At 53.0% G+C, this 287,175-nt stretch overlaps 1 protein-coding gene across 4 annotated transcripts; it reads right to left on the bottom strand.

Moving 5' to 3' along the window:
• Window positions 1-141,097: 141,097 nt before the first annotated feature.
• Window positions 141,098-286,838, bottom strand: ADGRD1 (adhesion G protein-coupled receptor D1). 4 transcript variants are annotated; one of them, XM_004276633.3, is made up of 25 exons: window positions 285,988-286,804; window positions 285,867-285,903; window positions 278,140-278,223; window positions 273,775-273,897; window positions 258,408-258,587; window positions 255,793-256,047; window positions 253,578-253,642; window positions 252,641-252,796; window positions 248,458-248,517; window positions 245,822-245,939; window positions 244,720-244,830; window positions 242,850-242,925; window positions 232,890-233,031; window positions 192,353-192,426; window positions 188,373-188,496; window positions 172,570-172,673; window positions 171,019-171,130; window positions 168,336-168,489; window positions 163,119-163,185; window positions 160,635-160,701; window positions 150,828-150,919; window positions 147,226-147,352; window positions 145,938-145,979; window positions 144,558-144,650; window positions 141,098-143,221 (listed from the first exon to the last, which is right to left on the bottom strand). In XM_004276633.3, exons 1-25 carry the CDS (start codon window positions 286,051-286,053, stop codon window positions 143,126-143,128), a joined length of 2,625 nt encoding a protein of 874 aa, XP_004276681.2. In that variant the 5' UTR covers window positions 286,054-286,804; the 3' UTR covers window positions 141,098-143,125. The 4 variants fall into 4 exon arrangements, 3 of the variants coding, with proteins under 3 accessions (XP_004276681.2, XP_049554607.1, XP_049554606.1); XR_007471934.1 differs by lacking the exons at window positions 141,098-143,221; window positions 144,558-144,650; window positions 145,938-145,979; window positions 160,635-160,701 and having other exon boundaries at window positions 285,988-286,838; XM_049698650.1 differs by lacking the exons at window positions 255,793-256,047; window positions 258,408-258,587; window positions 273,775-273,897; ... (1 more) ...; window positions 285,867-285,903; window positions 285,988-286,804 and adding an exon at window positions 255,256-255,409.
• Between the last annotated feature and the right edge of the window lie 337 nt (window positions 286,839-287,175).

The raw sequence follows: 287,175 nt of genomic DNA, 5'->3' as shown, positions 1-287,175 counted from the left end.
ACATATTTCAATGACTGGCCTCCAAGGGGAAGTCAGAACTGTCACAGTCTCATTCAACCTGCAAAAAGGGTCCCCATTGCCAAGGGACAAGGTGGAGATTACATGGTCTGTGATCACAAAGACCCAGCAGGAAGATGCCCGCAGCCAGTGTCCTTTCTGCGGAGGGTTAGCACAGCTAATTAATACATCATCTGAAGCCTAATAATTGTCCTGTTGCCTCGAAAAGCAGCAGCTGACGTCAGGGGTGAGGGCAGGTGAGACAGGCCGCGAGGTCCTGGCGGGAGGGCGGTCCCGAGCCTCCGCGCTCGGTGTGGGCAGCGCAGGTCTCCCGCCAGGAGGGGTGGGTGGGGAGCCAGTTATGCAGGTACCTCTGATGAGGAAGGACTCCGACTTGGGGCCCATCAGGCGGCGGCTCTGGCGACTCGGCTGCAGGGACTTGCGTGTGGGCCTTAAGGCACTGTGGTCACGCGAACAGCACTAGGAAGGAAATGGCTCTGTCTCCCCTTGACTGATGGGCCGGGCATGAGGCATAAAAAGACAATTGTGTAACGTTGCTGCTGGAGGTCCTTTCTGTTAGTATCCGTGAGCGGTGAACTTCTGATGGTCAGTTTCAGAAATTAACCCTGTGCCTTGTGGGACCACAGTGAGAAATGAATGTCCCCGCTGTTTCTAAGGCTTGAAGACACCCGTGGGCAATGCTGGGATCTGGTCCATCGGAACGGGGTGGCCGTAAGGAGGACTCTGCTCGCTCTGAGTTGTCTCGGATGCCCAGGGTCTAGAACAGGACCCCTGTCTCCAGGGCACAACCAAGAACACAGGGCTCCCAGCCCCCAGTCCCCCCAGCCTGCAGACTGTGGACTTGCTTCCCAGGAGGAGCGGCCTTCAGACTTCTCCTCCCGCCCCCCAGCTACCTGTTTTAGAGGCTAAGCCCCTGCTTGTAGAATCGAGGCTCCCCTTGGGGGCGCCACCATGAGGATCCCGGGGCCCTGATCGCCTCCCCCCCACTGTGAGGTGGTGTCTTCACAGCAGCAGGGCAAGCCCCGGGGGCTGCAGCCGCTCCCTCCACATTCCACGTGTGCTCCGCTGCTAAGGCAGGGCCGCCGCGCAGAGGAGAGCTTGCCGTGGTCCCAGCGTCCAGCTCCAGAGCTGAGATGATGCCCGGGAGAGGGTACAGGGGCTCCAAATCTCTTCTGAAAGGAACTGACTCATTTGCAACAGAACACGGGGGAGGGGAGGCCCGAGGATGATCTCAAGAACAGGTGGCAGCGAAAGGTGATTCTGTAGAGGTTGGTAGCTGCGTGGAGACAAGCTGTAGGCGGTGCTTCGCTGGGCCGGTTCTCAGCACAGGAGCATCAGGGTGGGCTGGGAAGACGCCCCGAGAGGCCTGCTCCAGGGGGAAGCAGCCTGCACACCGTCCACTGGAGTGCGTCTGCGAAAGGGCAGCACGGGGCCTGGCGCCCAGGTGTGTACCGTGAGGATGTGAGCTCAGGAAGGACGGAGGGAACCTCCTGGCTGGGAAGCAATGAAGATGCCATTGCTTCAGCTTCACTCGTTAGACAATAATTCTGGGTTTCAGTTCCTGTGACCAGCCAAAGTCTTGGTGTCCTGAGCTGTCTAGGTGTTGGGGTCTAAATGAGCTGCTGTTACGGCAGGTCTAGGTGTGTGAGGCCCAGCAGAACGGAGACCCAGAGTCTGTTTGCTCCTCCCATGGTCTGGGACAGGGACGTGCGGTGGCCCAAGGGGTGGATAAGGGCTCTTGTATATCCCAGTCAGGAGGCCTTTGCAGTCCAGGCCCAGGGGTATGTGGGGTGAAGCCCAGCTTGCATTCAGCCCCCTGGCCATGGGCTCTGACCAGGGCTGCACCCACAGAGGGTCCTTTGTGCTAATTCATCAGCCCAGCAGGGGCCGCCTGCTACTTCTGCCCCAGATGGGCCCAGGTGGGTGGAGGTTGCCCTGGCTCTGCTGTCCTGCATCTGTCCCCCTCTGCATCGCTACATGACCCCCATATTGCATTTCTGCACACGACTCTTACATGTCCCTCCGCTGTGCCCACCCAGTGGTCTGCCAACCCTAGAGGACCCCGGAGCCCATGTTCCTGAGCAAGACAGGGGGAACCTGGGGTACTGTCAGGACCCTGGGCCATCCTGTAAGGTGGGATCCCCGCCGGGATGGAATGCTGTCGGGGTCCAGCCACTTCCCTCCCCCGCCCCACTCCGACTCCCTCCTGTCAGCGTCTTGAATTATGATATTTTCCCAAATTAACTTACTTTGCCAGAGGTGCTTCTCTTAAAAGCCAATTTCTCTAATTGCTCATTTGGGGATCTGATCTGATACTCCACCAACAGGGGCCTGCAGCTAAGGTGTTGGCAGAAATGAAAATGTCTACATCTCTAGATCCTATCCACACACACTCAGACACACACACACAAGTGTCTATGCTCCTGCTGCCTGGCCAGTAGTTCTCATTTCTTGTTAGTTTCCTGCTGTCAGAATCCTTTCAGGTTTTCCTCTCCCTGCCTGGGTTCAGTGGAGCCACACCAGTCTGAGGAATAACATTCTCATTACATTCAGGGCCACGTGGTGGATCCACATTGTGCTAATAACACAGGGGCCGCGTGCCACAGGGCAGGCGTGTGACAGCCCCCAGTGGGGCTGGAGGTGGGTGGCTGCCGCAGCCCCCGGGTGATGATGGCTATATGGGATATGGGTACAGCGTTGCTAGATGTCTCAGCATGTCGAGAGCCCCCAGGAAGCCACACTGTCAGCGAGACTCCCTGGTTCACACTGGGCTCTGCACTGGTGTTTCTCTGCCTGATTATGGGGGGAGAGCAGTGAGTGGCAGCTTGAAGCGAGATCTTAGTTCCCTGAATGGGGATCAAACCCTGGTTGTCCTGGTGAGACCTCATCACTAGACCACGAGGGCCAGTGACTAGGGTCTGGGCCCCAGCTCTCGTGTGCTTTGAAAAAGAAGGAACTTGACAAAGAGACGGAAGGTAGAGAGGAAAGTGAGGTGTTCATTAGAGAAGCAGAGTACTTGCGGGTGAGCTCAGAGAGCGTCGCGCCTTTGGGAAGTTTAATCATTTACAAGGGGGCGGTCTTCCGCATCTTTGTTTTCCTCTGCCAGTCGTCTTGCTTTCACCCCACAGCTGATTGGTCTCAGGGCCCTGCCCTATGCGCGTGTGCATCCTTTAGCCAAGATGGATTTCAGCGCGAGGGGCTTTGGGAAGATAGCAAGACTGATTACGGTCTGGCGTCCCCTCCCTTTATGATCCCTAAGGAGCCTTTCTGTGCATGTGAAGTCAAGGTCTCCCTGACCCCAAGGATGAGAAACATGTCACCGCTTAATCTATTACCCAGGCAGGGTTTAGCCCCTCTCTGGCCTGGCCATAACTGTTATCTGAGTGTCTGCTGGAGACAAAGCCCAGCTCTTACCCTGTTGTAATTTCCATCTTGAAGTATAGACAGGAGGCTGGCTGTAAATGTCTAACCTGGAGCCCCTCTATCTCCTGCCTCACACGCGCCACCCTCCACCCCTCTCTGACCTCTGCCCAGAGGCTGCTAGGGCGGCTGCAGTGACAGTAAATGCCTGATAGGGGTCAGACGTGCATGTGCTGCCCACCGATGACCCAAAGCTGTGAGTGTGACTGAGGCTCCTCGGGAGGGACCGGGCAGGGAAGAGGAGGCAGGCCCTGGGCCCTGGGGACAAGGGCATGGCTCTGCCCAGCTCGCCCCCCAGGCCTGAGCCTGCAGGTCCTCCAGGCATACAACCAACACGGCCTCTGCCCAGCGATGTGCTACACCCACGCACACGAAGGGGATAGCTGGCTTTGCTGCTCCTGCAGGCGAAGGAGCCGTGGACACCTGAGTGCCACCTGAATACCACCCGAGCGAGGCCAGTTAGACACGTCTGCGCTGCCCGGAATGTGCAGCCACGTGGAGCCTTCCTGAGGCCTGTCTCTGACCTCACTGGTCCTGGGTGCTGTCTCTGAGGTCCTTGTCACTTCAGGGTGGGCACGGGCCAAGAACAACATCACCAGGAAGGTTCCGCAGAACCTCGGGCCCCTAGACCTGCTGGATCAGAACATGCATTTTGAAAACACCCCGGTGATTCACACAAAAAGTAAAGCCAGAGTTAGCGCCACCCTAGCTGTCGCCAGGAGCCCCGTCCCCTCCTGAGACCTCAGCGCGGCCTTGAGGGTCTCCAGCTCTGAGTCTCTCAGGATGCAGTGGGAACACCTGGCTGGGGGCACAGACTGATGCCACCCGCTGGTCCTCCGGAGCACCCACTGAGAAGGTAGTAACGGGACACGGAACAGGTGTTAACCCAGCAGGCAGGGCAAGGAGAGGTCATAACTGGAAGCTCCCGGGAAATGGTACCTGACCATCAACGCCATGGAACCCACCCTGGGGAGGTGGGAGCGCACTTCCTGCCCTTAGAATCTGGCCAGGCCACGAAGAAAGCCCCACAGGCTCTGGCATCAGGGATTTCCCAAGGAAATGCTCCAACGAGGCCCAAAGGCCACAGACGACAGCACACAGCTTCCCGCGAGCTTTTCCCTCCTGCGGTTGGACATATGAGCCCAACAGACAGAAAAATGTGGAACATGGAAGTGGAGACTAAAAATAAATAAATGGGAGGGAAGCATGGTGTTTATGGAGAGAGAAGACAATTTCAAACCCACAACTAGTAACTAACATCCTCGGGGAGATAAAAGAAGACACTACACCCATTAAATAAGAAAGGGATTTTATTAAAAAGAGCATTAAAAATGTGATTGAAAAGGCAAAAGTCGTAAAAATACTGGGCTACGAAGTAAAGGAAATGTTCCTGGGAAAGAACAGAAAAGACAAGATGGGGGCAGGAGAGGAGGACCAGTGCAGAGTGTCTCCAGCCATCCCTGACCACAAAGCCCAGGCTGAGCCTCTCGCCCGCCCTCGGCGTCACCCACGTGCCCGCCCCTCCTCCGGTGTGTGGTGGGTCTCTCAGGACGTGGGTTAGGCTTGGACCCATTGGTTACCTCGGGGAGCCCCGTTCACTGCTGAGCCAGGACACAGAAGGCGATAACTTTCTATTTTCTGAGTATTTCATTTATCCTCAAGTTGGAAACCATCTTGTTGATTCATTTCCTTTATTATCAGAAATTAAACCCCACGTTCTCCAGCAGTTGACCAAACCTCACCTCCAGACATCCCAGCCCCCGCTACTCTGTGCTCCCACTTCCCGAGGGGCTCCCACGGATCCTCTGTCCTGTCCCGTCTGGGCTGAGTACCCTCTGTGCCCACAGCCCATTTGCCCTCCAGGCTGCCCCTGCCCCACCATTCTGGCCAGGTCCTTCCTCTCTGTCCCTTGACGGACCTTCCACGTAGATCACGGTGTCCCTGGAGCCCCAGGGCCTCAGGACACCCTTTTCCATCTCCCTGGGGACTCCCCTCACCCTGCTGGACCTTTTGCTCCTGGAACACCTCCCTCCCACATCAGAACTGATGACACCCCAGGGCCCACGGGGTCTGCGTCTCAGGGACACACTGAGACTCTGGACCCTCTACAGGTCCACTCCTTTGGGACAAGGAAGCGTGGCTGCCCTTGTTCTGCCTGCCTGGGCCCAGAGTGCTGAATCCATCCTCCAGCAGTCCCAGGTCTGGGAGCCAGGGACGATTTGGTGTGGAAAGCGGACTGTCTTCCGCTGGCCTCTCTGAGTCTCCTGGGAGATGCTGCCCAGTGAAATCCTGTGGCCGGTGCCATGGCCTGAGGCTGCAGGCTGAGCCAGGGGAGGGAACGTGGCTGTTTTGTGATTTCTGTGTGGCAAATAAGTACAGGAAAAGTCCTTAGCATAATTTAGTGGGAGAACTCCAAGTCAGCCACTGGATTTCAGTAAGGTTCCCCTAACTGATAGGAAATGTCTTCCAGCTCTTATTCTCAAAGCTGTCCTCAGAGGGGGGATCCACTGGGCTTCAAATCCAGCAACAGAGGGGGGAGAGAGAGAGAGAGAGAGAGAGAGAGCGAGCAGGAGAGAGAGAGAGAGAGAGAGAGAGGTGTTTTCTGCTTCTCTCCTCCTTCCACACCTTCCGGATTCACCCTGAACTTACCTTACACATTCAGCTTCTCCTCACCCATCAAATGAGCAAACCCACCGACGATCAAGGTTTTAATGAAAATTGTTCTTTCCCGGAGCATCTCTGGTAGGCAAATGAATGGAGCCAATAAAAATCTCCTTATTCCTGGTAGTAATTGATTACTTCCTCCGGCCCCCAGCGCCTGGAGAGAACGGCACGCTGACTGCACCCGCTCTCGCTCTAAAGCTCCTCATTAAGAGAAGCTGTTTATCACTGAGGAGTTGGCCCGGCCCCTGGCGGGTCTCCTCATGAGCATCAGTGGTGCGCGAGGACGGTGAGGGGGGAGGTGCGGCTCCCCAGAATGCACTGTGCCCTCGGGTCCCTCTTTCCACCCAGAATAATGAAATGTTGACTCAAACCTGCATCGTGTGCGGGGTCTGTCCTCCTGATCTACCAGTTTCCCAATAGCTGGGAACCAGAATGTACCATATCCTTGCATTATCCAGTGGGTCCATGACTGGAATCCTGAGCTGTTCATTTCCGGAGGACACACAGCCCCACCCAAGGCCCCGTGGGTGCTGAACCTGTCTCGGGACCAATAACCGAGACTCCCAGTGACAAACCTGCACAAAGCAAACTCAAGTTCCGTCCCTTCTCCTCTTAGCCTTCCCCATCAGGGAAGCGGGTCCGACATCCACTCTGCTGCTCCGGGCGTCCCCGGGACTCCAGTCCAGTTGGGCATCCTGCCTTCCCCACACCCGGAACGTGGCATCCTTCAGCACACAGTCCTGGCCTCTCGTTCACTGCGGCTCCTCCACGCCTAGTGCGGGACCTGCACAGAGCAGGTGCTCAGTGAGTGTTTCCGGATGAATGAATGAACCCTCTGGTTACCAACCACCCGGCTCCTCTCTGGAATCCCGTAGGGAGGGCCTGTGGGTCAGTGTTGCTGGAGTCTCACAAGCAGGCTTCGGGTGCCCAGCTTGTCCTGTGCGCCCCTCACGCCGGTGTCCTTTTCCCCCAATGCCTCCGACTTGCTGGGAGGCAGATGTCTGGCTGCTATGAATATTCGATGGGCCCGGCTGTGCAGGAGAAACTCTAAAAGCCGTCCATAATTAACCACGAGCACGGCAGCCTCTGGCGCTCAGAGCGGCCTCCTGCGCAGTCAGCAGCCTCTCGAGGGTGGAGAGGCCTCGGGGGCTCATGCTGCGTCACGCGTGCAGGGGCCAGTGGCCCGAAAAGCCTTCCAGCTGTGCTGCCGGTGAGGCCTCGGCAGCCTCTGGCGGCCCCCGGGTTCTCAGACGCTGTCACTCTCAGACCACCTGCTCTGCCCTGCTGGCATCACCGCCTGGTCCAACCCTCAGACTCCCTCACACTCCCTCAGGTGGCCCTTGGATTCCCCGTTTCCCATGGGGCCCACACTGACACCCCGTCTTCCCACTGGAGCATGGATACCGCGAGCACCAGCCTGGTTGCCCCAGTCACTATGTCCCCGGCACTGATGAATTAGATGGAGGAAGGAAGGAAGGAAGGAAGGAAGGAAGGGAGGAAGGAAGGGAGGAAAGAAGGGAGGAAGGGAAGAAGAAGCACGTCTCCTGCACGGACCCCACAGCTCTTCCTACAGCACTGGTCCTCACACGTTAGAGACACGTGAACAACTGGGGAGCTTGTTAAAATGCGAGTGCCTGGGTCTCTCCCCCCATATTCTGATCCGGGAGCCTGGGCTGGGGCCCAGGAATGTGCACTATTCTCAAGGCCTTTAGGAAGCTTCTATTCTCAGGTGCGGTCCCCACAAACGCAGCCTCTGGAGGAAAACGGTCTTCCCAGAGACCAGCGTGGGCAAAGCAGAAGAGCGGCGTCCCTCCGGCTCCTCCAGGGCTGGGCTCCTGGGCACCCCCAGGAGCTGCGCTCCACTCTCCCCACCCTCTGCTCAGGATGATGCTGGAGAGCAGGTAAGTGCAAACTTCTCCCAGACAGAGGCTCTCGTGATTTCCCGCCGGGAAGGAGATGCCCATTGGCGAGGCTGTTTCCTCAGCAGCAGGGGGGTCGGCAGGGCTGGACCTGAACCTGAGCCTCGGACGCCAGCAGGTGGCACCTTGGACTCTTACCTCCCTTTGCTCTGGGTTCATTTAGTGCCGGCGTCCGTGCTCTACTGCCTGGTGCCCAGGGCGGAGGTGGGAGGAGCTGGCGTGAGAGCCCAAGCTCAGTGCCAGGCGAGCTCGTGGGCGGGGCCAGAGTGGGTGGAAGAGAGAACAGGGTGCTCGCCGACCGCAGGGGTGGCCGGGGCCGACTCTGCACCTCAGACACAGACCAGCACGCGTGCGCACACACACACACATGCACATACACACATGCACACACAGGGGCATACACACGCACACATATATACATGTATACACGCAGGTGCACAAACAAACCTGTACACAAAACCACGCACACACATATACCACATGCATACACACCACATGCACACACACACACATGCCCATACACAGGCACAGTATATACACGTGCACACGCAGGTACACAAGCACACCTGTACACACACTAACACGCACACACGCACACACAGTGAGGGAAGCACCACCACCACCTCTCCATCTGCTTCATGCACTTGAAAAGGACTTTCCGTCCCCGAGTTGGTCCCCATCTGCCTCATTCTGCAAACCTCGCAGATCCAGGCCCCGCTGGGCCGGGACCGGCTCTGCTTCTCCAGAAGCAGCTGCCGCCGAACCTCCGGAGCCTCGGAGGTCACCGTCCCGAGAGTCTCCGGAGTCCTGCGTGGGGGGAGGGCTCCCGGGACCCTGGAGCCCAGGACGTCACACCTTTAAGACATTCCGGAGCCAGCTTCCCCCAAGATGGGAAGGTCTGCAGCCACAGGACATGTCCCCCATCGTGTCAGGAGACTGAGGGCTCAGGGGCATGTTCCAGAACCTTCTGGAGGAGCACGTGGGGGCAGCTGATGCTGGTGATGGAGCTGGACAGGCCTGAGAGGGACACGATGACCTAGAGGAGCTCTGGGGACACGGCGGCAGGTGGACAGCGCGCCCCGATTTGCTGTCCTTGAAGGCCTGGCCTGCTCAGAGCAATCATCGCTAGGCCGCCCGTCTGCCCGCCGATCCATGAGTCCATCGATAGGCGATCGTGCGCGCGAGCACCGCCAGCCTGCGCGGCCGGGAAGCGGCGAGGGCGGCCCTCCTGCGACCCTGCGCACCGCGCCTGCCTCCAGGGCCCGGTCTGCGGGGGTCCTGGGAGGAGGGCAGGAAAGGGGCCCCTCCCGGGGTGCTGACACCACCGCGGGCTGTTATGGGCACCCGCAGGGTCGGCCTGAAACGGAAACCTCCGGAGCTGGACTCCCTGGCGCAAGGGCAGCGGCACGCACAGGACACTGCTCGAGGGCCGCCGTCCTGCCCTGTTTCTCGCCTTCCCTTTTCTCCTCCCTGTAGGTTAGCAGCTGACAGACCCTGCGCCCCCGACAGGCCCTCACCTGGGAGGGGCCCGGGGGTAGAAGGGGCTGCTGGATAGCTGTGGGACCCCTGGGCGCTGGGCTCATCCTTGGGCCCGCTCACCCCGCCCCGTCTGTTCTGCCTCCTGGCCTGGCGCCGGGGAAGGGACCCCAGGTCCTTGGAGGCGGGGCTGCAGCTGCGGGAGGCGGATGTTGAAAGGCCCTCCGGGAGCCACACAAGGCGGCCGTGTTTGGGACCAGCCTCCCAGGCGCCGATCTCCTCCCTCCTGAGCAGGCAGGCGGCCTGGCCACGGTGGCCGGACGGCCCGCACCGTGTGGGGTCGCTGTCGGGCTATTTCTAGCTCGGGTCTCTAGCCTCGCAGACACAGGGGCATTGAGTGGAGCTATTTGTAGCTTGGAACATCCGGCCCCAGGGCCCTCCCCGCAGCTGTGACCTCACCAAGGGCAGAGGTGACAGATCTCAGGGCGGGAGGGGGTCAGAGGGCCCAGCTGCATGGAAGGATGTGGATAAAGCCTCCACAGTGGCCAGAGGCCCCCCGGGGATTCTTGGGGCTGCCTGACCTTCCTCTGCGCCCTTCCCAGGCTCCCCGTTCCTCTGGGGCAAGTCCAGGCCCCTCCTTACCCAGGCACGCCTGTCATGACCACCCTCAGGGGTTCACCCGCCCCCCTCCCGTCTCTGGGTGGAGACCAGGAGCCTCCCCAGGGCAGGGTCAGGAGAGCTGCCCTTTAACCTCAGTGCCCAGAAGGAGACTCAGCAAAGACCACAGTCGGCAGACGGGCCCAGGTGGTGCACAGGCTGAGATGACGGTGACCCCTGCCCGGGCACGTGGTGAGCACTGGACCAGGGGATGCGGGGGGCAGTGGCCGGCCCTGAATGGTCAGCTCAGGGTGGAGCCACTAGGTGACTCGGCCTCCGTGACCTGAGTCAAACCCCCTCCAGGTACCAGCTGGAGAGCCAGCGGGGCCACAGCCTCTCTGAGCCTCGGTCTCCTCATCTGTAAAATGGGAGTGAAAGTCACAGCAGGGGAGCCTCGCGGGGCTGTCCTGAGGGTAAATGAGTGAACAGGTGGGAATCCTTCAGCCCCCGCCTGGCAGGATGAGCACCGTGGTGTTCAGAACCCTCACTCCAGGTCAGAGATAAGCATACAGACAGTCCCCTCCCTCCTCCCAGTGAGCAAATGGTCTCTGGGACATAAAGGGAAAGAGAGAGGGCAGGCCTGCTCCTGCAGAAACGTCCCCCGAAAATCTACAGCCCAATTTAGGGGTGAAAAAATAACGGGCCTCCAGGGTGTCTCTCCTCATCTTTTGTAACGAGGAGAAAGCCCCGCGACTCAGCCTGGGAACTCAGGAGCCTCTCTGAGGCTCCAGTCCCTGGACTGTCCTTGCTGGGAAAGCCCTCTGGTGTCAGTGCCTCAGGAGGAGGCCGAGGGGCACAGAGCGCCCCCTGCGCTCACTCGGGGCCCCAGGAAGGAGCAGCAGCTGTTGGAGGCATCACAGCTCTGCCCTCATGTGCCTCCCTGCTGTTCCTGGGGCGACTTCCTGCGGCTACACGGGAATCCACCCGGGCTGAAAGGAAGGAGGGGCCGGTGGGTGCCTGGGGTCTCTGCACCCCTGCAGACCCTGGCGGAGATGCCCCCCATCCCTGAGACCCGTGTAGCGACCGTGATCCTCGCTGCTGCTGCCTCCGTCAGGTCAGGGTGGGGACGAAGCTCCCAGTGACGTTAGGTCAGAGAGGGGTTAATGCGGGGAGCTGGGTGCTCACAAGGCTGATAGGTGGCTGAAGGAGCCAGTGCAGGGGAGCCCCCATGGTGACTTGGGGTCCCTGCAGACCCGCTCCCCAGGGAGCCACCTCCCCGATGGCTGGATGTAGACGCAGACCCTCTAGACCAGTGGGGTGCGCTCCAGCCTTCTCTGTTCCATCTCCACCTGCCACCTGTTCTGAGTGGCTGTGTCCTGATTCTCCTCCTGGGAGGAGGCCCCTGAGACAGACCCTGACGGGGACACCTCTGGGTCCAGCAGAGATGCCAGGGGTGGCAGGGCTGGTCCTCACAGGGCGTCTCCTCCCCTCCCAGCCCCCCACAGCAGACCCTGAGCTGCAGGACACCCTGAGGACAAACTGGTGGGGCGTGTCCTTGGGGGAGGTGACCAGTGGTGAGGGGGCCCTTGGCTCAAAGCAGCAGGGGGAGGGGCAGGGACATCCCTGGGGCTCAAACCCCAGCACAATGTTGGGGACTGAGTGACAACCTGCAGGGGGCAAGGCAGAGCCAGCTCAGAGAATCAGGACTGAATGAGTGAGTCATGAGAAATACTGCAGAGGCTCCCAGAGATGGTTTTGGGGACCAGCCCCTGACGGGTAGCAGGTCCTGATGTCTCACAGGTGGGCTTATGAGCCAGGAATGAGAAAACACCCAAACAGGCCCAAGCATAAGACAAGTGTACTGAAAAGCTCAGGATGCAGGGTGCCTGAAGGAGCCTGAAGGAGCAGCTTCAGGCACAGTCTGATCCAGCAGCTCAAACACTGACTTCAGGGCCTGACCCCTCTTTATCCTGTGGCTCAGGTTTCCTGTGTCCATGTCCCTTCCAGGCCAGCATCTCCCCAGGATTATGTTCACTGAAACAAATTCTCTTCTCCAAGCAGGCCCATCCTACTGCCCACCCTGCATCAACCGTCCAGGCCACGGGGATGGGATGTTCTAGTCTGCATAGGCCTGAGTCACGTGACCTCCCTTGGGCCTGGGGGGTGGAGTCCGCCTCACACAGACCACATGGGCAGAGTGTGGGGTGGGACCCTGGGGAGCCAGAAGAAGGAAGGAGCCCAGGTCTCCCCGCTGTCTCTCCAGGGTTCCCGTGGTGCTGTCACCCTGGGCTTTAGAAACTCCTCCTGCGGAAGTGGTGGCCGCCATCTCCCAGCACCCAAGATGCCCATCAGGCTTTCTCTCCTCATGAGTCTGCGGGTCCCAAGGAGGCAACGCCTGAAACAGGCAAACATGGATGGACCCCTCAGAGGCCACACGGGGAGGAGAGCTGGCCGCCTTAGCCTCACGTCACCCATGCTGCCCCACCGCACCCTGGGCTGTCTCCCCGTCTTCATCACACGTCACCCTGGGCTGTTTTCTCAGGGGCTGCTCCTCTCGCCACCAGCCAGGAGGAGAGACACAGCCCCGAGGACACTTGCTAATTAATGAGACAGTGCAATGGGCTGTTTAAAGGCAAACCCATAAGGCTGCTGATGGGATTTCTAATTTGGCAGGAGGAAGAGGGTTAAATTGCGTTGAGAGCAATGAAAGTTTTGGAATCCAAGATGATTTCTGGTTCTGTGTTTCATCCTGGTAATTAATTGGATGGAAGTTGTTAAACTTTACGAGGAAACCAGAGATAATGCAGGTTCACCAACTCTCTGGAAGATTAAGTTCATTCATCTCCTCCAAAACGGCCAGGAGCTCCAGTGTCAGCGCTGTTTCCAGAGAGAGGAGCAGAGCGGGTCCCACAGTATCTGCTCATTTTCCTCTAACTCCATCAGTGCGGGAGGGCATCTGCTCTGAGCGGGGCTCTGGGCTCAGCCTGGCGGAGCCGGGGCTCAGACACTGGCGTGTGGCCTGGGCAGGTCTGAGCCTCGGCTTCCCGGTCAGGAGAATGGGGCTGAGGACAGGCCTGCGCTGTAGGGTCCCTGTGGGGATTGCCGTAGAGATGCCCTCAGAGCAGCTGGCAGGAAGCCGGGCACATCCAATTAATTAATTGGATGGAAGATGCAGGTGGAAGCCCTCTGTGGGGCACGGAGGGGGCACAGGCAGAGTCCTGGGAGAATAGACGAGAGGGACCCTGCAGTGCACACCTGTTCCTGTGGCCCCAGGCGCAAGTAGAGAGGAGGTTAGGGGCCCGGGATGTCCCCAGGAGGGGGGATCAGGGGACAGAGGTGAGGCAGAGGCTCACATCCCGCGGGCATCCTGCACCGCTGACACTGATGCTGTTTGCTGCCCTCCACAGACACACAATAGATGTAAGTCATTGGCTGCCCGGGTAGCATGGTGACGGTGCCGTAGCAACCCCCACCTGTGGTCTCCACACTAGTGCAGGTGGCATGATGAGTTTAGGTTAATTTAGTAACGTAATCGCCCTGGGGAGTCAGGTCTAAAGCCACTTTGAACGCTGGGCCCTGACCATCCAGGACCCGCCATGAGAGGACAGAGGGGAGACGAGGTCACAGGTGGGACCAGGAAGGAACCGCACCTGAGCTCCACGCCTCCCGTCTGCCATCACTGCCGCCTCCGTGGTCATGGGCAGGACAGGAGGAAGGGGTGACCTGAGCTGAGGGTGCAGAGACCCCTGAGAGTCTTGTGAGCTCACCTTGGACGTCTCCGCCCTTCACTCCTAAGGACTCAGCCCCTGGGACCTCTTTCTGGTCCTGGATCACAGTGGGGCCTTTGCACATGCTGTTCCCTCTGCCAGGACACCCTTCCACCCAGCCCTGCACGTGCGGGCTTCTCCTCAACATGAGGCTCTCAGCTGTAAAGTCAGCTCTTCAGAGGACCCGTCCCCGTCATCCTAGAGATAGAACCTGTGTCTCTCCATCACACCGTCACCTCCTGTATTCCAGAAATACAGTTTGAATTGAGAAGTGTCGTCACACCTTGTATAAAATGGCTTGTGTACATTAGAGAATTAAACATACCTGTGTATTCCCTCCCAGGTCAAGTCCTAGGACGGTGTTGTCCGAACTTCCTGTAGCGATGAGATGACCTGTATCTGCTCTCCCGGCACAGCACTCCACACGGGGGCCCACAGAGCGCTGAAAACGTGAGTCCTGTGATTGAGGAAATTAACCTGTAATTTTATTCAAGTTTGGATTAAGTTTAGATGGACACAGCCCCACGTGGCTGGTGCACCCCACAGTGGGTGGTGTTCAGACCCCTCCTGAGCGCCTCCCAAATTCAACCCCCTCTTCCCTCATCCTTCACTTTGCATCTATCAGTTCCTTGATCTTATTTTTACTTTTCCATCTTTTCATGGACCCTTAACATAAATAGTTTATCGTTGTCACTCACTGTTCACTTATATGACAAAGTCACCCAGCCCATGCTTGTCTGCGATTTGCATATTTTATTCAACATATGTTCTTCTCAGTGAGGTAAAGAGTGTAGTGGTGGCTCATTTGTTCATTCACTGCTGTGTAGAATTCACATGTACCACACTTTATGTATCTGTAAGGTGTTGAGGTGAATAAATGAAAATATTTTCCCTATCATCTATTTATCTATCTCTCATCTATTTATCTCTCTATCTATCATCTGTTTATCTATCTATGCTTAGTACATCACCTGGCAGACAGTAGGAGCATGTAAATTGTGTGACATCATTATTATTCATTGTAGGATCAATGCAAATGCTTGAATCCAGTTATTGTATCAACAGTGGCACACACATTAATACACACTCACACTGGCACATGCACACGTAATCTTTGGCTGTATCTTATCAAAATATATTACAGAATTACATGGGGAATGAGAGCCCCACCTGTCTGACCCGTGACGGAGGCTCAGGGAAACAGACCCCAGGCGACTCCAGCCAGGCCCTCTGGGCAGACAGAGATGCAGGGCTCTGGCTGGGCTGGGGATAGGAAGGAGGGGCTGGGTAAAGTCTTCCAGGGCCAGAGGGAGGTGAGCTTTATCCAAACCAGAGTGCTGGGATCCACAGGCGTGACAGTGTCACAGGTCCACCAACTGTGCCCTCCCCAGGGAATTCGAGAGCTCCATGGAGACACACAAGCACCCCTCATCCCGCAAGGAATCAGGAGTGAGCCAGCTCGCTGACCTCAGAGTAGGGCCACGGACTCATTCCCACCGGGCTGGGGGCCACAGCTGGGCAGTCCAATGACCTCTGAGAACCTGCAGATCAAAACACCCTGCTCCAGAATGAAGCCGGCCCGGGACAGCATCTCCTGAGCTCCGTTCTGCTTCAGTCTCCTCCCCGGGAGCCAGGGCCCCTCCCCCCGTTCCCAAGAGGGCCGGTGGGTTGGAGGGGAGGCTGAGGATGGGTGACTCGTCTGTATGTGAGCTCATTGCAGGATGTTCTCTACAAGGTGGGTTTTTCCCGTTTCCCTCACGCGTGTAATCCCACTGCTCAGAGCAGCGTGGGCGCGGTCTGTGCTCAGTAAACATGCACGACGTGGCTGGACTAACGGGTCTCTCCCCTGGGAGGTGGGGCCCGGCTGGGGTGGGGCGCCAGGGCCTGACTCTGGGTTGGCCAGACAGAGGTCGTGGAGGAAAGTCTTCAGCTCTGTTCTAGAAGAGCTGAGGATGCAGACAGGAGAAGGTGGTGCTGAGACGAGCCCAAAGGAGGGGCGCCCAGGCGGCACGGGGCTCGAGGTGAGACGGGGAACGAGCGCTCCCTGATGGAGGCTGTGCTGTCTGTGCCGCTTTAGCGGGGTTGTCCGTCTACTCCTCACGACTCAGTGACGTCAACATGATGCCTGTCCCCATTTCACAGACGGGCAAGCTGAGAGTCGGAGCGGTGACGTCATTGCCCACGGCACGCGGCTGCGAGCTGCACGTCCTCCTGCCCCAGACCTGGGTGTCCTGCCAGCAGGTCCCGGAACCCCCGGCACATGCAGGCCACGGGGCCTCTTCTCCCGAATCCCAGGCTCTTCCCCACCGGCTCCAACTGAGAGTCCGGCTTTTCTTTCCTCTGCCCCCAGAGCACGGGCACAGGCCCAGGCAGCATTAATGACGGGGGCAAAGCCGCCTTGGGTGGTGCCTGGTCAGGACCTTTCTCACTCGGCCTCTGCACGGTCTGAACCACGAGCAGGAAAACAGCTTCGGCGTGAATCCTGGGGCAACGAACTGCAGCAAGCACACTGCCAGGAGGTAAGGGCGCGTCTACAGCTCTGGGGATGCGGCCCCCAAGCGGCGGGTCAGACGAGGCTTTACCGGGAGCCCAGCATCCTGAGTCATCGCTCCACCCCCGAGTCCTCATGGACTGAAGATTCAGTCACTCAGGTGGGACGTAGGCAGGGCTTTCAGCCTTTTCTCCACGGGTTGGGGCGCATGAGGGATGCTCTTCGAATGCGCAACAGACACTCCCGGGGCTCATCTGGAGCCTGACAGACCCAGAGAGGCTGTGCAGGGGGTGAGTGGAAGCAGCAGCTCCTGAGCCCCAGATGAAGGATGACTCTTCAGTGCTGAGAGGGACAGAGAGAGCATCTCTGCCCATCTGCACCGAAATCGGCCCCCAGGGGTACTCGGAGGTTCCTGATGAAGATCCTGTTGTCTGTGTGGACTCCTGGATGGGAGTGAGCTGGAGGTAAGAGGTGAGCAGGGGCGGGGGGCGGGGCTGTTCTGGCTGGTCCCCGACCTCGCCACTTCCCTGGGCTCCGTGTTCTTCTCTACTGTGATGATGAACAAGCCGCCTTGGTCTTTGCATCTCTGCTTCCAGAACCCAGTCTCAGCCTGTAGACTGAGAGAAATCAGTGACAAAGTCAAAGAGAAAGTCCATCTGTGTCAGAATGTGTTAAGTCTTTCTCCAAAGAGAGCTGAAACAGGGCAGAGTCACATCCTGAGGTCCTGGGGGTCAGGGCTTCAGCATGTGAATTTTGGGGGACACAATTCATCCCATAACAGCCTTTAACCGCACCCCATGCCGTGGGACCTGGGGCTCGTCCTGCGCCTCTCAGAAGCCCTCCTCCCCACCCCCCCCAGTTATTCCTGCTTGCTGGGCGCCGGCACTGGGCCTGCTCTGCCTGTTACTGGTCCAGTCATCATCCCCTCCAGTGCGACGCGGCTGCCGCCACCCGGCACATGGGCGACGGAGGCCCAGTCCCGGGTTCCTCTGACCCTGGGTCTGTGCATTGAGCACCCCGACTCGCTCTGACCCCAGGAGCTCCTGCCATTCCCTCAGTGACAGGAGCCCCAGGCCCTGAGGGGCCCTGCTTCCTGGGACCCCCCGAAAGCCGCCCCTCCCAGGCCCTCCCCGCCCCACGTGTCGGGGGCACAGACGGCCGTAGGAGCGCTGTGCCGGGGCCCAGCCGAAATACAGCCAAGCGGACACATCGACCCTGTGTAATTCCGTCCCTGGAGGGGCTCTGGGGCCAGAAGAGGACATTAGGGAAAAACGAGGGAAGGTGAGCAAAGTAAGGGCTTGGTTAGTAATAATGTATCAGTACTGGTTCCTTAATGGGGACAAATGCACTGCGGTCCCATGAGAGGTGAGCAGGGGGGGAAACTGGGGGGCAGTGAGAGGCTCTGTGTAATTGCCCCAAGTTTTCAGTTGATCTGGAGCTGCTCTAAAATTGAAAGCGTCTTTAAAGTATGGAATGTGGTTGGTGTCGGGGTGTATAGCTGGAGGCGAGGAGCTGTGGTCCCCTGAAACTCCTCCCCGCATGGAGGTGAGCTGGACACGGAGGGGCCCCCGGCCGAGCTCAGCGTTTCCTGCCCCTCAGCTCAGAAGCCGTTCCCCCATCCTAAGATGGTTGCGTATTCAATTGTCATCTTTTTCTTTCTCTTATCTCTCAAATAAAATGCGTCCGTGGGTGAAAAGGTGTAGAGTATAAAATGGGATCCAGTGGGGAGAAAAAACGATTCTTCTTTGTTACTTTGACCATAAGTCTCCTGTTGGCCTCGCCGAAAGCAGCGGCTGTCACCCTGTTTCTGAGAATCTTTCCAGAGACGGTACGAACGTGAACAAGGGCACACATGTATATGTACACATATACACACAGGTACACATGCACACACACACATGCACAAACATACATAAACACACACGGATACACAGGGATACATCCACAAACACATCACACACACATGTACACATACACATGTATACACGTGCATAAGCACACACATTACACGCGTATACACATACATAAACATATACACACGCACACACACATACACTTATACACACGTACACATATACACACACATGCATATACACACACCCCAGCCTGTGCATATACATTTTTTTATATTATACAATTCCTCAAATAAGTACATTCACAGCACTCATTATTTTTCATGGTTTCAGAATGTCCTTTAGTATAGATGCCCCGTAATTTATTTAAGCAATTCTCTATCAACAGACATTTATCTCTCTTTACCACAAATAGCAACATAATGAACGCCTTTGTTCAGATATTCTGATGCACATGACAGCATTATTTTCATCTGCGTGGAATGCTGTTAGGATAATGTACAATAATTTATATAATGCATCCCCGATTTTAAACATTTAGATTCTCTCCAGTACTTCCACCATTATAAACAGCACTGTTATCCTCATTAATCTTGGCATACAATCATGGGATGAATTTCTAGAAGGAAGTGCTGGGCAAACACATTTTAACCCTAAAGCTTTCAAGCCCATTTCCCTAGGCCTGAGAAAGGGCTGCCCCGCCTGGTGGTGCAGGTTGCACACTGCTCAGTGGTCCCAGAAGGGGCAGGAAGGGGCTGAGGAGGAGCCTGTGGTCCACTCCGCAGGTATCCAGGTGCCCCCTGGAGCAGGTAACTTTTTCGAGTCTGCACAGAGGCACAGAAAGTGCTAGCAGAGCCCTGACTGAGTTGTCAGACAAAGAGTCTGAGGTCAGGGGGACCCTCTGAAGCTTCAGACACATGTGATGTGACCTGCCTGCCCTTCCCTCTGCAATGCCAGTGGTCCATGAGCACCGAATCTTCTCTTTCCTGAGCCCCGCCTGACACTGTGCAGCCTTCTCCAAACAGGCGACTCCTGAAGGGCCTAGACTTCCTTCCCTCTGATCCACAGTGCTATCCAGGCCATGATATATGAGGAGACCAGGAGGTAGAGGCCCGGGGTGCTGTGAGCTCCCGCCCACAGAGAGGAGGCCCCTGCCCAGAGGGACACCTGCCCCGAGGGGCCTGACCTTCTGAGTTTAAAGAGAAGCTAAGAGGCTGGAAACTGGCATTTTAACCTTAAATGCCCTGAGTTTTCAAAGTTGGCTCATGCAGACCAATTAAAGTACCCCAGGCCACCAGGCTGCAACGCCTGCCTTAAATGTTTGAAATGTGACTGAACCAGCAGAATCATGTTTAAGTAATGAGCCCCGGCAGAGGGGCCCTGGGGGGCTCAGCGCTTCTCAGACCCCAGAAAAGCCGGAGGGCACCTGCCGCCAGGCGGCCTGGCTGGGAGAAAGGCGTCCTTTATAGGAATCCCCCAAGGCAAGGTGTTAGAGGGAGGGAGAAGGTTCTCCCCTCCCACCACTGCTCCCTTTGCTCGTTGGCAGAACTGTGCAGTTGTACCTTTAGGAGAACCTGTGGTGCAGGTTGCGCACTGTTCACGATGCCCAGAACGGGCAGGGGGCAGGAGGGGGCAGGAGGTAGGAGGTGGCAGGTGGGCAAGAGGCTCCAGGAGGCGGCTGTCCTCTAGAGCAGGTGCCTTTTCCTGTCTGCACCGTCGTGCTGGCAGGGCCCTGGCTGAGTTGTCAGAGGAAGAATCTGAGGTCAGAGGGGTCCCCTGTGAAGCCTCAGACACTCGTGGTGTGTGCTGATCGTGGAAAGGGGGGTGCTCCCTGCCTGCATCTCCTGATTTTACGCAGGGGAGTCAGGAGGGGGCTGGGGCCCGGGACCCTCCTGGCTGTCATCTTGCAGCCCTGTGGGCCCGTTTTGGGTCATTTCTCTCCCACATCAGGGTGATGCTAGAACCACCCCTCACCCTGGCTTCATCTGTGGTGAAGGGAGAACTGTTTTCAGAGCATCCTTGAAAGTGTTTTCTTATAAAGAGCCCACTGCACACTGCCCTTGCTGGTCCAAGCATGTGGATGAGAAAATAATCCAGGGACTGTGTGTGAATTTAGCAGCGAATCACACACCCCCAGAAAACACTGATTCCGTGGACCAGGCCTCCCACCGGGTGTCCTGACTGAGAAGAGAAGGGGCCTCTGGACACACCTGGGAGACACAGGTGATGCATCCTGATTCCAGGCTGAGCTGAGTGGAGGTGAACTGTTTGAAAGTCACTAAAGATATGGCCTCAAAGATGTCTTTTACCTTGGACTTCAAGATCAAGGTCTTTATTAGTCTTTTTTTTAGCAGGTAAGCCTCTCTGTGCTCATTCTCAGGTGTGTGAGGAACGGAACGGTAGTTCCTTTGCAGTTTAACAAATGACTTTCTATCTGCGCCCCATTCTCCCAATGGGGCGCGTACTGAATCTCAGCCTCTTTGGGGCTATCTGTGTCCCTAGGGAGAATTCCTGGGTTTACAGAGAGCCAGGGAGCTGGGGGGAGGCGACTCCTTGAGGCCAAGCCTATTTGTCTGCACAAGACAGGGAGGGGACATCTGTTCTCTGAGGGACCCCCGCAAACGTGCTCTGGACTCAGTGAGCACACACCTGTGGGAGCCATTTGGTATGTTTTCAGGGAGTTTGTGATTCAGTTGTGAAACAGGGCCATTAATAAAAATTAAGCTGTATAGACTTACAAGTAAGTAAAAGAAGGCAAAGGGAATGGTTACTGACAACGCATCACCCTAGTTTTTTACTGCTGTTCACGGTGATATGCACTCATGTCCACTGACTGTGGCAATGATTGTGTTCACGGTGATATGCACTCGTGTCCACTGACTGTGGGAATGATTGTGGTGGCCTCTGGGATCCCCTCACAGCTGCCTGCTGGGGGACATCCTAGCACACTGGGAAGTCGGCCACAGCAGCACGGTTTACACTGGGACACAGGCACGGGCCAGTCCCGCTGCAGGCCTTGGTCATCAGCCTGGGGAGGTTTCTCCTGGGTCACTCCTCGTCCCTCTCCCTGGGACTCGGACCTGGAGGCCCACTCAGAGTTTCTGTGCCTCTCTTGGGACACAGGGATGTCCCAAGGATGCCTGATCCTTCTGCCGAAGGATTCTGAACACCCACCTCCTTCGGTGGTTCCACCGTGGAGTCCTCATGGCTTTGAGACCCCACCAGCCACGTGGGGCTTCCCCTCCCTCCTACTGCCCTCCAGGGCTCGCCCCAGGGAGCCGACACAGCCCTCTCCTCGTCTTCCTGGGCCGTTTTTTCCTGCTCTGTGGCCTCCACCCCTAGGTCCCAGCTGGAGCTGGAGGAAGGACCCCAGGGAGAGGAGACCCAGACCCTTGGGGAGGGGCCTGCATGGCAGGTACTGGTGCTCTGGAGTGGGTGCAGTGAGGCTGATTGTGGGAGGGCTGGGGCTCGGGGAATCAGGAGGCTGGAAGCACGTCCACTGCCAGGGCCACGCTCAGAGCAGCAGGAAGCAATCAGGAAGCTGCATGTCCCCTCCCTCATCAGTGGCCCCTAATGGCAGTACCTCACAGGGAGCAGCTTACCCTGCAGAACTGGGATGTGCAGGCTCAGCCCCAGGGTCACCTGACTGAGCAGAGAAGGACCATCTGGAGCTGGGACGTCACAGCCCAATGAGGGACACACCTACCTGATGGGTCCCATCTCCCCATAGTGAATTAGGGACTCACTGACGCACCAGATACGACCCCTGAGGCTTCTGGTCACAGGCAGAGAAGTCAGGTGGGGTACCGCCAGCAGCCTCTGCTGAGAAGCCGGGCAGAGAGGATCCTGCAGGAGCAGCTGCTCCCAAACTCACTGCTGGCCATCTCCCCACAAAGTGCAGGCAACGCCGCGGAACCCAAGGCCCTGAGGAAGAGAGCTTGGTCCACGTGTGTGTCTCCAGCCCCGGGCACTGAAGCTGTGGGGAACAGGCTCTCTCCTTACTGTCCACTGGGTGGGAAGACTCATCACATCACTTGGGCTAATGGGTGTGATGGGCTCTGCATGGAGGGGCCGCTTAGGGGGTGAAGGTTCGTCCCTGGTCCCTGATCGGGTGCAGGGCCAGCGTGTACCTTCCTGGTGGAACCTCTGGAAGGACGGATCTGAAGGAGTGATGACAGAGGCTCTCGGCCTGGGACAGGCTCTCAGGGGCCCTGGGCAGCCCTGCCGCAGTGGATTCTCCATGTTCCTGCGTGTGGAATGTCCTGGTGGCAGGTAGAAACAGACTGTGGGCCGCCCAGAGTGTCTGACTCAGCAGGTCCAGATGGGCCTGGGATGTGCGGTTCTAGCCAGCTCCAGGGGAGGGCCTGGGGACCGGCTGGGGGGCCCCACCCTAGCGCCCTGTGCCGGAGGGCAGGGGCGGTGGCTGGCCTCTCTTCCCGCCTGCCAAGCCCGGGAGAGTCTGTAGGATGTTCCGGTGCTGGCTGGGCTGTAAGCCCTGCACGCTCGCCTCCACGGACGGATGGATGACACACCCTCTCCACCAGCGCCGCAGCCCCTTGAGGTCTCAGGATGCCTGGTGCTGTCGGACCAACTGAGACAGAATCACTAGAGATCACAGGTGGCGAGCGGATCGGACAGAGGAGGGGATGCTGGGCTACTCCCCGGCCCCTCCAGGGCAGTCAGCTCCTGTACCATCTCCCGAGACGTTCATTTCCCAGGCACGTGGCCTGTGGGGTCAGACGGTGGACCCAGACCTCAGGCATCCTGTGACAAGCTGGGGCTGAGCCCCCATGCTGGTCCCATCCCAGCCTCTTTCTTGCTGGTCACGCCCATCAGTAATTACGTCAGCTAACAGCTTCCTCCAACGTGGTGGCTTCACCCCTCCTTCCTGTCCACCAGCTCCCTTGGTCCAGCCCAGGACGCCAGCAGTCAACACGCATGGGCTCATTGATTCGGGTGTACGGCTCTGTTCCAGGTGCTTCATGGGGATTAACTCACTGAGCTCTCACACACCTGTGACGTAGGGTCTGTGCCCCATTTACAGGGGAGGAAGCTGAGCCAGCTGTGCAGAGGCAGCTGTGGGCCCCAGCAGTCAGCTCCCAGATCCGCACCATGACCCACCTGTCCCCAACGCGAACCCCCGGGGCCTTAGGGGAGGGCGTTTCCATAGAAACCAAGGATAACCGTATTCAATCCTTGGCTGTGGTCCGTTATAAAACAGACTAGAAAAGTGAACGATTCCAGTTTCTACCTCCAGGACAGAGAGGGGAGTACATAAACATACGGGACCCCAGACAGCAGCAGGGGGTCCCTGCCTCTGCCTGAGTGAGACCACCTACCCGGGGCCCCAGGGGGTGGGGTCGGGGCCAGCGACTGTCCAGTCTCATCCAGGTGACCCTGAGCATTGCCCAGGGTGAGGTGCAGAGCCCTCTCCCTTTTGCCCACAGCCCCTGGGCCTGTCCGTCCACAGCAGGCACGGATTCCCCCACTGGTCGCCAGCTGAGTGATGCCCGTCTGCGTCCTGAGGGTTTGCCTAACCCCACAAGTCACCCCATGTGGACCAGACATGCCCCGTGGGCCTGCGAGCCTGCGATCCCAGAACGGAGGATGGGGCCTGGGCAGCAGCCGGGATGCTGGTGGGGACCGTGAGGAAGTTCCTGCCCCCGACGAGGGGGGTCGGATGGACTGAGCTGGGCTCTCCCTCTGAGCCCAGTGCCTGGTCCCCCTGCCATGCCCAGCACAGGGAGGGGTGCTGGCGTCTGGACAGAGAGCTGTGCGAGGGGAGACGCGGCCTGAGGGAGCCGTCCCAGCCGAGGGAGCTCACAGCCCCGCGGGGGCCCTGCAGACGGACGCCGTCCCTGTGAAGACCCCAGTCCCCAGGCTCGGGAGCCAGCTCTGTCCCCAGGGGCCGGCCTGGGGCTGCGCAAAGAGGGTCTCTCCTCCTGGGCCACCCAGCGCCTCTGCCGCGGGGGTGGGTGTCCCAGCTGAAATCTCTCAAGGTTTTCACAATTACACTTTATGGGGAAATCCCGGCAGAGCGCCCGCCTCCGTCCACACTAGTGGCAGCGGTCACCTCGGAGCGATAGCGCGATCTTAGTGGGTGAAAACACACTTAGAGTAACCCCTACAACCTTCCAGGCAGAGCTTTGCCCGTCTGAACGGAAACGGCCCCTCGAGGGGACCTGTGATGGGAGAGTCAGGACCATCTTCACCGCGGAGGCAGCCGCGGGGGTCTGGGAGCTCCAGCCACTTTGATTGCGGACTTAATGCACTGACCTTGTGCAACTTCAAGCCCCCGTTTGGGTGCAGAAGTGGCGCTTTTGAGATGATGGGCTTTTAATGATCACCTTTGACCCTGTCAGCTCAGTGACTGAATCTACAGGAGAGACAGAGACAGGGAGGCAGAGAGATGGAGAGAGAGACAGAGAGAGACAAAGACAGAAATAGAGAGAGACAGAGAGATAGAGAGACAGAGACAGACAGAGACAGAGAGACAGAGACAGAGAGACAGGGAGACAGAGAGATGGAGAGAGAGACAGAGAGAGACAGAGAGATAGAGAGACAGAGACAGGGAGACAAAGAGAGACAGAGACAGACAGACAGAAATAGATAGACAGAGACAGAGACAGATAGAGAGACAGAGACAGGGAGACAAAGAGATGGAGAGAGAGACAGAGAGAGACAAAGACAGAGATAGACAGAGAGACAGAGACAGATAGAGAGATAGAGAGACAGAGACAGATCGAGAGACAGAGACAGAGAGATAGAGAGACAGAGACAGAGAGGAAATGGCATTAGGAGTGTCTTCTGGGGGGTGCAGGGCGGCCCTGCCGGGACCCTACTCCCCAGTCCTGTGAGGTAGGGTCTGGGCAGGGCGGTGATTTGGGGTTTTCCTCTTTCCTTCCTCTGCAAAGAGACGTGGAACCAGAGCCAGAGGATGGGGGAGAGAGAGGAGGAGAAACATCACGTGTCTGCTCCGGTGACAGGAAGCACTGATCCCAACGGGCACGTCCGTGGGTCCACGTGATGGTTTCAGACCTGCTCAGGGAGAGGCCAGAGCAGCAGGGGGCACTCGGGACTGTTAGCCGCCGCCACCTCCCCTCCCTCCCCACCCTGTGGCTTTGAGCTCATGGGGCCCTAACAGCTGTTAGGGTTGAAATACGTGAATGTGTCTAAGCCTGTGAACAGGCACTGCCCATCCGCCTGTGCTGGTTACTTCTGTGTCCACTTGACCAGGCACCCGGACGGCTGGGCAGCGTGTCCTGGTGTGTCTGAGAGGGTGTTGTGGGTGAATTCGCATCTGGAGCCAAGGATGTAGTAAAGCAGGTGGCCTCCCATGGTGGGCGGGCCTCGTCCCGGCCCCGGAGGCCTGAATGGAACAGAAGGGCCGAGCAGGACGAATTCATGGAGCTAGGACGCCAGCAGCCTTGGCCTCAGACTGCAGCTGGGTCTCCAGCAGCCTTGGCTTCAGACTGGAGCTGGGTCTCCAGCTGGCCGACTGCAGGTCCTGGGGCTGCTGGGCCTGTGACCAAGGGAGCGGAATACTTATAATAAATCTCTTTCCACCAAGAGTCCAAATGTGACACGTCCCGGGTCGGTGTTGTCAGAGGTGAATGGGGAAGGTCTCTGTGTGGAAGTTCTTACCCTCAAGTCCATGGCGTCCAGTTTGCAAACCTTTCCAGGGCTTCTGGGCCCCTTGAAACATGCCTCTTTGCCCTCAGGGACCCTGGGGATGAGACTGGAGGCCGGTGCTGGGCCCAGAGGTGCAAAATCTCAGGGCCACTTGGTCATTCTCTGGACGGCCTGGGCAGGGGCGGGGGGAGTCCCACAGAGATGCTCACACGGCACCCAGCCTCTTGGCCATCGGGGGGCTAGAATCCGATGGCATGGGCCGGCCTGAGTGACCCACAGACAAGGCTGGGGGACACACGCCTACCTCTCGGCCGCACTTCCGGGGCTCAGGACACACCTTTGCAGGCTGTCTGCATGCACTAATTAACTCCCCTCAGCAGACCGGGACAGCAGCCGGCAGCCCTGTGGCCCCGATTCCAGGTCCTCCCGGGAATGGAGCTGCATTTCCTCCGAGCGTTGCCCACATCCGATGTTCCCGACCCAGTGCCCCCTCCCACATCCGGGTCCGACTGACAGGCGCGTCTCCCCTTCACAGATGACACCTGCCAACCCTGCAGGACGGCGGTCCCCCCTGAATGGCTCTGCCCCAGGGACCCCCAGGTTGTGGACAGTCAGAAATGAGGCTCAGAGTCCGACTTCCAAGGGGCCTCCAGGCTGGGTGTCTCCTCGTGCTGGGTCATTTCCAGCAGATAAAGGGGCAGAACACCTCCCCACAGCTTCTCCTAATGGTCTAAATGCTCAGCTCCGCAGGCGGGGAAAAAGAACAGATGTGCCCTCCTGGCAGGGGGGAGGGGAGAAGCTTCCCCCTCCAGCAGCCCTGCCTTGGGGGATCCCAGTCCCTGGGGAAGCGCATTCCTAAAACGGCACCCTTCTCCCAGCCAGGCCGCCTGGCAGCAGATGCTCTCGGGCTTTTCTGGGGTCTGAGAAGCGCTGAGCCCCCCAGGGCCCCTCTGCCGGGGCTCGTTACTTAAACATGATTCTGCTGGTTCAGTCACATTTCAGACATTTAAGGCAGGCGTTGCAGCCTGGTGGCCTGGGGTACTTTAATTGGTCTGCATGAGCCAACTTTGAAAACTCAGGGCATTTAAGGTTAAAATGCCAGTTTCCAGCCTCTTAGCTTCTCTTTAAACTCAGAAGGTCAGGCCCCTCGGGGCAGGTGTCCCTCTGGGCAGGGGCCTCCTCTCTGTGGGCGGGAGCTCACAGCACCCCGGGCCTCTACCTCCTGGTCTCCTCATATATCATGGCCTGGATAGCACTGTGGATCAGAGGGAAGGAAGTCTAGGCCCTTCAGGAGTCGCCTGTTTGGAGAAGGCTGCACAGTGTCAGGCGGGGCTCAGGAAAGAGAAGATTCGGTGCTCATGGACCACTGGCATTGCAGAGGGAAGGGCAGGCAGGTCACATCACATGTGTCTGAAGCTTCAGAGGGTCCCCCTGACCTCAGACTCTTTGTCTGACAACTCAGTCAGGGCTCTGCTAGCACTTTCTGTGCCTCTGTGCAGACTCGAAAAAGTTACCTGCTCCAGGGGGCACCTGGATACCTGCGGAGTGGACCACAGTCTCCTCCTCAGCCCCTTCCTGCCCCTTCTGGGACCACTGAGCAGTGTGCAACCTGCACCACCAGGCGGGGCAGCCCTTTCTCAGGCCTAGGGAAATGGGCTTGAAAGCTTTAGGGTTAAAACGTGTTTGCCCAGCACTTCCTTCTAGAAATTCATCCCAGGGAAGCATTCAGGAGTGTGTGTCAGGATTTATGATCGTAGCAGTATTGTTTATAATGATGGAGAAATTGGAAACTATCTAAATATTTTAAAACAGGGACCCATTAAATAAATTATTGTGCAGTATTCTCACAGCTCTCCAAGCAGCAGTAAAAATAGTGCTGTGATGCGCATAAGACCATCTGTGCGAGGATGTTCACTGCAGGCTTGTCTGGTGTAACAAAAGACTGAGGTAAACATCTACAGATAGGGAACCACTTCAGTGAACTGTGGGCGTCTGTACAATGGCCGCTCTGCAGCCTTTGACCGTAACGACAGCAAGGTAGTTCCAGCAATGTGGAAGAATCTTCGAGATTTCTGTTCATCGTGAAGAGGAAGGTTGTATAATATAAAGACGTATACGTGTGCTACCATTTGTGGAATATACAGAAATACATATACATGTATATGTTTATCCCATTCGTGCTTATTCTTCTACATGCTTGTTCTTGGTTGGAGCATCTCTGGAAAGACCTTGAAAACACGATGACGATGGCTGCGTTTGGTGAGGCCGACAGGGAGACTCTGTGGTCAAAGTCACAAAGAAGAAGCTCCTTTTCTCTCCACTGTATCCTGTTTTATACTCTACAGTTTTAACCATAGGCATGTCTTATTTGGGGAGATAAAGGCAAAAGAAATGTCCACAGTCCCCTTCCCTGGGGTAACGGCGTCTGGGCAGTCGTGGATATGATCAGCCCAGCTCAGCTGCCCGCACTGTGTTCAATCATCTCCCTGGGGGGAACAGTTTCAGGGGGTCACAGCCCCTCGTCTCTGATTGGCAGCCCAAACTCTCACCCAGTAGTTATGTACATTTTTAAAGAAACCTTTTATTCCAGAATAGTGTTCGTTTTACTGAAAAGCTGTGAAGATGGTGCAGTGTTCTCCTGTACCTCACCGATGGCTTTCCCATCACTAACATCCCACAGACTGTGGCGCACTTGTTAGAGTTCGTGAATTAATATTGATATTATTGGTAACTAAAGTCCACACTTTATCTGTTCTTCGTTAGTTTTTACCCAATGTTTCAAGGAGTGTCTAGGGACACTGTCAACGAAAATAATCAATAATCAATAATAAGAATAGAAAAAAAGTTTTATTTGAGCCAAACTGAGGACTAGCGTAGAAGCCGGCTTCCCAGATGACTCTGAGAAACAGTTCTGGAGAAGCAGGGCTCTCAGCACAGTTTTATGTCTTGTCAGAAAAAAAAGAACATTAAACAAGTCAGGGTTACAGGTCTTCAAAGTTTAAAAAAAAAAAAAAAAAGACCAGACCAGCAGGTATGCAGCGAGTCAGCGTGGCCTTGGCACCTGGGAGGGAGTCTTATCATCAAAGGGGGACCAGCGCTGGTGTCCCAGGAAGAGGGCCATTTAATCTTTATAGATGTTCTGACTCCTGGTCAATGTGCCCCTTTCTTTACGAATTAAAGCAGACGTACACTGTATGTTTGACAGGCCACGAACAGGCTATTTTAGTTAACATCAAATCCAAGTGAACTGATGTATAAGCCACAATGACTTCCCTGTACCTCAATAGGTGAACATTTCTTTTACCAACACCAAAGACCACAGGGGAGATGGGCTCTTCCACTTTGGCCACGGGAGCTCTTTCAGGTGGGCCATGTGTCCTGTCCCATCACCGTATGCATGTGTGTGCATGTGTGTTCACACTTCCTTAATCTCTGGCACCACCAGGGGCTCCCCCATCGCCTGTGTGTTTCCTGCTCCCTTGTCCTCATAGACTGATGGACCCACAATGTCCAGTTATTCCTTCCCCGCCCAGCAACGGAAGTGACACATCAGTGACACGAGGGTCAGAGAGACTGAGGCCAAGCCCCACTCCATCTCCTGGGAGCCATGGGCTTAGTCTGCTGCTCTGTGGGGTGGAGTTAAGACCCCCTGGCAGGGCGGCTGCAGGACTGAGGGATGTGCGATCCGGGCACTGTTGGGGGCCTCCAGCTGCAGGAACAAAACCGGCACCGAAACCATCCCTGCCTCGTGGTCCTGCTGCTCCTGGAGCCCCTGTATCCCTTCTAAGATGGAACGAGTCACGCCTCCTCTCCTTCCTTCTGAGGGGCGGCAGGAGTCCCCCGGGCCCTCGGGCCCTCACTGTGCAACACAGGAGGCCTGGTCACCCTCCCCCTTGGGAACGTCGTGGGAATGACGTGAATGCATCCTGATCTCCAGCCCCTGCCTTCCCAGACCAGCGGAAGCACCCCAGTGTGTCAGCCCCCCAAGCCCACATCGAATCACCATTTGGGGCCCAGTGATGGTCCTGAAGAGGAGGTCAGAGGTCAAGTTCCAGCGGCGCCCTGAGAGCCGCTGGCTAATTGTAGGGGCTAATCAGAGGCTCATGGCTTTAATCCCTGTCTCAGCAGAGATGACCCGCAGTCACAGGCCAGTGCCACAGGGAGGGAGAGAGGCCGTCAGCTGTCCTGGGGCAGGAGAGACGCCACCTGCGGACGGTGGCAGAGGACGGTGTCTGAAAGGCCAGCTCAGGGCGGGGACACGGCAGTTACAAGGGGACACATGAATCTCACAGATCATGTGTCTGACATCAAATAAGACGACCCTCCGCAGCCATGAGTGGCTCGGAGTGGGGTCCTGAGGCTCGCGGGGGGCGGTTTTGAGAAACGGCTCTGGGACTGATTCCCCTGCATGCCTCACCGGAGTGGAAACGTGGTCAGCAGCCGCCTCACCTCCGTTTCCCGCCTGCTTCTCTTCCCTCTCCTCTCCTTTCTCACGGCCCCCTCCCCCCCCCCTCCCCTGCTTAGTATTTACGGCCCGGGAACTGTCAATCATGCTGCCCATGGGATGTGACAGTTCATGGCTCCTGAGAGAAGCCCAGGGTCTTGGACAGCGCCGTGGACTTCCTTCAGGAGCACGTCTAAGCAGACCTGGAGAATTCTGGAAGGGCCAAAGCTTGGGCACGGTTAGAGGCTGCTGGGAAACACACAGCACCCACTGCTCTTGAGCGAGGTGGAGGGTCAGTGGGGAGAGGGGGGCACTGACCCGAGGTCCTGGGTGGTTGTGTTACGTTTGCTCAAGGGGATGGAAACAAAACAGGTGCCTGACACCCTCCCTTTGCAGGAACTTCAGGCCCTGACAACCCAGGTGGGGACAACTCCTCTACAGAGAGCAGAGGTGACTCACACCCAGCATATACCTGTTCAAAAGGCTCAATTCTCCAGCTGTCAACTGGAATCCATTAAAGAGACTAAGATTCAATTATCTTTCCTGCACCAGTAGGAAGAGAAGAAGAAGTGGGAGGAGGAAGAGACCGGGGGAGGGGGAGCAGAAGGAGGGGGGATGGAGACGGAGAGGGGATGGAGGAGGGAGGGGGATGGAGGAGGGAGGAGGAGATGGAGCTGGGAGGGGGGATGGAGGAGGGAGGGGGATGGAGGAGGGAGGAGGAGATGGAGCTGGGAGGGGGGATGGAGGAGGGAGGGGGATGGAGGAGGGAGGGGGTGGGTGGAGGACGGTTCCTGGATCCACAGCTACCCTCTCTGTACACACACACACACACACACACTCTGGCATCCCCTCCTTGGCCCTCACTGGCCCCCTCTGTTTGCTGCCTTTGCTCTTGGTCCTTTTTTCCTCCTCTTGCAATATTCCCACGGCCCGGTTCTCCCAGCTCCTGCACAGCCAGGTCGGAAACCTGAGGTGCTGACACCCCCATGACACAGCCTGGTTCTGTTACCAGTGACTTTCCCCATGTGTCCTGGGGACAGGGTTGCAGAAATTATTGCTGCTGCCTCTTTGCGTGTCAGAGGAGAAGTACGGTTGAAACTCTTTATGTTACAACTTCAGCAGAGTTTTTTGAGTCCTCTCTTCAAAAAAATGAAGATGGGCTTCCCTGGTGGCGCAGTGGTTGAGAGTCCGCCTGCTGATGCAGGGGACGCGGGTTCGTCCCCCAGTCTGGGAGGATCCCACATGCCACAGAGCGGCTGGGCCCGTGAACCATGGCCGCTGAGCCTGCGTGTCCGGAGCCTGTGCTCCGCAACGGGAGAGGCCACAGCAGTGAGAGGCCTGCGTACAGCAAAATAAAAAAAAAAACAAAATGAAGATGAATTATTCAGCAGCTGAAATCTCAGTCTTAGTTTCACGTCTGGAAATGACTAATATTCATGCAAAGCAAGGAAGGTGACTCGTTTTTCCTACTTGATTTCTCTAAAGGATCGTTTTTATTACTGTTAAGTGAGATTGCAGGAAGATCATCACAGTGTTCCGTTTTCTGAACCTCACATTTCCCCGAATTGCACTGGGATCAGCACACCTCTCAGTATGCAATGATGCTCTTGGACTCTGGCATCCCTTTCCACACCTGCACCCTATTCATATTTATGTGAGCATCTCCAAAGGCAGATGTTATGGAAAGTCAATTATGGAACAGGTTATCTCTACGAATTTTCAGTGTGATGGTTACATCACATACATATTGGCAGGAACGGTGATTTCTGAGAGGTGATTTTTTGGGGGTTTTTTTTTTTTTTTTTTTTTTGCGGTACGCGGGCCTCTCACTGTTGTGGCCTCTCCCGTTGCGGAGCACAGGCTCCGGACGCGCAGACTCAGCGGCCATGGCTCACGGGCCCAGCCACTCCACGGCATGTGGGATCTTCCCGGACCGGGGCACGAACCCACGTCCCCTGCATTGGCAGGCGGACTCTCAACCACTGAGCCACCAGAGAAGCCCAGAGGTGATGTTTTGCTGCTCATTCCAGGTGCTGCAATAGCCTGTCCTTTAACCACAGGCATACAGGCCATGGACACACCCCGGGTATTTCTCTTCACCCCCTCCCGTGGCTTTGTCACTGATTTCTCTCAGTCTACAGGCTGAGACTGGGTTGTGGAAGCAGAGATGCAAAGACCAAGGTGGCTTGTTCATCATCACAGTAGAGAAGAACACGGAGCCCAGGGAAGCGGTGAGGTCGGGGACCAGCCAGAACAGCCCCACCCCCCGACCCTGCTCACCTCTTACCTCCAGCTCACTCCCATCCAGGAGTCCACACAGACAACAGGATCTTCATCAGGAACCTCCGAGTACCCCTGGGGGCCGATTTCGGTGCAGATGGGCAGAGATGCTCTCTCTGTCCCTCTCAGCACTGAAGAGTCATCCTTCATCTGGGGCTCAGGAGCTGCTGCTTCCACTCACCCCCTGCACAGCCTCTCTGGGTCTGTCAGGCTCTAGATGAGCCCCGGGAGAGTGTCTGTTGCGCATTCGAAGAGCATCCCTCATGCGCCCCACCCCGTGGAGAAAAGGCTGAAAGCCCTGCCTATGTCCCACCTGAGTGACTGAATCTTCAGTCCATGAGGACTCGGGGGTGGAGCGATGACTCAGGATGCTGGGCTCCCGGTAAAGCCGCGTCTGACCCGCCGCTCGGGGGCCGCATCCCCAGAGCTGTAGACGCGCCCTTACCTCCTGGCAGTGTGCTTGCTGCAGTTCACTGCCCCAGGATTCACGCCGAAGCTGTTTTCCTGCTCGTGGTTCAGACCGTGCAGAGGCCGAGTGAGAAAGGTCCTGACCAGGCACCACCCAAGGCGGCTTTGCCCCCGTCATTAATGCTGCCTGGGCCTGTGCCCGTGCTCTGGGGGCAGAGGAAAGAAAAGCCGGACTCTCAGTTGGAGCCAGTGGGGAAGAGCCTGGGATTCGGGAGAAGAGGCCCCGTGGCCTGCATGTGCCGGGGGTTCCGGGACCTGCTGGCAGGACACCCGCGTCTGGGGCAGGAGGACGTGAAGAGCACAGGCTGAGAGGTTGGGCAGAGCTGAGCTAGAATGCAGCTCGCAGCTGCGTGCCGTGGGCAATGACGTCACTGCTCCGACTCTCAGTTTGCCCGTCTATGAGATGGGGACAGTCATCACGTTGACGTCACTGAGTCATGAGGAGTGGACGGACAACCCTGCTATAGCGACACAGACACAGCACAGCCTCCATCATCGACAATTAATATAATTACTGTTATTAATACTGTGGATGATATGTTTGTTGTCGTATTATCTTGACGCCCATCTGTGAACTCTTCCCGCCTACCCTGTCCTCTGAACCACGTCCCCAGGTCACCCAGGACCACGGGGTCGGGCTGGAGGCCAGGGCGTGGAACAAGACGGCTCTCAGACGGTGTCCTTGGTCCCGAGCTGAGGGTCACAGCTCAGCCTGGGTCCCTATGGGGGGAGGGGAGGGATTCGTGTGGTTCCAGGAGCCCTCGGCTTCCCCTGGCAGGCACGGCTGGTGGGTCTGTGACACTGCCACTCCTGCTGTGGGTCCAAGTGTTCCGGCCCTGGATAAGCTCAGCTCCCTCTCTCCTGGCAGCCTTTACCCAGCCTCCCCTCCCTAGGACCCCAAGGCAGACCCCAGAGCCCTGCACCTCTGTCTGCCCAGAGGGCCTGGCTAGACTTGCCTGAGGTCTGTTTCCCTGAGCGCCCATCACAGGTCAGAGACGAGACAGGTGGGAGGTGCAGCCTCACTCCCCAAGTCATTCTGTGGTGTCTTTTGATAAAATCCACCTACGAAGAGTGTGTCCTTGTGTCAGTATGTGTGTGTGTGTGCGCACACGCACCTGCTACTGTTGCCGGAATATCCCAATCTGAGCATTTTTGTTGGTCCTACCAGTAACAGTAATAATAACAACACACACTCCGGTAACGTTTACCATCTGCCGGACCCCCTCATTAGGGGGTCATTAGAAATGAACAGATAGATGATAGATTCACTTAATCGTCTCAACAAACTTCATATTTACAGAAGCATCGTTCACAGAAGATTAAGCAAGCAAACCACTGCGTAGAACGGATAAATAAAGTGCGGTACATGTGGATTCTGCCCAGAAAGGAAAGTGAATGAAGGAACTACTCACGGACTCTTTAACACAGATGGCGCTCCAAAGGTAATTGAACACAAGAAGCAAATCACAGGGGATCGCGGGCCGGACAGCTGCACCCTACAGATGTGCAGGGACAACAATCGCCTCTGTGTGTGAAGGATGCGTGAAGAGGGGTTACAGCGTAAACAGAAGCAAGGGGGAGGGAGGCAGGACTGAGGACGATGGTACCTCGGAGGGAACGGGGAGGGAGGCTGGGAGGGATTCGGGGCTATTGTGGTCCTGATGATTCTCCAGATGTGAGTGGTCCTGGGTGCGAGCCGCCGGCCGCAGGGGCCGTGTAAACATCACCCACACCCTCAGCTCAGATCACCCCTTCCTCTTCCCCTGCCCATGGCCACGGAGGCGGCAGTGATGGCAGACGGGAGGCGTGGAGCTCAGGTGCGGTTCCTTCCTGGTCCCACCTGTGACCTCGTCTCCTCTCTGTCCTCTCATGGCGGGTCCTGGATGGTCAGGGCCCAGCGTTCAAAGTGGCTTTAGACCTGACTCCCCAGGGCGATTACGTTACTAAATTAACCTAAACTCATCATGCCACCTGCACTAGTGTGGAGATCACAGGTGGGGGTTGCTACGGCACCGTCACCATGCTACCCGGGCATCCAAAGACTTACATCTATTGTGTGTCTGTGGAGGGCAGTAAACAGCATCAGTGTCAGCGGTGCAGGATGCCCGCGGGATGTGAGCCTCTGCCTCACCTCTGTCCCCTGATCCCCCCTCCTGGGGACATCCAGGGCCCCTAACCTCCTCTCTACTTGCGCCTGGGGCCACAGGGCCAGGTGTGCACTGCAGGGTCCCTCTCGTCTATTCTCCCGGGACCCTGCCTGTGCCCCCTCCGTGCCCCACAGAGGACTTCCACGGGGGCAGCAGAGAGCAGAGGAAACCTCACGTGGCCTCCCCGCCACCCCTGCTGAGCCTCGCTGACCTGAGGCCAGCCTGGTCCACTCGGTGTCCACAGCACCTGCCCCTGTCCACCTGCGGCCCTGCCGCCTCCCTCCGGTCGCCGAGTCCTCCCTGGACAGGAAGCTGGGGTGGATTTTCAGCAGGTGGGAGGACAGGGAAGGGCAGGGGGATGCTGAGTCTAGAAGCCCTGTGGCTTGTTCCCGTCCCAGCTCCCTGTCTCCTTGGCCTTCACCTTCCACCCGACGTGTCCTGGGCCATCGGCCTCACCTGGGCCATGTGTGTACGTGAGCTGGCCCAGCATCTCCTCGGGAACCACATCCCCATTCTTAGTCCATTCATTCGAGGGGGGCAGACCCACCTCTGAGCTTAGCAGGGGGCATGTTAGCCAAGCCTGGTGACGGGATATTCCTTTTCTCGGGCCACAGGGAACCCTCCATGGTCCGCAGTGAAGCTGGACCATGGTGTCCCCTGCTTTATTGGAGCCCTCAGGAAAGAAGTGCTTTATCTTAACATAAATCATGGGCTGCTTTAGCCATTTCTGCTGCCCCCGCCCCGGCTCCGGGGATGGGATGGGAGGAGGACAGTCTTCTCTGTCTGTCTCGGAGTGTATTTAATCCCCCCTGAGGTGTCCCCACTAGCTGGGCTGGCGGGGAGCCACCACTCCCTCCCTCTCATGCTGCAGTCGGGTGGTCTTGGCAATTGGTCCCTTTGATTGGTAGCTGATAACTCACTGAAATGGAATTCCACGGGGTGCAGGCTCGTTAAGCCCCTAATGAGGAGGGAGGTGCCCGCCCTGCACGCCCTCCCCTCCCTGCACGCCCTCCCCTCCCGGCCCCTCAGCAGCCCCATGAGTCTTTGCAGCAGCACGGCTGCCCTATCAGCCTCAGAGGCTAACAGGAGGGGCCCCGGAGGTCTGGAGGGGCTGCTGGGACTTTTGCATCAGTATTCACCAGGGGTATCGGGGTGCTGGTCTGTAGTTGCCTTATACTATCTCTGATTTTGAGAGTTTTAGAAGGATTGGTATGAAATTCTTAGATGTTTGGTAGAATTCACCAGTGAAGCCAGCTGGCGCTGGGCTTTTCTTTGTTGAGAGGTTGGGGTAATGACTAACACTCCTTATTTGTTGGGGGTCTGCGCTGATTTTCTATTCCTTCATGATTTGGTCTTGGTATGTTGTACGTTTCTAGGAATTTATCCATTTCTTCTCAGCTGTCAAATTTTCGGGTGCAATTGTCCAAGGAGGTCTCTTAAGACCGTGTGTGTGTCCGTGGCATCAGTTCCAATGTCTCCTGTTTCATTTCTGATTTTTGAGTCTTTTTTCTTCTAGCTAAGGGTTTGTCAGTTTTCTTGCTCCTTAAAACAACTTTAGTTGCATGGATTTCTTTCTATTCTCTATTTTATTTATTTCTGGACTAATCTTTGATGTTTCCTTCCTTCTGCTAACTTTGGGTTTAGTTTGCTCTCCTTTTTCAAGTTCCTTGAGCTGTAACGTTAGGTTGTTCCTTTGAGGTCTTTCTTCTTAAATGTAAGCATTTACTGCTTTCGCCTTCCCTCTTAGCACGGCTTTTGTGGGGTCTTGTAAGTTTTGGTATGAGGTGCTCCATTTTCGTTTGTCCCAACATGTTTTCTAATTTCCCTTGTGATTTCTCCTTTACCCACGGATTGTTCGAGACTGTGGTTCAATTTCCAAGTATCTGGGAGTTCCTGGCTTCTCTTCCCTACCAATTTCTAGTTTTTTTCCCTTTTGGTCGGGGAAGATATTTGCTATGATCTCAATCTTCTTAAATTTGATAAGACTTGTGTTGTGGCCTGGCAGGTGGTCTCTGCTGGGGGGCGCGTCGTGTGAGCTGGAGGAATGTGTGCGTCTGCTTTTGTTGGGTGCAGGGTTCTGCACGTGCCTGCCGTGTGGGGTGAGCCCGTGTCTCCCCGCTGAACTTCGGTCTGGCTGATACATCCCTTACTGGAAGTGGGCACCGCGTCTCCTGCTGTCCCTGTGCTACTGTCTACGCCTCCCTCAATTCTACCGGTGTTTGCTTCCTGTGATTAGGAGCTATGCTGTGGTGTGCACGTATATTTGCGATTGCTCTGTCTTCCTGAATTGACCCTCTTTTCATTATATAACGCTCTTCTTTGTCTCTTGTGACACTGTTTTACTTAAAGTGTATTTTGTTGGGTCAGATATAAGCAGAGCTCCCCGTGCCCCCTTCTGGTCACTAGCTGCTGGAGGACCTGTTTCCATCCTTTACTTTCAGCCCGTGTCCATCCTTGTGTCTTAAGGGAGGGTCTCGTGGGCAGCACATAGCGGGATCCTGTTTCTTTATCCATTAGCCAATTGATGTGTTTTGACGGCGGAGGTTAATCCGTTTACATCTACGGTAATTACTGATGGGGAAGGGCTTTGTGTTGCCTTTACACGTTGTTTTCTGTAGTCTCTCATTACTTTGCTCTCTTGCTGCCTTCCTTTGTGTGTTGCTTTTTAATGTAGTGACATGTTTGATTTCTTTATAATTTTCTTTGGGGCATCCTCCATAGGTATTTTCTGTGTGGTTACCGAGGGGATTAAAAAACCCCTTATTAGACATAAGCATCTATTTTAAACTGATCATAACTCACTTTCAGTCACCTACACAATTCCCACTTCTAAAGACCCCCTCCTACTTTGTATCATCAATCCACAAGGACGTCTCTGTATGTTTTGTGTCCATTCGCACAGTTGCAATCGTCCGGTAAAGGCTGTGGACCGGGTGCCGTTGTCAAGCTGACATCGCTGTGGGGAGCCAGGTCAGGGTCTTCCTCCTCCGTCCCCCCGCCCCCTTGTCTGGCTGCTCTAACTCGCAGCCAGGCTCCCCTCGTGGGACGGCCTGAGGACACTCTGGGCCTCCATCCTGCTCCCTGAGCAGCCCAGTGAGAAAGTGTGCAAAGGGCTAGCGTGGTGTGTGAACCACACTTCTCAGGAAGGCCACTGGCAAGGTCGTCCCCGGGCAAGGGTCTGGGAACGGGGCTGCAGGCTGCCCCCACGCTGACGGGAACTTTCCCTCGGTGCTAAGAGGCCTCCGCCCGCCGCCCTCCTAAACCACTTGCGCAGACCACGTGGCTGAGGCCGGGTGCCTGCTTCCCTCCCTGGCCTGGGATGGGGGGACATGCAGGCAGGGTGGCTACCCGGGCAGCCCCCAGGGCAGCTCTGGGCACCGAGTCTGACGAGCTTCGCTGGCGACACCGTGTCACCGGGGCTGTCACGACCTGCTGGGGACGTAAGAGCATCGTCCCGTGTGGCTCCACGGGAGAGGACTCTGGACGCCCGTGCCGGACGCTCCGGACCGCACGGGAGACCCAGAGCCCGGTCTGCTCGCCGCCCGGCCGCCCAGCCCTGCCGTGGCAGCAGCGGCCTCGGTGGCCAGACTCGGCGCCCCTGCCCCGCGCTCAGCTGCTTCCCGCCTGCACGAGCAGCGTCCTCCCTGAACTTGTTCCCAAGCTCCTGCCGTGGCTTCCACCTCCCTCGCTGATGCACCGCTGCGAGTCAGGAGCTGCCATTTCTCTACCAGAAGAGCGTCCCCCTCGGAGCCAGGAGACGGGCGGGGCGGGCCCGGCTGGGACAGAGGGCCTGGGGCCGGCAGCTCCCTGCACTGACCAGGGGCCGTGTGTGCGTTTCGCTCCGAGGCCGCCTGTCCTTCCGCCACGTCTCAGGAGCAGACCGCCAGCTCCTCCCGGATCTCCGCTGTCGTTTCCCTTCACACACACAGGATGTCCATGCGACGTCTTTCCTCCAACTCAGGGAGCAGGACAGATGCTCAGGCGGGAGCCCACGAGGGCTGGGGGTGAGGACAGGGCCGCAGACGGACAGACAGACAGACAGAAGTACCGTGGGAACCCCGACTCTGCGTCCTACCAGCCGCGTGGCCCAGCTGCTCAGTCACCTGTCGGGAGCCCTGTTTGCTCACCTGGGGTTGGGGGGTCGCTGGTGTCTGCTGGTTAGTGAGCACTGGCCAAGCCCACCATCCCCCGCCTCTCAGGCGTGTGGACCAGGGCGGTGGGCACCGCACCCCCATGCCTGCTGCCAGGCTCCAGGGCGGCCCCTGGGCCCAGGTCACAGAGAGGGCCTCGGTGGGAGGTGGGGGACGCCATCCAGGTCGGGCATGTGACGTGGGATCCCACGGTCTGGGACGATCGGAAGGGGGTCAGCAGAGACCACGTGAGTCCTGAGCTGGGAGTGGACGTTGTGCTCCAGGACGGGCAGGCTCCCTGGAGGAGGACACACAGGAGACAGAGGGAGAGTGTCTGCCTCAGAAAGATACCAGTTAACAGCATCCCTCGACCCCCCAGGTCCTGCCGACTGGATGCTGGACCCCACCTGGCCCTGCAGTTGTGTCTTGTGACCAGTGCTCCTGGGGCTACAGTCCGTCTGGGTGCGATTTTCTGTCGCTCACGACTGTCTGAGCGCTGAGGACTGCAGGGCTAACATCCACCCCCTGTGTGTGCAGAACCCTGACGGGAAAGCTGGGAGGACGTGACCAACCACTGAGCTCACTGTCCCTTTGCTGGGAGGAGCAGAAGTGGGAGGGTTTATCAACTTTATCATCTTTATAACAAGGAGGATAAACTGCTGCTTCTCCTGAGGTTTACAGAGTCAGGGGTCACGGGGTGGAGGTTAAGTTATCAGAATCCGGTCCCGCGAGATGGAATCAGCCTCCCTCCATCCAGTTAAGAAATGATCTCCCGCCTCAGACATCACCGCTCCCAGCTCGCCTTCTCTGCTCGGAAATTTAATAATCAATGCAAACATTTAATTCTACAGAAGCCAGAACTTCTGCCAAAGCTTGAATTTTCCCTAGTGGCTCCTCGGCACCTGTGCGGTTGTCCAAACATTTGCGTATAACCTAACTCGGCTCCTTTTCTCGGGCTTCACTTAACAGCGTAATTGCGCCCCTGGCAGCTGTGCCCAGACGCAGCTTCTACAAACAGAGGAATCAACCCCAAACCTGCTCTGAGCGTCTCCCCTGGACCAAGCCCGAGACCCTTGAGGCTGGTTGGGGCAGCACAAAACTCGGTGACCTCTGCCCACGGGCTCTGCTGGTGACACCGGAGGTGAAGAGGGGAAGGAAGGAAGGAGAACTCATTCCTGCAATCATTCATTCATTCATTCCTTCGTTCAACACATATTTGTTGAGTCCCTACTTTGTGTTAGACAGATTTATGCACTGGAAACACAATCTTGAATAAAACAGACCAAATTCCCAGCCCTCTTGGAGAACATATTCAAAGGACATTTATTAGATAAATTATACAATGTCGTTGGTGACTGGAGCTCTGGGGGTGGGGGAGTGAAGGAGCAGGGGGTGCACAGGAGGAAGAGAAAGGCTGCCAGGTGCGGTTGTCCAGGTTGTACACTGCCCGAGTCTAGCAGCACAGCTCACATCAAAGTCAACCTGGGGTTATACAGACGCTGGGATGGTTTCCCAGCAGATGGCAGTAACGTGTCTGAGGAAGGGTCCATTTCTAATTTACCCAAAGCCATCTCCTGGGCTCACAGCCATGCCAGTGAGACACAGAGTGTGGGACCCTCACTTCCAAGCAGCTCAGCCCCTCACATCCAGCTCCTACCACAGCATGACACCTCTAGGCCCACACACTGATGGAGGACAAGGCCGTGACTCCAATGTCCTCGGGCTGCAGACTGGAATGTGAGGAGTGCAGGTGCCTGGAGGTGAGTCATAGGGAGGGGTGGGGACTGCGGAGAACAGGAGAGGGTTGTCCTCTCCTGAGGACAGGGCCTCTCGTTTCATGGACAAACCTGCACCAGCCGTGGTCACCTGCCCAGGAGCTACTCCAGCCCTGAACCCCAAGTGCACCCCTGCCAGAGGGGGGATGGCTCAGAGGTGCAGGAGCCGCTGAGCCTGGACAGCTGCTCTCGAGGGAGGGGGTCTTGGGTTCAACATGTCCTGCTGAGAAAAGTGAGGGCTGAGGGCTGGTTCCAGGCACAGGGGAGTGTTCACGCCAGAGCCCTGGGATGGTGACCACAGTGCGGTAGGAATGATTCTCATGAGTCCAGGTGGGTGGATGAGCCTCTGTGGCTCAGAAATCCTGTTCCCACCTGCAGCTCCGTGTGTGATGCTCAGATACTGGCTGGACTGAAGCATGTGCTCAGAACTGGGGATGGAGGACAGAGCGACGGGCACCGTGATGGGAGAACTGAACTTCCACTTGCTCTCTCAGGAGCAGTCTGGAAGATGCAATTTACAGAAGGACAAGTGGCTGCAAAGCCTGATTTGAGGCTTTTCCTAACGGTAAATTGAGTTTGGTACGCTTTGGAAATTGATATCCCTGCTCTGTTTGCAATACGCTGTAAATGTCAACTGAAACAGTCTTTCTGGATCCACCGCATTAATCTATCACCTTAGACTCTCCTCTCTGCTTGTCCTCGTGACCGAGTTGGATCTTGTACCCAGCCATCCTCTCCACAGCCCACCGTCACCTTGAACGAGGCCCACGTTCATTCACTCAACAAACACTTGTTGCAGCACCTGCTATGTGCCAGGCACTGTTCTGTGCTGGGGCTCCCACCACAGGACAGGTAGAGGGACAACAGACAGGTAAACACATAAAACAAATGAGATTAAATCCACAGCGTTAAGGGCTATGAAGAAATGAAGAGATGGTAATGTTCCAGGGGTATGCGAGGGGCAGGGAGAGGGTCTCTATCCTGGCCTGTCTGGAGGTTCCTCTGAGGGAGACCTGCACAGTGCTGGCCACAGGCAGGAAGGGCGCTCCAGGCAGATGGAAGAGCACGTGCAAAGGGCCTGAGGCAGGGGACCCAGGGTCTCGGGGACAGGAGGCCAGTGTGGCTGGGAGGGGTGAGAGGAGGAAGACTTGGGGGCGGGGAGGTAGCGTGTCCCGACTCAGAGTCACTGGGAGGACTTTGGATTTTATTCTCAGTGCGTCGGGAGCTACGGATTCATTTGTTAAGACTTCAGCGCTGCTGTCGGGTCGGGGCAATAGATGGGGGGGCAGGAAGTATCTCTTTGCTCCACTTGTTTTCCCTGCTTAACACGTCATTAAAATTCCTCCAGGGCAAGCGACGCAGAATGAGCTGCTGCTATCTAACGGACACGCGGCAGGTCGCTCTGAGAGCAGCGTAAGCACTTTAACGCTCACCCCGTCCACACCACGAGGTGGAAGAGAAGCTTGTGACAGTGACCTTGTAAGTTCCCAGGCAGAGACCGCAGGGGTCTCCTCTGAGCCAGTTACCAGTCGGGGGCAGCTCTCCCTGTAGCGGGAACGGCAGCGGGAAATAAGCGATGCTCCTGACACCACGCGATGCTCAGGTCGTGACGACATTGGTTTATACGCCTGGATATTACAGGAAGTCTAGCAGCCACCTTTCCTTCCCCTCGACGGGACATTGTCTCTATTCCCTCTGATAGTGGGCTTCATGCTTATCGACATTATACAAGAAAACACAATTTCCTTTTCCAAAGCTTGTTAATGAGTTTGAAAAACCCCCCGAGGCGATGAGGCAGAGGCAGCAGCTCCAGCCACAGCCTCGCAGGGTCACGGGTGGAGGGCCGAGAGCTCGCCTGGGTCCGCGGGTTCCAGTGTGAACGTAGCCCGAATCTGATGGGCTCTGGTGGGTCACCTGCCCGCTCCAGAAGCCATCCTTGTGGCAGGAGGATGAGTCCTCACAGCTCAGGGGTTGAGTGTACACGAGGAACCAATGTCCGCTGTGAACCGAGGAGGGGGGCAAGAACCGCAGCTGAGGGCGCCCTCTGCTGGGCCTGAAGGAGCAGATGTCCGCCAGGACGCCCCACCCACGAGCTGCATCCCAGGTCTGCGCCCGGCCCCCTTCACTGGCCTGGTTCACCTCTGCCCCTCTGCCGGACCCCCAGCAGGACGCTGCTCGGCCATAGTGTTGCTTTGCCCACACCCTGAGGCCAGGGACAGCCCCGCCCACTCCCCTCCCCCGCCCACACACCCCTCCTCGCTCCTGGTCCCGTTGTTCTCATCAGGGTGGATTCCCCAGCAGAGACATGAGACACTGATGGTCCAGGCGTATGTGAGCGAGGGGGCTGTCAGGGACAGTTTTATGTGTCAACCAGGCTGGGCTACGGGGCCCAGGTGGCTGATGGATATTCTGCGAGGGTGTTTCTAGATGAGATTGGCGTTTGAATCCATGGACTTTGAGTAAAGCAGATTGCCCTCCCTGGTGTGGGTGGGCCTCGTCCAATCAGGCGACAGCCCGAATAGAACATAAGACTGACCTTTCTGAGGTCAAGGGGGAATTCTGCAGCAGACAGCCTTCAGTCTGGGACCGCACCGTCTGCTCTCCTCAGTCTGCAGCCAGCCGGCCCACCCTGCAGATATGGGATGCACAGCCGTCCTGGTTTCCCTGAGCCAATTCCTCATGAAAAGTCTTTCTATAGATACACGTCCCCTTGGTTCTGCTGCCCTGGACCCTGACAAACGCAAGCTCTGAGCGTGTGCCTTTGGGTTGGCTCTCAGGACGCTCCCGGAACTGACGTGGGGACCCTGTGAAGGTGTGGTGACGCCTGGCACGGATGGAGCGGGGAGGACTCACACAGGAGAGACGGGCGGCCCCCCCTCCCTGATTCTCTGTGAAGGTGTGGTGACGCCTGGCACGGATGGAGCAGGGAGGACTCACACAGGAGAGATGGGCGGCCACCCCTCCCTGATTCTCTGGAACGTGGCATCTCCCTGTCCCTTGTCAACGCTGCCATTTTTACCTGCCGATTCTCCTCTGGCTTCTCCATGATCGACAAGCTTGTCTATGAATTCCGGAACTCCAGGGACCCTCTTAAATTCAAGTTGTCCCAGCACCAGGGCCATCATGGTACTCGCCGCTGAGAGTCCCACGCGGTCCCACGGGTGAAGGCCTTGGGCGTCTGCAGGGACCGGGAGGGAGTCTCTCCTGCTTGGAGGAGGCTGTGATTTTGTGTCACAGCTGTGAGAGCAGAGAACGTTCCTGAAGCTGGCAATTCTCAGACAAATTTCCTTTCCAAACATTTATGAGCCTGAGCGACACGTTTGTTTTTGTGGCACAGAATCAGGTAAGGCCTGCATTTTTCAAGTTCTTTTTTCAATCCGTTGGGCCCCACGTGCATGATTCCTGAGCTTGTCAACGTGTTTTAATTCAGGAATTTGTTTTTAGTGTGTGATTGGCAGGATCTCGGGAGGGGCCCCTCCTGAGAATAGCTTTGTATAATGAGTCCAATTTGCCCTTGAGCGTCCATCCTGGGGACAGGGACAAGCCCAGGACGATGCTCCCAGCCTCTCTGCTCACCTGTGTCCACAGCCCTGGGCTCAGCGCTGCCCTTGGCTCAAAGGGCCCTCGGGGAGAGGGGTGTCCTCGACAGAGGATTGGGCAGCTGGTCAGGGGCTGCCAAGGGCCTCCCCGAACCTCCTGCAGGAAGTCCTTGTTGTCCTGGGGCCGCACAAAGGCCTCAGCACGAGGAGGGGGGACTGGAGGGGCCCCCAAGATGTCCCCCAGCCCCCTGTTCTGGACCCCCCAGTCACCCTGTCCTCAGCCCCTCGGCCTTCCTGGGGGTCACACCTGCCCCGAACAGTAGAGCTTTTCCCCAGCAACCTGGACGATTCCGCCCCATCCACAGAGCCAGCAGAGCGGGCCTTGGAGAAGTGGGGTCTCCAGGGACAAAATTCAGGCGTGGACTGTCCCCCTCAGAGAGCCTGGGGACAGGACACAAACCCTCCCCAGGGGCTCTCAGGTGGGAGCCGAGGTCATGATTTGGGGGCCCAACACAAGATCAAATTCAGAGCCCCTTGTTCCAAAATCAGGAAAAAGCTCTGTTGAACGGCACTAAAATACAAACCCTTTCTTCTGTGGTCTGTCTACACTTGCCATGGGCTTTTTCATGTGCTATTAATAAAATTAAAGTTTTAGGTCGCTAGCATAATTTTACCACTCGCTTTTATATTTACAACAATAGTTTAAATGCAAATATGAACACTTAACTCAAACGGGAAATCACTGGACTAGCGCAGGTCACATCTGAGGCTCTCCTGGAGGCTGCCTTCAGGGGGCTGGCCCAGGAAAGGTGGAAGGGGGGTCCCCCAGGCATGGAACCAGGAGGTGCAGGGGCACAGGAACACCCGCGGGGCGACGGGGACATGCCCGCTGGCTCGGATGGCCCCCGGCTCCCGGGGCCCAGGTCCTCACCCCGCCCTCTGCAGCGCCCAGAGGGAGCCCTGCTCACAGCTCTCAGTCAGGTTCCCTCCTGAGCCGGGCGGGGAGCAAAGCCCCTCACAGCCCAGGACAAAGGTCTGCCCTCACCCTTCATCACCGGCTTCCAGGAAATGCATTGTTCATCCCACAGACACAGGGGCCGAGGCAGGGGGGAAAGGTCCACATGCTTCCAGCGGCTGCTACCCCAGACCCGGACCCCGACGGCAGGGGGCTCAGTGGAGGGCAGCCCCGAGCAGGGGGTTCGTGGCCCAGAAAACAGCTCGGGTCTGAGGGCCTCCCCCTAAATGCCACAGCTCCGACCTTCTCAGAGCCTGTGTGCCCTGTGTCCCCAGCCTCCACCTGCCGGCCTTTCATCCACGCTGGGAAAGCGCCCTGTGACCCCCAGCAGGGATGGTTGCCTCCCGGCCCCTCGGCAGAGGTCAGCCTGGTTACAACTGCCCCCAGCGGGAATCCGTGTCCTGGGGAAATGTGCCAAAGCAGAAACTGCCCGGAAAAGAGCTTCATCTAGACTTTTCTCCTGGTGGCGCTCTGGCGCCACAAAGCCTTTTGCGCTGAATTCAGTTTAGTTGAGAAAAGTCCTCTGATTGCTGCAGAGAGCAGAGTGGAGATTTAGGTGAGAAAACTCGTTTCAGAGAGACTTGTGATTAACTGCAGAGCTCTGAGTGAGAACGCCGACCACCACACTCAAGGGAAAAGACAAAGGGCAGACAGGGGAGCGACGTTTGCTGTGTTTAATAGAAAAAGATTTGGTGCACGAAGCATTGATGGGGCTTCTGCAAATCAATAACAAGCGGAGAAATCCTGACAGAAAAGTCAGACATTAGGAGAAGACATTCACAGAACAGGCTGCGAGAGTCCAATTAAACACGAGGCAAGGGCTTCCCTGGTGGCGCAGTGGTGAGAGTCCGCCTGCCGATGCGGGGGACACGGGTTCGTGCCCCAGTCCGGGAAGATCCCACATGCCGCGGAGCGGCTGGGCCCGTGAGCCATGGCCGCTGAGCCTGCGCGTCCGGAGCCTGTGCTCCGCAACGGGAGAGGCCACAGCAGTGAGAGGCCCGTGTACCGCAAAAAAAAAAAACCAAAAAACCTCGAGGCAAGATGTCCCGTCCCAGTAATCACCAGGCCTTGAATGCAGAGGTCTGTGATGTTTCTGCCCTCCCGATCCAGGCTAATGTGCTTTGGAGTGCGGACACCAGCCCGGGGACGCCAGCCCCGACGCCTCCCCTGGAAACTCCCCAGGAGGTGGGCACATCAGCCTCGTCAACAAAGTGGCCCAGCGCCTGTCCGCTGGTGTCCATTCCTGATTCCCCTCAGCCAAGCACAATGGGAGCCGCTATCTCGGTGCCACTGCAGGAAGCAGGGTCTGCGATGCTAATGCGCCTTCCAGGACACCAGGCCCAGTGGGGCCCTTGGTACAGGGTTGGGGGACGGCCTGTGTCCCCTGCTTGCCTGCGGGACATTCATGCCTTCTGTAGAGGACTCCTGCTGAGGACAAGCTGGGAAAGGAGGTTTTCTAAAGGGGAGCTCGTTTCCTGCCTTCTAACCAGGGGCCCAGGACAGGAGGGGGAAAGTCCACTTCACCAAGAACATGAGGTATTAGTAATAATGATATTAGTAACAGTAGGCACAGGGCCTGCTCCAAGCCCTGCCATTGCCGCATCACCTTTCCTCCTCTCCCTGGAAATAAGGCACCATCTTCACCACCATCATCACCATCACCGTCATCATCCCTATTGCGCAGCTGCGGAAGCCCAGCCACAGGAAGCTCAGTGATCGGCACATGATAAAGAGATTAAATTTCTCCAAAGCTCACAAGACCCCCTTTTCCCTTGGGGCCTCCTGGGCCCAGATAAGAAGCTGACCCAAGCAGACCGGGCCTCATTCAGCCAGTGGATGGGAAAAATGGGAGGGGAGGGCTCCCCTGCATCCCCTCAGGGCGCGACCCGAAAGCCGCTCCCATCACCTCCTGCATCCCCTCAGGGCACGACCCGAAAGCCGCTCCCATCACCCCCTGCATCCCCTCAGGGCGCGACCCGCCAGCCCCTCCCATCACCTCTGCTCACGGTGCATTGGGCAGAACTCGAATCCACTGGTCAGATGATCCCTGATTCTGCGAAGGCGGCCGGGAAATGCAGTGTGTGCCCTGGGGATGCTCGGGGTTCTGATGCACCGGAGGGGCCGATGCGGAGGGAGGAGCCTGGGAATCTGCATTTATAACGAGCTCCAATGATGCTGCTGCTGCAGGTCCAGGGACCCCAGTCTGAGTAGCAAAGCTTTAGGGACTCAAACACCCCTGCGTCTTTCCCCGTGGGAGGCACCTGCTCAAGGACACTAGAGGTCCCCACTCAGCCCTGTAACCCATCATCCCCCGGGGTCCTCTCCGCTGTGCCTCCTGATGGACCCGTGAGGCCAGACCCCCGCGGTCTCCTCCGCTAATTAGTGCAGCATTTCCTGCGGTGGATTCTCCCCCAGAACGCGTCCCCGGGATACCTGGCGCCTGTGTTTGTTTTCCAGCATTGATCCGATGCATGTAATGAAAGCACAGAGCTGGCTTAGCAGAGGGCTAATTTCTCCTGTGGACATCAGACATACTCAGTGCATCGCCAATACTGCTCATTAAAATTTCACCTGTGTGCACAGAGGGAAACCTAAAAATACTCACCAGTCTCTCGCTGCCTCAAACTTCAGAGGGGAAGGCGTGTGCGGCCCTGGACCGGCGTGAGGAGACCCTGAGACTCCAGACAAGGGGAGAGGACCCCTGTGGCCTCCTGGGCGGGGAGGCTCGTCTTCAATGTGCAGAAGATGTGGGAGGGAAGGGGCCACGGTGCACGGGGGTGCAGCGCCCGGTGGGCAGGACACACGCTCATCAGGGACCCTGAGCCACATCTCCAAGGCCTCCAGCCCGTGTCCCTCGCTCATACCTGAGGTCCAACGTCAGCTAATGCCCGTGAAAGATGAGAAAGTCCCACAAACCTAACTCCACAGGAATCAGCGTGGAGCAAACACTGACATGTCAGGGTGCTGCCCACTAAGGTTCACTGTCCGCCCTTCGGTGACTGCCTTGTAGGACTTACAGACCCCTTGACCCAGCCTCACTGCATCACAGTTGGGGGGGGGCAGCCGCACACCCCTCCTCCCAACCACACTCTTCTACGCACCGTTTTACGGCAAAGGGGTCAGCCCGGAACCCCCTCCCCCAGGCTTCCAAAGTCCAAGAACTGAAGCACCAGATTCCTCTGCATTGAACCAAGTCTCCATTGCAGGACGTTTCATTTTTTCCTCCGAGCTCTCACGCCTTCAGGGAACATCGTGGTGGGTGTTCTCTTTCTCGCCTCCTTTGCACACGGGTGGGTGTTTCTCCAGGTAGATCTGGGAAGCGGAGAAGCCAGGGCCTGTGCGGTCTTTGCGCCAATAGATGCGCCCAGATCCCTCTCCTCAGAAGGCCCTTCAAAGTACGTTCTCACCAACAGCACGTAGGAATCCTGTTTCCGCACGTCTCTGCTGATACCCGCTATTGTCCGTCGTGCTCGTGCTTGCCAATCAAACAGGTGAGAGAGGACGTCTTGTTTTAACGAGTTTTCCCCTCATTCCTACCGAATCGAGCATTTCCACGCTTACTGGCATTTGTAATTTCTCCCCCATGAATCGTGTTTATATCCTTTGCCTGAATTTCCACCGTTGTTTATCTTTTTCATATTATTATACGGAGATGATGGCATATTGTATCTGTGAATCCCTTGCTATGTATGGTGTGAATGTTTTCTCCAAGTCTGTGGGTAATTCTTAACTGTATCGTGAGTCGTATAGGGATTTTAAATTTTGAGGTAGTCAAGCTTGTGTGTTCTTTAGTTTAGCCTTTTGCATTTTCTGTGTCTTGTTTGAGGTCTTTTGTCTCTCCAGGTTCCATTGTCTTATATTTTTGTCCAATGTTTTTACAGTTCTGTTTTACACTGATGTCTGAAATCCACCTGAAATTACTTCGGGAAATGATGTGAGGTTGAAGATTAATTCTGTTTTTCTTCCACAGCAGTGGAGAAGTGTCTCCGCACCATTTAGTGCCATCAATCCCTGTGGATGCGAAATGCGTCCTTTCCTGTGTATTAATTTCACATACGCTAAAGTCTCTGTTTCTGGACTTTTCATTACGTTCGATTGATCTATTTGCTCACGTCAGCTGCCCTCCCCGTTTTATACCCATCTGTTTTGTGCCCAACATGCGGAGAGAATCACCACCCCCTCTTCCTCCTTTTCTTCCTTTCTTATCTTTTCTGGTCTTGCCCTTTCTCTTCAAGATGAATTTTAGATTCCGTTTGTCAATATCTCTAAAAATCTATGTTGAGCTTTTGATTGTTGTCTCACTGAACGTGTAGAGTAAAATGGAAGAAAGTCAGCCACGCACTCCTGAGGCTTCCTGTTTAGGAAGGTAGCAAACCTCTGCTCCCTCTGTCAGGGCGTCGCAATGTCTTGCAAGGATGTCGTACTGTCATCTTTGTACGGATCTCACACGTTAATTAGGCTCACTAACGTATGTTAAAGTCCTGCTGCCGTTGTAAATGGAAAATTACTTTTCTATTGAATCTTCTAAGCAGTTACTGCTGATAATTAGGACAATTTTGGTTTTTTATTAAAAAGTTTTTCTTTTGATTTGAATTTGTCCGTTTGATTTGTGATGTTGGTTTTGGGGTTTCTACTTAGACAATTATATATTCTGCAAATATGAATGACTGCATCTCTTCCTTTGCAGTATTTGTACCACTTTTTTCATGTCCTGTACATTACCCAGATCCTCCATCAAAAGTTGTCCATATCAATGATATCAGGCACCTTTCACGTGTTTCCTGACTTCAGTGGGAAAGCATTGATATTTCACCGTGAAACATGACAGTAAGTGGGTTTCTCTCAGTTCTTTGAACTTTGTATGTTTACAATGTCCTGTATGGTACTCCTGCTTAGTGCCCCAAAATGTTTTAAAAACCATACACCTGGGACTTCCCTGGTGGTCCAGTGGTTAAGACGTCGCCTTCCAATGCTTGTGGTTTGGGTTTGATCCCTGGTCAGGGAGCTAAGATCCCACATGCCTCGAGGCCAAAAAAAACATAACATAAAACAGAAGCAATTTTGTAACAAATTCAATAAAGACTTTAAAAAACAATGGTCCACATAAAACAAATCTTTAAGAATAAAATAAAATAAAATAAAAATAAAAACCATACATCCACATCCTGGGCAGATGAAAAGGATGTAGGAATAAAACCAGCTGCCGCTCAAGAGTCCCGGCCGGGCTCCTGACCCTGGGCAGGTAAAGGTGGACTTTTCTCCTGGGGAAATGGACAGAGATCCTGCATCACTTTTGGGCTCCCACAGCCTCCATGACTCTCAGACCAGAGCCACGGGGAAAACGAATGGAAATCCACCCAACACGGATCAGCTGCCATCCTCTCCAGCCCTGCCCACAGCCCCAGAACTAAGCGTTATGATGTCATTGATTAGAAGAGCCCCTGAGTCTCACCAGATGTCAGGTGGTTTGACAGTGAGGTTTGCAGTTGGAGCCCACATGTGTCTGGACCACGGTTCTTCCCACCATAGTGAGCACGGTAAGTGAGAAGCATGAATCACTGACAGCATTTCTGTAAAATAAATGGATATCACCAATAAAACGCAATAATTAACCCTAAAGAGAGCTCACAGGAATGGTTGGCGCTTTTCACACACCTCATCCCGTATAAGACTGGCCAAGGCCACTGTTCAACCAAGAGGAAACGTACATCTTATAAAGACATTGAGTTCCTGCACCTCCCCCCTCCCACCCCCAAGAGCAGACCCCACACCAAACCTGTGGACCAAAACCCTCCACCAGCATGGTGGAGAGAATTAGGACAAAAAGTGTGGCCCCATGATGTTCAATCATAAGTCTACCCCCCTTTCAAGGGACACATTTCTCCCAGTGTTTAAGAGAAATATAAAACATAAAACCGGGGCTTCCCTGGTGGCACAGTGGTTGAGAGTCCGCCTGCCCATGCAGGGGACACAGGTTTGTGCCCCGGTCCGGGAAGATCCCACATGCCGCGGAGCGGCTGGGCCCGTGAGCCATGGCCGCTGAGCCTGCGCGTCCGGAGCCTGTGCTCTGCAACGGGAGAGGCCACAGCAGTGAGAGGCCCGCGTACCGCAAAAAAACAAAACAAAACATAAAACCAAGAAAAAGTGAGACTTCTAAAAGGGAGTTTTCAGGTTTACAAATTCAACTCCTTTACTGCAAATCATCTGCCTGACTCAAGAAAAGCCCACAGTCGTTGGGAGACCTTCCCACGTGGTCATCCCACTCATCTCATGCCACCCGCCTCCCCCAGGATGAAAAGGTGACTCGTAGTCATCCCAGGAAATCTTATACCACAGGGGAGTGGCGGGGTGGGGGGGGGAGTATTGCCAAAGTCTCCGTCACAGGTGAGTGGTGCTAATGCATGGACCATCAATAAGGATTTCAGTCTGGTCCCAACAGGACTGTGGACACAGGAAAGCAGCAGTACCAGATCCCATTCTCCATGGGAAGGACCCTCAAACAAAACTATAGGTGAAGGAAGGTACTCCCAACCTTCATCCCCAGGTCGGAGCCAGGTACGTGCTTCAGAAAGCTCAGGGGAGAAACCATGGTGATAGAGCCAGCCTTCCCCAGGTGGTGTCAACAGCATCACCAGATATGTCTGGGTCTCACCCTTCTGGGCACAAGGAAGCGCTACACATCCTCCCGGTCCCTCGTGGCTGGGCGGGGCCAGCTCCTGGTTCTGGTCAATGACATGTGTTTATCCACATCAAAGCACCTAATGGCCAGTGTGAGACTCTCAGGGATTCTCCTCTCCTGGCACAGGAGCTGGCAGCATCCAAGGGGGTGCTGCTCTGTCTGCAATGAGCATTGCCTGCCTGACGACTCGAGTTGCACATGCACCACGAGTGAGGATAGAGCTTTGTGCTTTGAAGCTGCTGAGATTGTTGTGTGTGTTATTCTGATTATTATTATTTTTTTAATTTATTATTTTTGGCTGCATTGGGTCTTCGTTGCTGCGTGCGGGCTTTCTCTAGTTGCGGTGAGCGGGGGCTACTCTTCGTTGCGGTGCGCGGGCTTCTCATTGCAGTGGCTTTTCTTGTTGCAGAGCACGGGCTCTAGGCACGCGGGCTTCAGTAGTTGTGGCACGCGGGCTCAGTAATTGTGGCTCGTGGGCTCTAGAGCACAGGCTCAGTAGTTGTGGCGCACGGGCTTAGCTGCTCAGCAGCATGTGGGATCTTCCCGGGCCAGGCCTCAAACCCGTGTCCCCTGCATTGGCGGGCGGATTCTCAACCACTGCGCCACCAGGGAAGCCATATTCTGATTATTACACCTCTATTTCTTCTCCTCTTGTCTGTGGCCCTAAAATGTACCATTTCCTTGCTCGTAGCAGGAGCTCAGTTAATATAGATGGACAGATACTGGAATTGGCGCCAAAGCCCCCCAGAGAGTCAGCGCTGGCCGCCCTTGCTGGGCTGGAAGGCTGGGAGCCAGCCTGACCTTGGAACTTCCTCTTTCCTCAGATTAAGTGCACAGGCGTCGGGTCGCCTTTATGGTGTCATCGTCACACACGTAGGACCAAGCTTGGGGAGGGAACGGCAGTCAGACAAGCATGTGACGCTGTACAGAAGGCAGACCTGGATGCTGGTGGAAAAGCATCTTCTCATCCAGCCAGGTTGCCCTCTCCGGACGAGAATGCCGTTTATTGTGGCTAAGTGCGGACCTATTCGGGGTCCTTAATAAAACACACAGCCACGCCCAGGCAGTGTGTGGGACACTGAGGCCTGCGCAGGGGGCTGGGGTGGGGCTGCGTGAGGCTGTGTGCAGGGCACCTGCTCCCGGGTGGCGTGGGACCTTGGTGCCTTGGCAACGCGCTGATGCTCAGCTCACGTTTGCCCTGGCTCCCTGATGGGCAGTAATGGACACAGGGCTCTTGAAGCTTTGCTTCTTTCCAACGGCCTCCCCGCAAAGGGCACTGCAGGAGGAAGGGCTGGGGCCACCCTGAGGACACTCGGTGCCGCTCGGCCCCAGCCAGGGTCCAGGTCCTCAGCCACCTCCCAGCCCTGGACTGGGGTCCCCCCTCCCAGAGCCACTGAGCCAGGAGCCCCATGCTCCAGGCCCCTCCTGGGGTGGCACTCCACACTCTGCCCCACACCTGGGACCCTGAGGGGGCTTCCTGATGGCCCAGTGACTGGGTTCCTCTGGCCTGAGCAAACCAGGCAGCTTCTGTGCCGCCCAGGGAGTTGTACCTGCACCTCCTCCAAGGAGGCCTGAGCCCAGCCCGGGGAGGCCACTCCAGTGGGTCCTGCCTTGGGCACCTTCCCCAGCCACCGAGGGTCCTGGGAGTGTTCTTGTATCTGTACTCAGTCCTCCATCGAGGTCTGGTCTTTCTTTATGTTAAACTTCCACTGCTTAAATCCCTGTGTGACTTCTGTCTCCTGGCTGGGTGTAGACTAATCCAAGCTGATGTCTAAGGCAGGAGGAGAGGCCACAGGAGTGCTGGGGCAGGCCTACCAGGTGGTAAGGGCACCGGGTAGGAACGAGCTGAGGACCTGGGAGGTCCCAGGGAGAGTGTGCTGTACAATATAGTGATTCAAAATTTTAGTAGATTATACTCCATTTAACGTTATTATAAAATACTGGCTAAGCAAAAACGTAAAAAAAAATATTGGCTGTATTCCCCGTGTTGTACAATATATCCTTGTAGCTTATTTATTTTATAGGTGGTAGTTTGTACCTCTTAATCCCCTAACCCTATCCTGCCCCTCCCCCTTCCCTGTCCCCTCTGGTAGCCACTAGTTTGTTCTCTAGATCCGTGGGTCTGGCTCTGTTTTATTATGCGCACTCCTTTGTTGTGTTTAGATCCCACGTATAAATGGTGCCACACAGTGTGTCCTCCTCTGTCTGATTTATTTCACTCAGCAAAATACCTCCAGGCACATCCATGCTGTTGCAAATGGCAAAATTTCACTCTTTTTTTATGGCTGAGGAGTGTGTGTGTGTGTGCATCTATATAATCTCACATCTTCTTTATCCATTCATCTGTTAATGGGCACTTACGTTGCTTCCATATCTTGGCTATTGTAAATAGTGCTGCAATGAACATTGAGGTGCATGTATCTTTTCGAATTAGTGTTTTCCTTTTCTTTGGATATATACCCAGGAGTGAAGTTGCTGGATCATATGGTAGTTTTTTTTATTTTTATTTTTTGAGGAACTTCTATATTGTTTTTCATAGTAGCTGCACCAACTTACATTATTGAAAAATACCATTGGCATTTTGATAGGGATTGCATTGAATCTGTAGACTGCTTTGGGAAGTGTGCTCATTTTCACAACACTAATTCTTCCAATCCATGAGCACAGAATATGTTTCCATCAGTTTGTGTCATCTTCAGCGTCTCTCATCAGTGTCTTATAGTTTTCCGAGTACAGATCTTTTACTCCTTAGCTAGATTTATCCCTAGGTACTTTACTCCTTTTGATGTGATTTTAAGTGGGATTGTTTCCTTAATTTCTCTTTCTGATAGTTCATTGTTAGTATATAGAAATGCAACAAGTTTCGGTGTATCAACTTTGTATCCTGCAACTTTACCAAATTCACTGACGAGTCCTAGTAGTTTGGGGGGTTAGGGTCATGAATTTTATCCCCAGGGCAAGGGGACCACTCAAGGGGATTGTGGAGGGGAAGGGGTGTGGGGTGAGCTGAGTGACCTGTTCAAAGGTCACGAGGCAGCCAGAAGGAGAAGGGCGATGAAGCAGGAGAGGATGTTCAGGACACCTGGGGAAGGGGGGTTGTCATCAGGCAGGAGAGGAGAGAGGGCAGAGGTGGACAAACCTGGGGGACATTCTGGGGATGGAGATGATGGGACATGACGTGGGGTTGGATGGAGTGAGGGAGGAAGAGAGAAACACCAAGGGTGGCCCTGAGGTGTGGCGCCCTGAGAAGGGATCTAGGAGGTTAGTGCCCAGGAAGCCTGGCCCAGAGGAGGGGCTCTGACTAATGAATGAGTGAGTGAATGAGTGAACGAATGAATGAGTGAATCAATGAGTGCGTGGGTGAATGAATAAATGAGTGAGTGAACGAATGAGTGAGTGCAGAGACCTCAGTCCCCGACACCAGCCCCTACTCAGGCCAGCAGGCCCCAGGGTCTCTCCCTCCCCTCGATTCATCCCTCTGCCCACCCCCCCCGCCCTAGCCGCCACCTCCACCCCTGGCACCGGGTAGAATCCAGGGCACCCGGTTTGAAGGTCATTTTTCTTCGAACGAGGAGTGGAAGCCAGAGAACAAGGCCTGGTTTCTGTCGGTGCTTCTGCCCCGCCTGCAAGCCACGCAGCTCCAGCGAACGTGACCAGGCGACCCTGGACACTGATGAAGCTCAGAGTCCCTCTTTTCTCCTTGGAACAAAGGGTGGAAAGGATGCCGCCAGCTCTGTGTCCTGATCCTGCCGAAGGACAGAGCGTCAGGGTCACCTGCCCCGGATGCCTCTGCTGCTCTGAGAGATGCTGCAAAACTGAAAACAAGGCTGCAGAGCTGTCTCTGCCATGACTCCTGCTCTCCCCAAGGGAAGGCGTGGGGTGCCCAGGGCTGCCTGGGGGACTTGTAGCATGACAACCCCAGAGCTTTGCGGGGGAAGGCGAGGCTCCCAGGACGGGCCTGGTCAGCTGCAGGAAAACAAGGGGATGCGGAGCTTCTCCTCCCAAGAATAGGGACAGGGACCGCGGGGCTGGGCCGGCAGAGAAGGTGGCGAGAGCACCAGGAGAACCAGGGTGTCTAGGGCGCACTCAGTACCCCCAGGAGCTGACAGGCAGTGTAAGCCCAAGCTTCAGGGCTTGTCTCCCTCGCACCTGCATATGACACAGATTCCCTGGGGATGCAGGACTCAGGGCGGTGTCTGTGCTGCGAGGTCGTGGGCTAGGTCAGGAGACGCAGAGTGGATGGGGGTTCACCAGAAGCAGATCAAAGCAGAGACGACCAGGAAGAAGGAGGAGCTTCTCCCACAAATCCTCAACGATGAGATGGTGTCCGAGCCAAGCGCATGTCAGGCTTGGAGGGTAGGGGACCCCGTCTGACTGGAGGGGTTGGAACGCCCAAGGAGCTGACCCTTGAGATACAAAGGGTTTGAGCCACCAGGAAGCATGAAACCTGCCACTGGAGGGGTCTCGGCTCACCTGGGTACGGCAGGAACTACTGTGTTGCTTAGTATCTCTTCTCCCAGCTCCTTAGCCATAAACCCGAATCTTAATACAAGTGGAAGCACCAGGTAAAAGACTGTGTTTTCAACCTGCTGCAGCTAAGTGTGACCATATGTGTGGGAATCCCTGTGTGGGAGGCTGTTCCAGAGGCTGACTCGGATGGGAAGAGCTGCGCTTTTGTTCTTTCCTGCTTCCTCCTCTCTGCTGCCAGAATGTGGATGTGAGGACTGATCTCCAGCAGCCATTTTGGACCATGAGGCATCACACTAAAGATGATGCAACAGAAGGATAAAAGGATTCTGGGTCTTTGGTGGTACTCGGGTTCCCACCTGAGAGTAACCCTTGTATCTTCAGGGCACTGTGATTTAAACCCATCTGTTATCTGCCATTGAGATTTTCCCCAGTTGTTCCTTTGACCTGCCTTCTGCCAAACTTTCCTTCTCTACTGTGTTGCTGGTCCCATAATAGCACCTTAGGGGGAACCCACCGTTTTCCAGTTACTCTCTGTTATTAAATAAGCTATTTGATTATAAAAACAAAGTCAAGGTCTTCCCTGGTGGCGCAGTAGTTGAGAGTCCGCCTGCCGATGCAGGGGACACGGGTTCGTGCCCCGGTCCGGGAAGATCCCACGTGCCGTGGAGCGGCTGGGCCCGTGAGCCATGGCCTCTGAGCCTGCGCGTCCGGAGCCTGTGCTCCACAACGGGAGAGGCCACAGCGGTGAAAGGCCCGCGTACCACAAAAAAAAAAAAAAAGTCAACCCAGACAGTTTTAAAGCCTCTTATTTACATCTGATTTAAAGCTTTCCCATTTACCTGTTTCAAGACCCATGTGCTTTCAGAGCCCTGAACTGGAGAGGGGACATCATCTGCTTTTTCACTCCTCTCAATTCAACACCTGGTAATGGGAGGGACCCCACTCCCCTCCAGGGACGCTCCTTGCCCTATTTCCCCAGGGTTTGCTGTCTGTCCATCTGCCTGCCCTCGCTGAGGCTGACACACCTGATTGGCGAGGTGCTCTGGTCCCTAAATCACCTGGTTACAGAGGCAGTGTGGTGGATGTGAGCAGAGGCTGTGGACCTCCCAGGTGTGAAGTGAGACTTGCTATGTGCTGTGTGGCTTCAGGAAAAGTCATGCACCTCTCTGTGCCTCTTTTCCTTCATCTGTAAAATGGAACTGACAGTGTTCCCAACCCTAAAGGCTTGATGTGGGGACAGAGCTCACTGTCGTGTCTCATCAAATGGACTCACGGGGCGCACGCTCCAGAGACGTGTCTGTCCTTGTTGTCTGTTGTTTCTTTCCTCAGACAGCAGAAATGGTGTCTGTTTGCCAGAAATCCAACATCTTGGCTCTCTCCTGGCACTGCTGCGCTTACAGAATCACATCAGGCACATAAATGCCCACTTCAGAGAGCTAATTTGGGGGCTTTTAATCTTAGGGCAATAAAATTCACATGAAACACGCAGGTTTATAAATTCAACCTCACTTGATTTCCCAGCAACTACACACTTCCCGGTTCAGCCATTTGCGCTGATCAGTTCCAACATTCGGGTAATGGATGCGTCAGCCAGGCGGTCAGCCAACCTTGACCGGTGTGGATGCCCCAGGCGGTGCACACGTGGGGGAGACTGCGAGCCTACACTGGCCTAGAGACAAGAGGAAATGAGCCCTTCTGCGGATAACTGGGGTACAAAGGACTCCTCCCAAGAACCTGGAGCGCTCAGGCCACGTGGACTGGCTGGAAGAGTTTCCCTGGTCACCCCATCTTCCCGCCCCGTGCTCCCCACGCAGGTGTCGGCCAGAGTGTCCGTCACCTGCAGAGGGCGGTAGGGAGCCTCAGCACAGAAGGTCTGAGTCCTCTCCCCCAAGGGAACAGGAGGCCCATCTTTCCTCCACAAAAACTAGCACATCCCAGGGCTTGACACAGAGAAGGCACTTTCTATGGATTTCAATTTGCATTTTAAATAAACTAAGTCCCTCTGGAAAGACAGTAAGAGTTCATTCATGTTGTGAAATGTCATTTTCACCAATTCCTTGCACGTGAAGGCTAATTACAGCTCTCCAGGGAGCAATCCAGTGACTCAGACCCACCACGCCACCAATGGGAGCTCAGGCTTCAAAGCAAAGGTGAGCTGGGACATAGCCACTCAGCTGGGCCAGGCCTCAGTTGGGACAGCTGGGGACGAGGGCTCCTCCTCGGCGACGAGGGGCTGCTCCCCAAACTCAGAGGGCGGGGACCCTGACCTCCGCCGGTGGGTGGCTGGCAGTTTAAGCAGCAGCTGAGTCAGCAAAGTGCGGCCAGAGTTGACGACCACCCTGCTGGGGCCTTCCGCCTCTCCTCACTGTGTTCCAGAAACAGACGCTAGTTCCCAAACGCAGACAAACGATCCCTCAGCAGCGACTAGCCTTAAAAAGGATGGAGTCTCGTCTAACCATTAGGCTTCATGCACTTTTTAACTCGCTCATCCAACAAATACGCATTAATTGGAGATAAGTTTCGTATTATCTATTAAAACTTAAAATGCATTTGCGAAGGCAACTCAACGGAAAAAGCATAGTCCTTTCAACACAGCACTTTAGCAAGTGCACATCCCTAGGCAAGAAAATGACCTCAACTTATACCTCACACCTCATTCAAAATTTACTTCAAAATGTACCACAGATCTAAATGTAAAATATAAAATTATAAGTTTTTTGGAAGAAAACATCACAGAAAATTTTGTGACCTTGGATTAGACAACACAAAAGGAACAATTCATAAAAGAAATATTGATAAATTTGACTTTATCAAAGTCAAAATTTTTCTCTGCAAAAGACATTATGGTGAGAACGGTAAGGTCAGCCACAGACTGGCAGAAAATATTTGCAACTCAGATACTCGACAGTGAACTTGTATCTAGAATACCTAAATAACTCCTCAAACTCCGTGATAGCAAAGTGAAGAACTCATTTTTTAAAACTAGCAAAAGGTTTACACATTTTGTCAGAGAAAGTAAACACATAACAAACAAGCACATGAAAAGATGGTCAGCATGATAGGCTATTAGGAAAATGCAAATTAAAGCCACAAAGAGAGTACACACCTACCAGAATGGCTAAAATTTTAAAAATAAAGAAAACAACCAAACGAGGCCACGTGCTGTTGAAGAAGGGCAGCAGCAGGAGCTCTCTTTGGCAGCAGGTTTGGTGGCTTCTTACACAGTGAAACCCACCCTTACCAGGAGACCCAGTACTCTTACTCCCAGGCATCTGATCCAGTTGAGTGAAACCCAATGTTTACACACCCATGCAAATTATATGCAAATTATATGCAAATGTTCACAGCCGCTTTATTTGTCATTGCGAAAACTGGGAACAACCCAAGTGACCCTCAATCAGCGAATGGGTAGCAAGCTGTGTGGCGCCCACGCAGGGAACACTGCTCACAGGGAGAAGATCCAGCTACTGGTCTACCCAACCGTGTGGGAAGAATCTCAGATGATTCTGCTCAGAGAAGGAGCCGGACTCCCAAGGCTCTATCCTGTATGCCTCCATGTAGATGGAATTCTGGGATTTCAGAGCCCCGTATGAGGGCTGGGAAGAGGGTGTGAGCCCCAGGAGGGTCATGAAGGGACTGGGTGCAGCGGATGGGACTGCCGGTGCCAGGGTGCTTACCCAACTCCACGCATTTGCTCAACCTCAGAGAACTGTATGGCGAAGAGAGCATGTCAATTAAAAGATAAATTTGAAAATGCATTTAGCGGGCTTGCCTGGTGGCACCATGGTTAAGAATCCGCCTGCCAATGCAGGGGACACGGGTTTGAGCCCTGGTCCTGGAAGATCCCACATGCTGCGGAGCAACTAAGCCCGTGCAGCACAACTACTGAGCCTGCGCTCTACAGCCCGCGAGCCACAACTACTGAGCCTGTGTGCCACAACTACTGAGCCTGCGAGCCACAACCACTGAGCCTGTGTGCCACAACTACTGAGCCCGCGAGCCACAACTACTGAGCCCATGCTCCAAAACAAAGAGAAGCCACCGCAATAAGAAGCCCGCACACCCCCATGAAGAGTAGCCCCCACTCGTCTCAACTAGAGAAAGCCTGAGCACAGCAACAAAGACCCAACGCAGCCAAAAGTAACTTAATTAACTAATTAAAAGAATAAAATTAAAAATGTGTATCTAAAATGCATTTACTCTTCAACAAGGAAGTTTGCTAGGAACACCTCCCGGAGAGGTGCCCACATGTGCAGAAGGACACAGGCGCCTGGACATTTATCACCGCAGAGGATTGGAAGCCTGGGAAATACCTACCAGTAGGGATGGGTTGGATAAGTTCTGGACACCTAGGCCATAGGGTAGAATATTCAGCTGGTAAAAAATGGGGCTGATCTCTGTGTTCTGAGAGGAAACACCTTCCCATGTGTGTGGGTGTGTGAAAAAGTGAGATGCAGAGAGGTGAGCCCGGCGCGCTACCATTTGTATGGAAACGAGAGGCAGGTCTATGCGCTTCCTTGTAAGTACGCAGAAGTTTCTGGAAGCATGATGAGAAGCTGATAACACTGGTTGTGTCTGGAGAGGGAACTGCAGGAGGGACCTTTGACCTGCACTCTCTCTTCAAAAAGAAATGGACTTACTGCCAGTTCTGCTTACAGTGCTGCAGCTAAGGAGAGCTGCCGTCCTCTGCTGACAGCGCTGCAGCTAAGGAGAGCTGCCGTCCTCTGCTGACAGCGCTGCAGCTAAGGAGAGCTGCCGTCCTCTGCTGACAGCGCTGCAGCTAAGGAGAGCTGCCGTCCTCTGCTGACAGCGCTGCAGCTAAGGAGAGCTGCCGTCCTCTGCTGACAGCGCTGCAGCTAAGGAGAGCTGCCGTCCTCTGACAGCCACACAGGAAGAAACCTCAGCCCAGACGTCCAAAGAACTGCCCCAGGCCCACAGTGAGGATAAGTTCAAGTTCATCTAAGGAGATCTGGCCACTATGACTCCCACATGGCACCTGCAGAGACAGCACCACTTGTTGCCAAACCTGCACTTGATCATGGATGGCTAGCAATGCGTGTTCCAAATAAAAGAGGAACCATGACAGGTCAGTAAGAAAACACTGACCAGCTGCCACCAGCGTTCAGGGGAGTGAGCGTAGTGCAGCTGCAGGAAGGCCCAGTGGAGGGAACTCTGTGCTCAGTGAGCACACTGCCCCGCGGATGGTGGAGCCCAGGAGCCGGGAGGATGGGCCGCCCAGGGAGATTCCATCATGGCGGCTTGGCCCCAGAACCAAGGTCCCAAAGGTAGGTCAGTGATCCCCTGACCTCTCAGCAACCTTCATTCATTCACTCATTGCTCCATCCAACAAATGTTTACTCTGCGAGAGCTGGGAAGAAAGCCCTTAGGAGGAGAGAGGAGGCCCTGTCCTCCTGGAGTTGGTGCGATGTAGGGGGGCACATGGCCACCATGTGCTCTCATTCCGGCCAATTGAAATCAAATTCTTCGTGAAGAAACTATATTGAAATAGCAACAGACATCTAACATTTTAAAATTTCCTATGGACTCAGATCCATATTTTCACTTGTCCCTATTCCTTGCTGGTATTTATACACAGAAATGTTTAATTTGTACACGTTTACAGCATTACCATAAATATATATATCTGTACTCTATGCTTTTCTCTTTTCATTATAACATTTTGCTAAAGTCTCTTTTCTCTTATTCCTGCAACACAAACTCTCTGTTCTTACATCTACACTCCCTGCCCAGGCCCGGTACCCAGTGGTCCCCCTTATCAGCCTGGTGTATAGAGGGTCTTCTGTCACCTGCCTTTACAGTCCTGGCACTTAACCATAAGCTGGGAACATCCCTCCAGGTCAGTGAATTTCCCCGACTCTTTGCAGCAGCTGCATACAATCCCACAGTGTTGATGGACCAGTGTGTCCTGGATGGCCCTCCCATAGCTTGTCATCTGCGTTATTACACCCACTTCTCGGCCACTGCGCATATCAACACACTATACGGACTTCCTTACCTGTTTGTGTTTCTCTCTCCGAAACAGAAAGAGTTAGTGATCGCTGTTGGCATAAACTCCAGGAGCCAGTAGGGCATCTGCCTGCTCTGGGGTTGGGAGGCTCCTCTGGGGAGTGAAGCTGGTCAGAGCATCCAAAGGGGGTGGGGGGGAGCGGGGGGAGGAGAGGCCCAGACAGAGGGAGCGCAGGTGCCTGGGCTCCAGGCCTGGAGGGCTTGGTGTGGACCAGGGCAGGGAGGAGGTCCTCTATGAGCTTGGGGGAGGATAAGGGGGGGCCCCTGGCACATGATGAGGGTCATGGGGTTTCCCAAGGGCAGGGAGAGGTCTTTGTCTCACACAAGAGCTGACTCACCCAGCGTGGGGTCTGCCCGACCCCTCCTCTGTGAGCTGGAGAAGGGGCAGAGGGAAAAGAGTCAGTCTGGAAGCTTCTGCTGGGAAGAGACGATGGTGCATGAAGCAGATGATGAGTGAGGACAGGAACAGGGGTGCTTGAGCTGTATTGGGGTGCAGGGTCCTCGGGATTGGTGACTGTTTGGTATGGATGGGAGAGAAGTGGCCGTGTCCCCAAGGTTTCTGGTGTAGGAATCGGGAGGATGGAAGTGGGGATGTTGGAAAAGGAAAGGACTGGGGGTAAGGTTCCGAGTTCAGTGGGAACATGTGAAGCTGAGTTCCTCCGAGACGTCCAAGGTGGGTCCGTGTCAAAAAGGTGGGTCCATCTGGAGGAGCGGGTAAGGCCAAGGCCAGCGGCAAAGGTTGAGGTTGTCAGCAGATGGTGCTGTGGCCTCAGGTCTGCCTGGGCAGCTGGGTCTAGGATTCAGCAGATCAGCATGCAACGCACCCATGAAATGTGACTTTCATATAAACACCAGGTGACTGTTTTAGTAGACGTATAACCCATGCAGTACTGGGGACATAACACTAAAAGTATGTGTTTATCTGAAATTCAAGTTTAACTGGGCATCTTTTATTTTACCTGATAACCTACTGGGGAGAAACTGTAAGGTGAGGAGAAAACCCAGGAAAGAGGAACAATGCTGCCATCCTGGTGGGGGTCGGGGGTCAGGGAGCCTCCCCGCCCCCGCCCGCAGCATCCCTTCCCTGAGCCCCCCTAGGCTGAGGGTGTGCTCTGTGGGTGCAGTACCTCCTCACGCCACACGGGGCAGCACCGGCAGTGTTCGGGCGGGCGGGCGGGGGGCCGGGGCAGTTCTTAGTGAAATAACCGCGCAGATTGCCCGGTGGACCCTTCTGGACGCCAGACTGCATCTGACATTTAATGTCTCAGCATATTTATTCTTTATTTTATTTAACAAACTCTCTATATTAAATGGATGGTGTCCTTGGTTAGAGAAGGAAGACGAATCCTGAACGCAGGGCTGCTTGGCCCTGAAGCCTTTCTCTGGCTCCGCCCACCCCGGAGGCGCCTCCAGGCTCCTGGGGTCCTGGACACACCAGGCCTTGGGAGGAGCCCTGCGTCCGATGCTGCGCCACCAGAGGATCAAGGGGCATAACCCCCATTTGTAAGAGGACAGGGACAACATCCTCTCTGACGGGATCAGGTGAGAATCTCCCAGAACGGCTCCAGCCCGGGGCGGGGCTCAGGGACTGATTAAGGTCTAAGGAGCCCCAGTCCCAGCCTCTTTGGGAAACGAGAGAGCCCAGAAGCTGGTGTCCCCGCAGGTGACCCTCCCTGGGGACAGAGGTGAAGAGGAGGCCAGGAGCAGGTGGGTCTGTCCCTTCCCAGCGCCCGTTTCTCTGACCACATGGGGGTCTCAGGCTCCAGGGCTGATCTGCATAATACAGAGCTGGGGAGGGGGGGAGCTGCCCCAGATGTCTGGAGGGAGGGAGGGTAAGTGAGGGGGAGAGGGGAGGGAGGGGAGGGAGGGCGCGGGAGCTGGGTGGGTGTGAGAGAAGCAAGGATGGAGTAACGCCCTCTGTAATGCATGTTCTCTCTGTCGGTGTTTCGAGAGGAATTTCAGTAAATATTTTATCTCATCTTATTTGTGTCTGTTATTCTGGGAGAATAGGGTCCTGAGACGGTGGGTTTGAGGGTTTCCTGGCCCCCGGCGTGCAGGCACCAGACTCAGTGCAGGGATGAGCTCCCAGACCTGGTCTGCTGCCCCACAGAGATAAGAGGTGGAGGTGCCTGGAAGAGGGGTGGGGACAACCGTCAGTGAAGGTCCAGTTACAGTGAAATTCAGTAGGGAAAAACCTGCCCATCCTGAATCCCCTCAGGTGCACTGCCCGGGTGCATTGTCCTAGGGCGCCCCCTAGGTGACAGAAAATTCCTCCATTAAAGATTAAAAATTCATCCAATCCACTTCCATAAAGGGGCATTATCCTTTTTTAAAAAAAGTAATAATTGGGACTTCCCTAGCAGTCCAGCGGTTAAGACTCCGCGCTTCCAATGCAGGGGAGCGGGTTCGATCCCTGGTGGGAAACTAAGATCCCACATGCAGTGCAGACAAAAAAAAAAAGTAAAAAATAAAAAAATAATAATTATTAAAATTTTGATATATTAAATACACATAATACATATATTACATATATGTATTATGTGTGTTAGTATTTATCTTATACATTGTATAAAAATATATCTGTTATATATACAGATATAAATATATATATTTACACATGTTGTAAGTATACACATTATATAAATATTTAACCCATGCTTTTTTAAAGAATTGGCTGCTACTAAAAATGCAATTATAACTCACTCCGGAAGAATGTTTTAACACTTGAAGCTTTTCGACACAAAATTTATTTTATTTAAACTTTAAAAATGCATATAGTAATTTTTATAGAGAAGTATAATCTAGCAATCAACAACACACTTTCAAGCATCAGAGCACTGCATGGGACAAATGGAATGCAGTGACATATGAGTTGCAGGAGAAAAAAGAACAACGTAAATTTCCCTTCTAAAATAGAGGTAAATAGATGAGGTAATTTCCAATGGATGACACAACGCTATGGTCTCCAGTATCTCACTAGATACACTGAGAAGAGTGATGTACCCATTTTATTATAAATGTCAATATTTGTAACATGAAGAATTACCTTTCTGAAACAGTATATTTACACTTTAAATAAAAATAATGGAAATTAATGTGCAAGGACAAAAGTCTGTGATGACGCAGATAGTTTTAAAAAACAGTATGAAGGGCACTGGCCTGGACTTTGCCAGGGGAAGCCCCCGGCAAAGGGGCAGGTGCCCCCCAGGACCTGAATCGCCAGCAGGAGGGGTTTAGGGGAGAGGAGGGGATTGTTCCAGGCAAAGGGAGGGGCTGGTGGGAGCCTGAAGGGGAGGCCAGATCCGTGGAGGAAGGAGGGGGTCCTGGGGCTGAGACACTGGTGCTTGGGGGAGGGGGGAGACGTGGAGGGGAGGAGCCGGTCCCGCGGGCCAGATGCAGGCTTCTAGGGACAAAGTCTGACAAAATGAAGGTACCTGGCAATCCCCACAGGGACCCTACAGAGCTGGCCTGTGCTCAGCCCCATTCTCCTGACTGGGAAGCCGAGGCTCAGACCTGCCCAGGCCACACGCCAGTGTCCGAGCCCCGGCCCCACCAGGATGAGCCCAGAGCCCCACTCAGAGCAGATGCCCTCCCGCACTGATGGAGTTAGAGGAAAATGAGCAGATACTGTGGGACCCGCTCTGCTCCTCTCTCTGGAAACAGCGCTGACACTGGAGCTCCTGGCCGTTTTGGAGGAGATGAATGAACTTAATCTTCCAGAGAGTTGGTGAACCTGCATTATCTCTGGTTTCCTCGTAAAGTTTAACAACTTCCATCCAATTAATTACCAGGATGAAACACAGAACCAGAAATCATCTTGGATTCCAAAACTTTCATTGCTCTCAACGCAATTTAACCCTCTTCCTCCTGCCAAATTAGAAATCCCATCAGCAGCCTTATGGGTTTGCCTTTAAACAGCCCATTGCACTGTCTCATTAATTAGCAAGTGTCCTCGGGGCTGTGTCTCTCCTCCTGGCTGGTGGCGAGAGGAGCAGCCCCTGAGAAAACAGCCCAGGGTGACGTGTGATGAAGACGGGGAGACAGCCCAGGGTGCGGTGGGGCAGCATGGGTGACGTGAGGCTAAGGCGGCCAGCTCTCCTCCCCGTGTGGCCTCTGAGGGGTCCATCCATGTTTGCCTGTTTCAGGCGTTGCCTCCTTGGGACCCGCAGACTCATGAGGAGAGAAAGCCTGATGGGCATCTTGGGTGCTGGGAGATGGCGGCCACCACTTCCGCAGGAGGAGTTTCTAAAGCCCAGGGTGACAGCGCCACGGGAACCCTGGAGAGACAGCGGGGAGACCTGGGCTCCTTCCTTCTTCTGGCTCCCCAGGGTCCCACCCCACACTCTGCCCATGTGGTCTGTGTGAGGCGGACTCCACCCCCCAGGCCCAAGGGAGGTCACGTGACTCAGGCCTATGCAGACTAGAACATCCCATCCCCATGGCCTGGACGGTTGATGCAGGGTGGGCAGTAGGATGGGCCTGCTTGGAGAAGAGAATTTGTTTCAGTGAACATAATCCTGGGGAGATGCTGGCCTGGAAGGGACATGGACACAGGAAACCTGAGCCACAAGGTAAAGAGGGGTCAGGCCCTGAAGTCAGTGTTTGAGCTGCTGGATCAGACTGTGCCTGAAGCTGCTCCTTCAGGCTCCTTCAGGCATCCTGCATCCTGAGCTTTTCAGTACACTTGTCTTATGCCTGGGCCTGCTTGGGTGTTTTCTCATTCCTGGCTCATAAGCCCACCTGTGAGACATCAGGACCTGCTACCCATCAGGGGCTGGTCCCCAAAACCATCTCTGGGAGCCTCTGCAGTATTTCTCATGACTCACTCATTCAGTCCTGATGCTCTGAGCTGGCTCTGCCTTGCCCCCTGCAGGTTGTCACTCAGTCCCCAACATTGTGCTGGGGTTTGAGCCCCAGGGATGTCCCTGCCCCTCCCCCTGCTGCTTTGAGCCAAGGGCCCCCTCACCACTGGTCACCTCCCCCAAGGACACGCCCCACCAGTTTGTCCTCAGGGCGCCCTGCAGCTCAGGGTCTGCTGTGGGGGGCTGGGAGGGGAGGAGATGCCCTGTGAGGACCAGCCCTGCCACCCCTGGCATCTCTGCTGGACCCACAGGTGTCCCCCTCAGGGTCTGTCTCAGGGGCCTCCTCCCAGGAGGAGAATCAGGACACAGCCACTCAGAACAGGTGGCAGGTGGAGATGGCACAGAGAAGGCTGGAGCGCACCCCACTGGTCTAGAGGGTCTGCGTCTACATCCAGCCATCAGGGGAGGTGGCTCCCTGGGGGTCGGGTCTGCAGGGACCCCAAGTCACCATGGGGGCTCCCCTGCACTGGCTCCTTCAGCCCACCTACCAGCCTTGTGAGCACCCAGCTCCCCGCATTAACCCCTCTCTGACCTAACGTCACTGGGAGCTTCGTCCCCACCCTGACCTGACGGAGGCAGCAGAAGCTGGGATCACGGTCGCTACACGGGTCTCAGGGATGGGGGGCATCTCCGCCAGGGTCTGCAGGGGTGCAGAGACCCCAGGCACCCACCGGCCCCTCCTTCCTTTCAGCCTGGGTGGATTCCCGTGTAGCCGCAGGAAGTCGCCCCAGGAGCAGCAGGGAGGCACATGAGGGCAGAGCTGTGATGCCTCCAACAGCTGCTGCTCCTTCCTGGGGCCCCGAGTGAGCGCAGGGGGCACTCTGTGCCCCTTGGCCTCCTCCTGAGGCACTGACACCAGAGGGCTTTCCCAGCAAGGACAGTCCAGGGACTGGAGCCTCAGAGAGGCTCCTGGTTCCCAGGCTGAGCCACGGGGCTTCCTCCTCGTTACAAAAGATGGGAAGAGACACCCTGGAGGCCCGTTATTTTTTCATCCACAAATTGGGCTGTAGATTTTCGGGGGACGTTTTCGCAGGAGCAGGCTTGCCCTCTCTCTTTCCCTTTACGTCCCAGAGACCATTTGCTCACTGGGAAGAGGGAGGGGACTGTCTGTATGCTTATCACTGACCTGGAGTGAGGGTTCTGAACACCATGGTGCTCATCCTGCCAGGCGGGGGCTGAAGGATTCCCACCTGTTCACTCATTTACCCTCAAGACAGCCCCGCGAGGCTCCCCTGCTGTGACTTTCACTCCGATTTTACAGATGAGGAGACCGAGGCTCAGAGAGGCTGAGTGGCCCCGCTGGCTCTCCAGCTGGTACCTGGAGGGGGTTTGACTCAGGTCACGGAGGCCGAGTCACCTAGTGGCTCCACCCTGAGCTGACCATTCAGGGCCGGCCACTGCCCCCCGCATCCCCTGGTCCAGGCACCACCAGGACTTCAGGCGGGTTGGCACCAGTGCTCACCACGTGCCCGGGCAGGGGTCACCGTCATCTCAGCCTGTGCACCGCCTGGGCCCGTCTACCGACTGTGTCTTTGCTGAGTCTCCTTCTGGGCACTGAGGTTAAAGGGCAGCTCTCCTGACCCTGCCCTGAGGAGGCTCCTGTCTCCACCCAGAGACGGGGGAGGGGGGCGGGTGAACCCCTGAGGGTGGTCATGACAGGCGTGCCTGGGTAAGGAGGGGCCTGGACTCGCCCCAGAGCAATGGGGAGCCAGGGAAGGGCGCAGAGGAAGGTCAGGCAGCCCCCAGAATCCCCGGGGGGCCTCTGGCCACTGTGGAGGCTTTATCCACATCCTTCCACGCAGCTGGGCCCTCTGACCCCTCCCGCCCTGAGATCTGTCACCTCTGCCCTTGGTGAGGTCACAGCTGCGGGGAGGGCCCTGGGGCCGGATGTTCCAAGCTACAAATAGCTCCACTCAATGCCCCTGTGTCTGCGAGGCTAGAGACCCGAGCTAGAAATAGCCCGACAGCGACCCCACACGGTGCGGGCCGTCCGGCCACCGTGGCCAGGCCGCCTGCCTGCTCAGGAGGGAGGAGATCGGCGCCTGGGAGGCTGGTCCCAAACACGGCCGCCTTGTGTGGCTCCCGGAGGGCCTTTCAACATCGCGCCTCCCGCAGCCGCAGCCCCGCCTCCAAGGACCTGGGGTCCCTTCCCCGGCGCCAGGCCAGGAGGCAGAACAGACGGGGCGGGGTGAGCGGGCCCAAGGATGAGCCCAGCGCCCAGGGGTCCCACAGCTATCCAGCAGCCCCTCCTACCCCCGGGCCCCTCCCAGGTGAGGGCCTGTCGGGGGCGCAGGGTCTGTCAGCTGCTAACCTACAGGGAGGAGAAAAGGGAAGGCGAGAAACAGGGCAGGATGGCGGCCCTCGAGCAGTGTCCTGTGCGTGCCGCTGCCCTTGCGCCAGGGAGTCCAGCTCCGGAGGTTTCCGTTTCAGGCCGACCCTGCGGGTGCCCATAACAGCCCGCGGTGGTGTCAGCACCCCGGGAGGGGCCCCTTTCCTGCCCTCCTCCCAGGACCCCCGCAGACCGGGCCCTGGAGGCAGGCGCGGTGCGCAGGGTCGCAGGAGGGCCGCCCTCCCGGCTTCCCGGCCGCGCAGGCTGGCGGTGCTCGCGCGCAGGATCGCCTATCGATGGACTCATGGATCGGCGGGCAGACGGGCGGCCTAGCGATGATTGCTCTGAGCAGGCCAGGCCTTCAAGGACAGCAAATCGGGGCGCGCTGTCCACCTGCCGCCGTGTCCCCAGAGCTCCTCTAGGTCATCGTGTCCCTCTCAGGCCTGTCCAGCTCCATCACCAGCATCAGCTGCCCCCACGTGCTCCTCCAGAAGGTTCTGGAACATGCCCCTGAGCCCTCAGTCTCCTGACACGATGGGGGACATGTCCTGTGGCTGCAGACCTTCGCATCTTGGGGGAAGCTGGCTCCGGAATGTCTTAAAGGTGTGACGTCCTGGGCTCCAGGGTCCCGGGAGCCCTCCCCCCGCGCAGGACTCCGGAGACTCTCGGGACGGTGACCTCCGAGGCTCCGGAGGTTCGGCGGCAGCTGCTTCTGGAGGAGCAGAGCCGGTCCCGGCCCAGCGGGGCCTGGATCTGCAAGGTTTGCAGAACGAGGCAGATGGGGACCAACTCGGGGACGGAAAGTCCTTTTCAAGTGCATGAAGCAGATGGAGAGGTGGTGGTGGTGCTTCCCTCACTGTGTGTGCGTGTGTGCGTGTTAGTGTGTGTACAGGTGTGCTTGTGTACCTGCGTGTGCACGTGTATATACTGTGCCTGTGTATGGGCATGTGTGTGTGTGTGCATGTGGTGTGTATGCATGTGGTATATGTGTGTGCGTGGTTTTGTGTACAGGTTTGTTTGTGCACCTGCGTGTATACATGTATATATGTGTGCGTGTGTATGCCCCTGTGTGTGCATGTGTGTATTTGCATGTGTGTGTGTGCACGCGTGCTGGTCTGTGTCTGAGGTGCAGAGTCAGCCCCGGCCACCCCTGCGGTCGGCGAGCACCCTGTTCTCTCTTCCACCCACTCTGGCCCCGCCCACGAGCTCGCCTGGCACTGAGCTTGGGCTCTCACGCCAGCTCCTCCCACCTCCGCCCTGGGCACCAGGCAGTAGAGCACGGACGCCGGCACTAAATGAACCCAGAGCAAAGGGAGGTAAGAGTCCAAGGTGCCACCTGCTGGCGTCCGAGGCTCAGGTTCAGGTCCAGCCCTGCCGACCCCCCTGCTGCTGAGGAAACAGCCTCGCCAATGGGCATCTCCTTCCCGGCGGGAAATCACGAGAGCCTCTGTCTGGGAGAAGTTTGCACTTACCTGCTCTCCAGCATCATCCTGAGCAGAGGGTGGGGAGAGTGGAGCGCAGCTCCTGGGGGTGCCCAGGAGCCCAGCCCTGGAGGAGCCGGAGGGACGCCGCTCTTCTGCTTTGCCCACGCTGGTCTCTGGGAAGACCGTTTTCCTCCAGAGGCTGCGTTTGTGGGGACCGCACCTGAGAATAGAAGCTTCCTAAAGGCCTTGAGAATAGTGCACATTCCTGGGCCCCAGCCCAGGCTCCCGGATCAGAATATGGGGGGAGAGACCCAGGCACTCGCATTTTAACAAGCTCCCCAGTTGTTCACGTGTCTCTAACGTGTGAGGACCAGTGCTGTAGGAAGAGCTGTGGGGTCCGTGCAGGAGACGTGCTTCTTCTTCCCTTCCTCCCTTCTTTCCTCCCTTCCTTCCTCCCTTCCTTCCTCCCTTCCTTCCTTCCTTCCTTCCTTCCTCCATCTAATTCATCAGTGCCGGGGACATAGTGACTGGGGCAACCAGGCTGGTGCTCGCGGTATCCATGCTCCAGTGGGAAGACGGGGTGTCAGTGTGGGCCCCACGGGAAACGGGGAATCCAAGGGCCACCTGAGGGAGTGTGAGGGAGTCTGAGGGTTGGACCAGGCGGTGATGCCAGCAGGGCAGAGCAGGTGGTCTGAGAGTGACAGCGTCTGAGAACCCGGGGGCCGCCAGAGGCTGCCGAGGCCTCACCGACAGCACAGCTGAAAGGCTTTTCGGGCCACTGGCCCCTGCACGCGTGACGCAGCATGAGCCCCCGAGGCCTCTCCACCCTCGAGAGGCTGCTGACTGCGCAGGCGGCTGCTCTGAGCGCCAGCGGCTGCCGTGCTCGTGGTTAATTATGGACGGCTTTTAGAGTTTCTCCTGCACAGCCGGGCCCATCGAATATTCGTAGCAGCCAGACATCTGCCTCCCAGCAAGTCGGAGGCATTGGGGGAAAAGGACACCGGCGTGAGGGGCGCACAGGACAAGCTGGGCACCCGAAGCCTGCTTGTGAGACTCCAGCAACACTGACCCACAGGCCCTCCCTACGGGATTCCAGAGAGGAGCCGGGTGGTTGGTAACCAGAGGGTTCATTCATTCATCCGGAAACACTCACTGAGCACCTGCTCTGTGCAGGTCCCGCACTAGGCGTGGAGGAGCCGCAGTGAACGAGAGGCCAGGACCGTGTGCTGAAGGAGGCCACGTTCCGGGTGTGGGGAAGGCAGGATGCCCAACTGGACTGGAGTCCCGGGGACGCCCGGAGCAGCAGAGTGGATGTCGGACCCGCTTCCCTGATGGGGAAGGCTAAGGGGAGATGGGACGGAACTCGAGTTTGCTTTGCGCAGGTTGGTCAATGGGAGTCTCGGTTATTGGTCCTGAGACAGGTTCAGCACCCACGGGGCCTTGGGTGGGGCTGTGTGTCCTCCGGAAATGAACAGCTCAGGATTCCAGTCGTGGACCCACTGGATAATGCAAGGATATAGTACATTCTGGTTCCCAGCTATTGGGAAACTGGTAGATCAGGAGGACAGACCCCGCACACGATGCAGGTTTGAGTCAACATTTCATTATTCTGGGTGGAAAGAGGGACCCGAGGGCACAGTCCATTCTGGGGAGCCGCACCTCCCCCCTCACCTTCCTCGCGCACCACTGATGCTCATGAGAAGACCCGCCAGGGGCCGGGCCAACTCCTCGGTGATAAACAGCTTCTCTTAATGAGGAGCCTTAGAGCGAGAGCGGGTGCAGTCAGCGTGCCGTTCTCTCCAGGCGCTGGGGGCCGGAGGAGAGAAATAACTTATTATTAGAACTTTCATATCAGAGGCTTCACTCATTTTCCAGGAAGGAAGATATGGGCTGAGAAAGTCGGAAATCATCTTTCTTCTGTTGTTTTTGGATTTAATTTCTAATGATCTTCTCTCTGCAAATGACTTTGAGTATAAGAGCTGGTGGACATTTCATTTAGTTTACTTGAAGTCTTGGTGAAATCCACTGATTAACTTGGAGATCCCACATTAAATTATATAAAGAAGCTTTTTTCCTGACATTCTTTGCTACACAAAAATCACAAAGCAGACCCCTTCCCACTCCTGGTGCTAGTTAGCTCAACTCTCAGGCCTGGTACATGGGCACTATTTTTTTTCTTAAAATAGAAACAAAAATATTAGATAAAATAATTACACAATGAGAATTGTGTTGAACAGTCCTGTGTAAGTAGTTTGAGGGGAGAGGATTTATAATTCATCTGTCCACTTAAGCTCTGCTCTCAAACCAGGATCTTCCTGGATCAGAGTTGAATTTCCAAGATGATAACTTTATACTCTTTCTGCTTCTTCCTGCACTGTCCCATGTGCATGTAGAGTTTAAATTACCCCTGGGTATGTTTGTTGTCTGAGAATAACATCTGGTCATTTCAGATCTTTGAAGCATCTGGAAGTCTATAAGGGCTTGAGAATCTAATCTTGAAACACTAATGAAGATAAAACTTGTGTAAGACCAGCACCGTAAGCTGCCTCTCCACCTCAATTATTCATGAAATGGACTCATTCAATGTAGATTGTTATGGTAACAAGCGGTAGGAACAACATTTTACAAAGTTTGGAAAAGGTAATCTTGGTTGTAAGTGACCGAGAGCGGGTTCTTGCTGGATCAAGGGGAAAAGTGTTTCTTTGTTTGGGGGAATGTTTGTTTGCACACCTTAAAAGGCCAATGACGTCTGCCGTTCCTGCAGTCAGGGCTCAGCATTCTCATCAGGACGAGAATCTCTTCATGGAGGGTCTCTGCCTTCTGCTGCATTGCAGACAGTGTCAGTCTCCATGTGGCCTCTCTTGAAAGCCCCAGCTCTGAGCCTTAGTATCAGCGATCCCAGAGTCTAAACAAACAATCACCAGATGGCCACTTTCTGATGAATACCACAAAAGCAAAGTACTGAAGAAAGGAATTTGATAAAGTCGGGGTGGGGGGGCAGTAGAGGGAAAGTGTCCCTGAAGAAGTGACACTAATCGAAAAGCTCAAGACTAAGTATGAACTAAATCAGAAGGTGGTGCAGGGAGCGCATTCCAGGCGGAGGGAATTGCAAATGCTGAGGCTCCGGTTCTGTTAAGATCCCAACTACCTGGAGAACTGATTCAAGGTCTGAGGCAGGCGATGTACTTGATGAGCTTGGGTCATCTTGAATTTTCATTTGTCAACAGGACACAAGAGCCAGCTGGGTGGACCTCTCACTGGACAGGGGTGGGTTAAATCAAACCTCAAAAAGAATGACTGTAACATGGAGACCACACATGTGGTTGCCAAGGGGGAGGGGGGTGGGGGAGGGATGGACTGGGAATGTGGGATTAGCGGATGCAAACTATTATAGGTATAATGGATAAATAACAATGTCCTACTGTATAACACAGGGAGCTATATTCGATCAACAACAAAAAAAGAATGGCTGTAATAGATTAAAAGACATTAAGCATGTAAAGAACTATGATTAAAATCAGAAATGAAAATGAGCACAATTATCTACCCACAGAAATGAAAGGATTACAAACAAGAGTAGAAACAGCTGTACACCAACAAATTAGACACCCTAGAAGCAAAAAACAAATTCTGAGAAACAAATAATAATAAATAATAAAATAATAAATAATAAAAACTGACTCAAGAAGGAATAGAAAATTTGAACAGACCTATAACAAGCAAAGAGATTGAATCAGTAATCAAAAATCTTCCTGTGAAGAAATTTCAAGACAAGATGACTGTACTGGTGAAAACTACCAAACATTTATAAGAACTAACACCAAACTCATAAAAAATGGAATATGAGGAACAGTTTCTAACTCATTTTATGAGGCCAGCCTTATCCTTATACCAAAGCCAGATAAAGACAACAAAAGAAGAGAAAGCTATACACCAATATCCCTTATGACTATTGATGCATAGATTATCAACAAAATACTAGAGAGCCTAATCTAGCAGCATATTAAAAGCATTATCAAATTCCATGACCAAATGGGATTTATCTCAGGAATGTGAGGACGGCTAAACATACCAAAATCATTCAATATTATATAACACAAAATCAAGGGAAAAAATATGATTATCTCAATCAATACAGAAAAAGGTTTTGACAAAACCCAACAGCCTTTCATGATGAAAAATATATAGCTTTCCAATTAAGTTCAGGAGCAAAACAGGATGCCACTTCTATTCAACACTGCATTGTTCTAAACGGAACAATTAGGCAAGAAAAAGAAATAAAAGGTATAAAAATTGGAAATGAAGAAGTAAAACTATCTCTATTCAAAGATGACTTGATTTTATATATAGAAAATCCTAAATAATTCACAAAAAAACTATTAGAGCTAATAAAAGAATTTAGCAAAGTTACAGGATACAAATTCAACACATTAAAAACTAGTTGTATTTTTATACCCTAGCAATGAATGATCCCAAAGTGAAATTAAGAAAGCAATTTCATATGAAAGAGTATCAGAAAGAATAATATACTTAAGAATAAATTTAATCAAAGAGGTGTAAGACATGTACGCTGGAAACTACTAAACATTGATCAACTTGATTAGAGAAGACGTAATAAAGGGAAATATATCCTGTGTTCACAGATTGAAAGATTTAATATTGTGAAGATGTCAAACTCCCCAAAGTATACACGAATGAAACGGAATCCCTGTCAAAACGTCTATGGCTTTTATTTTTTTAGATCTGGTAAAAGCCAGATCTTAAAATTCGTACGGAATTGCAAGTTATCCTAAATAGTCAAAACAATACTGAAAAATAAGAACTAAGTTGGAGGACTCACAGTTCTCTATTTCAAAACGGATACATCGCTACATTAATCAAAAACACGGTGGTACTGGCAGAAGGATATACTTATAGACTGGTGGAATAGAAGTGAGAGTCCAGGATTAAACTCCTACTTCCATGGTCAGTTGGTTTTTGACAAGCACGTCAAGACAGTTCAATAGAGAAAGAATAGTCTTTTCAAAAAAAAAAAAAATGACGGGAAAACTGGATTTCCAGATGCAAGAGAATGAAATTGAACTCCTGTCTCATTCTATATGAAAAAATCAACTCGGAATAGATCAAAGAGCTAAATGGAAAAGCTAAAAGTACAAAACGATTAGAAGAAAACCTAGGAGTAAATCTTCATGACTTTAGATTTGACAATGGATTCTCATGACGCCAAAAGCATAAACAACAAAAGGAAAAAATGGATAAATTGGACTTCATCAAAATGAAATATTTTGTGCATCAAAGGAAATGAAAAAACAACCTACAGGATGAGAGAAAATATTTGCAAATCACATATATGCTAAGGGTCTAAAATACAGAATATACAAAGAACTCTTACAACTCAACATCAAAAAGACAAATAACCCATTTTTTTTAAAAATTAGGCAAAGTACTTGAATAGCTATTTCTCCAAAGAAGATATACGAGCAGTCAACGAGCACATGAAAAGATGTTCAATATCTCGAATCATTAGGGCAAAGGCAAATCAAACCACAAGGAGACACCACTTCATTCTAAATAGCGTGGCAATTAATAATAATAACAACAACAACAGTAACGGAAAATAGGAAATGTATTCTCTATCTATACTGATAGATAATACAACATGGTTGAACCTCAAAAACATTATTCTAAGTAAAAGAAGCCCGAAAAATAGTCATATGTTATATGATTTCATTTATATTGAATGTGCAGAATCATTAAATTCATAGAGTCAGAAGGCAGATTGAACAGTGGTCACCATGGGGTGTGGGACCACTTCAATAATAAAACCTATGAGCAAAAAAAAGAACTTGTGAGGGGTGGTGAGGAGATGCAGGACTCACTGTGTACCCCTGAGGTTGCTAAGATGCCAACCTCTTAATCCGAAAACGGTAAACAAAGGGGGAAATTAAGGATGGATCCTGGCATTCTGGTATGACTTCTATTTCATGGGAGACTCCCAAGGACCTGGGGTTCTTCATGACAGATGCAGCAGGAAGTCGCCAAGGGAGAGGCGGAGTCTAAAACCCAGCGCACCTTGGCCGGTACACTGAGCATCTTCATGCAGCCACAGGTGTACCAGGAGCCGCCATCACAACACATCCATCCTGGGACGGATGGCGAAGGAGGGAAGGGGGGGCAGAAGGTGATGGTGAAGAAGAAGGCTTGGAAGCGATCAGTGAAGAACGGGACGCGGACAAAGGAGAAGGTGATGAAAAGGATGATGAGGGAGGAAGCGGGGGATGGGGAGGTGGCCCAGAGCCTCTGATGCGTCCAACCTCACACTCACTTCCCAGCTCCTCCGCCCTCTGTGCTCGCTTTGTCCTTTAGGTCTCTCTTCTCTCCTTTACACCTGGGCTCTCAACTGACATTTGGAGAAACACCTTGAAAGGAACACAATGGGAAAAGAATCTGTATGCATTTCCGTTCCAAGTTCATTTTCATCTTTTCCTGCCTCACCCAAAAAGGGTAGGAATCAACACATCACGTGGGGATGAAAGAAACCCTTCCCCTCTGTCGCTGGGCAGAGTGGAGGGTGGAGGGCCTTGCGCAGGCCTGCGGGGACTGGAGCGCATCCTCCTCTCTCGCGTGCTGGGCTCAGAGGTCCCACTAGGTCCGTGTCAGCATGGGCAGCCAGCATTTATTTTAGCAGCCTCTGCCTGTGCACTTCCTTGCGTTTAAAGTAGGAAAAAGTAACCTACACAGTAAGATTCCAGAAGATCAGCAAAGGGTGGGCGTGGCACGGTTGGTGGCCAGATGGACATCTGACCGTGCAGCTTCTCCAGCATATTTAATTGTGATGTGGGGTTAGAAACACTTGCAGTTTAAGGGGACGCCTTTAAGGTGAAGTTCTATCCTAATGATGAGTCCTGCCCGTCGGTGGAGAAAATGCAGAACTGGTAGTATCTTATTTGGAAGTGACATTTTCTACTATTATTTCATTCCTATCTGTTTTTAGACTTTTCTGTCTGTTTTCCTTGGAAAGCTGAGGCTCAGTTTTAAATGAATCGGAAAGTGTAGAAAGTAACACACACGTGGTTAAATTTGTAATTCACAAAGAAACAGATGAATTAACCATATTAAAGACAGCAAAGCCCACAAACAAAATGCAACTAAGTATGCAAGGTTCCTAACCTCCCTACTTAAAAACAGCAGGATCCCCTGCGGGCTGGTTCCCACACTAGACTTACTTTACCCGTCACTCCAGGCTGGGCGCTGTGAGCTGCAGGGATCCAGGTGCTGCCTTACTCTCTAGGGGCTGCAGGACGTTAGGCAAGAATTTCAATTCCTTCCAGCCTCTGTGTCCTCATCTTTAATACTGGACAACAACAAAACCTCTCTCAGGGCATGGAGGTTCAGTGAGACCATTGCAAAATGCACTTGAGGTCGTGCTTGCATGTCCAAAGTGCACAGGAAGTACTAGCCAGTATGATTCTCTTTTCAAGTTACCTGCAGAAGAGAGCGCACAGAAGACAGCAACGTTCCTATCAGTTAGGGCTCTCTTCGTTGGAAGCGACAGGACGTGGTACAAAATGGCAAAAGCAAAAAAGAGACTGTGCTGACCGGCATATCTGGGAAGTTCTCAGAAGGGCTTAGGTGCAGCTGATTCAGGGTTCACTGATGTCCGTGGGATGACACGATTCCTCAGCTCCAGGTGGGGACCTTCCCTCCTCCCGCAAAGAAAGAGAAGGAGCTGGCACGGGGATATAAAGGACCATCTGGAGAGATGGAGAAAACCCAGGGAAGATTGGTTTGCCACAGGTCGAGAATAGAGTGGCCACCTCATCTCTGATTCTCCCAACGTGCCTGCTTCATTATTGGTTCCCGGCAGGTTAGATTTCTCAGGAGCTCCACCTGCTGGGCAGAAATGGTCCCGAAGCTCTTGTACCTCTTCCAGTTTAGAGACCAGCCCGCTTTCAGGTGGAATCTCCTGGCTCCAAGGTCACCTTCCCAGGAAGAGGACTCCATTGCCCAGCTCGGGCTGGGTGTCCACACGGGCTGGTCAGCTGGGGCTGGAGGACAGAGTCACATTGTGACCCAATGTGACGGATCACCCAGGTCCTCTGATTCACCCATCCCAACAGCCAGGGTCCCACGGGTGACCTCTCACCATAGAAACTGTACACAGGGGGGAGATGCCGCCACTCTGCCATCCCATGAGGCACACGGATGCGTCAAGTTTGCCCTCAGAAATGCAGACAGAAAAGGCCTCCCGCAGAAATGTGACTAAGTTGTCTTTCTCCTCGTGAGCTCATTCCAGGAAGGAAACCTCAGCTCAGAATGGACTCTTTCACAAAGCACTTCCTTCAGGCCAACATGACGATTACATTTCACTGCTGCGCCCCCGCGTTTCCCCTTGGAGGACCCACCGTCTGAGCCCTTCATGAGCACAGGCACCTGCCTGAGCAGAGCATCGCCAGCTCCTTCCCCGGATGACCTGCGCTGCCCACGCTGGGCTGGGGGAGGCTCAGGGCTGCCCTCCCATCGGGACCCCACGGTGCGCCCGCTGCCCTCACGTGGGCCGCTGTGGCTGCCCCCTTCCCGACTTCAGCCTCTGTTTCTTTAGACCCATTAATCAAGCTGACAAAATCTGCTCAGAACGGACATTTACGGTTTTGGTTCTCCGGCCGGTGCTCTCTGATCACAAACTACCCAATCTCCTCACTGTCCGTTGATATCAAGGGCTCTTCTTTCTGACTGAGTGAGAATTGGGCCAGAGCCTGGACTTCCCCTGAGGCCAGCCACTGAAACATGCTTCTGTTTACTGAAAGACACAAAACCATGCACCAGGAAGATCGAGGCTGGGGACACACTATTCCATTTCCCAAGATATTTAATGCAGAAGTTCTCAAGGCATAACTTCCTGGTGACCTACCATGAGATGTGCTATAAAGGATGCTGCTTTAAGCAACATGTACCACACACCAGAGACAAATGTTACTAAACGTGTATTTTGGACAGAATGGAAACATCCAAACTGGGCTCAAACAACACCCATGGTATTTGCCTCCAGCCTAAGCCCTGTAGGTGACCACAGAAGTGGTAGGAGATGTGACCCAAGAAATCAATCCTGGATGCACAGCCTCTGCCTCATTTCAGAGTGACGGTGGGGATGGATGTTCAGCTGTTGATCCCCAGTGTTTCTGGACAGATTTGAATGACACCAGCACATGCTTCTACACTGTTTTTATTTCTAATTGGTTTGTTCACTGGACTGATTCCTTGTGGAAAGAAAATAAAGCAACATAATTAAAAAAAACCCCTCTATCCTAAGCTCCTAGAAGCCAAATGAAACACATACTCTTGTAAATTAAAACATGCCCTTCTCAGATATGAATTCAAGGGAAAAAGTCTACATTGGAACTGTAATGCTTTCATTTACCGGCCTTCAAGATTTAAAAATTCTTCAATGATCCTTGTCGAGCAAATCTAATGACTTCCTTCTGTTACTGTTACCAGCCCACCGAATTTGGGAAGAAGAAAGCGAGTGTATCAGGGTATGGGAAGGCCGTCACAAATTATACCACAGAGACTTTTGCAAGGTGAAAAAAACTACTGCAGGCAAGCAAAAAAAGAAAAACTGGTTGTTACAGTCTGAAAGTTTGTGTTTCCCCCAAATTCATATGTTGAAATCCAAACCCCCAAGGTGAAGGTATTAGGAAGTGGGGCCTTTGGGAGGTGATTAGGTCATGAGGGTGGAGCCCTCATGAATGGGATTAGTGCCCTTATAAAAAGAGACCCCCCCCCCATGGGCTTCCCTGGTGGCGCAGTGGTTGGGAGTCCGCCTGCCGATGCAGGGGACACGGGTTCGTGCCCCGGTCCGGGAGGATCCCACGTGCCGCGGAGCGGCTGGGCCCGTGAGCCATGGTCGCTGAGCCTGTGCGTCCGGAGCCTGCGCTCCGCAACGGGAGAGGCCATAGCAGTGAGAGGCCCGCGTACCAAAAAAAAAAAAAAAAAAGAGACCCCCGAGTTCCTTCACCCCTTCTGCCATGTGACGTCACAGTGAGCAGATGGCATCTATGAACCAGGAGTCAGGTCCTCACCAGACACCGAGCCCGCCAGCCCCTTGATCTTGGATTTCCAGCCTCCAGAGCTGAGATGAGTAAATCACTGTTGTTTATGAGCCACCCAGTCTCTGTTGTTGTTGTTGTTGTTTCCTTCATAGTAGCCCAAGCAGACTAAGACACTTGTGGTCCATGGCAACAGAACCTACAGCCAGCTTCTCTCTCTTCTTCCCCAAGCAAAGGCATATAAAGGCATAAAGTTGGAGGAGTCTTTGTCCAATATAGTAATCATTGCTGGAAGGACCCATGGTGTGATGATAATTCATTACTCACTAATGCTGGGAACCTCAGCCAATCTTCAGTAAGAGGGAATCGTCCTGAGGAATCACAGGGATGAGGAGAGGTTTGTGAAGGCGAAGATGAGTCTAAATGTGTCTTGAGACCATCCCCAAGGGCACAAAGACATTGCTGGCTGAGTTGTCTTATAATTACCGTACTCACTCTGAAAAGTGTTACCAGATGCCTCACGTGGTTGGCTGTTCTTAACAGGATATTTATTTTCATTTCTGAAGCAAATGGTCAATGTGCGGAGTAACACAATGACGTACATAACATGCGGGAAAAGTCAGTCTCCTGTCCCTGCCCCTGTGTCCACCCCGTGGACAGGCACTTTGACCAGATTCTCAACTCCAAGAGGTGGACCCAACCCACTTCTCCTGAGCACTTACTGCTATGATGCACGATGCTAGGGGCAGGGGTCAAAGGCCACCTTGTCACTTCAAGGTCAAACAAGATGCTGTCTGACGGCTGCATCTCTTGAGTTTTCTTGTACCTTCATAGTCATAAATACCTGCTGCTCCTTTGTATTTGCCCACAGGCATGTGTGATGCCGGATAAAATCACAGAACCATAGACTTGCCGGGACTCTCAGGGGATACTAATCCTCCTTCCACTGACTTACTGACCTGTCTGTGGGTGAGAGATGAAGTTAAAGTCTGTGACAGTGGAGAGCGCGAGGCATCGCGATGAATCATCAGTGCGTCACCCAGACGTAACCACTTTCCTTCCTCATATCTCCCACGGAGCCCCTCAGGCTCAGGGCGCCATTGATCTGTAATTCATCACAAAGGTTCCACTGGGATTAAATAGCCCGAGGATGACACTCCAGATGTGGGGACGTGGTGGGGAGAAGCGAAAACTGGCGTGAGTGGAAGGATGATGAGCGCTGCCCGTGCGCGTGAGCGGAGGGACCGCCCAAGCCCATCCACCCAGGACGCTGTTTCAGCAACACCCTGGGCAGATGGGAGAGAAATACGAGGGTATTTCCAAACGTGCTTCTTCCAGCAGGACATCTCCTGAGAAAGAGTCCAGAAGCTTCCAGTCGGAAAAGAAAAGAGGTGGGGCGGGTGGCGGGGGGTGTTGGGGGAAGCCTTAGGATAAAAGGCACAGACATATTGATAAAAGGCTCAGAAAAAAAAAAAAAGATGAAGTTGTGATTTTTCTGTGGTTGCTTTGGAAACCAAAACATCCTGATGTTGGGGAAAAGCGGAAAAAAAGATTTATTTGTTTGGTGCTTGGGTTGTTGTTTATGATGAAACGTGGCTTTCCTTTTTCTGAGGTTTTTTTCTTCCAGAAATTATGTGATGAGGGAGCGAAAGGAAAGAGACACCGGTTTGCCTCCTGGAGAGGCTGTGGAGGTCGGGAAGGGAGTGAAGGCTTAGAAGGCAGCGACTACCCTGATCGACTGAGGCAAAACGGGGCTCTTACCCACTAGACGAAGGCCTCGGATTTGCCTGAATCCTGGGGCTCAAATTACGATACCAGAAATGTATGTCTCTCTTCCCTCTGCTTGTCTTTCTTCCGCAATAGCTCAACGTTTTGGTAAGCTTTCCTGGGCACGTGGCCAAGAGGTGGCTGTAAATGCTCGAGGCTTCCCTTCTGTCCACTGAGCGCGGCCGTCCTGGACAGAGTCCCCTGGGTTCTGATTGTACAGGTCGGGGGTGGGCAGCCCACCTCAACCACAGGAAATGAGTGTGGAGGATGGTTCTCAAGGGGCGCTGAGGCAGGCTGCTGAGTGATGTTGATGCTGGGGAAACCGAGGCAGCCCCAGGCTCTGCACCCTCCCTGCTGGGCTCTCCCTCTTCCGGCCGTAAAAGAGGAAAGCAAAGCAGAGAGGACAGAGGGGAGGAAATGAAAAGGACGGGGGAGAGGAGAAGGGAGCGGAGGATGGAGGGAGGGAGGGATGGAGGGAGGGGAGGGGAGAGAGAGGGTGGAGGGAGGGGAGAGGAAAGGGAAGGGGAGGGGAGAATTGGGGATGACAAATTTCAAACCAGGGTTGTAAAAACAGTGGCAGGTTTTCCATGTTAATACAAGCAGCTTAGAACTTTGGAGACACAAAGGCAGGATGCATTATAATTGTGCTACGTACATGACATTGAACAGACTTGTGAATTCTTTCATTCACGCGCCTCTGTGGAAAGTGTGGTCTCATTAGTAACGGGAGGCTGGATGCTGGCAGAGGGAGCCTCCCTTCCATTCAGCCTGTGTCTCCCTGGTGACGGTCCCACAACCTCATTATCTCATTCTGAGATAATTTCAAGATTCTGAATTTAATGTCCTTGGGTAAAGTCAGCCCGCAAACAGCCACCCACCTCTCTCCTCCCCCCAGACAGGGCTTGAGGGGACTGAGACACCAAGCACACATTTTCATCCGAAGAATCAGCAGATTTGTGAATATTGTAATAGAACTTGGAGTATCCAACAAAAATCACACTGTTCCTGGGTTTCTGTCTTTCATTTTTCTTTAGTTTTAGTTTTTCTTCTTTTTAAAACTCCCTCCCCTCCATCTTTCCGTCTTCCTTTCTCTCCAGGTTTCCTCCCAGGCTGTGTTGTGCTCTCACCATCTCTTCTGGACACAGGCACTGCTGACGGGGCATTTCCCCCACCTGCAAGCCTCCCAGGTGCCCAGGACGGTCCATCTGCTCCAGGGCGAGGGGCAGGGGCCACTGCATCCCCCCATCCCGGGACACCAGGTACTCAGAGATGGCTGAACTCGATACCGACCAGGGTTCTTGGCTTTCCCCAATCAAGAGAAATTGATCAGAGGCCAGACAAGAAATTCAGGCAAGGCTTTACTGGGGTCCCTGCTGCTGCAGGGGGAGCAAACACAAGCATCAGGTTCCCTTGTTTGCCTGCTGCCTGAGGGGGTGCCAGCTGGTTCCTTATATGGCGTGAGGGTAGGGGTGTGCTGGGGGGCCGGGCTGGAGGCGTGGCTTAGGTGGTCTGCCCACCCCTTTGGTGGTGTTGATTGCCGGGGGCCTGCGCAGTGCCCGTCTTTTGCTCTCCACCTCCTGCTTTTGCTCCTGGCTCTTCAGAAGTAGCAGTTGGGTTTTTTTGGTCTTTTTGTATCTTGTTGTCCATAATTTGCCCCAGCTAGGCATGCACGCACTTATTTTTAGTCCCTTATAGTTTCTTTGTATTTTGCAGCTCGAGGAGACGTGTGTCCAGGTGCAGGCACTGCTGCAAAGGGTCCCAGGTCCCAGGTCCCAGCCGGTCTCAGACGGGGACCCGTCTGTCTCCTCTTCATCGTGGTGTGGCTGTGTGGAGTGTGACCCTCACCTCAGCCGGCTTCTCTCTGCTCTAAACTAAAAAGGGGAGCAGCTCTCGGACCACCGTGATAGACCAGGGCTCTGGCCAGGCCATTGGTAATTGTTTCTGCCTCTCACCGCCCTTCCTCTTGTGGTGATGGGATGGGGCGGGTGGGAAGGGGGCTGTGCCTTCATTCCATGTCCTTCTCCTTGGCTCCCCCGGGAGGGCAGGAGGGGAAGGGGACCCCACTGGACAACTGATGGCAAAGACCTCTTGGTCTGTTTGTTTCATTTTCTTCCTGTCCATCCTCAGGGTTCCCGGCCAGCAGACAAGGGCCCTTTCCTGCCGGAGCAACTGACGCCTGGTGTTCCCGCATTTGGGGTCGGTCCTCCCCGGGGCTGTCCAAGGTGCTGAGTGTGGAGCTGACACACAGGCTTGGGGTCTGGGCCTCATCCTCCAGCATCACCTTATCCTCTTGCACCTGAGCTCTGAGGTGGTGGCCCAGGTGTGAGCACAATGTTCTCCAGCCACTGGCCTGGATGGATTCCTGATGGTCCTGAGACCCTGGCTCTCAGGTCAGTCCCTTTGTCCTGTGGGTTCCAGGTGCTGGACATCAACTCGAGAGCCACTGACTCCCCGGAGCCCCTTCCCCTGGGCAGATGCTTCCCTGGCTTATGTCCCTCCCACCCTCCCCTGGTGTCCTTCCCCCATCACTGCCCCTGCCCTGCCATCAGACTGTGAGCTCCCCAGGGGCAGGTCATCTGGGTCCCCTTTGCAGCCTCAGTACAGCACATGGCCCTGCCTACGTGAGGACTCATGCATTCACTCCTTCATTTGTTCAAGTGATATTTATTAAATTCAGGTGACACCCCTGCTCTGAGGGTCCTTACAATGTGGTGGGAGAGACAGGCAGTAAACAAGCAAACCACGAAGAAGACAGCTCAGCTCCAAGTGGATGAAACAGCATGGGAGACGGGGCCATAGTCGGGAGGAGTCCCTGCCACATTCTGGGGGCCCCTCAACGGCGGGCTGAATCTGGTTCCCACCACTACCGCCCCCTCCCCCTCCTCTTTCCCCTCTTCTACCTTCTCCTCCCCTCCCCGGCTCCCTCCCCCAGCCCTCTCCTCCCCAGCCCCTGGAGGACCCCAAGCCTGCGGGCCTGGATGTGAGCTCCCTGCAGACAGAGCGCTAGGCTGGTTTCTAGCAGCCTCCATCCATCTTCCTGCCAGCTTCCCCTTAATGAATTTCATCAGCGGCTCAGGAGCTGTGTTCTTCGCTCTGAGTGGGCTAGACTTGGCTCTGGGCCTAAGAACAGACAATCTGCAGGTGGCTGGCCTCTCTCTACCTGCAGTTATTAATTAGGAAGGAGGTGGAGGCTGACCCAGGGCCCCAGGAGGTCACCCTGCAGGGAGGGCCCCTCAGAGAGGCTGCTTCTCCGCGGATTTCCTCCCTGCTCTTACCCCGACCCTCAAACCACCTGAAGCTGGCGGGAGTGGCACCTTCAGATGCCAGGCCCCCTGCATTTCGTGGTAAGGACTGTTGTCACCCCCATTTTACAAACGAGGCAGCTGAGCCTCAGAGAGGTAAACTGACCTGCCCAACGTCACCCAGCTCTGGATCAGCAGAACCTGGGTTTCAACCAGGGAGTCTGGTCCCACATTTGGGATCAGATAGGACCATCCCACGGCCTCCCAGACACACAGGCCACCGACATGCTGACCTGGCCTCTCATCCTTACACAGATTATCTTCCAAGTATCTGGAGACACAGAAAGTAGGAGGGTAGTGGGACAAAGTCATGGTCATCAAATCCTACTATGGAAGAATCTTGCATTTGTATGTGGTCAGAACTAGGGAAAATGTGTCTGGGCTGCAGACACACTCTGACTTGGCACAAAGCTGGCTGTTACTCAGAAGAGTCTGTGAGGCATCAGCTCCAGGCATTCGGCACCTTGCCAGGAAGCTCTGTTTTCCGTTTCCCTTTCATTGCCATTTAAAATTTTTAATCAAGGTAGACTTGTGAGAGTCTAAAATTGTCCTCACTACAAAGGATGGGTGGTGTTCTAGACAGAGAGAACAGGAGGGACTGAATTCCAGGTGGAGGTAAAAGAAAGCTACATGTGAGATGCTCAGGCTGACCCTATAATCATTCTCAGCTTCCAGCAGCTCCAGCGGAAGCCCGAAGAGCAGCTGCAGTTGGTGCGAGTGGGGTCCTGACCCTCCCCTGCGGGTCCCGATGCCCTGATGCTCTGGAGCCCCCTGGGCTTCATCTACGCAGGGTTTCTACCCCGCAGGAGCCAAACTAGGTGGATCAGTGAATGCCCAGCGTCAATGCTCAGCAAGAACAGGCGCTGGCTCCTCCAGGCTCCTGTGCTTTGCTCCAGAGGTGGAGGTCTCAGCACACTCAGGGCTTAGTCACAGTATTTCCAGAACCTGTAGCTGGGTCTGTGCTGCACCCATGGACTCCAGCGGCATCCACGTGATGGAGTCCTTAGGTTATGTTCCCCAGGAGCAAGGCCTCAGGGACATCCGCTTCCTCATGCAGAGGAAACTGTGGTCTCAGCTCTTTGCACCTGGTCAGGCACCAGCCCTGCCCCTGGATCCAGTCTCTTCACGCTAGACTGTGAATGCAGATGCACATCAGCTCTAGACCCTGGGCTGGGTTCCTGAGCCCTTCACTGGCAGAGGGAGCAGAGGGCTGGGGTCCTGAATTCCTCACTGACCATCAAGTTCCGGCAGCTATTTATTAAGTTATTTATTAGTGATTTCCTGAGACAAGGGGGGCATCAGTTCATTGACCAATAGGCAATTGTTAATCACACTGTTATTCAAACAATATAACATCAAAAATGCTTTTATGTTAAGTAGATATAACCGCAGCCAAAGTGTAGAAAATAGAATTGAACCATAAAATACATGTATACGGAAAAAAATAGTACTGGGAGGCAACAGACAAAATGACATTTTATTGTGCTGTGCTGCTGGTGTTTTGGACACCTTTCTCCTGACTTCCCCAGACTTCCTGTAATGAGCTGCCCTGTCCTACATGTATAGCAGGAGCCTTGCAGAGTCAGGCCAGCTCTCCAGGAAGGTGGTTAATTAAAGCTGACAGTCAGGAGGGCCTGTGGAGCTGACTGTGCCACCAGGGCCCCTGGAGCCAGGAGCTTCCTTCCTTCCTCCCCTCCCCTCCCCTCCCCTCCCCTCCCCCTCCCCTCCCCTCCCTCCCCTCCCCCTCCCCTCCCCTCCCCTCCCCCTCGCCTCCCCTCCCCCCTCCTCCCCTCCCCTCCCCCTCCTCCCCTCCCCTCCCCTTCCCCTTCCCCTCCCCCTTCCCCTCCCCTCCCCTTCCCCTCCTCCTGTCCCTCCCCCTCCCCTCCCCCTCCCCTCCCCTCCCCCTCCCCTCCCCCTCCCCTCCCCTCCCCCTCCCCTCCCCTCCCCCTCCCCTCCCCCTCCCCTCCCCTCCCCCTCCCCTCCCCTCCCCTCCCCCTTCTCCCCTCCCCTCCCCCTTCTCCCCTCCCCTCCCCTCCCCCTTCTCCCCTCCCCTCCCCCTTCTCCCCTCCCCTCCCCTCCCCCTTCTCCCCTCCCCTCCCCTCCCCCTCCTCCCCTCCCCTCCCCTCCCCCTCCCCTCCCCCTCCCCCTCCTCCTCCTCCTCCCTTAGCTCGGAGGGACCAGCTGAGATTCCCCAGGCACATCCTCGGGTAGATGGGAGCCTTGGCCGCTGAGGCACAAATAGTCCCAAGTACTGACTCAGGGGTTTCTTTTGTCTCCCTCCTTTTTCCAGGGATCTGAGAGATGCAGTGTCCTGGTCAGGAGCCCTTTCTCCTGACCGCCCTCTGGAGGGGAGGGTCAGTGGGTGGAAAGGGACCCTTTGCTGTCTCTTCTCCCCCCCACTTCCCTGCAGGGGAGCAGAGGGAGAGGCTGTGCTCAGGGCGCTGATCGGACAGAGGCCCTGGGCAGGCGCCACTGCTTTCTGAGCAGCTGCAAGTGTTGTTTTCAGAAATAAGCCAGATTCTCAGTCAAGGTCCTCAGAGCCCACGTGTGCGTGTGGAAGGGGTGGGGATGGAGGTGAGCTTCCGATGTGTGCTCTCCAGAACAAAGTCCCCCAACAGCTGGGGCGGGAACCGTTGCCTCTCAGCCTCCCTGTCTGAGATTCACATTAGCTCATAAAAGCCTCTGAGCTGCGCAGCGTATCTAGGGGCTCAAGTGACGTTCTCAAGATTTTGTCTTCTTTTTGCTGTCTCACATAGATTTCTCCATTTGTGCTTTGCTGCTTTGCATATGGTACCAAGATAGCTGCCTGGGTCTGAGTCTCACTAGCACCTGCGTCTTCTCAGAAGCTCAGCATTTTTCTTTCTCAACAGTTTCAATGAAAACTCCAGAACTGTGTCTCATTGGTCCACCCACTGCTACATGCCTATCCCCGGGGAGATCTCTGGCAGGGGGATCTGATGAGGCAGTTATCCGGGCTCGGGTCACGTCACTGTCTTAGATCGGGAGGGGATCCAGCCCCCCGACCGCACGGAATGATGGGGGTGATGGTTCACCGAGGAGAACGCAGGTTCGGCTTCTAGAAGGAGGAGGACTTGGTGTAGACCCAGCAGCACCAGCAGGTGGCCGTTGCCCTTCAAGTCCAGCCCGTCGTTGCCCCTTCCTTTCTCCCCAGGCCTCCTACCGGCTGGCCTGCTTCCTGCCCCCCCTCCCCCCTGCAGGTCCCGCTGTCCCGGGCCATCCACGCTGACACGGCTCCTGGGGTGTGCGCGTGGTGTCTGTGTGGTTAGACTCTGGGCTCTCGGAAGGGCTGTGTCTCATCTCACATCTGCTCTGTGACCCCAGCTCTTAGCACATCATGTCTGCACCTGTTGAGTGTCAAGGTCGTGCTTCAGGAATGGACGGAAGGAGGACTGGAAGGGAGCCTGAGTCGGCCAACGTGCTTTCCTGCTCTGGCGTTTTGCAGGTTCTCGTGTCTTGGTCTGTATCACGTCCCCGTCGTCAGCCTGGGACAGCTGCAGAGAGGGTGTGAAGTCAGGCAGGAGGACCCGTGTGCTGCCTGACCCTGCGGACTATCGTGACCTCCGTGGGCGAGGTCACCTCGGGTCTGGATGTCCACTGTCTTGGTCCAGAGCATCGTTCCATGTGGGGATGGCTGCGGGGTATTTAAGGCTGCTTTTCCCTTTGTTTTGGCTTGTGTTTCTTTGCAAGCCCTGGGCAGGAAGGGCCAGGAGGACTGGGAGGCAAGTCCAGCTCAGACACACACATCTGGTCACACACAATTGTGTGACCCTGTCGCTGATTTGGGGTGGCCGGCACAGAGCTGGTGTACAATAAGGTAGGGGAGGCTTACCATTCCCGTTGTTTTTTACAAGAAGGTAGAGATTTTTGTGGTCCGAGATCCCTTGCTGCCACTTGGATATTACGGCTTGTGTGAATCCACAGTTGAATCAGAACGGGGATGGGTTTCGGTTAAGAGCCCAAATTAGGTTCCTAAGTTCCAAAGAGATTATTTCCCTTCCTTACAAGAAACTAAAAACGTTTTACTTCAAATGCATTTAGGAAGCTACTCCCTCACGTCAGCCAGGCTGAGGAGGCACTGAGGGGAAATGTTAAAAGAAAACATCAAGAGTGCTTAAGAAGAGAAAGGGAATTGAACAGTTGTTACAGCTTCAGGATGAGAGAATTTTTCGGCTGAATTGCTAAAATGGGAGAAATCTGGCCTCTTCTACTTGAGGACGACAATGCTTTGGAGATGAAGCACTTACAGAAAGCGCTGAGTGCGAACTGAAACAAGGATTAAACAACCATTGTTCTCGCCCATTCCTTGCAGTCCTGGAATGTTTCAGAAGTTGAGGCGCTAATTAAAAGAAGAATGTTCTCCTCAGACACATCTCAATGGCATTTGTTCCATTTTATCCCATAGGGAGCTTGTGGCCTCCGGGCCATGCACAAGCGCGTGGTGTCTGGACTCCGGGGTCTGTGTCTGTGTCTGACCCAGCAAAGGTCCCGAGGCTCACTGAGTGTCTGGGGAGGGCCGGGGATCTGAAGGTCCTCACCCACTTAACCTTCTGCACGAAAATGGTGGAAAGCACAGGCTTCCTCTTGCAGAATCCCCACCCTCCCAGGGAGCCTGGGTTGGAGCTGCCCCTTTGCAGAGGGACCACCAGACTCGCCGTGTGTTTCCATGTTAAGTGCCGCATCCTCAGACGGGAGGCTCTTTTCTCCAGGCTCTGGGTTCCAGACGGGAACGAGCCTCTTACAGGCGCTGTCACCTGTCTGGGGCATTTCATGTCTCCTGGTCCAGGAGGTCTCGGGGGAGGATGCGGGCAGCAAGGCAGGGCGCAGGCGTGGACTCGGGTCCCTGAACGTCCCTGGGCCTCAGCTTCCTCCTCTGCAGGGTGGGGTCATCACAGCGCCTGCCTGAGGGGCGCCGTGGGGTTACGGGGGGCGGGGCAGTGCTGTGCTGTCAGGGGTCTGCGCTGGGTGAGCAGGTGTGAGTGAGAGACCAGGCGGCCCCGCAGGGACGTCCACGTCCTGCGTCCGTGAGGATGCGCCTCACTGGATCCTGGCGGGTGTGCCAGGCCCCCGGGGCTGCCCCCAGATCCAGGGAGGTGACGTGTCTCAGGGACCCTGGGCTCTTGGCGGTTCTGATGCTCTGGAGAGGAAGATGGTAGTCCTGCCTGAGTTCCTGGAATCGCGTCTCATAAGCTGTCGATGGTTAAGCGCAATCTCGTTTCAGACCAAATCCTCCACCACCTTCCCCGTCTGGAACCCTCTTCAGGAATCTAAACAGCCACTGCCTCAGGGAGCAGCACATCTCCAGCCCCTCCTGCGGCTTCCTGCCGCCCTGAGGTGGGGACGGACTGCCAGTAGCCTGCAGAAAGCCTCAGGGAGTTGGGATGGTTATGACGTGATCTGAGCTGATTTGGTCATGGACAAGGGTTCGGTTATCTTTTTATTTTTTTATTTTTTGCGGTGCGCCGGCCTCTCACTGTTGTGGCCTCTCCCGTTGCGGAGCACAGGCTCCGGACACGCAGGCTCAGCGGCCATGGCTCACGGGCCCAGCCGCTCCGCGGCATGTGGGATCTTCCCGGACCGGGGCACGAACCCGCGTCCCCTGCATCGGCAGGCGGACTCTCAACCACTGCACCACCAGGGAAGCCTATTTCTCTACTTTTGATGGGACCTTTTACAGAAGAGTGTGGCCGGCCCTAGTTAGAGAGTGGTCCTCCCGAGAGGCTTGCTAGATTCATACCTGTCCATGCCAGCTTCCTCACCTGTGCGCCCAGGGTAAGCTCTGCACATTGCTTCCCCACGTGCAAAATGACTGAGCTATGGCCCCAGTTCCTTACCCCTCCCTGTGGGGTGTCCACCCTTTGACCTTGACTTTGGGTTTAAGCTCTGGCCAGTTGAATGAGGAAGGAATGATGGTGACCACTAGGTCTTCCAGCTTATGAGTTCCCAGCTCCGCACTGTGCCGGGAATCCTGAAAGCAGTAAGAGGGGACTGTCCTCTACTGCATTCTCTGAAGATGCCAGGCTTCTGTGGGCTGACGCGCTTTTATACACTTAACAGGTAATTTACAGCCCATGTATAACAAACACAGAATTACTGCTTATGGATGTTTTATGACTGAGGAAATATATTTCTGATTAGAGGATTCTAAGAAAGAAAGATTGTCCCTCCACAGGCTCCTCCTGAACAGTCATTTGCGATGCACTTACTCACAAGGAATGATCAGATTGTGCTAAGTTTTATATTCAGAGCACAGACACATCTGTAAAACAGTCCTCAGTGGGATGGTCTGATCATGCTGGCAGCTCATCAGAAGTGTGAGGAGGAAGCCCATTCCCGGGAACAGATTTCTAATCAGCACAAGCAGCCCCGAGCTCGGAGATGGGGGCTCCCTGGGGTGGCGGAGTCTGGGGCACATTGTGGGGAACTAACAAAAATGGTTTAAGCTTATTTTGGGCCCCATAGGAGGCAGAGATAAGACCCAATGGATCAGGAATCGCCACGTCTGCCCCCAGGGTGGGCAGTAGGGACCGTGATGTCCGAGTCCAGCGGAGGACACAGCAGGTCTGGGCTGTCAGCTGTGCAGAGGGCAGCCCTGGGGTCCCACACTGCTGCATCCGGAGGAGATTAGATGGCTTTTCAGAAATATTGTTTCCCTTCCGCTTTCGCCTCCGTGGATGGAATATCCATGCCCTTGAACTCTGGGCTTGGTCATCTAAGGTGTTTGGCCAATGAAGTATTAGTGGAAAGATGCCCCCACAGGCTTGGAAGGGCTTTTGTACAATCAGACCAGCTCCCTGTGCCTCTGCAGTCACCATGAGAACAGCCGGCTGATCCAGAAGGATGGGAGACGCACGGAGCAGAGCTGACCACAGACGGAGCAGAGCTGACCACAGACGGGCAGGCTGACGTACAAGCTGCCCAGCTGAGCTTCCTCGAGATTAGCCAGCATAAAGCCAACCCTCGGATCCTTGAAGGAGCCCCACCGAGCTGAGCTAAGCGACCCCAGCCTACCTGCAGACCCCGGGGGAATAAGTCCTTGTCATCTGTGCCACTGAGCTTTGCGATTGGTCGTTACACAGCAAGACCCGACCAATAGGGATTTCTTCCACTCGTTCTGCTTCCCGGCTCGGGCAGCTTCCTTCTCTCCGGGGCCACGAAGCACCGCGAGCAACCCAAAGCCCCCCATTTTTTGTTGTTGTTCATTTTGTTTTGTGTTTAACAAATTTAGAGACGGAGAAAATTTGCTGTGCCTTCAGCAAAGCCTTTTCTGTGTCCATGTTGGCTGGTATTCAAAGGACATGCTCTGAGCTTCACTCGCGGATTTATTTTTTGCGGTCCGCGGGCCTCTCACCGCCGCAGCCTCTCCCCCCGCGGAGCACAGGCTCCGGACGCGCAGGCTCAGCGGCCATGGCTCACGGGCCCAGCCGCTCCGTGGCATGTGGGATCTTCCTGGACCGGGGGACGAACCCGCGTCCCCTGCATCGGCAGGCGGACCCCCAACCACAGCGCCACCAGGGAAGCCCTTCACTCGGGGATTTTGAGGGCTGCGTTCTCGGTGGGACTTTGCCAGGTGCGTAGTGCACGCTTTGCCCACTGCTTGGGTGCTCTACAAATTAAGTCAAATGAGGAGAACAGTAACAAGGTGCACTCTTTTCTCTGGGCTTTGGAAGCTAGTTCAGAGAAGCAAGAACATAAAAGGGAGGACCACTGAGTCCCCTGCCCTTTACGCTAAGTCCCCTCCCTCCAAGTCTGAGCAGAATGGAGGCAGAGGTCAGGGTGCCCCCCACCTCCGTCTGCCCCCACATGTCCCACCTCTTTGCTGATGGGCAGGGCCATGTGACTAGTTCTGGCCAATAGGCTGAGGGCAGGGCGCTGCAATGATACCTGGGATGAGGTAGAGAAGAGCCAGGCTGTATCCCTCCCCCTGCATCTTTCCTGCTGCCATGACCAAGGGGGTCATGGACTCCTGAGACTGCGGTTATGACGGTTGGAGACTCTGTCCATCTGGGACCCTGGGTGGCTTGGAGCTGAGCCTCCCCCTGCTGTGTCCATGTGAGCGAGAAACTAACTCAGGTTACGTGATGCTGCTGAAACTTTGGAGATGCTTGTTACAACCGCAGAAGCTAACTACTACAGGGATCACAGACCTGGGACCCCTAGCTCAGTGTGTCTTATAAACTCTGTCTGTCTTACTGTCCTCATCTGTAAAGTGAGAATAATGATGAGGATGATTGTAGTGGAATCACTGAGGACATGGAAAGGAGACGTGACCCGTGGGCCAGAACCCCTCTGCAAGGCAAGGGGCTGGTACCCCTCGGCAAACCGAGGGCGGGCGAGTAAGCCGGGACTGCAGGTAGTCCTGGAGACTTTGGGCACCGATCCATGAAATGACCTCAGTCTAATCAGAACACAAGGAAACGTCCCTGTGCTACTTTGGTATAATCAGAATGATGGGAACACGAGGAGATGTCCTCGTGCTGCTTCCGAGCTCAAGGACGAATCACGGCATGTCTTCAAGGAAGCCCATTGTTGCCTGTATAATCAATAGACGCATATGTTGCTGCTGCGGCATTTCTGGAATGTTAAGAAAACAAGTCTTAAGATGTAAACATAGATAATGCGTAAATAAAAGCTACCACAGCAGGACAGACGGCGCTGTTTTGCCTGAGCGAGCGGCAGTCCTCTACTGCTGGATTCATCTCGTGGGATGAGGTTGCTCTTGGCCCTGTCCTGAGATAAACGGCAACAGATGATGGTGATGGGGATGGCGATAATACTACTAATCCCCACCTCAGATAAAGTAACACAGGTCATGTTTGAAGCATGCTGTGCTGCAAATGCAGTCGCCATGTCAGCGTTGGCTCTCGTAATGGGAGTCAACCTTTAGAGACCTTGAGGCCAGGCTGAGAGGTGTGGCTTCATTTCACAGACCTCCCTTTTTCATAGCGTCTTTGGCAAGCACTCATTCTGCAGATATTAACACCTGTTGCATGAAAACGGTATTCTGTGATTTCTTTTTTTTTGAGAAACACTTGAGATGAAGCAGAATGAATGCATTTGTTTATGCAGGGTTTAGTGCCTTTAAGATAAGAGATGGAGCTAACAGGGGCTGGCGGACAGGGGTTTAACACTCATGTTTGTCAAATCATTCACCTCGGCTGGGAGAAGGTGGGAGGCACTTGGCAGACTGCTCTGATCTCTGAACCCAGCAAACAGGCTTCCTCCATGGAGCTGCCGGGCCAGGTGACAGCATCACCGGTTCCCATGCCTGATGTGAGATGTGCACCTGCCGGGGTTGAGTCTGCGCCGTGTGAAGTGGAGCCTGTTCTCTGCTGGCCCTTCTGAGATTGAACCACTACATTCTCACCAAATCCACGTTTAATTCCTAAGAATTCAAATATATGCATTTTGCCAGAAAAAAAAGAAGAGAAATAATTCAAATTGAGCTGTAAAATGAAATGTACACATGTACTGTTTATGACACGCTGTTCATTTCGGTACGCATTTTGCATTCTGAATACATTTGCATCTATTCTGTACGCGTTTTGCAAAGCTGTTGGGTATTGGGTTTCATGGCTGATCTCAGAGGTCTGTAGAGATCCCCACTTAATGTGCTTTTATCCTGAGCCAGGCATTGTGACAGAGCGTGTCTAGCTCAGAACCCAGCTCCCTGGACAAGAGCCCATCCCAGCCTCCTGGACACAGAGCCCATGCGGAAGCTGCAGGAACATAACTGCCCTTTCGTGAATCTGGAGCAGCTGCGGGTTCCAGCTCTTGAAAGGCTGCAGGGCCACTGCCCAGTGGGAGACCATGAACTTGAGTGAAGAGGAAGAACCCCAGAGAGGGTTACTCTGGTCCCTGTGGAGGCCGAGGGCAGGTTTGTTGGGACAGCAGGGGTACGTCCTCCCTCACTTCGCAGACCCTACAGGGGCCCCTGCCCCCTTACTCTGGAGGAAATGCCTATAGACGCCATGGACACAAGGGCATCTTTTGTTGGTTCAGGCTTATCCCCTCAGCCCCTGAGATTTCGCAGTTGGCAGAATTTCCCATCAGTGTGGCAGGGACTCATTTCTGGATTTCTAATCCATCCATGAGGTCTGACTTAGGTTCTCTTTAACTCCTTGGCTGGGAAGCCTGGAGGTGGGGTTAGGGGGCTCTTCCTTTTTTCCCAGGGCAGCAGAGTGGGGTGTGGAGGATGAAGAGAAAGTAGCAGAAGGAGGTGGGCCCCTGGTGGATGCGAAACCTTGTCCTGGCCCCCTCTCTCTGCCCTGGGCAGCTGGAGGGGGTGAGCCTGAGATGGTCAGGGCCCTGTAGCCAGTGTCCCCACACACTGCCCAAGGGGTGTAGGGCCATCACAGTGTCTTAGCCACTCAGACCGGCTGTCAGAGACCTGCTGTTCCTCCATCCTCATGATCCAGGATGGCATATACTCATCCACTCCCATCTGGGAAACAGGAGAGGAAGGGAGGAGAGAATTTAGAGAGAAGCTGGAAGTAGAACTTATTTCCTTTCTCACCCCATTGGTCAGAACTTGATCATGTGACCATGTCTCACTGGGAATTGTACTCTTTATTCTGGGAGACCATGTGCCCAGCTAAACCTTGGGTGTTCTTAGCTACAGCACAAAGAAGAGAAATGGACTTTGCGGGGCAGAGTCACTGCCCCAGGGGTGGGCCCAGAGGGTGTTTCCAAGCCATATGGGCCCTTTCCATTTGCAATTAAATCATTCAAGGAGATTGGCCAAGCTGGTATAGTAGAAGAACTCTGAGCTCACCTCTCATGGGTACACCAGAATTGCAACTATTTACAGAACAACCACCAATGAGAATTGAAGAATAAAAACCATATGATCATCTCAACGGATGCAGCAAAAGCTTTTGACAAAATTCAACATCCAGTTATGATAAAAACTCTCCAGGAAGTGGGTATAGAGGGAACCTACCTCAACATAATAAAGGTGAAACATGATAAGCCCACATCTAATATCACTTAATGGTAAAAAGCTGAAAGCATTCCCTCTAACATCAGGAACAAGAAGGCCTGCTCTCGCAACTTTTATTCAACATAGTCTTGACAGTCCTAGCCAGAGCAATAAAACAAGAAAAAGAAATAAAAGGAATCCAAGTTGGAAAGGATGAAGTAAAACTGTCACTGTTTGAAGATGACGGGATACTATACTTAGAAAATCCTAAAGACACCACCAAAAAGCTACTAGAGATCAGCAATGAGGTTGGTAAAGTTGCAGGACACAAAATTAATTTATGGAAATATGTTACCCTTCTATACACTAACAATGAACTATTGGAAAGAGAAATTAAGAAAACAATCTCATTCACCATCTCATCAAAAAGAATAAAATGCCTAGGAATAAATCTACCTAAAGAGGTGAAAGACCTGTACTTGAACAACTATAAAACCCTGAGGAAAGAAACTGAAGACAACATAAACAGATGGAAAGATAGCCCATGCTCTTGGATTGGAACAATTAATAGTGTTAAAATGATCACACTACCCAAGAAAATCTAAAGCTTCAATGCAATCCCTATCAAAATACCAAGGGCATTTTTCATAGAACTAGAAAAAATAATTTTTAAATTTGTATGGAAACACAAAAAGACCCCTAAGAGCCAAAACAATCTTGGGGACGAAGAACAGAGCTGGAGGAATCATGCCCCCTGACTTCAGACTATACTACAAAGTTACAGTAATCAAAAAAGTATGGTACTGGTACAAAAAACAGATGCATAGATGAATGGAACAGAACAGAGGACCCAGAAAAAAACCCAGACACAGTCAATTAATCTATGACAAATCAGGCAAGAATACACAGTGGAGAAATAGTCTCTTCAACAAGTAGTGCTGGGAAAACTGGACAGCTACATGTAAAAGAATGAAATTAGAACGTTCTCTAATACCATATACAAAAATAAACTCAAAATGGATTAAAGGGCTTCCCTGGTAGTGCAGTGGTTGAGAGTCCGCCTGCCGATGCAGAGGACATGGGTTTGTGCCCCGGTCCGGGAAGATCCCACATGCCGTGGAGCAACTGGGCCCGTGAGCCATGGCCGCTGAGCCTGCACATCCGGAGCCTGTGCTCCGCAACAGGAGAGGCCACAGCAGTGAGAGGCCCACGTACCGCAAAAGAAAAAAAAAAAAAGGATTAAAGACCTAAATGTAAGACTGGAAATATTAAGCTCCTAGAAGAAAACATGGGCAGAACACTCTTGGACATAAAGTATAGCAATATTTTTTCAGATCTGTCTCCTATGGCAAAGGAAACAAAAGCAAAAATAAACAAATGAGACCTAATTAAACTTAAAAGCAAAGGAAACCATCAATGAAATGAAAAGACTACCTACTAAATGGGAGAAAATATTTGCAAATGATACGACCAATAAGGGGTTAATAGCCAAAAGATAGAAACAGTTCATACAACTCAATATCAAAACTCAATTTCTCCTCAGAGAAATGCAAATCAAAGCCACAATGAAATATCACCTCACATCTGTCAGAATGGCTGTCATCAAAAAATAACACAAATCGGGCTTCCCTGGTGGCGCAGTGGTTGAGAGTCCGCCTGCCGATGCAGGGGACATGGGTTCGTGCCCCGGTCTGGGAAGATCACACATGCCGCGGAGCGGCTGGGCCCGTGAGCCATGGCCGCTGAGCCTGCGCGTCCAGAGCCTGTGCTCTGCAATGGGAGAGGCCACAACAGTGAGAGGCCTGTGTACCACAGAAAAAAAAAAAAGAAAAAAGAAAAAAAACATAACACAAATAACAAATGTTGACTAGGATGTGGAGAAAAGGGAACCCTTGTACACTGTTGGGGGGAATGTAAATTGGTATAGCCACTGTGGCAAACATTAGGTAGGGCCGTTAGAAAACTAAAGATAGAACTACCATATCATCCAGCAATTCCGCTCCTGGGTATATATCCAAAGAAAATGAAAACATTAATTCCAAAAGATACAGGAACCCCCAGGTTCATTAGTGGCACTGTTTACAGTAGCCAAGATATGGAAGCAACCTAAGTGTCCAGCACCACGTGCATGGATAAAGAAGATGTGGAATACACACACACACACACACACTATACATACATATATGGATATATACATACATACATACATACAAGGGAACAATACTCAGCCATGAAAAAGAATGAAATTTTGCGTTTTGCAACAACATGGATGGACTTGGAGAGTATTAAGGTTAGTGAAATGTCAGACAGAGAATGACAAATATTGTATGTTATCACTTATATGTGGACTCCAAAAGATTGAAGCAAATTTAGAGAACAAATTAATGGTTACCAGGAGGGAAGGGTGCGGGCCAGATAGGGATAGGGGGTTAAGAGGTACAAACGACTATGTATGAAATAAATAAGCTAGAAGGATATATTGAACAGCACAGGGAATATTTTATAACTGTAAATGGAGTATAATCTTTAAAAATTATGAATCACTATACTGTATACCTGAAACATATAATATTGTAAATCAATTATACTTCAATAAATAAATTTTAATAAAATAAATAATAAATTAATTAATAAATGGCATGGCTAAAGAGATAGATGAATGAGGCAGAATTTGAGAGAGTGAGTTCAGCTGGGTACAGGTGGTTACCGATAAGGTTAGGAAGAGAACTCAGACAGATGATTTCGAACAAAGAGAATTTTAGGCCCGTGAGACCCATAAGTAATTGGATGATACAAATTTAAAATTTAAAAACAAAAAGAAGACAGGCAGTTCCACATAGAAGGGAGATGCAAATTGCTTTTTAAAACATTTATGCCACAGCAGCCAGGAGAGCCCACAAGGAGTGTTTGATGATATTTTAAGTAGCTCTTGTGCTGCTGGACTCTCCTTAACAGTCATTGCTTTTATTATTTGTCACAAAGACAAGCTGTCCTCAACTCTCCTCCCTCTCAATGTTAAGTCCAAACACACCGTTCCCTCAAACGGCCCTTCCCTTCCATGCTTCCACGATCTCTGACACCACCTGGTGAAGCTTATCGTGGGGCGACAGGATGCTGTGTCCAGATACTCATGCAGATCTAATCACCCAGACATGGGACGCCTCTTCTCACTGTGCACCAGACCCAGACTTCACGCAGGGAAGTTGTCATCGGAAAGGAGCACTGGGATGCAGAGCTAGTCCGACGCTTGTCCTGCTGAGACATTTAAAAATGAGCGTTCCCCGTATCTGCACACTCAAGTCGGTGCTGACTACTGTGGAAGGTCAGCTCTCTATTTACGGTGATTTACAGGCACAGCGGCCTCTAACCTTTCACTTCTAGGAACAATGGTCCACCTGGGTGCCAGATAAAATCGTCTCAACTGTATAGTCCAGGAGCGCAAGAGTGTGCTGTCACACTCAGGCATCTACGTCATCTTTCTGAACGAGCGTCAACATTTTTGCTGTCGGCATCTAAGTCTGTCCTTGAGAGGCAGCTCCTGAAAACGCCCCAGGAAGCGCAGATACACAGACACTTGTGTCCAAATCTGGGATGATGATCTAGAGAGTAGACACCCAGTTACACTTCTAATTGTGCATTTCAGGAATGCCAAGAAAGTAGTATATCACTCTTTCACTTAAAATAAGGAGAGAAATTGCAGCCCGAGAGTCAGTAACCTCTGGTCCTTTCTTCGGAAAGGTGAGAAGTCAGAGAAGCAGCGGCGTCAAGGTGACCCTTACGTCAACGCTGACAACACTCGGGGATCCAGGAGCCCCGGCTTCTGGGGCTAGGATGGAGGTACTTCAGACTGGACCCCCTGAGCTTTCTGGGGCGCAGGCCTCCAGAGAGGCCCCGAGAGGGTCCAAGGACCCCCAGGCTGGGGCAGATCAGCTCAGGTGGTGGTTTGCGCATCTCTGCAGCAAGGAGGGTGCTAGAAGGCTTCAGACCAGTTCTCGTCCCCTGGCTCTGGACCCGTCATATGCCAGCTGTTGTTTCCACAGAAGTCGGAGCTCCAGGCCCCAGTGAGTCATGGGGTGACCTGTGGTTCTGCAGCCATTCCTGACAGAAGCACGGAGTGTCTTACAGGGCAGATGTAGGGGCATGTCGTGGGCAGGTGCTACGACATCGACTTATCATAGAACTCGTTTCTCCTGGGCTTCCTAATACAGCACGTGCTTTCCCGTCAGACTCTCCTTCAAGTTGAGGCTCTGAACCAAATGTTTGACATGGATGGTGTCATCAAAGGACACTTTGTCTCTCTGTAAGGAAGACCGGAGCTTGTGGTACCGCCTTTATGAGGGCGTGCGTTCCTGGGCCCCTGGACCTTACGCAGGGCAAGCAGGTGACCCAGGAGCACATTCAGGGAGGTCCCCACCTGACGCCATGTGAGGAGCCTGCTCTGCTATCAGCTCCTCCTGGGCCCCTGGCCCCGTCCTCCAGGCCAGCATGGCTCAACTGCCCTGTGCCCTGTTTAAAGAACTCAGGGCTCTGCCCGGGCACTCAGGTCTCCGTGGTGCAGACTCCCCTCAGGTCGCTCAGTCAGGGAGGGGAGATTCAGGGTCCATTGCCTCTCAGGCCCTCAGGGGTCCAGGACAGGAGCGCCCATACCCCATTCCAGGAACCTCCCCTTCCCAGGGAGAAGGTCCAGCTGGACTGGGGTGCACCTCACAATGTCCCTTGGGGACCTGGCGAAGCAGCAGCCAGTTGACCCCCGAAGCATCGTCTGTGGACTCCAGGGAGGCTGGAGTGGGGGGCGCTCAGCACCACTGCATCCATCCCCAGCGTCTTCTTCTCTGTGCCAAGCGACTCACCCAGGGTCTTAACTCTAATAAGTGTCAGAGCCTGGAGTGACCCAGGTAGGCAGGCTCTGGGGTCCCTGCCCTTCGCCTCAGGGCTGTGAGGATGCTGGCCTGACCTTGTCGGGGGGCTTGTCCCTGAGTCCCATCACTCTCCCCGCAGTGCTCAATTCCTGCTCTTGGATACATCACCCAAGAGCGTTAACAGAGGCCACCGTGATCCTTCACTGCCTTCCCCTTCTCTCCCTGCAGGGGGAAGTCCTCCCTCATCAGTACATCTTACGTGTGGCTTCTACGTCCTTGAGAACTTTACTTTCTAGCTTGGCTACCAAATCCCTTCATTCTGCAGCAAAATTTAACCACATTCATCCTGTTCCCTCCCCTTCTCTCACTCCATTATTCTGTATGGATAACCTTTACTTATAAGACTCAATTCACGTGTCATCCATTATATGAAGCCTCTGCGCACCTGGAATAGAAGCCCCTTTTCCGTCACCAAGTTCTTCTCTCCATAATTCATTCATTCATTCACTCATTTATTCATTCATTAAACATTTATTGAGCACCCACTAAGCACCGGGAACTGCCTGGGGACACAGAGAGCAATTAGCTCAGAACCCCTTCTCGCTGTCCTTGACCAACACATGGCCCACTGGCGTTTAGAACTGTGTTTCTGTTGCCTGAAACTAGGAGTTCTGACAATTCAGTCTGTTTCCATGACTGTCTCCCTGTTGGACTATAATCTTCTCAAGGACCATGCCTAGCTCAGGTCCTGGTATACAGTAGGTGCTCAACATTTAATGAATGGGTGGTTGGATGGACACTAAAGTCTAAGGCAGGGCTACAGCATCCTTACAGATGCTACCAGAAGACTGATAACCTTTCGCCTGGTTGCATCACGAGTCCTTAGGTGAAAAACAGCACATTTTGATCTCTTCCAAGTTTTGCTGCAATAGAGTTAGGAAGAGGCTGGGGAAGCTGTCACAGAGCCTCTCTCTTATGGAGACTACTGCCAAGCAGGGTACCGGTCTCTCAGCGTCATTCAACTAATAGTTTAAATGAAAGGATAAAAGGGAACGAGTGACTTCCCCATGTCCTTGGGAAGCGATGTGCCCCTCCTACAGAATGACCACCCCGCTGTGACCTCAGAAAGGCAGCGGGTCACCCACGTAGCTCCCAGCTCTCCCCGGGAGCATCCTGACTCAGTGACACTTCATTCCATGGTCCCACCTCATCACTAACAAGACTAGATCTCTAAGTGTGAGCCAAACTCAGGTCCCAGACATCAGACCCCTACCTGGATGGTGGACAAACCTACCCCCCTGAAGACAGGTCAGCGGTTCCTAATGCTGCCAGGCTTGGTGTCTGTGCTGCTGGGGAAGCACCGCTGGGGAGCTGGAAACGGACAGACCGATCCATGCAGCTTCAGGGTGAAATCTGGGAGAAATGCCAAGTCTGTGAACAGGTGACCCTGGTGCTCCGGGGAGATTACAGTTCTGTCACCAAGGCAGTATTGATCGTTCTCCAGTTGAGTCTCAGCTCGTCAACGTGTCTGAAAGATCCCGGTCCCACCCTCCCAGGCAATTCCCCTAACAGTGATTGTGTTTGCTGTGGAAAGTTCTCCCAGCTTGGACAGCCTGTGACCCAGTCTCACACACCCCCGTACAAGGTCAGCAATAGCCTCTAACCCACGCTCTGTGTCAGGGAGGGGGCTTCTGCAGAGGAACAAACGTGACTGAGCTCCAGCAGATGTCAGTGAGAACCCACCTGGCACGCCCCACTTTTGTGCATTAAATAAGGTGGTTTGAGCTCCTCACAGAACCCAAAGCTGAGCTCGGCTCAGGACTGATTCCAAGAGCTGCTGAGTGCTAGGTGTCTCCTCGTGAAGATGCGGTAACCTGGCAATGGTCGCGAAGCCACAGACACCGGGACTGCGTTCCCCACGGTGCTCTCCTCTGGGCTGTGAGCTGGTCCAGGCAGGAGGAAGTGTGCCCCTTGGGCTCCACCACAGGGTGGTTTTGTGGCTACAGGGAGACAAGCTGCTTTTCCAGGACTGACAGGGAAGGGGAGGGAGAATGAATGAATGAATACGGAGCCTGTGAACTCAGCTAAGCCACTACTTTGAAATACATTGGAATATAAATCACTTTTCATCCTGACCAATAACACATCCTACTCTACACATGCAGTCTTTTCTTAACTAATTTCTAGAAACATTTGCCGCTTCATCATACAATCTCTCAGTAAAGCCCAGAAGCCTCTGAGAAAGCCTTGAGGGGGTTCCTCCCCTGGGGCTGACAAGCACCTCTTAGTTAACCCCCTCGAATGTACCGTCGGCTCTCTCTGGATGGTGGGAAGGGTCCCGGTGAACGTTCTATTACATGCCACTCTGAGGATAAAATTTCCAACAGCATGTTCAAGTTCTGCAATTTCCAAAGAAAGACAGTTATTTTTTATTGCAGTGGGGCTGGGATTGGAATCCACACCATCCAGGCCCAGACTCCCATCTCTGTTCCTTTATAGGAGCTATCACACATGTGGAGCTCTATCTCCACGTCTCCATTCCCTTCTCTGAGACTCTTGGAATCCAGGCCCTGGCTCGGGTGCTGGTACCCCTGCTGGGCAAGCTGTGTTCACCTTTCCAGTTGCCACTAGCGTAAAGGTCAGATATAATGAAAATGACAAAGGGGTCTCACAGAAGTCGTTTCATGCACAGATTAAATGAGCGTGGGCAACACCTGAGTCATTTCTGTTCTTATAATGTGCCCAGGCATTTCTCTGGCGCTGATTTCAGCACAACTTCCTTTACCAGAACCCAAAGCTGAAAACTCATGTTGGAGGTGGACTGGATGATCTATCCTATGGCCCACCTTGGCCAAATGTGGGAGCAAATTCAATCACAGGTCCAAACGTTAATATAAGAGGAAGTTTTAAGAAAATTTTGCATAGATGCCTGGATATCAGCCCGTAGGAATGTCCATACAGGTATTCCTGGTTTCCTGTCACTTGCTAAACTCTTTGTTTTAATGTGATCAACTCCCGATGTCTACAGGGCTAATGAATCAGTTTAGATTAATGCAAAATGCTCGTTTTCCCAGTCCTACTTCCCTATGACCATCCATTTGTCCAGTGGATGCCGGGCAACAGACCAACAAGACAGCAGAACCTCCAGCGTCCACCACAAGGGGGCTGGATTGTGACTGACCATGAAAACTGAACTCATGGGGGTAACTCAGGCGCCATCCTTCTGTTCTGAGTGAGAGGCAGGAACGTGGCAGATGAGAGGGTGGGCAGGGATCCCCAGGGCGAGACAGGAACGAGAAGCACAGGGACCCATCCTGGGCTCAGACGCCTCCTTGGCTGTGAGCAACGAGCGAGCTGGGGATCTGAAGCTGAGGCAGATGTGGGCACAGTGTCCAGAGTGCCTCTGGGAGGGTGCCACTCACCCAACAGGGACAGGGCTGTGAGGGGGGTCTCTGTACCTCCAGTGGCAGCCGAGGGGGCCTCAGCCGACCCAGGGTCCCGGGGGAGATGGAGGGAGAGGGAGCCTGGCTAAGGAGGCTGCTTCCTAGAAAGCGACCTCCACGGAGACTCCTAGAATCCCATAACCCTCCACTCTGAATCCTTAGGGAGAGGAGTCTATTTTGTCAGGCCAAGGTGACCAGCTGGTTTGACCAGCAGCTGTGCTTCACACTGTAAATTAATAACCTGGGGTTCTGCTCCTATAGGCAGATGTGTAGTGGTCAAGGCCACGGATCCTGGAGCCAGACGCTGGGTTCTGCACCCGCTCTGTTGTCTACAAGCTGTGGGGCAGCAGGAAAGTTGCTTAATCTCTCTGTGTCCCCATTTCTTTATCTGCAGAACAGGCTCCTGTGTGCATGTAATTTGAACAGTGCTGACACATAGAATGTGCCCTGTGTTAGTTATAACTATACATTTTCGTCCCTCAAACACGGAGTTAATAGAAGTCTCCTTTACGAATGTGTCGATCATTTCTGCCAACAAGTTCTTCCTGTTCCTAATGACTTGGCCTGACCCCAGAACTATAGAGGGCAGTAGATCCCTTTAGAAAAACTGTACCCTTTTTTTAATGGAATAGGTGAGTTACGTCTTTTTCAGAAGAAAGTTCTAAAGTCAGTACATGGGATGAAATCGTGAATAATCAAAGTTGCCCTTGATGTTATACCTTGGATAGTCCCTGAACTGCAGTGTGAGGACACAGCATCTCTCAGTGCCTCTCACAGTTTTCCGGCAGTGATGGACCAGTTCCCTGTTTCTGTAGCTGAGCATCAGATGAGGGAGACAGCTTGCGTTTAAGAGCCACGTTGTATGAAAGACATGGGTCTGCATGTGCTACAAGCACGCGTGGCAAAGTATCCACGCTGAGGGACTCACAGGACCTGACGCTGACCCAGGATGAGCAGGTTCATGTCTGCACCTCACATACTTTGCTACTAAGTCCCCAAAGCTTCCCTGTGGCGGACCCACTGTCTGAACCTCTCATGATCACAGGTGTCACTATCACCAGCTCCTTCCCTGGGGTGACCTGGGGAGGCTCAGGGCTGCCTTCCCACCAGGACCCCACAGCTGGTCCCCCCCATTCTCATAAAGTCTACTGAGTACTGTCCCATTCCTGATACCAATTTCTACTTTTTGAGGCAACAGAGTGCGAAGTATATTCAGAGGCATTATTTGAACATACTCACTTGGTTCAAAAATGGAGTTCATGGTTTGGATTTTTCTCTCCAATCTCTGATCACAAGCTGTCTGAGCTCACCACTGTCCATTGGAATTCAGGGCCGTTCTTGCTGGTTGAATGAGAACTGGGACAGATGCTGAATTCCCCTGGAGGCGGGCCATTGAAACGTCTGTTCCTATTTACTGCAAAGACACAAAACCATGCACCAGAAGGGATCTGGGACACACTGTTCTGTTCCCCCAAAAATTCTGGGCAGATGTCCCTGAGACACAACTTCTGTTTACCTACCATGAAACGTGCCTGAAAATGATGCTGCACTAGACAAACCTTACTGAAGAAGTACTCGGCTGTTAGTGGGAGTATCCAGAGCTGGGCATAAAGTACATAAGCCATGAAGGGTGCTGCATTTCGCATAAGGGCTGCATGTCTCCATAGAAACGACACAAAATCTGACCAAGGAAATGAATGCTGAATGTAAAGTATTTGTCTCATTTTAATGTGAGTAGTTTTTAAGCTGTTTATTCCCAATGCTATTGAAATATTCACATGGTAACGGTAAATGCCTCTTTGGGTTTTAAATTGGTTTTTCTGGTGGATTGACTCCTTCTGGTGAATAAAGGGTGGACATGAAGCAATGTAAACAGAGCCAAAATCATAGACGATGAAAGGGCAACTCAAACAGAGTCCAGTGGGATTTGTAATTAGGACCAACCCATCTCAGGCACAGATCCCGGAGACCCCTCTACTCCAGAACTTCAGTTCTATCAATGCTGGCCCTTCAACATTTCTAACCTATTGCTTTAATTATATTTTCCTGACATATTGAAGAGTGGTCTCTCTGATTACAGTTGCCATCTGCTGGATTTCAGAGCAAAGCTTGCCTTAAGTGGGAGGGGGCAGGAGGGGTCTTCTGCTCAGGGCTGCTTCCTGAGCTGAGGGCAGGTCACCCCGGTGTGCTCACTCTGTGGAAATCTACTGGGCTGTGCACTTGTGATTTGTAATTATATTTCACTAAAGAGAAAAATAAGCCATTCCCTGAGATAATCGAGGACATCTATTTTAAGAAAGAGGTTGTGATAAGTTCCATTGTCTTTATTAGCTTCTCATCCCCGGGAGAGGACCACGTATCCCCAACTGCTCAACTCAGGAGTGCTCTAGTGCCTTGGCCAAATCAATGTGGGAGGGACAGTGTGTGTCACTTCGACCAGAAGCTTTAAGAATCCCTCTCTCCCCCTGCATTTCTCTCCCTCACCCCCACCCCTGTCTCCCTCCCTCCTCTCTGTCCCCCTCCCTCACCTGCCTGTCCTTTGGTTGGCGGTGCCTTTTACCTGTGCCACTGGATGACATCCCATGGGAAAGGCATAGGGGAAAAGCCTCCAGGGGGAGAGACAAAAGCCGTGTGGCATGTTAAAGAGAGCCTGGGGTAGCAGGGAAAAGGAGGAAGGAAAGGGAAGGAGGAGAAGGAAGAGGGGAAGAGAGGAGGAAGAAGGTACCAGGGAGAAGGAGGGAGGACGCAGGGAGGGATCCACAGCCCGCACAGTGGGGATTGGGGCTCCTGCTGGGGGGAAGAGCCTGAGAGTGACACAGTCAGGTGGAGGGACAGGTTCGTGAGGTGATGAGCTGGTTAGGGGTGTGTGACAACATGGATGCGTCCAGTGCACTTGACAAGGGGCTGGGATTTGGGATAAGAAGATCACATATCTGCATCATCCTCAGAGTCAGACCAACCCTCACACTTTGCGTACCATACCTATATGACTGCCTTTGCTAACACTTTGTTACTTTCTATAAAATGACCCACTTTTAACACGTGGAATTTGATACAGGATACCATTCACACTAGCACCTCCCCAAATGGAATACTTAGGTATAAATCTAACAAAATATAAGAAGATCTATATGAGGAAAATTAAAAATCTCTGATGAATGATATCAAAAAACTAAATAAATGGAAAAATACTCCACGCTCATAAATAAGGAGATTCAACATTGTCACGATGTTAGTTTTTTCCCAAATTGATCTTTAGATTCAATTCAATCTCATTGAAAATTCAAGCAAGTTATTTCATCACTATCGACAAACTGATTCTAAGGTTTATACGGAGAAGCAAAAGACCCCGAAGAACCTGCACCATATTGAAGGAGAACAGAGTTGGAGGGCTGATGCTACCCAACTTCAAGGCTTAATATAAACTACAGTATTAGGACAGTGTGATGCTGGTAAAGGAATAGACAAATGGATCAGTGGAACAAAATGGAGAGCCCAGAAACAGCTCCACGGAAATAGAGTCCACCGATCTCTGACAAGGAGCAAAGGCAATACAATGGAGCAAAGATAGTCTTCTCAACAAATTGTGCTGGAACAGCTGGGCATCCAGATGAAAAACAAACTGAATCTAGATACAGATCTTATACGTTTCACAAAAATGTACTCAGAATGGATCTTAAGCCAAAATATAAAATGCAAAGCTATAAAACTCCTAGAAGATAGCTTAGGAAAAAGCCTAGATAACCTTAGGTGTGGTGATGACTTTTTAGATATGATATCAAAGGCATGGTTCATGGAGGAAATAATTGATAAACTGGATTTGATTACAATTTAAAACTTCTGTTCTGTGAAAGATATTATCAAATGATTTTAAAGACAAGCCACATCTGATACAAGACTGTTACCCAACATATACAAAGACCCAAATATACAAAGACCCAAAATATACAAGACCCAAAATATACAAAGAACTACTAAAACGCAAAAATAAGAAAATAAACTATTCAAAATGGGCCAGAGACCTAAACATATATCCCACCAAAGACAAGACATACAGGTGGAAAATAAGCATATAAAAATGCTCCACATCATATGTCATCAGATAAATGCAAGTTAAAACAATGAGGTATCACTACATGCCTATTAGAATGGTCAAAGTCCAGAACAGTGAAAATACCAGAAAGGATGTGGAGCAACAGGAACTCTCATACATTGCTGGTGGGAATGCAAAACTATACAGTCACCTTGGAAGACAATTTGGTGGTTTCTTACAAAACTAAACATATTCTTATCATATGCTCAACCACTTAAGCTCCTTAGTATTTATCCAAAGGGGTTGAAAAGCTGTGTCCACACAAAAGTCTGAACAAAGATGTTTATAGCAGCTTTCTTAATAATTGCCAAATCTTGGAAGCAATGAATATGTTCTTCATTAGGTGAATGGATAAATAACTGTGATAAATACAGAAAATGGAATATTATTCAGTGTTAAACAGAAATGAGCTGGAGGGTGATGCCCACAACACAATGACCTAAGGTGTCCCTCTATTTTGTCTCCCTTCAACAATAAAAATTAACAAAGATAAACAAAATTGACAAAACTAGTTACACTAAGGGAAAAAAGGGACGTCTCAAATAAATAGAATCAGAAGTGAAAGAGGAGCGATTACAACAGACACCAAAGAAATACAAAGGATCATATGAATAATCAAAGGCCAACAAATTGGATAACCTAGAAAAAATGAATAAATTCCTAGAAATACACAACCTACTAAGATTGCATCAGGAAGAATAAGAAGATCTGAACAGGCCAATAACAGGTAAGAAGATTCAGTCAGTAATCAAAAACCTCCCAATACAAAAAAAAGCCTAGAAACAGATGGCTTCACTGGTGAATTCTACCAAACATGTAAAGAATAATTAGTGACAATCTTTCTCAAACTCATCCAAAAAATAGAAGAGGGAGAAACATTCCCAAACTCTTTTTACAAGGCCAGCATTACTGTGATATTAAAGCCAGATAAGGACACTACAAGAAAACTCTAGACCAGGATCCCTGATGGATTTAGATGTAAAATTGTCATCAAAATAGTAGCAAATTGAATTCAATGGCACGATTAAAAGGATTGTACATCATGATCAACAGTGATTCATCCCTAGAATGCAAGAATGGTTCAACATACAAAAAAATCAGTAAATGTGATACATCACATTAACAGGATGAAAGATGAAATTCATATGATCATCTCAATATATGTAGGAAACACATTTGGCAAAATACAATATCTCTTCTTGATAAAAGAAATAAACTCAATGAACTGGATATAGACTGTACCTCAACACAACAAATGTGATATATGACAAGCCCACAGCTAATATCATACTCAATGGTGAAAGGTTAAAAGCTTTTCCTCTAAGATCAAGAATAAGGTAAGGGTGAACACTCTCACCACTCTTATTCAACATATTACTGAAAATCCTAACCAGAGCAATCAGGTAATAAAAAGAAATAAAGGCATCGAAATCATAGAAGAAGAAGTACAATTTTCTGTTTGCAGATGATATGATGTCATGTATAGAAAATCTGAAAGACTCCACCAAAAAACGTTTAGAACTAATCAATGAATTCAGCAAAGTTGCAGGATACCCAATCAATACACAGAAGTCAATTGTGTTTCTCTACACTAAAAATGAAATATCTTAAAAAGCAAATTATCTCATTCACAATACCATCAGAAATAATAAAATACTCAGGAAGGAATCCAGCAAGGAAGTGAAAGTATTGCACAATAAAAACTACAAGACTTTGATGAAGGAAATTGAACAAGACATACAGATGGAAAAATATCCTGTGTCCATGGATTGGAAGAATTAATATTGTTAAAATGTCCATCATACCGTTAAAAGGATCATACGTCATCTACAGATTTAATTCAATCCCTATCAAAATTCACAGAAATAGAAAAATCCTAAAATTTGTATGGAACTATGAAAATTCCTGAATAGCTAAAGCAATCCAAAGAAGAGAACAACGCTACAGGCATCACACTTCCTATTTCAAACCTATAATACAAAGCTATAATCATCAAGACATCATGGTACTGGCATAAAATCAAACACATCAATGAGACAAAGTTGAGAGCTCAGAAATAAACCCTTGCATAAAACTGATCTTTGACAAGGGAGCCAAGATTACTCAATGGGGTGAGGATAGTCTCTTCAATAAACAGTGTTGGGGAAACTGAGTAACTACATGCAGAAGAATGAAATTAGACCCCTATCTTACACCACTCACAAACATAGATTGAAATCGATTAAAGACTTAAACATAGTACCTGAAGGTATAAAACTCCTAGAAGAAAACATAGGGAAGAAGTTCCTTGACATTGGTCTTGGCAACAATGTTCAGGATATCACACCAAACTCACAAGCAACAAAAAGCAAAATTAATAACTGGAACTAAATCAAACTAAAACGCTTCAGAAGAGCAAAATAAAAAATCAACAAAATGAAAAGGCAAACTGTAGACTGTGAGAAAATATTTACAAATCATACATCTGACAAGGGGTTAATATACAAGATGCATAAAGAAATCATACAACACAATAGCAAAAAAAAACACCCCAATTTAAAACCAGCCAGGGGAACTGAACAAACATCTTTGCAAAGAAGACACCCAGATGCTCAGGAAAAGAAAGGGCTCTGGTTAGACTGCCTCATGCCATGTGCTCCTAAAGGCGGTGCAGCTGTGCCCTGGAGGGTGAGGTCGGGTTGTGCGCATGTGGCAGCAGGTCCACCCCTTAGTGTCTGTATCTCCAGGTGCCCAGACACACCCTTTCCAATGGCCACCCTCCAAATTTTGCCAGGGGTGTGCCCTTTATGGAGAAGTCCATTCACCGTTGCAATTCCACAGGGCATGCCGTTAACTTATGCAACGGGCCATCAGAAATTCAGACCTCAGGCTACTGACAGGGTCACAGAATTCTCCCCTCCAGTCAGACAACCTCAAGTCAGAACTGAGTCTTTCACGCTGCACGTCAGTTCGGGTCAGCACGACACAGTTACACTTGGCTACTGATTCACCCAAAGTTAACCCGTCATGGACCCATTGTCTGAATCTCTCATGATCACAGGCATTTGCACCAGCAGCTCCTTCCCCTTGGGTGAACTGCGCTGCCCACACTGAGCTGGGGGTGCTCAGGACCGCCCTCCCTCCAGGAAGATAAACACCCTCTGTGAGCAGAGCGAGTACATCTAACGCCTCTGAAACGATTAGCACTCTGTTGCCTCAAAAAGCAGAAACTGGTATCGGGAATGAGGCAGTACTCTGCAGACGCTGAGAAGAGGGGGAGCTAGCGGCGGTGGGTCCGGGCAAGGAGACTCCTGCCATGGGGGGCAGACACACGTTTACTACCTGGTCCTCGTCTCTCAGACACTAATAATTAAGGGAATGTCACCGAGCCAGACTTGGGTCCACTCACCGGTCCCACAGCAGAGCCAATCTAGCGACACTAGGTTGCGGTGAGGGAAGTGCAGGGTTCGCTTGCAGGGCACTGAGCAAGGAGAATGGCAACTTATGCTCAAGAGACCCGAACTCCCTTATGGCTTTCAGGGAAGCCTTTTTAAAGGCAGCATTTGAGGTAAGAGCTGCAGGATGTATGACTCTCCTCTGATTGGTGGGTGGTGAGGTGACGGGGTGATGTTTGGGGAATCTTAATCTTCAACCTTCTGGTTCCAACCAGTCTGGGGTCCCCATGCTTGTGTCGGCATGTAGTCACCATCCTCCACCTGGGTAGGGGGTCTTAGTTTCTGCAGAAAAACTCAGAGATATCCGTCAGATTGTTATATTCCTTCAGGAGGAACTAGGACTCTGCTGTATCACTGAACTATTGTTTAAGGCATCATTACTTTTCTTGCCTGACTGCTCCCCCTTTGTTTCTTGTTCCCTCACTTCCCTAATTATTAACTGCTTGAGTCTGTTCTTTGGAACTCAAGGGAGGCCTAGGAGGCTGGAGCCTTTTCTACAAACAAGCAACAGGGGACACAGTGAGGCTTTTGTACTCGGGAGGGCTCCACAGTGTCCTGCTTTGTTCAGTCCCCCCTTTTCTCTGATACTCCTCAATCCTGAGGGGAACAGGGGGTGGGATAAGAAAGGGAATTAAGTATTGGGTAGAGAAGTAAATCATAAACTCGGCAGGGGAGCTCAGTTTTAGGGGGACTTGGTTTCAGGAATGACAGGACTGCAAGGCTCACCCCTGCTCTCCAGATTAAATGACCAGGCGGCTGGAGGAGATGTGTCCAGGAGCTTCTGTGCTCCGGAGCCGGGGAATCACCGCTGTGACTTAGGAGGGAGACTGCGTTTCCGCGCCCAGCTGGTGGAGGGTGCAGCTGGGCTGCTCCCCTTGTTGTATCCTGAGCCCGTCTCCCTGCTGCGCACCTGCTCGGGCCTCGCACTGGCCCTCAGGCTGGCCGTGCTCAGTCCCGCACTTTCTGGATGTCAGCATGGACTTCTCTTTCCCAACACTCGGGTTCTCACCACCAATGTCCCCTCCTAAGAGACTCCCTGACCCTCGGCCACCTCCCGGTCACCCCTCCTCACCCTGCATTTTCTATGGAGCACGTCTGGCTTCCTAGCTCCGCCAGCTCCTGGACTTCGCGTCAGCAGAGCCTGGCCCAGGGGGGCGACAGGTACGCGTCTGTGTGTGTGTGTGGCGGGGGGGGGGGGGGGTGACCTACCTAATGCAGAGCCCTGAGCAGGGAGGGGCCGGGATAAACGCCCACCTCCCCTCCTCGTTCCCTCCGTCCTCCTGCCGGCAGCCCTGATGTCCAAACCCCGCAGAGGCCAGCGGGCAGGGAGCCCGGGAATGCTGTCCATGGAGGTCGGAGGTCAGCCCCTCAGCCAGCGCAGGGCAGGGGGTGTGGGGAGGTGAGTGGAGGGGAGAATGCAGAGTCCAGGGCAGAGGGCATGGGGTAGCTCCGCCCTCCCTCCTCCTGCACCCGGCCTGCTGCACCCCTCCCTGACCCTCCTAGACCCCAAATGTCTCAGGGCCAGACTCTCTGCCAACCGGCTGCCTGAAACCAGGCTTGACACCGGGGCGTCTTGCCGCCCTCACGTCCGCCTGCCTCCTGTTCCTCGCCGGGTCAGGGCACGGCTGCCCTTTGTCTGACGCCCCCACAGACACCGACCCTGGTCCTCCTGCCCCGGGCACCTGAGCATCCAGGACCTGCCCCAGAAGTTGGGGCCCTCAGAGCCTGAGAAACGCAGTCTCCTTCCCTCCCTCCCCTTTCACTGGAAAACCGGGGCCACCACAAGTTTACTTTTAGAAACTAATATTCATTAAAAATCTAATAGTCTAAATTTATGGCTGCACTGGAGGGCGAATTAAAGGAATAAATAATCCATAGGTCTTTAAATGTGTTGTCCTTAAGCCGAAATAGCTCCAGCTTGATTTCCATGCTTCCTACTGAATTATTTAAAGTAAGATGACTCGGGCACTTGGGTCTTGTCTGCAACCTGCAGTTCAGCCCGCTCCCCGAGGCAGAGGCTGTCACGGGCAGCGCTGGGCAGAATGCAGGTGGGAAACGCTTTGCAGGCCCTGGAGAGCGAGTTCCGGGGGCATCAAGGCCCAGAGCCCCTTGAGGGTCCAGGTCACCGCTGCCTGGGGCTCCATCAGGTGCCCCTGGGTGTTCTGGGCACCTCACCTGAGACACAGCCCCTCCCCCAGGCTCCCCGAGGCCCGCTCTCCACCCCTGATGGGACTAATCACAGGCAGGAGAAAACCTGGCCTGGTCACCTGAGCCCATAGCTCCTCCCACCTCCTGGGCCCTGTGCTGACATCACTGCGACCAGCAGAGAGTGGGTTCTGGAGTCCCGTCCTGTGGGAATCTGGGGATCCAGCAGTTTCCCCCGGGTGGAGGATCTGCTCCTGACAGGGGTTGCAGAGCCGTGCTGGGGGCCCCTCCTAGGACTGGGCATGTCCGGCCACCTGGGCATCTCTGCCCACTGGGAGCACAGAGCCTGCTGCCACCTGCCGCCTGCTCATCCAGACGCCGCCCCCAGGTCCCGTCTTGAAGGAGGGCGATGCTGAGGGGCTGCTGCGTGGACTCAGCTCCCTGCGCCTCATCCTCTGCCCCCCATGTGTGCACAGAGGGACTGGGGACTCGGGGTTGACTTGGGTCCTGACGGTCAGTCCACACACATCACAGCACCCGATGTGGACCCTGCTCCCCACTTGAGTTTGCTTTCAAGGCAAGACCATCTGCCGACTGCTCGAGGAGGGGTGACTCGCTCAGTGCATGCTCAGTTGTCACAGCGGGAAGACCCCGTCCTGCAGGACGATGCCATGGGCTGGGGACAGACTTCTCCGAGCGCCCCTCCTCCTGGGGCTTCCTGCTGGGGTGTCACTGTCCAGGACTCATCTCCAGAGGCTGGATGCTCAAGACCCCCAGGGCTAGGGCCCTCGTCTCATAGCCCAGGGACCGGGAGAGGGGAAGGGGGCACTGACCTCCCTGTTTGAGCATCTGCCCGGAGCTGGAGCTGTTCCGGGCACTGGGATGGAGACCCCTGCCCTCCTGGAGCCCTGTCTGCGTGGAGCAGGGTCCGAGGTCAATCCCAGGCCTGGGCTCTCAGACCCCAGGAATCAGGACCCTCAGATCCGGGAGCAGCTGCAGAGGCAAGGGTATCCTTGGGCCCCACCCCAGACCGTGAGTCAGATTCTGCAGGGATAAGCCAAAACCCTGACATGCTAAAGCTTCCCAGATGCCATTTCCAACATTTATCATCAGGGAACCTGATGGAGAGGAAGGTCCAACTTCTCCCCAAGGACTGAGCTGCAGATCAATCACCCCATCTCTCTTGAACCCTCCCAGTGATGGGGAGCTCACCACCTGTGAAGCAACCCTTACATGGGATTGTGAGAAACTCCTTCCCTGTGGGCCCAGGACAGCCGTCCTCAGCCCTCACCCAGCCCAGCTCTGCAGATGGCGCTGCCCCATCCTCCTCCTGCAGGGCTCCTGCCTCTCCTGAGGCTTGTCCCCCCGCAGAGCCCCTGCACACCCTGGCCCCAGAGCAGGTACGTGTCCCAGGGCGCCGGCTCCAGCTGCCGCCTCTCCCCGCAGACCTCCCCCCACTTCCCTCCTACAGCCTAGGGGGGCAGAGCCAACCCCCCCATCACCCCTCAGATCAGGCATCGGGGCCGCTTTGACAGCTCGGGTGGGACCGTTAGAGGGGACGACGCCTCTGGCAGATGCTGGGGTCTGCGTGTGCTCTGCGTGCTCCGAGCCCCCAGCTGCTGTGCAGGCCTGTGCTGCAGGGAGGGGTCGAGTCCTCACCTGCAGGCTGGGCTCTGCTGTCCCTCGATGTGCAGCCCACAGGCACTGGGTTCAGGGAGCCGATCACCTAGCGCCTGCAGCCTGGTGGGGCTGGAGACAGGAGGCCCGCTCTGCGCTCCGGAGGCCTCCGAGCCTCCCTCCACAGAGGAGCTCCACTGTTCCCACCTGGGGCTCAGCCCCTCCTTCTGTAGCTCAGACCTGTTACAGCCACAGAGCAGGAAACACACCACCCTGCATCCCTGGGCTCAGCTCGGGTGACACACAGAGCAGGGTTTGAAGGGCCCCTGGAGGCTCAGACCCACCCTCGGGGCTGCCTTTCCTGCAAAGCCTCTCACCTGGTGACGCGTGCAGGTGTGGACATGGATGAAACCTGCTTCCTGCCCCACAGCCGGCCCTGAGCGCACCAGAGGGAACGGAGGACAGGGCGCTGCGGGGCCCCGGGGGTCCTCTGACTGCTGTGCCGGAGCAGGTCCAAACTCCATTCTCTGGAGACACGTCAGCTCCGTCCCTCAGGCAGAGCAAAGGTCTGAGGGTGGGTGCGGGGCCCCCTCAACCTGTCCGCTGGCCCCGTGGCCCAGGGCTGCGGCAGCCCTCAAGTCCCGGGGCTCAGACCCCTGGGCAGCTCCTCTGGGTTCTCCCCTGGGGGGTCCTCCCCTCAGGACCAGGGCGGGGTGTGTCTGAACTTGGTCAGGCCCCTCACTGTGACCACTGACCCCAAGTTACTCCTCTGCAATTTGGGTTTAGTGTCTGGAGTTCATCTGGCCATGGGCACTGAAGTTCCTTCATGGAGAAAAGGGATCCATTCTCCAGGTTCTAGGAAAAGGAGCTGTGTCTTCTCCCACAGACTCCATCATGTGAAAGGAAGTGAAAATGGAGCTGGTGTTGCTGAGAGAACTCTAAAATATAGCCGAGGGGCCATTGAGGAAGTGTGATTTACGGACATCTCAGCCTGGGTGGAATCTGACGTTTTGACCGCTGTGGTCTTAATGCAGGCGTCCAGAACCTCTGCCCAGTGTTCCAGAAACTCAAGATACTTATCAGGCCCTTACCCTAAAATAACTCTTGATATTTACCTACTTATCAGACACTTTCCCTAAAGTAACTTGCACAGCACATTCTTTAAGGACAAATTTTTCCTTTATTGCATTAGAATCAATCATAATTCTTTATTTGTTCTTCTCCCAAATTTTTACTTCGCCACATTTACGTGTACTGACAAATTAATATATTTCAGTGGCTTTATGTTTCCGTTGAACAGCCATGCAATGTTTTATTGGCAGCATCTGTGTATTTTAAAATATTCTGCCTCAGCAATGCCAATTTTTCATGTAAATGAAGATGAAATGTGAGATTAAAACACTGGTAAAATTTTTAAAGATTAGAATTCTTGAACAACATTGTGGCTTTTGCCTTTATATGCCCCTGACTCTTTCTTTTCTCTGGAACACTCTTGGTTTATCCAAATTTGTGTCTCCTGAATTACAAATATTATTATTCTTTGCAGCCTTGATACTGTTTATTGTTCAACATTACATGGTGTCAAAAGTGGGATCCAAAGTGACTCACCTCTACTTCCAACAGTGCCATGGACATGAGTAAGCTACCTATAAGAGTCCCTTGTACTCAGTCATCTCCTTGGCAGCCCTAGGTCATGGGTGTAAGTCCTCCCATTTTGGTCAAGATTCTGAGTTGTTTGGGTTTCCTCTGGTGTTGGCTTTATCTGGGAAGGGAATCCTTCATCTTGTGAGTACTCTGTTATGGGGAGTTCAATTTCTAAGGGCACTGCTGATGGGCGGCTGCCATCCAGAATTCCAACTCATTTCAAAACTTCCTCTTGTAAATTTCTCAGATGTTGGACTAAAATTACCTGCCATGACTTGAAACTCTCTTGGTCCACTTGGGGCTCATTTGAGATTTCTAAATGAGTCTATTTTCATGCTCAATTGGGAAAGAATCTATAGGATAAGACAAGTATGGAAGCATATTGCAACTGATATCTGACGCCCCCAAATGAATCCACTATTTCTTCCCTCAAAGAAACTAACTCAGAATTATCGCAAAGGATTTCCCAGTTGGAAACATCCTCTGAGGTTTCTGAGAGCGTTCTCTCTGGCTCCCTCTGCTTCTTCCTGTCCATCTGGATGTCCCCACAAGGCTGTCCTCCTTGCTATTCATCTCTCTCTGACCTTCATTTTGCAGAAGGCTGGCCTTACTGCCCACCGCCCTGTAATGACAGCCCCGTTTAAAATCAGGTATAATGTAGTTGAATGGGTGGATCAAACTATGATGTCATTTAAGTTAATGAAAAATAACTGTATTTTCCTAAACAAAAAGATTTGAAGGAGAAGAGCAGCGCTGTTTCACAATTTTGCAAAAACTTTTTAATGTCTGACTTCATAGAAGCCTGCTGAGTTCTCATATCTGCTCCTTCAGTCGGGCTACTGTGATTTGTTTTTGTTTTTTTAAATTTATTTATTTTACTTATTTTATTTTTTAATTTATTTATTTTTTAAAATTAATTTATTTATTTTTATTTATTTATTTAACTTATTTTATTTTTGGCTGCGTTGCTGTGTGTGGACTTTCTCTAGTTGCTGTGAGCTGGGGTTACTCTTCGTCGCGGTGCGCAGGCTTCTCATTACGGTGACTTCTCTTGTTGTGGAGCATGGGCTCTAGGCACGCGGGCTTCAATAGTTGCAGCACGCGGGCTTGGTAGTTGTGGCACGTGGGCTTAGTTGCTCCGCAGCATATGAGATCTTCCCGGACCAGGGCTCAAACCCGTGTCCCCTGCATTGGCAGGCGGATTCTTAACCACTGAGCCACCAGGGAAGCCCCTGATCTGTTGTTTTGGTTGAAAATCTAGCATCACACAGATGTGTAGCTGGAAAGAGGAAGGAGTGTATTAATTGCCTTATTAGATAATTATGGGTATTTTTCTTTGACTTCATACCGGAACTCACCAAATGGTAGTTTCTTAGAGGTCTGCCGAGTGTGGAATATGAAACCTTATCCAGTGAAGGTTTTGTGCTCTGTTAGGATGGATAAAATCACTCGTCCAATTGGTACTTGGAATGGATACTGTACCCACACATGATTTTTTGATCACTCAGAAAATATTGGTTCACTGAGTGATGTAAATTCTCCAAATGCTGGCATATTTCATTATTCAACATCGAAAAGTCACATGTGTTAACGTCTTACAAATCTTTGTAAAACTGGACATGCATCTCTAGAGGCAGTTAAAACCCATTCATTTTTTTTTTCCATCGATCTCCAAACCTCCCCTATTTATCTCAAAAGGCTTCTAACCTCTTTGGGAACTCTTATCTAGACCACCTCCAACTCCCAAGACTGAGGAAAGAGAGAGGGAACGGGGCCTCTTAATATACAAACTGCTAGAAGGACCCTCTTGCCCAAACAGCCTCCTTAAAGTTGCTTGTCAAGAGCAAATAAATATCTTAAAAGTCTTCTCCACAAATAACGAAAGACTTTAGCCATCTAAATGGATAGACTTATTTATTCCAACTGTTAGTGATAAACTAGTGGGTTTTGTATTGTACCTGTTCATGAATAACGTTTTAAAATGAAAACTATGGGACCTCTCTGTGTATCTGTATGTGTGTATATCTATGTATGTATGTTATAGAAATGGTATTTTTTTACCTCCAAATGGTATTGCCAAAATTAATTTGTAAAAGAGCTCTATTTAATTGTTTAACAAACAAGCGCTTGCATAAACTTCTCAGAAATATAGTAGAAACCAACCCAAATTAGTTTCAGATTTACGTGATCTGGGAGAATAGTCAATATTATAGCTAGTTTAAGCCTGTTGGTTTAATTAATATAGACATCTCTTCAGAGTTAACAACACTAAGAAAACTACTTTTATTGCACTTAGGTTAACTAAAAGTCAAATAAGTTCATATTATCTCTGTTACAAAATTTGTCAGCAAGAAAAATAACTTGGTATGGTGTTTTCATAGGTAAACTAAATAAATGTAAATGGAATCATAGTTTTAGGTGAACTCTTTAAGAATAATTATGTTTTATGATATGTCAACTTAAAAAATAGCTTCCCAAAATTCTTTGGTAACTTATACCCTTAGAATGTTGCTAAATTAAGTTAAATGAGTTAAGTTAAATTCATTAAGTATGTAGCTCATTCCCAAATAAGATACTGAAACATTAATTACTGAACATAGGCTTCCTTTTGCAGAGAAACTAAAGATATTTGGGACGATTAGTAAACATGTTTGCCGCCACACAGAAGTGTTCTATGAGAAGGCATGTTTCTAGAAATTATAAAAAGTATAAGTTTGCCAATCTATAGAGTGCTAATGTAAAAGGAAGTTCATAACTGCTTCCTTTTTAGTTTTCCCCAGGAAGGTTTCTCAGGGCTTGAAATTTTTAATGTATGTGATTAAAACGAGAGAGAGGGGTCAAGAAGGTTTATGAAAACGAAATCTGTGGAAAAGGATTTTATATGTGGTCAGGAATGGATAAGATTGGAATGAATTTAATTAAGTAAACGAGTTTTTATATCAAAAGTAAGCTAGTCCAAGTTAAAATTTGTTTTTCTCTCTGTTAAAAGAACGCTTTTTTAGATTATTGGTCTAGTCTTAGTGAGAAATTGTAAGCAAAGATTGTATTTACCTTTAATATAATCTGTACAGAAAAACAAGGATGCTATAATTTGTAGGTAAGACTTTTTACAACTATTCAACTTTCTGTATTTGCCTGTGAAGTCTTTGTCACTTTGATTAAATGAATAAATAATGTTTCACTGTGACCTATGATCCTATTTCACCAAGTGTTTTTAAAGCTTTTGATATTTTTTAATAAGCTTCCCACAAATCACATTCTAAATGAAGTCTTATTGACCAGGAAATAACTTTGAGGTTTTCCAGAAGGTCCCCTGGAATACCTCAAAAGATTTATTTTCTCTTTCTATAAAAGAGAGACATTAAACTAATTACCTTATTTGGTAGGCTAAATTACACGGAAGCATTGTCAAATAAAGGCTGATAAATCTTCCTGGGTTGTATTGTATGGGTAAATGTTACTAACATAAATGTGCTAGAGATTATATGAAATTCCTAAAATTTGGATATGTCCTAGTATAATGTTATCAGTCATAATTCTACTTATTATCTTAAAATTACGTGTGTCACAGAGATAACCAATTTTCATTGTCAATTCCATTCTAATGTATCAGTTCTTTAACATAAAAACAAATCTTGAACGACATATATGAATTAACTCATTGGAATACTGATAAAATGAGGAAAGCAACGCAATTGGAAGTTATCCCCAAAGACGGCCTCCCGAGTTTATCAGAGACGTCAAGTCTGTCCTAAATATGACCCAGAAAAACCTGTTTATACATCTATGGGACATTTTCCTCTCCTCTCAGGAGATACAGCAAATAGACTTCATCCAATTGCCTCCCTCTCGAGGGTATGATTATGTTCTGGGAATGATCTGCATGCTTTTCTCACTGGGTAGAAGCATTTCCTCGTCCCAGAGTCACAGTAATTAGCGAAGCGCTATTAGAAAAAATTATCCCAACTTGAAATCTCTCTGAACTACATGGTGACATAGGCTTCCACTTTGTAGGACACATTTTAGAGTCTGTCTGTAATATTTGGCCACTTATGCAACCTTTTCACTGCACCTACCATCCTCAGTCCTCTGAACTGGTCGTACATGCACGAATGGAATCATTTAAACTATTAGTTTTAAAATTAGTTGAACCTTTTACGCTGCCTTGGCCTGAAGCACTGCCTTTGGTTTTGCTTAATCTCAGAATCACTCCCTCAGGAAAAATACACTGTCACCATTTTAAATTGTTACTGGCAGTCACATGCAACTAGGTGAAAGAATATATGAGTCTGCTATGACGAAAGGAGATCTCCTCACCTTCTTCCAAGAATTAACTGAAGCCCTTAAAATTAATACAAAGGTTGTAGAGCAAACTTTTCACAGCATGCTCCTGGGAGACGAAGACCTACAACATCATGACCCGGCAAGTATGTCTGCTGGGACCAGCATCTTCACAAAGTCACCCTTCAACCTCGTTGGAAGGGACTTTACCAGGTACTGTTAACTTGTGCCACTAAATTTAAAGGCATTGACACAGGGATTCATGTTTCTCATTCAAAGAAGGCAACACCTCCTGCCTGGACTTCACAACCATCTAGAGACCTGAAACTCAAATTAACCAGACAAAAGCCAGGATGACGAAGCAAACACATCTGCTGTGGAGAGCTTTCCCATGATTTGGGACCAGGTCTGTATAATCTTCCTTTTTATTTGCCTTTTCCCATATAGCAATGCTTTTGATTCGAACATTTGTCTCCTACGAATCCCATTGTTGGATTTGTGGACAACCGCCCTTGTCCAGCACTTCTGAGTTACCTTGGTGAATATCTCCATTATAAGGGTTTGACAGGTTGGCTTTAAGAAAGTTCATTTTAGAAGAAAGAAATGCTTGTATTACTTTAGAAATCATGGATATCATTCATTGGAACCCACATGAATGGCCCGTCAACCAAACCTTGAATAACTCTGTGCATCGGTATTTGTTTTCTCTTAGTGCTACCACGACCCAATCTCAGGAAAGAATTAGGATGTCAGAACTGAAGAATGGTACCTCTTGTCTTTTAGGGTGTTCCCCAGTTACAGGACAGATTTATATGGTTAACACTGTGTTAAGGACATCTCAGTACCATTGTGCTGGAAACAGTTAACCTTACAAAGGTGAACTTACCTAATAATACCTGACATCTTGGATGGGCACATGATTCTTGTGCCGCAGCTGCCACTTTAAAAGCTACTGGTTGGTTAGCTGAAACTAACACAACATTGTAAAGCAATTATACTACAATAAACATGTTAAAAAAAAAAAAAAGAAAGAAAGAGCTAGTGGTTGAGGACTTCCCTGGTGGAACTGTGGTTAAGAATCCGCCTTCCAATGCAGGGGATGCAGGTTCAAGCCCTGATCAGGGAACTAAGATCCCACACGCACGAGGCAACCAAGCCCACGTGCCGCAACTACTGAGCCTGCGTGCTCTAGAGCCCACACGCCACAACTAGAGAGCCCGTGCACCACAACTACTGAACCTACACTCTGCAACTACTGAGCCCATGTGCTCTGGAGCCCACACGCCACAACTAGAGAGCCCGTGAACCGCAACTACTGAACCTACACTCTGCAACTACTGAGCTCATGTGCTCTAGAGCCCACACGCCACAACTAGAGAGCCCGTGCACCACAACTACTGAACCTACACTCTGCAACTACTGAGCTCATGTGCTCTAGAGCCCACACGCCACAACTAGAGAGCCCGTGCACCACAACTACTGAACCTACACTCTGCAACTACTGAGCGCATGTGCTCTGGAGCCTGCACGCCACAACTAGAGAGTCTGCACACCGCAACTACAGAGCCCACACGCCGCAGCTACTGAGCCCACATGCTCTGGAGCCCACATGGCACAACTAGAGAGAAGCCGCATGCCACAACTAGAGAGAAGCCCATGCACCACAACTAGAGAGAAACCCACGTGCTAAAATGAAGATCCCATGTGCCCCAGCTAAGACCCGAGACAACCAAATAAATAAATATTTTTTAAAAAGCTAATGGTTGGGGCTTCCCTGGTGGCGCAGTGGTTGAGAGTCTGCCTGCTAATGCAGGGGACACGGGTTCGTGCCCCGGTCTGGGAGGATCCCACATGCCGCGGAGCGGCTGGGCCCGTGAGCCATGGCCGCTGAGCCTGCGCGTCCGGAGCCTGTGCTCTGCAACGGGAGAGGCCACCACAGTGAGAGGCTCACGTACTGCAAAAAAAAAAAAAAAAAAAAAGCTATTGGTTGGTTTGGAACTGATTGGAACACATGGCACAGTATTTACTGGGTAATCCGAAATGGAACCCAATGGCTTTGTGAAACTAACTTCTGGCCTTGGGTCCCTCCCAGATGGATAGGATGTTGTACCTTAGGATTTCCCTGGACTCAAGGGCATATTCACACAACTCTCAACACAGCGCCTGAAAATTATCCCTTATAGAAAGCAAGATGGGCTAGCTTAGTCATCTGGCATCTATCTTTGTTCCCTCACTGGGACTTGAAGACGTCATTGCTCATATAGAAGCTTTAACCAGATTTCCCCAACATGCTGTAAACCTTTACAATTCTGAAACATCTTTAATAAGAAAGGCAGTCTTACAAAACTGGCTGGATCTTGACATTATAACAGCCTCTTACATTGGTACCTGTGCTATAATGCAAGCAGAATGTTGTGTTTTAACACCAGGTGAATCTTCTAATGTCACCAACTTAATGAGTCATGTGAAAATACAAATAAATGCCATGAATGACCCAATGCCCAGTTTTGTAGAAACACGAAAAGGTTGTTTAGGCTCAGGTGAAAGTAGGCTAAGATCCTTGCTTATGACATCACTACTGATTGCTGCAATATTAATAAGTGTGTGTGTTCTATAAGTTGTTGATAGTTTGTATCTCTCACTGTTGTGCTGTGACACCCTCCACCGGGATAATGATCGCTTGATGTTTGGAGATGATTAACCACCCCCATAAGATTTCTCCTAATGAATTTCTATTTTGAACGCCAGTTACAACTCACTTCCGAGATGCATCCTTGTTGCCCAAATGTGGCTGTAAACTCTCTAAAACGATACCTCTCACGTAACCACCTCTTTCCCTCCTCTGTGGGATAAGACTTTCTGGGAATGAGACTTCCCGGTGCTGAGGAAGTCGATGCTGATGCCAGATAACCACATAGTTGCTCATCGATGCTTTTTCCAAAGAGGATCTCTACCCAAAGGGGGAAATGTGAGAGGAAAATCAAAATGGCGTCAGTATTGCTAAGAGAGCTCTCTGACATGGAGCTGGGGGACCACTGAGGAAGGATGACTCATGCCTGTCTTAGCCTGGATGGAATCTGACTTTTTGACCAGTTACTGTCTTAATGCAGCATCCACAACACCTGCCTGATGTTCCAGAAACTCAAGATATTTATCAGACGCTTTACCCTAAAATAACTCACGACAGCCCATCCCTTAGGGAACACGCATTCCCGTTCTTGAATCACAGTGCATCATACGTCTTGAACAACCTTGTGGCATTTGCTTTCAGGAGCTCTTTTTTTTTTTTTTTTTTTTCGGTACGCGGGCCTCTCCCTGTTGTGGCCTCTCCCGTTGCGGAGCACAGGCTCCGGACGCGCAGGCTCAGCGGCCATGGCTCACGGGCCCAGCCGCTCCGCGGCACGTGGGATCCTCCCGGACCGGGGCGCGAACCCGCGTCCCTCGCATCGGCAGGCGGACTCTCAACCGCTGCGCCGCCGGGGAAGCCCTGCCTTTGTGAGCTCTTGACTCTTTCTCTTTCCTGTTAACACTCCCTGGTTTCACCTGACTCTGTATCTCCTGAATTGCCCTCAAGACCCCAAATAAAGCTCTTTGTTCTTTGCCGCCTCGACACTGATTACTGTTTGACAACCGTCAGAGAAGGCAGCCTTGCCCTTAATCAGTAAACCTAGCTGAGAACAGAAGAGTCAGCGTCAGACAGGAGAGCCCCTGTGAGGCAGGGCTGGCTTGTTAGGCGCGCTGGCGTAGGGAGGACAAATATTTTCCCTCCACCCTCCTGTGTTCTCCTTGGCTGGGACTCTATAATGAAAGACAGGTTAACGAGGGAAAATCTAACAGAAGTTCATTAACATATGTACCTCAAGTACACATGGTAGATACCCAGGAAAATGAGTGACTCCCCCGAGCTGACTTCGAATCCAGACTAAAAGCCACCTGAATAGGGAAAGGGGAGGGGGATGCAGACCTCTTAGGGGAGAGTGAAGGAGTCTTAGGAAAGATGACAGGGCCCTTGGAAGAATAAAGGGGAGGATAGTTTGTGACAGGCTTTGTCAGAATGTGGTGTCTCCTCTCCTGTGGCAAGAGCCAACCTTCCCTGTTGGTGAGCCTTCCAGGAGGGGACCTGTGACAGCTGAGGTCCTGGGAGGATCTGACTTTAGGCAGACAAGGGAGTTCAGAGAAAGTCTCTCCTGCCTTTGCTGTTCCTCCAGTGCCGACAGCTCCAGTAATCAGTGTACCAAAGGGCATACTCAGGGTGGCGTGTGTACCAAGGGGCATACTCGGGGTGGCGTGTGTGCCAAGGGGCACACTCGGGGTGGCGTGTGTGCCAAGGGGCACACTCGGGGTGGCGTGTGTACCAAAGGGCACACTCGGGGTGGCGTGTGCTGCTGTCTTCCACTGATGTGAGAGGTTTTGTCTGAAATGGGTTCACAGCTGCAGGAAAGGGTCCTGGACTGACCCAGGAGACCTGCCTGTCTCCAAAATCTGGGTCTGGGAAGGAGAACACGGGTCCAGTGGCTCAGTGACCCGATGTGATTGTCTTTGGCCTTTTCACCCGGTGAGTGGACGCCTGTCTGGGACAGTCACGGGAGCAGATGACACCTGCCGACCGGGCTGCTAAGCACGGGCTCAGTCCTGGAGGGAGAACCGGGCTCGGGTGGAAGAGGCTTCCCAGCAACTCGGGTTGGATGGGCGTCCTGCAGGGATTCTTGCTCAGGATTCAGGGCCTCGACGCCCCTGGGTCTGGGACCAACCGTGTGCCCCGCCGTCAGCCTGGGGAGCTGGCTTCCCGCTCTGTGCTGCCCTTTCCCTCACCAGCCCCAGGAAGGGCGCTCCCTCCTCCCCCCACCTCCTCCATCATTTGCCCACGTGGATTTGTGTGCCAGGTTTCTGGGGTGACCTTCTCTCTGTCCTCCGAGTTTACAGGAGCTCGACTGAAGCTCGAGGTCTCCCACCAGCACGTCTGTGTTTGGCAGTCCCAGCGTGGGCGCGCTGTCGGGCCTGGTGATTTATAACAGAGGGAGCACACGCGCCTCCACCAGGGATCCTGTTCTGCTCTGACTCTGAAGCCTTCTTGCAGGAAGGACACCGAACTCCCTAACGAGAGCTGTGACTGCGACAAGGCTGTTAACGCTCCAGCTAATGTGACAACGTGAGGAAAATTACTGTGTTGTTTACTGTCCCGCCACCTAGATGCTCCCATCATAAGATGCTGGTGTCACCAGCTGCTCAGCACACAGGCATGAAAACAGTGACACATGTGTGACACAACTTTGCAAAATTCTCTGGAAATTGTCTGAGACGGGGTAATAATTGCAACATCCCTTTTAGCCAAAGACAAAAATAAAACAATTTAGGAACGAGCTTGACCCCCTGTTTTCAAGGAAAACAACCCATGAGGTGGGGGTAAGTGCCTCACAAGCAGGGCCGCACCCTTCCCCAGGGATCTGAGGCAAGATTGAGTTTTTCAGTTTTATAACTTTATAATTTTCTTTTCCAAGATCACTTCTGGGGTGTCGGTCTGTGTTCCTTTGCTAAGCAAAGGCAGCATCCACGCTCAGGTAAGGGGGTCATTAACTTGGGGGATTCTAGTTCATGGTGGTGGTTTAGGGCTAACTCGCCCTTTCCCACCCTTCAGGACACTTGTGACGCCTTCAACGTTCCCTCCTGGACAGCTGGACCCACCCTTCCCACCACGTTATTTCTATTCACCAACCAAGCTCCACTCCAACACCTTGCACACGCACCTGTCCTCAGGTGGAGCAGCCTTCCAGTCTGTGCAGGCTGAAGATCAGCTGTTTCTTCCAGAAACACAACCATCTGTACAGTTTCCTCTTGCTGACCTAACAAATTACCACAAACTTAATGGGTTAGACAACACAAATTTGTCATCTCACAGTTCTGCAGATCAGAAGACTGACGTGGGTCTCACTGGGCTAAAATCAGGGTGTCTGCAGGCTATTTCTTCCTGGAGGCTCTAGGGGAGGACCTGCTTTCTTGCTCATCTGGGTTGTTGGTAGAAGTCAGTTCCTTGTGGTTGTAGGACTGAGATCCCTGCTTCCTTCTGACTGTCGCATGAGGGTCTTTCCACCTGCTGGGGGCCATGTGTGTGCCTTGGTTCACAGCCCCTCGCTCCATCTTCAGAGCCAGCAGTAGCAGTTGAGTCCCTCTCATGCTTTGAATCTATCCTTTTTCTTCTATCTTGTCTCTCTCGTTGACTAAAAAAAACGCACAACTGAAAAGTTGAGGGTTATGTTTTATTTGGTGGACATTCTTAGGACTTCAAGTCCAGGAGGCAGCACCTCAAGTAACCCTGAGAGAACTGCTCCTGATTTGGGATGCAGGCAGCAGTAAGTGGCAGCTTGCAGGAAGCAGCAGTGAGCAGTAGCTGGAAGCAAGATCCTAGCTCCTGGACCGGGAGCCCTAACCACTGGACCACAGGGGCCAGCAGCTAGGGCCTGGGTCCCTAGTTCTCGATGTCTTGTCAAGAATGGATTCAGGCAAGGAGGCAGAAGGTAAAGAGAAAAGGGAAAAGTTTATCAGAGAAGCAGAGTACTTGTGGAAAGAGGCACGGGCGAACTCAGAGAGAGAGAGTCATGAAGAGTTGTTGCGCCTTTGGGAAATTTAAATCACTTTTCAGGGGGCAGTCTTCCGGGTCTTTGTCTTCTTCTTGGTCAACCGTACTGTTTAGACCCCTAATTTGTCTCTGGACCCTCCCCTGGGTGTGTACACACCCCTCAGTCGAGATGGATTTCATCACAAAGGCATCTGGGAGGAAGATAGCAAGACCTACTATGGTCTGGCATCCCTGGCTTACTGACCCCTTGAAGGCTTTTGTACATGTGAAATGTCTCCCTTGCCCCAAGGATGGGAAATGTATGACCTTTGACCTTTGAACAGGGTTTAGTCCCACTCCGTCCCTGCCACAAAAGTGTCCAATGTCTGGTTATTTACCCTATTTCTATTGCTGTTTCTTGTATCAAAGTGCAGATCTCAAAATATAGACAGGGGCTTCCCTGGTGGCGCAGTGGTTGAGAGTCCGCCTGCCGATGCAGGGACACGGGTTCGTGCCCCGGTCTGGGAAGATCCCACATGCCGCGGAGCGGCTGGGCCCGTGAGCCATGGCCGCTGAGCCTGCGCGTCCGGAGCCTGTGCTCCCCAGCGGGAGAGGCCACAACAGTGAGAGGCCCGCGTACCAGAAAAAAATATATATATATAGACAGGAGTCCGGTCATAAATATGTAGTCCTGGATCCTGTTTGTCTCTTGCCTCAGGAAATGTAAACAGGGGGCTGGTAAGGAATGTCTAGCCTGGAGCCCATCTTCTTCTCCCCCCAGGAAGTGTGAACAGTTGTAAATGTCTAGCCTGGAGTCCAACTATCTCCTGCCTCACTCCTAGGAGGTGAGGGGGGAGCCAGGATATATAGAAGTTTTTGCAACAAAGGGCAGGTAGTCTGAACTTCAAAAGATTATTGTTATTAAAGAAAACCAGATATTTCAAGTTAAGGAATTTATGCTTTTCTCTGTATCGGAAGATGCAAGAGTCTGGGCTCACTGAAATCATTCCTTCCATATGCACGTCAGCTATGGGGTTGGGGGCAGTATCCTGTGTTTTCACATCCTGAGTTCCCTTAAGGTGCGCCCTTGGGGGTGGCTGCCGTCTGGTGGCTGCTAGATGGCAGGCATTCTTCTCTCCTTCCTGAGTTCCCTCAGGGCTCACTGTCGGGGGTCAGGGGGCTGCCGTTGCTGATGGCTGAGACATCTTTGTTTACTGATATGGCTAGCAGTATTTTATTTCTCACTCTGACAGGATGGGAAGGATTACCCTATTTTAAGGACTCATGTAATTAGATTGGGCCCACCTGGGTAATCCAGGATGCCGTCCCCTCACCTAATTGCACCCTCAAGCCCCCGTCTCCCAGGTAAGGTAACACAGTCACAGGTCCTGGGGATCAGGGTGTGGACACCTTTGGGGCCACTATTCTCTCAGCCACGCCATCACGGACTTGAATCAAGGTTCGCCCCCTCCGTTTCCCTGATGGGATGTTGTGCTGTGATTTGATGAACTGCTTGTCTGTCCCCATCCTCTGACTTGAGGGTCAAACCTCCTCAAGGTCAAGAAGGGTCTCAAATTTCCAAAGGTCCGTTCAGTGAATATGAACTGATGCAAAGGTGAATCCTCAGGACACCCACGGGCAGGAGGTGACAGGAAACTACGGACCAGGAGGGCCTGGGGCGCTGGTGAGACTGTGCCCCACGAGGGTGTGTCCTCCGCCCGGCACCAGCCACGGCTGCCACGTGGCACGGGTCTCAGAGCTGCCTGAGCCCTGACTGCTCGAGAATGTCAGGAAATCAGAATTTTAGGCAAAACATCTCAATCTTTAAGCACTGGCCGCTAATTGACATTGTTTCAGCACTGACCAGGTTGAGCGCCTGGAGGTCGCCCAGCCTGTGTTCCTGCAGTTTACAGTCTCCTCCCTGGGGAAGCTCTTATGTGACAAACCCGCCCAGCGCCTCCCTCCCGGGCCTTCAGAGGGACATCTCTAAGATCAGATCTGGTGTCTCCCACTCACGTCACACCCCTCAGAGGCTCTCTCCACCCCCTCTTAGCCTCACCTGCTGCCCCAGCCCCTCCTCCGACGTCCCACCGCCCCAGAACAGTCCTCAGCCCCTACTGTGTTCACACCCTCAGCCCCAGTATTTCCCAGCAGTGGAATGTCCCCTCCCCGGTCCCTGTTTCCTGCAGTGTGCACTTGGAGAGAAAAGGTTCACGTTCCCAGGGAAATGCCTTGGACAATTCCCAGGTGTGAAAACCTGTCTGCTGGTTAGAGGCACACAATCTGCTACCTCAAAAAGCATTGCAACAAAGTCAACTAAACGCTGCGATGAAGTCACCATCCCGTGGAGACCAAGCATGGGAACTTAATTCTTTTTTTGTTTTTTTGCGGTACGCGGGCCTCTCACTGTTGCAGCCTCTCCCGTTGCGGAGCACAGGCTCCGGACGTGCAGGCTCAGCGGCCATGGCTCACGGGCCCAGCCGCTCCGCGGCATGTGGGATCTTCCCGGACCGGGGCACGAACCCGCGTCCCCTGCATCGGCAGCCGGACTCTCAACCACTGCGCCACCAGGGAAGCCCCGGGAACTTAATTCTTAAGAGGAACCTTGATGACGTCACGTGTGGCTGAAAGTGAGGCCACTGGTGAAACGATTGCTGGGAGTGTCTGGACACTTTACACAGAAATTAACAGTGCTCCTTGGAAGCTGCTTGAATAATCCATTGCTGGTAGATGACAAAACGAGGAATGCTCTACGGCAGCGGCCCCCAACCTTTTTGGCACCAGGGACCGGTTTCGCGGAAGACAGTTTTTGCACGGACCGGAAGGGGGGGCATGGATGGTTCAGGCGGTCATGCGAGCGACGGGGAGCCACGGGCAGCGGCAGATGAAGCTGTGCTCGCTCGCCACTCACCTCCTGCTGTGCGGCCCGGTTCCTAACGGGCCACGGACCGGTACCGGGGTTTGGGGACCCCTGCTCTAAAGGTCTAAGGCAGACTTGAAAAGAGCCACTGGGGACCTGGAGTTTGGGGCTGCTGAAATTCTAGAACTATTCACAGCCCTTTTTCCTGGAGCTGCTGAGGAAGCATCCAGACAGTGTGACCAGCAACATTCTACCGACGTCCCCAGTCCTGGAACGTTTCTCTTTCGTATAATCCACATCTCTAGAGCAAAGCTGCCTTCGTGCTCAGGGCAAAGGTTTGGGCACCGTCCACGATTTCCCTCTTTGCCTCACATCCCACATCTAGCATCTCGTAAGTCCTAGAGGGTCGACCTCAAGCATATGTCTTAGCTGATGCGCCCCCAGCTCCGTACGTGACCTGGCCCCATCCCCCTCGTCGCCCACGTCTCGTCCCATGAGACTGCTCCGCTCTCCCTGCGCTGCACCCGCTCCTGCCCAGCTCCTTTCATCTTGCCGCTCCTTCTTCCATTATTTTCCCCAAGGCTTCAGCTTCACCGTCAACCCTCAGAGAGGCTTTCCCTGACCGCTGTTCTAAATTACAATTAGCGTGCATACGCACACTCACACATATAAACACACACCCCTGCTGTGTACTATGCCTGCACACTTATGCATATATGCACACCTTCACACAGATACATACGCACCCCTACACACTCACACAAACATACCCACTCACAACCACACATACACCTACCCACTTACACATCCACACAGACTCTACATGTTTGCACATACACACTCCTACACGTTACACACACGCGCGTGCACACACGCACACACATGCACACACACACGCACACGCACACACATGTGCACACACGCACACACAGTCTATCATGTCGCCCTGCATCATCGTCCTCAGAACGCACGTCACCAGCTGGTGTCACCGTGTCCGTGGCTCAGTTACTGGATCACCATTGGCCTCATCCGCTAGGACATCATCTCCAGGAGGACAGGAGCCTTGTCTGACCTGTCCAGTGTCTCCTCCACAATTTCTAGAACTTTGCCTACCATGTGGCAGGTACTCAATGAACATGGGTTGGATGATGAATAAGGCTTCGTCTTCAACAAGGTCCTGAGGCTGTAGCACAGCCCACATCCATAGGCAGGGCTGCGTCACACCCGCTGAACACCACGCTGTCCCCTCGCCTCCAATTCTGCACGTTCCACACTGACGACAGTGCCCTTGTGATGTGTCGGCACAGGCCTGTCCTATCTCTGCCATGAAATCCAGTCAGCTTGGACTCAGCTTCCTCACGTAGGTGGGGGATGGAGTCATACTTGTCTCGTCTGCGAGGGTGAGGACCTAGTACTCCTGCCACCCAGCCGGCTCTCACCCGTGATGGGTATTCCCACACATCCACCTCCAGACTGCTCCCAGGGTCTGCAGGGTGGCCTTCATGTGACTGCTCCAGGCACGGACTGTACACCGTCCCCTTGACCAATGGAAGCCACTTGTGTTAATTTACAAACCTGGTCACTGGCCAGCCAGTGGTAGGCGTGGAGTGGTTCTGTGTAAATCCCAATGTGATTCTGAACGTTTGTTTTATTTCATCTCTCCTAAATTTATCACTACCGTGTATGTCTTTAAACATGCAAGTCCTCTCTTAGGTTTACACAGTGCCAACAAATGTTTTAATACTTACTTTTGGAGCGTTTAACTTAATCAGATATTTGTGTATCCCTCCCTCCAGTCTTACTGAGCTAGTTGCAAGTGTAATGGTGATTCAGAACACACTCTCTGAGGCTCAGGTCCCTTGTTTATAAACAGTGAACGCTCCATTCAGAAGTGAGAACACAGTAAAAACTCTCTGAACCATGTTTTTTAGCTTGGAAAAACCATTTGTGAGCCCAGAGGTGAGATTAAAGCTACAGTGAGATTCTAATTCTATGACATGAGCAGGAAACATTGAAGCAAAAATAAAATATAAATAAAACTTTAAATAAGATTAAGCACATTAGAACTAATAAAATAGATGTACCAGAGGCAAATAATAAATAAACCCTAATCCTTACAGGAGAGGATGTTCTAGGAAATGTGGGTTTCGGCTCCGAGCCCTGGAATGCGAGATAACAAGACAATAGGTAAGGCTGTGCAATAGATTAGCTAAGTGTGGTTGCGAGGGAAGCTCTGTCTGGTGCCCAACACGCTTTAGTCTATTATCAAAACTACTTTGGGACTTCCCTGGTGGTCCAGTGCTTAAGACTCTGCGCTCCGAATGCAGGGGGGCCCGGGTTCGATCCCTGGCTGGGGAACTAAGATCCTGAATGTGCCTGGTGTGGCCTAAAAACAACGCTGCTTTTCCTGATGCACACAAAGGTTTGCAGCCGTCACAGACAAACCCCACAGCTCAGGGACCAAAAAGAACAATCCGTTTGTCACCATGCCTGGTGACAATCATGGACTGACAGGGGTGCTCTGCTCACCACAGTTGCCCCAGGACCCAGGCTGCTGCCGTCAGTCACCATGTCAGAGTGGGGAGGAGCTCCACAAGGACGTCAGATGCCCTGGGGTAGAAGTGAGCATGACCTCCATCCAGCAATCCCATTACTCCATGTGGGTGAAACGAGCTCTCTAATGGGGCTCCACCCTGTGCTGTGGAGGCTCAAAGGAAGGAGCATCACGGGCAGACTGGGGTCCGGGAGGGCTTCCCAGGGGCTCAGGAGAGGCAGCCTCGCCCATGAAGAGGAGGGCGTGAAAGGCTGAGCCTCAGACGTTTCTGGAGGCGGGTGGGGGTCTGAGCGCCGTGTGGGTCTCAGCCTTTGCCTCTGGCGGTTCCTGTTCTTTAACTGCGGATGTGAATTCTCCCCAGCAGCACCGAGAGCAGACCGCAGAGCAGCCCGTCTGGGCGCGGTCTCAACCTAAGGACAGGCCGCCACCACGGGAGTGTGCGCACCTCATCTGGACACACGGGCTGTTGTGGCCCCGTCTTAGACCTTACTTCTGGGAGCCGTTCCCGCCCGAATCTCTCATCTTTCCCAGCGATGGCTAAGCCGTGGGCAGAGGACATAACCCTTCCTGCTGTGCAGTGTTCCCTGGTCTCTTCTCTTCAAAGTGTGACTGACAAATCAGTACACGACAGAGGGTGGACACTTTTGACCCAGTAATCCAACTTCCAGGATTTATCCACGATAGCTGATGTCTGCAAAGGTCTACCTACAGATATTTCATAATGGCAATGATACCCCTTACAGGCTTATAATGGCAAAAATATCCCAAGAATCCAACAACCTGGAGTTGATTAAATACAAGAACACGGGCATCCATAAGGTAAGACGGCAGAGGCATCACCGCCACCAGAGCCCCCTGGGAGAGCCCGGGGGTCGAGGTACTTTTAAAGTCTCTTCAAGGGACTCCATCAGCCAGAAGACAATTCCTGCTGGAGAAGAATGACTGATGTCACTAAAAATAATTACACTCTATTCATGCATTTAATTGTTAAGAAAGAAACAGTTACAATAAAGTGTGTGCGATCAGAACCCATTTTCATGAAGATAGATCCACACTCAGGTGTGTGTGTACACACTCAAACTCACATACACACACCTGAAAAGCCATAGAATATTTATCACTGTTCTCTCACTGTTGATTCTTTTCCTGCCTTTTGCTCATCAATAATTAACACATTTTCTACAATAATTATGCATTTTTGCAATAAAAAAGGTTAACATTTTTAAATGCTTCTTGTCATCCAGAGTTGTTAGCACTTGGATGCTGGCGGATGGATATACAAGATGATGATACCACGGAACGAACGAACAATTTTAGCACTGCTTACAGCGATGGAAATCGATGTGAACTGGAAATTAATTTAAATACATTTGTGTACCTGGAGTCTACTATTCACTGGCTAATTTTTCCCCATCATCCCTAATCTTGAAAATTCTTGCTCCAGAAACTGCTCTTTAAAAATTCATAAACGCACACTTAAATAAATAGATGAGCTCCCTAAAACTTGATTCGTTGTTCCAGAAAAAATGGTGTGGAGACGCTTCACACACAAAGGAGCAGAAATCGTTCAGCCGGCGCGGAAGACTGCACAAGTGCGCGTGGGAGGTCTGGGGATTCATCACGGGAGCCAGGGAAGCCCAGGCTGCGTCCGTGAGGGGCAGTGGGATAGCGAGAGATGGCGCTGAGGACTGTGGGCCCCCAGCGCAAGGTCGCGGTCACAGCCCCTGCGGCCCCGCCCTCCCGTCCAGGCCCCGCACCTTCCCCAGCATTGTTTTCAGTGAGTCTGTGCAGGAATCCCAGGGAGGACGGGCGGGGCTGGAGGGAGAGTGACCCTGTGAGTCCAGGCAGACCCACGGTCGGGAAGGGCGTTGAGCATCCTTAGGTGTGAGTGACATAATCGGGGCTCCTGGGCTGCAGCCCCTGATTTCTAACCAACCTTTGGAAGACAGAAGAGGAACCACTCTGAAAACCCAGCAAATGGTTCAGAAAACCTGCTTCGAGGATTAAGAAAAGCATGAAACTGTTAACTCGTCCTCTGGACCCTTCCTGGGCTGCTGATATCACAACGATGCCCCAGCTTCCTGCTGTGGAAGGAAGGTTGCAGGGGAGGGGAGGGGACGTGTTTCCTCTACGACCCACATCACTGCAGAGGCCCTGCTCCCCCCGGGCCCATCACACGCAAATCCTCTCTGCTGACCGCTCTTCTGCAGCAGCTGCTGTTGTGGGCAGAGCTGGACAGGAGCTGCCCTGCATGGGGCAGGTGAGAGCACCCAGGCCGAGACCCGTGAGGCAGATGAGTTCTAGGCCCCAGGCGTGGTCAGGGAGCTGCAGCCTGGCATCCCCTGAGATGTGGGGAATGCAGAACCCCAGGCCCCAGCCCCGGCCCAGGAATCAGCATATCTGCAGTGCAAGCAGCCCCAGGGGACTCGTGAGCACGTTGTCCTCTGAGGAGCCGGAGGGCAGCTGCTCTGTCCAGTCAGCACAGCACAGGGGGCAGAAATGCATCCATTGTGGCTGCATCGGGTGGGGCAAGTCTGCCGTGAGCGGCTGCAGACCTCAGTCCACAGGAGCTCACGTGAGACAAGCTACTCTCTCACACAAAACCCAAGTGTGCAGAAGTGTGGTCCAGGGCTGGCGTCATCATTCACAGTCATAAGGGAAGATCGCTCCTCTCTCTTGCTTCTAGGAACTCCTCGATATTGGATTCTTCCTCATGTTCCAAAATGGCTGCTTGAGCTCCAGCCCCCACATCTACATTCCAGCTGCCTGAGACAGGCAGGCCACTGTCCTCATCTGACTCTACTCTCTCGAACTTCTCTAGTTACCTCCAAGCTTGGGGACAAGCTTCACACAGAGCCACGGCAGCCACAGCCTGTGTCCTGGGATGAGTGCTGGGCAAGTCAGAGTGATCCTCCCACCAGGGCCAGGTGTGAGCATTCTGTGTGCCCCAATGCTCCCCACGCCACGTGGAAAGAGTCTGTGCAGCGTCCACCTACAGGACCCAGCAGGGAGAGAAGGGAGAAAGTCAATACACTTAGTGAAGAAAAATCTCTCAAAACTCGGGAAATCTGTAAAACCAGAGACAGAACCTGGGGCCAGGACTGTTTGCTGTTTAACTGACAAACACAGCTTGAAGCAGAGGAGGTTCCGGAGTAGCCATTTCTGTGAACAAGCTACACAGGACGCAGCAGTCAGGCCATTAGCACATTCATCTGGACAGACTCCATTAGGTCCATTACTCTTCTTGATTAAATCTCCTCCAGGGATGCCTGCCAGAGGTGAAGCAATAGTCCCACATGGGCTTGGGGAGATGCCAAGGCAGCATCTGGGTGGTGTCCCCCCGGATTGCAACCTCCCTCAGCCCCAAGCAAGAAGCACACAAGGCCCTTCCTGCTGCTCGGGGACATCCGGGGGCCCAGCTGTGAGCAACAGGGAGCTCTGCTGGCTTCTCGCCCAGCTGCACCTCCAGGGCCGTCCACAAAGCTGCTCTGTCCACAACCAGGGGTCCCAGCTGTCTCCATCCTCCCCACAGCTATCCTTGGGGGGTAGCTGTGGCCTGACTCCCCCATGTCACGCCGTGGTGCCACACTTCCTGAGCAGACACCGGTGTTCCCTCACACATCATGGCTGAGGTGCCTCCCCGGGAAGGAGAATGGGACCATGAAGGCCATTTTAGACCAGTCAGCGTTTGCCCCTGCACTGGTGTTGGGTCACCCTTCCCTGAGTCATCCAGGAGATTCAGTGTTCTCTCAACAAGGAACAAGGTGGGGTCTTGGACGGAGACCCCGTGTCTACTGCCCCTGCTCCCCTCTGCTGTTCGGAGAACGGAATTAGAGCTACTGCCACTTCAGGTTTTACTTGTTTTACGGAATAAAACCTCCGACAGAAGTGAAAGGGACTCAAAATTCACACCGACATGAAGAAATCGACCCCTTCTGTTTCAGATTCCATCCTGCCAGGGCGGCAACTTAACCTTGGACGATTTGGGGATTCCGCACCCCCTTTCCACCTTTTCTCCAGAGATGAGTCCATGTCCGGGGGCATATGTATCACCAAAGTATCCAGGAGGGAGGATCAGAGCCCTGGGAACTGCACCTGAGAACCTGCCCACTGGCTTCTCCCTCCTCGGTCTTCTGAGTCTAAAGAGGTCAAGGGACTGGAGGGGAGAAAGTACTTTCATTGTAGCCACAGCGCACCTCGGTGAAGCAACAGGAGAGAGCTGGCAGCCATAGCTCACTCCCATCCTATTATCAACAGCTGCCTTGCTTTGCCCGGGATGTGCTTTATCAAAGCCGTATTCCATCTGGGGGAAGGGCATTCCTGACTTCCCAGCCCCCTCTGGGCTCCCTGTCTCCCCAAAGAGGGGGAAAATGCTTTACCACTAGAGAAACACTTCTGAGGGTCACCACCCTAGACACAGACCCACTAAAAGATGCAGATTTACCATAATGTTACAGAACACTTCTCCTACCACACATGTTAACACCACAGCAGAAAAGGAGCTGGTATATTAACAGATTAGGCTGAAAGGGCTACAAGCTGCAGACTATGAGGAGTACAGTCCACAGGGAAAGTCCAAAGTCAAGGGTAGAGAAGGAAAAACAGGAAGTTGGAGCCTCGGGCACCTACAGCTGCAGCGAACAGTCTACAGAGCCCAGCTCCTGGTCAGATGAACATGAATCCTCACACTAAAGTCCTATTTACCTCAGTTTCTAACACCCAATACAGATATGTTCAGCTTTTAATAACGAAAAAAATTGTAAGGGATACCAAAAGGCAAAGAAAACAAAACAAAAACCAAGCATCGTAGTATATTTAGGTTACGCCATAATGACTTTATACCTGCAGTACACACTGCAAAACAGTCATCACAGTAAGTCTAGTTGACATCCATCGCCATACGTGATGGTGATGGACGGCACAGCTACAGAAGTGTTTTCTTCTCGTGCTGAGAACTTCTAAGATCTTCTCTCTGCGCAACTTTCAAATAGGCAAGACAGTGTTATTAACTGTAGTTGCCACGTTGTACATTATAGCCCCAGGACTTATTTTATAACTAGAAGTTTGTACCTTTTGATCCCCTTCATCCATCTTGCCCACCACCCAACCCCCCACCTCTGTCACCACCAACCCACTCCCTGTTTCAACAGAGAACACACTAGTGGTTACCAGTGGAGGGGGAAGCAGTGCAGCGGAGGGGAAGGTACAAACTATTGGGTGTAAGATAGACTCAAGGGTGTGCTGTGCACCATGGGGAATAGAGCCAATATTTTGCACTAACTATATATGGAGTATAAACTTTAAAAAAATTATTTTTTAGTTTCGTAAGCATTTCTTTTTTCTTTTTATTGGAGTAGAGTTGATTTACAATGCTGTGTTAGTTTCTGCTGTACAGAAAAGTGAACCACTTATACATATACATAGATCCACTCTTTTTAAGATTCTTTTCCCGTATAGGCCATTACAGAGTGTTGAGCAGAGTTCCCTGTGCTGTGCAGTAGGTCCTTATCTATTTTGTATATAATAGTGTGTATATGTCAACCCCAATCTCCCAGTTTATCCTCCCCCCTCCCCACCTTTTCCCCTGTGGTAACCGTTAAGTGTGTTTTCTACATCTGTGACTCTCTTTCTCATGGAATCTAAGGTAATGGTACAAATGAACTTCTTTACAAAACAGGAATAGAGTCACAGAGGTCAACATTTTTTAAAGACTTCAAAAAATAATAAACCAGATTTAAAGACTTAGTATAGAAAAAAGAATGTAAAATAGCTCATTAAGTTTTAATGTTACGTGTTGAAATATTTCTGACACATTAGCTTAAATAAAATATATTGTTAAATTTTTTTAAAAAAGAAGCACCAGCATTCTGTCCAGTACATTAACCTGGGGAGACACAGGGCTGCACAAGTCCCACTACCTGCCCCACCCAGGGAGGCTCCTGAGAGGCCAGGGCATTGCCCATCACAGTGTCCCGAGAGCTGCAATGTGCTGGGCACAGAGAAAGCACTGAATAAATGTCTGCTGAGTGAATCCCAGGGCTGGATTTTACCCACGTGTGTTTCTCTTCAGATTTTTGTCGTGAGATCCGCTGTCCTGCTCCCCTCCCACTAGCAAAAGACGCTAAAGACCACACTTTAAGGACATTAAGATTTTATTTCATAAAAATCACAACATATTTTCACTATGGAGTGGCATTCATCGTCTTTCCTGCGCTATAAACTACTTTAAACACACTCTTGTCTCCAACTGCTTCTCTTTGGCCAAATTATGTGTAGATAATAAAATACTGCAGAAGCCAAAATATGTAGCCTATAAATAAAGTGCACTACTTTCATTCTTTAGAAATAGAGAGTTCGCTCATTACTTCTCCTGATATATTAGCTATGTAGGGTGAATATGCAGAGAGTTAAAAAAACAACAAAACCAAGAATTCCATCTAAAATAAAAACAGTTCCTTACTTGATTTGCTTCACCAGAAACTAAATAAGAAAGAAGAATCCAAGTGTAAATCTTAGGAATACAGTGTTCTCACTTCTCGGTGCTCTTGGGCCTGACAAGGATCTAACGCCAAGTTACAAGCGATCTGGTTTCTGGAATCATGAAGAGAGCCTGGAGCAGACCTGGGCGCACTTTTCGCCAGACACGGGGTCTCTGCCTCCATCTGCCAGGTTCACCCCTACGGCACACCCATGGGGAATGCCCATGGCATTGTCACAACGTGACATCTGGGACCCACCCGGACGGAAGGACAGAGGTTAACCCTGCGTCAACACGCCGCTCGGTCCCCCACCCCCCACCGGGGGAGATGCCTGAAGATGGTGTCACACTCAGCATCATCGGGGCGTGAGTTACTTCACGAAGGTGCCGGAGGAAGATGGAAAAGGTCTGCAAGGCGATGCAAAATCTCACTCGGAAACAAAGCAGAAGTGCTGAGAGAGGCGGGGCGACGCGGTGGGGAGGCCTTTAATGCTGTCGCCGTCACAGTTTCCAGGGAGGATTTTCCAGTATCGAAAACAGGTTGGAATTCCGGACCCACACACCTCACAAGCACTCGTGGCGCCGTCATCACAGGGTGACCTTTCACAGCCTGTTTCCCAGCTTTTCTCGATGGCGTTTCGGTTCACGTCTATGATCGAACCCTAGCGTTCCACGGGGTCCCGCCCACACACAGAGCCCTAAGGATCATCCCATTTCCTAGGGGGCTGAGTCCAGGTCCATAAATTAACATCAACTCAGAAGCTACAGCTATTGCCACCCTTCCCACCCCCGGTCGGTCAGGGCCAGGGTCCTCCCCCGGAGCAGCCCGCCGAGTGGCTTCTGTGCGTCAAGGTCTGCCCCTGTGGCGACATGAAATCGCGTACTGCGCTCCCCTCCGCTGTGATCCGCTCGCTAGAAACACGGAAAAGCATTTATAAGTGATGAGGAAGAAACTCTCTGCGGGACGTTATGCCTTGGGAGACGGTGGCTCTGATGGGCCACCGTGGTGAACACACAGGAGGCTCAGGTGCCAGGAAAGGGGGCGATCTGAAGGCTGACTTGGAGTCGGAAGAGCCAGCACTCACGAGGGACGGGGGAGAAGCTGTCGGAGCAGAACCCCCCCCCACCCAGGCTCTCCGCCTACGCGCAGCCCTGGCCCACAGACAGGGGCGGGGCACCTGGGCATCAGCAGGTGCCTGGCATCGGGGCCCTGATTTGGGTGGAGTCAGCAGGTGGAAACCATCCTCGGGCACTTCCCCACGCGCCCCCAGGGGCCTCCGCCCAACCTCCCCTGCGGGACCCCACCTCTCTGGTCCCAAGTCCCCATCGTGGCGCCCGCCGAGGCTAAACTTCCCTCCTGGCGCCACGGGCCTCCTGAGCGCACAGTGTGGAGGGTCTGGGGCTCTGCGCACTTGCAGTGACAAAGGGGAGGGACCGCTTTGTGCTCCGGGGGGCCCGTCCGTCGCCGTGTATCAGGCTGCGGGCTCAGCGGTGGGCTCTGTCACAGGAGTGGGTCGCAGGAGAGGATGCTGTCACGGGGGGCGGGGGGGAGGGCCGTGACCCCCAGGTCCAGAGAGCGACGAGGAAAGGGTCCCAGTTGCGAAGGCAGAGCGATGCTTGCGTGTGGTCTGCAGCGGGTCCGGGGGTTCTGAGCGGCAGGCTGCCGGGTCCACGGCCTCTCTGCTCACACGGCGGACAGGTCCACGCGGTGCCCGGAGTGGCTGCTCTTGTCCCAGGGGGTGAGCTTGGTGGAGCCTGTGCCAGGCCGGGTCCCGTTCATCTGCAGACCACACAGACGATGGAGAAATGGAGATTGCTCTGAGACGAGAAACCCAAGTCCCACAGGAGTGCTGAGAGCAAAGCCTTGTGCCAGAAAGTTGCCTGGGGATCCTCCTGGGGGCGGCCCCACCACTCCCCAGAAAAATGAGGACCCAGAGGGCGCAGTTCTCTGCACAGGTTCCCCTGCCTCATGGCTCCCAGGTTCTGGGGTGCACTCACCCAGGCAGTCCTTCATTCATCAATCTGTCGTTCACTCATTCATTCATTCACTCATCCACGCCTCTGTTCATCCGTTTATTCACTTATTCCTTCGACACTGATTTATCGAGCAGGCTGGGCACCGGGGCCTGTTCTAGGCTATGGGGTCACACCAGGGAACAAAGGCGACCAGACCCTTGCCCCCGGGGAGCTCGCGTTCCAATGGGGGAGGCAGACAAGGCCATGACGCAAATGAATAAACCAAACCACCGCCAGGAGTCACAGGCACAGGACGCTGGGGTGCGGTGGGAGCACCTTTGTTCAGTGCCGTCCAGGAGGGACTTCCTGAGGATGGGACCCCTGAGCGAGGGCCTAGCTGACAGGTGGGAGACTGCAGTGCAGTGAGAACCCAGGATATCGCCTGCTCCAGGCTGCCCGGGGGCCCTCCTGGGGGTCTGCGGGGCGGGGGGATGAGGGACCACTTCCCACAGGAGGAAGGTGAACCAAGCCCAGCGCTGGGAGGTGAGCGGCTTGTTCAGACCCCTGACCATCCAGACCCAGTTTCTCAGGCACCTGTAGGGGGAGGAGACCTGATGCAGAGGCCGGGCTGTGTCCAGCGGCTTTTGTGCCTCTTATAGGTCACCCTCAGCATGTCCAGTGTCTGCCCCCCGGTCAACTGATCCTTCCATCCCACTAAGTCAACATAAGAAGTACTGGCCCTGGGAAACGGGGCAGGAGAGAGGGCCAGGTGATTTCGTGAGGAGGGGGACCCTGCTGTGGGTGTGACATCAGCTCGCGCCGCCTGCAGGCCTATGTCAAGTGTGAAAAGCCCAGCCCCCGAGCCGAGCCTCCATCATGACCTGGGCAGCCGTCCGCCGACACTGATGGTGCAGGCGATGGAGCGCGGGGAAGGAGTGAGCGAGGGCCTGGGGCTCGGGCTGCAAGAGACACAGCCTCAGGACCACGTGGTCCTCTGTAAGGCAGAGGCTGCGCGCAGCTCAGCGAAGCTGGAAGGCAAGCCCCGGCGGACGAGGACCGAGAACAAGAGGCCTGGGTCAGGGTGGGCTGAGGACGGAAGGCACCCCGAGCAGGGTCGGCCAGCGCAGGAGGGGCGTACACGAGACACCACACGCACTCACGATGTCCGAGTTGAAGGGCTTCACGTTGGCCTGGCGGGTGGAGCTGCTCGTGAGGGACCAGACCTTGGTTTTATGCTTGAAAGCAGCTCTCACCTTCAAAGGCAGAATGCAAGGCTCATTAGAAGCAATTTCAGAAGTTGCAAAAGCAACAAGAGGTCATTCTAAAAGGTCCCGAGGAACTTGTGCTGCAGGGTGAGGACAGGACTCGGAGGCATCAGATCCGAACAGTCAGTGGTTCCGGAGCTGCGCTACGGACGTGTCACTGGTTCGTGTGACAGATACAGGCTGTGTCCCCGCGCCGTTCCCAGCCCTGCACGGGGAGAAAGCTGGACCTGGCCTGCCCTTTGCCGACCTCACAGTGCTGGGTGGGGAGACGGGACACACTCGACGGTGAACAGCCTGGGGGCCGAGCGTGTGACCGGCACAGAAACCACACAAGGCAGTAAATGACGAAGCGCACGCGTGGGGCGGGGCCGCGTGTGGTGCTGAGGCTGCCACCCCCTCCTGCCCCCTCTGCCACGTGGATCAGTCTCAGGCCCTGCTTGGGCTGCTACCTGGTCTTTGCAAACACGTGACCGCCATCGTCCTGGGCGACTCACCCTGCCTGCCCCTCCCCCCATCTCCTCCCTCCCTGCCTGACCTATCCTCGTGCAAATGGATGGACTCTCCTGGCAAAGCACAGAGGCGGGTGGCTTCTGCCCTGTTCTCAGTCCCCGTTCCAGAGGCATTTCCCCAGGACCACAGCCTGGAAGGGACTCAAATGCCAAGGAACACGATGCCACCCCCACAATTTACAGGTAAAACTTCTCCCACGGACTGTGGGTCCCGAGCGACAGGATCTAGGGCACCTTCCACCATCCCCACGGCCAAGTGCACAGCAGGTGCAATGCCCCAGACTGCACCAAGAGGAACGGGCCCGCGCCAGGTACCCCAGTGCCCTTGGAGCCCACATCATGAAAGCCCCCTCTCTAAGCCCTGCAGTCAGGAGTCCTCCTTACAGCCCAGGCCAGCTTCCTGAATGCCTCTGGGAGGATCTGCTGGGAGCACATCTACATCTCACTCTCCCTAATATGCCAGATGCCAAGCAAGGTCCTGAATCTGCAGCTCAGCTGTTCCACCCTGTCACCACCTCCCCTGGTCCTCCACACAGCCAGCAGGGCCCGTGTGACATCAGTGAAGGAGGATGTGCGTATGTTGCTTAGCAACCGGGATGAGGGACGGAAAGCAGCCTCCCTGCACACCACCTGTCACCAACACCAAGGCTTATTCAGGGCTACATTCCCGGACGCCAGCCTGATGCGGCAACACTGTTCCTGCTCTCTGTGCCCTTTCAGAAATGAAAAACCAGCTTCATACTGTCATGAAGTGGAGCAGACATACCTCTGAATTCAGGAGACAATGAAAAAGGAAGATGAAAAATCCCTGGGGAGGAAGGGGAGGAAAACACAGAATTAGAGCCACTTGCATTTTGTCACAAACACTTTCTGAGGGTTCTTTCCAATGCCACCTATGGGCTCTGAGAGTGGCATTGGCACGGCTTGGTGTTGGGGAGCATGTGGGAGTGCGCTGTGATGCTGGACCCTACGGTCTGGAGTCCGTAAGCGTGGAAGGGCATCCTGTGATCTAACCTAAACGCAGGCAGCCGCCACGGCCAAGATACAAAGACAGGTGGACGCCCAGACGGGCTTAACCTCAGAGAGGAGCAAACACGCTGGGGCGGACAAATGGGAGGGCACGAGCGCGTCACCTAGCGCGAGCCCTGGTGTCCTCACCTGCAAACGGAGGATGACGGTCACAGTGAGAACAGACACAGGCTGAGGATATCCGCAGATGTCTAGAGACTCTGCCCCTGTGTCCGCACCAGACGAACACTTCACGTGAGTCATCTCACTTAGTGCTAACAGGCAGCCCCCGCAACGTGGTCCTGTCGTTGTTCCCACGTTCCGGAAGGGGAAACTTCATGGGACACAGAGGATAAGTGAGGATCCCAGGACCTGGGGTGTGTGGGGCTGCGGCCAGGACAGCCGACCCCCTCTCGTTATAAACAGGCAGAAGGAAGCTAGGCGCGGGGGCGTCTTACAGATTGGAAGCCTGACACCGTCACGGCTGCGAAGCCCTGGAAGCAGCAAGGGCGCCACGGTGAGGGCCGGGCGGACTGAGCCTTCGGCTCGGCGGCGTAGGCCGTGTGTGGCCACGGGCGCCCGCCTCCACCCTTCCTCTGGGGGCTTGTGGCTCTGGGGACTCGGACTCTGGGCTCCCAAGTCTCGGGTTTCCAGGCTGTGACCCTTGCTGTCCTTCCATGCAGAGAGCAGATGAGAACTCAGAACCCAAGGTGTCCCCATCACCACCTCTCCACGCCTGGCTCCCTTGCAGGAGCTGCCCACATGCTGACCGTCTTCCTTTCAGGCCTGGGTGCCCCTCCACAGACACTGTCCAGGAGGACGAGGCAGCCCTGCTGTGAATGGGGTCCTGCATAGCCCATCTGCTCAGAGACCCTGGTGCACGCCCCATCCACGCCTGTGGCCTCAGGCCTTGGGGACCCTGTACGCTAGGGGTCCACGAGGTGCGTGCGTGTAGAGGGGACGGAGCACAGGGTCTCCCTCCTGCCTCAGAGGCACCCTGCTCCGCACGTCCACTCACAAAGCCGCTAGTCCCATCGGGCCCTCACCTGTAAGGAGTTGAGTACGGCGAACATGTACTGAAAGACCACAGCCTGGTTGTTGACGGCGAGCACGCCAAAGACCCACGAGGTGCCCAGGATGGGCAGCAGCACGGCCACAGCTTTCGCTGTCAACCTGCAGGAGGAACAGGGAGGGTGGGCAGGCAGGGCGGGTCCAGACGCCACGCTTCCAGCGGGAGCAGAAAAGGCCCTGCTGCGAGTGAGACCTGGTTCCTCCCTGCAGGAGGCCTTGGGTCAGGAGCTGACTAGCCGGACGCACAAGACAGGGTCCCTGCAAGGCCAGCTCTGGGCCAAGCAGACAGCTCTGCTTCCGCTGGACTGCAGCTGGCACCGGGCTTCCGGGAGCCGGCGCATCCTCTGGGCAAACTCAGGCTGACCACCCCAGTCCAGCTGGTGATGATGCTGAGGGAAACGCTGATGCCAGGTGCCCATGGAGCAGAGCACAGCCGAGGAGTCTGGGGGTAGGAGACACACCCAGCGCCGGGGCACCTGCAGCGTCAGCCTTGAGGCTCTCCCGTAGAATGTGAGTTCCGAGAGAAGAAGGATCTGGGTCCCCCAGTGTCCGCAGAGCCCAGAACAGAGCTGGTGTGGAGGCAATGCCCCAGGGGCTGTCTGAGTCCTGGCCGCCTCTGATACGTGCTGCAAATCATCGTACGCTAACTGGGGCCCGGCCTGCCCTGACTCAGACAGCTCAGTTCTCCACAGGGCGGTTTCTGCACGTAAGCATGAGAGGGAAATCCAGAGACGGATGGGTGCCACGCTGCCCAGCTAAGCAACCTCCAAGGCCCTCGTCCCTTGGCACTGCAACCCGCATGGTCTCCCTCACTAGACGGTGAGTCCTCTGAAGGCTGGGCTCTGCATCTCTGCAGCCCCAAAGCCAGCACAGCACCAGGACCAGCGGGCAAGATGAGGAAGAGGCCACGCAATGGATGAAGGACGAGCCAACGGTGCCGCTCAGGGATCCAGCCCCCCAGGAGGAGGCGTAATGGCCCTAAGGAGCTCCCTGGTCAGAAGCCCGAGGGCCCGGCATGGACAGCTCCTAGCAGCAAAGCCCTAGAAAACCAAAGATGTGCTCCCACACGGCATCTGTCAGGGAAGCTGCAGCTGCGTGTTTTCATAAAGTCAGTACAGTTAAAATCAGACACCTGAATCTGGGGAACAAAATATCATGAATGATTTAGATTCCATCTTTAGATCCTGGAAAATCCATCACTGAAAGGAGCAGCTGCTGAGAAGTCGATATCAATGTGTTACTTTTAAAGGGATGGTTCATTTTTACTTCAAAAATGAAGCAATAAATGATAAAATCTGGGAGGAAACTCCTCTAGTTGAGGCTCTCTGAGGACTTGTTAACACAGCCAGAGCAGCCAGGTCCCCTTGTCAAAGGCAGAAGGAGCGGGGTCCCTGCAGGAGAGGAGGCCTGGGCAGGCGGGGGACGCAGTCCGGACGCATAAGACTCCCCGATGCCCGTCCCCCTGCTCCCCGGGGGCCGGCATCCACCTCCCTCCCGCCCCCAGGACCCGGATCTCACTTGGGAAAACTGAATGTTCTCTGCTGCTTTCTGGGGAGTCTGGAATCATGACCGATAAACAGAGGTGAGAAAGCAGGTGGAAGGCAGCCCCGTTAAGGCTCCTGAGGAAGCATCTCATCGCGTTAAGTCACTGAGCGCTGAGCTGCTGGGCAGGAAGGAAAGGCCTAGATTGAAACCAGGAGAGGGGGGCCACAGGTGTTCCGAGGAGGCTGTGCTGCGTCTTCCTGCCCGGCTCCCGGGCTCCTGCTTCACCAGCCCAGGGAGGGGACGCTAGGAAGGGAGTGAGGCGTGACCCAGGGTCCCGCTCGGCCACGTGAGGAAGAGGCGGGGCAGGGAGCGTGCTGGGTGGGGAGAGTCGGGGGTCTGTCCGGAGGCATGGGCCGGACTCTCCAGGAGGTCGGTCCTGGGCGCCGGGTCACGTGCAGGACACAGGAGGGCACAGCGGCAGCGCCCCGGCCCTGCTTCTGCAGAGACACGGAAACGCCCTTGCGATGCACGGCCCCTACCTCCCCCGTGTCAGCCTCCACTTGGGGACCAGGTCCCCACGGAGGGCAGATGGGTCATGGGCTCAGCTGCCTTTCAGGGCCGCGGTGCGTGAAGAGGGGCCGGGGGCAGAGACGGGGGCGCGGGTGTGGAGTGAGATCCGGGCTGCTCTGGGTGCCGCGAGGGCAGCAGTCCTGCGGGTGCCGGGTCAGACGGGGCCCTGCGCACCGAGGGGAGGGCCGGGGGGCTGAAGTTGGGGTGAGGGAGGGTCAGGCTCCTCCCCAGCCAGGCCCCCGGGGCCGGGGGACTGGCGGCCTCACAGGGCAGCACTGCCTGTTCTCGCTGATGGACGAGGAAGGGAACTGACCCTGACCTAGGAGCATCTCGAAGGTTTCCAGGGGCTGAAAAAGCCTGAGGGGGCCGGAGCCACTTGTCAGGTTAATTTACGGTGTCTGGAATTCATTACAGAATAATTGTCTTATCGATTTGCTGCTGACATGTTTACTGTTTTCCCTTTCAGATCGGAAGAGATATAGTGTAGATCAAGTAGATAAAGTAACTTACAGAGTGTCAGCGGCCTAGGAACTGCACCCTGTCTCTACAGCAGTCCCTAAATTCCCTGCCCCCACTTCCTGGCCGGGTGGTTCGGGGGTGCTTACTGCACCCCAGAGCCAGGATGGACCGTGTGACTCAGGCCAGGGTTAACTGGTGATTTCCATCCACTGGGATTGATTTGTGGATGGGCATGCGGTCTGGTCTGAGTCTCGGTCTCCAGGCTCAGGACCTCTGATTACTGGGGAAAGAGACACACTTTCCCATGGACTTGAACCCCCTGTTGCAGCCATCTGGTCACCAGGAGGCAGAGTCCGTCTCAGCGTGAAGCCGACAGACGGCGTGGAGCTGAGAAGTGCGGGAGGAGCTGGGCCCTGGTGGTATTATTTGATGCGCTGGACCAAGCCGTTCTAGACTCATTCCTGGACTTATGGTTGCCTGTGTCGGTAGGTACGTCTTGTGCTTTAGCCAGCTTGTGTTGGGTTTTCTGTCACTCCCAATTGGCAGAGCCCCGACAATGGGGTGGAGAAACCCCAGAAGGCAGTGAGTGTGTGGGTGGAACGGCCCCCATTCAGAGACACCTGCTCCTTCGGAGGATGAACCAGCCCCAAAGCAGGTCAGGAAGTTCCACCCTCCTCAGGACAACCTGTAAGACGGCCGCCATCACCCTCGCCGCGCAGACGAGGAAATCAGGGCGTTGAGGGGTTGAATAGCTCACAAGGTCCCAGCAGATGGTAGGGCTGAGGCAGGACTGACCCAGGCAGGGCGGTCGGGCTCCAGAACCCTCCTCCGGACCCCACCGCCAGCTCCTCTCACCCTAGGGGTGAGGCAGTCTCTGGGAGAACATCTGATGACCCTCTTCTTTCACAAATGGGGGCAGCGAGCTGGTGCTGGTCACAGAGACCCATGAGGACGCACGTCATGAGGACACCGGGCAAGCCCAAGGGTGTGACCCGCCCTCCTGCCACCCGCGAGCAGCCTCTGTGGGCAGGGGGCATGGCTGATAGCCCAGGATGCCGCTTACTTGAAGGCGCTGGGATCTCCGTGTATCTTGTAGTTGTCGGCGCTGATCTGTGAAATGACCCTGGTCACCGCGATGAGGATGCCCATGTTGACCTGCGTGAGGAGAACGGGAGACAAGGTGAGGGCCGGAGCCACACCTGCAGGGCATCCGAGTCCACCGGGCCCACTCCCCAGCCAGGATTCCCAGGCAAACAGGCGGCGTCTCTGGGAGAAATCGAAGCCGCGTCCCTGAACTTTTACCTGCACAGGTCACCTGCGAGACCGCCTTCTGGGAGCCCACACCTGTGCTCCCGAGAAAAGACGGCCAAACACCCCAGGCCGAGTCCCCAGGAGCACACCGAAGAAAGCATTCCTCTGCTCGCCACCAGGGCAAGGAGGCTGTGAACCTCAGAACCAGACAGAGCTGCTTCCAGCCTCCTTTCACCATGTGCTCCCTGGGTGTGGCCCTGGGTAACGTACTGAAGTCCTCCGAACCTCAGTTTTTCCACTTAATGAGACAGAGTAGGAACGCCCACGGTGCAACCTGAGCGCCGGAGCACAGCCTGGCTCTCACCTCCTGCCCACACCCCAGGCCCACGGCTGCGCGTCCACAGAGGCCACAGCATGGGATCCCCGGAGACCACAGCAAAGGATACTTCATCTTCTGCCCAATGCTTCCTCCTTGCTAGGAAAGCTCCCCTTGGGGGTCTGGGGGCTGGGAGGCTCCCCTTGGGGGTCTGGGGGCTGGGAGACTCCCCTTGGGGGCTGGGGGCTGGAAGGCTCCCCTTGGGGGCTGGGGGCTGGGAGGCTCCCCTTGGGGGTCTGGGGGATGGGAGACTCCCCTTGGGGGTCTGGGGGCTGGAAGGCTCTCCTTGGGGGTTGGGAGACTCCCCTTGGGGGCTGGGGGCTGGAAGGCTCCCCTTGGGGGCTGGGAGACTCCCCTTGGGGGCTGGGGGCTGGGAGGCTCCCCTTGGGGGCTGGGGGCCGGGCGGGGGCTGTGAGGGTCTCTGGCAGAGGCTCTGGCACAAAGTGTCCCCTCCCGTGGGCAGCTCTCCAGGGTCCTGAACAGGGGCCTGACCAGGCAGGTGACAGCAGGGGAAGTGAGGCCCCGCCATGTCCTTCCGCTACAGGGTCCACAGCTGGATTCGGGGCTGTGCTGTGACGGGACCTCTCCCTTGTATCTGAAAACTTCTGAGGTCATTTACAGAGTCGGTGAGGAGTCCCGCTCCCGGCCACGTGTGAACCTTCAGGCCTGAGCACAGGCAAGGACAAAGGCGTTCCTGGCAGGCCACACAGGGAAAGTGGCCCTCCCCACACAACACCTGGGCCACAGCAGAGCATCCCCGGCTCTGAAGGGGACTCAGGCCCCTCCTGCCCCGGCCGGCCACGTCGCACACAGATCCGCGTTCCTGGCCTGAACGCCCCCGTTAGAGGCCTCCTTCTGGGGGCCCAGCCTGAGGCCTTTCCAAAGCATCTCTGCCGATACCCCTTATCTCAGGGGCCTTGCAGGCACTTCTCCGCGAGCTTCCTCAGTAGCCAGCTCCCAGGTCCAAGGCTCAGCAGCAGCCTCTCCCTCAGAACGCGCTCAGCAGCGAGGCACCCCTGCCCGCGCGGCTCCGCGGGAGGGGGTACTGGGAAGCTGGCACCCCTGCCCGTTTAGCCCCTTGCTTATACCATCACTATAAGTGAGTAAAGCTTTCATCATTAGTCTTTAGAGCAAACACAGAACAGATGCTGTCAGTGGGGCCCCTGCCTTCGCTGACCATCTCCGCACCCGGCAGCTTGGCTTCTGACAGGCTGCCTCACTCGCCCCCTTTTTCTCGCCTGTAAAGTGAGGATGATGCTGGAGGTCTTCCGAGGTCAGGGCACACAGGAGAAGCCGGCAGATGGGAACACCAGTGCCCTCTAGGCCTCCCCGGCCCGCACTGGCTGACCGGGTTAGCGCCACAGGAAGGCCTCACTCCGCAGACAAGAAAGGGGCGGGCCAGCACGGACGCCAGGCTATTGGTGTGACCACGCAGGGACTTTGCCACTCAAGCGGCTCAGTGACCGAAGCCAGGGGACTAACTGGTTGGCGCTTTAAGCATGGGGATGTCTATTCCAGACGCCGAGGTCCAGTGAAGTCTGCGAATAGCTTGCTCTGAGGTCACACAGGCGCTGCACCCGCACGCCCGTAAGCCCGTCCTCACCTCCAGTGACAATAGCTGCGTCACAGAGCTGGGACGCGGAGCCCAAGTGGCCAATCAGAAGCCACAGTCCCTGCTGCTCTCACCAAGATTCAGCGATTTTTCGTGATTAAAGGCTTTTCAGCCTGTGGTTGATTTCTAGAGTTCTGAAATGTCTGGGTTTTTTCCACGTATAATTCTTCCAGTAGCTTCTTTGTATTCTAGGGGGAGAACATTTACTGAGGTCCTCCGTGTACCATCCTGTAAGTCCTGCCTCTTCCGCTTTGGGAATTTATATCCCGGGCTCCTCACCCGCTGGCCAAAGCTGAAGCCTTGTTTGTAACCAGAAAAGACTGGAAACACTTGAATTGTTCCCGACAGGGACCGGGTTCGGGGGCTACTGTGGGCAGCCTACTCTGTGGGTGCATCACGGACCAAGGCGGCTCCTCCTGTGCGGATAAAGCCAGAGGTCCAGCACACACTGTGTGTGCGGAGAAGGCACAGAATGAGGTGTATATATATTTATATCTGCCTACATCTTCAGAGCACCCCTAGGGTACACGAGAAGTTAGCACCAGGGGTTGTCTGTTTGGGGGGCGGGTGGAAACCAGGGACTTAGGAGAGAGACGTGGGCAGAGGCTGCTCAAATATATGCACTACTAAGCTTTGCTTTCAACTTTTTAACCATGTGTGTTAATGTTCAAAACTCAAATTGCTTAATTACATGATAAAAGGGAGGCAACATCAAGCCTTCTTCCCGTGCATGTCTCAGCCAGGACCTCGGCTCAGGAGGACAGCAGGCTTAACTGTGAGGTGTCCCAATAATTCAGGGAAGGGGAGGGAGAAGCCACAGAGCCTGGGACCCGGGAGACGGAGGCCAGGCAGCCTCTGGGGAGGAGCCTGAACACCCCACATGACCCCAGAGGTCTCATCACAGCCACCTCTCCCTTTGCTGGCAGGAGGCTGACCCGGGATTCTGCCCTAGACCTCTCAGGTGTGACGCCAGGCGGTTCACACTGCTGTTCCCAGACGCTGTGACGTGGCCGCTGAATGGATGATCAGATTACGGCAAACTGTTTCACAGACACAGAAATGCTACAAGTGATTAACTCGATTTCAGGTCTTCTGTTATTTCTTGGCCTCTGTATTTAAGACCCGGAAGGAAGCGTTTCAATAATGTTGAAGCTGCCCACGTGACTGGCTGTTACAATTCATCATCACGCCCATGTCTCCGAAGCTTTTGCTGGGATTTATTTATTTCCCCTCTCCCTCTTTCAGCCGGGGGCCTGTCTGATCTCATTTGGCGTGCACGCTTCCCCCCGCGTTGGTAAGACAATCACGTTGGCCACGGCAGCATGAGAGAAGGTGCAGGCTAACCTCCGAGCCTACATTAATGTGCAATTAAGTGGGAGACAGCAGCTGAGGGTGAGACAAATCTGGCGTTTCATGAAAATACAAACCAGAAGCGGGCCTGGCCCCCTCACTCCATTTCACTCGCCCTGGCTTGCGCCTGGTGCAGACTGGGAAAGGCCCTGGGGTGAGGCGTTTATAACGTGAATGTGGGGTATTTCATCAACTAAGTATCTCCGCGTTAGAAGAGCCAACAAGCTACTTGTGACAGATGTCAAACCAGTAATTCACAGGCCGCATTTCAGCAAAAAAAAAAAAAAAAAAAAAAAAAAGGAGGGGAGGGTGGAGGAAGGACACACTCAGGACCACGGGGATTCTTGCTGGGGGGAGGGAACGGCTGGGCAGGGCTCTGGGGTTGGGACCACGCTCTGTCTCTTGACCAGACTCAGGGCCACTTAGGTATTTGTGAAAAATCACTGGGATGTGCACCACGATCTCACAGTGAAAGGTTATACATGCAGACACACATAAAGACAGAGTAAACGCGTCATGTGTCTCTATACCTGTTTCTGTGTCCATACAGGTATTTACGGTTCTGTATCTTTACGTCTGTAACTATCACTGTAATTGTTCCCGTGTCCATATCTGTTCTCAGGAATTGGTAACTGGGTCTGTATCTATGTATCTTTATTTATGTACCTGTATTTGTAGTCACACAACTAGCTTGGCTTCTCCCCAGGTGAGAGGAGGATTTTAAAACTCTAGACTTTCTCTTCCCAGACTTGGAGGTCTTTTTCCCGGGTGTCGCCGGCACGGAACAAGCCCCCTGGGGGGCTCAGGCTAAGGTGGCCCCTGTGGCCCATGGCGTCCCTGCTTCTGTAAGACCTGCCTGCCCCGTGGGCACTTTTGCACCCAGCCTCACTGGAGTCGCCCAGGAAATGGCATCCACGTCCCTTCATAATCGGGGAGAACAGCCTGTGAAGGGACAGGTGGGGGGTGCGTATTTGGCAGCGGGGTGACAGGTAAGCTGTGAACCGGAAGGGGCTCGGTTCTGCCCTTTCCCTCCCAGCACTGGGCCCACCAGGCGCCACGGTGACAATCCTGTCCCACAGGTTCCTGTCCCTCCGGGACCAACCTCACCGGGACACAGCGAAACCGCACACCCCAACACGAACACGCACCTTTCCAAAGTGTTTTAGTTTAAAATGATGCTCGTGATGTGTGGGTGTTTTTAAATGGAGGGATGTGCAAGCAAGTACCCCCGGACGCAGACCCCTCTCTGGAGAGCGCCATCCCCTGTGCATCCACCAGACGTTTCTCTCCCACGGACGTGCTCACGTGAACACGCGCCTGAACAGAGCTTTGCACAAGCTACACAATGGGGCCGGGCCCCGCATGTGACGCTGAAACCTGCTGTCTTCGGAGCGCCTCTGGGAACAACGGGGCACGACTCAACATGGCACAACCCAGGGTCCTCAGAGGAAATGAGAAACACGGGACACTTCCACCCCGGGCCAGCCTGAGCCCTGACAGTCGGAGAGGCTGGGTCTCAGGACCCCTCTGCCGCATCCCCTGGCCTGGGGTCTGCATGCTTTTCCTCTCAAGGTCCAGGGAGCAAACATCTTTGGCTTTTCAGGCCTCCCAGTCTCTACTGTAACAGCTAAACTCAACGGCTGCAGCGTGACAGCCGCCGCAGTTTGTAAATAAGTGCCCGGCACCTGCGCGGGATTTACCACATGAGCCGCAGCCGGCTGACCCTGCACTTGACCGTTCTCAGCGGACAGCCCCTCCCCCCAGCCCAGGGCTCTCCAACTTCCCACAGCCCACCTCGGACTGCAAGCCAGCTCCACACCGGAATCACCGGGAGCTCTGAAAGGTCCAGTAAACCCAGAACCTCCCGGGTGGGGTCAGGCAGGAACCGTTCCCAACCTCCCCAGGGATTCCATTACTAACAAGAGTGAGAACCACAGTCCTCGTAGGTGCACGGCTGACGTCAAGGAGAGGGGCTGGGGCGGGGCTGATGTCAAGGAGAGGGGCTGGGGCGGGGCGGGGGTAACGCCCCCTCTGGAAGGACAGCAGGGCTCCAGCGAGCCTGGAGGACATGGGATGCGGGGACCCTGCTGCTGGACCCCTCGCTGTGGTGGGTGGTAGGGAAGGATCCAGGCAGGGCCGCCTCGGATCCCCCGCCGTCACTGACCAAAGTCAGAGGAAACAGCTCAGCCGGGGAGGCTGGGAGCGGGCGATGCTGCCGGGCCCTGCAGACCTGGGGGGTTAAGTCAGCACAGAGAGACAGCAGGGCGAGGCCTTCCACACTCACTCACTCCCCTTCCACCCCTGCCACTGCCCGCGCTCTGACCAGGAGGGTTGAACTGGCGGGGGGACTGGAGTCGGGTCTGAGCCCGAGCCTCCGTCTGGGTGACGAGGCAAGTGGTCCTCCTGGACCCCAGGGGCAGGAAGGGAGGGCGCCCCGGGGTCGCCCACGGGAGCCTCTGTCACCCTGTGAAAGGCTGGGTGGGAAAGTGACTGCAGATGGCCCTCACGCAGCCCTGGGACAGGGCACAGCCTGGAGGGAGAGCTCAGGGACGTGTCACCGCGACAACGCACCACCTCCCGCAGCTGAAAGCAATTGATGGAAGGACCCGGGCCTGTACTCAGAGCTCAGGGTTAACGCCAAGGACGGACGCCCTGAGACCACAGTGCCGTCCCTTTCCCGACCCGGCAGCCCTTCCTGGAGGAGGTCTCCTTTACAGAGCCGCTGTGCCATCGCCCTGGGCTGGCACGGACTGCAGTCCCCCTTCCCGCGCAGAGATGACACAGCAGTGTGATTCTAACCGCCTGTGACGGACAGAGAAGGAAACATCCCAAGCACCACAAGGGAGCCAGCCGCCGGAGAGACGGCCAGGGCTCACGGGGTGCTGGGGACACCAGCTCCTGTGACACAGAAGGGCTGAGGGCGGAGAGACAGCCTCAGGGACCCTGCGGCCAGCGCTGCCGACAGGAGTGTGGCCTGTGGGGGACGGAGCACCGTGCACCCACTGCCCTGCGCGAGGGATCGGGGGGTGCACTCCTGGCCCCCGTCTCCTCCCTCCCTCTGAGCCTGGTCCGTGTCCATCCGGACCGGCCCCCCGGGGACACTGAGAACAGGAGGGGAGTGGCATGGGAGGGGCACCCAGCTGACGCACGCAAGACCCCCGTCTCCCTGTCGCCCACTCCTCCCACCAGGGCCCTGCGCGGACCCTACAGAGAGCCCGGTGGGCCCACGAGCCCTGCAGAGCTGGGAGCACAGCCCCGCCTCTCCTCTGGCACAGAGGCCCGGGGGCTGGGGCCACGGGGACCCAGGAGGCTCGCAGAGCCAGCACGTCAGGGAGGGAATGCCCCCGTCTCCCGCTTGTCCCCGTGGCCGTGGACGCCCCTGAACACACGTCACCTGGCAGGGGACCGGCGTGGAGGGCAGCGGAGTCAACGCAGCCTGAACGGGGGGGCGTGTGTGGGGCTGGCACCCCCGCCCCCCCCCATGTCCCGAACAGACGACGACACCACGGTGATGCCCCCCACCCTGCCCTTCTGGAAACCCTCTACCAAGAAGATGCTGCTGCCCCTCTGTGTGGCCTGAGGATGTCTGAGTGGAATTTTAATTAAGGAGGAAGAAGCCACATCTTTAGGCGTCTTCCCTTGGATACGTTTTTAATTAACCACCAGGGCCCACGGCCTCAGTCAGTGCCACCGAATTTGGAACAAAGTCAAAAGAAGCTTTCAAATCAGCCGCTGGGGAAGGAAGCAGGGGGGTGAGTGAAAGGAGGGCTGGCTGCACAGTATTTAGGAGGGGATGCAGGAGTGGTGGGCTTCAGTGCCACCCACAGACCCTCTCCAATAAGCCTATCCTCCGGCAGCCCTCCTTGGTGACACAGAACATTGGATCTGTCCTTAGGATCAGGACAGTTCATGGGCCACCACAGCCGGGACACCCGATGGGGGAGGCGACGGATGAGGACACCAAAGGCTCACGTGTCTCTGGCTGGAGTCCCTTCCCTCACCTTCTGTACCGGGCTCACCTGGGGGCTCAACACCCTTCAAAGGCAGCACCCTCAGAGGCAGTGAGCATGGCCTGGCTCCCACCCTGGGGGTGCGTGGAGAGCATGTTCTGGGGTCCCAGCCAAGGGTGTGGAGAGTGTGTTTTGCGGATTTGCACAAGGTGGGCAGGAGGGATGGGGGGTGCCCTGATGTCAGCCCCCAACACCTGTGGGGAGAGATGCCCAGACTGGGACAGCATGGTGATGCCTCACCTCTGACCAGACCCTAGCCAGGCTCAGCACCCAGGTACCGGCAGCCCCCTCTCCCAGGCCCTTTTCCTAGGGCTTCTTGGGGATCCCCACCTCTAGCACCAAGAGTTCAAGGGGATAAAATAATAAACCCTGCCCCTTGGGCCTGACCAATCATCTGCCTCCACCCAAGCCTCAGTGATTGGCTCTGGAACAGACACCTGACCCATGGGAGCCAATCAGAATCTGCCCTGGGACTTCTGCTGGGACTGCTGGGAACAGTGCCTCCCTCCTTACCCTGAACTGCAGAGCTGGAGGATGTGTCAGGGTACCAGCTCCATCATGTCCCCCCCAGGAAAGCCTGCCTGAGATGGAGCCAGCAAGGAGGCAATGGGACCATGGGGTGAGCAGGAGATACCTGTGGACATCACTGAGTGCCTGGAGCCAGCCATGCCTGATTCCCCTGTTTCCCAGGACTGAGCCTTTTCTACTCAAGGGCACTCAAGCTGGTTTACTAGCACCTGGGGAGAAGGGGGAGGAGAGAGAACAAAAGGAAGAGGGCCAGTGGAAGGATGTGGGGGAGGAGAGGAAGGGGACACCTAAACTAGTACAGCTACCATCACAGGCCAGGATTTTATCATTCTACTTATTCCTTGCACCTTAATTTGCCCCTCTGTAATAACAGAAATTACCATCTCTCCAAGCAGCTAATTTAGAGGCAAGTAAGAGAGAAATTTAATGTAAAAACACATTCAGATCTTAAAAAAAAAAAAAAAGATGCTCTATAAATTTGAGCTTTATTATTGTTGTTTTGTTTTTTTTGCGGTATGCAGGCCTCTCACTGTTGTGGCCTCTCCCGTTGTGGAGCACAGGCTCTGGACGCGAAGGCTCAGCGGCCATGGCTCACGGGCCCAGCCACTCCGCGGCATGTGGGATCTTCCCGGACCGGGGCACGAACCCGTGTCCCCTGCATCGGCAGGTGGACTCTCAACCACTGCGCCACCAGAGAAGCCCTGAGCTTTATTATTAACATTAAATAACTTCATGGGAAACCAAGTATAAGGACCCAGGGTTACAGCTGTGGTCCAGGCCTGGCCAATCAAGGCATTCCAGTCCTTTGGCCAATCAGAGCATTTCATTCTTCTGGCCACAGTGAGGGTTGGCCAATCAGAACATTCTGCTCCCACTGGCTTCAGTGAAGGCTGGCCAATCAGAACATTCCGTTCCTCTGGCCAATCAGAGCATTCTGCTCCTCTGGCCTCAGCGAGGGGCCCATGGTGGGCAGAGTTCCAAGCCAGGTCCATCAGAAATGATGAAAACCGATCCCAGGATTTGGTGGGACGTGTCGGTTGAACCATAACAAAAACAACAAAGGAGGGTTTTTTTCCTATGGCAGTTATTATAATTCTGTGTGGTCCTAGAGTTTCTTAGCAGCATCTGGGGCAACCTACCTAAGAAAGGAGCCAACTGATAGGAGAACAGAGCTAGAGGTGGGGCGCCAGAACCACGTGGAGACGGCCTCGTCTGAACCCCAGACGCACAGCCACGGCAAACGTTCCTGACTGTGAGCTTAGAGATCCCCATTTCTGTCACCCTCTCTGAGTAGGTCCCTCATTATCACAGGAATTCTGTTTTGTGTGGTTCTCGGGAGACTCTGACGAAAACTCCCTAACAGAGCCCTGGATCCTGCATCTCCTTGACCACGGAGATGTGCACGTGAGGAAATCATGGAAGAGCGTCGGGAAAGAAAAGAACCAGTTGGGTCTGCACTGCCCCTCCTGGACACACACCCACACCTGCTGCTTCAGCATGAAAAGCACCGAGGGCCTTAAGCAGATCTGCATTAAACCTGAAAACCTGCCCAACCTTCCTGAGTATCATTCGGGGAAAGGAGGCTCTGGGTCACACCCCCATGAGGGGCTGTAACAGGACCCATGCTGCCCCAGCTTAGGACGTGCTCTCAGGGGGCCCAGCTGCACCTCCACAAAGCCCAGGGCTTCCTCCACTCCGGCCCCTCCCCAGCCCAGCTCCGCGCCCGCACGGCAGAGGACGTACCACGATGATGAACAGCGCAGGAGCTACGAAGGCCCAGACGGCACCATTTCCGAGCGACAGCCAGCAGCTGTGGAAGGGGCAGAGGGTTACTCCAGGGCATCATCCCACGTCCCAGGGGCCCTGCGTCCAGGACAGTACAGGGACACCGTGGGGCGCAGTCATAATGACGTTGTTAATCCCTACAAACGTGTCTGTATCCTGTCCATGACCTCACGCCCCCCGCTCTTGGGAAGAATGTTCTAGGTCTGCAGACTGGCTCGGGGAAAAGAAGGCTTTTCCAGGTCACCTCGTTAGTGGAAAAATTCGCAATCTCTGAAGAGTCTAGCCAAAATCCAAAGGAGGTTTGAATTTTATTACGAGAAATAAATAAATGGGCTTTTGCCAGGGGCCGGCTTCCTTCCAGAGCATTTCAAACACTGACTTCACTAGTGTCTTCTGCAGGGATTCAAGGAGTGAGGAGGCATCACGTGACGCAGCATGGACCATCTTCATCTTCTCATCAGCTGTCGGTCAGTTCCATCGCCCGGCAGTGCCATCCCCCGACCCCGCTCCACAACTGAGACAAAAGGTCCCAGTGGATCCCAGCCACGGCTGTGATTTCCAGAGAAGCCTCATCTGGGAAGTAGGGTCCAGTATGAGGATATGAAATTTCTCCTGGCTTACGAGACATGATTCCAGGAACTCAGGCAGGACTACCATCTTCCTCTCCAGAGCATCAGAACCGCCAAGAGCCCGGGGTCCCTGAGACACGTCACCTCCCTGGATCTGGGGGCAGCCCCGGGGGCCTGGCACACCCGCCAGGATCTGGTGAGGCATACGGCGCATCCTCACGGACGCAGGACATGGACGTCCCTGCAGGGCCGCCTGGTCACTCACTTACGCCTGCTCACCCAGCACAGCCCCCTGACAGCACAGCACCGCCCCCCGTAACCCCACGGCGCCCCTGAGGCAGGCGCTGTGATGACCCCACCCTGCAGAGGAGGAAGCTGAGGCCCAGGGACGTTCGGGGACCCCAGTCCACGCCTGCACCCTGCCTTGCTGCCCGCGTCCTCCCCCAAGACCTCCTGGACCAGGAGACACGAAATGCCCCAGACAGGTGACAGCGCCTGTAAGAGGCTCGTTCCCGTCTGGAACCCAGAGCCTGGAGAAAAGAGCCTCCCGTCTGAGGACGCGGCACTTAACATGGAAACACACGGCGAGTCTGGTGGTCCCTCTGCAAAGGGGCAGCTCCAACCCAGGCTCCCTGGGAGGGTGGGGATTCTGCAAGAGGAAGCCTGTGCTTTCCACCATTTTCGTGCAGAACGTTAAGTGGGTGAGGACCTTCAGATCCCCGGCCCTCCACAGACACTCGGTGAGCTTCGGGACCCTTGCTGGGGCTGCCTCGCTCTCGGGCACATGAGTGGGTGAGAGGCTGACATCAGAAACAGACCGTGGAGCTGAGATGCACGGTGGGCGGCCCAGCATCTGCGCTCCCAGATGGAAAGACACGGAACAAGTGCCACTGAGATGTGTCTGAGGAGATGTTTCTTCTTTTAATTAGTGCCTTGGCTTCGGATACACGCAGGTTTGCAAGGAACGGGCCAGAACAATGGATGTTTAATCGTTCTTACTTCAGTATGGACTCAGAGAGCGCTTTCCTTAAGTGCTTCATCTTCAGGAAATTGTTGCCCTAAAGCAGAAAAAGCCAGATTCCTCCCAGTTTAGCAACTCAGCTGAGAAACTATCTCAGGCTGAAGCCGGGACAGTGTTGAACTCCCTCTCTCTCCTCTTAAAAGCTCTCCGTGGCCTTGTCACTCAGTGGTTCTTCAACTTGGCTGACGAGAGGGGTAGCTCCCTGAAGACAGGTGAGCTAAAGCCTTTTTCTCTTTGGGAGGAAAGGAATTCAAATTTCTGGAAGGTGAACACCTAACCTGGTTGCACAGTCCCAACCCAGCCTCTTCCTGATTCAACTAGGGACCCACCAGCTGCAGTTTCAAAATAGCGGCACGAGGTCTGGCACGTACACAGTCCCGTGTGCTGCTGCCCCAGCGATGAGAATGCCCCCTTGCGGGTGCACATCAGACTACACTTATTCACACAGTCCCGTATTCACTCGGCTGTAATTTAATGGGACTTCTAATGTACGAGGTACTTGCTGACCACCCCAAGAAAGGGTCAGCACAAAACAGGGCTCCACAGGCGACCAGGCTGTGCGTCCAGGACAGCCACGTGGATGAAAAGCTCCCAACAGAGACTTATCGGGGCCACCCAGTGCAGGAGGCACTCTGACCCCCTTGATGCTAGTTCCAAGGTGGGACGAAGCCCAGAGCACCGCCGGGGGTGTTTCTCACTCTATCAGGCCTTTTTTACTGCCAGGGCTGGAGGATACCAGCCTTGGACAGACCCCTCCCGAGAAGAACACAGCAAGACAAGGAGCCATGGGGACCCGCACCGTGCCCCTCCCCACGGGAGTCCTGCCCACACAGGGATCACCCCTTCACTTACTTCTTACTTGTTCCGTAACTGTCCATGGCAAAGACTATTGAAATGATACAGATCAGAAGAGGAAAACCTGCAGGAAGTGAGAGCAGGAAATTTTATTAGCTTTGCTCCAGTCTCCTCTGACACGTTCATTCATTTATTCATTTATACCTGACGTGTACAAAGAAACGTGCGCTAAGTGTTGAGGACACAGAACAGCCCCTAGGCTCCAGGAATTGAGAGTCTAAACAAAGCGATAACTAACACGCGCGCGCACACACACACACACACACACGCATTTTAGGGCAGATCTGTTATGAATCTGATTCTGTATCTGAAAACAACGCCCTCCCGGCTGCTGGGGAAGCGGCATGCCCAGGCCTCTGTCCGATCAGCTCCCTGAGCACAGCCTCTCCCTCTGCTCCCCTGCAGGGAAGTGGGGGGGAGAAGAGACAGCAAAGGGTCCCTTTCCACCCACTGACCCTCCCCTCCAGAGGGTGGTCAGGAGAAAGGGCTCCTGACCAGGACACTGCATTTTGCAGATTGCTAGGATAAAAGGGGGCAGGGGAAGATACATTAGAACAGGCGGCTCCTGTGCCCCTCTGGCCGAGCCTGCCCAGCCCATGGGAGATCTGCTCCAGGACCCAGAGGGAAGCCTGCTCCCAGCTCCAGGCCTGGGCGCCTCAAGGCCTCAGCCCTCCTGCGACCTCTGGTGGCTTGGTCAGCTCCACACCGGCCCTCTGAGGATCAGCGTTAAATGATCTCCTTGAAAAGGAGTCTCTGGAGAGCGGTCCTGTCTCTGAAACACTTTGTCTTGATGTCAAAATAGTCTGAGCACATCACAGGACATCTGGACAGTCGCCGGGCCCTCAAAGGAGACCAGCGAGCAGCCTCTGGGGAGAGGTGGACAGGCCAGGGTCGCTGCTGACCCGCCGTCACACTCGGGTTTTCTACCCACGTGCATGACCTCATGGAAGCCAGAGCGTTTCTCGGTGTCGGAGCCTCTGGCTGCAGCCTCCTGCCCTGAGGGACTCAGAGTCACAGGAGACAAGGGGGACGCCGAGGATCCGGCCCGCACCTGCCGCCCACTCGCTTGGGGCCTCGGTTTCCTCAGACGTTGCAGGGAACCCCGCTGCCTGGCTCTCTTGGGAGGATCACATGGGCCCTGAGATGGTGAGGGGCCCTGGGGACATGGCTCACCGACTCCCCCCCGTCCCATCTTCCCAAGGAAGCTCAAGCCTTGGGGTGTGGGAGGAGTGGGCACTGTGTGAGCTCTGGGTCCACAGGACAGCCCAGCAGGTGCACACGGGACCCTGCAGAGTCCCCAGGGCCCCGTCCGGGGGTGTCGTGGAAGGTGCAGTAAGAACCCGAGGTGCCTGGAAGGACGGATTTTCAAACTCAGTGGTTGAGGCTTCACTTTGAGTCAACACCACATCCCCCTCCCCGGATCGTGGCCACGGCGGGGGCCCAAGTCAGGGGCTGGCATCCCTTTGCTGCCCAAAGTTAAACGGAGGAGGTGAAGATTCTTTTTCTGCCTGCACAACTGACACGTTTCTCCTACGATCCCCAAAGCAACACTGACACTCAGAGGACAGGCCACAGGGCAGTGACTGGAAGGGTCTGAGAAGAAGGTGGGCCCTACCCTCTGCTTTCTCTGAAACGCGCTGCAGGAGCCGCAGCACCGCGTTCTATTCCCAGGATCCCCCAGAAGAGCTGTGCAGCCTCAGGGAACCAGCTGAGCCTCTCTGGGCCGCCACGTTCTCACTCTGGAAACGGAGATGACAGCACGTCCCATCAGGCTGTGGTGAGGATCACACGCGCTGCGGCCACGGATGTGATGAAGGATGCGCTGATGTATGAAGCCCGTCTCTGTTTAATGATCTCCACTCTTATTAACTAGCTCTGATGCCTCTTCCACTGTTGCTATCATCTGAAATTCACACCCCATAACCCATGCAGACGCTTGACGTGCTTCCGCAGTTGGGGGTCCTCTGGTCCGTCCTACGGACGGTGACTCTGTGGCGCTCAAGAAGCGCTCCCTTTGGAACGTGGTGACCTTTCAGAGGGACCACACTGGCGCCTCCCTGGCTGCCGCCCCTAAGATCCAGGGAAGGAGGGAGGGGCGATGTGAGGGGCAGCCATAAGGAGCATTGCTGTGAAATATTAACCCAGGGGCGCGGATGCCTCGACAGAGAAGGGGCGGAGAGATGACAGCGCTGGGAGACAAGTGGCCCGGCCTCCGGTAGGGGTCGCCGTGCCACATCCGGATGCCTCGTTCTGGGCACACGGCGGCTGGTACTCCTGCACCCTGGGGCTGTTGAGCTGTCGGCTCCTTCTGGGCAGTGAGCTGTGGACAGAATTGACCCATGCCTCTCTCGGCTAAGTATTGATTTCCCGGGTGACATCTACCCAGGTCGTCTCCTCTCTCACAGCATCCAGCAGTGGCTCCAGGCAGCAACTTCTCCATCACCCCGGGCTCCTGAGGGACTGTCCCGAGCACAGCCCCTCCCACTGCCACCGGCCCGCTGAGGACACGCAGTGTGATCAGGAGATAAGTGCTACTGTTTCCACCCCATGTGAGCTGGAGGCTGCTTGTCATAGCAGCATAACCTAGCCTGCCCTGACTGATGCACGTCCCAGGGTCTCGGCACTGTGTCACCTCCCTGGGACACCAGCGCAACTTCAGAGAAAGGCGGAGTCCAGAATGAGCTCTGATGACGTTTTCACCCTCAGATGAGTGGGCGCTCACAAAAGAAATGAAGTCGTAACAGAGAAAGATAAAGCAAGCTGTATTCCTTCGCTTCTGAGTTTATGATTATTTCTTTCCCTTCTGAGTTTGTGGTCAGAGAGTCGCGTCTGCTGTTTGTGGTCAGAGATTCATGTCTACTGCACCGACGTGTAAAGGCTCAACTGTTTTCTCACTCACCTGCTCTCCCCGTTCCCACATGGACCCCTTGAGGACAGAGATTACATTACCCTCACCTTTCAAGTTCAAGCATAGGACCTGACGTACAGCTAAACTGCAGGTATGTTGTTAAATCTGACACCTCCAATCCCAACTCAGCCAAAAACACAGTCCTTGAGTTTCAAAACATGATACCGTTTGAAGGTCAGGGTAAGAGCACGGTGAAAATCTCCAGGGAAGTGGCCTCTCTCTGGGGGACCCTCCCTGCAGGGTGGCCCCCCCACCCCGGGCCCTGGGTCAGCCTCCAGCTCCCTCTTAATTCATAACTGCAGGTAGAGAGAGGCCAGCCGCCTGCAGACTGTCTGTACTTAGGCCCACAGCCAAGTCGAACCCAATGAGAAGGAAGGACGCAGTTCAGAGCTGTGAGGAAATCAGTTAAGGGGACGCTCACGTGGAGACAGAGCCCTGCTGGAACCCAGCCCGGCGCTCCATGTGCAGGGAGCGTCTGACAGAGGCTGCACACTCAGACACCCACAGGGGAGGCGCTGGTATCAGAAACCATACAGTCGCAGCCAATGCTGTCAAGTAGGAACGGAAGCTCAGGGTTCCCAGATCACCTCACCCTTCAAAAGAACTCTATAATTTTATGCAAAATCTCTCCATTTTTAAGTGTTGGCAAATCATTCATTTTTTTCCTCCAACGCTGTGCAGACCAAAGAAGAGATCCTTCAGGGCTGGATTGGTTATGACCCACACCTCCATCTTGAACCAACATACCCGACTCCTGTCACAGCAGAGACCAACTCCACACTTTTCATTCATTTCAACTGTCCCTGCTGTGGCTACGGGGTGTGTGCGTGTGTGTGCGCGCACATATCTCTAAGCTATTTGACCGTTCCCGTAAAGAAACCAGCCGTTACAGGTGGTTGGTCACTTGTCCTGTAAACCTTTTACTCAATGAAGTCAGAAGCCGGAGGCAGGAGCGACCCTCCTCTGTCAAGGAGTCGCGGCAGGACGGAAGGAGAAGGTCATGCCTGAGTTGGGCTCACCAGGAAGGAACCAGAGAGGAGAGGACATTCCTGCTGCTGCGACGAGCCCAGCCAGAGCGCAGGCGTCCAGGTGCGGAGACGCGCGTAAGGGACGGCCAGTCTGCCCACAGGCGGGACGCAGGGCGTCACTGGTCCCGCAGGGCGTCACCGGCAAGCACCAGGAGTTCCCTGCGAGGCCACACCAGTTGGGAGGCGGCTGCTGTGTCTCCTCTCTCCACGTGGGCCCCGGTGAGCCTCTCCAGGCCCCCGGGAAAGCCAGGAGGGGCATATAACTTACCTCCACTACGTCCCCCCAATGAACTATGCTAGGAGCTCAAAGCACAAAGTAAAATGTTTGTATGTTCCCTGCGCCATGAGGACCGTGAAAATTAAATCTATCGCAAGAAAACTAGAAAGGAGTAGCAGGTCCCTTATGCTGCATTAATGCTTTACGGCAGATGCAAGAATGCCAGGTGTCAATTACTCTGGCGGGAAGCAGGGTCTCCTGTGCCCTGGGGCTCCTCACGATGGGCAAGAAGGAAGTTAAACAAAGTCAAGCCACTGGGGAGGTGACTCCCAGATTGAAGGACCACCATAACTCGTGCAAGTTAGCTTTAAAACAACACAACCACTTAGGGTCTCTATAAATTTTCTTAAGGGCATGCAGCAAATTAAGAAAAATTTATTCAAGAAAACCTACTAAGTCTGGGTAAACCTGACACGCTGGGACACCTGGGCTACAACCTGCTCCGCTCCAGGCAGCTGTGGCCACCAAGACAGGCTCCCTCCCCCGGGACCCAGTCGAGAGCCTGGGGCAGGCTGCCTGCACTTCTCATTCTCCCCAGGACCACGGGGCAGAAACTCTATTCCAGGCAAGAGCGACCGAGAGATCAGAATTCCTTTCCTCCCTCCAACCACAAGCCATAGTGTACAGGGTCCATCCCAGGCGTGGCTGGCTGAGAATACAGGGCCCTGCTGCCCTCGCCCCAGGGCACCCATACACTGTGAGACTAGAGGCCACCTCCGTGCCTGATGGCCTGCATTAAAGCCGGGGTGTCAATCCGAGAGAAGCAGGCCACTGTCCCCATACCGGCTCCAGAGCAGTGCCTCTGGGATTCTTCCCAGGGAGGAGGGAAGCCGACCATTAGAACAGAGAAATCCAAAGCACTCCCCACGGAAACTGACTTTTCTGAAAAACAGTGAGGGGAAGTTCAACCCGAAGAGCACCTGGCCTCCTAGAGGCGTTTCACATGAAGATGAAATCACAACCCACCTCTGCCCCAGCTGCCCCATCCCATCCCCACCTACCCCATCCTATCCCATAGTAGTAGCGGTGTTTGCTGTCCTCTGATCCAAAGACCTTGATCACCATGCTGTAGAGATGCAGCCCTTCCACCAGCATCCACGCAAAGACGCTCAGGAAGAGGTAGTGCAGGAGCACGGCCAGCACCTGGCACGGGGCCTAGGACCAAAGCAACGGCAGGGAGGGTAAGCTCTCTCGGGTGTGAGCAGTGGGTGGGTGCTGTTGTCCCAACCTCCCTGCACCCATTTTCTGGGGAGCGCCTTCTAAACACGTGGCCTCACTTCCTGCCTGGGGAGTCGCGTCTTGCCTTTCCCAGCTGAGTGATTTGAGTGGGGCACGTGACTCAGGCAGTAGCCAATCACTGCACCACACCCCCACCCAGGTACAGTGATTGGTTCATGAGAGGGCAGGGACTCGGTCCGGCCAATCAGCGTAAACATCCCCGTCCCTGCCGCAGGATTGGCTCAGAGGTGGGCACGTGACCGGCCGGGTTGCCGGGCGTGGGTTCTGGGGTGGGCGGAGGCGCCGGTGAGCAGGTTTCCCTCCTTCCTTTGGACGCAAGGACCCAAGGACAGGAGCCCGGAGCTGTGGAAGCCACCCCGGCCCGGAGGCGAGGCGTGCAGAGTGGAGCGCGTGAGGGGAAGGGAGTTGAGGGGCAGAGAGAGCAGCCTGTGACGTGGCTGAAACCTCTCGACTCAGGAATTTTCAGTTCTCCATTTCAAGGTGTTGGTTACCTACCTGGAGCCGAAAAGCCTGAGCGACACGGCCGCTTCACTGGGCTTTACTCTCAGCAGGTGTAATGGACAGAGGTGCACAAACTACCTGTAATGTCTGTTCCCTCTGGCTGCTCGGGGCACTGATACCCAGAAGGCCCCCCTGCCTTGTGTGTGACAAGCAGGCAGGGGCAGGGCCTGCTCAGCACTGCGCGCTCCTCTCCCCTGTCCAGGGCGGCAGCTGTCTGCTGGTCCCCCTTTTTGCTCCTAGTGTCTTGGCCACAACTCCAAGCTCAGCCATGTGGGCTCAGATTCCCCCGGAGCCTCAATCAGAGATCCCCCCACCCGTGCTCTCTGTGAGTCCCCCGCCACCCATCCCTAAGCTCAGATACAAGGGCCAGGGAACCAGGAGACTGGGGGAGAAAACAAACATGAAAACCGAGAACAACCATCTCTATAGGGGCTCCGCGTCCTGTCCTCCCCAGGCCCCCGATCAGTGGATTCTCAGGAAAAATAAAAAAGGGACAAGTTACTGAAATGCCGCGCTGCTGGTCGTTAGGCTCTGTTAGGGTTAGATACAAACATGGGACACATCTGTTATCTCTGTAGGCCCAGCACCGGTGGCCCTGCGTCTTCTAGGACCAGCTGCCCCTTTCATGTGGGGAGCGGCCCCTCCCCACACAGAGACTGGCCACCACAGTCACCTGTCCTGTCTGCCACAGAGGTGATCCAATGGACGGATCACTGAGAGCCCTGCCTGGGATTTTAGACACACAGGAGATTCCCCCGGTCCCTGGGGTCGCCATCTGCATGATGGGCGCCTGGACCGCTTCCCCTCCTGCTGCCATCACACAGGTGGGGCTCACTCCTCACGGTGTGGCTTGGACAGGCAGCCTCAGCGTCACCTGAAAACCTGATGGAAATAGGAATTCCAGCTGAACCCAAATCTGTATTTTAAGAAAACCCCGTGTGATGATCCACAGTGGAGCTTGAAAAGCATCCAGTAGGAGAGAATGAGGCTGGTGCAGAGGCCTCATCTGTCCACAGCACAGCCAGGAACTTCTGAGATGCTTCGCTGAACCCCCAAACCTGTGAGCAGAGGAGGGCGGATCTCTCCTTAGGCAGCAGCCCCAGGACGGGCAGGTGGGCTGAGGACCCTGCTGGGCAGGGAGGACAAGACGCCCTGCTGACCCTCACTTCATGGGATAAAGAATTCATCTTCCATTAGCCAATCGTGATCACGCCCCAGGACAACTGACTTATACTGCTTGGTTCCCCTTCCTTCCTGGTGTAGCGCGAGCACATCTCTGCTTCTTCTTCCCTTCAACCAGGTTTACAACCCACGTCACCCAAGCCTGGGTCAATCTGGTCTCAGCATTTCACTTTCTGTGAGATCTAAGACTTCCTAGGCCCCCGGAGAACCCCCAGCCTGATACAAAGGGCAGAGAAAAGGTGGGTCTGGGTCTTCACAGACCCTTTGCAGAGAGCGCCGGCCCTTGGCAGGCAGAGGGGGTGCGGCTGTGTGTATGGTCAGAGCAGCGATAGAGGGCGGTGTCGGCAGCAAGACCGCACGAGGTCAGCACCCAGTCAGTGCTCACCAGGCCACCCTGGGTGAGTGGCTGTAACTCCCTCGTGCCTCAACCTGGCATCTATAGCAGGCGGGTTACCACGGCATCACCTCGTGGGCTTGTGACGAGGATTGACGGAGTGGATCTACGTAAGCCCTCAGCACGGCGCCCGGCACGCGGTCAGGGCCGTAAGTGTGGGCATTACCGAGACTGATGCTGAGCGGGGAAGCCACTCGTACCTGTCATCTTCCCTGTCTCTCCCAGAGGAAACAGAGCCTGGCTGTCCAGTGGTCTGAATTCTGAACTGAAGCCAGCAGGAGAAGGTACCACCCCTGACGACGTTCGGGGGAGGAGGGGATGGGAGGGAGGCCGGCTGTGGGCCCAGCAGGACCAAGGGGGCCACTCACCGTGCCCGGCTCGAAGTGGAAGCTGATGAGCAACACGACCTGGGCCACCAGGATGGCGCAGGACAGGTTGGCGTGGATGTGGTAGCGCTGGTTCCGGATGGTGCTGACCGAGCTGGGGGCAGAGAGGTAGGGGTGAGGCCACCAGGGAGGGCTTGATAAGCCCAGATGCTGCCACTCCCGGCTGTGAACCCTCGATGGCTCCCCGTTACCCTTGGAAACGATGCAGCTCCTTCCACAGGCCCTGCAGGGCCTGATCCTTGCCTGACTCAGCTCGTCCCTTCCCCTGCTCACAGACCCCCTTTTCCTGGAGGCTCTCCAAGACCCCCAGCCCGCTCCCGCCTCGGGGCCTTTGCACCAGCCGTTCCTCTGCAGTGAAGTCCCTTCCCAGGTCTCCCGTTAGAGAGAACTTCCCGAGCCTGAAGGAGCCCCGCTTCCTCTCTGAACTGCTCTCAGGGCTCGGACGGCTGTGAAGACGTGTCTCCAGCCTGTGCGTCCTCACTCGCTGTCTGCCCCCCACCCCCGCAGCCAGGTGTGTTTTTATCTGTCTCGGGCGCAGCTGCGTCCTCAGAGCTGACTACGCGTGCGTGGGGCTGGCTTGCTGAGCAAATAGCTGGGGAACGAGGAACGTCCTGAGCGTAGGCTGGGGTCCCTCCAAACCCGCGCCGGTCTCCTCTCACCTGGCTCGGATCCCTCCAGAAGCTCCTGTGTCCAGGGTGTACCCCTGCCCCCACCCCCCAGGGCGCCCAGGTCCCGGGTGGGCAGCAGCGGGGATGGGGGAGCCGGGGAAGCTGACAGCCTCAGCCCCGGGCCAACCAAACCTGGGAACCCCCAGGAGGAACCCCAGGAGTGGAGGAAGAGGGGCAGATAAACTCCCGCGCGTCCCCGGAGAGCGGGCCCATCCAGGTGTGGGGAGAACGCCCTCCTCTGAGGCCCAGCAGCTCGGAGGGGAGTGTGCGAGCAGCGCTCAGTCAGCTGTCCGCCCAGACCCACGGCTCTCATCTTAGTTTTCTGTCCCAGTTCAGAAAGGGCCACGGATGGACTGAGCTGCCGGCCTCTACTTGGGGGGCTGCAGGGTGCCCTCAATCTCTGACCAGACGTGGCTTCAGCCGGCAGGGAGCCCTGTTCCCACCCCGGGGCCTCCTGCAGCCCAGCCCCACAAAGCCGGCTGTTTTGATATCATTTGGGGGGTCCTCAGTTCTGGCTCTCCCCTGGCCAGAGGACAGAAAGCCTTGTGGGCTGGGGGCCTTTCCAGAGCCTTCCAGGTTAGCTGAAGCCGGGTGCCCTCCAATTCCACGGCACCTCCTCTCCCCTCTCTCTTTCCCAGCGCCCAGAGCCCCCTCCCTGCGCCCCAGATTTCAAAACAAAAGGTAATCGAGGACCAGCCGTCCAGCTGTCACACACCGTGTGCAGACTCTACATAGGGGCCGGCATTTGCCGTCTCCCGAGTACAAGTGCCAGAAGGGAAATCGAAGTGGGCAGGGGTGGCACTGACATTTGCACAAAGCTGCCCAACCTCTTGGGAGACCCGGGGGACAGCAGAAGGTGACTCACGATAGCACGGCGAAGGTGACGAGCGTGATGGTCAGGCAGAGCACGGACAGCGAGCAGCCGATGTAGCTGACGGACGAGAGCGCCACCTGGTGTCCGCCCGTGAGCTGTGCGGGAAGCAGAGCGGAGGCAGTCAGCCGCCGCCGGGTCCGGGCCCTAGAGGGGGACTGGCCCTGTGGTTAATGTGGCCCGAGCCTGATCGCGGGGCTTCAGGCTGGAAGGGGTCCCAGGGCTAATGCAAAGCTGAGCACGAGGCAGCCACTAGACCGTCCGGGCTTGGTGGTGACCGCCAGTGCCTGCCTCTCCCCCTGACGCCCTGGTGTTGCCACCCAGAGGGCCAGTCCTTTGGTGTTGGCCCTTGGTTCTGCGCGTTTCAGACGCTCCAAATGGCTCCACCCATCACTCACATCCCTCCAGCCCCTGCGCTGCTACCGCATCACCTCCCTTCCCCCACTGCTCCCCGCGCAGGCCGCCCGCCTGCCCCGTGCCTCTGCGCCCCGCATGCAGGGTTCTCTTAAGAGCCTGACCCACAGGCCCCGGTGCAAGTCCCAGCTGACGACCTAGGAGTGAATTTTCATATGTGAAGTGCTCAGAGCAATGTAAGGGTTCTGCTGGTATCCCTGATGCCCAGTAGAGCATAAACATACGCGGTAAGTCCAGTGGATGCAAAGCCACAAAGGACGGTGACAGAAACCACAGCTCACCTAGCAGCACAACCCAGGACTCCAGGAGCTGTGGCCTCTGAGGTCATGTACATCTGACCCTGGGATCCAAGAAACCCCGGGCTCCCTAAGCCACACGCCTAGGAGCGCAGCTTCCCTCAGGGGTCGCTGCCGGTTCCTGCTCCCCCGCAGCATCGAAGACCCAGCCTGGAGCTCGCTCTGCACTGGCGCCGGCAACAGACCTCAGGGTCCCTGCAGCCTTGGCCAGGACGCCGGGGACCTCGGCCTCCAGTAAACTGCCTTCTTCCCTGTTCCCCGGGACTTAACTGGGAACAAAAGGAGGCAACTCTGAGATTCGGAAAAGGGCTGTCGTCCAGGACGCGGGGCCCAGGAGGCCCCACCAGGAAACGTAAGTGGGTCACAGGGAACAATCTGGGAGCCAACCGGTCGGTTTCCGAGAACTGATAACGTAATGAGGGGTCAAGAAACACTTTCAGTCCCTGGCTGAATCCCTGGCAGGGGAGGTGGAAGCCTGGACCCAGCAGCCCTGGACAGGGGGGCGGGAGGGCCCTCATGGGTAACCCCTGTCTGTGCAGGAAAACAAGCTTCCTAGACAGGAGGGGCCACCAGTGCGTTCCTGCAGCAGGCTTCTCGGCAACATCCCAAGATCTGGACCCTAAAGTTCTCCATCTGCAGATAGAAAGGCCGAGCGGTGTTCTGAGCCATCATGTATCTGAGGAAGGCAAATGGAAATATACTCCTAGAGCCGCTTTCCTGCACTGTATTGCTTCACACTAATTCCTGAGCGATGCTGTCACTGCTCTTCTGTGAAATGATGTTTCTGGTTTTAGATAAGTTTCGGGAAAGCTGCACTCTCTATCTGCCTTTAAAGACTTCTGGTGAATACAAGCAACGTAAGGCTTCTGAGAGTCCTTCAGGTAACTATATAGATAGAGAGAGGTGAATACAGGACTTCTGGTGAATATATAGATAGAGAGAGCTACGTCAAACTTGGCATTTCTCAAACTCTTTGGGGGAGGGGAAGACAGTACCTCTTCGGCAGCGCCGTTACTTCAAGCGATACTTTTCAGAAACGCAGAACTAAAGCCAGGTGAGGAATCACTAACATTACACCAACTATGCCACCTTTCTCTACTGTCTCATGAGACAGCTGAGATGTCCTGTCCCCCCATCGCAATGATCTCTGCCTAGAGGTGTAGGGAAGTATCAGTTACCAGAGTTTACGGGCATCACAGACCATCAACCGTTCTTAGAAACTATGGTTCACCTCCGCAGCACTCACCTAACTGAAATTAACTTAAATAATCAGTGGAAACGAGAGCAAATGAAGGACAGCAACACGTCAGTATCCAGGAGCTAGCCTGGCCCCCTGACACCTTCACCCCATTGCCACTGGGACGTCCCGGTCCTAGTCTGGCCCTGGGCCCAAGTTCTCCGCATGAGTCCTCGCACCCCGAAGTCTCAGCTCTACCCGTCCCTGTTCATCGCTGTGCTGCCCAAACATCTCACAGCCCCCCAGTGGTATGCGTCCCACTCTGATACTACTGTCCCACTTCACGGCAGAGTCTTCTTACTCCCAGAGAGATGGTGAGCTCTTTAAGGACAGAGATCACGTTCCTGAAACTTCCACCGTCTCATCAACCACGGCTCTGAGAACAGCAGGGTACTACTGAGAATGATGGTTTTCCACAGGTATTTGCTGAAGGTTTTAGGGTAGAAACAGCCCTCAAGTCTACTCCCCTGACTCCCCCACTGATTCACCATAAAAGATGAATTTAATCGACACCACTGTTCGCATACCTCTTAGAGAGATAATAAGGTTTACCTCCTCCACTCACAGAGCTGTAGGGAGCTTCCAGCAGGCTCACGCGAGAGTTCACTGCACAATGTAGAAGCTTCCAGGCGTGAGGGCTGTACCTGGCCAGCCACACTAGCTGAAATCTTCCCCTGTTTTCTGCACACACACTCGGCCTAGAGCTTCTGATAAATGGGAGTCCAGCCCTAGCCTCAGACCCACACCTACTCACCCCTGTACCATATGCCTTCCAACCCCAGCATCAGTCAACTCCACCACCAACCAACCCTGTTATCAACCAATTCAACCATCAACCAACCCTATTATCAACCAGTTCAACCATCAACCAACCCTATTATCAACCAGTTCAACCATCAACCAATCTCACCATCAACCACTTCAACCATCAACCAACCCTATTATCAACCAGTTCAACCATCAACCAACCCTATTATCAACCAATTCAACCATCAACCAACCCTATTATCAACCAATTCAACCATCAACCAACCCTATTATCAACCAGTTCAACCATCAACCAACCCTATTATCAACCAGTTCAACCATCAAGCCATCTCACCATCAACCAACCCCACCAATCAACCAACTCTTCATCACAACTTTCACCAAACCCAACCAAAGCCAGCCTCAAGCCAGGCACGACAGGGAACACATAAAAAGTGAGATATGGCCCCCGCTTGCTAACGTCCTGGCCAGCCCATCTTGCAACGGTTACACAGAACATAAGGCGAGGAGACTGGAAGGTCGCATTTTCCGTGGCACCTGAATTATAAAGTGAGGCCATAAGGTAAAAATGACAGGGGATCCAAAGGACCCTTGAGAACCCCTAAGATCCCCCATAATCTGGGGCACCCGCAGTCCGTGCAGGAACCTCATATATCCTTCTTCTGTGCGGTGGTCTGAATAGCACTGAGGCAGACCAAAGGAGGGACCAGGAGAAACTTGCCTGCAGACGTCGGGGTCTTCAGACCTTCCTGGTTTCAAACAGCTGTCAAATCCGCACAGCAGAATGGTGTGTGTGTTGGTGGGGGGACAATCTGAGAGACCCTGGTTGCCTGAAGGGTTTACTTCCCTCTCTTTTTATATAAGAGCTTTATAACTTTAACACATGTTCAGCCCATTGGGTTGTCAGTGTATTAAGTGAACTTGCATCCTGTGTTAAACGCGGCTCCACTGTAACCTGCAAACAGCCTGTGCCTTGTGAAGTTGGACGGGACGGGGTGTGGGCTTCACACAGGCCCCGACACACGGCAGGAAGTGCACAGAGAGAACAGGAGAGGGTCTCCTGGGCTGGAAGCAGCACGCTCTCTAAGTGGTGAGGTCCACGGAGACAAGAGTTGACGGTCCTGCTCGTGTCGGGGTCCCCGGCATCTAACAGAGGACTGGCAAACTCCAGATGCTCTAGAGATGAACCAAAGATCAGAGTGCCTGTCTGGGGTAGTGGAGCATCACAGAAGAGTGGATGGTTAAGAGGGGAAGAACGGAGCTGCCTTTATTGGGCACCTGCTGCATGCAGGCGCTGAACCCGCAGAGCAGCCTGTGGGCATCCTGGTTATCGCGATGAGGAAACGTGACTGCCCGACACCGCACAGCCGGCAAGACAGTGCTGACCCCAGCAGGCCTGGACCCCCATCTGCATCAAGCATGTATTAAGCGCCCACTGTGTGCCAAGCCTGGGGCTTGCACTGCAGTGGGGAAAGCAGGCCATGCGCAAAGGCATAAACGGATAAACACAAGAGGGAAGAAATAAGGATGCCAGTTCTGAGACTGACCAGGCTGTGATGGACACAGAGGCCGTGGTGGAGGTGATCGGTGGGGGACGGGGAGGGGGGCCCAGACCTGAGAGTCATCCTGGGTCCCCCCTCTCCCCTCAGAGCCCACGCTCACCCAGCCCTGTCGGTCCCTCAGCTGACAAGTGGCCACACATCCCTCTTTCTCCCGAGTTTCCAGAGCCTTAACCTCCTCTACCCCCCCGATCCCCCAGTGCTCCCCACTTCAGCCAGTCGCCACTCAGCACACATGGCTCCCAGCTGACCCGCCTCCTGGGCACCCCTGCACCTAGAATGAAATCCACATCGTTCCCAGGGTCTCCAAGGCCCCCGCGGGATCAGCCCTGCCTGCACCTCTGCCTCCACCACCTCAGTCACTCCGTCAGGAGGGTCCACGCCTCTGGAAAGATTCAGCAGAGGAGACTGAACATAGGAAGTAGGTGTAAAAGTGTGGGAAACCCTGAAAAAGGAGATGATGGTGAGGGTCCCCAGAGAACAGCCACAGCAAGAGCCTCTGCCCTTGTAGGGTGGGAGGGACAATGGGAAGGGGTGATGTGAGCGGAGCTGGGGCCACTGGCAGAGCTGGAAACACAGCAGGCCTGTCCCATGAGCTGAGGTCGGCGGCGGAGGGGGCACGGCAGCAGCAGGGGCCACGGAGGTGACACAGGCAGCGACAGGAGCATGTGAGCGAGAGCAGAGGTGTAGCACGTCGTGCCTGGCTCTCATTGGCTGGGCTCGGCAGGAAAGCGGTTGTCAGGGGAACCTGCGGCCAAGCAGAGTGAAGGACACGTGGGGACACATCTGAGAGCGCGCAGCCCACTCGCTGGGTCAGCCCGGGTGCGGATGCTCTCAGCCCCTCGCTGCCCCGGGACCCTGTGTTCCATTTCCTCTGCTTCTGCCACCCAACCCCAGCTCTTCGCCAGGCCGGCTCCGTCCTGCCTCTGGTCTCCGCTCCTGCTGGGATCCAGGTGGAGCTGCCCTCCCCCCCCACCCCGGGGCCGCTGAGCCCCATGCCTTCCTTCAGCCCTGGACAGGAGGGGCGTGCAGCCCCTGGGCAGCAGGGGGTGTGGTGACAGTCCCTGGGCTTAACAAGCTGCAGGTTCTGCCGGCCACACCCGCTGCGCTGAGTCCAGACTGCAGGTGAATCTCACATTCCAGTGGTGGAAATAAGCCCACAGCCCCAAGGACAGGCACAGATGAGCTTCTGTCCAAAGTTCATCTGTACCAGACCGTCGGCGCCTGGTCTGGTACCCACAGCCCTGCAGCGGTGCATCGGGTGGGATCTCTCCCCGTGGGATGCATGAGGACTTGGCTCCTATGTCTTTCGAAGGATGTCAGTGACTTGCCTTCCTCAGGCTAGTTACCTCATCAAAGGAGTCAGCGGGGGCGAGGACGGAGCCCCTTCACCCCTTGTTACCCAGACCAGGCTCCTGGGGATGCCTCCCCACCTCCCCTCAGCCACACAGCTTGTGTACCGGTCTGGGGCCGGCTAGGAAAACAGGAACCGCTTTAGCCTCTCAAAAGATCTGGAAATTTAATTCAGGGCAGTGTTCACGAAGGGGAGAGGGGAACAGAGATGCCACAGGGATGATGGCGCGACCCAGGCATTCATTAATCACAGCAGGAAGCCACCTGCTCTGGCCCCTGGTCACCTGGGGAAGCCAGGGCCAAGGGCTGCAGGAGCTGCCCAGCGGGGGGCTGCCAAGACAAGGCCAGGAAAGCTGCCTGAGGCTCGCGAGAGAGGGTGGGCACAGGGCCTCACCGCCTTCCCCTCCCATCTCCTACCAGAGCCCCAAGGGGCAGGGACCTGGGAAGCCAGCCAGCAGCCCTCAGCCCTGCGACACAGAGCCCAGCGGGGGAAGGGGTGCGTCTGAGAGCAAAGGCCCGGGACCTGGACAGGACTGGGGTCCTGGGGAACGGATCTCTCCTGCGTCCAGCCCTGGGCAGCCCAGCCCCCAAGACACTAACTGGAAGCTGTGTGACCTCCAGCTTTATACACGGGGGTGGGACGGCGGTAACTCAACACTGAGACTGCAAAGCGCGTACAGCCTCTGTTGGGGGAGACACCAGTCACCCCAACACTCTCTGCACGGAGGCGGGGCTGGAGCAGACCCCTCCCCATAAACGGTGGCTTCGAGCGTCTGTGAAAAGTTAAAGCCTCGCGCTGCTTGGCCCAGCACGTCCCCTGTCACAGTGGAGGGAAGGGCGTCTGCACACACATACTTATTGTCTGCAGCAGCCAGACTGTCGCCACCTGACGTCGATCCGCAGAGAAGTCACGGGGTGGGCGGGGCGAGGTGCGCAGCGGTGAAAATGAATGCGGTAGGTCCGCGGAGACAGAGACGGGACGGTCACCAGCACGCACCGATACGTCTTTCAAAAGCGCACCAGTCTTTACCGCACGCAGCCGCACGCAGCCCTGTGCCGAAGGAAGAGCGGGTGACACGGAGACTGCCTGCGGTGACACAGCCGCCGCCGCTCCGGGCGGGGCCCTGGGAGACCCGGGATGGGGGGGGGCTGGCGTGCTCAACCCCGCCTTCTGTGTTGCTGCACTTTTCCCACGTGCTGTAGCATCTTTACAGCAAACACACCCCAAGGAACTGGCCCTGGCTTCACCTCAGGCCGGGAAGGAGCCCTTGGGCTCCCGTGGGGCTTCCCACCCCCCTGACACAGGGGGCGGCAGCTTATCAAAGATGGTTCCCCTTTGCCCCTTTTTCCACCACCATGCGGAGATCCATAACGCTTAGGACAAACAATGTGGAATCTACCCGATCTGGGTCATAACACACTTCAATCCCCAACTCAGTCCTCCAGCCTGGAGCTGACCACCCCGAAGCACTGGGGAGCCCTTGGCCCCCCTGCCCTCGCCTCTCTCTCTCTCTCCTGTCTCCCCGCCTCTGGGGGGCTGCACATCACTCTTTGGATCCTTGGGATGGAGACGCCCCAGCTCCACCCTGGCTCATTCCCGGCATCCTCGCTCCTGGCCACCATGCTCACACCCCAAACCCACGGAGGGAGCTCTTGAGCCTGAGGGCAGCCCTGAGAGGGGACCCCTCGGGGACCCCGCTGTCAGCTTCCCCTGCAGCTCAAGCCCCATCACAGCTCCAGAGCAGATGCTCCTCAGAAGATTCTAGGAGAAATGGAGCAGTGGCTGCTTTTCCCCTGAAGTAGCAGCCTGGGTCTCGGTGGAGGACTCTGGGGGATAGTGAAATTTGCCAGTGGGGGGCAGCGGGGAGTCCTGACCCCACAGAGAGGCACCGTTCCCAGGACATCCCAGGCGGGTGCTGGTGCTCACATCACCGCGGCCTCGGTCAGGCCAAGTGCCTGGGGCTGGGTGCTCCGAGCTCAGTACTTGGGCTAGGAGGTGTCTGACCCCCCCCCCAGCTCCATGAGGAGGGGGGTCCTCACCCACGTCACAGGCAGGGAAGCCAACGCTCAGAGCGGGCCCTTGCTCAAGGTCATGCGGTGTGTTGGGGGAGGGACCGAGTGCCTAGCTGACCGGGAAGCAGAGTGGGGCCGCTGCTGGCCACACCCCAGGGATGCGGACACAGCCACACACAGGAGGTACTCATCAGAAGCTGCCTAAGTGACATGCACGCTTGGAGATCCTGGAGGAAAGAACCTGCTTCCCGATGGTGAATCAAGCCCTCGCCAGCACCGGACTAAATGCTGGCCTGGCCTGTCTGCGATACGCCCACCAGGACCACAAATACAGCTCAGAGCGGGGGCATTTCACCAGCCCCAGGGCCGCCTTGTAATTAGGCTCCTGCGCCCCTCCCTGGCAGCTAGAGTCTGAGGGTGTGGCAGCCACCGGTGGGTCCTCTAACCATCAGCCAGACTGGACATGGGCCCTGAGAGAGGGAGGAGGGGCTCCTATGAAGGCGGGACACCACCCCCTTCCCAGCCCCGCACTGCAGCTCCAGCCTCAGGAAGGCGTGGTGTGCCCCAGCCGTGCCCTTCCTTTCCCACCAGCGGCTAGATTTAGAAATGCCCAGAAGAGCCTGGAGTTTGCTTCAGGACACGGACCCCTCTGAGTCAGAGACCACAAACGCCAGTGCCTCCGGAGAGGCAGCTTATATAAATCCAGGAGGCCAGCCGGGAGTGTGCATACATGCTGGACAAGTGAAACTATCCTTCCAGAAAGAGGCATCTTTATCTCCCTTCCTTTTCCAACAGCTCCTCTTAGTGTGTATGTCACTTTCCCAGCGGAGAAAAGAACAAGAAGCATTTTACTGTCTTCCTAAAAGCAGAATAATGAGAACATGATGATGAATGGGTGAGGGTGAGGGAGGTGATAGGGAGTGGTGGGGACTGTGGAGAACTGCAGTGCACACCCCCACCTGCAGGGAGCAGGGCTGCTCCGCCAGGAGTGGAAGCTCTGTGTGGCCAGACCTTCTTCTTTTTAAGAAAACCAGAAATCCAAAATTTTAGATAATATCTCTGAGTTTTGAAATGTTGACAGATGGCAAAATGGCCATCATTTTAAAAAGTCTACAAACGACAAATGCTGGAGAGGGTGTGGAGAAAAGGGAACCCTCGTACACTGTTGGTGGGAATGGAAATTGATACAGCCACTATGGAGAACAGTATGGAGGGTCCTGAAAAAACTAAAAATAGAATTACCATACGACCCAGCAATCCCACTACTGGGCATATATCTGGAGAAGATTATAATTTGAAAAGATACGTGCACCCCAGTGTTCACTGCAGCACTGTTTATAATGGCCAGGACAAGTCAGACAGAGAAAGACAAATACCATGTGATATCACTCATATGTGGAATCTAAAATATTATACAAATGAACTTGTCCATGAAACAGAAACAGAGACCTAGAGAACAGACTTGTGGTTGCCAAGGGGGAGGGGGTGGGGGAGGGATGGAGTGGGAGGTTGGGATTAGTGGATGCAAACTATTACATCTCGAATGGATAAACAACAAGGTCCTACTGTAGAGCACAGGGAACTATATTTAATATCCTGTGATAAACCGTAATGGAAAAGAATATGAAAAAGAATGTGAATCACTTTGCTGTATAGCAGAAATTAACACAACATTGTAAAATGTTATTTTGTCCAATAAAATAAATTTAAAAAAATTAAATATTGACTAAAGGGCTAACTGAAACACGTCCACCGGCCAAAGTCAGCCTGCAGACCACAGGCTGTGACTCTGTCTCAGGAAACAGTTCCTTCCCTGTGGCTGTGAGGCCCCCGGCCCCAGGCTCCCTGACTGATGGGAAGGTGAAGGGGCCCCTGTGGTCCAGCCTTCCCAGGTGCACCTGTCCTGGCACACTGCTCCTGCCGCCTCCCAGGACAGACGTCCAGGCCCAGGCTGCTGTCAAGGAGCCCTTGAGGGAGCCAGGGGGCAGCCCCTGATCCTGCCTGCTCGGACTTCCCTTCCTACCTATAAACTCCACTCATAAGGCAGCCACTGTGGTTACTGCTGCTTCAACAAGAAACCCGGGGTGATACCCGCCTGCCCCCTGCCCCGGATCCTGCCTGGAGCAGAGCCCACCAGAGCATCCGGGCAGCGGGAGCCTCTGTTCCTCGGTCCCCGGTGGCCGCTGCTGGTCGGTCCTCAGAGATGAGCGAGGTTCTAGCGCCCGCCGGCCTCCTCTTGTGCACCTTTGGTCCCTGTGCCTGGGAGTCAGGGTTACCGACTAAACCCGCATGCACTGGGCTTTCGGGCATCCAGGGGGAGCGCTCCTGCGTTTCTCCAAGCTGCTCTCCCGTGTGGAGCCGACTACCTCATGCACACACTTGTTCAGCCGGCTGCTGCCGCACGCCAGACACTGGGCACCAGGAAGGAGCCACGAGCAGTGTGCTCTCAGACCTCAGCAACGGCCTCCCCAAGCTGCGAATTGTATTCTTCTCTCATCTGAGGTCATTCCACACAAATGCATCACCAGGGGCGTAACACACAGGCGGGGGGCTCGGTCCAGTCTCTCCCCACCCTTGTTTGACTCACTCGGGGAGGCGGGGGTCCAAGGGCAGACCCCCGAGGCGGAAGCTGGGTGGGAGGGGAGCCAGGAGAGACGGGCAGGGAGAAGCAATGCGGGCTCGGAGGAGAGAGCCTGCCCAGGAGCCCGGGAAGGCGCGGGCTCAACGCCAGGGAGGTAAAGGCGTTCGTGCCATTTGCATTAATTCTCCAAAAGCCCCGCAGATCTGGCATCTACCTGCGATAACTGCCTAGTTGCTTTTTTTAACGTTCATGAAAACGTTCATTTTTAGCACAGCTAATTTTAACCCATTTTCAAATCAACCTTTCCTGGCGATGAGTGGATATGATTTGCTTCCATGAACACCCCCACTGACTGTGTCTCAATCTGGTGCTGCCACTGAGCGGCGGCAGATCTGTAATCACAGATGCTCTGTGACCCCAGTCGTCCGGCTTCCTAGACCGAGCCGCCTCTCCTGCCCCCTCTCCCACCGACAGGCACAAGCACAGCTTCCTGCTGAGCGTTTGCCCCTCTGCCCACTCCCACTGCCCAACAGGCCCACGCATGTCACAGAGGAAACTGGGTTTAGTCCTCGGTGGGTAAAGGGTCCAACCCGGGGCGTGACCACCACCAGCCTGAGCTTTGCACAGGAGGGCAGGGCTCAAGTCTGGACTCTGCCCCCAGGTGACCTTGGGGAAGTCCCCCAACCCTCATCTGCGAGGCCCACATGGCGAGGCCAGAAGGACGGAAGAGACCCCAAAACGGTGCCTTTCCTGTGTTCACTGTCACCAGCAGGCACTCTGCTCTGTGACCCCCAGGACCACAGCCCACCTCCAGTGACCCCAGAGCTGCCACGCCTGCAGACAGAGCACCTGCCCTTCTTCTGGCTCTCGGTCTGCCTGCAGCTCACTGTAGAACAAGTCTTGTTTCCTGCGTCCCTGGAACTGCTCTCCCAAGAGGCAGTCTCACCAGTGTCCTCTGCATCTTACTTCCTGGAGGGCCATCTGTCCCACTCCCCCCTTCAGACCCCCAGCCGAGGTCCCATCACCTGCTACAGAGCACACGTCTGGAATCAGACTAACCCCAACTCGCCCTTCAAATCTGTAACCACCGGCCCAGCCACTTTCACGGGACTTTGACAGACAAGGTGCCTGACTCTAGGGTCTATTCAGAGAGAGGTCTGGGGCCAGCAGTGCCTGGGCACCGCCTGGGCCCTGTGAGCAGGGAACCACCCAGACCTGAGGAACCTAGATCAGCGTTTTCACAAGACCCGACGGTCCCTGAGCACGTGGGGCTCAGGCTGCTGGGCTGCGGACATCGGACTGGCCCAGGCCACAGATACACCTCTCACACGTGGCCTAGAAGGGATAACTGATGACACTTCTAAAAATCAAGAGGTTTTGCACAAAACCCATCTCCAGCTTTTCTCAATCAAAGAGGGGGCAGCTCCAGTCCGCATGCACAGCGGCTGCCCCGTCAGCAGGGCAGGGGCTCTCAGTGCACCACACCCACACCCTCCACGATGGCCTCCACCCCCGTCGCTCCGGCGGCCTCTCGGCGCCCCGGGCATTTGGGTCTGAAGCTCCCCGGCACGTGTCCTGGGAGCTGCACCAGCCTCCTTGCCGTTCGTGCTCAGGCCTCACACCCACGGCCCCTCTGCCCGGACGCCCTTCCATCTGCGTCTGCATGGCTCCCCCGCACCCCCCGGGGTCTCTACCCGTCGCCCCCCGCTCAGGAGGCGCTGCGGGGCCACCTCTGTCTTCCGGCCTGACCCTCCCACGTTTGCCCTCACAGGCCGCGTCCCTTGAGCACTGCATTTTTCCAGAATAACGCCTAGAAAGCCTAGGGGTCACCTGGAACTCAACAATTCACTGATGAATGGACGAGAGACCACAGGCTGGGCCACCTCGCCCTCTGGGCTTCATTTTCTCCACTTGTCACAGGACAAGGAGGGGGCTTGGTCACAGGACCACTCAGACCTCCGGGCACTACTGACACAGGCTCTGCGTGGCGGCAGGGCGGTGCCTTTGCCGGGGGCTAATGTGAGTGGCTGGACTCTCCCGTGACACCAGAAGGTTGCAGACTGAGCCACGAGGGCCGAGGCCCGGGCAGGAGGGAGGAGAAGGGGGCCCGGGTGGAGGACAGAGGCGGAGGGTGAGCCTCACAGAGGCCGTGCTTCTCATCTGCCAGGGCCTGATGTGCCAGGAGATATGAGTGGTGTCAGGACCCGTGGACTAGGATAAGCAAGGGTGGCAGAGGAAGCAACTGAGTGGACGGGCCAGTAGAGCGGACGTCTCGTGCAGTCAGGGGAGCTGATGCTCAGGCCTCACGAACAGGGGCTTACTCTCCCGACTTCAGTGCACTCTGCTATGTTGTCATCTTATTTCATTCTTCTTTAAATCACTAGCAACGGCCCACCGCACTGATCTCCCCGGCAACCAACGGTTCACAACCCAGCGTGCGCCCCGACTTAGGATCGAAGAGCTGCAGGTCAACGAGAGAAAGGTGTTTTTTTCTGTTTTTTTGGCTGCGTCGGGTCTTAGTTTCGGCAGGCGGGATCTTTCGTTGCGGCGCACGGGCTTCTCTCTAGTTGTGCCGTGTGGGTTTTCTCTCTCTGGTTGTGGCGCACGGGCTCCAGAGTGCGTGGGCTCTGTAGTTTGCAGCACGCGGTCTCTTTTGCTGAGGTGCACAAGATCAGTAGTTGTGGCTCCGTGGCAGGTGGGATCTTAGTTCCCTGACCAGGGAGGGAGCCCGCATCCCCTGCATTGGAAGGCGATCCGCCAGGGAAGTCCCGAGAAAGGGCTTTGATCGAGCACGTGTGAAGGATGGAAACGAATAGGGAGGAGGTGTCAGTCACTCAACTGCCCCTGAAAGGTCACACCTTCAAGAAAACGCTCCCACCGGGACTGATTGTGGGGGGTCACACCTGCCTGGACAACAGGTGCGCTGGGCGGACAGGTGGGCTTGCACCCCTCAAGTCTACGACAGAACTGCCTGCTCTGAAACTAAAAGCTGCTGGTCAACGCCTGGGCTTCATCTCACGCGTCGTCAGTTTTCCCAGGAGTAACCTAGCAACTCCTGGCGACTCCGTCTGATGGCGTTGCTGCGAAGTCTGCTCACCCCACCCTCGCTTGAAGCTTCCTCACGAGCAGAGCAGAGGGGGTCATCTGTTCAGATCGACAGTGTTGCGTGTGTCCGTGCGGGGAGTTTGCGGGATGGGGGGCGGAGCAGCCCCCATGTCCTCCTAGGGATCGCCAGGAACTCCTCTCCGGAGTCCCCATAAGTAACCCACAGTCTGCTTGTAAAATCCATGATACGCTTTGCAACGGAAAGAGCGCCCTGCTCACCACCTTCCACCCGCAATACGCCAACCTCATCAGCCCTCCTGCCCTCTGCACTTGCTGTTCTCAGCCTGGAATATTCCTCTCCCAGGCCTTCTAGAGACAAGACTCTGCTGGCCATTCAAATGTCACTTCCTCGGAGACAACCCCCCAGATCACACTCCCCGAAGGCGTCCCCCTCCCCACCTGCCTCTCCTCCATCGCTCCCTCCAAGGTTCTTCCTACACTTACTGCTCTCTGAACTTACTGATTTACCCCCTCATTTGTTTATGCTCTGTCTTTCCCACTCGAATATAAACTACTCCAAAGCAGAAACGCATGGTTTTTCTTGTTTACAAATGAACCTCTGGGCCTGGCGACACACCCGATAGGTATCTGTCGAATGATGGTGGATAAGGAACCAACCCTTAGGTAAATACTGCTTGCAGTCTGGGTGTTGCTATAAGAACCACACCTTCCCTAACAAAACCGATGCAATCACGGGCTCATCAAATACTTCCTGACACCCAGTGTGTGCAGTGCCTGGGCTACAACACTCAGGAGAACAGAGTCTGTTCATAAACAGACAGACCCTGCGAGTGGATGTACCCTGAGAGGGCGGGGCCGCATGACGGGTGGCGGGTTTGCCAGAGCAGGTCATACAGCAACAGAGACTCAGCCGGCCCGGGGCATCTTATTGCCCGTCAGCCGCCACCTCCCTTCCCTCAGGCACACGGGAGTGGGGAGGTCAGAGCATCCTCCTGACAAGTGGCCGGTGTGCCGAGCGGCTGGAGGACTCAGCTCCACTGACACAGGAGGAGAAAGGCCCTGCCCAGCTGCAGCCCCACTGCCTCAGGTGAGAGCTCTGGCCCAGCATCACCACAGAGCTTCAAGAGCAGCAGAAATTCACAGTCGTAAAAAACCTTCAATCTCCAAAACCAGTGTGGGATGAAGCCAAACGTGTCTCAGGTGCCCGAGCCGCCCTGCGTCTTAGGAGATCCTAGAGGAAGCCCCGTCGACTCCCTGCTCTCCCACCCCCGCCAGGAAATTCAGTTTTCTCCGTGGGCCTAAGAAGCCAAGGAAGTCGTCACGCTCAGGTGTCAGGGACTGAGCATAGTTCAGAAGATCCTACCACGGGGCATCTGCATTTTTGTAAGTTATTTATTTACTTTTGGCTGCATTGGGTGTTCGTTGCTACACGCGGGCTTCCTCTAGTTGCGGCGAGCGGGGGCTACTCTTCGTTGAGGTGCGTGGGTTTCTCATTGCGGTGGCTTCTCTTATTGAGGAGCACGGGCGGCTCTAGGTGCTCAGCCTTCAGGAGTTGCGGCACGCGGCCTCAGTAGTTGTGGCTCGAGAGCTCAGTAGTTGTGGCTCGTGGGCTCAGTAGCTCTGCGGCACGTGGGATCTTCCTGGACCAGGGCTCGAACCTGTGTCCCCTGCATTGGCAGGTGGGTTCTTAACCACTGCGCCATCAGGGAAGCCCCACATCTGCATTTTTAAAGATCACTCTGTCTTCTCTTACAAGCTAGGCCTCCCTTGAACCACAGAAGTTAATCTCTAGTTCTTAGTGCTGACCAAGCCTAGTAGGCAATAAAGATTAAATATTCTGAAGCAGAGAAACCCAACCAGGAGGGGCCTCTTCCATCTTTAACCTGAGGATAGACGTCCTGGCCCCGTTTGGAGAGAAGGATGCAGGGGGTGGTCGGAAATCCCCTCCCCCACCTCAGGGCTCACTCCCGCTGGGGCTGGAAGTCAGGTCCCTCAGAAACAGGTCCAGGGCCCCATCTGCAGCCCAGGGTCTCCTGTCTCACAGCAGAAATGCTCCGAGGACACGGTGTGGCCACCCTGGACATAGATGCAACTGTATGCCACCACTGGTGACACTTTCTCTGGACATCCAGGCACACTGCTTATAGCCGAGGACCTCGCTCTGCTGGACACGCCCATGGCACAGGGAGGGTCTCACAGCCCAGTGACCAAAGACAGGAAACGCAGCCATGACCACCTCCTGGGCAGCATGTGCATCCTCGAGAGGGACCCAGGGTCTGCTCAGGTGCTGGCTGAGGAAACCCAGAGCACAGGAGCTTCTGCAAAGAAGCAGAGCCTCGTGGGGGTCCCCAACCACTGGGCCTCCCTACCTGTGCAGGCTCCCGTCTGCCCTGCTGCGGCTGAAGCCCCCGGCGCTGACGACGAAGACCTGCCACCCGGCCCCCACTGCAGGCTGACGGAGAGGGGGCACCTCATCGCAGTCCAAGAGCCCCTCCCCACCTGGCGCTTACCTCCAGCGGGACCACCTGCATCAGGATGGCGAAGTTGGTGAGGTGTGTGCAGCGGCAGACAGAGTAGCTGAGGTTCCCTTCGGCGAGAGCGCAGCCCTGGCTCGACCAGATGCCTTCTCCGGAGCTGAGGACACAGGAGGAACCGTCAGTGGGAAGCAGAGCCCACCCTTGGCCCGTGGGCTGAGACAGCGTCCTCACCACCAGGCTGAGGAGGCCAGGGTGTTTCTGGTGTTGATCAGGGCCCACGAAACAGCACCTCTTTCCTCCCGGGAGGGGAAAGCGGCATAACCACTCTGGCCCAATCGCTGCAAAACACCTGGTCCAGCAGCCAATAAACATGGAGTGTCTACCGGCCATCTGTATGTCTTCTTTGGAGAAATGTCTATTTAGATTTTCTGACCATTTTTGATTGTTGTTGTTGTTGTTATCGAGTTGTATGGGCCCTTTGTATATTTTGGAAATTAAGCCCTCATCAGCTGCACCATTTGCAAATGTTCTCTCCCATTCCGTAGGTTGTCTTTTCATTTTGTTGATGGTTTCCTTTGCTGGCATATACCCAGACAAAACTATAATTCAGAAAGATCCATGCATCCCAATGTTCACAGCAGCACTGTTCACAACAGCCAAGACATGGAAGCAACCTAAGTGTCCATCGACAGAGGAATGGATAAGGAAGATGTGGTACATGTATACACAATGGAATACTACCCAGCCACAAAAAAGAATGAAATAATGCCATTTGCAGCAACGTGGATGCAACTAGAGATTATCATACTAAGCGAAGTTAAGTCAGAAAGACAGAGACCAATACCATATATCACTTACATGTGGAATCTAAAATACAACACAAATGAACATATCTATGAAACAGAAACAGACTCACAGACCTAGAGGACAGACTTGTGGTTGCCAAGGGGGAGGGGGGTTGGGGGAAGGATGGATTGGGAGTTTGGGATTAGTAGATGCAAGCTATTATATAGAGAATGGATAAACAACAAGGCCCTACTGTATAGCACAGGGAACTATATTCAGTATCTTGTGACAAAACATAATGGAAAAGAATATGAAAAAGAATATATATATCTATAACTGAATCACTTTGCTGTACAGAAGAAATTAACACAACATTGTAAATCAACTGTACTTCAATAAAATCTAGAAAGCGTGAAGTGTGCGGGTCCTGCAACCGAGCAATCCCACTTCTAGAGAATTCCGAGCTCTGTGCACAGGGATGCGTCTGGGGTATTTACTGAATGATGCGTGACACTAGAGAACATTTTAAAGTTCCCTGATGTCCACCTCGGGGACCTGGATACAATTTGGTAGGGTGTATACATCAGTCAGAAGCAGCATGTATCCATACGGATGAAACACAGAAACTTCATATACAATGTTGAATGCAATAGTAATGATGCAAGGGCATGACACGCAAGAAGATCGTATATTTTCTATGAATATAACCATAAATTATAGATAAATTATTGAGAAAACCCCACAGAGAGGGCAAGAGACCAGGATAAGATGTAAAAGTCTTTTACATATTTACTTTTTTATAATTTTTTAAAGGATAATGTTTTGAGGTATTACTTGCTTTATTTCTTAAAGTATAAACCTAGACAAAAATGACATGAAGCAAAAATGCACAAATGTTAACTGTGGTTCACTCTTGTGGTGAGAATATGAGCGACTACAATTTTCTTCCCTGTATCTCTCTCTATTTTCAAATTCACAGAAAGGACGCTTAAATGGTTCTTCCCAGAAACTGCAACTTTGAGTGATGAGCAAAGACAAATCTTTGCTTTGGCCAAAGGCAGGGGCCCCTGGGGAAAGCTTTTATAAAGCTGAAGAAATTTAAAGGCTCTAGTTTCTCTTTGCTGTACATTCAGTCTTCACGGCAATGTCAGCCGTGGATGAGAAAGGTGGCCGTCCCAGAGGGATGATGGATAAACACAGTCCTGCGCGCTCCTGCGGTGTTCTGTGAACAAAGCACACACTAGCGGCATCTTTATTTTCATCCCAGAGGCAGAGGGTGTCCCTGTGAGGATGCTGTGCGATTGTAGCTCTCGGTGAGCTTGGGCAGCGTGGAACCCGAGGAAAAGGTGGGAAGGGTCGTCTGGAGGAGGCTGAGGGGTGGCACTGAGCCTGAGGGCCGAGGCTCGGGGACAGCGGCTTCAGAGGCAGCGTTTGTGATGAGTGAGGTGGGGAGCATTTAGCAGAGATCAGAGAGCACAGCCAGCACCACTCGAACCTACCAGTTTTCAGGAGCAACCCCCAGTAACATCAGGATCAAAGGCCCTTAAAGATGGGCACGTCCTGCCCCACCCTGCCACTTGTTAGGGCTAACCTGTCCCCGGCCCTCGAGAACCAGCGACACCGGCTGCTGGGCTGTATGTGACCTTTGTCCATGGAAGGTATGAAGGCCACACTTGAATTAGAGGGTGACCTGAGAAGTAGCGGGCACGCATTCAGGGAGCGTGGTCCTAGGGTGGAACGTGTCCCCTCTGCTGGCGCCAAGAGTGACTGCGAATTAAAAACCGTGAAAGTCACATTTTCCCAAATGGAGCCACGAAGCCGTGACGATGTCTTCATTAACCAGGGGAGCTGAGCCCCGCGTGGCATCCCCTCTGTGTGTGTGTGAAGACCCACATCCCAGGGAACCCGTGGCAACAAGAAGCCTGGTTCCCCGACTTGTGAGTAAATAGATCTGCCATGGCAGCCAGGTCAGGAGATAGCAAATAACAGGAAAATATGCGTCTTACCCTGTGACCTAGGAAGTTGGCATCTGAGCAGAAAACTGTTCTTTCACGAGCATAAATGGAATGTGTGTATATAAATATGAAAAAAATACTACGTATCAGTGAAAAGAGATGTGGGCAGAACACAAAATAAGGATGGTGGAATGATGCAAGAAACATGGAACTAAACAACACCATATATTTCCCAAGAACATAAATATAAAACATGCATAAATGATCAAAAAATACACACAAAAATCTCCCCACTGTGGCTACTACAGGCAAGAGGAGAGATCAGGATAAGATCTAAAGGTCCAATGGGACATATGCTCTTCTTATAATGTTTTCTTTTTTAAAAGAATAATGTTTTGATATATTGCTTCTATCATTTGTTAGAGTGTAAGTCTAGGGAAAAAAAGCGACCCAGAATTCTAAGCTCAGTGAGAATATCTTTCAAAAATAAAAGTCCGCTGAACTTCCTGCCAGCAGACTCACACTACAAGAAAAGTTACAGGAATATACCAGACGGAAACTGTGACCTACACAAAGAAATGAAATAGCTGGAGATGGAAAAAATGAAGGGAAATATGCAGTTATTATTTTCTTGATCTGAATTGCTTTAGAGGATAACTAACTTTCTAAAGCAAAAATCCTAGCAATGTATTGTGCGTTTCTGGCATCTGTAAAGGTAAAATGTACAACAAGAATAGTGCAAAGGATGGGCAAGAAGAATTGTGAAAAGATTGTTGTAATGTCTCAGAATACATGTGTGGTGGTATAAAATATTATAGGAAGGTAGACACGGATGAATTAAAGATATATACTCTAAGCCCCAGGGCAACCACTACAAAAAATTAAAAGGAAGTATACACCAGAGGTCAATAGGAGAGATAAAATGGTACCAAAAATACACACAAATACACACTAGGGGGGTGGGATAGGGAGGGTGGGCGGGAGACGCAATGGGGAGGAGATATGGGGATATGTGTATATGTATAGCTGGTTCACTTTGTTACACAGCAGAAACTAACACACCATTGCAAAGCAATTATACTCCAGTAAAGATGTTAAAAAAAAATACACACAAAAATCCAACTGGAGTAAGAAAAAGAGAGTATAAGAAGCAACAAAATAAAAGTAGATCATAACCTGGACAGGCGTGTGACCGAGCATGGACACCCTGGGCCCCCTCCCGCCCCTCCTCTGCTCCCTTCTCGCCCCGGGACCCTCCCACGCAGATAGTACCTGAAGTCCAGGAAGGCGCAATACAGGAAGATCCGGTTGCTCTCATTGGTAGTCTCGATGTACTGCCTTTGAGTCTGAAATGACAGAGGATGGACACGCCTCATGATCCAGCCGGAGAAGCCGAGCTACCAAAACTGCTGTGACAGCCGCACCCTCACAGCCCACAAGACCCCACGGGGCTGGCAATACACAAAGCCCTTGACCTCCCGTCGCAACCCTTGTGGTCGGAGAGGGCGGGTCACCCGGCCCCATCTCTCTCCCGGCTCTCCTTCGCCAGGGCTGCCGCCTCAGGGCCTTTGCACTTGCTGTGTCCTCCCTCTACAAAGCTCTCCCCCAAGACAACGCCGTGGCTCCCACCCTCCCGGCCTTCTCCTCAGGAGACCCTGCCGGCTCACTCAAAACAATACCAACCTGCCCATTCCTCTTACCGCGTTTCTTCATAGCACTGATCTCCATGCAGCACATTATGTATTTACTTATTTATTTGTGGGCTGTCTTCCTCTCTAGAGCACGCACACAGTGAGCTATCTCGTTTACTGCTGTACCCTGGTGCCTACCCTAGTGTCTGGCACGCAGCAGGCGCTTACTAAGTATTTATTGAACCAATGGACAAAAGAACGAATAAGTGAACAGTTCCATCAATGACCCTGTTCCTAGGATTCTCGCTCGTCCCTGGGCTTTTCCGGAATGCCAGCTCAGGGCACCTGGCAGCAGCTGCTCTGCCTCAACGAGATGCAGAGACTCGTCCAGGAATCTTGCCAGGGAGCTTGGGAAGCCAGCGGCACCACAGGAGACTGGGCTCAATGGTATCTAATCGACTCCCAATCAATAGTTCAAGAACCTCTTATCTGATGTCCCCGGACACGCAACCACCGGGCTGGGCTGCAGGAGAATGCGTGGGTCAGAAACCGACAGGGGCATCCTCTCGCTGAGCACCCACTGGTTCAGGAGACAGGGGCCTGGTACTCAGGGAGCTGAGCTTACCTGAGCCTCAAACCCTATAAGGAAACTCAGGGAGCAACACAACCAAAGGCTCAAGGAAGTCCACGGGAGAAACCCTAAGAAGGTTCAGCCTCCCTTTTCCTCACCCTGTTTTTAGGCTGCGGCCGAGACGCCTGACCTCATCCACATGCCACCTGGGCCACCCCGGCTGGCACCCCATCCCATGTTCAATGCTGAGGACGGTTTTCAAAGAGTGGTCCTCACAGCAGCCTCAGCATCACCCCAGGCCACCCCTGGGCCCCAGCACAGAATCAGAAACTCTGGGGGTGAGGACGGCCTCTGGATTTTCACAAGCCCTTCAGGTGACGCACCTGAACCTGAGAACCACTAGAAGCCGGACAGAGGCTGCCTATTCTGCCCCCTCCTCGTGTCTCAGCCTGCTGTGACCCTGCTCAGTCCCAGACAGCCCTGAGGCTGCAGCCATTCAGAGCCACAGAAGGTCATTAGCAGGGGAACTGCAGTGTGCGATGTGCAAACCCCACAGAATCGAAAATACACGTAAGAACCTGCTGGTGACCCCTGCCCAGTCTCAGCGAGGCTTCCTTGGCCCCGGGCAGGACCAGACCCTCCAGGACACTGCTATGTGCCGTTTTTCCCCCTTTTTTTCTCCCTCTACCCCTATATTGCCCCTCCCCGCCCACTTCCCTCTCCGCACTGGTAACCGCTAGTTTGTTCTCTGTATCTGTGACTCTGTTTCTTCTTTGTTGTATTCACTAGTCTGTCGTATTTTAGATTCCACATACAAGTGACATCACACAGTATGTGTCCTCCTCTGTCTGACATTTCACTTAGCACAATGCCCTCCAAGTCCATCCATGTTATTGCAAATGGCAAAATTTCATTCTTTTTTATGGCTGAGTAGTATTCCATTGTATATATGGAACACATCTTCCTTATCCATTCATCTTTTGATGGACGCTTAGGTACTTCCATACCTCACGATCGTAAATAGTGCTGCTATGAACATTGGGGTGTATGTATCTTTTCAAATTAGTGTTTTTATTTTTGGTTTTTTTTCAGCTATAGACCCAGGAGTGGGATTGCTGGGTCATATGGTAGTTCTATTTTTAGTTTTTTAAGGAATCTCCATACTGTTCTCCACAGTGGCTGTATCAGTTTCCATTCCCGCCAACAGTGTAGGAGGGTTCCCTTTTCTCCACACGCTCATTTGTTATCTGTGTTCCTTTTGACGATAGCCATTCTGACGGGTGTGAGGTGATATCTCACTGTGGTTCTGATTTGCATTTTCCTGAATTCGTGATGTTGAGCATCTTTTCACGTGCCTGCTGCCATCTGCATCTGCTCTTTGGAAAAATGTCTATTCAGTTTTTCTGCCCATTTTTAAATCAGGTTGTTTGTTTGTTTGACGTTGAGTTATATGAGCTGCTTCTGTAATATATGTTGGATATTAACCCCTTATCGGTTGTATCATTTGCAGATATCTTTTCCCATTCAGTAGGTTGTCTTTTCGTTTTGTCACGGCTTCCTTTGCTGTGCAAAAGCTTTTCAGTTTAACTAGGTCCCATTTGTTTAAACTACGTGTGACGCTTGTGCAAAGTAATGAAATGTGACGGCAGCGGCACTAGAAGGGGGCAGCAGCCAGGCGCCCGTGTCATCAGAGGCCCGGAAGCTCCCCCAGGAAGAAGGGTCACCCCTCCTCTCATCGCCAGCCCTGCTCTGAGCGCAGGGAAGCACTTCCACGTGGGAGCGGCACAGAGGCCGAAGTCCTGACCCTCTGACTCTGGATCTAAATCACTCTTCAAGGGGAGTTTAAAAATCAGGCACGACCCACGAGCCAAGTGCCTGTGTGGTCGGCAGGTGGAGGGCAGACCGGGGTCTGGGGCCAGGATCACACCCAAGACGGGAAACTCCTGCCTCTGTCTGGGTTCCTCCCGGCTCTGCGCCTGTGATGGAAAAAGCAGATCCCCTCCTTCTGTGTTTGAAGTTTGCAGCTGAAATGGAACAAAGGCTCTCAGCACATCTCCAGGGAAGGAGACCTAGACGGTTCCCAGGAACACCACTGGATGGTGTGAACACACCGGCCACGGTGCTGCCAGAGAAAGGAGGGCGAGGCTTCCAGGTCACGGCCCACTTTCCCAGAGGTGTGGGAGGCGCCGTCCACCCATCAGCCTCCCGAGTGCCTGGGCGACATCCCAGCCAGTCACCCCGGGGCCCAGGAGGTGGGGTGCCCCATCAGGGTGGGGTGGGCGAGTAGCATCCCCCTTGAACCCCTCCTGGGTCCTGAGGCCGAGGACTCTGTGGAGCCCTGTGGTCCACAGGGAAGCCCTGACTCTTCACCAGACGTGTCCACCTAAGCACATCCCATGGGGAAGGGCTACACGCGCCCTGCGGAATCTCTCCTACAGGATCTGAGACTTCTGCCAACAGCCATAAGGTCTTCCCATCTGGGGAGAAGCAAATGGGATTAATCGAGGATTCACTGTCTGCTGCCAGTACAGCAAGGGGTCTGCTTCTGAGAGACACACATCAGGAAAGGAGAAAATCTACCCGACAACAGCCTGTGAATGTTCCTTGTTTAGAAATGTGCTTGCTTTTTAGGCCAGTATAATCGTCCCTCGGTAGCCATGGGGGATTCGTTCCAGGAGCCCCGAGGATACCAAAGCCCACAGACGCTCAAGTGCTGTATAAAAAGTGGTGTAGTTTTTGCATATAACCTACACACATCCTCCTGTATACTCTAAATCATCTCTAGATTACGTATAACACCTAACACAATGTAAAGACTATGTAAACAGTTGTCAGTGCATGGGAAATTGATATTTTGCTTTTTGGAAATTTCTGGAATTTTTTTCTGAATATTTTCCATCCGAGGTTAGTTGAATCTGTGGATATGGAACCCTCAGATACGGAGGGCTGACTGTATATAGTTTAACTTATACATTGGCCGGAAAGGTACTTGCCTATCTCTGTCCCAAGCAAAACACAGATGTGTCCACAGCCCTTAATTCTGACCCTTAGTAAAGCAATGGAAGGGTCCAAGCGCCCCCCCATAGCTGTGGGCAGCTGCGCACGGCTGTCGCCACCCTCCTCTCCAGCCAGGCTCACCTCACAAGCCTGGGGCCAGGACTCTGCATGGTTGAAACGTCCCACCTTTAGGGGAGGCAAGAATCACAGAGGTAATGTCGAGTGGGGCTGACGGGGGACACCGTGCATCCAGCCTCAGCCTCCTCTGGCATCTTGGGGCGCTTCTTTCTCCCACAGAATCACAGGCAGTCCCTCCTGAAGATGCTAAGACAGACTCCAGCATCTTAGCCTCTGGCAGGACGGGGGCAGGGCAGGGCCCCATGAAGGAGACATCTGAGATTCACCTCTGGAAAGGGAGACCCGGGCAGCCTGCTGGGCTGAGCTGGCCCAAGTGCTGAGGGTGAAAGGTCAGACAGGGTGAGACGCTGAGACCTTTGACCTCACAGAGAAGGGGCTCCCGGGGGCTTTGTGGCTCCATGCCCTCACCACCCCAGCACCATCTGCACGGGATACAGCGGCACGGCTACCGGGTCCGGGTCAGAGACGCCCACCGAGGACCCGTCCAGAGCCGGGGAACGCGGGGTCCACACGTGCGGGGAACTCGGGTTTCCCCACCTTCCCTGTCCCTGCGGGGTGCTGGGCGCAGGGGTGGGTCCGGTGCCAGAAGGGAATTCAATTCTAACTGTGATCGCCTGCGGTTCCCCAGGCCCTCTCTCCTCTGTTAAACCTCACAGCTCCAGTTTGAGAGGAACGGGGCCTGCAGACTCCTGACTTTTACACTCACGGTTTATATTCGGTGTGTAAACCTGCCCAGCGGGTGAGGGAAACACGCAGAGAGGAAATTGCTCCGATGCTTCCAGCAAAAAGCAAAGAAAAAACACCTGTGAACTTACATGGGGATCTGGAATTAGAACAGCCGGCCGCAGAACTGAACAGAAAGTGTTTTCAAATCGTCCCCGTGGCGGCGTCTCAGAGCAGAGAGGTGGGTCCCAGGGAAGGCGGAGCAGGGAGCAGAAAACAGAAGCAGAAAGAGGCAGGAATGCGTGAGGACGAGGGCGGCCGTGAGCGCCTGTCAGCCCGCAGGTCGGGGCTCTTTCCATAAGCTCCTTCCCCATTTCACAGGAATGGGCTGCACAGATTCTTGTTTTTTAAAAAAGGAAAATCTTGGGCTTCCCTGGTGGCGCAGTGATTGGGAGTCCCCCTGCCGATGCAGGGGACACGGGTTCGTGCCCCGGTCCGGGAAGATCCCACGTGCCGCGGAGCGGCTGGGCCCGTGAGCCATGGCCACTGAGCCTGCGCGTCCGGAGCCTGTGCTCCGCAACGGGAGCGGCCACAACAGTGAGAGGCCCGCGTACCGCAAAAACAAAAAAACAAAAAAACAAAAAAACCCGGAAAATCTCGTGTTGAGCCACACACGTAGGGCTGTTTGATGCCAGACATCTTATTTATTTACAGCTCTCTCGCGAGTCTGGGGTCGCCACACTGATTTGCTTCCAGTTTTGTTTAAACAGGACCAGGGCACCTGTCCTGGCCTCAGATTCCTAACGTTTAATCCCACTTCAGCCCTTGCCCCCTGATTCCCCGCTCAAGATAACCACAGAAAGTCCTCCAGGGAACAGCGGCTCACAGACCCCAGTGCCAGGCCGGCTGTACCTAAGAGGGGCACCTTGACCCTGGAGGGTTTAACTCCCAAAGGAGACCCTCAATGCCCTCTCCTTCCTAATCCAAGAGGGGAGGGTGGAGGACACCTTGGGATTTGTCTGAATTAGGACAAATTCATTAAACTAGCAAAAATGTCTTTTCTAGGGAAAACATAAGATCCTCATTTTCCTGGAATCATCTCCTCCCATGAGAAAACATGCTCGATAAAAATATAAGTGCCATTACTTTTGTTATAGTGACTCATAAAATACATTCTGTACGTGCCCGCAAGTCTAAGATAACAACATTGTCCTAATACGGGGTGAATTTTCAGAAAGAAAATGAGTTACAAAGACACATCCTGACCGCCAGCAAATAGATCAGTGGAACAGAGTAGAGACCCAGAGACAGCCCACACAAGTCCAGTCAACTGACGTTTGACAAAGAATCAAAAATAATTTAATGAAGGAAGGATAGTTCTTTCACCAAATAATGCCAGAGCCACTGGACATCCATAGGACCATCAATCAATAAGCCAACCTAAATCTCACACCTTACAAAAAATTCACTGAAAATAGATCCTACAGTGAATGTTAAACATAAGACTGTAAAACTTTTAGATGATAACACAGAAAAAAAATCTTCAGGACCTACAGTCCATTGAAGAGTACTCAGCTATGACGCCAGTGTAGGAAATACATTCCAGCTGGTGGGAACATGAAACGGCACAGCCACTCTGCAAAAGCGTTTGGAAGTTTTAAGAAATATTGAAAATACTTATCCCATGACCCTGCAATTGCACTCCTGGGCATTTACCCCAGAGAAAGAGAAACTATTTCCACACAAAAACCTGTACACAATTCTTCATAACAGCTTTACTTGTAATTGTCAAAAATTGGAAACAACCAAAACACCCCTCAGTGGGTGACTGGCTAAACACACCGCAATTTATCCAGACCCTGGACGACTACTCAACAAAAAAGGTTTGAACTAGCGACACACGTGACAGCTTGTACGGATCTCACGGGCATTAGGTTGAATGAAAAAAGCCAATTTCAAAAGGCAAGGTCTGTATGATCCTATTATATACCCTTTTCAACATGACAAAATCATAAGGATGGAAAATATTGTTGGTTGCCAGGAGTTACGGATGGAAGTGCAACCAAAGATGTTTTGGGTGGTAAGGTGGTTCTGTATCTTGATTTCAGTGATGTTCTTGTGAATCTATCATTATTCCAAAATAAAAATTTTTTAGAGAGTTAAACCAGCATCAGATGAACGATCAACAAACCAAGCTTTCTAGCTGGAGGAAACACAACTTGGGCAGGAGATAAAATGTCCCCAACCATTAAGTCAGGGATTTTAATATCTAAGTTTCATTTTGATTAGCTGAATTCTGCACAGGAACGTGGAATTAGGTGGTAAGCCAGTTAAGGGGACCACAGGTCTCCTCGTCAGGGACAATACAACCATAACTCATAATTATCCTCTCCTCCTCCCTGGCGCCTCGGATCTCAACTATTTGTCACCACACGTGAGTCCCAGGCAAACCCAGCACATCGAGGTGCACAGCAGACCCGGGTGTAGGCCCGCTCACTTCCTCCCGGGACCTCCTCCTGCCTCCTGGGGCCCTGGTTGCTGTATTAACATCCCTTTTGGATCCTGAGGTGTGTGTGTTGTTCCCACTTAAAGCACAAGTATCTCTTGTGTGGTCTGGGCCAGAACCAAGGGAAACGATCGTTCCTCACAGGGTCCATCCGCAGCCTCCCGGCCCCCATCAGAGTCCAGCCCCACGCACAGCAAACTGGTCAGCTTGTTTTTTTTACATCTTTATTGGAGTATAATTGCTTTACAATGGTGTGTTCGTTCTGCTTTATAACAAAGTGAATCAGTTATACATATACATATGTTCCCATATCTCTTCCCTCTTGCATCTCTCTCCCTCCCACCATCCCTATCCCACCCCTCTAGGTGGTCACAGAGCACTGAGCTGATATCCTTGTGCTATGTGGCTGCTTCCCACTAGCTATCTATTTTATGTTCGGTAGTGTATATATGTCCATGCCACTCTCTCACTTTGTCACAGCTTACCCTTCCCCCTCCCCATGTCCTCAAGTCCATTCTCTGCGTCTGTGTCTTTATTGCTGTCCTGCCACTAGGTTCTTCAGAACCTATGCAGATCGCCAACAAATACATGAAAGAATGCTCAACATCATTAATCAGTAGAGAAATGCAAATCAAAACTACAGTGAGGTATCACCTCACACCAGTCAGAATGGCCATCATCAAAAAAGCTAAAAACAATAAATGCTGGAGAGGGTGTGGAGAAAAGGGAACCCGCTTGCACTGTTGGTGGGAATGTAAACTGATACAGCCACTATGGAGAACAGTATGGAGGTTCCTTAAAAAACTACAAGAAGAACTATCATACGACCCAGCAATCCCACTCCTGGGCATATACCCTGAGAAAACCATAATTCAAGAAGAGTCATGTACCACAATGTTCACTGCAGCTCTATTTACAATAGCCAGGACATGGCGGCAACCTAAGTGTCCATCAACAGATGAATGGATAAAGAAGATGTGGCACATATATACAAAGGAATATTACTCAGCCATAAAAAGAAACGAAATTGAGTTATTTGTAGTGAAGTGGATGGACCTAGAGTCTGTTATGCAGAGCGAAGTAAGTCAGAAAGGGAAAAGCAAATGCCGTATGCTAACACATATATAGAATCTAAAAAAAAAAAAAGCGGTCAGCTTGTACCTTCAGGTCTCCTTCTGGAATATTTCTCTTCCCAGATGTCTCTTACTCGTGGAATATTTGTGTTATAAATTTTTACCCTGGACACCTGGTTTGAATTTTTCAAAGACGTTTCACAGACTTTAATGTTATCTGAACTGTGATATAAGAAAGGGGAAAAAAAAGAAGCTAGACTTAAAATATGGCTTCAATATTGATCGCTTTGATCGTCCCCAAATGAACTCACTGCCTTTCCTTCCCGCCCTGAAGATGTTCCCCACGAAGGGAAAAGGAAGGGCAGTGATCCCTAAATCCAATGCCACCCACAGCCCGAAAATTCTGGGAGTATAAACTCAGCGATAACTTTGAATGTATCTCTGAAAAGAGTCTGCGGTCAAACAGGTAAATGCTGGACTTCCCTGGTGGCTCAGTGCTTAAGAATCCACCTGCCAGTGCAGGGGACACGGGCTCGAGCCCTGGTCCGGGAAGATCCCACATGCCGCGGAGCAACTAAGCCCGTGCGCCACAACTACTGAGCCTGCGCTCTAGAGCCTGTGAGCCACAACTACTGAAGCCCGTGTGCCTAGGGCCCGTGCTCCACAACAAGAGAAGCCACCGCAATGAGAAGCCCATGCACCGCAATGAAGAGTAGCCCCTGCTCGCCGCAATTAGAGAAAGCCCGCGCACAGCAACGAAGACCCAAAGCAGCTAAAAATTAATAAATTAATTAATTAAATTAGAAAAAAAACCCTTCCCCATGTATATCAGTATCCTCAGGTGGGAGGGAAAAAATAGTATTTTCATAACACAAACTATAAAGCAGAACTCTCGAAATAAATTTTTAGGATTTGCAGATAATCAGGAAATTTCAATTAGAGGTATACCCCTGGGAGTCACATCAGAAGGCCCCAGGGAGTCGAATACTTTTATTTCTCTGCAAATAATGAGATGGGTTTAAAGGTTATAAAATTCTGATCTGTTTTACAGCCTGGTTCTGTGGCCGCTAATAATAATAAATCCTGTTTGTGGTCTTGAACCCTCTTACAAACCACATTAAAAATGATGTTATTTTCCGTGAATGATGAGCAATTTTTCTTAGAAAAGAAAGTAGGAATTTAGAAGCCCACGACTTGCATTCTAGAACAGTCTAATGAAAGATGTGCTCAGTGAACCCTCCCCAGAGTGTTCTGTGATACGTGTTCCCGTGAGTCATCTTTGCTTCCCGTTTTCCTGCTTGTTACTCTATTTTATTAGCTCATATACAAGATAGTTTAACCCAAATTTCCCCAGGCCTTAAACTCACACATGCAAAAAGAAAAAAATCCTTTTCTTAAGGCAATAGAGAATATATAAAGCTTTTCCCTTGAAATTCTCTTCTCACATATTAAAAGACTACTCAGATATAAAATGAACACCTATTAACTATATTATCTAACTCATTAATGACTGAAGCAACCGCTAAGATGTTAGTATCTCTTCAAAGGAAAATGCAAAGAATCAGACATCTAGGAGGCCACCGGGAATGCTGAAGTGAACCTGCTTAACAGATACAAAACTGGCAAAACTGGTTGATATCCACAGGGAAATAATCATTCCACTGACTCCCCATCTCTGCCAGACAACATCTGCATTTCAGTGGACAGAATTACAGATCTCAGTGTGAACAGTTCATAGAAGATGATTTTGTAAGCCAGGTCCCAAAGGCCCTGAGATATGAACGTGGCCAATTACTTGTGAAATGAACACCTGTCGTCCTCAGGGTACAAAAACCATGTGAGGTTTTTTTCCAAACCACTAGGTTTGCTTCTATGGAAAAGCTTCTACTTAAAGATATATATCTTCCTGAACTGGCAGAGCAGACCAGCAGAATTTAGCAGCACTGAACACAGAAGTGCTTCCAAGAAAAAAAACAAAACACTCATCATCCGTCATGGTGTAAATATGGCCAAAAGGAGGATGCAAATGCTAGAGCACAGGACAAGGACAGAGAAGGAGCTGACACACGGCCGCGAGCACGGTGACCGCTCGGTGACATCCTTGGTTCCGCCGTGACAGTGCCGGTCCCATGAAGGTCGTCAGGAAAGAAAATATAAGAAAGACTGGAAATGACGCTTTGGAAAACGAGCACATGATGGGGGGTGGGGTCTCAGTGCCCGGATCCGAGAGAGAACAGCCCCAGGCTCTGTGCACGAGGGGACCCTTTGGCTGGCTGAGTCCCCGAGATGCGTTCTATGCTGTAGACAGGGGCCGAGGGGCCTGGGCACCGGGTCTCGGATGCACTGCGCTGACGGCATTCTGGCAGGATCAGCAGACCGCTGGCCGGTCTGGCTGCTGACGTCCTTCCCCTGGGTCCTTGCCCCTTCAGAGCTCCTATGATCCCTGAAGAGCTCATGAAACCATCTTCCCTGACCTAAGTGTGTAAAGCCGCCAGGGAAGGCGGTGCCCTCAGCCTGCACCATTTTGGCCACTCGGAGCCTCTTCCCGCGAACCTCAGTTTCACCTGATTTCACTCCGGTGGGTCTGTCCGCTCTCCCTCTCTCTCAGCAGCTCCGCATGAGCTGGGTCTAAGCTAATCGGTGCATTTTCGCTCCCTGACTATTCACTGAAAGAGAAGCCCGTCGGGCCCTGGAGGAGGGAGGGGGTGAACACTCTCCATCACCCCCAGGAAAGCCCTGGAAGCTCCTGTGGCTCCTCGATGGCCATGAACCGGGGCAGTCACTCCGCCCGCAGGGAGAGCAGGGCTCCTGCCCCAACGGAAGGTGCGCTGAGTCCAGGCGCAGACGAGACGGCTCAGAGACGTGAATGAGGGTGACCACGGCCGTCGGTGGAGTGGCTGGAGGCCGGGCAGGAACCCCCAGGACGGCTCAGGGCCCTGGCCCTGCGGGGGCTGAGCTCTGTGCAGTCTCAGGCCCTCCTGCGGCCGCAGCCCCAGCCCGTCCTCCTCCAGCCCCTGAGCCAGCGGCTGTGATGGAGGCTTAGAGCTGCCAGAGATGGAGGGTGAGCGCCTGGGGCGGGGGCCACCACTGCAGTGCAGCACTTACAGGCGAAGCTTTTCCAGGGTGTGGTGTGGGCAGCGGCCTCCCTTGGCTCTGCTCTTGGGAACCCCTCCTCTCCTGATACCTGCCGGAGTCGTCTGGAGGTTCTCAGATCAGAGCTCACTGGGAAGGGCTAAGAAAGTTGTGATTTCTGTAGCATGTGGAGGAGAAGACCTCAACATAAACCATTTAATTTAAAAAGGTAGGGTGAGGCATGAGCTTGGAAACATCCTTTAAAACAAGCCTGAACCCCTCCTTGGGTGAGTGTCATTTCATTGTCCCAGACACCCTGGAAAAGATAACCCCCTCTCTCCCTTTAAGTAGCTCCCTATTGGTGGAGAAATGTTAAGAAAGATTTAGGAAGCCAGATGTCCCCTGCTGTCCCAGAGATCTTATGCTCCAGGCAAGTATGTGTTGTACTGAGATTTCCCAATCCGTTTAAAGAGAGGAATCTTGATGGAAAGTTACCATTTAAATACAAACACCCAAGTTCTGTTTCAAATCAAATGGAAAAGACAATGAAATGAATATGCCAGTGGCCTTTGTTGACATCCATCGAAAGAGACAAAGAATTCTTGTTTCTTGAGGCGTATCAGCAGAATCCTAACCCTTACACGGTACGGCATGACCAAGAGGACCGTATCCTCATCCCGCCAGATAAACACAGGCAGTGAACGTCGGAAGTGGGGCAACCACGGGAGAGGTTCATGGCCTCTGGAAATCTGGACTAGAGAAAAATACAAGTCAACTTGTAGTTGGAGCAACTCCAGAACAGCTGGCCCACCTGACTCACAGCACTTCCTGCCATGGATGTGGCCAGCGTGTCCTGAGAACTGCATTGATGATGATGATGGTGATGGTGGTGGTGGTGATGGTGATGGTGTTGGTGATGGTGATGATGATGGTGATGATGGTGATGATGATGATGGTGATGATGGTGATGATGAAGGTGATGATGGTGATGGTGATGATGGTGATGGTGGTGGTGGTGGTGATGGTGATGATGGTGATGATGGTGATGATGGTGATGAGGGTGATGATGGTGATGATGGTGATGATGGTGATGATGGTGATGGTGATGATGGTGATGGTGATGATGATGATGGTGGTGATGATGATGATGATGATGGTGATGGTGAAGGTGATGATGGTGATGATGGTGATGGTGATGATGGTGATGCCGTCTGCAGACAGCATCACAGGCCCCACTGGTCACGGAAGGAAGCTGAGAACAGAGACCTCCAGGAACTAGCCCAAGGTCACAGCTGGGTCTTGAACCCAGGGAGTTAGCTCCAGAGCCTGCACTCTGCCTGTGGGGAAAGCAGTGGCCTGGCTTAGCCCCAGGGAGGACCCAGAGGCTGACAAGGCAGCCGGCCTCCCTGCTGCACTCTGAGCGCCGGGACTGTCAGCAGGATGAAGCACAGGAGAGGGGGCTTATGGAGGAGAAGGCCCAGGTCCCCTCACGGCCTCCAGGAGGAGAGGAGGCAGGTCCTGTTGCCCAGAGCCAGCAGGACGGGCCCCTGAACGCGGGTCTGTCCCGTGCCAGGCAGGAGGGCCACGCTGACATCTGAGAGTGATCGCGTCCTGCCCGCAAATGAGGACAAGAGTCTTTGATGTGAACTATAAAAAGTTCCTGGATCAGCAACCTGTTATCATCGTGGAATGAATCACTGATCCGAGCATCAGCTGGGACACGCCTGGAATGCCCTCCACCCTGCAAGTCCAAGGAGCCCAGATCACCAGAAACTCCCTCCAGGGCTACACGCCAAGCACTCTCCCATCCCATCTCACTGCTTCCCAGGGGTTGGGGGTTCAAACCCGGGAAGGTCGGGCGAGCCCTGGGCGCATCTGGGCTGCACCAGATCGGCAGCGGGACCTCCGAGCCCAGAAGATGGGTGGCCGTGCCTTCCGGCCAGCTGCAGGACGGCTGAAGGGAAACGTCCTCCCCAGGGAGGTGGAGACTCAGAGATGATGGGGCGCCCCACCCAGGGCTGTCCACAGCCCCATTCAGTTTCAGAAAGGCCGCTGGCCCTGGACTGACCCTGTGTCTGCTGCCTCCCCCTCAGCAAACAGGATGCACAGCCCCGAGCACCCAGGTGGGGAGCTGCGACAGACGGACATCTGTTCTGCATCGTGCAGAGAAAAGAGCCTCTGACTGACCCTACAGAGACCACGCTTCCCACCCATGAAGCTGGAGTTGCCACGTGACTAAATTCTGATGGGTGGACGCGCTGCGTGGAGGCGTCAGGAGCCTCCCGCAGAGGAGGTGGCAGAGGTCTAGCCCCAAGATGTGTGACATGGCGGGGGACAAGCAGGGCGCCATCTTGGGCTTGGAGGACAGGGTCCAGATCCTGACGGGCTGGTCCCCAGGGCCCCGCACTGCAAGGCTCAGGACTATTCACCCCCAGAGAAACAGCCCGCCGTTCAAGCTGCTGTCATGGGGGCTGGGGGGTGAGGACTGACGATGATGACGCCGTTTTATGGGAAGCGGAACCTCCTGCCACTGACCATCGCCTTCTACGATGCGCCGAGGTGGGGCACTTACGGCCTCACCAGCACATGGAGGTAATGCCCCTCCTGCTACACCAACTTCTCTCCGGAAAGGCTGCAGCTCAGACAAGAATTCCTGCCCCCAACTTGGCAGAAGGAAGCATCTGGTGATGACATGAAGGCGGTGCTGGCCACTTCCACATCCCACAGACCACGTGCCCCCCGCCTCTGCCACTCCTCTGCTCAGGGCCACAGGCCAGACCGCCCGGTGACCGGAGCTTCCATCCCGGCGGCCAGGCCAGGGGTGCAGAGGGTCCCTGGAGCACCCCATCACCCGACATCCAGGGTGCGGGACCTGGGCAGTGGGGGAGTCATGGGAACCGCCAGCGCCTCCTGGCCATGGGTCTCCACCTTTCGCCCCCCCAGGGAGCACGTGAGAACAGAAGCTGGCAGCACCCAGGGCTGCAGGGCCATCAAAGCAGCCAATCCCGTCCTCATCCCCCATGGAACCAAGGGTCACCCACCCTCTTGGACCATAAGTCTGTCCCCGCCAAGGCCCCCGGGTGTTTACTTTGCTCCCGGGTGCAGCCCCGTGGGTCGCCTGCTGTGCTGCCGCCTCCCCGGTAGCGAGCGCACGTGACGACACCCACGTGGGTCTCACCCAGGAGTGTCGCCTGTAACCCTAGTGCTATTCACACACCGGACTGCAGAGGCAACATGCTGGCCCCAAGGTTACTGTACATTTACACGCCCGCAGCTGTGCCATTTCCACATGGATCGTGGAGCAGCACACGCCCAGCAGTGGGCTCATTCCACCATCCCTCCTGCATGGGGTCCAAGCCTGGTCTTCCTCCCGTTCTGCCTGTTCTCAGACACAGGCCCTGACCCACCCATCTCAGCAAACCCACTCCCTCCTCTGCATCCCCGAGCTGTGGCGGGAAGTGCATGAGAACGGGTGGGAGTGGTTTGTATAAAAGCAAAGAACTGGTATCACCCTGAGCCCGCCTGCTTCTGGGGACGCTAAGGCCTCAGTGCGTTTCCGCCTTGGTTGGGTCTGTGCCCCTCGCTCCCACCTCACCCCTCCCCCAACTCCACCCTTTGCTTGGCTTTGAGTTGACTCAGGAGGTCTGGAGGCCCCCAGCTGAGAGCAGGAATAACAAACCCACCTTCCCACGGGGATGGGCGGGGCCGGACAAGGGGACAGAGGCACAGGTGGGCCAGTGGGAGGAGACCCCCGCCCAGGTTAAGGAGCCGGCGTCCACTCAGCTCAATCGTCATCACCAAGGAAGGCGCCCCTGAACTCTGAGTGTTCCCCAAAAGGCCCCACGACTGGAATTTATCAGCTTTTAATTGTCACCAGCTAAATCAAATTATCCATCTGACCGGAAGCCACCGTGTCAGACTCTGGCCTGAATCCTGCTCCAAGCTCCCTCGGAAGAAATGCAAACTCCAGAGTCTGTGCCGCAGAATCGCACGTGCTCAGAACGCTGTTTATCCACATCCCTTCCCCCCGCTCGCCTGGGTCACCCCACAAACAGCGAGCCGTCCCACCGGGGGCCCTGCAGACAGCACAAGACGGGGGGACGTCCTCTGATACGCGGGGGTATTTCCTTCAAAACAAAACGTCTTCAGTTTGGAAAGCGATTAATCTTAATTGTTTTTTCTGAATGGAGAACATATTAAGTCACACGCTATGTTGGATGTTTTTCTTTAACCTACACATCATTCATTCAACAAACGTTTATTAGATGTCTGCCGTGAGCCCAGAATACAGCAGTGAGCGAAATGGCTCTTCCCACCCCCACGGGACTGCTTCTCCCACCTCCACGGGACTGCTTCTCCCACCTCCACGGGACTGCTTCTCCCACCCCCACGGGACTGCTTCTCCCACCTCCACGGGACTGCTTCTCCCACCTCCACGGGACTGCTTCTCCCACCCCCACGGGACTGCTCTTCCCACCCCCACGGGACTGCTTCTCCCACCTCCACGGGACTGCTTCTCCCACCTCCACGGGACTGCTTCTCCCACCCCCACGGGACTGCTTCTCCCACCTCCACGGGACTGCTTCTCCCACCCCCACGGGACTGCTCTTCCCACCTCCACGGGACTGCTTCTCCCACCCCCACGGGACTGCTTCTCCCACCTCCACGGGACTGCTTCTCCCACCCCCACGGGACTGCTCTTCCCACCTCCACGGGACTGCTTCTCCCACCTCCACGGGACTGCTTCTCCCACCTCCACGGGACTGCTTCTCCCACCCCCACGGGACTGCTTCTCCCACCTCCACGGGACTGCCCTTCCCACCCCCACGGGACTGCTTCTCCCACCTCCACGGGACTGCTTCTCCCACCTCCACGGGACTGCTTCTCCCACCCCCACGGGACTGCTCTTCCCACCCCCACGGGACTGCTTCTCCCACCTCCACGGGACTGCTTCTCCCACCTCCACGGGACTGCTCTTCCCACCTCCACGGGACTGCTTCTCCCACCCCCACGGGACTGCTTCTCCCACCCCCACGGGACTGCTTCTCCCACCTCCACGGGACTGCTTCTCCCACCTCCACGGGACTGCTTCTCCCACCCCCACGGGACTGCTCTCCCACCTCCACGGGACTGCTTCTCCCACCTCCACGGGACTGCTCTCCCACCTCCACGGGACTGCTTCTCCCACCTCCACGGGACTGCTTCTCCCACCCCCACGGGACTGCTTCTCCCACCTCCACGGGACTGCTCTTCCACCTCCACGGGACTGCTTCTCCCACCTCCACGGGACTGCTTCTCCCACCCCCACGGGACTGCTTCTCCCACCTCCACGGGACTGCTTCTCCCACCCCCACGGGACTGCTTCTCCCACCTCCACGGGACTGCTCTTCCACCTCCACGGGACTGCTTCTCCCACCCCCACGGGACTGCTTCTCCCACCTCCACGGGACTGCTTCTCCCACCTCCACGGGACTGCTTCTCCCACCTCCACGGGACTGCTCTTCCACCTCCACGGGACTGCTTCTCCCACCTCCACGGGACTGCTCCTCCCACCTCCACGGGACTGCTCCTCCCACCTCCACGGGACTGCTTCTCCCACCTCCACGGGACTGCTTCTCCCACCTCCACGGGACTGCTCTTCCAGTGCAGGGAGACAGTGAGCAAGACGAACGCACAGAATACGCGATGTGTAGCCCCCGGTAGGTATTATGGAGAAAAATGGAACATGGGAATCAGAAGGGCGGGAGGATGAGGGTTAGCGGCCAGTGTTTGGAATAAGGTGATTGAACAGGAGCCGCTGGCTCGAAGCCCCTTTGCAAGGCTTAGAGGTCCCGGCGGCTCTGGCCCCACCCCAGCCAGGAGGCGAGAGGCCTGTTTAACGGGCCGCGTCCTCCAGGCCACGTCGCCTGGTCTCCCCGACACTGAGGCTGCCGTTTGTCACCCCACGCCCGTTTGGGGGCCTGGTCCCCAACACGGACCTGGAAGCCGTCTGTCTGCTGGGCAGCCCTCTGCACTCCCATCCCCACTCCTACAGCTTCCTCAGCCTCCCGCCCGAGCTGGTGTGTCTTCACCTCCCTTTCCATCCTTGACTTCAATCCTCAGCTCATATCCTGAGGTTCAGGACTACGGCCAGCCCCAAGGGAAAGAGATGTTTCCAGAATCCGGACTGGTGGGACATCCAGGAACAAGGCGGGCATCCTTCCCGCCTCCTTCCCAGCCCTGGTTTGGTCTCACCTGAGCAAGACAGGACTGGGGTAGGACCCAAGGACCAGAACGAGGACGTGCGGCGATGCTGGATGCCTCTCTGATGCCTTGGAGGTGGAGCGCCAAGGCACCAGGCCAGCTCCGTATGAAGGCCGGGCCCCCCGAGGCCCTCACACGTGAAGGAGGACAGACGGGCCCTTAATTCACCCCAAGGCCTCATTCTCAAACTCACTTCCCAGGGGCCAGCACCCCCGACCTCCTGTGGTCCGTGAAGTCCTCACTCTCCCTCCCACCCCAGGATGCACCCAGGAAACGGGCACCCCACTGACGGAGGTCACACCTCAGGTGATAGCAGGGAAGGCCAGCGGGACGACGGCCCCTCCCGGGGGGCACAGGGCACAGCCACCACTCAGCCCCAACCATCCCGCCACAGAGCAGGACCTGCTCGGGTTTCTGGAGAGAAGCTGGAAGTTAAGATGCTAAGGTTAAAAATCCCCTGATTTCGAACATTGGCAATGGTTTCAAAACTGTTTGAAACACGGCCCAGGTCATCCGTGGGCTGAAGGTGGTACGAGGGCCACTGTGCAAGCTCAGAGCCAAGGGCGAACAGGACTTTGCAGCTTTGTGATGACGTTCACCTGTGATCGGTCCTCCCCACTGCCCCGCAAGGCCGGAGCAGACGTTACTACTGTGATCCCTGCATTACGGACAACAAGCCTCGACAGGTGGACAACTTACCCCAAATCACAGAGTCTACCCAAAATGCGGCGATACATCCGGGGCTTGTCCAGAGCTGTGTGACCCCAAGCCCCCTGTTAGCTCAGAGTTTCCTGAGGGGCCAGCAGTCTACCACGGGTGCTGCAAGACGATTTTAGGTCCACAAGGAAGAGAAATAGAAGCACTTTCTACTTAATAGTGATGCATCTCTTTGCAGCTATATTTGAAAAACGTACGCCAAACACAAGATGTTATGGGGACCTCCCTGGTGGTCCAGTGGTTAAGAATGTGCCTTCGAATGGCGAGGACGCAGGATCTATCCCTGGTCGGGGAACTAAGATCCCACACGCCACGGGTCAACTAAGCCTATGTGCTCTGGAGCCCACGTGCCACAACTAGAGAGCCAGTGCACCGCAACTAGAGAGAAGCCCGCACGCTGCAATGAAAGATCCCGCATGCTGCAACGAAGACCCGATGCAGCCAAATAAATAAATAAACACAAATAAATAAGTTTATTTTAAAAAGTTATGTGTGTTATTGCTTAAGACTTTACCCTCCTCTTAAGAAATAATATAAATTTATTTTACTGAGTATAAAAATATAGAACCACACATCAAGACCGTGATTCACAAGCATGTTGCTTTTAATGAGTGGGTTCAGTCTCTTCTGAATGAGAGGGAGGGGGAGGGGGAGGGGAGGCCCAGGAGACAGTGACAACGTGCTTCTCCACACTGGCTGCACACGTCTCGAGACAAACGCCTCACAACAAATCCCGTTCATCTCTTCCAGAGCCTGGGAAAGCAACGGAGCTACAAGAGACCCCCCCAGGGGAGGAAGAGCCACTCCACTGGTCGCACACAAGGGTTCCTGCACGGCCCGCCCAGGGGGTGACGCACCCCTGGAAGCCATAGCAGCCCTGTCCCGCCGGCAGGGGATGGGCCTCTGCGGGGACCCAGAGTCCAGGGGACGGTGGCCCAGATGTGCGTTGGGGCCCCTATCTCTGATCCTTTATTTTCCAAGGGAGAAAACGGACAAAAACGCAGATTTTCCTGTGAAATCTCCCAGCCTTAAGGTGTTTGCAGCCAATTCACTGTTTTAAAGCAGGAAGCCCTCCCCAGGCCCCGGGCAGAGCTGACCTTCGCCAGGTGACGCTCTTCCCCTCACAAGGTGTGTGTTGCCACCTTGTTCTAAGTGGGGACGTGCTTGGGGAGAAAAGCAATGCCCTCCTGATAGACACAGAGTCAGCCTCCCGAGGCCGACATGCCCAGCCGTCCCTCCCGGGCATCTCTGCAGGGCCGACACTGCTTTGTCTCCTCCCCGCTTCCTTTCTTTTCCATTGTCTCCAAACGGCCACCATGGGCCCCGAGCGGTGCGTGTCGCAGTCCTTCCAGATGACGCCCACACAGTCCCCACCGGGACACCTGTCTTTATGGAAACCCCAGCTCAGGCTGGGCTGGGTCCCCCCTCCCCCCATTTCCCTGGCCCTGGAGCAGAGCAGTTGTGTTTGCTGTGAGGATCCTGCTGGGATGGGGGCTGAGACAAGGCCCCGGAAGAGCTGAGTCTTCCACCGACCGCCGCCACCTCTGCCCTCTGTCCCGGCAAAGGAGAAGGCAGGGGGTTCCCGGCCAGCAGCCCCTCCTTGGGGCCCCCCCGGGGAAACCTGTTCTGTCCAGCCCCAGACACAAGCTCTGAAGGTCATCTCTTCCTCACTCGTGCACCCTTTTGAGGAGAAGTCAGCAACGCCTGCTGCCAGAGGACTGGGGTTCTCCCTGCCCTTCCTCCCCACGAGGGCCAGAGGCGCGCCCACCTGCCTCGCACGCTCAGCCCGCACCTGTTCTTTCTTTCTGAGCGTTGTATGTCGTGAAAAGTCAGATTTCTTGCAAAAGCCGTTTCTCTGAGAAAATGCAGCAGGCCAGGGAGACAGGATGTGCATCCCCTCCCGTGGCCCCATCAGTGGGGTGAGGGGTCCCCACTCACGTCCAGGTTTCTCCTGACTCCGAGGTCAAGGGTCAGTCGCAGGCACTGTTGCCGGGGCCACGCTCTTGTCACAGACTTAGAGGAAAGTGGGCCCCTCCGTCCCCTCTGACCCTAAGCAGGCAGGAGCAGGTCCCACGGGTGGGAGAGGATGAGTGGACAGGGGTCTCACCCCTGGGCTGCTTCCGGGCTGGCTCCCCGGGGCGTTAGTTTGTCACACCTGCCCCCAGATTCTGGTACCAGCCCCTCGTTGTCTGGCCTCAGTAGGGGAGGAGAGAGGATGTGCTCTCAGCTGGACAGCCTGGGTGGGCTCACGCCGTCAGGGAGGTGCTCCAGCCAGCGCCAGGCCGGGCAATGCTCAGGAGCTGGGAGCTGCCGTTTGCACCATCATCACAGTGGAGAGGGCGGGCACACGGGGGCTACACAGAGGTGACGTCCACCGTCCTGGGAAACCAGGCTCACCCCTGGCGGGGCCTGAGCTGACCTGTTCCCCTTCCACCTCCATCTGACTCACTGTCATCTGAGCATCCTTCAATCCCCCTCAGGACAGAAAGGAGTCACCACCCCTGCAGAGCACCCCCCCCGCAACCCCGGTTCCTCACCTGCTCAGGATCTCCTTGTCTACATCCCCGACGAGGTCCGAGCCCACAGAGCCCCATCTCCCATGTTCACCCGAAAGCCCCCTCCTGGCTGTGTTTCCATGGTTCCAGAGCAAACCATCTGGAAGCAACACGAGGGGACTGCAGTCGTGCAGCTGGCCCATCCCTGTCTCCAGGCGTATTTTATGTGCCCTGAACGGTGCTCCAAATTTTTGGAAATTTTCATATTAAAAATTCTAGATTCTCTTAAGAAACGGGAAGCTTTGTCAAGTCTAGTTTAGAAAATGCAGGGGGGGCTGTGTTCGATGCCCTCTCTCTCCATCAAGCACAGCCCCCACTCTGAGATACCAAACAAAACAGCAAAGATGCTGCCTGGGCTGAGCCCGGGACCTGCGTGGCCTGCGGGGAGGGAGGGTCGGCCCAGGTGCCGGGTCACTGAGCCCTCAGCTGCCGCGGGAAGTACGTACGGATGGTGAGCGCGTGCAAACAAGCACCCGCGTGAGCAGGCTGGAGACTGGAGCAGGTTCATGCTTCCCCGACACTGGTTTGTTTTTAGAGCTTTGCTTATTTGTTGGTTTAAGCAGATAAACAAGGAGGAGAATAAGAGCACTTACTAGTGGCATAATTTTTCTCTCTGTTGGTTTTGATGTGGATGAATCTCCAAGCAATCATCTTGTCTTTTATGGATATATTGAAAACAATTAGCTGAGAGAATAAAAACTTCATTTACATGTGATTCCCGCTGTATAAAATGCATGCATGAGCGTAAGGCATTAATAGGTCTACATCTAGGAAGATGGGCGCATTTTTCTTCTTTTATTTTGACTTCCATTAACACTGTTATAATCTGGTTCCTTAAAAAAATAATAACAGTATCACACCTGTTAAGTGATGGACCATTGCAGTGTTTCTGTTTTCAAATCTTAAAGCAATCAGCTCAACATCATGTTTGGGGACCGGCTATCAACATCACAGCAAGAACTAAATGCACAAGAGCTAAACCCTGAGCAGCGTATGTTTCTTGTTCGCAGCATAAAGCATAGAACAAGTTCGAAGGCGCTGACTGAAGTCTGCATTTATTTCCCAGGGAGGACAGGCTGCGTTTTAAGGCACAGCTTTGGTGGCTCGCAGACCTGGACTCAGTACCTGCAGCCAGCGCTCCCCAACCAGGAAATGTGGAGGAGGTCGTTTCACTTTTCCAAGGTCAGCATCCTCATCATCAGAAAACCCCACTACGCACCACATGCTACACACAACACGATAGGCAAAAATGCAGGAAAGGTACAGTTTAGGGGAAAAGACAAGCATTCATCCAATGACCACGTGATGAGTGTAAGTACCACCAGGGAATGGGACACAGTAGTGTCCAGGTGGGTCAGGGAAGGCCCCTCAGAGAGTGGCAACACAGCTGATCTTAAGCTGCAGGCAGATGCGGCACGTGCAAAGGTCCTGTGGCTGAGGCAGAGAGGGAACAGGAGGGTGGCACAGAACAAGGCTGAAAAAAAGACAAGGCTTTGTAGACTTAGATGGTACTCGAAATGCACAGAAGGCTGTCGAGGGTTTTAAGCACGAGAGTCGCACAATTCAATGGACATTTCGAATAGTCGCCCCTCGGTATCTGAGAGGGGTTGGCTCTAGGACCCCCCTCGGACAGCAAAATCCGAAGACGCTCAAGGCACTTACACAAAACGGTGTAGTATTTGCATGTAAGCTATGCACACGCTCCCATATACCTTAAATCATGTCTAGATTACTTATAATACCTAATACAATATAAATGCTATGTAATTGTAAATTCAATGTAAATGCTGTGCAAACTGTTGCCAGCATGCAACAAACTCAGGTTTTGCCTTTGGGAACCTTCTGGAATTTGTTTTTCTAATGTTTTTGATCTGAGATGGGTGGAACCCGTGGGTGCAGAGGGCTGACTGTATTCCTCTGGACGCTGTGTGTAGCGGGGCAAGCCTGGCAGCGGCAGAGCAGGTGAGAGACCATCACGGTGGCTCAGAGGGGCGATGACAGTCTTGGGCAAGGACGGTGAGTGGAGACGGGGCAGGAATGATTGGGGGACGGGAGCTGGGAACCCAGCCAGGAGGCTGGTCTCGTTTTTCTCCTGCTGGGTGCCATAGGGGCCAGCAGGGGGCAGCAGAGGGCAGGCTCTGTCCTGCCAAGCGCACGACGCAAGTGCTCCGCCGCTAATGCCCCAGGTCATCAACATGCCCAGAATCTTCTTCAGCATCATGTGACACCGTGTGTGTCCCCAGTCCTCACCCACCGCACCGAGGCCCCAGCATGACTCAGCCGTTCCCGCCCCCAGCAGATGCAGCGGCCGTGGAAGCAGTCACAGGGCACCATGCGGCTGGGCCAGCTCCTGGCTAGGACCACGCCCCTTCCCCCTCCCGCGGTCACCCACACCCCACGGGCTGTCCTCCCTCCAGCAGGCAGAGAGGCAGCCCAAGCCTCCATCACCTCAACTCCCGCTAGCTAGACAACAGGGGTGAACGCTCACTTTCCCATCAAAGAGGTGCCTGTCTAGACGCCCTCATCGACGCACACACTCTCCCAGCCTAGCCCAGCCGCAAATAACAAGTGCACGCATCCGGGCTGACCTCAGAGGAGAAGGGATCGAAAAACCAATACTGCACGCCCACCCTCCCAGCGCGGGAGAGAACGCCACGTGCGGACAAGTCTGTCCTGCTCATCGGCGTTCCCAGAGTCCACAACGGTGCAGAGCACGGGCGTGGGGCTGAATCAATGTCTGCCGGATGAATGAATGAAGGTCTGCGTCACCGTTTGCAGGATTCCCTACCAGGATGAAAGCAGCCCAGGCCATGGCCAGCTTGGGAGACCTCTGCCTCCTCAGACTCCTCCCCGCCACCCTGCCCCCCAACCCCTGCCTCGGCGCTGCTCAAAACCACAGCCCAGCCCCATCTGGATGGGCTCACAGGGGCCCCACCCAACAGCCCGCTCGCACAAAACAGAAAACTTGGCATCGCCAGCTCGGCTGCTGCGTGGCCGAGAGTGGAAAATGCAGGCAGCTCTGCGCAAACCACAGAATCATCAAGAGCTTCGGGAACGGGTGTTAATGACAGTTTTATTTCACGGGGGAGAAGAGGAACCAGACTAACGGAGTGGCCGCTGGGACAGTCTCAGCGTTTCTCCGATAAACAGAACCCTCTTGGGACAGGGGGATGAAGGAGGGAGCTCACTAGTGGACACCCGACAAGCTGTGACTGGAGCTGCAGGGTCACCACTCTGCTGGCTGCCACCTTCCAGGGGCACCGGCAGATGTGCGGTCGGACCTCCCACGCGCCCCTAATAAGCTGCCCGCCGCCACTCTTCATCACAAAGGTCACAGAATGATGACTGGAGGCTTCAACCGACACAACGCATATACTTTCAGGAAACCAAACTGAGTTGTGAAACCTACCACAGGGCTGAATTTTCAGTGTCAGAATCCATTAGGTGACTCGTCCATGGGGAGGGTCTAAGAGGCGCTACAAGCTGAACAATAAAGCGTGGATTTGCGAGATTGTCTTTGCAGAGAGGCAGCTCGTGAGCTCGAGCAGGACCCCAGGCGGAAGGGCTGCTCCAGCCAGTATGGGACCCCAGGCAGAAGGGCTGCTCCAGCCAGTACGGGACCCCAGGCAGAAGGGCTGCTCCAGCCAGTATGGGAGAAGCAGCCCAGTGGCAGGGGTCAAGGCGGGGGCTGACGTGCACCCTTCGGGCGAGAGGCTGTGAGCCTGTGCTGACTCCTCGGGGAAAGCTCTCATGGCTTGTGTCTGCAGGGCTAAGGGCCGCGTCTGCATGGAAACATCACCTCTTCTCTCTGAAGGTCAAAGGGGTCTGAATCATGGGACTCCCCTGGCGGTCCAGTGGGTTAAGACTCCGTGCTCCCAATGCAGGGGGTGCGGGTTCGATCCCTGGTCGGGGAGCTAAGAGCCCGCGTGCCACAGCGCGGCCAAAAGAAGAAGGGGCGGGTAGGAATCTGCATGAGGAAGGAGGCCAGCCTGGAGTCATTTCAAAGGCACGCTGCCCAGGTGGCAATTCACAGAGGAGTCACTTGAACAGCAGGTAGACACCCCAGATTTGGGAGGTGGGGCTGACGGCATCTTGGGGGTGTTTTTGAGCTGCAGCAAAACCACCCAGTGTTTGGCACGCAGAGCTGGTCCCCGGAGGGAAGGTAGGTCATCTTGCCTAAGGAGCCCGAGGTCTCTAGGGAGACAGGTGGCTGGCACCCGTGTGCCCCATCACGAGCTGCGGAGTCTCGGAGCTCTGTGTGGCGGACCTGGGTGGTCCAGTAAAGGCCAATGGTAGAGAAAGGAAATGGGTCCCCTGAAACCAATGACCTCATTTAAGACAGGGACTGAATTAAGGGTGGAGGGCTAGTGTTTGCTAAGACCCAACCTTTTGGAAAAGATAAGCACGAGAATGAATCTGTGCACTGGCAGCATGGAAGCTGGTGTCGCGGGCGGGGACGGGGTGGGGTGATTAAGTGAAAAGCACAGGTGTGTGAGGTGACCATATGGTGTCTCGAGGTGTGGACCTAGTCATCCCAATAATGGGTCAAAAGGTAGGTACAGTCCAGCTAAGTCCCAGAGTTTCCATCAATCCCACAAAATCCACCAGGACCCACAGACTCAGATCCTGGAAGAAAGTCAGCCAGGCCTGAAGGGAGGGAACAGGAGGACGGCCCAGAGTCTCAGCTGAGCCGGGCCATCAGCTGCCCTCTCGCCTCCACCACCAGAGCTGGTTCCGCTCTCAGGGTCCTCAGCCCAGTGCGTCTTCAGGAAGGGACGTGGGCTGGCCCAGGAGAGAGGGCTGGAGAGACACAAACCAGCCCGAGACACTGCACCTCAGCAGTGATCTCCAAGGAGCAGCCATAAGCTAAGGTGGGGAGTTCAAGCAGGCCGTCTGGGCAGCCTGGGGCCCTCTCCATCCGCGTTTAACTGCAGCTACAGACAATGCGACCAAGGCTTTGCCCGACCCCCATTCCCACGGTGTCCGCGTGGCGATTTCAAAAACACAGAGTGAGAAGCAGTATCTCCTCTGCCCGGGTGCACCTGCAACGCCCCACGGGAGGATGAGAAGCGGTACCTCCTCTGCCCGGGTGCACCTGGAACGCCCCACGGGAGGATGAGAAGCGGTACCTCCTCTGCCCGGGTGCACCTGGAACCCCCCACGGGAGGATGAGAAGCGGTACCTCCTCTGCCCGGGTGCACCTGGAACGCCCCACGGGAGGATGCTGGGTGTTAAGACATGCTGAGTGATGAGAGGCACCGCGTACCCACAGTCACGCCCAGGACCACATGTCGGCTGGACAGGCTTCCTTGCACACAGTAGGTGCTCTGTGTGTGGCAAACTGGCCAGTTAAGTGATGGGCTTTTACACGAGTATCAGATTACTGGTCTCCTGTTTCTTTTCAGTGTACTTGGGAAACACGGCAGTTGCTACGCACTGAATTATCCGGCATCCATGTTTGGCTATAAAAGCGGTGGAGAGCACTTTCGCTGTTCCCCGGAAGCGGAAAGACCACTGTTTCTAGGATTCAGGCTGACGTCCTCCACGCCGGCCCTGACACACAGCTGAGCAGGCTCCTCTGTGGAGGGGCGACGGGGCGCAGCGACCATGTATCTGCCTCCGTGTTCCATCACATCAGTCAGAGTGAAAGGTCTGGGCACAGAAATCTCACGCCTTAGAGGGGAAATCTGCCACCCCGCAGTGGTGGCTGTCTCACTCAGAAACCTGGCCACCCTCCCCGAGGGTCTCAGTAGCCCTACTGACCTGGAAGGGGCTTCCTATAGACTCCTACGCTACCCTCTGCGGTAGACAAAACGACACCCCCTCGCCCAGAGAGATCCCATCCCAATCCCCGGAACCTGTGAGTGTTACTTTACGAGGGAAAGGGGCTTTGCAGGTGGGGTTAAGTTAAAGCTCCTGAGATGGGGAGATTATCCTGGCTGTTCCACAAGGACACAGTGTGATCAACCAGAGTTCTTGTGAGAGGGAGGCAGGAGGGGCAGAGGCAGAGGAGAGGTGACCTCAGAAGCAGAGGCCAGAGAGAGAGGTCTGAAGAGGCCGTGCAGGCAGAGGGAGAGATAAGCCAAGGAGTGGTGGGGTCTTTGGAAGATGCAAGGACACAGAGCTCCTTGGAGCCTCCAGAAGGAATGCAGAGCCGCCGGCACCTTGACTCCTGCCCAGGGAGACGGAGGCTGGAGATGTGGCCTCCAGAGCATGAAGATGATGAAGCCGTGTCGCTTTAAACCATCCCGTTTGTGGTGATTTGTTACAACAGCGACAGGAAGCTAACACAGCCTTCTTCTGGAGAAAAGGTGGCTACGTTGGATAATATAAAAACATTCAACTTGCACATGCCCAAAACAGTCAAAATGAAACATAACAGACAATGAGTTCATGCTGTGACAGGCACATGGCCCTTAGAAGTCAAAGGATACAAGCAATGAAAATGCAAATGGCCAATTCAATAGGAAAAAGTGTCTAGCCTCACGCATAATCAAAGAAATGCAAATAAAATCACAACAATAACATTACCAGGAGACACCTTGCCACCAGAGTTTGCAAGGATGTGGGGAAATCGGGGCCGCCTGGGGACAATGTAAACTCGTACAAGCTTTCTGAAGGGCATTATGCGTATCAAAGGTGTGTGTCAATGTGTATCAAACGTTAAAATGTGTATCTCACCCAAAGTAGCCAAGGCAGCCTGGGAGAGCCAAGCTGGGGGGTCTGAGCCCCTCTCAGGACCTATTAGAGATCTGCAGCAGTTTGGAGAGCCAGGAATTGGCACCAGAATAAACAGATAGGAGCAGAGTCCAGAAACAGAATCGCACGCAAACAGTGACCTGATTTATGGCAAAAGTGACACTGCAGTGTAAAGGGAGGGGGAGGGGATGCTATCTTTTCAACAAACAGAGCGAGGTAAATTAGCTATTCACCTGGGAAAAATAAATAAATCCTGACCTCCCCTTCATAGCACACACAGAAACAACTATAGAAGGACTAGGTCCAAAGGTGAGGGAGAAAACAATAAAGCTTTCAGGGAGCTCGGGGGACTATCCTCATGAGCTTGGGTGAGGCAACATTCCTGGACCAGGACACAAAAGCCCGAAGCATAAAAGGACAGATGGATGAAGTTGAAACTTAAAACTCCAGGAGGCAGCCCAAGAGTAAACAGGCAAGACCCCATCGGAAAGGATATGTGCAATGCATATATCCAACAAGTGACTCATACCCAAACTATATAAAGAACCCCTAAAAAAATCCGTGAGAAAAAGAAAGCAGACATCCCAATACAAATGTAGGCAAAAGACCTGAATAGTGTACGCGAAAAGGCATAGCAGGATGGTCAGCAAGCATATAAATAGTGCTGCAGGTAAGAAGCCCTGCCCGAGACGAATCTCCTCGAGGTAACGCGGAGCAGAGGAAGCCGGGAGCATCTCAGTCGGGAGGTCAAGTGCCCGCACGTGTCTGAGCCGCAGTTCTGTCCAGTGGGGACGTTAAGGCCAGAGGCTCGGGGTCACTCAGGAGCCACCTGGAGTCCACCCCGAGGGTTCTCTATTCAAACACCTTGGCTGGTGAAACGCGTGCTGACTCAGGGACCAAGGTGCCCCCGAGACATTAAACAGGCTTTTTGGGAGAAGAAATCTGTCCGGCTAGGAAGGCAAAGCTCAGGGAAGCTTGGGGGCAGGGGGGATGGGGACAGGCCCCAGGGTGTGACTGGGCCCCAGACGGGTCCCCCCATCCACCCCGGGCCCCTCAGCATGGCCCCCTCTGTCGTCTCACGGTGCCCAGGGTCAGAGGACAGGCTGGGCTCACGAAAGTCCAGATCCAACTCGCCCTCTGCAGCCTGACCGTCTGGACTAACTGATGGGACCCGATGTCCTCGGAAATGGACTGATGACATGACCACGTGGTGTCCCAGAAACGCAAGCCCAGCGCCTCTGGTGGGCCACCCTCATGCTTGGATTTAACTAAGTGTCCCCCCTAGGACCCCCAGGGGACCGGCGTGCGGCCACTGTCCCTCAGAAACCCCAGGGAATCCCCACTCTGTGCCAGGAAAAGACGCCACGTCAGCCCGGGCCCCGCTGCCAGGCTAAAGCGCAGCGGCTCCGAGCCACGCGCCCCTTGACGATGACGGGACCATCCCCACGTGTCCTCTGAGCCCCTCTCGCCCCGCCCCTGCCCACCGGCGCGGGCTTCCGCAAAAACAGTTTCCCATCGCACAAATCATTTTAACTCAAAAGAGCATGCCTCCACAAACGTCCTCAGAAATGCAAAAGCAACCTTCAGAAGAAAAACCCCCAAAACCCTAGAGAACGCCCGGCTGAGACAAGCCGCAATTACTGTCCTCGGTTGGTTTGATAAAATTTCCTCTCCGCCTCTCCTCAGGGCGACAAGCCTTCACTCAAAGACTTTCTTTTTTAAAAATAACTACAGTAACCCACCATTAGGACAGAGATTGCATTCTAATCCACCCTTTCTTTTTCTCTGGTTTCCAAACTGGCACCTTCCTGACTTCAGAGAAGGAAAAAATGTAAACTTCTACAAAACGTCCAGCAGCTGCCTCGAGGCCAGCCCAAGCCGGAATTCAGGCTACAGCAGGAAAGTGAGAAGGATTTGCGAAGGACTGACCCCCCTGCCGCCCCCGCCCCACTCCCACCACCCCCCACCCCTAGCCCACACCATCTTCTGAACTACTCCAGTGACAAGAAGGTGTCAAGGACCAGTGAAAGACAGTGCCCCAGGGAGCCCCTGCCCAGAGCCTTCCAGAACAAAGGGATGCTTATCCAAACATCCTTCCTTCGCTGTTGGAGTCTGGAAGGGTGGTGTGCTTAAAGAAAAAAGAACTGTGTTTTCAAAACGCATAGCAACGCTCAGTTTCATCTGCTGCTGCTTCTCCAGCCACCCCTGAAGCCCAGTGGCTTTCAACAGCACTCGAAGCCATCCCCCGCCTCCCTCCAGCCGTGACCCAGGTCACATAGCACAGCTCAGGAGGAGACATCTGCACCTGCTTCCTGCCCACGCCTTCCCGGGCCCCTGTGCTGGGGCCCAAGAACGCACTGTCACTGGGGGCAGCTGGTTCCGGGAATGCTTCTCCCCACGTACTGCTATTCTTCTGGGTCATCTGGACGATTATTATTGTCTGTGGTTGACAGCCCATAACGCTGCATCTTCAGAAATGAATTAAACACACACACACAGCTCACAAGAGCAGCAGAGGGAAAGGAATCTGGCTGGCGGCACCCATTCGCACAGTGACCTCATGTGCAGAGACGGAGCTCTTCCTGTTCTCTCTGCTATTTGTCACTCCATTGCTCCCTGAACCGCTGGAGGCGCGAGAGAGCAGCCTGGGGAGAGGGGTCCATTTGCAAGTAGACACACTTTTCCAAGAGCATAGAAGAGAGGCTACACCTCTCACAACGGGAAAATACAGGCAAACAATGTCATTCACTCCAACAAACTGCTGGCAAAATACTGGAACCAACTCAAGTGCCCATATGCAGGAGGGGAGTTGACAACCACATGACGGTTGAATAAATCCGCACAGCAGAGTGCTATGCAGCTGTAAAAGAAAGAAAGGATGTGGACGATCTCTATGAACTGCTTTCCAGGGTAGACTGTGGAGCGAACAACTGCAAAGTTCAAAAGGGTGGAGTTTTTTTGGGTTTTTTTGCGGTACGCGGGGTTCTCACTGTTGTGGCCTCTCCCGCTGCAGAGCACAGGCTCCGGACGTGCAGGCTCAGCGGTCATGGCTCACGGGCCCAGCCGCTCCGCGGCATGTGGGATCTTCCCGGACCAGGGCACGAACCTGCGTCCCCTGCATCGGCAGGCGGACTCTCAGGACTCCTGCGCCACCAGGGAAGCCCACAAAAGGGTTTTTATAGCACTCTACCCTTCATGGAAGAAAGGAGATATAAGAAAATGTACATGCACCGATTTGTTCAATGCAAACAAAACACAGAAAGGATAAACCAGAAACTAAGAGAACTGCTTACCTAGAGGGCATGGCTGGGGATGGAGTGCAAAGAACAGAGGACGGAGCAGGACAGGGTGGGGTGCCACGCCTCTGAGTGCACCTGCTTGTGTAGATCTGACCCTTAGGACTGTGGTTACATTTCACATACCCCCACCCCAAATACATCAATAACTAAAATTGGCCAGAACGGGGCACAGCCGTCACTGAGTACACACAACCACAGACGAATCTAACTGTATCACAAATGATTAACCCGCTCTGAAGGGAAGGGAGCAGAAAGGAACCAACCTAGGTAACTTTGTGAAACAGAATTTCCACTGTATAGTGTAAGCTAATGGCAAAGAGAACGTGAACAAATATCGTCCTCTAGTTAGTACATTTGTTTCCCACGGGGGTATGGGCTAGCAATCCTGAACGACTCTGTACGTGTAATATATTTTATTTTACCAATAAGTAAAAATACTGAGAATCACGAGAGCCAGCTTTGGAGAAGGAAAGATATAAAAAAAGCCTCGGGGCTTCCCTGGTGGTGCAGTGGTTGAGAGTCCGCCTGCCGATGCAAGGGACGCGGGTTCGTGCCCCGGTCCGGGAGGATCCCACATGCCACGGAGCAGCTGGGCCCGTGAGCCATGGCCGCTGAGCCTGCGCGTCCGTAGCCTGTGCTCCGCAGTGGGAGGGGCCGCGACAGTGAGAGGCCCGCGTACCGCAAAAAGAAAGCCTCGAATGAATCCTGTGGTCTTTGATTGCAAAGCGTTATCAGAATGAACTTACACTTTTTAACATATACGTACAGATGGATGAATATAGATAAATATATAAATGCATGTGTTTGCTTGTTTAAGTACATACATACATTTCAGAAGCAATGACACCCCAGTAGAAATGAGCACGCTTTGCACCCAGATCCTGGTTTCTAAACACCACTAGCCAATAAAATGAACCAGGGCTCCTTGGAGAAATGGTGGAGTCCATGAGCCTAGAATATCTTTAATGCTAGAAAGTAAGGAAAGACTCAAAAATGAGGAAAGCTTATCGAAAGGACACAGAAGCCCACTGGGAAAAAGCTCCCAATGGTCAAACCTGGGACAACTTGAACAACAAAATAAATAATGTCAGTATTGGATTAGAGCCTACAGAACAAAGTGTCCAAGAATCATATTGACATGAATAAATGAGTAATTTGTCCTTATATTAAAGTTCCAACTAACAAATGTAGGAAGAATGATGGAAATAGAAAATCAACATTAGGCAAACACTACAGTAATAATTTTTGCAGGTAATAACCATTGATGGACACTAAAATTTTTGGAGAAAGTATCATGAGAGGTATGACAGCTGTGTGGTTTCATGGTATCTCCCTCACAAGAGATTATAATTTGCAAAGGGAAAAACGATAACTTTACAATGGATAACGCTGGAAAACACCCCCTCAACCAAGCAATCAAAGTGAGCATCACTGATGATGATAAATGCCATCCTTTACTGCCTGCATCTGGTCTGAATTGTGTCCCCAAATCCATCTGTTGGAGACCTAGTCCCCAGGACCTCAGGATGTGACTGTATGTGGAAACGGGACCTTGAAGGGGTAATTAAGGTAAATAAGGCCATAGGGTTGTTCCCTAATCCCATATGACTGGTGTCCTTATAAGAAGAGGACAGAGGTCACATAAGGACACAGCGAGAAGGCAGGGTCTACACACCAAGGTAAGAGGCGTTAGGAGGAACCAACCCTGACGACACCTTGATCTCCACCTTCCAGCCTCCAGGATGCGAGACCATAAAGGTCTGTTGTCTAACCCCCTCCTCTGTGTTATTTTATCCAGTAGCCACAGGAAACTCACACAGTCCGGTGTGATCCGACAAGAAAGGCACAATTTCACTTCTGTGGTGCTCAACCTTGTCGTGAGAAAACGTCAGGTAATCCCACACTGAGAGATGCTCTCCGAAGTGAGCGTCCTGGACAATGCAAGCGTCGAGGTGCTGCAAGACCAAGGAGCTGAAGAACCACGACAGGCTGGGAGGTGAGGGGACAGGCGAGGTCCTGTATGGAAAAGCCCTAGGCAGGAAAACTGACAAGCTCCAAAGCACCTGTTGACTAGTTAATATCACTGTGAATTTCCTGGTTTCAAGAACTGTACTTTGAACTATTAACATTAGGGTGAGCTGGGGGTATGGGAACTCTGTCCTATTTTGCAGTTTTTCCTTAAGTTTAAAATCATTTCAAATAAAAATCTTAAAAAAGCCATAGAGGTTGTAAACTGGTGACCGACTAGCCCAATGCAACCCACAGATGAGTTCTGGTTGAAAATGTTAACAGCGAATTGGAATTCGCTGCCAACAACACAACTCCAGAGATACAATTTCAAATCCAGGTGGTGGCTTCCCTTCAAAAATCAGAAGCTGTGGCGCTACCTCTGAGCAAGCCACGTCGCCCACTGCATCTGCAGGACCAAAGCCCCCTGTGTCCTGACGCCGCTCCCCGCATCCAGATGGCCTGAGAAGGTACAACACCCTGAGGGCACAGGGGCCCAGCCCCCCACAGGGGAGAGCCCAGGGCTTCCCTCAGAGCTTGTCCCCAAGCACGTGTGCGTCTCGAGACTCAGATGGAAGTCCTGGGGCTGGAACTGGTCAGGACTTCTGTGCACACGGCCCACCCCAGCATTTAGATGCTGCAGTCGTCAAGGTGCACGAACCCCACACAGGTGATGCTGGGAGAACGACACCCACTTCCCCGCCACCCTCTGGCCCGTGACGGGCATACAAGCCTCACACAGCAACAGACATCCTCCCTCCTGCTCCTTCCTGGGGCTTTGAACTGGGAGGAGGGGACACACACACAGACACAGAGGCGGCCCTCACCCAGCACCAGCGCAGGGCCCCTGTCTGGCCCTGACCACCCCTGGGTGGAGCTCCCTCCAGCCCTGTGAGCTGCAAGATGTCCTGGAAAACGCCCTCTTTGCTAAAGCTCCTCCGAGGCTGGAGTCTGTTCCTGCACCGCCGACTATGAACTGAACAAGCTCTAACCAACCCCCGTCCCGGCTTACGAATGACGAAATGCAGGCAGGGAGGCTAACACCCCACTCGAGATCACAGCTGGCTTTTGTTGAGTCAACGTATGAGCCAATGAATAAACATCTCGGAGGACAAATGATACCCTCGTGTTTACTTGTGAGTGTTTCATGACGCAGATTTTCTTACTATCCTCTAGATTACTCGCCTCTCTCACTATGAAACGACTTCAGACGGGCGATTCCAGCCCCTCCCCACGAGGCTCACACTGTGAACGGCAGCCACACTGCCCCAGCCTCTGAGCTGGTCACCGTGATGGTCCTCTTGTGTGGCTGGTCCTCCTGTGTGGCGGCCGCCGAGCCTCCCACGGACTCACCACGAGAGGTGCACGGCCGTCACGGGTCAGAGCTGGGCAGGCAGCACGGTCTGTGCTCTGACCACAGCCCCATCGCTGGTCCTCCGGGAGGGGGTGTCAGACGCGCAGATGGGCGGACCTTCCATTTTGGCCACTTCCCGGGCCAAACATCACTGATGCTAGGACATCACTGTCATTGGACTCAATCCCTTCCGAACTTTATGACAATCCTGATGGATGGACGGCCTGATTGATGAGTAATTTTTAGACAATAGCCATTGAAACTGAACTTAGCTCTTCAAGAGACTGGCTTTTGGTTTTCTAATTCTCAGAGTTTCCGAAGAATCTGCTTCTCTCAGGCTTTGCTTCCTTCTGGGGGTAGCAAAGGTCTCATCTTCGTTGACCAGGGAAAGGTGACCATTCAATCTTGATTTACAAATCAAGGTTCTGATTAGAGGCTGTGAGCATTCTAACTGGCCAGAACACGGCCATTTCTGACCCATCTTTTAGGCAGGGGACTTTGTCACTTGCTACAGGGACCAGTTAACCACGGCAGCGTTGTGCCCTGAGTAACTTCTAGAGGGGGCTGTGCATCTGCTCCCCGTTTCCATCCCTCTCAGCTGGACGGTCTATTGCAACAGCCTCTACGTCACTGCCAGCTGCCCGGCCAAGGGCCCTGAGCTGGGAAAGGCTGCAGCCCAGCAGGCTCCCCGCGCCGGCCGGGACGCTCAGCAGAGCAGCAGAGACCACCTGCAAATCAGCACGACTGGGCGTGGCCAAACGACAGGGTCGGAATCTGGACAGCCTGATGGTTTGGGAAGCAAGGGACATAAACGAAGCAAAACACTGTGATGGGTTTGAACACAGGCTCTGAGGACACACACACTGGGCCCCAGGCATGCCCGACACAGAGATTCCGGAGACGACATGCAGCAGAAGCCCCGGCTACATGGGCCACCACCATCCGTCAGCCGGGTCCCACCCACAGACAGCACAGAGCCGTAATGAGCGCCGGGGGCTCAAAGCAAAGCCCCTGGAGATCAGGGCAGTGGGCTCTGGCTTGTTTATTTCATTGTACCAGTAACCGGCTCGAGTTGGCTTCCTAAGAAAATACTGAGAACATTTTTTTTAATGTAAGGATCTTTATGGCAGAACATCCCAGAAGACATTGGCTGGTGGTGAGGTCCTGAGGGTAGGGGCCCCTGGAGACGGCCCTACTCAGAAAGGGGCTTGGGAGGAGGGAGGGAACCCTGATAAACAAAACAAAATCAGCCCTGCTCTTCAAACTCCAGGTTCACACCAGCCTGATCTAACAAGGAGGGTGGGTGTGGGCGTGTGTGTGGCTGTGTGTGTGTGTGTTGGGTCTATGCGTGTCCTGGGTGTGTGTGTCTGTGTGTGTGTGTCGGGTCTATGTGTGTCCTGGGTGTGTATGTCTGTGTGTCTGTGTGTGTGTGTGTCGGGTCTATGTGTGTCCTGTGTGTGTGTGTGTCTGTGTGTGTGCTAGGTCTGCATGTGTGCGTGTATTTGTGTGTCAGCGCACGTCCTGAGTGTGTGTGTGTGTGTGTGTGTGTGGCTGTGTGTGTGTGTTGGGTCTATGTGTGTCCTGGGTGTGTGTGTGTCTGTGTGTGTGCTAGGTCTGCATGTGTGTGTGGCTGTGTGTGTGTGGCGGGTCTATGTGTGTCCTGGGTGTGTCTGTGTGTCTGTGTGTGTGCTAGGTCTGCATGTGCGTGTATTTGTGTGTCAGCGCATGTCCTGAGTGTGTGTGTGTGTGTGTGTGTGTGGCTGTGTGTGTGTGTCGGGTCTATGTGTGTCCTGGGTGTGTGTGTGTCTGTGTGTGTGCTAGGTCTGCATGTGTGTGTGTCTGTGTGTGTGTGGCGGGTCTATGTGTGTCCTGGGTGTGTGTGTGTCTGTGTGTGTGCTAGGTCTGCATGTGTGTGTATTTGTGTGTCAGCGCATGTCCTGAGTGTGTGTGTGTGTGTGTGTGTGTGGCTGTGTGTGTGTGTCGGGTCTATGTGTGTCCTGGGTGTGTGTGTGTCTGTGTGTGTGCTAGGTCTGCATGTGTGTGTGTCTGTGTGTGTGTGGCGGGTCTATGTGTGTCCTGGGTGTCTGTGTGTCTGTGTGTGTGCTAGGTCTGCATGTGTGTGTGTCTGTGTGTGTGTGGCGGGTCTATGTGTGTCCTGGGTGTGTGTGTGTCTGTGTGTGTGCTAGGTCTGCATGTGTGTGTATTTGTGTGTCAGCGCATGTCCTGGGTGTGTGTGTGTGCGTGCACGGACACGTCCCTGCCCTGTGAACTCACTGAGGGTCTGGACGCCGGGAAGCCCTGCACTCAGGCCACGCACCCCTCCCTCCCCTGCCCGCTCAGCCTCGCGCCTCAGCTGCCGGCCCTGGCCCCAAGCCCCCGCTCCCCAGCACAGCCCACAGCCGCAGCACAGCCTGGTCCCCAGCGACCACCGTGACTCACAGCCCCCTTCCCCAGGGCCACTTCAGCCTCAAGCACACATCGCTTCCGGAATCGTTCAGAGCAAGGCTTCTCTGCTTCTACACACTTGAGTTACAGACTTGCATATCTCGATGCCACGTTATAAAACCCCCAACACGGGAAGCACTAAAAATGCCGCTGCTTCCCGCCAGGACCAAATTTCCAACACAGGCTGAGCCCGCCGAGCTCACTCCTGCCGAGTTAGCTGCGTCCGCACCATGGCAGCAAGGGAAGAGCCTCTGCCCGGGGACGAGCGTCTCTCCACAGAAAGGGGAGCCACACAAACATACACAAGGCTACTTGTGTAGCCTTGTGACGAGGCTACTCCACGGTGCTGTTGCCTCTGAGCTCGGCACTTCCTCAGCAGCCATCTACTGAGCCGCTGCTGTGAGCCAACGCTCGATGCCGGGCATCGTGAGGAAGGAACCAGTGATCCCAAACAGGGTCCAGGGCAGCCCCTCCAGAAACGCACAGGCTGGCTTAAGAGGTGATCGATTTGCATAAACAATAACATACGGTCCTAGGAGGTGGTACGGACGCAGTGCAAAGACGGCCTGGAGGGAAACGTGGCCCTTCCCTGGGGACATCAGAGAGGGCTTCATGGAGGAGGTGGGACTGACCTCAGAGACGTGGAAAGAAGGCCTTCCAGACAAAGGGAGGGGCACATGCAAGGGTGGAGGCCCACCAGGCCTGGACTTCAGGGGAGAGCGAGCGTTTCCATTCCTCCAGACAGACATTCAAGCAGAAAGTCAGACTGGAAAGGTCTGCTAGAGACCGACCGTGAGGCTTGGAGTTGAAATGTGTCTTCAGGGAAACCTTAGTCACCGAAAGATTTTAAATAGGTGAGTAAGGCCACCTGGCATGTGTTTCTGGAAGATAAGCCTGGAACTCGGGGAGAATGAAGCAGGGAGAACAGTCAGGAAGCTTCTAGCTCAGGCAGAACCAGGGAAGGGATGGCGGGGCAGAGCAGGTGCGAGGGATGCTCTGAAAATAGGGTCACAGCTGGTCCTGCGCAGGGACCAGGACCCAGGAGGGCGCCAGGGTGCCAGGCTCAGAGCGGAGAGAAGGCGATGTGGTGACAGAGGACAGACACAGAGGACGTGCGGGCTCGGGGGTAACATGCCCACCTGCACACCTGGAGCCGAGAAACCTGCCCGGAAACAGGAGCGAGGCCGAGGGAAGAGGTGGGTTTTGTGTCATCGGGAACATCTGCCCGGAGGTGATGGCTGAAATCACGGCATCCCCGTGAATTCAGAGAAGTACACGTTCATGCAGAGGGGCTGAAGGAACACCTGTGTCAGGGAGTTACAGCAGGTGGTGCCGCAGAGGTGGGGCTGATGCCAGGGAAAGGGCGGCACCTGCAGGGCGTGGACTGCAAGCCCGGGGCTGGGGCGTCAGGGGCTGCGGCGGGGCACGGGCCTTGACGGAGCCCAGGTGAGCAGGGGTCTCTGGAGACGTGTGAGACCATTTTTGCAGTTCGAAAATGTGTATGGAAAGTGGAGATAGTAAAAATCGACTTTAAATAGTTTGAAGAAGGGAAGGGAGGTGGACATCACATAAGATCTCTGGAACTTGGGAACCAGTGATGCCACTTCTGCACGCACACACCTAAAAGGACCAAAAGCAGGGTCTCGGAGAGACGCTTGCACACCCACATTCATGGCAGCATTATTCACCATAGCCTAAAGGTGGGAGCAACCCAAGTGCCCATTGACGGATGCCTGGATAAACAAAATGTATGTCGTCCATCCACACCAGAGAATGTGATTCAGCCTTAAAAAGGAGGACATTCTGGGACTTCCCAGGCGGTCCAGTGGGTGAGACTCTGCGCTTCCTCTGCAGGGTGCGCAGGTTCAATCCCTAGTCGGGGAACTAAGATCCCACATGCCGCATGGCACTGCCCACCCCCCCACAAAAAAGGAGGACCTACTGACATTTGCTACAACACGGATGGACCTTGAGGGCTTGGTGCTCAGTGGAACAAACCAGACACAAAAGGACAAACCCTCTATGACTCTATTTACACGAGGCTCCCAGAGTAGCCAAAGTCATAAAGACAGAAGGGAGAAGGGGGGGGTGCCAGGGGCGCGGGGCTGAAGACGGGAGCAGGAGCTCGTGTTTAATGGGGACAGAGTTTCAGTTTTTCGAGATCAAGAGAGTCCTGGAGATGGAGGGTGGTGACGGCTGCACAACAATGTGAAACGTACTTAACTTCCGTCGCACAACAATGTGAAACGTACTTAACTTCTGTCGCTGAACTGCAGGATTGAAAACGGTTCAGAAGGTCAATTTTATGTTATGTGTATTTTACCACAGTTTAAAATGTTTTGTGATCTTCAGAAAGAGAGGGAGAGAGGTAGGTAGGGTGAGAGGGCCATTCTCAGGTCAGGACAGTTTGCCTGTGGATGGAAAGGGCGTGAGAGAGAGGGATGGAGCAGGCAGACAGCGGGGGCGGAGGAAGGGAGGGAAGGTTCCCGAGGAAGAGAAGGAAAACGTCCTTCCCTGAGGAAGGAGGGAATGATGATGAGAGGGACGTGAGAAACCGGCGAAACCGTCAGGATGAAAGAGAGAACAGAGCAACGGCTGTCGGGTGATGCCATCAGCCTGCGAAAGCACAAATACAGACGAACACTGGCCAGAAAGTGTGGACGGCTGGGCGGAGCTGGGTTCTGAGGGAACCAAGACGGGGCCTGACCTTCATGGGGAATGAGGGTCGGGGGGCAGGGTGAGACGGGAGCTGCAGTGAGAGCGACTATGTCCTGACTCACTGGCTTCCCTTGATGGCCGCCTCACTGAGGAGGGCACGAAAACACAGGTGGACGGACCCGGAGGCTGGCACATAGTAGGGCTTCAGGTAATGTTGGTGGAATGGGATGGAACAGTATAAAACGGAACAAAATAGAAAATCCTGGCGGGAAACGTCTTTGTGTGACTTCAAGCAATCAAACATATATTTAGTTCTTATTACTGTACATATAGAATGGATAAACAAGGTCCTACCATATAGCACAGGGAACTACATTCAGTAGCCCATGATAAACCATCATGGAAAAGAATATGAAAAAGAATGTGTGTATCTATATCTGTATCTATTTTATATGTATAGCTGAATCACAGCAGAAATTAACAAAACATTGTAAATCAACTACACTTCAATAAACTAAATTATATATATTGCATTTTTTAATAAACTCCTTGAAAAATCACACCGTCAAGTGTCGAATCAACACTGTATCACAGCACACGATCCTGACACAGGGAAAATCGTACTTTTTAAAGGACAGGTGCACACCTGTGTCCCCAATACATTTGTCGTTCTTATCACCGACAAAGATAAACTGAAAGCAGAGAGAGTTACGGTTACAATGGGGCAAACAAACGGCTCATCACTCAAAACCGAAAGCATAAGAAAAGTCTCTTCAAAACACTAAACTGTTTCCCAGAGAGAACCAAGCTCTCCAACTTACTAACGGCGATTATCAAGATAAGGGAGAATCAGTCCGTATATCCCCCTCCTCCAAAAACGACACTTATTGTAAATCAGAAATACCCATGATTGTGGCGCACACATCTACGAAGGTGACATCTGCTCTTAGAAGCCTTCTTACCCAAGGTCAATACTGTGTGTCCAACCCCAGTGCCATCCGGGGGATTTTCCACCGCTGTTCACAAACAATCCCAAGAAAACGAATGCTAGGAAGAGGGAGATGCTAGTCCTGGCCAGCACCAATCCATCTAAGATTCTTTATACAATCACACACACGAATATTCCTCGCTGCAAAACGAAATCAAAGAACAGAAATGAGGACAAATTCACTCGAACTCACCAAATGGTGCCAGAGATGGACGGTGATGAGGGGGGAGCCCGATAAATTCTGGGAGAGCTTCGGTGTCGGGAAGACCTCCAGGGAAATCAGATAGCTGCTCACAGACAGCAAGCAGTGTTTGTAATTTGCTGCCTCAGCAATCCTTGGAAAGAAATGAAAAATCATTACAAAACACACAGAAAAAGAAAGAAACCCTTGGGTTTAAAATTTAATGTTAAGTCTGAGATTTTTTGAAATCGTTTTTGGAGGGAGCTTTGATTTCTATCAAAGAGCTGCTCTCTCTAGGGCTTGATGCTGGTACCGAAAGGTGAGAGGGAGCCCTTGACCTCACAGAGCCTATAATCTAGTAGAAGAAGGGGGTTGGCCCAGGACGTGGGGAAGAACAGAAAGGTCAAAACAATGAGCCTGAATCCCAGCCATCCATTTACTTGACCTTGGACAAGTGACTTACCTATTGGAACTCTGTCTGCCCTCACTATAAACCGGTGTGGTAAGTAGTAGTGTGATAGATAGCTGTTGCCTTGTCACCCAGTAGCCCTTCACCCTTGTCCTGATAAAGGCACCTGAGCTTCCCTCCAGGTGATACCCCTTCCCCACTTGCAGCCCACGTGCTTTGGAGGGAACTCCATCCTTGACTAAGAGTAAAGCCTGCTATCCTGACCTGAATGCATCAGTGCACTGCATTCCTCAGACCATGCTGACTGTTCAGACGTGAGCACGTGGTCCAAGAAGATCCGAGGAGAAGTGACAAGATTCAGAAGGAAATGCTGGATTCTCACTTCTCTCTGCTAGACATCAGCCCTGAAGCATGAGGTCCCAGAAGTGGCTTACAATCACGAGCAGAGAGACTGACTGGGAAGGGGATCCACCCCGTGAGAGCTGAGAGATGGAGTTGAGTGACATCGACTGGATGCTGGATCGAGCGGCCCGTGCACCTTTCAGCTCATGTGATCCAACGAACTCCTCTTTTGCTTAAAACAGTTTACGGAGCTTCCCTGGTGCCACAGTGGTTAAGAATCCGCCTGCCAATGCAGGGGACACAGGTTCGAGCCCTGGTCCGGGAAGATCCCACATGCCGCGGAGCAACAAAGCCCGTGTGCCACAACTACTGAGCCTGCGCTCTAGAGCCCACGAGCCACAACTACTGAGCCCACATGCCACAACTACTGAAGCCTGCACGTCTAGAGCCCGTGCGCCGCAACAAGAGAAGCCACCGCAATGAGAAGCCCGCGCACCGCAACGAAGAGTAGCCCCCGCTGGCCGCGACTAGAGAAAGCCCATGCGCAGCAACAGAGACCCAATGCAGCCAGACACAATAAATAAATAAAATAAAATAATAAAATAAATAAATTAAAAAGAAAATTAAAAAATACAGCTTACGCTGGGGTTTCTGTCACTTACAACCCAATCAAAAGAATCCTGACTGGTACACACAGTACTTGTCTCATGGAGTTATGAGGCTGAAATGATATTCAGGGCCAGCACTAGGGCTAGGCAAGCAAGGAAGCTGGGGTGCAAAGATCTAAGAAGGTGTTCACGTTCAGGGCCTGCCCCTTGCAGTGCCTGAATGACTCCCAGAACGCACACCGACCTGAATGTTGTGTTCTCGGTGTCTGCTCGAGCCCTCGCCCCGCCTGGCATGTGGTAGGTGATCAGCAGATGTCTGTTGCCTGAATCTGAATTTCAGACGCAGCTACACTAGGATGCTTTCGGCGTGGAGTCATCCGGCCCGCGCTCGGGCCGCCCAGCCGCCTGCGGGTCTCTTGCCCAACCTGGACTTCGCGTGTCTCCTATTCACTCTCCAAAGCTCGACCGGGGATTCTGCCCCCCACGCGCGTTTATGCCCACAGGACTATCTTCGTAACATCGAGCCGACCCCTGGGAGCCGGGGGCACCATCCTCTTCCTCCTCCCTCAACCACTTGCGCCTACTAACTAGCCTCAAAGCTGCTGACCTGGACTGGAGCCCACGGGACCCACGCAGCTCCTGCAACCGCCCCCCTTCACACACCGCACCCGGCTCTGCACACAGGGTCCTTATACGTGTCCCTAAAAAAGAGCAGGTCCCCAGGAGCACACAGAACTGTTCCTGGAATTGTCAATACGAGATGTTTAAAGAAATATCGCTGTAAAGATTTAAAACCCCAGCCCTGTCTTCATGGAAAGACCCTGCCAGAGGGTCTTTCCAACAGAAGGTCACCAAGGACCCGGGTCTGTAGCAAAACAGAGGCATGGTTTCCTCGTGTCTGAATATCACCGAGGTTGGAATCTTGAGCGGCTGCTGGAAGCTCTGAGAACATGGCTGGTTTTCTGTCTGATTGCTCTTCTCTGGGAAAATGTCACTGGTGCAAGCCCAGGACGAGAAGACACACACAGAATAAGTCACACACATTAAAAAAAAACACAAAAGACACTGAAAAGAAAGGAGCACGCTACTTCAGCGTTTCTCAACCACTGTTTTCCTCATCACCCCCTCAAGAGTCTTATTAGACATTTTTTTCCTAACACCCTGCCATTAACCCACCAACACCCCGCCCATCCCGTGAGATTTTGGTGCCACAGAGATACAGTAAATCTGCTTACGTACATAAAACACACTCCATACAACTCTGCAGAGTCACAACCACTGTCATAGCTCAGACTGCTTGTCCCCAAAACCAATCTTCACCCCACAGAGGTGATATCACCCCCACTGAAAATGCGTGGGGTTCAGCCCCTGCCGTGGAAACCTAAGACTGGCTTGATGTCACCAGGGACCAAACCAGACCCAAAGACAGAAGGATGTGGTCCCCGGTGACACAGAGGCCAGCTCGCTCGCAGAACGATGGGGCTGCCCAGGTGGACGACCTCTCCGCCCATGATTCCGGGGAGCTGAGATGTTCTGCACTCACCCTTGCCAAGACCTCACAGCCCACGCTTCCCTCCGCAGGACTCCGTGCACTCATCACGTACGTAATTCCAGCAAGCAAGCTAGAAGTCACTCTTCTAGCAAAAATTAGGACTCCAATATTAGCCAACAATAAAATCACAACCCTGGGCATAAAACTCTAAAAATACAGCATCATTTGTCACACACCCCTCCTCCCCCTCCGTGTACGTTTTCTAATAGTTCATCCAGTCAGCTGTCCTCTCCCACTGGGAGGTAAGGTCCCTCAGGGCCGCATTCTTACCCATTCTGTTCATTGCTCTCCCAGCTCCCAGAACCATGCCTGACACACGGTGCGTTTTTAATTAACATGTGTTGAATGAATGAATCTTCTCACAGGCAGACAATATGGAACATATTGGAAAAAATATGAAACACATGGAGAACCTTCTCTCGACAGACAGAATGCAAATCCAGAGCGGATTCCTGGATTCCACCCCGGGAACACGTGGACTCAGCCAGATGTAGTCTGGGAAACACCGCCTTTGAGGGCAGGAATTGATACCAGACTCACCAAGTCACGGGAAGGCTGACGGTCTACACTGCAGCCTCAGGAGCATTTTTCATCCGGAAAAGTGCGATTTCCCAATATGGACGGGTTTACACGGATGCTCTCCAGTGACTCACTTCTCATGCAGCCAGGGAGGCCCTGCCTCCTGGCTGGGTTCGCCCTGTGGAGAGGCCCCGCTGGGGGTCCGGGGTCGCCGGGCCAGGAGGAGCCCACCGCTTCAACACGACCCACCCAAGTCGACAACGACGAGACACCAGAAGAACTAAGAAATTACTGTTTACTTTTGAGATGCGATAACGGCGGGAGTTTACTCTGTAGTTTTTAAAGAGTCTTTATCTTTTAAAAATAGAGACTAAATATTTACAGATGAAACTACATGATGTCAGAGATTGCCTCCAAATAACTGGTGAGGCCGGGTGGACAGAGGAAGCCCAAACGGCCGTGGGTTGTCCTGGTCATAACCCGGTGATGACCGTCTCTCTGTTTTTACAGATGTTCAAAATTGTTCATAATAAAAAGAGGGTTGTTTTGGTTTTTGTTTTTTTTTTTTAACCACTTCATTTAATCTCTCTGGTACCTCCAACTGTACTAAGAGTTTCGCTTTGGTTTCATAAACCTGACCCAGGTTTGATTTTTTTGTTTTTAACCTATTTTCCAGGGAGCAGTAACGCCTGGAGGCTGGGTTATCTGTCACTTTGGAGCTGATCATACCAGGGCTTGGGGGTCTTTCCTGGTTGGAAAACCAGCTCATTCTAGATGCAAGGAGGGAACGGGGCAAAGGAGACAGCCAGGGGGCGGGGGCCGCAGCGTTACAGCCCGTTCCCTCCTCTGCGCAGAGCCCTGCCCCACGCTGCCTCATCCAGGCCCCATGCCCTCTGCTTTGGGTGCATTCAGCCAATGGGACCACCAGTAGGAAACCAGAGGCGTCAGAGAGGAGAGTGAGGCCCACACAGGGCTGTCCCCGTGGGGCCACCCCAACTCGGCCCCAGCCCACCGAAGGGCCCGGTACCCATCTGGTCCCCGCACGCACCCCTCCATCTTTGCACAGGGAACCGTGTTCTCCTGCCGCCTTCAGCCCAGGGCCATAGCAGCACGCCCCATCTCCTTGTTCCGAGAACTTTCCTGTTACTGTACTCTATCCTTTTTAGTGGGGAGCCCACCCTGACCATGGCCTTGCAAACAGCCCCTCCATTTAACTTCCCCCAAGTCACCCATCTGGCCCCTATGGGGGACCCAACTGACACAGCCCAAAGTCCAGCCCTGCAGCCTCACCTATTTCGGCACTTTTGAGCCACGACCCCTCTGCGGGTCATCTCTGCCTTCAATTAAGCCCAGAGAGGATGGAAGATTCCAGGATCTCAGGGGCAGATCTGGGAACTCTGAAACCTTCAAGCAAAACACCCAAGCGTGTGGAGAGATGAGCTCTGGTCCTCAAGCAAGAGAAGTTAGCACACATGGGATAAGAAAAGGGGCCTCAGGAAGAGACCACTCCGAGTACAAGGGGCCCACAGTTAAACCAAGTTGTATAGGGAAATTAAAAAAAAAAATTTTAACTGCAAATATTCCCTAGTAAATGAACTACTTTTCTAATGAGTTCCCACTCAAACATGGTGCCCTGCTCGCTCTGGGGTCTATCCTCATCCATCCCGTCAGAGCTGTGTCCTCGCTGACCATCAGGGGAGCAGCAATGAGACACTGAAAACACCAAGCAAAGGAAACCTGAACCTCATGAAAGATGCTGCCCCTGGTGACAGGGGTGAGAGCGCCGGAAGGACTTGGGAGAATTCTCGAGTGGACGTGAGGCCTCTGGCCAACGGACAACCAAAGAGGAGAGCGCCCACCAGGATGGTGGACGTGAGCTCCGTGGGACTCAGGTAGCTGAGTAGCCGAGTTCTCCGTGTCCAGAAGTAGTTCAGCGGGGTTTCTCAAGAGAGAACGGCAAGAACCGGAACTTCCCTAAACCGGGACCCTCCTCTCCAAACTCCGCATGGCAAGGGTCACGCCCACAGGAAATTGCTAGAAACAGTGCACCTAGATTCCACCTCCTACCGTTCTGCCACATTCGCTTTAACGGGCATCTCACACTCTAGACACACACAAACACACACACACACACGCCTTGCTGCTGAACCATCGGAAAGTACATCACGACACTCCACCTCTGAATTCTTTACCAGGGACCTTCTAAAAATAAAGACCGCCTTCCACATCATCACCATCCCATCATCACAATCAGAAATCTGCCATGGCTTCAATCACCACCTGGTGCCTGGTCCACTGTCCAATGTCCCCAGCGTCCCCACGGTGTCCTTCAGAGTGAGGCTTCTTTCCCATCAAGGAAAGGACGGCGTCCATTTAGTCACCATATCCCCTCAGTCCCCTCTGATCCGGAACAGTCCCCGCTCTTGTCACTGCTTTTACTGCATGCATGTTTCACAGTCCAGACCAAAGTTTTGCAAAATGTCCCTTGACTTTCCTCGTGGGGAGCGTCGGACCGAGCGTCTGGGGGCAGGATGACCCTTCCCACTGCCTCACATCAGGGGACGCAGGACGTCAGCCTGTCCCAATGTCAGTGACACCGAGCGTGACCCGTTGGCTGAAGTGGTGCTGACAGTGTCTCCGCTCCTGGGGACCTTCTCACGAGGTGATTAACGGGTCCCCTGAGGGGTGACGGGGAATAACCCTGGGCCCTCACAACCCTTCACCCGCTGGTGTCTGCCCCGAGGAGGTTTGCCCGATCGATGGCTACACCGAGGGCTGCCACGTGGCGATCGTGACCCTGCCGGTCCTTCTGCCTGGATTGCTCAGCGTTACTCTACAAAGGAGAAGTGCAGACATCCAAGCCAAGTCAAGCCCCACAGAACATGTCCTTCTGAAGCACGTGTGAGTCCACCACTGAGATGCTGAAACCCAGAGGCACGAGTCCCAGCCCTGCCGCTGCTGCTGCAGCCGTGGAGTGCCACACCCTCTGGGTCCCGGCTCTGTCTGTGGAGCAGAAGCAGGTGCCTCTGCTCCCTGCTCAGCTCCGACGGCTCTTTGGAAGGAAACGGCGGTCCCAGCTGCTGGCCTGGCAGCTGAGAATCAGCAGGAACCCAACACTCCTCATCACTACAGGGCCAGGGGCCGTGGGCCACGGAGGAGCCCCCGAGTCCAGGCGCCTGCAGAGGCCAGCAAAGCCCCCACCCAGGACCTGTGGACGGTTAGGCGTTGCCTTGGGCAGCCAGCACATGGGCCCGAGTGGTCTACCCAGGGCGGGGGGGATGGAGAGCCCATCCTGCCCCGACCCCCTCCTTGTGCTTTAAACTCACATGCTGACTCCACTCCCCAGGGGGTTTAAAGGACATTAGGATTCCACTGCATCCTTTCGATCTCACAGAAAACCGTAAATGTTGTAGATGACGATGCACAAAACTAAAACGGAACGAAGTCGGCTGTGCGGGCGAGTAGGGACACCGGAACGCTAACAGCGCGACTGCACAAATCTGCTTCCAATCCTGTGTGGAATTTGATAATCATCTCAGAGGCGGAGAATGGGAGAACATCCAACCACCTCATGAAGTGATAAGGGAAGTGCTTACACATCACGTTCCAGGGCTTTACTTAAACCATTAACTCAGTGCTCACGGAGACCCTCAGAAATCGGGATGGCCGGCCTCCCTCTTAGAAAGGAGCATGAGAGCAAAGAGACCACCAGCTGGCAAGGGCAGCCGGCGGCAAGAAGAGAGCCGGGAGCCTGGCTCCCAAATCCAAGGGTGAACCACAGCACGACTGTTCAGTGTCACCTCTGTGCTGCCGTGTGCTACGGGGGCAAGCACAACAGAGACCACACTTGGAGAGCTTCTGGGGTGATTTTTTTTTTTTTTTTTGAGGTTAATGTTGACAGTAAGACATCTTTGCATCAAGTGTTGGCTTTAGAGCTAAAGGTTCAACACCTGAGAAATACACCGTCATCACTGCAAAATCATTCTGTTTCTGACTTGAGGAAAATGAGCACTTACAGTCTCTGCTGACAGAGTTCAGAGGTCAATGGTGTTAAGGCCAATGGGTAGAGGGCTGCGAGGAGGGGGATATTCTCTGCCTGTGCGGGTCTCCAAGCCCACGATTTGCAGGGGGTATAAGAGTTGATCACGGAGCCTCGGGTCCTGAGGTTCCCAGGAGTCCTGCTGGGTACCCCTGGGCAGTGAGGACGGTGGAGGGAAGGGAAGGCTGGAGCCCTTAGGACGGAGGGAACCACACCCAGCGGCCAAGCTTCAAGCTCACACTTCGACTCTCTACAGCAGCTCAAAGTCAGCCCCAGCCCCGCCCACTGCTGCCAGCACTGATGCAACTGTCCACCGGGGCTGTGCAAACCACAGGCACTGCCTAGTCTTATAAATAAAGTTTTATCAGCACAAACCACTCCATGTCTTTATGTATTGTCTGGGGCTGCCTTCCCACCGCTCTGCTGCAACAGAGACACTAGGGCAGGTAAAGCCGAAAATATTAACCACCTGGCCCTTTATGCAAAAGCTTGCCAACATCCAGATAGGGCGATGGTTCCGGTCACATGAAATCAAAGTGCCTGCTGCCGTCTGCAACCCTCCATCCTGCCTTCCTTCCCTTTCCTGAGGATGAGGGGTACCGAGAACGTGGCACAGACACCGTCCTCCCCACGCCCCTACCCCGGCCCGCGGCAGGGCTCGGCCATCCCCAGAAATACACGTCCATGGATTTCACTGGAAAGTCCGTTTCAGTCGGAACCTCCAGCAGTGAGAGCTGTAAATAAGTATTGATAAATTGGGGCCAAGGATGGATCCGCTATTCACTCATAATCTCAGGTTTGGGGAAATTTCCCCCAAATATTCAAGAAGGCCTGTTGCTGAGGAAAGTGTGTGGCATCTTCCCTTGTGACTTTCCTGAAGAACTCTGGAAAGCACACCCGGAGCGCCAGGTCCCCTTTCTGTAGTTAGAAGGCTCCCCCAGGCAACCAGGCCCAGAACCGGGTTTTCTTCCAGGTCTGCAGCTAAACCACGACTGTTTGCCCCCTTCCCCCGCCCTCCTCCAGGGTTTTGTACAATGAGCTGGTCCCTCACATCAGGCGGGAGAGGAGCCTGTCTGAGAGACACATGATATCAGGGCTCAGGTATCTGCATCATTAGAAGGTATTTATCATTTCTTGTTTATCTGTAGGCGGTAAAAATAACTGCCTACTTTTCCATCACACACGCCTCCAAACACCCGGCAGCAGAGCCAGTGTCTGAAACCCGCCCCCGCAACGCCTTCCCATCAGCAGAGACAGCGAACTTGCAGGAATGCCTGTCCTCATACCATCAGCTTTCCCAGGCTCTGTCCCGGTGGGGGAGGGCAGCGGGGCCCCAGGGCCAGGGGTGAAGGCCCTGTGCGGCTCCCTCTGAGATGCACGGCTCTCTCTCCAGCACCTTTTCAGAGCCCCGCCCCTCCCCTGCTCTGGGCCGGCACCGCGCCAGACGTGCGGGAACAGAGATGGACCAGCCCCTGCCTGCTGCCCTCCGCGGAGCCCCTGTCTGGGGCGGATCTGTGCCCAGCAAAACTGGCTTCACCTTCCAAACACTAACTGCAGAGAGGGGTCCCTTGGGCTCATACCTCGCTGGCCCTTTCTCGGCACCGGCCCTGGGCTCTGCCTCCCTGCCCACTCCCAGGGACCCCATGAAGGGGAGGAGTGGACCCCGGCCCTAACCTCTCCTAAGGGAACCAGCCCCTCCCCGTGGTCGGAGTAGGGCTGACCCACCCTCCCAAGCCCCAGTGGGTCAAGTGAGCAGACCTGGCCAACGAGAGTGCAGGGGCTGGGGGCCCGGATGGTCATGTGACCCAAGTGGGCCAATCACAGCCCTCTCTGGATTTTGAATGAAACTGACTTTTCATTGCTGAAAGAGACTCGCTTTCCTTCTTGAGACCTCAGGACCCCAACCCACGTGGACCTGAAGCTACCCGGAGCCAGCCATGCCTCTATGGAGGGGCCTGCCTGGAAATGAGCTGACGCGGAGGAGAGCAGAGGCAGGAGACATAGAGACAAGGTCAAAGAAGCACCTCTGGGTCCCTGGATCCAGCCGTGCCTGAACCCGACTGACTCCTGCCCTTCTTAGTCCTTGAGCCCTCAGTTCCCTGACCTTCTGCCTAAGCTGACGTATCCAACACAGTCTTGACTGATATAGGCATGTGCTACGGGCTTCCCATTCTACAGAAGTGGAAACTGAGGCTGAGAGGTCACTTGACTTGTCCAAGGTCACACAGTTCCAGGTGGAACCGATATGGTCACTCAGCCTATGCTCCTGACCCCTGCACTGTCAGCCTACACCCCAGGGCTTGCTGAACCCCCACTGTAGGAGTCCCTGTGTCTTCCTCCTTTGCCCTAACAGTGAAGCACCAGGAATTAGCGCCACAAGTCCTCTGATACAATACTGCGTGTGTTGGTGATGGTGAGGAGGTGCGGGTGTCACAGCCGCCAGCCACCCAGCAAACAAGCACCCCCTTTCCCGCTCCGTGCTGTGTGGCCCCCAGAGACTCACTTGGTGCTGGCCGGCTGGATGTTGCTCAAGTAATAGTGCACCGAGCGGTAGAGCAGGCCCACGACGGTGGTCCAGGCTGGGGAAAGAGCAGATGGCCAGACACCTGTCAGCATCCCAGGTGACAAGCAGGAGAGACACAGAGCTCCCCGCCAAACCCACTCGCCCAGCAACACACAGCGCAGACCTCACACCCAGGAACCCGGCAGCTCCTCGGGGGGCGAGGGGAGGGACACTCAGGGGCAGAACTGGCCACAAGGACAGAATTTGAGTAGAGACTCCCCTCCACTCTTCAACTGTGAATCCAACCACAGCAATCGCTCCCTACGCTGCCCGGGGGACTCAGCTCTGGACACATGGATGCTGCAGCTCCCGGGGAGCCAGACACCACGAGCTTCTGAAGGCAGCGCCCCCATCGAGCTGTGGACGGCAGCGCCGGGTGACAGTGCTGCACTCGTGAGCGCATCTCAGCGGCTGTCTGCGTCTGGAGTATTTACAGCAACGCCAGCGCTCGAGAGAGGCAGGATTTACAGTCACCCAGATGTCTGTCAGGCCTTTGGCTGGGTCCCACCCCTCTGTGATATTCCAACTTGGAAACAAGAATCATCTATTCTGTTACCTCCGTGCACGAGCTTAACAGGAGGCCGGGAGGGGCAGCTGCAAGCTGACCTCCAAGCTCTTCGGGATGTTGGTTGAGTGCGTTAAGATTTCAGGGACGTAGTTAATAATTCACACAACACTTACCGTGGGCCAGGTACTGGTATACGCTTTGCTCTTTTAATTCTCACCACAATATACTGCGGGAGGTACTAAGACTGTCCCCTATCACAGATGAGGAAACTGAGGCCGGGCAGGTTCAATAACTTGCTCAGTAAGTAGGTGGCTGGCCCAGGATTCAAGCCCAGGAGTTCCATCCACAGAGTCGGTGCTTGTGACGAACAAGCTGTACCGCCAAGTGTGAGAAGCTTCCGGACGTACAGACCGTGAGGCTGCGGTCCTGCCAGCTCTGAGACACTGAGGATTTCTAACGGATCGTGCGGCCGTGTGAGATGAAAAGATCCCACGTGCAGTCGGTTGGCCTTGGCATTGTCCCTGGACCCCCCAATTTCTGTAGTTCACCCTGAGTGCGGGGGGACAGTCCCCTGAGAGCAGGACACCCCAGCATCCCTGAGCACCTTTCACACAGGCAAACTAGAGGGTACAGGGAGCAGAGGTTGGCTCCCAAGGGCTGGGGAGTGAGGACCCCGTGCTGGGGACGGGACACCATGGCCCTGCACCCCGCAGCCCGGCCCCCAGTCCTGAAGCCAGAACCCGGGAAGTGCATGGCCTCCGGCCAGATTGTCAGGAACTGAGAATCCACGACTCCCCAGACCGCCCGAGGCCCCTGGGACGGAGGGACACGCCTACAGAGGCACAGTCCCTTTTCAAGGGGCAGACGGGACAGTCATGGCAGCAAAAATGGACAGAGCCACCCGGGCCCCGACAGTGCTCCAGGGCCAGAGAGAGTAATCGGGGTCCCCTCGGGGCTGGTTCCTCACGGGCCTTGACCTGGACCCACCCAGGAGGAGGACACCGGGCCCCCCAGCAGGGAGGGGAGGTGGCCACATCAGTTCACATTCCGCTGAGAATCGCCTAGCGAGCCCGTGTGGAATGCAGATTCCCAGCCCCTCCTCCCCCCTCCCAGCGCATCAGGCTGCAGCAGACTCAGAGTCGAGTCGGCGCTGTGACAACATCTCAAGAGCGTCTGATGACACACTGTGTTCCCACAGGCACACAGAGGAGGCCTGGGGGCAGCCCCTCTGCCAGCTGACAGCCACAGGGCTGAGTCCCTCCCTGAGGGTGCTGGGGTGCAGGTCCCCCCAGCTGTGCTCACCTTGGCTGTGGAAAGCCTCGTGGGGGATCTCGATGTAGTTCTGCCCCTGGGCCGGGAAGCGGTAGTGGGAGGAATTCATGGTCTTGGGGAGCAGTTTGGCCAAGGAAAAGTCTAGAACAAGCCAGAGAGAGGAAGCTGCAGTCAGTCAACTCCAGGGCAGGAAACTGGGCGTAAAACCCACCTTCTGTTGTTTTGTTTTGTTTTTTAACAGAACGAGCTCTCTTGGGGAGTGTAATTACCTTTAGGAAACGAGAACCTAAAAAACAAGAGTGTCCAGGGCAGTAACTGCGGCCGTGTGGCCGACCCACCCCTCTACCACTGCTGGTGGGGCTTCTCCCAGCCTGCGGTGACCCCTGTGCCCTCAGCGCACCCCTCAGCTCACGACGCCTCGGGTACTGACTGCGTCCCGTCCTGCAGGAGACGCCTGTGCTGAGGGCCCCTCCTCCACGCCAGGGACCCCGCGAGACGCAGGAAAATGAGACACTAATCTACGTGAGGCAAACTCAACATCCCATGGAGGGACCTGTCTTGGCCGACAAACTCCCATTAAAATGAACCCAAGTGGGTGAATGAAGCTTACTTTCCAGAGAGTGGCTCTGGTGGTAAAGTATTAGGGTACCACGCTCCCTAGACACAGACCCTGAAAACAGAAGGGCTGCGACGGCGGCCTGTAGGGGACCCCGTGCCTGTTGTCTTGGAAAAGTCTCCAGCTGGCCCCGGGAAACCTGCTACCCCACGGACACTCCAGGGGCTGCCGCTGCTCGCCTCCTGTTCTGAACTGAGACAGTTGTCACCCGAGATGAATCTGGCCCCCAAGTCAGCATGCAAGGCTCCCGTGGTCCTGTGTGCACATCCCAGCTGAGCACGGCTGCCCCGACCTAACTCTGTCTTCCCCCAACATATCATTGTGCATCAGGCAGCCTAGTTTAGGACAGCGGAGAGGTGCATCTCCAGTGACGGTGTGTGAGGTTTATGCGTCCCTGGGCGCGTGCAAGAAAACGCAGGAGTGGAGTGGAATTCAACAGGCGGGTGGCATCCCCTGCACCCCGCTCCCCTCCCGCCGCACAGCCGGTCCCCGCCCGCACCCACGCTGCCGAGCTACCTGCCACGGATGAGGAACCCGTGATGGCAACCGGGGGCTCGCTGGCCTGCAGGTTGAAGGATATGTGGCCCATGACGGTGTCCACGGTGTCGATCAAGCCCAGCACCACGGCACCGTCCTGCAAACAGCACGACACGAAGGAAGGAGACGTCAATACGGGGCTCGCTCAGCACGTGCACCCGACGGAGGCAGCAAATGCACCAACACGCAAGATCAAGGTCATGCTCACCGTCAACATTCCTGCAAAGGAGGTCGCCCAGCATCTGCTGAGCAACATGGCGGGCCAGGCTCTGCCCTCACAATGACCAGACAGAGAGGAGAGACAGTCATGCCGCTACTCCGTTTCACAGGCGCGGAGGGGACCACTGAGGTCACCCAGCCCAGCTGAGCTCGCAGAATGTGGACACCGGCTGAGGTTGACCCTGGTCACCCAGACCGTCAGCTCCAAGGCTTCCACGCTCAGACACAGACTGACCAGACCTGGTCCCCGCTCCACTCTGAACTCACTGGGGCCCTTGACAGGTCTCTGACCCCCAACTCCATCCCCTTCTGTTTCACGAGGAGGGGGGTCACTGCTCCCAAGTACCCTCCAGGATGAAGACACCAGCACTTGTGTCCTAGTCTCTGTGAAGGGGAGGAGGCTTCAGAGATGCCAGCACCTCAAGCCGGCCCTGGCCTCTCCGACGTGCCTGGGGTGTCCCTTCCCCTCCAAGGGCCTCTCTCTCCACTCTGAGTCCCCAGGGCAGAGATGACCGCAGTGGATCCCCAAGAAGGCAGGGGTCCCTGGTGGTGGCCCCGTATCTCTGCAGCCAGCTCGGATCAGGCTGACTATCCCTCATCCTCAGACACACGTCTAGCAGGGCAGGGGCGTCTCAGTTCCCTGGGAACACGGTGTGTGACTCCCTGCCATCACACCCCTTCTCTCCTTCCCGCCTTTCTGAAAAAGCATCCGTCTGTTGCTAAGCGTCCCAGGCGTTCTCTCAAAAACACACGCTCCATGAGCGTCTAACGAGCTGGAAATAGAACACTGAGGCCAATTTTAGACATTTTCTTTCAGGCCTGTGGCCTGATTTCAATCGGCCAAGCACAGTTAAGCACATGAAAATCTGTGTTTCTGGCATGTACAGCTCTTGGGTAGTGGCTGATTCATACCTTCCCTTTAATGCACAGTAGAGCCGGCCTGAGCCTGAATAGTTTCATGATTATTCATAGTTTGTGGCAGCGCATTAAGAAAAGGCTCATTTAAGATGATGCAGAAAATACATCTGCTCAGGCCCTCCACTGGCCATCCTCTGGGTGTTTCCCAGGCAGCAGCCCTGCACACATCGTCCCCCCGGAAATCATGAACTCTGGAGTGCTGTGCCTTTTAAAACAGAATGTGTTTCCAGGTAAGATTATGTCAGTCTTAAGTTCATGACCGTCTTTCTCTCCCTTTGCCAATGGGAAGCCCGATCTCGTTCCATCTGAAACTGTTCAGATAAAAAGTTCATCAAATGTAAACCCTGGAGCCACCTCATTCATAACGAGACAAGGTGATGTCGTTCTGCTTCAAACTGGCAAACATGTTTTAAACTTTACAGGAGTTCAGGAGAGGGAGCGCTTTAAGTAACAGTGTGGTCCCAGCCCTTCCAGGCAAGGCAGTTAGGAGTCTTCCTCCCCCTTCTCCACCCCTGCCGGGCAACCTGGAGGCCACATTTTTCAGACAGCAACATCAGAAAATGGACAGAGCCAGGATCCCTAGGTCACTGGGTGGAGAAGAGCTGACTCACGTCAGACTTGACATGAATGAGAAGTAAATGTCCACTGTGCTGAGCCACTGAGATGTAGGGCCTATTTGTTACTGCAGCATAGCCTAGCCTAGCCTGACTGACAGAGCATCGCAGAAGATACTTAATATTATTGGGAAATGTCCTTGCCATAATTAAAGAAAAACAGGTAAATTCAGATATATAGCATATGTGCAGACTATATATGCATATAAGAGAATTGAAAACTAGATTTGAAGGGATATATACAAGAGTGTTAATAATCATTCTCTCTCGGCCTGAGGATTTCAGGTGATTTTTATTTTATATATATCTTTATGATCTGCATTTTCTAACTCTCTACAACATATTCACTTGTTTTATTTCTTAAATAAGTAAAATCAAGAAAGTTACTTTCAGAAAGAAAAGAAAAGGTCTTCCATTCCCCTAGTGCTTTAGTGTACAGAGGAAAGGAGAGGCTGCTGTGATATTTACTCTTACAATCATGAAGAGTATATTGTCACATGTGCTACTTTTTTCATTTAATCTAGTGATCTTTAACCATCAAACATGTGTTTTATTATCATTCAAGAACAGTGTGATGGTAAAAAATAGGTTTCTAAAATGAGAAACAAGCATACATTCCTCATGCAGAAATCCAACTGTTTTCCTGTTCAGTGTTGACAACAGGACCGTGGTACTGATGCTCATAGAACTGATCCATAGAGAAGGCAGAGCACTGCAAATCAGCCGTATATCCAGTCAAAATTAGCTCTAATATCCCAGAGATGCGTCATTTCTCTTACAGATGTGAATTGGGCCATACTTATGCCACTTCCAGAAAGACAAAAAGGTGCCCCTTTTGAAGATCTCAACGTTCTTTTCTCTTACCTCTGACACAGCAGTCCAACTGGGCAAAGAGAGAACCTCTCCCACGGTCTTTAAGAAAGTCTAAAGGAAGACAAGATGACACTGCTTAGCATGTATCCTTAAGCCTCAAAATTATAAGACCTTTGATTTTCCCATCTCTGTCAACCACGGGCTGGGTTTTGCATGTACACAGTAGTAAACCAAAATACCTCCCGTCAGTGGATCTGGTTACGTTGTACAAAGCCCTTTTATAGATGTTATAGATGTTATCTTAGTTGCTCCTGGTGACAGTCCTTTAGTCAGTGACAAACATTTAGATGTTAGATGTGTGTTCACAGCTTAGTTACGGCAGCAGCCCTAAGTACAGTACCTGGAAGATATAACCGGCCCTCGGTAAAAGCCTGTTGAACAAACGAATGAATGAATGAACAAATCATGGCCCGCTCCGTGTGTTTTTCTTGGCATGAGAAGCCAAGCTGACATAAAAACCCACTTGTTTAATTGGAAATGACCCCTCCATAAGCAGAAGTTACTCGGGGTCCCTTGGACAAATCACCTTAAAACCATGTTTGGTTTGGCGCACTATTGTTCTAAAAAAATGAAAGTAGCTTGTAACATCTTCAAATCAGGAGATTTAAATGAAACTATGTGAATTTCCTCCTTCTTGTGAAAAAAGCAGAAGCTTGGACATTCTTATCCCTTATCCCACGTGGCCACCATTGACCAAAACAGAACAGCAGCTGACCCCTTAGGTAGCTGTGCATTCTCCAGCTCACCCCAGTCCTCACCACTCCCTACTGCCTTCCACCTAATCTGCTTCACTCATTTACATTACTCAGGTAGGTTCTTAACCGTGCGTCTCCTACTACAGACACCAGAAGCACACTTAGAGCCTGATCTAAACCTCCTATATTTCCACAAAACTGCCTTCTCCAAAATGCCACATCCTTCCTCACACTTTTAGACGCTAAATATTTAGAGAACACATCATCAAAATTCCTCACTCTTTCATTTATCTTTATTTGATAAATACTTATAAGACCCTAAAGTGCAATGCCTTAAAATTTAAAGATGAAATTTAAAAACTAAACATGAAAAAAACAATCATGATCCCGGCCCTCGTTGGGCTTGAGGCCTAGGGGGCAGAGTTTATAATCTAGAGCAGGGGTCAGCGCTTTTCTTTAAGAGGATCACCTAGTAAAAATCTTAGGCTTTACACGCCATACAGCTCTGTCACAAACACTCAGTTCTGCCACTGTAGTGCAAAATTAGTGACAGACAATCCATAACTAAGTGAGTGTGTTACAATAAAACTTTATTTACAAAAACAGGCAGTGGGCTAGATTTGGCCCAAGGGCTACAGTTTGCTGAGTCCTGATCTAGAGCAGTTCAGCTGAAAAGAAATATAATGCAATCCAGTTTTATTTTATAATTTTATTTTAAAATTTAAAAAATTTTATTTTAAAATTTTATTTTAAAATTTTTTATTTTATTTTATTTAAAAATTTTTTATTTTAAAATTTCTAATAGCCATATTTTAAAAAGTGAAAACAAAACAGGTGAAATTACTTTTTAATAATACACTTGACTTAGCCCAATATATCTAAAATATCACTTCAACATGCAATCAATATAAAAATCATCAATTTGATAATTTACATTCTTCTGTTATACTAAATTCTAGAGATCCAGTGTGTATTTTAGATCTTGATTTGAACTGATCACAGTTCAACTGCTCAAGGGCCATGTGTGGCTAATGGTCTCCTTATTACCCAGCACAAGAACTGACTTCTTGTCGCTTTCCTGTTCAACTGTTAGTGGTGAGAAGCCAGGGCATTATGGAAAATTGGACACAGATGCCAAAGATGTTTATTTCTCATCCAATCAGAGATGGGTGGAGTCTGGGGTAAATCTCCAGGATTCCTCTCCAGGACACCCAGAGTCAGGTATCTCAACACGGGCCCCCATCAGAGGTCTCAAGCTGATGGCCCACAGGCTGAATCTGCCTCATGAATGTCTTTTATTTGGTTTGTACACAATTGCTTTTAAATTTCAGTTAGCTGTCCACTTTTTTTTTTAATTGGATGATTTTCCACTTCAAAATCAGGTACAGAGTTTTGCTTGCAAAATCAGAAGAGGTTACCCTCAAGGTGAAAGTCAGGGGACTCAAGCAGCTCGATGCCACTCCCTGTGGGTGGGCACCTTCCAGTTTGCCACGGTCTCTACTCCTCCCTATCGTCTATCTGACCCAATCATCCATTTACTTTATTTGTCTGGCCCCTGCATGCATTTGAGTTTGGGACCTCTGACAGTGTCCAGTATATCTGAGGGGAAAAGGGGAGTCGAAAGGAAAGAGGAAATCACCAAGCTTCAAAAGAAACTGTTCGCTATGTAGACCTGCCTTGAATTCTGTTCCCACGTAGACACCTCTTCGAGACTATGGAGGGGCCGGACCCTCCCGTTCACCCCTCTGGGCAGTCTGTTCCCTCTGGGCATTCTCACACCCATCCCTAGAGCTCACGTGCAGAGCCCGGAAGTGCTTCCTGTAGGGAGCCCGGAAGTGCTCAGAGTGCTGCCTTGGCCCCGCCCATACTGCCATATGATTGGCTGAGCTGCCAAGCCAGGCCTGCTCCCCTCGGCTAGTGATTGGTCTAGGTGCAGTCATGTGATGGATCTTTGCCGGGGGAACCATGGGAAAGAATTTCGTCCCCTATAAAGACGGAGGAGCCCCCGACCTTGCTTTCCCTCCTGGTGGTTGTTAGTGAGGTGTGGTGTTTGGAACCGTTCCAGCCCCTTGGAAATAGAGCAGAACGCCAAGAGAATTGTCCTGCCGCTACCCAAATCCCTGCTGTGAATGAAGACTGAAGTAGTCAAACTTGGAGTGAAGCAATTAGATGCCCCTATTGTTTTTAAAATAGTAATATGACTGTTTATTTGCAGCCAGAACCATTCTAGGAGAGAGACTTGGGTCATCAAATTACCCCCATAACACAGACTGGGAAACTGAGGCTTGAAGAAGTTAAAAAGTTGCCCAAGGACATAGAGCTGGGGGTCAAGCCCAGGCTTGCCTGACTCCAGTGTCACTGAGCTCCTGCAGCTCGGGACATCCCCGCACAGCACTTTTCAGACTCCATGGTGCACCTTCACCCTCTCAGCCCTGAGCCTCTCGGAAGCAGGAAGTGGTTCTTGGTCGTCCCAGATCCTCAGAACCTAGCATGTTCTAGGAATGAATGAACGAAACCTGAGACGTCTAACTCTTGCTTCTGTCGCCTGGGCAGGAAGGCTATGGCGTTCAGGACCCACCCTGCATTTCAGGATGTCTTTGTTTACAGAACACATGCTTTCAGGTACTTCTCTGGATCTGTCTTCAGCAAGGAAACCAGTAAGAATTAAGAACTCTTAAAAAGCACTCGCCAAGTGCCAGACACATACTATGCAATAGGAACCCTTTTAGTCCCCAGTGAGGTGAGTCCTATTATCTCCCCATATCTCAGACGAGCAAAGTGAGGCAGAGACATGTTACATAACGCGACCAAGAGTGCACTGTAAGTAACCGGCAGAGACATTCAACCCAGCAGTCAGACCGTATACATCCTGCTCTTAACACTTATGCTGCACTTTTGAAGTGAAACGGTCTCAAGCATCCCTTCTGTCTGCACAGCAACCAGGAGCCCTGTGCTGAGATCGAAGTTATCAAGCCCCCAAGAGCCCAGCATCCTCCCCTACCTTGACCTAGAAAGATTTTGAGAATGAAAAGAGAAAACACCTTGGTTCCAATGCCATACGTGGTGCATTCCCTAAGTGCTTTACGTAACTTTGGGAATTCCCACTGAGATACAAGTCACAGTGTTGGGGTCACACTATGGCCCCACGGTTAAACCTGCCAAAGACCCAACTCCACCTTCTACCTGTTGCCAAGGGAGGTGGCAGAGTCTACAACGGGAGTTGCAAACCCAAATGCCTACAGGGGCCAGGTGGACGGAGGGAGGGGCCAGGCTGGCTGGGCACTGGGAAAACAAGACGAAGAGTCGAGTCTCATCTTCAGGAGACTCCACTGAGCTGTGCAGAGCTGGCTGGAGTAGCCACGCCGTCTGGTTGAAATCCAGACTTTTATAGTAAAGTTTCTGATTTTTTCAGCCCTGCGTAGGTCAAACAAGGCACAGCTGTGGGCCGTGGTCTGGCCCACAAAATCAAATAGCTTTACCTTGGTGAGATTTAATGCTGTTTCCTCTGAGAGGGATTTATTGGGTAAGCTGAGGGACATATTCTGAAGGTAATTCAGAACAATTCCAGGACTCTGGAAGTTTCTTCTCTCCTCTGTCAAGTTGGTTATGATGGGATGGTAGGCGTCAATGGGCACCTAAAAGAAATCAGCGACGTGAGTTCCTTTAAGAACTAAAGCCAAGATTTGTACAGAAGTTCAGCGTGTCCTCCGGGCCTCATGCTTCTCACACCATAGTAATCATGGTAATAGCACCTACTATCTACCAGGCAGGCACTCCTGTGACTACTTCACGAATAGCATTAACATTTCATCCTTTCAGTGGCCTCATGAAATACGCACACATTTGATAGATGATACTAAGCGTGGAGAGGCTTATGCAGAAATAAATAAGGGAACTGGGATTTGAACCCAAGCACATGGTTCTAGAGTCTGTTCACTCGCTATTACATTAAAGTTCCCACGGAAGGGAAGTTGATTGGTCACAAATTAATTCCAGAGGGGAACACTTTCTAAACGTATCGATCCTTTCCTCAAACATCAGAAGAAAATGGCGCAGAGAGAAGCCAGGTGTCAAGGTCGGCTCCTCTCTGTTCTCAGCTCATGGTGCCAAGTGCACCAGAAAACAGTCCCGGGTCGGGGTGGGGGTTCCCTGGGAAGTCTTGGTGACTCCGTGTAGGCACCGGAGGCTACAGGCCACACAGGAAGCAGGTCTTCCATTTAGTCACTCCGAGCGTTGAGATTTAGTGCCAGTGTTGGCTTCCTCTACATTTATTATTTCCTCCCAGACATTCATTATACTGCCAGTAAGACAGGACCAGACTGTGAAATGGGATTCCCACTCTCCTGGCATATAGTCCAAGCAAAAAGACATCACCAAGATGGGGAGGTGGGGACAACATTAAATGCATCTGCTCACCCTGGTGTTTGCTGTGGCTGTCGTGAGGAAGCTGGGTGGCGTTGAGGACAACAAAACATGCTTTCCTGGAAAAAAATCAATCATGCTTCGTTAAGGGCTAAGCCATGGTCACCTCGTTCGCCCTCAGGAAGGCCTGTCCTTATTCAAAACTCTCCCAGCTTCAGAGACAAACTAAGAAGAGTCTGAGAATGTTTTGAGTAGCAGTGTCGCTGGAAAGATAAAGGCCTAATAACTCAGCCAAATGGGTAGATTGTATGGATTTTCCCAGGTCAAATTATTTTTCCATTTATAGTCTAAATTGCTTGGGAATCGTCTTTAGGCAAGTCATCATATAAAAAGATGACTTTATACATGCTTTTACTGATTTCAAATACATAAAGACGCAAAAGAAATGGATTTCCATTGCATCTGGACTACTTAGAGATAAAACACAGAGGGTTGTGAATCACTGGGCTGGGACAAACAGAGGCCTCGCCACCTCCCCTCCCAGTGAGGTGACACTGGCGTGGACCCCATCAAGTGGTGGGGGACCATCTTCCTGAGCCCCTCCCATCCCAAGGATTCTATTCAAGACCCCTTTTGGTCCATTATGAATGATTATAACAATGAAGACATCCAACTCCTTCTAATTTTAGTATTCCCCAATGAAAACACAGACTTCACTAGATACTCTACTTCATTTCTGGAAATCCCTCAAGTTGCTTTGGGTGGCCTGAGGGAATAACCTCGTCACCCATCCCTGCTTCCAGGAGTAAATGACCCCGTGGGTGGAGGCGGGTAGCTGGTGAGAGGGTAAGGTGTGACCCTGCTTTGGGGATCGGAGCCCCAAACACTCTGTTCTCCAAGTCGGAGTGACATCCACTCCTTGGATACCAAGGAGTCCTATCAAATTCACATTTAACTCATGTGAGTCCATAAGAGAAAGTGAAGGGCAATAAAACTCATCCCAGCGGCCCTGTCCATCCTCATAACTGATGACCACGTGAGACTAGGATGAGAAACGAGAGTCGGCCGTGTCCTAAGTCAGTCTCGGTTCCCAACTGGCTCTTGTTATAAGAGCATCTGATTGTGCAGAGTGTGTTTCTAGTGTCAAAGAAACACACTTTCAAACCGTGGGACTCTGAACAAAGCCTTCTGCTTCCTCGGCTTCTCTACAGAAGGAACGGCCAACCATCGCAGGGCTGGGGGGACACCTGAGCAGGCGGAGAGCTGATCAACACTCTGCCTTTGTGTGAGTTAGAAGAGAAGAGGCCACCTCGGCTGGACCGACCCACCAGAAAATGGTACTGCTCTAGCTAACAGGTTAGAGGAGGGGCGCCTCCAGACAGGTCACCCAGGGAAACGCCCCCTTTGGGTACCTGCAGCCCTAGGTCATGGCTTCCTGTGCAGACAGATCTTTATGCAAAGGAAGGCAGGGTCCAAAACAGAGATTCCTAGTGACGTCATATGAGACACGAAAGGTCACATATGGTTCCATTTATATGGGATGTCCAGAATAGGTAAATCTATAGAGACAGAAAGTAGATCAGTGGCTGCCGGGAGCTGGGGAAGGAGGATGGGGGACTGACTGCGCACTGGTGCTGGGTTCCTTTGGGGGTGATGGTTGCACAACATGTGGACATAGTACCACTGAACTGTACACTGTAAAATGCTGACATTCACGTTTTATGAATTTTACCTCCATTTTTTAAATTAGTGACTTTCCAAGTCCCACAGTTCATCGTGGTTGACTGAGGACCTGAACCCAGGTCCAACTGTCCCCCGGGTTCCTGATCTGAACCACTGCTCTGTGCTAAGCAGGAAGGGGGCGTCCTGGGGGCGCTCCGAGGGCCCGTGGTGGGTGAGTCTGGCACGCGGGAGGCACGTGGTAAACATTTGTGGATCAAATGCACTAATGGACCTGGAACACTTGATTCCCAAAGCTTTCCATAAGCATCTGTCACAAACACCTGGAAAACTCCCTGGTGACGGCAGGAGATATTCATCTCCGCGTGTTTCTGATAAATTGTGGATTCCTCCATCTCAGAGAGCAGGGGCTCTAGAAGACCCCCGTATTTGTGAGGCCGATCAGGACACATCTCAGCCTGCAGCGCTGACGGCCGCATCAGGAGAGGGAGGAGAAGAAAAACGCTGGGAAGGGGAGGTGGCTACGAAGCCCGCCCCCTCCCCAGGGCTGACGTCACAGCCGGCCCGCAGCCCCTCCCCTCTCACTGACCAATGGCAGCTGTGAAGTACATGGCGACCTCGTCCGGCGTCAGGGCCCGTTCCCAGATGATGAACTCGTCAAAAGCGCCGTTCTCGTAGCGCTTGGGCTGGCGCTCGTCAGACCCTATCACGAGGTTGACATTGGGCTCCCCGTAGGCATGAGACACTTTTCCACTTGGGTCTGAGGTGGTCAGCGTCCCGTTGACGTAGACTTTGAGGCCCTCCTTGGACTTCCATGTAAATAGGACATGAGTCCAGTAGGGGCCTGGGAGAGAGCAGAGACCCCTTCTCACGATGTGGGTCGAGCTCTCCGTGCAGTGGCCATTCGAGCTTTAAGCACATTTCTCTTTCTTATGATGATGGGTCAGTGCTACCGCTGGCTGAGTCCTCATATAGGTCATAATCCACATCTCACTTCCCTCAGCCCTTAGGAGCACAGCAAAGAAGTTCCCCCCCACAAACCCCAGACGCCGTTCAAAGAGACCCTTTGCCATTTTAAATTAAATGAAGTAATAACTAATGGTCATAACTTGTTCAAAAATATTTTGTTAATCCAGCCTAGGCCAGCACAGGGCAGGTCAATGAGACCTATCTGAGGACCTGATTCAGCCCAAAGGCCACTGATACCCACCTCTGCCTGACCTCAAGCAGGTGATAGCAACCAATATGGCAGCACCGAGGGAGAACAGACCACTCCCGGCTCCGTCAGGATCCTCTATCAGGAGCCTTGGTGATGACTCGTCTCTCTGTCATGAGAACCACGTTCACCAACAGGAAGAAAGTTCACTGGACTCTGATGGTAGCTTGCCCCACAAAGGGCCACACCTCGTGTGCAGGTGTGTGCTCAGACGCCCTCAGGGACTTGCCGCTGGAAGACGCCCCTTATAGGGAGCCTATGACCCGAGCCAGGCCGTCATCTTAAATCACCCAGCAGTTACCCCGGGGTTCTCGCTCGGGGTTGTGCGACTTTCTAACCACGAGTCTGCAGAGAGCTCTTGGATCTGAGACAGGGCCGAAGTATCCCTGCCCTGGAGTGTGAAAATCCCTTCAATGAACAAATAAAGAGCACACTGCCAGGCAGAAATGTTTACACTTCTCCCCACTCCTCTGGGTGGGGAAACAGTCAGGATTCAGCAGATCTGACCTTAAAACATGTTCAAGATAAACGACTGGGTGCCTGATACTGTGTCAGCCCCAAGGGGCACGGAGATCAGACTCTTACGGAAGAGACTGATAGCAGGTGGAAGGTGATAAGAGCCATGAACAGGGGCAGGACAGGCAGGTCTGAACAGGTAGAGGACGCAGAGACAAGCTCTGGCCTCGGGGAACGGAGAGGGCAAACACACAAGATTCTCTCAAACTCCGTGTGCACCGAATTTGCCCCTTTTCCGGGGGTGGAGGTACGAGCTTGGTCCCAGCTCACAGCAGCGGCAGAATCAAGCAAGTGCATCCGGTGCTCACGGGGCCCCTCTCCCGTGGGCTCCTTGTGTGTGAGCTCATTCCACTCCCACAGTCACCCTATGACCCAGTACTGTTGTTGTGCTCACGTTACCGACGAGCGCACTGAGGCACAGAGCAGGCGGGTAAGGCGCCCGGGTGTGCACAGCTGGCAGAGGGGTGCAGGGCGGGATTGACCCAGGCTGCGTGGCTCCAGGGTCCATGGTTTTTTAACAACTGAGACACGCAGCCTCCTTTAAATGGTCCGAAAATGAATTCTCCTTGCCTGTGACAGAGATGTCATTTCCTCCTGAAGGAGATCGTTCTAGACTCTCACTTTGCCCTCCACCTCCGCGATTCCCTTCTTAGTCTCCAATCTGGACTGGGCAGCCCGTCCACGCTGCCTCGAGACATTCTGAGTCCCCCATCACCTCTCCCCATCTCAGTTCCCACTCCAGACCTCCGGCCTCCCCCAGCTTCCTGGCCCACACCTCTGACCTCATGCCCGGCCAGCGACAGATCACACTGAGCCCCGGAGGAAACAGGACTCGTCAGAGAGGACTGGACCACGTGGCCTCCCGACACCCACCTACGCACTCAGCCACATCTGCACACACCCAGTCCCCACACTGGTCCAGACCATCCCTCCTGAATCCCAGGCCCTCGCTGGCCTGGTGCCCACACGCCTCCCCTCTGCCAGCTTTCTTTCCCCTAATCGTCAGCCCCTCTTTTCCAAAACCTTTTTCACGGCGAAGTCTAAACATCTGCAAGCCTACAGCACTAAAAAGAAGGAGGGGTAGAAGGAGGAAGGGGAAGGGCAGGAAAAGAAGGAGAAACAATAACCACGCCACATGCAATATTCCATTTAATTTCCCCCAAGCTGTGAGGTAAGTATCATTAATGCCTTCACTAGGGAAACTGAGGCTCGGGGCACTAAGTAACATGCTGCGGTGACCCAGTCATCCGGTGGTCAGGGGGAGCACAGGCGTCCGCCCGAAGGACCCCGCCCCTCATCCGCCCCGTGCAGACATCTCCGCAGAGGATGTCATCTCACCCTTTCCAGCAAGTCCTCCCAAGCAGCCCCTGAGAGGGCGGGGCTCAACCGCCCACAGGCCAGGGGACCGACAGCGGAGCGTCTGGCCTCCATACGCCTCCCTGAGCATCCCTCCGGGCCAGCGGCGCCCTTACCTGGGGGGCTGAAGGTGGCCTCCCACGTCATGGAGTTCTCACGCGTGTACAGCTCCACGGAGCCCTTGCCACCGCTGGAGCAGACTTTGAACCCGTTGGAAATGACCTGTCCCCCGAACGCGAAAGGGGTTGTTCTGGAATGTTCTGCTTGCGTCTTCCAGAAAAAAGAGAACGTGACTCCTGAGGACAGAAAAGGCGTGGGGTTATTTTTAATGAAAAACGGACGGGACTTAACCTCACCGAAGCAGGTCGTTCTCGCTGCTCTTTGTTTTTCATTTAAAAGGCAGTTTTCTTTTTTCTCATTCCAGAGACAGTGTATGCTCAATCCAGAAAATACAAACCATAAAAACAGGTAGCTCACCAAGTACCAGACACTTTACTAAGGGTTTTAAATGAATCCTCTCCTCATAAATACGACAAAACCTGATTATCACTCATCGGCTTACCCCGTCAGGCAGATGAAGAAACTTGAGTCCGGTTTGCCCAAGGTCCCTGAACTAGAGACTGACTCAGATTAGACCCAAACTCAGTCTGACCTACAGACGTCGGCAGTTAAGGTAGCCCCTTCCAAAGCGTCTCCACAAACATATTTTACAGAGAAAGGAACCAACTCACACATACCGGTTCATAAGCCACATGTTTTGAGAACTTACTACATCACAGACCCCCTCCAATGGCCATAAATACACCTCTATGTCATCATTGTTTGTATCTGCACCTCATGACATTCTAAACAGGAACTCTAGGGAATTCCCTGGCGGTCCAATGGTTAGGACTGTGTGCGCTCACCACCGAGGGCATGGGTTCAATCCCTGGTCGGGGAATTAAGATCCCGAAAGCCGCGTGGCGTGGCCGAAAAATAAACAGGAACTGTAATTTTTTTTAAAGAAATAAAAAAAAACAGCAAACCCCTTCCCCCATGGCTGGGTCTTAAAGTTTCCTTCGACTTTTAATTTCCCAAACAGAACTGAAAGCTACACCTTTCTGCACCTCTCAGATTAGATGCCTTTAGGATAAATTCCCAGTAGGGCATTTCTAGTCAAAGAGGAAGCCACTTTGAAAGGTTTTGAAACCTACAACTGTTCATTCCCATCAAAGTGGGGCACACGAAGGCCCTGGCAGCCGAGACGGCCAGTCCGCAGACTCCTAAGTCCTGAGCCCGGTCCCCAGGCTCCACGTGGACTAAATGGTATGAACAAGCTGGCCCATTGGTGGGTGTGTCTCCATCACTGGAAGCAGGGGGAGTGTAAGGAACAAGGCCAGCCCTTGATGGTGAAGACCCTGACCCGCGATCACTGTGCAGTCCAGGGACAGGCTCCCGGGCGAGGGGCGACAGTGGCCGCTCCTGGCCGGAGGCTCCTGGAATTGCCCTTTGGATCCCTGATTACCTCCACTCTGCTTCTCTGAATCCAGTAACATTTACCCTTTCTTTGCCCATAAGTAAACGTGTGTGTGTGTGTGTGTGTGTGTGTGTGTGTGTGTGTGTGAGAATGCATGCAGCCTGCCTGGACTCGGTGGTGAAAGCCGGAAATAACTCAGGCGGCCTCAGCCCTCCCAAGCTGGCCCAGGCTCTGTGGTGGGAAGGCTTCATTGATGCTGAGAGAGGAGGTGCCCAGACTTGATCAAAACAGGCCCAGGATGGGGCTGGGAGGGGAGCGGGGGCGGCCATTGGCCCTGGGCCTTATTTATATAAATGGTACCAATTTTAGACTTTGTATCTTATCTTCAAGTGAGATGATGGGCACAGTCCAAGAGAGTCTGAATTACAAGAAGACATTTGTCATCAAGTATAAACTTCTGTCGCATCACCACCCATCCTGGCTGTAATGCTTTTTGAATCAACATATTTGTCACAAGTTGTTCAAATGTCTTGTGACAATATAATTGTGACAATTACATTGCATCATACCTTTGTAGGTCGAAAGCCTTAATACGATGAATATAAACATGTAAAACATGGCATGATTATATAATAATCATGGGAATATTTAATTATTAATTAATATATAATTATATATTATAATTATATATGTAATTCATAATAATATATAATTAATATATAATTCCCTGGTTTGGAATTTCTCTAATTTTTTTTTTAATGTAAAGAGGAACCTCAAAACAACAGATGAGGCTCAGATAGACTCCAGGGTAGAGCTCAGAGTCATAAGCAGCATGTTCTCAGGGCTATTGAGGAAAAAGGAAAGTCCCCAAAAGTGCCCTGGGACACAGGTCACGCCAACGAAAGGATGGGACTTGGGCAGTTTGCTCAGAGGGCGGCTGGGCTGCCCCAGACACTGCCCCACTCAGCAGGTGGAGGGGACTCCCAGGCCCGGGGCATCCCAGTACTTCTGTCTGCCTTGCACTGCAGTGGCGCAGAGTCCAGAAACAAAGCCCCAAGCCTTCCTGCCATGCCTCTCCACTCAGAAACAACCAATTTCACATGGACACGAACACGGCACATTGTGAAACTTTTGTTATGAAACGAAGTCCCAGCGGGATTCACAAAAGTCCATTTTTTCCAAACACTTAGCTGCATTTAAAAATTCCTTTCACTCCTGTCTTGGCCAAATATCTTTCTGTCCAGGAAGAAAAATAAAAATAAAACATTCAATTTGGCATTAGGTAAGGGAAGATTGAAGCAAACAATGGTTACTATCAGCCAAGCTTTTCATTTTTGTTCATTCAGCCTACAAAATAAGCATTTCTATCTGAGGGACAGCTTGTGTTTAAATATCAATTTACGTCTTCATAGAGTCTTAAAAGATTCACAACGAGCCCTCGGCTATTAGCATTTTCACGAACTTTGTTTCTTGCATTTGGAATTGTCAATACAAAGGAGAAAAAATCTGAAAAAACAGAAGTGCAATATGGACAAATTGACTCAATACTTTTCTTCTTCTTATGAGCATTGAATCCTCATCCGTCCGAAAAAAATAACGTGAGGAAAGTTCTTTCTCAATAAGACCAAAAAAAAAAAAAGAAAAGAAAAAAAATCCAGCTGTCCAAGAAAAGGTGGATACGTTTGAGTGCATAAATACTATAAAATTTTGCAAGGCAAAAAATTTACCATGACAAAGTCAAAAGACAAATGACAACCCAGGAAAAGTTTATTTGTAAAACACTGAACAAACAAGAAATGAATTTCCTTACTATACAAAGAACACTTTATAAAGAAAAGTAGGATCACTACTGCTTAAAGAGAACTTACTTTGAGCAAGACAGGATATCTCAAGAATTTTCATGTATTAATTCTTTTATTCCTCCTGACTAGGGTTAGGGTTAGGGTTACAGTTAGGGTTATGAGCTAGGTGTTAGTACGGTCCCCATTTTACAAGTGAGAGGATTGAAGCCAAGAAAGGTAAAGTTACTTGTCTAAGGCCACACAGCCAGCGACAGAGTCAGGATTTCAACCAGGCAGTCTGGCTCTGGAGTCTGCACCTGTCATCTCTCGGTCAGTGTTGTTTGGGAGAGGACTCACTCACTGAATTAGACAAAAAGATTCGAAGGCATTCCATGGAGGAGAAAAATGCACACTACAGACCTGGGCTAGGCAAGGAAGTCTTCTTGTGCGCTATCCTCTCGGTGTCTGCTGCGGGCGGGGCAGAGGCGGCAGGCAGGGGTGGGTAGGGAATCTCTCCAGGTAGAGGAGCAGCTCTTCCCAGACCCATGGACTCAGCACTGTGCCCTGCATGTTGGTAACTCAAAGTGGACCAAAGCAGCAGGCAGCAGGGAGGGCAAGGCGACCCGCAGGTGATGCAGCAGCCCGGCATCCATCCTCCCTCGCCCAGCACAGCACCTCCACGTTCTTGCGGGGGGACCATCCTCCCCACTCCTACTTCCTCTAGATCAGGTGGGGCCGACCACACAGCCCCAGGTTCCCATGGGCTGGACCAGTCGGAATCACAGGCACTGGCTCAGAGATGGACAGGCTTCAGCCAATAAAAGGGAGTCCTGGAGACTCTGGGCAGACATTGCTATCACACCTGGAAAGCCTTCTCGGAACAGAGCCAGAGCGATGGAGGAACACAAACTTTTGGTGATGTCATCTAAGCACCTGGACCCAGCTTGTGGCACGCTCCATCTCCCAAAGAAGCCACACCGTCTCCCATCCCATCTGCTTTCATGCCATGTGACCTTCCCGCTCTCCACCAAGACTCAGGCCAATTTCTCCACCTGCCCTCTGGCTGATTTGACCAAGCGGAGTCAACGGAAGTGGCCATGGCCAAGTTCCAGGTGCAGCTGTTAACTGCCTGGGAGCTTCAGCTTTCTGCCCTTGGAGCTCAAAGCCAACATGGAACAAGTCCAGACTCTGCTGGTGGAGAAAGAAAACACGTAGAGGAGCTGGAGGTGCCAGAGATGTGAGTGAAGAAAGTGGTCTTGGAAAAAAAAAAAAAGAAAGTGGTCTTGGATATCCACCTCAGGGGCACCTTCAGAGGACCCAGTCCTGGCCGCCACGGCTGCAGCTGCGGGAGAGCCCTGGCGACCCCCAGAACCATGAGAGGGGATGCTCAATTGTGTTGCACGTGCTAAGTTTGGGAGTGCTTGTTACGCAGCAGTCGATAACCAGAACAGTCTTTACCTGGATCCACTCAATAAACCCCCGAAGCCTAGCTGAGTTGCATTTCTGTTGCTTACAACGTTTCAGCTGAAGTTTGACAATCCACAGAGGAGTCCCCTTCCTGACCCCAAAGTCCCACCAAAGGCCACCACAAGGATGTGCACATGGCTCCCTCCTTCCTTCCTGACCACTACTGTGGGTGGCTGATTCGGGGGAGGATGCTGGAGAAGCGGCTGCAGGGTGAGAGGGGGAGCAAGGAGACTTCTCCATCCTTTCCCGTTTCCAAGAGGACTTGGTTCAAGACAGAGGTGGCCCTAGGCCTGTGAGAGACACACGTCCACCTACAGTGCAATGGCATGAGAGGACATGAGCTTATCCACGCATGTCGACTGTGACAACCAGCTGAAAGCAAGTTTCCATGAGAACCACCCAGAGCCAGCAGAGCAGGCTCAAGAATGTTCTGGAGTGGTGGAGTGATGCTGAGAGCATCAAAACCAACGCCATCCCAACAGGCACATGAAAAGATGCTCAACATCGCTAATCATCAGAGAAATGCAAATCAAAACTACCATGAGGTATCACCTCACACCGGTCAGAATGGCCACCATTAAAAAGTCTACAAATAGGGCTTCCCTGGTGGCGCAGTGGTTGAGAGTCCGCCTGCCGATGCAGGGGACGCGGGTTCGTGCCCTGGTCCGGGAAGATCCCACATGCCGCGGAGCGGCTGGGCCCGTGAGCCATGGCCACTGAGCCTGCACATCCGGAGCCTGTGCTCCGCAACGGGAGAAGCCACAACAGTGAGAGGCCCGCGTACCGCAAAAAAAAAAAAAAAAAAAGTCTACAAATAACAAATGCTGGAGAGAGTGTGGAGAGAAGGGAACCCTCCCACACTGTTGGTGGGAATGTAAACTGGTGCAGTCATTATGGAGAACAGTATGGAGGTCCCTCAAAAAACTAAAAACTAGTGTCATATGACCCAGCCATCCCACTCCTGGGCATATATCCAGAGAAAACTCTAATTCAAAAAGATACATGTGGGGCTTCCCTGGTGGCGCAGTGGTTGGGAGTCCGCCTCCGATGCAGGGGACGCGGGTTCGTGCCCCGGTCCGGGAAGATCCCACATGCCGCGGAGCGGCTGGGCCCGCGAGCCATGGCCGCTGAGCCTGCACATCCGGAGCCTGTGCTCCGCAACGGGAGAGACCACAACAGTGAGAGGCCCGCGTACCGCAAAAAAAAAAAAAAAAAAAAAAAAAGATACATGTGGGCTTCCCTGGTGGCGCAGTGGTTAAGAATCCGCCTGCCAATGCAGGGGACACGGGTTCGAGCCCAGGTCCGGGAAGATCCCACGTGCTGCGAAGCAACTAAGCCCGTGCGCCACAACTACTGAGCCTGTGTTCTAGAGCCCGCGAGCCACAACTACTGAAGCCCACGTGCCTAGAGCCCGTGCTCTGCAACAAGAGAAGCCACCGCAATGAGAAGCCTGCACACCACACAAACAGTCTCTCACCACAACTAGAGAAAGCCCGCGGGCAGCAACAAAGACCTAACGCAGCCAAAAATAAATAAAATAAAATAAATTTTAAAAAAGATACATGTACCCCAATGTTCATAGCAGCATTATTTACAATAGCCAAGATATGGAAACAACCTAAATGTCCATCAACAGATGAATGGATAAAGAAGATGTGGTACATGTATACCATGGAATACTCCTGAGCTATAAAAAAGAATGAAATAATGCCATTTGCAGCAACATGGATGCAACTAGAGATTATCATACATAGTGAAGTAAGTCAGAAAAAGAAAGACCATATGATACCACTTATATGTGGAATCTAAACTATGACACAAATGAACCTATCTATGAAACAGAAACAGACTCACAGACCTAGAGAACAGACGTGTGGTCGCCAAAGGGAAGGGTGGGTGGCGGAGGGATGCAGTGGGAGTTTGGGGTTAGCAGATGCAAACGATTACACTTAGAATGGACAAACAACAAGGTCCTACTGTAGAGCACAGGGAGCTATATTCAATATCCTGTGATAAACCATCATGGAAAAGAATATGAAAAAGAATATATACCTGTATCACTGAATCACTTTGCTGTATAGTAGAAATTAACACAGCATTGTAAACCAACTATACTTCAATCAAAAATTTTTTGATATTAAAGCCAATAAAACTTAAAAAAAAAAAAACAAGGCCATCAATTTCCCTCTCGGGCTGTGGTTTCACCTTAGATAACACCTGACGCGGTAAGCTCGGGATGCTGTAAGGGAACCTCACAGACTGGGCGGCTTAAACGACAGCTATTTCTGACAGTTCTGGAAGCCGGAAGGCTGTGATCATTTTGCCAGCAAAGCCCTCTTGCTGGTTTTAGCCTCACGTGGCCTCCCTTGATACGTGCACACAGAGAGAGCCCATGTTTCCTCCTCTGCTTATAAGGGCCTTAACCCCTCACCCTCGTGACCTCATTGCACCCTAACCACCTCCCAGAGGCCCACCTCCAAATACTATCATAGGGATAAGATTTCAACACGTGAATTTGGGGAGCACACATTCAGTTCATAACAGCACCCTCATTCATTCAACGAACATTTAATCAGTGGCTGATATACATCAGACTCTATGAGGGAGGGTCCGGAGGCAGAAAAATGAGCAGACGCCGGGGTCCCTGGGCTCCTGGACTTACTACCGTGTGGGCAGGGAGAGACCAACGTGAATAGTCACGCGGGAGTCCCCCCAGTGACGGGTGTGATGAGCTCAGGGAGGAGAGACAAGAACGACAGGCATCGGGGCAGGGCGCCATCTACCCTGGAGGCTGGGAGAGGCTTCCTGAAGGTCTGAAGGGAACGGGTGTGACTCAGACAAGGGAAGGCACAGGACGAAGGACCGTGGAACGTTTAAGGAGCAGAGACCTCATATCAGTCTTGCGACAAGATGTGGCCAGGAGGGTAAGAGGGAAGCAGGTGAGGCTGGTGAGGCAGATGTGGCCAGGAGAGACTTGGGTCTGAGAGCTGCGGTTAGGAGGGAAATCTGAGACGGTACCTCTGTGTTAGTTTCCTACAGATCACCGCATAGTTCTATGCCTGATAACAACACGATTCACTCTCAGGGCTCTGGAGGTAGAAGTCCCGCTTGAGCTAAAACCAGGAGGTGAGCAGGGCTGCGTCCCCTTGGGAAGCTGCGGAGGAGAATCTGTTCCCACCCTCTTCCAGCTTCTAGAGGCGCCCACGTTCCTGGGCTCCTGGCCCCTCCCCCAACTTCAAAGCCATCCTCACATCTCTCTTTGACTCTGCCCCTCTGCCCCTTCCCTTTGTAAGGACGCCTGTGATGACCCTGGGCCCACAAAGGAGATCAGGACATTCCCCACCTCAAGTTGCTTGACGTAATCACTCAGCTTCACCCACTGCTAAATGGGTTAAGGGTACGTTGGGTTGCTTTGTATTATTTTTTACAACTGACTGCGTGTTCATTGACAATTATCTCAAAATAAAAAGGATTTCATAAAAATAAAAAAAAAAAGAAAAGAAAAGCGATTCTGCTCGGTTGGGAAGGCCTTTAATCTGATCTGGCTGGTTCAACATCCAATTTTATTACGGCGTATCTCAGGCATGGAAGTTGGATGTTCTCCCAGGTTTTGGTCAGTAGAGGCTCCAGAATTGGGGCTGTGGTTTCTTTATAAAGAATAGAGGACGCCAAGGGAATCTACCAACTGTAGGAGTGCGGGGTGGCCAAGGAGGAGGAGGAAAGAAGCAAGTGTGCAGGGTTCTGGTGGCAGAGCATCTCTACGGAGTGACCACCTGCCGAGTGCTTCCAAAAGAGCACAGGTGGGAGACAGGGATGGGGAGATTTGGGCTTCCTGGCTAAGCTGAGAAAAGAGCCCGACACCTAGGTAGCAGTCCACCAGCAAGGTTCTGCCGTAGATGCCTAACTCTGATTTTGTAAGACCCTAAGGTGTGATCCCTACCTCTGCATTTCAGCAGAGTACAGGTTGATATGAGGATTTTCACCTACATCTTTCTAAGAGTTGACAATTCCACCCCCTCTGGTGTCGGACACTTTCTCCAAGAAAATCTTAGCATATAGGCATGCCTTTACATAACATGAATCACGTGAGTCCCTTCTCGAGGGTCTTCCAGTTCTTCTGATTGTGACAAGGAGAAAGTCCATTCGTATGTAAGTAACAATTGCTAATCCCCATTTTAACACAGAAATGCCACATCTCAAATTTAGAGCCTCTGGTGGGCCATGGTACCCACGTAGAATTCAACAGTATAGGTGTCTTCTACTTATGGGAACCAAGATTGGTTTTCAGTTCTTGAGGGTGATCTAAAGTTTCCTTTTCAATTGAATCAAAGTAAGTAAAATTTAAAGAAAAGGTATAAGTATTATAGTTCAGGTGCTATGTGTATATGGCTAAAAAAAATCATGAAAACAATTTAAAAGTGAATGAAATTTAAGAATCACCAGTCTTAAAAACATTCTAGCATGACTGGAAATTTCGATAATTACATCATTCAACCTCAACCTATTAAAGTAAATAACGCGCTCTTGGCCTTCTTCTTTGGCATAAACACATCCTGCCTCACTGCCTGCATGGTCGATGTTACAAAAGTTGAGTTAAGGGGATGACATGCCATTTTTTTGGGTCCACTTTAGGACTATGAGAATAGAGTTACATCTGGCTGTGTAAGTTTCCTCGGTACAAATTTCAAGGGATCTACTCTCATCCATTCTCAATATTGTGGAGACCCAGCTGGCAAAAAACTCATAGAGAGTGGTTCACAAGATTCTTATTCATCCTAGACACACAGAACAATTGAGGAGCCAAGTGTGAGGCTATATATGGTCCAGTGAACACAAGAGACCTTACTCTTAAAGTAGAAACATTACAAGGTATCAACTCCATGGACCAGTGCTGTCTTCCCTAATAATATCTGATTTTTACTTGACAAAGAGAAGCTGTGACGATGGTGAAGCTTCCACACTGTATCCTTAGATTTTTTTTCCCAACTCCATGATTACAAGATAAGGAAGTAACAATCAAATAAGGTGGGAGAAATGATACAGCAAAGAGCAAACTTTTGAGAGAAAAAGAGCTGAAGGTCATAGTGGTGGGGAATCTGGATAACAGAAGAGACACCAGGTGAAAGATAAGGAGTTCCATCTTCGGCCATAGTTGAGTTTGCAGTGGTAGGAGAACATGCGATATACGAAATGCAGAGATAAGATGATAGAGACCCAAAGGGGCAGTGTTTCTCAGACTTTAGTGTACACGACAGAGGCCGTAAACTCAAAAGCCCATCTTGCCAGGAGGATTGACTCTGTAAGACAGCCAGCGTGTTTCTCGAAGGCAGCTCAGACTGTATCTTTCAACATGCAGACACACTTTCTCAGATCAAACACTGCATATCAAATACTACTCATGTCTACCCTTCTTGCCCCCCAAGAAGGCTCTGTTTAATTTCTTCTAGAAATGCCTGGTGCTGTAGGACTCTCTTGCACACTAACCATTTCTCTTCTCATTATTATGAGACCAACAGGTGAGTGGCAGCTGCCCTTCAGTCTCAGCAAGCAGGGAACTGAGAACGCTGGGGACTCAGGAAATCTGGAGACCACTGGACCATTCCAAAGGAAACAGTCAGTAACCAACCGCTGCCCGGTGGGCAGGGAACACTGTCGGATTTTCTGATTTTTTTAAGAGAAGTCAGAAGTATAGATTTTTTAATGAAATTTTCTCTTATATAGGAATTAGATATTAATTTTTTTAAAAAAAAACATTTAAAGCACTGTGAGAGAGGCTCTGTTTCTGCAAACAGTGAGCCAGGCTATTTGGACCCACCCATCCTGTCGAGAACAATTTAGAAAGCTGATTAAAATATAAAATATGTGAGAATCGACATAACGCCAGCAAACAAAACACATCTGTGGGACGGAGTCAGCCTTGGCCAGTTCTGTGATTCGGTCCATGAGAATCGCCTGGAGGTCCTGGCTAAGACTACAGATTCCCAGGCCTCATCCATGGACATTTTGATTCAGTGGGTTCTGGGCTGGAGCCTGAGAACTTCCATTTTTAACGATCTCTGCAACAGACTCTTCTGCTGATGGTCCGGAAACAACACTTTGAGATACTCTGCACTAAATCGCCATGTGCCCCCTCTTGTGCCCCCTCTGGGCCTCGGTTTCCCGCTCTGTGAAATGGGCGTACTGAATGAATACTTCTCTCTGAGACTCCATCAGGCTTTCCAACAGCCCCATAAGCCCCAGTCATCTGAGGGAGACAGAAGTTGGATCCATGCCCAGCCTGTATCCAGCAGACCATTCTGGAAATTACCGTCCTGAAACTCAATTCTGCAAACATTTTAGCATTTTGTTGACAGCTTTTTAAATTTAGTAACCTAATGCAAAGGGCAAAAAAGTGCTATCGAAGTTGAGAAGAAGGGAATGTGGATGGTGAGATTTCCCAGCTGCTGCTGCGGAGCTGTAGCAGGCTTCCTGGTGTTTATAAGCAGGGGAAGCTCTAATGCACAAGAGGAAAAGCAAAGGGCGCATTTCCAGAGGGAGGAAAGGTAGAGCTAATGAGCAAAGCAGAGAGAATGTCTTTCCAAGGTGATTTAGAGTTGAACTCAAATTAGAGATAATTACTCAAGATGGAATTTAATCCAATAACAGAAATAAGTTTCTAAAGGTCCAAGGAGTGCAAAACTGGGACAGGCCCCTTCAGGAATGGAGAAGGACCCATCGAGGGTGATATTCAAATGACAGCCCATCAGACATTTGCTGGGGAAGCATTCAAAGGAATTTAACATCAAAAAGACAGTTAGACTAGACGTATCTGTTCAAGAGACATGGATCAAACATCTACGACGCTGATACTCATCCCTGAAAATACAGCAGGGACCGAGACAGAGTCCCTGCCTTCACAGAGCTAAAGGCCAAAGAAGGAGGACAGACAAGGAGCAGGTCATCCCCCCCGGTGCACGGGCTGGAGGGAAAACATTCAGGGAGATGTGAGAACACAGACGGAGGAGCGCAGCTGGTCTGGGACGCATCCCTGCAAAAGTAACACTCGAGCCGAGCTCTCAGGGTCTACAGGGGAATGAAACAAGATGCTGGAACATTTCAGGAAGAGTCCCTTCCCAGGTTGAGTTTCCCCGCTTGTGTGTTTGCCGGTCGTGGGAGCTGGCAGTGAGACACCTCGGTATTTAAGGAACATAGACTGTGTTTCCTTCGGTTAATGTTCAAATAGCCTTTTTCTCTCAAAAGTTCCTCCTGCATTTGCACCCAGCACCCATGAGAAAACTTGCCCAGGAGACACCATTTGCCAAAAGGCAGGCCTCACGTTCAGCTCAGAGAAACAAGGGCAGCTGGCTGAGCGGGTGGAGAGAAGCCCTAGCGTGAGCAGGGTGTGTGTTCAAGAGCTTGGAGTGAGCAGCCTGGCAGAGGAAGACGACTCCACGTTCTACCTGCGAACTTGGAGAGGGACAGCTAAACTGCTCAGATGTTTTATCCTTTTTGGAAAAGCTCTAAACCTCAATCCTGTCTCCTAAAACATTCTTTAAAAAAAGTCAGCCAAAACTATGAACAGAGGCCACAAGAGAATTGGGAAATCACAAATATGAAAACAGTTGACCGGCTGGACTGGGCATGGGGAGCGTTTCTCTCTTTATTTAAATGTTGGGGGAATTCTCTGGCGGTCCAGTGGTTATGACTCGGCACTTTCGCTGCTGGGGCCCGGGTTCGATCCCTGGTCAGGGAACTAAGACCCCACAAGCCGTGCAGTGAGGCCAATATATATATATATATATATAACCCATTATTATTATAACAACCTTATCTATATACAAGTTTCGTTATAAGAATAATGGGACATACATTTGTGCCCACCATCACCTCCAAAAAAACATGTGGAGGACGCTAGATCAATGTATCTGAAAAGGCTGATCCAATGTTGCCTACGTTTTAATCACTCACATTTTCATCTTATCTGAACAGCACCTAGATGATTATTATGAAACACTGTTCTTTAAGTCAACCCACTCAAAGCTTACTACTTATTGAAGTCTCATCCTAAAGAATATCTATGAAAGCTATCTTAAGCTTCTGACAAGCTATCTTAAAATAAAAACATAGCCATTAATTGTTTAATCGCTCCAAGTGCCCCTGAAATCATCTCACCTACTTCACATGCTACGTGGACTTTGATTTGGAAAATGCTGGACAGACCTTCGCTGTTCTCCTTAAACCCAGAAATACAAGCTATTTGAGGCCCCAGGGAAACCCACCAGAGCAAAGGATATGCTCAGTAAAATGGGGAGACGCATGCAGTGGTCCTTAGGATGGTACCCATGCTCGGTGGCCCTGTCTGAAGACCACACCAAGGGAGGTGGATGGAGGAATACCCAACCTCCCTCTGCATTCGCATTAAGCCCCCCAGCAGCACGGTCTCTGGGGGCCAAGGCTGACCTGAGGCTCCCTGGCTTCCCTGGATATCTGCCATTCTCTAGAGAAAGTGGCCACCCGAAAAACACCTTAAAAAGCTCCAGTTAACATGACACAGGAAAAGTTATCAACAGGGTGGGAGGTGAAGCCAAAGTTCACAGCTCTCTCTACCACCTGAGCTCTCGTCTGTCTCATTTTTTTTTGAGGATGAAATGAATTAATACATGTAATGGGATTAGAACACTGACTGGCACGACGTAAATGATTAGCAATTGTAGGTCATTGTTATGATCAGTCCAGCCATGTCAGCCCCTGTCATAGGGTCACATACAAGCGAGCAGATTGGGTGAGTTCCAAGATCCTGGTGACAGGAGGGAAGTTTGGAGACACCCAAACCTGACCCCAAGGGCCTCTCAATGCTGGACCAACCACGTGCCAGTCTTCAGAGCAACCCCATGAGCAAGGTACTTTGATTGACCCGTTTTACAGATAAGGAACTTGGACTCAGAGGTTAGATGGTTACCCAAGGTCACCGCAGAAAGCATTAGAACAGGAACTGGAACCCAGGCCACCTGGCCTCAGAGCCCATGCCGTTACCGTGCTCTGTGCCCAACCGGCCCAATGATCAAAGGGTCAGACGTCTGTGATGAACCAAAGGGCAATGTCCATCACAAAGGGGGCCGTTCCATTCAGCCCCACCCAGTCAGAATGGGCCGGCGGCTGGGAGGGCTGGATTTCTCAAGAGAAATTGGAAATTCATATTTTTATGTGAAATCTTCCTATTTTTCAACATTGGCAACTAATTAAAAGTTTTTAACTCCGTGATTTTGCAAAACGAAATGCAGCCACAGGCCAGAGTCAGCTCGGAAGCCTCTTAATTTAGGACCGCAGCGTTCAGGTGAAACCTCCCAATAGTTCTGATTTGCAATAGCTGGGCTGCCCCACTGGCCCCATCATAGTCACCCTTCAAAGGCTGGTCACCTGTGATCGTCCCAGCCACTGGAATTCCCGGGACCTTCCATCCCACACGGGTCAATTCCAGTTGGTAGCGGAGGCTGTAGAGACACACCTGTCCTCCGGGAGAGGCCGTTCCCTACAGACCCAGAGAGAGACCAGGCAGAGACCCCCGCTCGCCGCCCCCCTGACCGAGGCAGGGCAGGGCTGAGGCAGGCGTGCCTGCCTTCTTGCTTCTCTGAGCCCTTGTAGCTGAGGCGGGGCTGTTTTAAATTTAGAGGAATAAACAAGGCTGCTGTGTTTATGGGGTTCTTTGAATCCAGGAACAACTTGAACTGTGGATTTGTAAACCTGGCGTGGTTTGGGACCTCGAAACCCTTTCTCAAAACTCTGGGTTCTGCGAAGTCCAAAACGTTTCCTTCCACATGTTATCACCTTGTTAAGCTTTTGTTTACTTTTACTGGAATGTAACCCATTATGGCCCAGAGTCAAGAACAATGAATTCATCACAGGGCGGTTTTGATAAGGCCATGGATGTCCAAAAAGCCTTAGGGCTTTCAAGTTGGCTTGCATTAAACTTTCTTCTTTCCTAGAAAGAAAATGTTTTATTTCCTTAGGATAATGGAACTTGGAAACTGGGAGCTGATTTGGATGGCAAAGAACAATTTCCCAGAAAGTTTTGAAATGTGGCTCAGACGTCCATTGTCTGAAGCTCAGACACTGGAGAGCAGTTGACTTTTCATAGAAGAAGAAAAAAAAAAAAAAAAAAGAAGGAATAGGTTCCTAACTTCTCTTTTGCATCTATGTGTTTCGTCCATGTGCATTATTTTAACCACAGACCTGCAACCTCTTGCTGGGACATCTCTCTCCACTGCCCCCTCCAATCTTGATGGATATAAAAGGAGCAAACCCATGGGACAAGCCTTAAAAGGCTCGCCCCGCCCAGATCCATCGCCAACATCCTGGAGCCAGAAATAACGTTCTGTGACCACAGCATCAATTTACTTCCCGCAAACTCCACGGCCCCATCCAAACTACAGTGTGACGTCACGGTGCCTGCTTTTTATGGAGGGTTCTTTTTTGTTTGTTTCTTGGGTTTTCTGGTTGTTGTTGTGTGTTTGATTTTGCTTTACAAGATTAAATATTTTGCTCTCACGCCTTCACGAGACATGAGACGGTGTTTTAATTCCATCTCCAGGACCAGTCTCTCATGAGAATGCTAGGTGTCTGCTTCCCTATCCCTCCCCTCCCCTCCCCTCAAAGCCGTATGTGACATTTGCACGCATCCTGCCGCTGAACTTCGCCTTCACATCTGCCATGGCCCAGAGCAACAGATGGTACCTGGCAATGAAATGAACTTAAAAAAAAAAAAGAAGAAGAAAAAGAAAAAGAATGGAGCTCATCACTCACCCTCAGGGCCGCACTGTGCTGGATTACTGATGCAAGAAGTTTTGTACCTTCCGTAATAGAGAAATGTGACTCCTTTTTCCTCCTTGAGGTAAATGCCTTTGTTGACCTTTCCTTCTACAATATCTAAGTGAGAAGAATGGCAACACTGTAGGTTAATGATCGCATGAGATGCAACATCCAGAGATGTGTCAGGCTTACAAACAACTTACATCTAAGTAGACTGTGTTAATTTATATTTATAATTAAATATTTCGAACATTATATATTATTATATAATATCAACAGTAGTTAACGTTTCATAATTAAGAACTAAATCACAAATAATATACATTCGTGTCAATATTAAGTATTCTATCCTATTAATATTGTATCACATTAATTAATATCATACCAGCGTATACTAGGTACTGTAATATAACACTATTATAATTGCTACGTCGGCCGACAGTTGAGTTACCAGAAGCCATGTGATTAGACTCTCCTACTGTCCTAAACTTTCATTCCATCCACCTCTTCATGAGTTCTCACTGCCACCTTCACACTAGACTTTCCAAGTGAAACACTGAGATTCAAGTTTGAACGTAAAACTACATGTGAACTCGCTCTCCTTTTGAGTTCTCATTGAGAGCTCCCAATCCTAGACATGGGAGCCCATGATTTTCAGAGAATTCATTTTCAAACTCTAGGAAGGACATGCAGAGCTACACTTCGAGTCGTCCCAGAAGAGCCCGCCAACGACAAGACCGCAGGGCCAGCGGTCCTGGCAGAGACGCCAGCTCCGCCTTCTTTTTGTTTGTCCCATTCCCATAGCAAACCTCTCTGATGGTGTCAGTGCGATGTCAGTGGTTTACAGAATTGAAGCCAAGGGTGATGAGTCACGTATCGTTGACTGGGGTCAGAGTTGCCCAGATGACCCTCTGCCCTGTGGCACACCCTCTGCCTTCGGAGCCGTTGAGCCAGATGAAGACGTACAGAGCACTGGAGGCTCTTTGACCGACTGCTACCCCAGCTCAGATTTTCTGACAACCATTGGCATGTGGATACCAACTCAAAGGGCTTCAAGTTTTTCCTTATCGTGTTTAAATTTTTTTTTTTTTTTTTTGCGGTACGCGGGCCTCTCACTGTTATGGCCTCTCCCGTTGCGGAGCACAGGCTCCGGAAGCGCAGGCTCAGCGACCATGGCTCACGGGCCCAGCTGCTCCGCGGCATGTGGGATCTTCCCGGACCGGGGCACGAACCCGCGTCCCCTGCATCGGCAGGCGGACTCTCCACCACTGCGCCACCAGGGAAGCCCTAAACTTATTTTTTTTTAATCTATCTCGTTTATTGCTGGAGACGATCTACATATTACAAAGTTACATGGGCAACTCACAGTTCATGATTGAATGAGGCTGTATAAACCCCTAACAAGACAGTTTGCTTGGCAAAATTAATTTTGGAAGCGAAACACCCCATCGTTGACAGAGCAATCAGGTGATATATTGTAAAAAGATCAGGAGTGAGACCTAAATTACCTGAGCTGACCCTCCCCACTGACCAGAGAGCTGCCCAATGGCTACTATCCATTCTGCTCTGTGCTGCATAAGCAAAATCCGAAACACACGGGCTCTGGAGGGTATTAAATAAGATAGTCATTTAGCCATGACTCTTGTGGGTGTGTCTTAGAAAACAGCTTCTAATGATTAAAAAGAAAAAATTCCAGCTACAGAAGAAATGCCGATTTTAATGTTTGTAAGAGATCAAATTTTTGATGAGGTATTTTAAAATCGACTTTAATTTTCCATTCAAAGGGCATGTTTTTCCCCCTCCAAAGAATCCATTTAAAAATCCAAACAAGTTCTATTTGTAGAAACTACTCATCTTATGTCTGTATTGTTCTGAAAACCAGCAGCTGGTCTGGAAGACCCTGGTCGCTTGAAAGCGTATAGACACCCCCTAGTATACTGCAATCCGTGGTAACTCCTTTAGACCTAATTCGAAGTTGTTATGTTCAATACCCTGGATCTTTGGCCCTTTTTCTGGTTATTTGCTTGTTTGCTAGTCAAGATATAGTGAACTCATATAGAACCAACTTGGAATGGCCTTTCAATTCATTGCAGATCCAAACTCGACAGAACACAGAAGAAACATGTGCTCACCTACGGTTGCAGAGAAATTTGAGTAGGCAGAGTCATTGGTATATACAAAGGTAGAATTATGGGGAGGAAGCACAGTGAGGTTGTGGGTTCGTAATGCTGGGTAAAACAACAAAAGAGAAAAGCACAATGAATGAGTGACATAAAAAACAAATGGAACCGACACATCTCTCAACTCAACGCGCATCGACAAGTGCGCCTTTCATCCCGCAAACGGCTTGGATTTTCTCTTCCGACCCCACCTCCCTCTTATTTTCTCAGGGGACATTAGGGCAACTCCAGCGGCCCCGTTCAGTCCCAAACCTAGGGCGTGATCGCCGCTGTATTCGGTTGCGGTTTGCTGCCTCCCGTTCCCATCCAGATACTCAGTTGAGAGATATGAAATTGAACTTGGCCACAAAATAGCCTTAACAAAAGGATTGACGGTTGTGATGTCACAAGAACTGATGAAACAGCAAGACGGCATGAAAACACCTGCGTGTTATTATGACGAATGGACAAAACAACAGAGAATTCAGCGACAAATGACAAAGCAGTGTGTCCATGCAATGACTCCCAACACCATTCGACTGCCCCCGGGAGTGAAATGCGAAGCCTGGAATCAAATTGAAACATGCCGGTAAAGCACGGCCACGTGAAGAATGGACCCAACAGAGCAGTGCAGTGAAACCTGCATCATAAAAGTGTCTCGGGACAAACACCGATAGAGCTCGAGATTTACGGGAAAATAACACTTTGGGTGAACAAACTTCAACCACAGTGCAATTCTATCTGATAATCTATGGCGATGAAATGAGGGGGTGAGGAGAGACATACGGATCTTTATTGGAGCTCTGTTTGAAGTAATTCCTAAAATAGCGCCTGGGTCCTAAACAAGGAGCTCTTTTGACAATGCAATTTCCACTTGGAATGATCTCATTTCAAAGGCTTTAAAGTAAAGGCCCTGAGAAAAGAAAATTAGATTATAACAAGGAGAAACCATGTCTTTTAACCTGAGGTAGTCATAAAATAACTATCAGAGGGACCTTCCATCCCTATGGTACAGACTATTTCGAGAAAATATGGAGCCCCAGTGGCCCAGTCCAGGTTTTCCTGTGGCCGCCACTGCTGCCTGATACGCAGACAAGCAAGAGGCAACGCAGAATAAGGCAGGGCCTCCGGTGGCCCTACACAGGAGGACAGCACCGTTCAGGGACGCTGCTCCTTGACTGAGCTCCTCTAAGGATGCCAGCAGACTTCAGCCATAATGCTTCTCAATTTGCAAATTAAAAAAAAAAAAAAAAGGTTTTAGAATCTGAGTTGGCAATTTACGGCAGCACATGAAGTCCCAGGAATAAGGAAAACACCAGTGTGCTGGTGTGGAAAGCACAGTAATCAGCAATGGGGCGGGGGGGGGGGCGTTTAATCCATTCCAAAGAACCCGTATAGACAATCTGAGCGCGTGCCAGGATGGCCGTACATAGCTCTCCCGTTATACACATCAGTCGTTGGACATGATCAAGTGGAATAAGGAAATAAAAATTAAAATGTCAAAGCATCCCAAATCACTCAAAACTCAGACTTCAAAAAAGCATCTTATTGGAATGCAAAAATGCTCAGGGCTGTCTGGGGTTTCTCCTTCTCAGGATGTCTGAATTGCTGCAGATAGAAACTTTATCTTCCATGGAACTGGGGACCCTTGGAAGCATCTTAGGTGATGTTGGATCTTTTCACAGGAGGGCTTCCAGTGACGTGTAGAGGAGCTGACAGGTAGGTCGGGGGGGTACCTTTGCTAAGTGAAGTCGTGACCCCGCAAACAAGGGGGTCAGTCTTCGTTGGCACGACATTTGGCCCTAGGTTCCAATGGGCCCCCGCTCTGGCAGGCATGTAGATTACCCCATTTGTGCCTACCTAGAAAACGTACATCGGGACTTGTCCAGAGACTGATCCACCATGTACCGCTTAAAGCTGAAAACAACTGCATTTGTTTAAAGGTTGTTGGACGAAATGCACATCTTAATGTTTTGAAGCATAAATTCTGTCCTTCCACCATAAAAACATATAAAAGTTCTAGTAAAATCCTTTGCCATAACAATGATTAGGGAGAAGCTACACAAATGTTTATTCATCTCCGTCATCGAGGCTGACTTCAGAGAGGATACTGTTTGTTCCCTTGTCCCTCCCAACGGCCCCTGATTCCCTAGGGAAAGTGCATTCCTGGGGCCCTGGTTACTGTCCCCACCCCGTCTACCTCCAGTTGTCTCCTGAAGTTCGTGGATCCCATCCACACTTTCCAACGGCCAGTAATGGGAAGCAGAAGCCAAGACGTCAAACCCTTGGGGGAGAAAAGAATAAAAATGTTACATCACCATTAGGAAAGAAAGAGCTGGACATACGGAACCACTTACCACCTCCATCAGGAATTGGGGAAAGGGTAAAAGTGTCAGAGTGACTGTGGGATGTATTCAAAATGCATTTGAATAGATTCAATACACACTCCCAGTGTTCAAAACACTCAGTAATGAAATGAGTGTTTTTACAGAATAAAACATAATAAATAGGAATAGAGAGATACCTTTTAACCAAAGAAAATAAAAGCCACGATGCCTAGTGGTGCAACACAAGAAGCACACCCATGCGTGTCAGAAAAAAAGACAAGAATGTCCATTACCCCAGTATTACTTCCTGCGTTTTAGAAGACAGAGCTGATACAGTCAGACAAGAGAAAAAGATGAGGTTGAAGGGCTTCCCTGGTGGCGCAGTGGTTAAGAGTCCGCCTGCCGATGCAGGGGACACGGGTTCGTGCCCCGGTCCGGGAGGATCCCACATGCTGCGGAACGGCTGGGCCCGTGAGCCGTGGCCGCTGGGCCTGCGCGTCCGGAGCCTGTGCTCCGCAACGGGAGAGGCCACAGCGGTGAGGGGCCCGTGTACCGCAAAAAAAAAAAAAATGAGGTTGAAAAAGAGGAGGAAACCAACACCGATATTGTGCAGACGTTGTGTAAGGTTCTTTACAAATACTTCCTCATTTCATTCTAATGATACTCTATAAGATAACTGTACTCTTAGCCTATCTGTTATGACAAGGAATAAAATGCCCCCTCAGGAGTCACCCAGCTGACTGGTGTCCTCCATACACGTCTCCTGCATTGGTCCTGATCTTTCTATTATCTCTCTGCTTCCACCATACTAAAAATGAATCCTTCCAAAATTACCTTTATGCTCCTTGTACTTTGCGTAGACATCATTTTGTGCAGATATGTTCTTTTTTATTCTGCTCTTCTCACTAATACCATACAAATTATCTGATTTATTTTTTTCTCTCTAATGCTCATAATCGAGTTTGGGTAATAGTCCCTGGAGAGGCTGCACCATCACACACTGAATTGTTCTGCTAACTTGAATCTTCTTTTGGACTATTTCTCTGTGAACAGTTCCCAGAAGTGGAAATAATGGCCCAGATGACTAAATAATAATCAACTGCCTCGAATGTCTGCCAGATTACCAAAAAGATAAAATTAATAAAGTAATCTTTGTGTTGTTCATTGTAAAAGACGTGTTTTGGTTTTTTTTTTTGCGGTACGCGGGTCTCTCACCGTTGTGGCCTCTCCCGTCGCGGAGCACAGGCTCCGGACGCGCAGGCTCAGCGGCCACGGCTCACGGGCCCAGCCGCTCCGCGGCATGTGGGATTTTCCCGGACCGGGGCACGAACCTACGTCCCCTGCATCGGCAGGCGGACTCTCAACCACTGCGCCACCAGGGAAGCCCAAAGACGTTTTTTAAGAGGAGATAATATAATCATTATTTTCAAATGATATATGCCTGATAGTGAAAATGAAAAACTATTACAAATAAGAAAAGAATTTGGTAAGTGAAAACCTGTTACAAACAATAAAAGAATTTAGTAAGGAGGCCGATACAAATTAAATATGCAAATGTCAATAGCTCTCCTGTATTCAAATAATAATTCTAACAAACAGAAGAAAGGTTCTCATTTATAAATGCAGCCAAGACATTTAAGAACAAAAGAATAAGAACTATACAACATTCTCATGAAGAAAACAATAAAATCATGCTAACGGATATAAAAGAACCCTTGAAAAAATGAAGGACTTAACCTATTCTTGATTTTAAAAACCCCAAAATCATAAAAATATCTACTGAAGATGCTCAACTTTGCTAATTATTAGAGAAATGTCAATCAAAACTACAATGAGGTACCACCTCGTACCGGTCAGAATGGCCATCATCAAAAAGCCTACGAAAAATAAATGCTGGAGAGGGTGTGGAGAAAAGGGAACCCTTCTACACTGTTAGTGGGAATGTAAATTGGTGCAGCCACTATGGAGAACAGTATGGAGCTTCCTTAAAAATCTAAAAATAGAACTACCATAGGATCCAGCGATCCCACTCCTGGCCATATATCTGGAGAAAACTGTAATTTGAAAAGATACATGCACCCCAATGTTCATTGCAGGACTATTTACAATGGCCAGGACATGGAAGCAACCTGGGTGTCCATCAACAGATGAATGGATAAAGAAGATGTGATACACACACACACACACACACACACACACACACACACACACACAATGGAATACTACTCAGCCCTAAAAAAGAATGAAATAATGTCATTTGCAGCAACATGGATGGACCTAGAGATTATCCTACTAAGTGAAGTAAGTCAGACAGAGAAAGACAAATATCATATGATATCACTTATATGTGGAACTAAAAAAATGACACAAATGAACTTATCTATGAAACACAAACAGAATCACAGACAGAGAGAACAGACTTGTAGTTGCCAAGGGGGAGGGGGAGTGGGGGAGGGATGGATTGGGAGTTTGGGATTAGCAGATGCAAACTATTATACATAGAATGGATAAACAACAAGGTCCTATCATACGGCACAGAGAACTCTATTCAATATCCTGTGATAAACCGTAATAGAAAAGAATATGTAAAAGATTATATATGTATAACTGAATCACTTTGCTGTACAGCAGAAACTAACACACACTGTAAATCAACTCTACTTCAATAAAATAATTTTTTTCAAAATCAGTTCTTCAGCAAGAATTTCTCATCCATACATCCATACTGGATCATAATGTTTTGTTGATCCAGTTTGGTGAGAGAGAGGGGGAGGGAGGGAGGAGTATCAATATTCAAAAAGAAAAGCTAATAAAACCTTTAATTTTTCCTTTTCAGCTTTTATTCCAGATTTCCCCATTCCATCTCTTCCCTGTCACTTACTCTGTGTGTCAGTAAAGGGAAGCCCTCACCCCTTGAATCTGTGTAGGGCAATACGTGTCCACCGATTTTATTCAATGGAAATCTACACCACACAGAGGAAAATTGGTCCCTGCCAATTTGGGCAGATCTCGGACCCCTCCTGCCTGGCCCATGACACACCAAGCTCATTCCACAGTGGGACTCGCCTGCTGTCCCCCCTGCTCTTCTCTCGCTGTGCATAACCGACTCTGTCATTCAAGCCTCTTCCCTCAGGACACCCCCTCCAAGAGGCCTGCCCTGATCACCCCTCATCACCACCACCATCCACTCTTTCTCCCAATGCTTTGTTTTGTCTTCCCGTAGGGCTTACACTATAATTTGAAAGGCTTGTTAGTATATTTGTTTGTTATCTGTCTCCTATACCAGACTCTTAGCGACTTGAGTGCAGAGAATTTGTTCTATTTGCACCTTAGCCCCGTGTCTAAAACACAGCCTGGTGTGTGTGTGTATGTGTGCATGTGTGTGTGTGTGTGCATGTGCGTGTGTGTGTATGTGTGTGTGCATGCACGTGTGTATGTGTGTGTCAGAAATCTAGGTTTTTGCATTTGAACTCTCCCTCAAATTTTAATGTTAGCAATTAATTCTTAAAAAAACTATATAGGTGGAATGAATGATGAAATTGCAATAATGAATAAATAAAAGAATAAACCTAGAAAGACTATGTAATTCTGATGCCCCCCAATTTCTAAATGCCAAATTTCCATTTGTTCAATAGTGTATAAACATTATTTTTAAAAATTATATCATAAACACTTTTGTGTTTGCACTAGGACGATGAAGAATGAAGTTCCTACCATGACCTAGTGACTCTGAGGGTCCTTTATAGACAATACAACACGATGTTGGTGACGGATGTTAACTAGACTTACTGCGCTGAACGTTGCACAATATATACAAATACCAAATCATGATATTGTACACCTGAAAGTCATTATTAATTTTACATGCCAGTTATATCTCAATTAAAAAATAAAAATAAATAAAGGGAACAAACAATTGATTCACACAGGGAAAAAACCCACTACATAACTACGGGAATTATAATTACTATAATCACCTGTGTTAGCCTCCTTGCCATCTAAATGGGGCCAATGAGGTGAGCTGCCCCCATCTCCTGGAAATAGAACCAGCCGCTCTGTGTACCCCAGGGCCAGGAAACTTCTGGATAATGACATGGTTTATTAAGTCCCCTCATTACAAAAGTTATCTGTAAAAGGCAGGTTTATAAACTTTTTTCAAGTGATGTGCAATATCTTGGCCTTTGCCATTTATGGATTTAGATTTATCCACCATCACAGCTTCCTAGCACTGTCCTCGGGGCCAGAGCAAGAAATCGGGCAGCCTGGGGCCAGAGAAAAGGATCCAGGTGTGTGATGGAATCCCCAGTTTCCCCTCTCTGGGCCTCACCTCCATCAACTCTCAAATGGGGAGGTGGGCTAGAATAGCCCCTGGTGGTCCTTCCAACAGCATGCTATAGTTTGGCACAAAATGACAGTCACAGTCACAAAACACACAAATGCTCGAAACGATTCGAAGTTCTTTTTCAATTACTGATGAAACTAAATACCTATCTATGCGGCAGAGATAAAGACCAGGAAAATACCGAGTTCCCTGGGCTAGTTTAGAGAGGCAAGGCAGAAAACGAAGCCAAAACCCCAGCTGGGTGTTAAAATCACACAGGCTGTCTGTCATCAGGGACTCAGCTCACCAGACAACCAGCAAACCTTCAACGGACAGTGCGTCATCCAGCCAACAGGTATTCACCGAGCACCTAGTACTTGTAAGGCACAGGGCTGGGTACCATACCGAGAAAACAGGAAACGCTTACTAGTCCTCCTAGAACCTTAGAAAGGAAGCTTTGGTGTGGTTGCCCTTCAGGACACTAGGGGTCCAGCCTCTAGTGGGGACCCCGGCTCACCAAGCATCCCGGGCATACCTCCCCCACTGGGCTGACCAGGCTGTTCTCATCTTCAACAACCTCTGTATGAGTCTGACCACCCCCAGCTCCCTCCAAATTTGTGACCTTCGTTACCACTGTGTCTTATGAGCGCTGGGACCTCGGGCAGAGCACTTACTCTTGGGCAGAAACGCTTCCTCACCTGGAGGCTGGCAAAGCCGCCTCAGGGCACAGGGGGGCTGCATGGGAGCTACGCAAAAGCAGCCGGTACGCCATCGTGCTGGCGTTTTTATTTACCGCCTCCTGCTCCTTAGAATACAAGGCTACAATTTATGTAGCCTTTCCCACACGGATGGGTATGCAGGGTGTTTCCAAATTTCTTCCCATTGGGAACAGGGTCTCTGCATGTTCACTGTGTGCCTAGGCGGATGCCCTTGGGTGGAAGTCCTGGGAATCAGGTTTCCTCCACTGGGGCCCCCCTCAGGATGCCGCAGGCTTCAGGGGTCAGAAGCAGAAATGCATCAGGCCTCCCAGGTGCTGATGGTGCACAGATGACAGGAAGGGGGTTGAGGAGGAAGAGAAGACAAAATAAAAGGACTGGAGGAGGAGCGAGAGGAAGAAAATAAGGGAGAAAGGATGACAGGAAAAAAAAGGAGAGAGAGGGAGAGAAGGAGGGAAACAGGAAGGAAGGAAGGAAGGGGGGAAGGAGAGGAAGCAATAGGGTTTCGTCCATAGGGTATAAAAAAAATACAGAAAAACACCTAGATGTTCAATAAATATCAGCCTTCATTTTTATTCTTAGAAGGAAGGAAGGCGGGAGGAAGAAAAGGAAATAAAGGTTTAAAAATGTGGGGTGACCAAGGGGGGAGGAGGGTGGGATGAACTGGGAGATTGGGATTGACATATACACACTATTGATACTATGTATAAAATAGGTAACTAATGAGAACCTACTGTAGAGCACAGGGAACGCTACTCAGTGCTCTGCGGGGAGCTACATGGGAAGGAAATCCAAAAAGGAGGGGCTATGTGTATAGTAGAGCTGATTCACTTTGCTGCACCGCAGAAACTAACACAACGTTGTAAAGCAACTCTACTCCAATAAAAAGTAATAAAAAATTTTTTAAGTAAAATAAAATTAAAAAGTGGAGTGGGGAGAACAAGAAGAAAGAGAGATTGCTGGAGACGGGCGGATTCAATGCGGAGGAATCTCTCGCAGCTACGGAGCGCTGCTGACAAGGCAGCTTAAGACCCCAAACTCCCTGCACTCCAGCTGTCCGCCCAGGCCTCGGGGCACATTGCTCCTTTGCAGTAACATTTCTATGATCGTCAGTTTTGTTATTATTTCTCTGAGGTAGTTAGTTGACCAAGAAATGTTTTTTCTACCCTAAAGTCGGATGTAAGAGCATCACTTTCTCTATGGAACCAAGACTGAGTTCAAGCCACTCCCTGAAGCTAAGGGTCAAGGATGCCAGTGGACGTGGGTGGAACCGGGGGGCCGCAATGTGGCCAAGGGACCACATGGCAAACACCCTACAGCTTCCCTTCCCACCCTGACTGCGGCCGGGGTCCTAGGGCTGCCTTGTCGCCTTCCTGGCCACACGCACGTCTCTCCTGGGAAACCAGCGTGAGCTGTCAGCTGTGAGTTAGCGACAGGGCACGAACAGCCTCCGTTTGGTGCGATGCTAGATGACCTATTTATCCCCAAATCCTTCTTTCGGCGTTTTGGCTAAGGAAAGGGGAGCCTGTGGAAATTCACCGCCCTCACACCCTTTTCAACAAAAGATTGAACTCAAACATGAGGATGAAAGAGACACGGCAGCCCCTGTACCACTGAGACGGCAGGCGGAGGTGGCAGTGACGGCGGGGTGCTCCAGCACCCACCGCGACGGCCGCGTCACTCCAAAGGGGGCAGAGTCCCACCCCTCGTCTACCTTCACCCCGCACGGCTCTGGTGCTCCCACGAGACCGGAGCCTTCCCCTGGGAACTGGCTTCCCACCTGGGTGGGGTCAGGGATGCTGCACCCGCCATCTCTGGTGGGTCATGGAGTTGGCAGGGCTGCCCGTGACGATAATCGTGGCCAGAGGCATGCTCACCCCCAGGCCGGAGTTGTCCTCCGGGCTCCCAAGCGAGGACTTGGGGACGTTAGTGTAGGGTCCCCTCTACCACGCGCATGCCAGCCGGGCAGCAAACGGGAACAAGGGCCGGCAAAGCGAATTCCCGTCACTGTCACGCAGGCCGCCCCCTCTGCGAAGGGGCAAGGGAAGTTTTCATGTCTCCTCTATCCTCCCCGAGGAAAGCCTCAGGGTGGTGCTTCCAGACTGAGGACTCAGGGGGGCAAAGGAAAAGCGGACCCAGCCGGATGGGCAAGGGGTTTCCTCAGAGGAAATGGAGGAATCAAGCTCCCATCGGAGGGATGGGGACAGGACGGGGTGGTGCGGGGAAGGGGGGGATGCTCTAAGTCAGCTCAAGTGAATCTGTGCTGGAGACACATGGTGTAAGTAAGAGACAGAAGGTGCTTCACCGGTGAACACCCCCGTGTCCTGAATGCCCCGGAACCAGAAGCATCCGGGCACGGAGAGACCTGCTTCCCCGAGAGGGAGGTGCAGGATGACGAGTGACCCACGGGACAAGGTGCCAGGACAGCTGGTGGGGCCAGAGGAGCCCAAGAAGGGCCTCTCGCCCACAGCCTCAGAGACAAACAAGCGAACTGCTTCCAGACCCCGGGCTGGGCAGGGAGAGCAGGTAGTGAGCAGACCAGGAGGGAAGCTGCCTCACTTACCTGGATGGGCTTGTGACCTGGTGTCGGCTCCGTGCACCTGCACACAAAACACCACATTGTAAGAGATGCAGGGAACCTCCCGGCGAGTCCCGTCTCAGCGAGCAGCACCTGGGGACATTACCTGAAAATCACAGTAAGATAACAGCAGGCAGGAATGCCAGCAGCAGAGAGGCAGCAGTTTCCTCATGTTTTTTGCGGAGGCGAAAACGTGATCCAAGCAGACTTCCTGAGGGTCTGGGACAAAGTGGCGCGTTTAACTTTCGCTCCCTTGGGAAAGGGACATTTTCACAGGTTCCAGAAAGAAGAAAACCTTCTGTTTCCCTCGAGTTTGTGAACTGCAGAGAGTTAAGGCAGAGGGTCGTGAGAGTTAATGGGTGTTTCGTCTTCGTCTCCGGACTCAAGGGTCTTCGGTGATCGATAAACACACGGGAACGATCAGACCGGCTCGGGGACGCAGGGAGGAGACAGGCAGCTTCCGATCGCAGCTCCCGAGAAGCAACCCAGGGCTGCGGCTGCAGTGCCGAGGCTTGGGGGTGATCGTGGGTCCCTCGCAGTTTTCTGTTTCTGTCAAGAGTCTTCAGTGGTATCCACCCAGGTTCGGAGTTGGAAGTTTCTCTTTTTCCTGGAAGTGGGAGGAATTGTGTCTGGAGCTCCCTCGGGCTCCTGGGCTGGTGCGTTGCTGCCCGACTCCTTCTGGTGTGACTCAGGCTTGCACCTCGTCCGTCTGTCTGTCCCCCAGCGCTTGGGGTGGAGAGAGTGAGGGATGTAAGGCTCTCTCCTCAAACTTTGTTCTGTTCTGCTTCTCTATTTATGTCCCGCGGCTGCTGTGTCCTTTCTGGGTCCTAACACCAGCCTGTTATGCACCACTGGGAATTGCCTTCAGGATCTGAGGTTCAGAAGCAGAGCAGACAGGCACGGGGCACATACATACGTCAGCTACCTTCCGCCAGCGCCTCAGAGGCAGCGTAAATATGCATAAGTACAAGACGTACAACACACCGTAAACTCTGTTTAGAGCGGAGCCTCGCTTGCCCAGAGAGAGAAGGAAGGTGATTTAGGGATGGAAGAAGAAAATACACCGCACCCTCGTGCCCTCTGAGAGATGCCGGCCACGTTTTCTCTTTAACCCTTTCAGAGACGGATGAAACTATTTACAAGGTGCCCTGAGCGATCACACCAGTCCCCACAGCCCACCACAGCATCCAGGGTAGTGTTCTCAAGGTCACGGGTCCCCAGCTCCCGGGCCGTGGATGGGTCCTGGTCCGTGGCCTGTTAGGATCCAGGCCGCACAGCAGGAGGGGAGCGGCGG

This window comes from Orcinus orca, chromosome 15 (assembly GCF_937001465.1).
Source record: "Orcinus orca chromosome 15, mOrcOrc1.1, whole genome shotgun sequence".
In the NCBI taxonomy this organism is placed as follows: Eukaryota; Metazoa; Chordata; class Mammalia; order Artiodactyla; family Delphinidae; genus Orcinus; species Orcinus orca.
Note: the sequence above shows the minus strand (reverse complement) of the source record. Positions and strands in the feature narration are given on the sequence as shown.

Bases quoted from the DNA above. Each gene is read 5' to 3' on its own strand.
- ADGRD1 (XM_004276633.3), bottom strand. From the start codon at position 286,053: ATGAGGAAACTGCTGCCTCTCTGCTGCTGGCATTCCTGCCTGCTGTTA. The intron at 147,353-150,827 runs GTAAGCGGCATC...TTCCTCCTGCAG, and splicing joins GGAGATCCCAGCGCCTTCAA to GTTGACAGCGAAAGCTGTGG. The intron at 144,651-145,937 runs GTATGTCTGCTC...CTGCCTTTGAAG, and splicing joins ATTGTCTCCTGAATTCAGAG to GTGAGAGCTGCTTTCAAGCA.